The sequence below is a fragment of the Talpa occidentalis genome, unplaced genomic scaffold (genome assembly GCF_014898055.3).
Source record: "Talpa occidentalis isolate TD23 unplaced genomic scaffold, MPIMG_talOcc4v2.1 talOcc4.6, whole genome shotgun sequence".
NCBI classification, from domain to species: Eukaryota; Metazoa; Chordata; class Mammalia; order Eulipotyphla; family Talpidae; genus Talpa; species Talpa occidentalis.
This window is the reverse complement of record NW_023604972.1, coordinates 138,168,152-138,447,240: the sequence shown is the minus strand read 5'-3', so window position 1 is coordinate 138,447,240 and position 279,089 is coordinate 138,168,152. Positions and strand designations below refer to the sequence as shown.

The 279,089-nt window shown below is 59.6% G+C and overlaps 2 protein-coding genes across 2 annotated transcripts; both read left to right on the top strand.

Annotated features, from left to right (window-relative positions):
- The first annotated feature begins 94,190 nt into the window (after positions 1 to 94,190).
- Positions 94,191 to 154,598, top strand: ADAMTS16 (ADAM metallopeptidase with thrombospondin type 1 motif 16). Its single transcript, XM_054687917.1, has 27 exons — positions 94,191 to 94,262; positions 95,279 to 95,324; positions 97,323 to 97,372; positions 97,640 to 97,731; positions 97,846 to 97,915; positions 106,825 to 106,921; positions 112,303 to 112,628; positions 118,608 to 118,872; positions 119,842 to 120,017; positions 121,674 to 121,757; positions 123,192 to 123,351; positions 123,435 to 123,540; positions 127,414 to 127,551; positions 130,204 to 130,357; positions 132,698 to 132,793; positions 133,434 to 133,582; positions 134,085 to 134,257; positions 135,642 to 135,772; positions 137,310 to 137,433; positions 137,781 to 138,025; positions 139,606 to 139,738; positions 141,445 to 141,571; positions 148,116 to 148,317; positions 148,456 to 148,650; positions 149,714 to 149,932; positions 152,671 to 152,818; positions 153,541 to 154,598. The coding sequence occupies exons 1-27, from the start codon at positions 94,233 to 94,235 to the stop codon at positions 153,654 to 153,656; spliced, it is 3,852 nt and encodes a 1,283-aa protein (XP_054543892.1). The 5' UTR covers positions 94,191 to 94,232; the 3' UTR covers positions 153,657 to 154,598.
- A 22,047-nt stretch (positions 154,599 to 176,645) lies between these two features.
- Positions 176,646 to 216,356, top strand: ICE1 (interactor of little elongation complex ELL subunit 1). Its single transcript, XM_054688513.1, has 19 exons — positions 176,646 to 176,729; positions 182,503 to 182,561; positions 183,354 to 183,389; positions 184,543 to 184,560; positions 185,262 to 185,373; positions 186,602 to 186,678; positions 187,415 to 187,452; positions 189,047 to 189,129; positions 189,266 to 189,305; positions 189,395 to 189,451; positions 194,611 to 194,697; positions 194,912 to 195,312; positions 195,824 to 200,467; positions 201,317 to 201,485; positions 204,002 to 204,162; positions 210,071 to 210,261; positions 212,069 to 212,175; positions 212,911 to 213,009; positions 214,764 to 216,356. Exons 1-19 carry the CDS (start codon positions 176,646 to 176,648, stop codon positions 214,943 to 214,945), a joined length of 6,645 nt encoding a protein of 2,214 aa, XP_054544488.1. The 3' UTR covers positions 214,946 to 216,356.
- Positions 216,357 to 279,089: the final 62,733 nt, after the last annotated feature.

Below are 279,089 nucleotides of genomic sequence, written 5' to 3'. Positions count from 1 at the left end.
CGGCTTCCCTTCAGCCACGGAATCCCCTGGGCGCCCGCGTGTGCTGAGATTCCGAAATCAGGACAGTGGCGTCACTCAAGCCTGGATCTGAGAAGTTACTCTGATCGTGGGGTGGAGGGAGAAGGGGGCTGGGCCTGGGGGAGAGCTGGGGTGAAGTGAGTGTAGACGCTGCCCCTGCTCTCAACAAGTGACACGGAGGCCCCGTCGCAGGGGAGGAAGGTGCCCGGGCCCGGCCCCAGACGGTGCCCCTCCGTGTCCAGGAGGGGGGGGCCCGATTTTCTACGTTTTTAATGAGAACCACGAAGGCCCCGAGCCACCTGCCCAGCAGATGTCGACTCCCCTAATGAAGGTCTAGCCACGCTGAGTTATTTTTGACTCTGCTAATTTGCTGATTCTCTGATCTCCTCCCCAACTTCCCCTGCTCTTCCTCTCGCATCGCATTTTCCACCAATTTCTATTTGTGAATCAATTTGTCCCAAGAATAAAGCAGCCCTTGCAAAAAAACTGTTTTCAGTACACAAAGAATAGAAAGTACAGCAAGTAAATCAAAGGTGATCCAATTAGTGATTTTTTTTTTCTAGGACAGAAATATTGAGCCTTCATTTATTGTGGGGAAAACAGCGAACACCAGAATAAAAAGTTCAGGGTCCTCTTTCAACAGAGAGAAGTGCAGACGCGTTTGGAAGGCCACGTGGTCACAGCTGGCGGGAGGGAGGCGTGTACAGCCAGGGCTCTGTGAGGCTCATCCCGCCAAGTGCTCCCCCAGGGTACGTGGGGCTCCCATCAAACCCAGCCGTCCTAGGAGGGCATGCAAGTGGGGGTCTGGCTGAAACCCCTGCTCTGCCCCCCCTCCAAACCCATGTGCCACGGGGGGGGAGGTCTCTGTCCCTCCCCGCCACGGGGGCTGCCCATCACCGCCCATTTCCCTTGTGATCACAGGCGGAGCAACTAGCTGAGCCCGAGTCTCGTCCTTGAGTCACCTCCTCGGCCGCTGAGCCACCTGCAAACCCACCCAGAGTCCAGGCCCCGCCGCTGGCGGTCTGCACGAAGGTGTTGAGCTTTGCTGAAGATGTTCAATCCCCTGCCTAAATTGGCCCAGATCCTTATGGTGGGTAAAACGATTAAGGAAAAGTGCCAGTAAATCTCAGGACACAGGAAGATCTTCTCTCGTGGATGGAATCACACCATGAGATAGAACAGAACCAGCCTGGACAGAGCGCGGCTCCGACACCGGACCTGGAAGGGTCCAGGGAAATAACCCAGGCCAGGAGCAGGGCCCGGGACAGCGCACCTGCAGGATGCCATCGTATCTGCATATGCCATCGTATCTGCATATGCATACACCAGGGCTTCTCCTGGGCTGGGTGTGCCCTTCGGGAGGTGTGTGAAGGGTTCTGGGCACCGGGTAACCCCAGCGCAGAGGAGATCATTACGGGTCTGTGGGCCTTGTGGGGTGATGAGGGCATTGAGCCCGTCAAGTCTGTGAGGACGAGGAAGGCAGGTGCTCGTCCTGCAGGCGGAGGAATCAAAGAAAAATGAAAGACTCAGGAGAACATGTTTGCAAAACTCTCAAAGAGAGCACGTATCTAGACTCGGGGTGCTGGTGCTGCGGTGATGGGGAGAATGGGACAGCCTGAGCCCTCCCCACAGCTGGCTTCATTTGTTTCTGTTATGACTCAAAAACGAAGTTCTCAAGGTGGAAATGTTGTCATTTGTCATCCATATAAGACAATGCAGAGACAAAGCCTCTATTAAATACGATCACTTTATTGCAGCTCGCGGAGATCTGGGTTATAAAATAGTTAAAATTGCAACATTGGTCATGCATTGGAGCCGATGTTTTATTTTCTCTTCCCACATTCAACAAGAAAATTGCCCATGACTCGAGGAAGACTCGTGATGAATATTCATCTCCCGGTTTATGTGCACCGTCCTTTATGAAATTTTAGTTTAATCTTTTTGTGTGCAGCTCGAGTGCTTTAAGTAGCTGTGGAAATACTAAATCGCTGCAGACCAGATGGTTGTCTGGAGGTAAAGGAAGTTAGAGCTAAAGTGTGTGTAAATAAGGATCTCTCAGGAAACAGCGTCTGGAGCCGAGAGAAGTGCGATTAAAGTGGGCTGGGAGGAGGGTGTGCCGAGGAGCACCCCAGCAGGCGCAGGAGGACGCATCTAGCTGAGCATCTAGCTGAGCCTGAGTCTCGTCCTTGAGTCACCTCCTCGGCCGCTGAGCCACCTGCAAACCCACCCAGAGTCCAGGCCCCGCCGCTGGCGGTCTGCACGAAGGTGTTCAGCCAGGGGCTGAGCACCCGGATGACCGGGGTGGGGGCGCGGCACTGGGCCGGCCAGTGGCCTCAAGGTCATAGCAGAGGACAAGCCCCTGCTGCAGGGGAACGCCCGACAGCCGGACACCCACAGCCCGGCCCCGCGTCAGACCCTGGCCTCCCTCCCTGGGAGAAACCTCGGCTCCTCGGGAGAGGACAGTGTGTTCCCGGAGCTCTGCAACACTTCACACACAGTGAGAGGAAAGACACGCAGTAAAGACACTTCCAGAATGCACTTTCACAATTAGGACAACACAAAGCAGCGGGGACAGCAGCGTCTGGACATGCTGCTCACTCGCAGCTCCCTGGGAGGCGACGTCAGTGAGAACTTACATCGAGCCGTGCACGGAGTCTGCGTGCAGGTGGCGTCTGTCCCAAGATGGGGGCGGGGTGCGAGATGGGGGGGGGATGCGAGGCGCTCACCTGAAGCCCGCGAGCTCAGGGTTCCCTCCCACCCACACCCGAGGCCGGCGGGCCCAGTCCCCAAGACTGGCCCGAGTGTCCCCGGCTCAGCAGCCAGGCTGCGGCTCCGGAGTAACGGCCCCGAGCTACGTAGGCCCGTGTCACTCTCCATCGGCCTGCTGTGCCGGGTGAACTCCGACAAGACCCACCAGCACAGGGGCTGGGTCCACCAGAGAGGCCCCGGGAGGCCCCTCCAGGAGGTCAGCCAAGGCCCAGGAGTAGTCCAGGCCCAGCATGGACATGTCACGTTGCTCAGCCGAGCAGTTCCAAACAGAAGCCTGGCCAGGGCACTCGAGGCGGCTGCGGCTCCTCCTGGGTCTTCCCACCCCCGAAGCCCAGTTCTTTCCACCACTTTTTTGCTACACTGCCCAGGTTTCATTGTATCTTACGCTTCATTGCAGTAACATTGGCGACAGCATCGTGTAGGATTTGAAGGTAAAGGCTCACCCCTTTGGGGGTGTGTTACCACATCACCCCATCACCAGGCCCATCAGGGAGACGCAAGTCAGAGCCAGGAGATGCCCTCGGGCACCTCTGAGACTGGCCCCGACAAAAAGTCCAGAAACCACAAGTGCACTTGAGGGGTGGGGGCAGGGCCCTGGTCCCCTTCGGCGGGAGGCGGCCGGGCCCAGTCCTGTGGGAAACAGTCCTCAGACTGAGCAAGTTCACCTGCCTGTGCCCCGCAGGCCCACGCCCCCACAGGCCCACATCCCCAGCAGGTCTACGCCCCACAGGTCCATGCCCCCAGCAGGCCCACGCCCCACAGGCCCACGCCCCACAGGCCCAGGCCCCCAGCAGGCCCACGCCCCCAGCAGGCCCACGCCAGCAGCTTCTTGATGACGAGGTGCTGATTGGCAGGGACACCTACCCCTGGGTCCGCACAGCCAAACTATGGGTCAGCCCCAGTGCCCAGCGACAGCAGAGGGGTCAGGGAGACATGGCTCTGCCCACCACCCACGCTCTCGATCGTATGCCACACGTTCCGTGCCGAGGCTCACGGCCCCAGTGACCGTCCCAGGCTGGATCCAGGGGTTTCTGCCCTCCCCCCTTTTCCCCTCTCCCCCTCGCATCGCCCAGGCTGGCCGGGCCCCTCGTCCTCCTGAATGGCCTCCTGTCCTTTTCTCGAGCTGCGCATGGGCTCTGTGGTTCCGCCTGCCCTTGAGGTGCCCTTGGAACCCCCTGCAGGCATTTCTTACCCCGGAGCCCCCTGCAGCCCCTGCAGCCCTCTCCCCAGCAGCGTGCTCCGTGGAGCCATCTGGTCTCTGGGTGCCACCGTGACTCCCACGCACAGGCGTCACCGCTCCCTCGGACACAGCCCCGGGGCGCGGGCACGAGTCGGGGCCGCGCTCCTGACTGCCCACTGCGAGCTCGCCCGCGGCTCCCAGATCCCTCCGAGTCCAGCGTCCCGGGGCGCTCGGCGTCTCCTGCTCCGCTCCCGGGAGCCGCTCCTGCTCTGAGGACCCACCGGCCTGCACGCCCTCCCGGCGCCTTCGCCCTGCTGCCTCGGCGGGAGCCTGGCTTGTCGTTAGTTTAATTCAAAACCCACTGGCACCAGTCTCCTCCTCCGCTCCGTTGCCATCCATCAAACGTCTCGCCGAGGGGATCCCAAGGCCCCCCGACAGCCTCCCGGGGACGAGCCACACTCCCAGCCGTGGCCCGAAAAGCCGCCGAGAGGTTTTTCCAAGCGCTGGTGTTGAGCCGGCGTGAAGGCCGCAAGCCCGTCACGCCCGCACGCGGCGGAGATCACTCGACACCTCCCGGCCTAGCAGAGCCTCCCCACGGTCAGGACGCGATTCAGTTTCCTTCCCAAACATGCCCGGCCAGCAGGACGGCAGCGCGCGTGGCGGCGCCCTGGAGGGGAGAAGCCCCACCTGCGAGCTGCTTCTCGATCACGCACCGTATGATCCACACGGCCCCCCACGGAGGCTCGGAGAGGGGTCGGCGGCCAGAGTGGCGGGGAGAGGCGAGGCCCGTCACCCAAGGAGCTCGAAGGGCAGCAGAGAAGACCTCCCGCGGTGTTCACTTGCAGTGTCGTCACACCCGTGGTTCCTTCTCCGCGGGAGGCGGCCTCCGGGACACGGCAGCGCACGGGGCCGCTGGGATCAGAGCCCGCACCAGCCGTGCCCACGGCCACTTTTCCAGAATGACAGATGGAAATGAGTGGTGTGGGAAGAACAAGGCCGGGGCGAGAGAAACCCGGCTCCTCCGGCAGGATGGGAGCCCCCGGAGCGGCGTGGGTGGGGGCGGATGCACGCAGGTGCCATGGCTGGCGGGGGGACGCCCAGGTGCTGCCCATTCTCCGCGCCGCCAATCACCTGTGCTTCACCTGCTGACCTGCTGCCGGCAGGTGCTCTGTTTAGGGACATGCGCCTCCCAGGACGGCGGGTAGGAAGCCGCAGGGGCCGACGTGTTCTGGGGGTGGAAAATCATGAATAACGAATAATCGTGATAATGGCATTTCTGTGTGTTGGACAACGCTCTGGGAACGTCCTGCAATGTAATGGCGTGGACGCTGGGAAGGAGATAGTGGCCTCGTCCCCTGGCAAAGAGGACAAAAGGCGAACCTCCTGCCCGTCAGAGCTCAGCCCCGGCCACCCCCTGCCAGAACCCACCTCTCCAGCCTCTCCCGTTAAGGCCAGAAAGGACACGATGGGCACGGGCCCGCCGCTGCCCCCCGGTGTTCCGGAAGTGTGCGAGCAGGCTTTGGGGGAGCTCAGAGCCCAAAGGCACCCCGGGAGAACCCGAGGCTTGATGTCACTGCTGAGAACCATTGGAAAATTGGCTTCAAGAATCCGTCCTCTCACCTCAAATAAATTTTACCCAGACACCCGCCTGCCTATATGTCTGCATTTCTACCACCCGCCCCGCCCGCCCTCCATCCAGCAAGATCTGCGTCTATGCCTCTACGGAGATCCGTGCCGACAAATTATCACATCAGGAGAAGGCAGTGGAGCCGGGAGCGTGTGTAGACGGGAGCGTGTGTAGACAGGCGCCGTGAGCACAGGGGGGCAGGCGCTGAGATGACGCGGCGGCCTCACGGGGGTGGGCAGTGCCCAGAGCCCGTCTCATCATCCCCAGGCGGTGTTCCAGGGACGGAGGTCCCGGAGAGGACAGTCAGGCTGGCGTCAGAGCAGCAGAAAGGACCCAGCCTTTAGAGCGCAGAGCAAAGGCAACTGGAAAGCAAAAGGGGACAGGCATAGACGCAGGGGTCAGCAGGCGGGCAGGTGCCGTCTCTGAGGAAACCCGAGGTCGTGCGTTCATTGCCCGTCTCAACAGCTCCCCGGGCAGGGGCTTCGCGCTGCCCAGGCTTGCTTCGCATGACCATCAGGAAATACGTCGGGTCACGCCGTCTTTGAGTTCCTTTTCTTTTCTCTGTCTCTCTGCCTCTCTGCTGCTCTCTCTGTGTCTCTGTCTCTGTGTCTCACTCTCTTCCCAAGGGTACCGGGCACCTTGTCTGCTGTCGACCTCTTGACACGGCCCGCGGCACCCAGGCTCTGTCCCCTTTTGTTTTTCAGTTAGCTTTGTTCTGTGCTCTGAAGACCGCATCCTTCCCGTTGCTCTAACGTCACTTTGACTGTCTTCCACGGGCCTCTTTATCACGATCACGTCATCGGGTGATTTCCTTCCGTTTCAAGGAATCCGTTATTCAGTCCCTGTCTGGGCTTTCAGCTCTGCCTCATGGCTCCTATTTTTTTGCTGACCTTTTGTGACTCTGTTCATCCTGACTGTCTTTTCTTCTGCGTCTTTGAGAATAGTTAAAGCAATTTTAAAATTGTTTGTGTGCACATTGTATCCTCTGAGGCTCTTGGCATTACTATACACTGATTTCTGCGTTTATATGAACATGGGTGACATTCGGGGTTTTGTTTGCATGTCTGCTGCTTTTCTGTTGTTGCAGTAAAATGCTGTGGCGTTGATGGATTCAGTTATAGCCCTCGAAAGAAAATTTTTGGTGTTAGTAAAAAATGTTAACTCAGCAGAAAGCAAATGGAACTCTGCCTCCCTCACAGAGAGTAACTGCTGCCATGGCCAGGTCCTCTAAGCGCCCTTGAGCTGCTTGTCCACACACGTGCAGCTCAGGAACACAGCAGATTTGGGATAAATTTTACACAGAACACAAACCACTGTCGATCTTTCTGCACAGAGACATCTTTCCCGTTTACCTCCAGCTCTGAATTCTGTCATCTGACTTCTCAACAAGCATTACTGTCAGCTTCTGTCCAATCTCCAGCCTTTCCAGAAGGTGACACTAACTGGGGGTGGTGCTCGGGGCAAAAAACTGTAATGGAAAAATAGTCACATCACCCACTCCGTGTGCTTCTTTTACGTGTCCAGACCACCGGTTCCCTCCTGGTCCTGACCGCGCTCCAGTGACAGAGTCACGTGGCCCAGAACGTGTCATTGTGTGGCCAGCTGCCCACCGAGACGGCCCGACACCTCGGAAAGGGGCTTCCACATGCCCCACTATTCCTCGTGTCTCCTGAGGTGCGCAGTGAACGGAAGGCTCCAATGCCACGTTGCACGTAACAACGTTTATTTCCAGTGCAAATTGCTCAGTTTCGGATCACAGCAATATTACCCCCCCCAGTGCCGCTGGAGAAGGCGGGGGTTTCCGCAGGGGGTCCCCCACTTCCCTCGGGCTCTGCCCCTTCCTGGCGGGAACCATGTCTCCATCACCTCCCGTCATCTTCTCGGGGATAGTTACCTGGGCTGACGCAGAATTAAAAGTCACACTATTTCCACTGTCTCTGGTATACTAGGGGGCTTTAAAAAAATGCACACCCTTTACCCAGGTCTTTCAAAGGGGAAAAAAAAATCTCACTATTGGAAATGAGTCCGAAAAGGGAAGGATCCCGTGGTCACCCCATACCCTCTAGTCTCACTTTCTCTCACCAAGGCCTTTCTCAGACCTCGGGGGTGGGGGGCGCACGCCCCTCACAGCAGAGGAGCTGGGTGGCCGCCCCCCCGCTCACCATAGCTGGGATGCCAACCAGCAGCGAGGGGGCGTTGGGGGGCAGCCCAGGCCCAGGGCTGTGACAGTCCCACAGCGACTCGCCGGAGACCAATTAGGCTCCCGGCGCCCTCGCCCCAGCTGCCCGGAGTGGGGAGCTCCCGCTCGCGCCCCGCTTCCTCCGGGCTGTCTCTCCTATCAAAGCCTGAGCGACATCAGACTCGCGGCCAGCTTCCTTCCAGACCAGCCAGCGGAGAGCACATCTCATTACTTCTTTATGTGACAGAGAGAGACAGTTAAGGTTCTTTTGTCTGAATTATGTTAAGCAACGCGAGAGCATTTCTATTCATGACACAGTTTGTACTAAAAATTATATCCTCTCTTTCTAGACAAAATTATTATGGTGACCTTGTTTCTACTTTTTCCCCGAAGACTTAAATCATCAGCAGAAGGAATTCCTACCCACGGGAGGAAATCGGCTTCATCTTTTTCATATTAAATCCTCTCTATATCAATCGCTCCCCTCGGCGAGAGAGGGGCCCTCGCGCAGGCACGTCGCCGAGAGTCCTGCAAATTTCATTGAATTTTCCCCCCTTAGGGGACGACATTAAATTCACTCACTCAATTTATTTTCTTCTTCTTCTGGCACGTGAAGAGTTAAGCATCAGATAGCTTCAGAAAGTCAATTAAAAAAGGATAGTGTAGCTTAATCACAGGGCTTTTCCTATCTATTTTTTCCAGTAGTTACTTTAAAACTGCTAACTTGAAATCACAGTCCTGTGCTGTCTTCAGAAGTTCACTCAATCAAAAGCCAAGTGCTGAGTAATCAAAGATCTTAAATAACTGGAAGTTCTAGCCCTAACCACAAGAGGATTAAAAATCCAGTAGCCAGAACTCGGCTCTTCGATCCAGCCAGCGCCGGCGCATAATGAGAAATCCCTAAAGCCCCAGATCACAGCCGAGCCCTCGCCCACTGCAGAACTAAGTGGAAAACCTCTTTAATTCCTTAAGAGATCCTATCTGCCTGATGAAAATAGATATTGACTTCTGTGTAGCATGATTAGAAGAATGGGCAAGGATTAGCCAAGATGCAAGGGACAGGGCTCAGCCGAGCTCATTTACATGGTATTACCGCTGACAGGTGACGCTGGCGGGAGGGGGCCGGCGGCGGCCGCCCCGAATTAAAGCGGCATTTATTTACTCAAGTTCGAGTGGGATTAAGATCCATTTATTTTGCCATATCCCATTTTTTAATCTATTAAGCACTTTGATGCTTACTTATTTTATTTTCTGTAGCAAACAGCCCGGCTGTTTGGAGAGATGCTGATTTCTACGCAAAACAATCTGTCGACTGATTGTAACTGAAATGTAAAGTGGTGTCGCGCCGTTCTCTTCCCGGGTGCTGAGGTGAATGGGAATTAGTCCTATTTACGTCGCGTTTAAATATTTGAAAACCGCAGAATCTGTAACACCGTGTCCGTGCTCGGTGACTACTCTAGGATACAGAACACGGGATACTAGTGACGCGCCCCGCCATTTTCGAATATGTTACCATACATTTTAGACTATTGTATTTTACTCTGCATTTTCTAAAACACGTTTCCGTCTACTCTCATACACACATTTATTGTGGGCGAGCGAAATTCCATACTCTTTATAGCGTAGCATAGTAATAGTTGCTTTTAGGCAATTTCATGATTTATGGCCTATTTTGGAATACCATGTCTTGAATGAACCTCTGATTTTCCACCATCTGTGTAAAATTTACGTGTTTATAAACTTAGCATTGATATATGAAGTCAAAATTCCCTAGAAATAGTTAACCTTCAGAAAAATTGTGCAGGACTTTAGTGTTTTATAACACATTTCAGCACCTGCAGTGCCCCATAATTTGCCCCCCTTGAAAAGGTAAAAAAGAAAATTACACAGTCAATATGTGAATCATCGTAAAATACAAATTAATTTAAGCTCATCGTATCTCCTAGCTGAAATATTACAAAAGTGGTCACTACCAATAGCCTCGCAAAATGCTTGTCCATTTGGAATTTCTTCAAATTTCCAAAACAAAGCTGATTTTCTTCTTGCTCTGTTACCTCTAAATTCAGTGTTTCAATACAAGGTAAAACATGTGGAAAGATTCTGAGATATTGATGAATGCAGTGGAGTAAACAGCAAACATTGAAAACACAGAATCCATATTTGTAGAGTAGAAAAATCAGACAAACAAGAAGCAGCAATCGGGGCCTCCGCTCTGGGCCCGGGGCCGGCGCCCCCAGCGGAGCCCTCAGAATCAAGGGTTGACAGACTGACCTTCTCCATGGCCTTCCCTGGGCTGTCCCCAGAACCAGCTGTCCACACAGCCCAATCCTCTCTCTGTCTACACCAACCCCAACACAGCCTCGTCTTGATTCCTTGACCACTCGGCAGGCCCTGAGGCAGGCGATATGTGTGCTTACCTTTTTTTCCAAAGGTGTTTGGCTAATTTGCAGATGAGTTTCAGAATCCACTTGTCCGTTTATACAAAATTATACTGGATTGTTGATTGGAAAGACATGGAATCTATAGACTATTATAGGGAAATAATCTATACATTATTTAATATAACTATTAAAATGTCTGTAGATTACTATCAGGAAAATAGACAATAGAGAAAGATCTGTGCCATTTTTAACAATATTAAATATGGAGCCGCCACGGGCCTTCCAAACCCAGGAACAAAGCGTGTCCTGCGTGTATTCGGGTCTTCTCCATGTCCATATGTAGCTTTGTAGTTCTCAATCTGCAAGACTTGCAAATCTTTAAATGATATCTCTAAGTTTTCGTAATTTTTATGAAGTCATAAATATTATTTTAAAAGTTGAACTTCCTAATGTTTTGTAGTCGAAGCTCGTGTCTTGTCCTTGCAGGCAGTGCCCTTGGTAAGCTCATGTATTACTGATTTTTGCAGATTCCACCAGATTCCTTCTTAGTGACTCACGACGTCTGGTAATAAATGTCTACTTTTGCCCGTCCCGTCCAGATGCCTTGCACGTCCTTCCTCTGCGCTCACTAAGTGCCCAGCTGAGCATTCTCAGCACAGCGAGCATCCCGGATCTTAGACAGAAAACACCCATGTTCTCCAGCCCAGTGTAAGGCAACTGCCAGCTTCTTGCAGGTGTCCTTCATATCACGTTCTCTTTCTCGTCTTCTGGGGATATTTATCAATAATGAATACTAAATACTTCCATTGCTATGGAGATGACATGGTTTCTCTATTTTAGCTTTTTCATATGGTGACTCCATTGCTTGATGTCAAATGTTGAAACATCCTCGTTCCCTACAATCAAGTCCACGTGGTTGTGATATATTGTCATCTTGCCCTATCACTGAGCTGAGTAACCAAATTTATTTACGTGTGTGTGTGTGTGTGTGTGTGTTATTGAGGCGACATTGGTTTACAGCAGGGTGTGTGATTTAGGGCTACAGTTCACACCTCACAGATGTAGGTGGCCACTCCATCCCACCAAGGCCCCCTTAGTCCCTCCCACAGATCACTGGCCTTCCCGGGAGCCTCCGTTCTGCGCTGGTATTTCCAGGGTTGACTTTGGATTAATTTCATCAGCTCCTTTGTTTTATTTTTCTAAGTTGTGGAGTTGCTTGGAATACAGCTGTTAATGCTAGACGTTTATCTCATCCGCAGACAGTTACTCTATCTGTTCATTCAGCACATGCATTTAATGCCTGCAGAGACCACTACACGCAGTGTCAGTAGCTGCGGAACCCAGCCCTCGTCTCTGGTGGTGGGAACCTGTGTTCTCCTTCCTTCTTTTCCTGAAAATTCTTGACTAGGTGCTAATTGTTTATTGATCTTCTCAGAGAACCAGCTTTCGCTCTGAGGGATTTTTTTTGACCATGTCTGTTTTTATGTCTTTGTTTTCCAATTTGATTGCATTATTTAGATTCTCCTTACTTTGTTCTAACTTGATCTTATTTTCTAATTTCAGAAATAGACGCTGAAATTGCTTTTCTGGGTGCTCACTTCTTTTTTGATACAGATGTTCAATTGCTATAAATTTATTCATCTATTATTTTGTGGGATCCTACAATTTTATACATGCATGCCCGTGACTGCAAACATTGTATACATTCATAGACAATTCAAAATACATTCTCATCTCTTCTTTGATTCATCCTTTGCCTTATTTATTATTTAAGAGTGATATTGAGTGTCCAAATAATTGGGAATTGTCCAAAGATCTCTCTGCTACTGATTTGTAATTGCATTTCATCGTACTTAAGGGATGCACATTGTAGCACTTGGATGCTTTGCCATTTCTGTAGACCAGAATATAGTTTATCACAATAACTATTCGGTGCCCACTAGACAATACGGTGCAGTTCGTGGTTGCTAGTCTCCCAGGAAGGCAAATTTCAAGCTGACGATGTATTTCAAGCCCTCTGTGCGTTTACTGGGTTTCTCTTTGATTAACCAATTTCTGAAGAAAGTTATTGAAGCCTCTGTATATAGTGGGGTTTGTCCTTTTCTCCTCCGTGTTGGTTAAGCTGCTGTCTCACGGCCTCCAGTGCCTGGGCTATGCCCCAGGACAGGGGAAAAGTGTGGCCCCAGGCGGGCGGGCAGTGGGTCAGCAAGGACAGCACAGGGGCAGCGAGTGCAGGGCCAGTGCTAAGACAGCCAGTCCCCCCCCGTATGCCCCGCTGCCTGCTTGAGGCCTGGGGTGTCCCTGCATGTACCCCACTTTGTGCCGCCACAGAGGGACCCCCCCTTTAGCCAGTGGGATCTCTGGTACAAAAGCCAGGGGGCTCGTGTGAGGGCTGCTGAGGCCCCAAGCACAGCCCCCACCCTGCACATGCCCAGCGGGGCGTCATGACGTCCTCCCACCTGCCAGTCCATGGCCACGCGCCCTCAGCCTGGCCCCGCACCTGGGGCGCCTGGGCCCTGCCCTCACACTTGGTCCTCAGAGGCTCTGATGCTAGTGAGGAGATATTTAAATTTTTATGCCTTCCTCATGTGTCCCCCTTCGCTAATATTATGAAATGTCCTTACTGTTTCCTAATATTTACTCTTTGCTTTGAAATCCACGTTGAGTTTGGTCAGGTCGCCTGTTGGAAACCAGCGAGGACCACGTCCATCCGCCCCCTCTAATCTCTTTGTGTCTTTCTATGTGGTCTTGGTCCTGGAGAGGCAAATATTTGTCTTTACAGGGGTGAGGACTCTGCCTCTCCCTGGGCGGCTTCCACCACTTCCGGTCAGGAAGCCAGGGGCGCCCCTGGGGTCACTCCACGCAGGCGCCCCTCGAGGCGGCCCCGGGAGCCCGCAGCCCAGGCCTGTCCTCAGCCGCGCGGGGAGTGGACGTTCCCCGCCAGCCTGCCCGCCCCGGCTCCGGGGGGGCTCAGCTCGGCGCGGCTCTGAGCTCTTCTCTCGCCCCGGATGTCCCGGGAGGTTTGCGCAGAAGCTCAGTTCTCGGCGCGGCCCAGCGAGAGCAGCTGAATTTGGCCCATTTAGCTTTTGTGGTTGAGTTTGTGAAAACAGGCGTGACGACTCTAGACGCTGCTCTGTGAGGGACACGTGACCCTGCCCGGCTCTCTGGACGCCCGGTCCCCCACCGCCTCCCTGCCGTCTGGTCAGGATGGCGCCCCGGCCCGAGGCGGGTGCCCGTCTCCTCGGCTCCCTGCTGGCCGGGCGTGTGTTGTCTCTGTCTCCTGCTGGCGATCTTCCTCCTCCCATAAATGCTTCTCCCAAGAGGCACCTGCGTCCCCATGAACCGTGTGACCTTCTCAGGTCTTGCCCTCAAGGCTCGTGGGTGGACTAGAGCCTCCCGGCCGAGCACCCGCAGGCCTAGATGGGGGGACCTGCCCCCCACGCAGTCGTGACCGGGAGCCTCCGCGCCTCCCCCCGTGGTCTCAGCTCCCCCATGGGGCCCAGCGGCTCCCCGGCCGCCGACCGCACACGGGTCCTCCCGGCCCCCGACTACGCTCTCTCTTCTGAAAACATCTTCGTCGCTTCCTCTGCATCACCTTGTCGCTGCCCAAGACCCGGCTCCCCTGGGAGGGCAGGACCTCCTCAAACACCCCCCGCCAAGCTGCTTTCATTTCCAGGCGGCCCTCGGCAGCATTAGCATAGGCAAACTCTCCTTCTCAAAGCGCCATTAAATATTGATTCATTTACTTGACTGAGCAAACTTCCCTGTCCTCATGAATTTTAGAGAGGGATTTTTTCATACAAAGTTTAATATTAACAAACAAACAAATCAACAGATAAACACCCAGTGCCGGGGAAGTGAATGCAGGAGCTGCGTCCTCCAGCCGGGGTCCCGCGCCTGGACTCCATGTGCACACGGGCACGGACCAGAGGCCTGGGCGGTGCAGGCCCCACGCGTGGGGTGCAGGGGGGGTTCCGAGGGTGAATTCTGCTGTGGGTGAAGCGCAAGAGCCAAACGAATGCTCCGGATGGAAAGAAACATCATAACCGCCGCGTCAGCAATGAGCTGGCCCAGCTGCTTCAGCAGGGAGGACGGTCGATCAAAAAAATCTCGCAAAGAGACCTGGGCAGGATCCTGAGAAGCTCCAGACGGGAGAGAAGCAGGGGTCTCCACGCAGAGGGAGCCACAGGCGCAGGCCGCTGAACGTGTCCTTTTTGTGTCATGCGACGGGATCTTCCAGAAAAGACTACTTTTATCTTAGAGCAGTTTTAGGTTCACAGCAAAATGGAAAGTCAGGTGCTGACCCCAACCCCCAACCGCCCTGGCCCCACCCCAGGCCTCCCCCGCCCCACCCCAGCAGCCCCGGGCAGTGTGCTGGGGAATTCAGGGCACCTGCCCCACCTGTCTCACACGGTCCTCCCCCGGGGAGTGCACAGAGCCGGGTTCAGGCAGGTGTGTGACGAGACTCGCTTTGCTGTGGTGTCACCCAGGGTGTTTCCACGCCATCGCCTGCCCGCGGAGCTGCGGAGCCTCCCACTGTCCCCACAGACCGCCTGGCCCACGGGCTGAGCCTGGGGTGATCCACGACAGGCCCTTGGCCATGGGGCCGTCGCTCCACCACGTGCGTCACATCTCCTCCGCGGCCTCCGCTCTCCTGGCTCGATGGCGCGGTTCTTCTTGGCGCTGAGGTCCGCAGAGCGCGGCCTCCTGGGCATCTCGATAGCCCCACGGGCGGGCGTCTGTGAGTTCAGCTGCTGCTGCGTGTGGGGTCTGCGTGAACATGGGCCCAGCCCCTTTGGGAAAAGGCGGAGGAGCCAGTTCCCGAATCAGTGGGGACATTCGCTGTACCTGGTAAGGAGGTGCCCGGGCCGCCCAGGCGCTGGGCCGTTTTGCGAAATCAGCAGCCACAGGGGAGGACTGGGTGCCTCGGGAGACAGAAGCGGCTGCAGGTCAGGTGACGTCCGCATCTCCTGATGATGTGCGGGGGAGGCCCCTTTCCAAATGCTGACTCCCCGCCCGTGCGTCCTCCTTGGTGAGGTGCTTGTTTGTGGCCTGTTTCAGTCAAGTTGTTTGTATTCTTTCATGATGATGATGGTGGTGATGATGATGATGATGTGCTTTTTAAAATTTTCTTACATGGTTGTTCATTTTTGTACCATATTTGATTTCTCCACGCAGACGCAGTCCCTATAATTCCCCCACCACCACCCCAGCTGTGCTCTCATTGCTGAGTTTTCCTTGGTTTTGTATGTTTTGTGTATTTTATTGTACATAAATTTGTACTGTGGGAAACAGTCATTTATCAGATGCATCTTTTGCAAATAATTCCCCCCGTGTCTGCATTAGCACATTATGACTTGTCTCTGCGTTAGTGCACACGGCCTTTTGCCGAGAAGTTTGTCATTTTAATAAAGAATTGTACAGTTTTGGGTTCTCATCTGAGCCTGGGATCTGTCTGAATTGGATCCCTGAGAAGCGGACGAGGCTGTGTGTGTCTCGGCAAGCGGCTGTCCGGGCATCCAAGCACCGTTTGTTGCAAAGACTGTTGTTCCCCCCATGGGGCCTTTCTAGAAGGAAACTTTTCCCGCAGGCCCCCCGGGCATGTCCAGACTGGAGTCAGGCTGCACGTCTCTAGACGGGTTCAAGTCTCTGTCCCTCCAGGCAGCTCAGAGCAGGTCGTGGGGTCCCCAGGCCCCCCAGAACACTATGACTCCGGGTAACACAGAATCCTGAAGGGCTTTGAACAAGGTGGACGAGGTGACGTTTTCCAGGCTGGAGAGCAGGATGACGGTGAGGCTCGCAAGAGACGCGGGGGGTGAGTGGGGTGGGAGGGAGGTGCCGGGAGACGGTTCAGCAGGGACACTGAGGGACACCCGTCCGGGCAACGGAAACCACCAGAGAGGCCACAGGCTCGGGGGGACGCGGTGGGGAAGACGGGGTGTGAGGTTCTGGTGCAGGGACGCCCGCTGGGAACACCGGTCAGCCTCGCAGCCAAGGGAGGTGCTGTGGGGGAGGAGGGAGCCAGCCTCCGGGTGTGATGCCAGGCACCAAAAAGCAGGTAAGTTTAGGGGTGAGGGCTGAAGTGGGGGTGTGTAGGGGCAGGAAGACACAGAGCAGGGTCTCTGTGATCCAGGCAGACGAGCAAAGGCGAGGCCTGCAGCCCTCATTGGCTTTTCAGGCTTTTATTGAGCTTTATACAAGCTCCCGGCCCCCTGGCCCCTGGCTTGTAAAAAGCTGAGGCTGAGCCTCCCGGTCCCCGAGAATTTCCGCTCTTCCTGGGCTCTCCGGCATTTTCTCGTGGCCTCTGCTTCTCTGCTGGTTCTTCTTCGCGTTCTCGTTCTTCTGTTCTGCTGGCGGCCCCGTGACGCCGCCCTTATAAGCCAGGCTCAGCCCAGGTGCGCCCGCTCAGGCACGCCCACCCGGCCCCAGCTGCGCCATCAGGCTGCACGCAGGTCCGCAGGGTCCGTCACCCATGCTAATGGCAGGAGGGGGAAAAGCCTGATAATGTTTCACTTACCCTTCAGGGTGTCACCCACAGTTAAGCGATTCCTAGAAAAGGCAGGACAAAGCCCCTGCTCCCGACTGAAGGCTCTGGGCTCCCATACCCTCTCCAGGAGCGTCTGACGCAAGGCCCAGGTGTCCTTGTGCCGGCGGGCGGCTCAGGTGAGCAGAACGTCCCAGCCCGTCGTCCCCCTCGGTCTAGGGATGCTTATGGCAGCAAACAAGCCTGAAAAGGAGACCCTGCACCTCCTGCCCCAACAAGGGGGTGCCACCCACAACCCTGCCGGTGCTCAGAGGTCCCCCGAGGGCTACCCGGCTTCTCCATCTTGGGCTTGAATCGCAGCTTCAGGAGAGACTGCGGCGGCTTCCACTCGCCCATCTGAAGGGCGGCTTTGTCCTGGTTCTCCCTGGTGACGCCCGGGGGTGCTGCTGATACATCGGGGGTATCACTGATCTCATCCTCCGCCTGCTCATGGGAGGGGCCTCGCTCTGGGGTCCTCTCCCTGCAGCGGGCTCACCCCCAAACGTCCGTGGTGCCCACTGAGCACGCTGGCAAATCTCTCTTGAGCACAATTCTGCACTGCTCTATTTTTTGGCTTTAGGATGGGAAATGATTTTTCTGCACCTGCAGGGGGCCAGGTGAGCAGATCCCCAGGGGGACCTCACAGCAGACTCACCTGGGACACCTGAGCTCCCGACCGCACCAGCGAAGGTGCCAATCCGGGCTGCAAACAAGCTCTTAACTGCCTGAAGGAAAAGCTAATTGTACTCAATTCTTTAAGTTAAAAGCGTCAAAACAAAGGTGCTGTGACTGTACAGTTCAGAAGGGGGTTTAGCTTGAAAGTGCAAAGAAAATAACAATAATAATAGACCGTGAGAAAATACACAAATATGGCGAGTAACAAAGCCAGCTCTGCACATTTCTCTGTCTCAGAATCGGGACAGCCCCCCACCCCCTCCTTGGCTGCTGAAGGCAGAGCCGGGCGCAGAGCCGGCGCGAAGGCAGAGGCTTTGCTTTATTAACTGGAGAAGTCGCTGCTGGAAAACCGGCATCACCAAGCAACACAATCACAACCCACTTTGCTAGAAATCCAAGCAAAGGTGTGTTCTGTGCACCTCATCCTCGGAACCGACCCCACGTTGCCTCTCAAGTCCCCCCCCGACTCCCGTTCCCCCAAACTGCGCAGCGCAGAGCCGGCCTCGGACACCATCCCCACTCGCCTCCTGAAGGGATCAGTTGGGTTCTGCTCCTCGGCCGCCCCTGCGATGCTTTCATCTGGCCCTAGACAGCCTCGCTGAGCAAAACCCCTCTCTGCCCTGTCGCCCCCAGGCCGCACCCTCTCCGCAGGGACCTCACGAGGCACGTTTAGGTGACAGCGGGAGCAGGACTGTCGCCTGAACCTCGCCAGGATTACTAGGTAATTTGCTGTCACAACGGGGTACCTCTGCGGGTGAGTGGGGGTGAAGGTACTGTTTTCCCAGGGCAACAGGCGCGATACTGAGTTTACAGCACGAGATCTGTGATCAGCTTGAAAGCTCTTACGCAGGACTTTAAACATCGCGTCCCCGTGAGCCCGTGTCGCGGCTGGGGAAGGGGATGGGGCCCAGGGGTGCGTGCGTGGGAAACAAGGGAACGGAGGTGGGGGTGGAAGGAGACTTGAGCTGCGAGCGGCACGTGTGGGCGTGTGGCTCTGCGCCCGGCTCCCTGACAGGCCCGCCGCAGCGCCGGGGCTGCAATAACGACGCAGAGCAAAGTGGTTCCAGTAGGGGCATTGCAGACCCCGCACACCGTCTCTCACGCACAACCTCACACACGTCAAGCTCACTGTGCGCTCCTGGCCCCGCCGAAGGGCCAGAGTGGGTTGAGGCCTGGCCGCGCGGCTGTGAGCGTCCGGCACACCCGGCCATCGCGCTCCATCCTCCCGACGCGGGGCGACCGCCGTCAGCCGCGCGGTGTGAGACAAGGGCCCTCGCTCGGCAGCTCCGGGGCCTCCCGCCTGGGCATGGACGTCAGTGCCAGCGAAATCAGTGATTTGACAATTAGTTCCCCACTCACCTGAGGAGACACGAAAGGGAGAAAGGAGGTTTTGCTACAGATTAGACCGTGGCCCTGACAGTCAGGCCCCGTCATGTAGCCCTTCCAGCTGGAACGTTCTCGCGTCTGCCTGGCAGGTTATTAAAATAAATGAGGGGCCGTGGCTGGGGCCGTGCGCTCCTCTAATGGGACCTGAGGAGCCAGCAGGCCGCCGATGTAAATTGACCGATCTCGGAGACAGCAAGGGCTTGGCTAAAGTGGACAATTAGGATCATTTCTGCACAGCTGAGTGAAATATTCCTTGTTATTTTAATAATTCAGGCCCAGGGTAATTTTCGGAGGCTGAGTTTGTCAAGATAATGTGCCCGAGCTTGTCTGCTTGTCGTTTTTAACTCAATCCCACATGTTACAGGTGCAGCCCCGCTTACAAAACAGGAAAACCGCCCGCTGGAGACTCTGCATATGGAACACAGGCCCCGGGCACGGGGACGGTGAAGGAGGCGTCAGACGCCACGGCAGGTGCCTGGGCGGGAGTGCGTGGCTGGTGGGAGCTGGAGGCTGTGTCGGGACGACCGCGGCGAGGGCCGGTGCGTGTGCAAGCGCGGGTCACGCAGATGCCGCTAACTCGTGTCACCCGCTGTTGCGGCGAGGAGACGCGCGAGGGCTGCGGGGTTCCTTCGGGACCCGCCAAGGCTCGCCTTTGGCCGGGCGTTATCACATGGACGGGGGGGGGGGAACAGCTCTCACTCTCGGGGGCAGGCGCGCTGAGAGAATTATACATGCGCCCCGGGTAGAGCGCTCGGATTCCCGCTCCGCGCGCGTCTGCGAGTGGAAGCTTGCTCGGCCGGATGCTGGGGCCCGGCGGATGAAAGCGTCTCTCCCGGTTACAGAGGCCGGGGGAGAAACCGAAGGAGCCCACTCTGCCTAGAATCTAGCCCGAGATGGAATCCGTCGTGATATTTTGAAATCAAGAAGTTGGTAAAATTGAGCTCTGACTGCAGCCGGCCCGCAGCCCCGCGCAGGCCCAGCTCAGGCCCCAGCGGCGGCGGTGCCCCCAGGGCGGGCGGGCCGAGCGCATCGGGCTCGCTGTCCAGACGGCCAAGCAGTCGTTCTCTGCAGGTAGAATTTCCAGTAAAATCATCATCAATAATTAGGTACTAACACCATGGCCTTCGGCAACAGTGAGATCTGGCCGTGTGAGCGCTCGCAGAACAGACCCGGCCGGTCCTGAGCGGGCGTTCTCCTGCAGGACCTGTGTCCGCTCAGCGGGTCTCGCTACCTCTGCCCCAGGGGATTAATCAGTAAAGTTGTCGCGGGTGGGGAAGAGGACCCGGCCCGCGGGCGATGCGCGGGATCTGAAACCCACGGCGACGCAGGGCTCGTGCCGCCTGCGGATTGCAAAGGCCCGTGGGGCTCAGCGTGTCACGGGAGCCGGGCTCCGGCTGGGAACTCGGAGGGAAGACGGCGTTTTGCGACAGAAAGTGCAGTTTCCGCGTCCCCACCTCAGTGTCCGCCCTCGGGTCGTTCTTTCTAGTCACCGCAGAGAAGGGCTTGCGCGGAGAGACTTCGAGCTCTGAGGCGCAGGAGGAAGGGGCCCTTCCAAACAGGGCCGTGTCATTACCTCCAGGACGGGGCGCTCTGGTCCTTTGAGCGAGACGCGGGAGGGGCCGCTCTTCTTTGGCGCTCTGGTCACATTCAGGAGGAATGGCGCACACGGCAGCGGGAACCCAGGAGCAAGCCAAGGCAGCCCGGAAGATTCCCGGATCTCTGGGAGTCAGACCGTCCGGGGGAGCTGCCCGGGGTCCTCGCCTCTGGCCTGCCCCACCAGCGCTGAGCCCTGGCTCCAGGATGAGCCAGTATCTGAGTGAGCTGGGAGCAGAGGCGACTTCCTCAGGGGCTTCCCAGGACAGGCTTCTCACCGGGAGCCCGGGCAGGCGAGCGGATACCCCAGCAGTCCCCAGCAAGCCCGCCCTGCCTTCGGGCAGCTGTTGCTCCGACTCTCTTCCATCCTGTGGACAGAGGCCAGAGAGGAGCTGAGAAGCTCACGGCTGCAGGCCCAGGCCCGGGATGGCACGAACTCCCCACAGCCCAGGGGTCTCCTCTGGCCCCTGACTGCAAGGGCCTCTGGGAAGCAGCGCACCCCACAAGTCCGGTGGTGAGTGAACACTGAGCTCGTCCCGTGACACAGGTGGGAGGCGGTGGTGTGCAGAACTGGACAACACAGCCGCTGGGGAAGGCAGGCCAGGCCAGGACCTGCACGTGGCAGGGAAGGGCCGACACCTGCAGGCGTCATGCAGACCTGCCGCCTCGCCAGCAAGCCCTCGTGGATGGCCTGACCGTGCTGCCCTGCACCCTCCGGAGCAGAGTCCTCGAGGAGACAACTTTGCAATTTTAGAACTCCCTCAGTGTTTCCAGTTGCTTCCTCGCTAGTCAAACCGCCAGTCTCCTGAGCCAATGGCCACAGATTGCTCGCTCCATTTCCCTGCTGGAGTGGGCTGGGCTGGGGCCGGGGTGTCGGCTGTGTCCCGTGGGTCCCGTCTCTGGGTGCCCCGCGGCTCAGACATCTGGGGAGACTATCTGGCGTGTAGTAGGCCAGAGGAGTAGACTGGGGTAGATGATCAATAACTGAGCAAAAGTGAGTCACAGCTGATGCGTTTTACACAAGTGTCTCCATGAACTTTTGATTGAAACGTGCGCTTGCGTGCAGCTCGGTCAGCTGCAACACGGCGGTGGGGCTGAGGGGCTGTGTCCTGCGCAGGCCTCTCAGGTTGAAGAAAACGGCCCCAATCCTAGTTCATCGGTGGTGTGGCCACTTGCATCACGCCTGTCTCTTCAATTATGCAAGCCTCCGGGGGGGGGTTCTTCTTTTTAATTTGATGAAGTGCACCAAATATCACTTTTGATTTGAAAATCCATAAGAAATTGGAGGCGCCAGCTGCCAGCATTAAAATAAGCAGGAGCTTGGCCTGGCCTCTGTGTGAAGAAGGGACGGCAAGGCCCAGCCCCCGGCCATGAATCCTTAAATCCTTCCTCTCACATTGGTCGCATTTTGGCCCCAGTTTCCCCCACAGACGCCAGCTGATGGCTGCGAAAAGCAGGGTCTTGCCTGCAAAGTTTCCTTGTCTGTGCAACTGCTCCTCAGCGGCCGGCGCCCGACCTTGGGGCCCCCGCGCCTTCCCAGGGCCCGCCTGGGTTGTGGGTCGCTGACTGGCACGCAGGACGTCACATCACGTTGATGCATCTCTTGTCAAGCCATTTGTTGCTGAAATGCATTTCCTGTTGGCAAATGAGTCCCGAGGCCTCCGGGGCTGCAGGGCCAGCCCTGAAATATGTCTCACAACCTCTTAGATTAAAACCCTAATCCAGTCTGTAACAGCACCTCAGGCTGCAGGAGCTACCCCATCCCTGAGTAATGCACAAGCTAAATTTGACATTTTTCCAGACTTATTCCCCATTCCGGTCGGCGGGCCTTCCCTTCCCACACCGCACGGACGTGAAGCAGGAGAAATATCCTCCAGGACGAGCGGCTTAGGGCTGGAGCCCATGGTAATCAGTTTTCTCCTCTTGTTCGAGTGCTCCGTCTCCACGTTGTGTTGATTTAAGGGAGGAAACTTGGTATTCAAGGCAAATACTTATCAGAACACAATTTATTCAGAATGGCTTTCAAATGCAGGTTCAGAATATTTGCCTGAATAATCACTCAAGCTAAAATGTGGGGGAGCTAAAAGGTTTCTCCGCTGATTACTAACTCGCTTCTGGTATTTGAATGTAAATTCTGACCAAATCGGTACCTGGTGCGGCGAGTGTGTATCTAGATTCTCCTGTATCGTGTATCTTATTTCAAAACATAGGTTTGGGGGTTGTAAAGCAGAACCCTCTCCCATCTGGTCCCCACCCCTAGCCTCACCCCCTGGCGGGGCTCCCAGCCCCTCCTGGACGCTCATGCCCACCCCACCCTCCCAGGCCAAAGCAGAAGCCCCACGAAGTGCGGGCGCTGGCCGCTGTCCAGGGAGGGTGGCCTGATGGAAGCCCGGCTTGGAGGGGGGCAGGACTGTCCTCTCCACAGCCCACTCCTCTCAAAACACTGATTGTCCTGATTTGCTCATTCTTCCTGCACAAGGCACAGCACTTAAGCAGTTCACATGCATGCACACACTCGTGCACACACACACACACATGCACACATGTATACACGCAGCCGCGCCCCCCAGGAAGGCATCCCCCTCTCGACCCGAGCACAGGGGCCGTGAAGGTGAGTTTGGCCCAGAGGTTGGGCTGCGGGGGGAGTCGGGGGCAGGGAAGGGCTGCGGCGCTCCAGCTCCACGTGACCACACCCGGCCTGAACGTGGGGTCAGCACAAACAAGTGGGTGTGGTTTGGGGAAACCTAGTGAGGAGTGACCCTGGGAGCCGGGCTGCAGGGAGAGCCGCGGGGCTACTGGGGTGCACCTGCGTCCTCGGTCAGCAGCACCAGAGGTGGCCCGGGGTGTGGAGCCTGCAGGGGTGCGAGGCCCTGAGAGGGAGGAAGGTGTGGTGCTCAGTGACCCCACCGAGGGGGCCCTCCAGGCGCTGGAGGACAGCAGGGGCTCTGAGGCCAGCTGGGCGCTGGTGGCCACTGCGTAGAGGGCTACCTCTGCTCCTTAACTCCCGCTGCCCTGCGCCTCCTCCATGCACTGTGGTCCACCTGCATCGGGGGCCCTGCAGGCCGCCCCCCACATGCACATACGCTTTGCTGAAGAGTAAGGGGACAGCCAGGAGCGCGTGGATGGCAAAAGACCAGTGTCCCCGGCCAGGGCACCCCAACCCTCCTGATGATCAGCACCGAGGGCTCCTGAGCGCCGGCAGTAGGAGCGAGAACAAGAAGCTTCGACACAGGAACACGTGTCCACGCCCCTCTATCGCAGTGATGCGGTGACCGACCTGCCCTGCAGCGCGGGAGCTGAGGTTCAGAGGGCACGTCGGCTGTGAGTGCCTTGGGTCCCCGAGCCTGAGAGACATTACGGAGGCGGGGCCGGCGCTGAAGGGTGTCCCAGGGCGGACGGATGGGGGGAGGGTGGGGTGCGGAGTGCAAGCCCCGCCCACCCCTCTGCTGCCCACAGAGACGCCGCGCCTGGGGCTGTGGGTCACGGGCGTCAGAGGGCTCGGCCCAGCCTCAGCCGTTCTCATCCCATCAAGTCAGCCCCGAGGACAGCTTCTGAGTGGACAGTGGACATGGCAAGAGGAAGGTCAGGTGAGAACAGACCCGGCGCTCAGCCCCGCTCTGTCTCGGCTCTGGGTGCCTCATGCCCGGGACACCCCTGAGGAGCCTGCACTCTCTCACCGGGGCAGCGAGCAGAGCTGTCCACTGGCCCAGAGACCTGGCAGCCTGCCAGACCTGAGCCCCTGGGCCACCCAGAGCCCCGGCCCTGGTGAGCGGAGGGGCCCAGTCACAGGCGCGCAGGACGGCCACCCCCGGGAGGGACAGGGATCTCCCACCCCCTTGGGAGAAGCGGAGCTGCGTGGCAAGCAATGCCCCCCACTGTCTTTTTTTTTTTTTTTTGATAAATACCCAGAAGTGGAATAGTTGGGTCATTGGTAATTACCAGATCTGTTTATTGAAAACACTTTCTTTCTCCGTGGAGCATTTATTTTAAAATATATGAACTTGGTATGAGTCTATGCCTTTGTAAACCAATGTTACCATAATAAAAATGAATACGCAAATAAAAATATATGAACTAAATGAAAATAAAAAGCCAACATCAAAATTTGGGTAACGTAATGAGAACGGTATAAATTTCCTTTATGGTATTCTAGGCACATACTGGGGAGTAAACCCACCTCAGCAAAACACAGTAAACAGCAATTTGAACCTAATTCAAGCAGAAGAGAAACCAGAGAGCGAGAGCAGAAACAGGTGAAACGGTGAACAGGAAAACCCAAGAGTCAATCGATGAAACCAAAAGTAATTCCTTTCCATGATCAATAAAACTGACGCTCTCTCCAGGCTCATCAAGAAGCAAAGCAGATGAAGTCTGTTGATGTCATGATGAAAGCGAGGCCAGCGGCTACCCAGCTGAAAATGGTGAGATGATAGTAAAGGAACGTCACGCCCACAAACGTGATCAGGTAGATGGCGCGAGTACTTGAAAGACATAAACATGCAAACACACGCGAACCGGGTCACGGGACCCACTCGGACCTAACGGCCTTTGCAGCATCAATCCTGACGGTCCCCACCCCGCGGCTCCTCCTGGCCTTTTGCATGAGTTTCTACATCACCCCAGACGCACCGTCCAGCCCAGTCAGTGAGGCGGTGACCCGCGGGCAGGCCCGGCCCAGCTCCTCCCGGTGTGCGGGGCCGCTCGCTCTGCTGGAGGCCTGGAGCCGGGTGCAGAGGGTGGGCAGGCGAGGGCAGGGTCTCTGGGGCCGCTTGGCTATTGTCGTCCTCTGGGGCTGCCGCCGGGTCATCTCAGCCCTGCGTGGCCGGCCGGTCTCCACAGAGCGTCTCTCCGAAAGACGGGTCACTTTGCACTTCAGTTGACAAGAAAACTTCTTCCAGAGGAGTTCTCCAGAGAGTCACGTGTTGCACTCAGCCTCAGTGTGCACCCCATGTTCTGGAGACAGCCACGCTCCTGCAGGATGTCGGCTGGAGCATCCGCGTCACCGCTGACACCGGGAACAGGTGACCGGCCCACGCACTCGCTCCCCTGTGTGACTGCGCCTGGCATCAGCTCTTCTCTGCATAGGGCCTGAGCCGCCGTGCCTCGTGGGTTTGTCTACGTTCCTCCCTGGTCCACCCAGCCAAAGCCCGCGAGGCCCTCACAAGTCCCGGGGGGCAGCGAGGAGCCGGGAGTGCCCGCCACCCCAGACTGCCTCAGGTGGCTTGGGCGGGCGCGCTGCAGGTGGGGAGACCCAGCAGACCGGCTCTCAGAGTCATGTTATAGGGCAACCCCGATATTGAAGGGGTCACCTGGCTGTGGGTCCTCACCCGCGCGCTTACAAGGGACTTATGAATACTCCACGGCAGGCACACACAAAAGGTTCATAAAAGGTTTATTGACAAGGGAAGGGGAAATAAGGAAAATGGACAACTCAGGGAGAAAATAGGGAAATAAAGTCTTTCATGCGTCCTACCCGATCCGCCGACCTGGAAACCCAAAGGTACTCTCTGAGCTGGCCGGACGCTGCGAGCTGGCGGGGAGCCAACATGGGGGACCCCCCCCAAGCCCACGTGTCTGGCTTTATACCCACCTGGCTGCTGAACCCCACCCTCAGGTCCCAGCCACCTTCCCTTGGGTGGGGATGGGATGTGGAGTTCCCAGTGTCTTTGGCTTTGGCCTGGGGTGGGGGTGGCGTCCACAAAGCCTGTATGGAATTTTCTTTGGGACAGCCTTTCCCCCTAACAGTAAGGCCTCAGCTTCTCCAGCGAGAGAGAAAGTGGGAGCGAGAAGCGGGGAGAGAGAGCAGGTGCGGGAGTGAGGGGGGTAGAGACGGAAAAATAAGGAAGGCGGGAGGGAGAGGCGAGAGATGAGAATTCCCGCTGCTGCTAACTTCATTTTCAGTTTCTCACTTGAAGACTCTCCTTCTTCAGAAGGAGAAGGGGCGCCGCTCAGGAAGAGCCCACACGCCAGGAGTCACTCCCCAGGACAAGCTGGGGGCTGCACGATCTTCCTTCCAAGCGCCCAAGTCGCGTCTTAGGACGATGATCAGCACCCAAATTTCTGTTTCAGCTTCACCCTGACCCGCGGGCACATGGCAGAGGCCGCGCGGCCGGCCCGCCCCCGGCCCCGGGAGACGCCTCGCGCTCTCACGCGGGAGCTGCGGCCCCGGGACGAGGCCGGATGCCGGTGGCTTAGAAAAGCAGATTGAGAAGGGTTTTGTGTGTCCGGTGAGGACGGGGATGATAAAGGAGCCCCCTGATTGGGAGACTGGAGGACTAGAGGGGGAAAAGACATTTGCTCGGGAATACAGAGATTTCTTTATTTGTTTTCCCTTATTTCAAACCCGCCGTGTATATTACGGTTTGCCTCGGAGACCCTTAACCTGTCAGGATTATAAATGGTTATTGAGTTTGCCTATCAGGTGGCCGCTGCGGATTGGCTCGCCCGGGCAACTGCTCCGACTTGGAGTTGCGGTGGGAACCGAGTGTATAAGCGGATGCCGCCCCGATGGCTGGCCCCGGGGGACCCCCTCACATCTCATCTCAATCTGTTCTGATGCGCCGCTCCCGGCGGGGAGACGCGTCTGCTCTGCGCAGAGCCCACGCGGTCGCTCCTCTGGCCCCTGACAAGCAGCCCCGTGATCGCCCCCATCCCGTGGCCAGCGCAGGCTCCAGGCCCCCGGGGACACCAGGGACACTCGGCGACCGTCCGCTCACCCGCGTCTGACCATCTCTTCTGGTCCCCAGGACGCAGGATGAATCGCCTCCTTGTGAAAGTGTCCCCTACACGTGCCATCTCCCACAACGAGCGCGGCACCAGCAGGAACCGTGCGCGCGCGCCGCTGGCTGCCCGGGTGTCTGTCGCTTCCGTGTCTGTGTGCTGCACCTGTCCAGATCCACATCCATGAGCCCCTCTCTCTCCCCCATCTGTCCATCTGTCTATCTATGTGTCTAGCCGTCTGTCTCTCTGTCTCCCTAGCCGGCTCTCTGTCTCCACACGGGCTCTGAACCCGCATCTGCTCACGTCCGGCTGCGTCTCCATCTGTACCTGTCTCCCGCCCCAGCCCCACCGCTGCCCCGGTTTGCTCACTGAGCTGAACTGTCTGCTGCTGTGCTCAGCGCACTTATTCTGGATATTTTTACAGTAACTCGGACAGGAAATTGCCTGCTTGAGACCCCGAGAAAAGAATAAAGGTGGAGGCGCCTGCTCCCGGTGGTGGAGCTGCCTTCCGTCTAAACAGTGGGCCAAGCGCGCACCCCCGCCCTGCGGAGGGAAGGCTGCCCCGCTGGACTGGTTCGCGGCCAGCACCTCCTCGTCCCCCACAGGCCTCCCTGCCCCCTCATGTCCCGTTCTCATTGGTTTGTTTCAATCCTGCGTGTAAGTCCATTTAAATAAAAATAGGGCCTCCTTGCTGGCGTTGGCCTTGCGTGAAATCACAAGCAGGTGAGGGTTGAACAATTAATACTCCTTTCTTCTCAGTGGCGGCACGAAGAGAGCCAATTTAATGCTGTTTAAGCTTATTATCTAATTGCATGCCCGCGCTGGCTTCAGAGAGGCCTGACACCGCGGCCGGCTCGCTGTGTTCCTCCACAGCAGAATATTCAATTATTTGTTCTGACTCATGTAATTCCCTGTATTCCAAGCTTGTTAATGTCATTACAGAGCTGAAATAAAGTGATTACTCTTAATGAGTATTTATCTGATAGGTAGCGCCATCCCTGCCCCTCTGGCTGACAACGGCTGATTGGGGGTTTTGCTCCCCGGCCCTTTCACACGCGCACCCACCCCCAGCTCCGGAGGTGCCATCGCGCTGCGGCGATCTATAAAATACTGTCAGATGATGGGGAAATAAAAAATCTTTTAAAAAGGGGAGAGGGAGCAGTGCCCCGGCCCCGCAGAGTTCCAGCTAATGACGGCGGCGGCGCGGGCGACGTGACGACAGCCCGCGCTAAGTGAACCTGGCGTGCCTGCTGTCGAGCCTGCCCGCTCGCGTTATTTCTCTTGACATGGTTCTGGGGAAGGCCTAATTTTTTTGACATTTGACCATGCAAATTTGAGTCCCGATCCATTATTCTGCATTTACATCCTCCCAGTGTTGCTGTTTAAAATGTGCTACAGGCTCCAGGAGCTCGGCTAATAAAGGCCACGAATGAAAGGAAGTTAAATATGAATGCAGGGCCCCTAATGAAGGCCGGCTCGGCGGCTGGAGGATGACCTTCTGCAGACGGGCGCGTGGAAAATCCTCCTTAAAGCAAATGGCAGAGAATGTAAATCCATTTTTTTCCTGGACTATTTTTAAAGATTTTTCAATCCACACCAGTGGGAGGAAAAAACAGCCCATTAGAGCTTACAGGGAAGTTTCTCGGCTCCGTTACCGGTTACTCGAGGCTGCCTGGGCTCCTCAGACTCCGAAACGCAGGCTCTGCAAGAAGCGCTGCAAGGGCTGAGCCCGCCACCAAATGCCACGACCGCCAGACCCAGAAAACAGGGGGATGGGGGAGCGAGTCAGCTTCACCCTGCGGCTCTTGGCTCCAGACTAAAATTTGGGTCTGACTTTATAAAAATTAGGACTTTTTATAATAGTAAAAACAGTTACCACACGAGACTGACTCAAGAATACTCGTAATAAACACCGCGTGCTCGCAGGGTACACGAGGGCTTGCAGATTGTGATCAACACATCCACATTCACCTCACTATTTCGTTAAACTACCCTCTTGTCTACCCTGTCAGCATAAATAGTCATTAATTGGGTTCCTGGCTTGATATTTGTATGGTGTAATCGTGCCGCCCACCACGCTGGGATTTCCTCGCACATTCGGAAGCTCCCGCCGACCTCACCCCGCCGAGCCTGGCGGCGCAGGGAGGAGACTGGAAATCATGCCATGGAGAGAAGTCACCGGCTTCAGGTTGAACAATATGGAGACTGTTGCAGACCCCTCTGGGCGATCACGGGACAGCCGGCACGCCCGTCCCGCCTGCTCTCCCTCCCTGGCCGCTCCGCCCGCCGCTGCCCAGAGCGCGCTGGATGCCGAGTAGCCTGTCTCTCGCTCGCTCTCTCGCTCTCTCCGGCTCGCCACCCATTCGCCTCCCACCCACCCATCGCCTGTGCATCCGCTGTCTGTCATCCGCCGTCTGGGATGTCGGGGCTCTCACACACGCCGTGGGACGGCCTCGGACGCGAGGACAGCGCGGCAGCGAGGTGTGATGGGACGAATAAACCAAGACGCTCAGGAATAACCTGGCTTCAAAAGAAACGCCGGCACCCGGGGTATAAGTCCCTCCCCGAGCGAGGGTGAGAAAACGGACCCGCCCGCCTGGCTCCCCGGAAAGGCCCTCTGCCCTGCGCCCGAGCAGGGGCGCGCTCCCCTCACAGCTGGTCCGGCCGCCTGTGCTCCTCCACCGACCGACCGATCGCTTCTCTCCCCCAGCTTTAGTCCGCTGGCCAGCCCGGATGGGCACGGCCGAGAAAAATGAGTAACAAGAAAAATAAAGGTGCTTTCAAGAGGGGGACGGCGGTCGTGATACCCCAGAAATCAAACTAGCCACGGGCGCCCAGCCTGCGAGGGGGCGTGGAGCTGTGGGCACAAGCTGGGCAGTGGGAGGCGAGCGCTCGGGGCACGGTGTCTGGTTGGCCATCGGCTCCACAAGGTGTTGACAGCAGAATGAAATATTTGAATCCAGCATCGGAGGGAGCATCGGCAGGGAGGACAGTGCGGAGAGCACACTCGAGGGGGCGCGACGGGAGAGCGAACAGAGGCCCGTGTTCCACGGAGCACTCGGGCAAAGCGGTGAGCTCCTCAAGGAAGCTGCTGGAAGCAGGGCTGAGAGGAACAGTCACCTGGGGGGTGAGTTCTTTAATGGGACAAAGGGAAATCAGGTTGACCGCAGGGGCGAGACGCATTTCTTGACCCACTTATTGCCAGAGAGCAGGGGGACGGTGCTGGAGCAGAGGCCAGCGTGTGAGCACTGGCGGGGATGTTGCAGGACCGATGGCTGTAGGGTCTGTGCTGGTGGCCACTGCCCGGGGCTTGGCCTGCGCCTGTCCATACATGCACACGGACACATGGACACACGCATTTTAATCAAATGAGATCTTACAGCACAGGCTCTATTAAAAGCTTACTTTTTCTGAGAAAAGGCTTGTAATTTTCAAAACCCAGAGTATATTTAAATCTCCCCAATGGAATTGAAAAATGCTCTTTTAATCTAATTTGTCACATGTAGGACAGCTTTTCCATTGATCATAACCCTTCGATCTTTTATTGTTTTATAGCAGAGATTTTGTTCAAAACACAGATGGTCACAGAGGCCCCACCACACCCCACAAAATAGCTGGCCTCAGCTCCGTGGATTCCTCTGTGCGTTTCTGGCCATTGTCGGGGGGAGAGCAGAGAGGCAGCAAGAGCGAGACACACATTTCATGTCTCCATTGTTATATGTTAATAATTGCGTCACCATCTTTCCCTCATTCAGCGTCTTTGGCATTTAAATATGATTTAGTCATTCTTAACACTGGCGCTATGTCTTCTTTAACTGTGTCCTCTTCATTTGTTTTTGAAATTAATTTCATTGAGCTCACATTGGTATCCAATACTGTCTATGAGTTAGAGGTCCAGCTTCTCATCTCTTCAAATATAGGTCACTACACCACCTCCATCTGATATTTGTATTTCTCCTGAATCATTCCATGAAGTATAGCCCCTTCCAGTTGCATCCAAATTGTCAAAAATAGCAAGATTTCATTTTTCATAGCTGAGTAGTATTCCACTGCGCATGCACAGGCCGTGTCTTCCTGCTCCACCCCTCTGAACTGGCGGAGGCTGCTTCCTCCCTGGGCTCTTGGAAATAGTGCTGCAGCAAACACAGGAGCGGAGGTTTCCCTGCAAACCTGCTGACACTGTTGTTTTTGGCGTTTTTTTTTTTTTTTTTCTGTTTGCTATTTCCTTTGTCAACTTGTTTCAAGTTCTTTATCTTCCTCTCTTTTTTTTTTGTCCTTTCTGTAGGTATAGAGGTATACTTATTTCTACTAATATAACAGGAATTGTGAGATCCAAAAGATGATCTAATTTTAGATCCATGTGACACTTGCATGCTCATTGTGTTCCTTTCATTTCATTCCTAACACTTGTTTTGTTTCATTTCATTCCTAACATTTGCTGTTTGTTTTTTCCTTTCAAAAAATTTTCCCATTTTTTCTTGGCATGTTTTAGGTTCACTCCTAATCCCTTATACCATACCCAATATATTAATTGTGAAATCCAGTTATGATTTTCTCCTCACACTGAATACTTCACTTTGCTGAGAGTCATCATTCAACTTTACTTTCTTTCATAAGATAGAAGCACAATAGCTGTGTCCTCACCCTGGGATTTTTTGTGTGCTCAGTCTTTACTCTGACATGAAAGCTTTAAAGCTTTATTCTTTTTCTAATGTCACACCTTGGGTTTTCTATTAATTTAGAATGTAGATTTCTGAAACTTTTATCCTTTAATTTTCAGAAGCGTTACTTATTACTCAAACTACAAGTGCCTGTTGCATTCTCATTGTTAATTATCTTTTATTTTACAGCATAAATGTTTTTTTCATTGCTATTTCTGTCACATCCTATCTTGCCTATCTTTGTCTTTCTCCTGCTTCGATGCTACTTGAACTTGGCTGGACTACTTCCTGGTCAAGTAGAAACATGAAAATCCTGCTTTCTGAGTCTTCGCATATCTGAACATATCAAAAACCCGTTCCATTCTTCACACAAGGCTCCTTGATGGCATTAGCCGATAAAACGAGGCTGGAAACATTCATTTTCTTAGAAGGACTCCATGCAATTCAAATATGCCCAGCTTCAACGATAGCACATCGAATGTCTGAAAATATTTAGATCCTCTTCATTTTGAAAATAAACTATTTCCTTTAAAAATAAGAAAAGTCGGGCCTCCCGGTGGTGCAGGCAGTTTGAGCGCGGTGCTGTGAAGCTGTCCGCAGCCTCTGCAGTGCGGGTTCGATCACAGCCGGCCTGAGAGATACCCACATGGCGCAGCAGACCTCTCCTGTCTCCCCGCTGCTCCCCTCAGCAGTGTGATTCAGTCAGTCTGCCTGTTCTGTTCCCCACTCTGTCTCTGGTGGATCCTCTCACCCTCCCATGCATCTGGCCTGCACCCCGGTTCTTATATGCGTGAATAAATAAATCTTAAAAACAAATTTTTTTTTAAATAAGAAAAGTTTGGAAGTTTATCTTTTCATTGAACTATAGGAGTCTCTAGGGTATGGTTAAGTGTCATATTTCTTCATTAGTATTTCATGATACCCAGAATGACTTCTCCATCAAAGGACAAAGTTTATTTTTGTCAACCAGGCATGGAAGTGATGAGATGCCTTCTGCACTGTTAATTTCTCTTTTCCTCTCTCTGGAACTCCTGAGATATTTCACATGTCTGTTACTTGCCCGGCCAGTGTTCCAACGGATGCTAGTGATCTCAATTCTTTTTCATTTTTGTTTCATTTCTTTGATAATTTCCATTCATTATTGCAAAAAGAGAGTAGTTCAATTCTTTCCAGAAAATTCCATTTTCATTTCACTCATTACAAATCAAAATATTTTTTTTAATTTTAGATTCATAAAAGGTACAAAGATAGCACAAGGAGTTTCCATATACCCACATCCAGGTTCCCCTACTGCTAAGATAGTGCACTAGCACCGGCCGGACGTCGCTCAGGACAGAGAACACTGACACGTTGTTATTCACTCCACTCTGGGCTTAACCGGACTCCCTCCCTCTGCACCGCTGTGCGTTACCTGCCCTGCAGTCCCGTCAGGACACCTGTCTGCTCACACCCTCTGGGCTGTGTGGCCATGACTCGTTCAGACTCTCCTTGTTTTTTATTATGGCCTTGGCAGTTTTGAGAAGTTCTGGTCAAGCTTGTCTTAGAATCTTCAGTGTGGGCTGGTCTGCTGTCTGTTGGGTTGGCCCTTGGCCACGGTGCTCCATTTGGTCACCCTCAATCACGTTCGCGCGCTTCGCTTCTGGCGCCACATTGGAAGTTCCCCTTAACCCGTCAGCTGGTTCTGGTGAGTTAGAGGAGCTGCAGGGAGGCGGCTGGGCGGTGGGGGCATCACGGCTGGTTCCACACCTTCGGGGCCCTGCTCTCTGCTTGGATCTCCCCACGAGAGGCACAGGGCACTCCTCTGCGGGTGCCCTAACCCACAGGAGCACCGGCAGCTGCGACAGTGGCTCTTCTCCGCGCGGCCTGCAGGAGAGGCTGGGCAGGACGCCCGTCCCCAGTTAGGGCAGCGGCTGTGCGCGCCCCCCCAGCAGCTCACCCCACCAGCCTGCCCCGGACGCCTCCTGCGGGCCGCAGTGCCAGCTCAGCAGGAACGGTGACGGGAGACCTTTCTCATTTGAAGGGGTCCTGATTCACATTCCACGTTTGCCTGGTCCTGCCCTGGCCGGAAGTGGCCGGCACGCCGAGGTCACTGTTGGCACAGGACGCGGAGACGCAGACGATGCACAGACACACCTGGAGGGGGTTTCCAATAACTCCACAAAGAACCTCTCCCAAGGACGCAGCATCCATCATGTTGTCACGGCCTGACGGCGAACACAGGGTTTGAAAAGATCTTCAATAAAATTTGAAATATACAATGTGGTTCTCAAAACACATTTCAATACATCAACATTCCCCGGGATTTCATCTGCGGTTATTACAACTGGGTCTGCGACAGGGAAATCGGTTTAAGGGCGTGTCGAACGGAGAATCCGCGGCCGACGGCAGACTGCGGGCCGCAGACCTGCTCCGGGCGGATCTCAGGTGTCATTCTATGAAGCAGTGACGTGGGAAACTAAATAAGGTGTGTCTGTAATTACATAATCACACGTGTCCTCAGTGTGTGTCGGTGTGTAAATGCCAGGACGAGCAGCAGTGATAACACTCGTGAAGCCGGGGCCGGCGGCCACCAACGGGCTCCGTGTGATGAAACTACGGGCCGCAGAGGTCGGAACTGAGAACATCAAAAAAAAGTCTAAGTCAGTTTAAACTGAAAAGCAGAAAATAACCACTGAAGCATCGTTCTAGAAAACCTCATTGGCTTGACCTAAAAACTCAACCCCTGGATTAGTCTCTGACGGGCGATGTCGCCTAGCTGTGGGGAGCCGCCACGGCCGCGGTGCGCCCACACAGCCTCACCCCCACTGCGCCCCCCACCCCGTTCTGCACTCTTGGCCGGAGGGGCGCTCTCCCCGCGCCCCAGAAACTGCCCTGAGACCTGTCACGGACCAGGACACACCCAGTGACGCACAGGCCGTAAGCCAGGACGCTTGATCAGAAACGACGGAAGACAGGAGACGCAAGAGTTGGGGCGCCCTGCCCGGGTACACTGTCCACGGAGGCTGTTACCCGCCCACCAGGGGCCTGGAGGACCCGAGGGGGCAGCCCAGGAGGCGAGCCTCTCCCTGGACACAGCTGTCGGGAACTCGCTGAGGTTGCGTAGGGAGAACGCCCCGCTTTGGCCGGGGCGCCGTGTGGGCCTGGCTCCCGGCCTGGGGCAGACACGGCACAGCTGCCCGGGGTGGGGCCAGCGGGGAAATGGGGGGATTTCTACCCAGTGGACTATCGCTCGCTATTAGAGAAAAGGAGCCTTGTCACAACATGGATGGACGTGAGCATCGCGCCAAGAGGAGTAAGTTGGGCGCCGTCAAACCTCACGGCACACGGGATCTAAAGCAACGAAACCGAGTCTGTGGACACGGGAAGTCTGAGGGTTCCCGGAGGCGGGCAGGGGAGCGGGGCGGTGAGCGGCCGAAAGAGGCAAAAGTAAAACCTTCCAGCGATGAGGAAGTCGCGGGCAGTAACTCACGCCGTGGTGACATGTGTTAGTACTCCGCCGCGCGGCTGGGAGTTGCTGGGAGTAAGTTTCTGTGCTCCCAGGTGACACGGTACCTGGACTGGTCGTGGTGACCTTTTCACAACACTGCTGTCCAGTCATGGGTCACACACCTGACATGGGTGTCACCGGCCCAGGATGCCTCGCTAAACTTATCACATCGTTTTTAAGTAATAAAAGAGACTATAAACCTCCCTCAGGGTTGGGGTGTGACCTGGTCGGGGTCACACTGCTCCTCGGCCGCGGCGGTCACATCCCTCGGCGCCCCGTCCAGCAGGGGGTCCGCCGCTCGGCAGTGCTCCGGCGCGCCAGGGCTGCTGGGCCTACAGCTGCTCCGGGGATTTCCGTTTCGGTGGCATTGCTGCCCATAGAATGGTTTTATTTTTTCAAGGTTGATTTTTTTTTCTTGTTGATGTTTAAAAATAAGGTTTTTTTCATATCTGTCCTGAGCTCACTGGGTGATCTGAGAACAGTAGATTGTGGAGGAATCCCATGGGCAAGCTCGTCAGCTGCAAGTGGGAATAGCTTTGCCCCTGCCTTTCGGAGATGGTCATTTTGACTCTGGTAAGATTTTAGTGAGGACCCAGCCGTCTCCCGCTGGCTGGGGGTTTGGTAGACGCCTTTCCTCCAGAGGACGCGTCCTTCGCCTCCATCATCGGTGTGATCGCCATGAGAGGGTGTGGAATTTTGTCCAAAGTTTTGGCTGGATAGACTGCCCTGGTCAAGGGTCTCTGTGCCATTTATTCTATTAATGTGACTTGTTGCACGAGTGGATTTTAGTGTTAATCACTCTTGTAATCCCGGGATAAACCCCGGTTGGCATCACGTGTAATCTCTTCTGTACATTGCCGAGGGAGTCGCTGGTATTGTCGAGGGTTGTATCAAGAGCCATAAGACATATTATTCTGTTATTTTTTATTTATGTGCCCGACTTGGTATGATGGGGTTACTAACCTTTTAGTTAGTCTTAGAAGAACTTGTGACGGTTGGCATTCATTCCACTTTTAACCTATGATAAGTCTCACCCAGGAAGCCATCTGACTTGTCTTCGTTGGAAGTTTTGAATTGTGAGTCATGCCCTTGTCGTCACTTGGGCTTTGGATTTATTCTAGAGTCAGTTGAAGGAGCTGGTTTCCGGGAATTTGTCCACTCCGTCTAAATAATCTAATTTGCTGACTTCAGTTACTCGTTCACATTCTTCTTTGTGATGTCTTCTATTTCTGTAAAGACGGCAGTGACGTTCCTTCTAATCCAAGGTTTAGTAATGTTGGTTTCTTCTATTTCTGTAGGTGACGCTCCTTAAGGTTTAGCCTTTTTCAAAATTGTTCAAAGAGCCAATTCTGGTTGTATCGGTTTTTCCTGTTGCTTTTTAAAAAGTATTTTTTATTATTATTTCACTTATTTTCACTCTAGTTTCTATATTCCATTTTCTTACTTGTTTTAGTTCAGGTGTTTTTCTAGTTTCCTGAAGCTTTTTTAATACAGGGCACCTTAAGCAGGAATTTTCCTCCAAGCACTGCTTAAGCTGCATCCTGGTGCTTTGGGAGGTTGAGTTTCGTGTTTATTCATGTCAAAGTCCTTTTTGATATTCTTTTTTTTTTAAAGATTTATTTATTTATTTATACCAGAACTGGGGTACAGTAAGAAGCGCGGGAGGGTGAGATGATTCACCAGAGCGGGGAGCAGAGCAGGCAGAAGGGCCGAAGTACACTGCTGAGGGGAGCAGCGGGCGGCAGGATTGGTCAGCGCGCCACGTGGGACCCTCGCCAGCGGCCGGGGATTGAACCTGAGCTGCAGAGGCCGCGGGCAGCTTCGCAGCCCAGCACTCAACGCTGCACCACCAGGGGAGGCCCCTTTTTGATGTTTTTGTGACTTTTGACACACATTTTATTTAGCAGTAAATGATTTAATGATCATATTTGTAAATTTATCAAAATTTCTTTTGCCATGTGTATTTAATTGAATGGCATTCGGGTCAGAGGACACGCTTTGTGTGGTTTCTGCGCTTCTGGAATGTCCTGAGGCTTGTCGAGCCTGGAATACCCGAGGGAAAGGCACAAAGAAGCACAGACAAGGACGCGTGAGGGCAGAAGCAGAACGGACGGTCCCGTCACGGCCGGAACATCCGGGCCCTAACCGGGGGAGCTAAGGAAGGCTCTTCCCGAGAGCTCCGGAGCAGAGTGTTCTCCCCGCCCTGAGCTCAGACTTTCTGAGCTGCAAGGGGACACATCTCTGTCCAGTTAACACAATGACGTTGTGGCAGTTTGTCATGAGGGTCTTAGGACACCAGGGCGCCTGCTATCACGTGGGGAGCGGGTCCTGGACCCGGGGAGACTGCAGGCCCTGGACCGCGAATGCGGCGTGGTGACACGCGCCTGAGGGGACGTGGCCCGCACTCTGGATTACAAACATTATGACGTAAATGACAGTAATATTGTCAACCAATGTTACCTCAATTAAGAATTAGATAAAAAAGAGTTGCCTCAGCCTTTGTTTATCTCAATTATTTTTTTTCCTTTTGACCCTTTTCTGAAAGACACTTTCTCCAAGTGTCGGCTTGCTGATGAGCAGATTTCCTCCTCTGGACTCACGACGATGTCGTTCTCGCCTCCTCACCGCCAAAGGCGCTGGGACAGGTCAGCATCATTTAATTTCTGGGGGTGTCCTTGTCTGGTCATTCAACACGCTCGCCCTCTTAAAAGCCACGGGCCTTTGTCTTTCGAGGCTTCGGCCACTTCCCGTCCGACGTGCGTCGTCGTGTGCGTCCTGCTGGTGTCCGTGTGGCTTCTTCAGCTGTGCCGGCATGTCGTTTCAATTTAGGGGAGTTTCTAGCCACCCTTCTCTACGTTCTTTTTTTTTTGCTCCTCTTCCCAACTCCTCTCCTCCCTCCCGGTCCTTCCTTTATACATATGTTGATGTGCTTAATCCCCACAAGTCTCTGGGGCTCTGTTTATTTGTCTCCATTCTTTTATCTCTGCTCTTCAGATTGCATAATTTTTATCAATCTGTTCTTAGCATCCCCACAAGCTGCCTATTAACTTTCCGGGCTGGTCACAGCAGCACGCACAGCTAATGGCATTAGCAGCCACTGCCGAGTGGCCCGAGCACAGAGCGAGGCAGCCAGTGTGAGCGGCACAGGTGGGCTCCGACCGGGCGGAGCGGCGCCCCAGCTCCTGCTGAGGGCGGCTCAGCCCTTCCCTCCCTTCCATCACACGGCCGACCCCTTGCACGGCTGCCTGTGCAAAAATTAAACTGCCATCTGAGGCGTCATTATGCACAGAGAGAGCACATCCCGGAGCTTAAGAGCTTTGCTTCTTTCATGTTCTTGACCTTTGAAGGGAGGCATTGCCTCCAGGCCCTTATCTCGCCAGGCTCTGGGAGCAGCATGCTCTCGCTCCTGTGAGTCCTGAAACGTGTCACGACATTCAAAAGCTGCCACCTTCTACTTGACTTATCTGAAAACTATTTTGCTAAAAAGAATGTCAGCTTACCCGGGGGTGCTGGGCACTGCCGCCCTGAGCTCTCCGCTCAGTGCCTGGGATTTGCCATCACAACAAACACCCGGAGGGGTGGGGCCGCGGGCGGGAGCCAGCAGCCGTGCGAGCACCCACGGCCGCGGGTGCGGTTGTTGTTCTGGCCAGGCGGAGGCCTCATTTTACAAACAGTTAGGGATTTAGGGTTCGCTCACCAGCAGGTGTGCAATTTCACCCTGAAACACAGCGGGAAGGAGGAAATGGTAGCCCGAACCCCTTCAGCTCGCATCAAGCTTGATTTCCAGTTGAGGCAACGAGACACAGAGCTGGGAATACGCTTGCCCGGAGGAGCACAGGGGACATCAGGCCAGAGCCCGAACCCATTCTTCTGGCTCCCCCCTCATCCTGAGCCCCAGGCAGTGCCTCTCTGGCGCCTCCGCTCACTGCCAGCTGGGTAATTCACTCCAGGCAAGTTGTCTGGGGACACGGCCCACCCGGGTAACAACAAAAACCCTAGAATCAATGCTTTTGTGTCGTTGGCTCAAGGGTTTTTATTATTACCCTGGTGAGCCGTGTCCCCCGACCACTTGCCTAGAATTAGCCAACTAGCACACCTGCACCCCATGTTCCCTGCAGCACTGTTTATAATAGTCAAACCTGGAAACAACCCACATGCCCCCAAATAGGTGACTGGATCAAGACGATGTGGTCCATATACACCATGGAATATTACTCAGCAATCAAAAAAGATAAACTCACGCCATTCGCAGCAAGGCGCATGGAGCTAGAAGGAAGTATGGTCAGTGGAGTAAGTCAGAAGGAAAAAAATATCGGGTGGTTTCACTTACAGAGGAATGTAGGGGAACCAAATAAGACATCGGAGGAAACAAATAAAAACAATGGAAAACACAACACAACAAAAACAGACCATCGTAAATCAGAGACAGCCTGAGGGGGAGGGAGGCGCACGGGGGACTGCCGTGACGGTGCAGGGGGCCTTGGTGCCTGCGGTGACGTGCAGGGTGGTGGTGCAGGGTGGCGGGGACTACACCTTGGGCGGGGGCAAGCAGATGTTGTTTTAAAATGAACAATGATGTAAAAAATATATAAATAAAAAAAAACCCTGACCCAAGTCGCCTCTCAAACCAAAGTCTTCTTTGCTGAGGCCCAGGGTGGGTGCCTGTCGGCCCCGGGCCCGCGCGCCCCGCCTCTCCCTTCCTGCCTGGCTCCCTTCCTGCCACAGTGATCTAACTTTCCCCCGACAGGACCATAACTGGCCAAAGTGGACCAAAAAGAGAAAATAGGCAACGAAAATCTCTAAATAATGGGAAAGACCCAAAAGCTGACTTCTGAAATGCTGTCGTGCAGGGAAGGCGCGAGTCGAAACGCCCCTTCTCACCGCGGCTAGAGCGTCCCCGCTCCTGGCGCAGCAGCAGCTTCTCAAACACGTCACAGAGAAGGACGGGCCGAACCGGGCCAGGCTGGGCCCCCCCAGGCTTCTAAACACCTTCATGACGACAGGTCAGTGCAAGAGTCCACTGAAGTGAAGCCTGAGGTGTGTGCAAGTGTGTGCTTGTGTGTGCAATGCGTATGCCTCTTGCACGGCGTACTTAAAACACGTAGATCGTGGACGTTTGTCTTAAAAACAAGCAGACCCGTGAGCTCTGGTGCAGTGACCACAGCGGACGGGTCATCTTCGGCCCGAGCCCGAGCTCGGCTAAGGCTGGTGCTGCAGCCCGGATTCGTCTGGAGTGGGTGGCGGGCCGGAGAGGTCAGCGTGCTCGGTGGGGGCTGGGTTGGGGGTGCTCAGATGACACAGGGGTCTGGGGGTGGGAAGCCTTGTGGAAGAGAGCTGGGGGGCGGACCCTCGTGCAGCCCTGCACCCTCCCCTCTTCCCTCTGGACCCCCCTCCTCCCCCAGGGACCCCCGCCACTAAAGCAGCGGCCTTTGGTGGGGCTGGGTGGCTCTGATGTCCCCTCCGACTCCTGAGAGCCCCTGCCCGGTGCCCCCAGAGAGCCCCCCACGCCGCGTGTCCTGCCCCTCCTCTGCCTGTGGCAGCAAAGCGTGTCGTCCTATTGGGCGCTATGTGATCTTGGACCCTGTGCGTGAGACGTGCCGCTCCTCCTCCTCTGCAGAAACGAAGAGTCAGAGGGGTCTTGCCGAGGCAGGGGTGCTGCTGCACTTTCACACTCTAAGATGGTGCGTGCGTGTGTGTGTGCACGTGTGTGCGCGCGTGTGCAATTTACAGTCAGGAGGACAGGAAGGGAGGGGGAGGAGGCGGGACTGTGGGGAAGACACAAGGGAAGAAGGGGGAGAAGAAATGGCTAATTCCATCGGGTCCTCGGAGACCAGCACCGCCCCGGGGCCCGCAGCCCCTCGGCCGGCCCGGCCACTGCCCGGGGTGGGGAGGAGACTGGGCCTCGGGCCTCAAATCCCGCCAGCGGACGCACAGCCTGGCGCATGCAGGCGGCGCTGCAGAGCTCAGTGTAACATGTCAGAAGCGCTAAACCAACGCATGAATGGGAAGCAGGAAAGTAAGATTTAAGTTTAAAAGGAAATTTTAAATCTTGCTATATTATTATCTACTTTAGGACTCTTTAAAAATACGTCGGCAGCAGCCCTGAGAAGTCCGTCCACATTACCGTAAATTCCACTTAGATCATGATGGGGATTAGCGCGAATCACAGCCCGAGCCCCATCCCGCGCGGAGCCGCGCGGCCGCTGCGCCTCATTTCCACTAATCTGGGGCTGCCGAGCGATCTTTGATCACACCAAGTATTACAGATGGAAAAGTACTCTTTTCAAATCCCCAACGTGTTTCCAACTGTCAATAAAATCCTTTTTAAGTGTCAAAAGCAATCGCTCGGGTTTGCTCTCGGGCTGCTGGCCACGGCGGCACGCTCAGCCCTTCTGGAGCAAACCACCGCCAAATGGCCAGGCTGGGCCGGGATCCGCGGCTCCTCGCCCGGCTCCCCGCGCAGGAATTCATCTCTGGAAATTGCCACTTATGCTAACCGCACTTGAAAGATCAGGCATCTCACCGCAACACCCGTCTCTGGGAGGCCGAGCGGACCCGCCCCCCTCGAATTAAACAAACAGATCACACGGGTGACGTGTCCAGCCAGATGCTGAAACTCACACGGAAAATGAGGCGTCCCGAGAAGGGGCAACAAAATTTTCAGATTTGGAAACACCGGGACAAAGGATGTCGTACACTTTAAAAAAAAAAATCATCTCAATGAAATTGGATTCTTCCCCATAAATTATACACGAAGGTGGTTTGCAGTAATTGATGTAATAAAGTAGCTGGGAGAGAGACACAATTCCCTGAACGAGGTGAAATAAGCCGTCCTCTGCCCACGGAAAGGCGGGCGCGGAAATTGCCAGCGTGCGGCCGAGCCCCACCAGCCCTGTTGCACGGAGCGTCGGAGGCCTCGGCGGTGTTCTCGCTCTGGAATGTGCATGTCTAATCAGCTCCCCCAACAAATGAAGGGGAAGGTTTCTGGCCAAATGAAGAAATGGCGATAAACTGTGTCCACACGATTCCTTCCCCGCCACCCCCATCACACGGCGACATCTGCCCGTCTCCTCCGCTGTCCCCGTGGAGACTTTCCTACTAAACGTATGTGCATATTTTTCACGGCCACTGGTATTTGAATTGCAGCCGGCTCCCGTTTAGGACATGAAACACTTCAAGCTGCATAATGCCGAGTAAATTACCGGGTCTCCAGCCGCCCGGGGCAGCGAGAGCCATAATAATGAGTGTGCTTAAGTGGTCTGCGCACACCCCGCCCGGCCCTCGGAGCCCTGACTTCTCAGGCTGCTCTCCCCCTGGCCCTGCGAGAGACGGCCCGGCCGGCCACCCTGGGGTGGGTGCGGCGACCTGTCCCTCTGCGTGTGCAGTCGTAGGTGGCAGGCGTGATGGCCCGGGGTCAGGCGGGGCTAAACGGAACGAGACGGCCCTGGCCAGACGGGGTCTGTGTTCGACATCTGGAGTTTAGTCATCGCAATGGCCGCAGTCGGGCTTGGAGGCATGCGCTCCCACGTGGGCGTCTGGGAGTGGCCTCTGCCCAGAGAGGGGTGCGCTCCCACGCGGGGTCCAAGTTGATGCAGAGAAGCTCGGATCCCTGAGAGCCACAAGTGAGGGTCCCACTTGCAAGGACCCCCGGGGGAAGCAGAGTAGGAACAGGGGCCAGAACTCTGGTCCTGACGGTGGGTTTGTGCCCACGGGGCTGCTTCTGGGCCTGGGGCCTGCTGGAGGCCACGCTTTGGCTTTCTGCACTTCTAGGCGGTTCTCTGAGGAGCCACCAAGTCCTTCCCAGGACACGGGCCCCTCCCTTTCTCTGAATCCCTGGGGCCTCAGGCTCATAATATGTGACCACACCCTGGCTCAGGGCCAGGGAAAGCTCCCCCTTCTCGGGCCAGGGAGGGAGCAGCTCAGGGCTGGGGGCCAGGGGCCTCGGTGCCCCGTGGGGGGCAGGGGCAGGGGCAAACTCCTGGGAGTGAGCGGCATTCCCAGAACCAGAGGTGCAGAAAGTCTGCAGACCGTCCCTGCCTCTTCCCGGCTCTCCCCGGCCCGTCCAAGGAGCTCCGACAGCGCGGGGCCTGTTTACCCCTGGAAACCCCTGCACATCTGTCCGCGCCCCCAGAGCATCCCTGGGAGCGTGAGCTGGGGAGGCGCCTGTGGGGTGCCCAGAGCCCGGAGCCCCTCACCCCGACTGCAGAGAAAGCAGCTGCTTCTCCACCGTCCCCGAGAAGGTGGGCTGCCAGGCTCCCAAATGGTTGGCAAACTGATCGGGTAAGAAGAGGTATTTTATGTCGGTTCCGTTTCCGTGTATTTCGAGGAATAATTTGACAATTTTCTTACATATTAAAAAGTGACATTTGCGTCTCTACATCTTTTTATTTAATGCAGACAAGGGCTGGGTACAGGCCAGAGGTGCGGCAAGTGAGAGGATTCACCAGAGCCAGAGTGGGGAGCAGAACAGGCAGATGGACCAAAGTGCACTGCTGAGGGGAGCAGCGGGGAGACAGGAGAGGTCTGCCGCGCCATGGGGGTAGCTCCCTGGCCGGGGATTGAACTCGTGCTGCAGAGGCTGCAGATATCTTCCTAGTGCTGCGTCTTAACCCCTTGCGCCACCAGGGAGGCCCCTTTACATGCTTCTCTGCCCCGGGCTGGCAGAGAGTGGGTGACGCTCAGCCTCCTCCTCCTTTGGAGTTAGAGCTTGCGTTAACTGCCCATGTTTTATTGTTTTATTGATGTAGGAAAATCTCTCGGGTCTTGATTCCTGTGGCCATGAGCTTTGTTTCCTATGTAGATAAGTCTCATTCTGAGATGATACCAAAAATCATGTTTTATTCTAGCATCTCACTGGATCTGGCTCATTTTAAAATAAGAGCATATTTTATGTATATGGGCTTTATTTGCTGCAGATTACAGTCGGATCTCACTTCACTTTTGTCCGTGTACCCAGAAGACACAACACTGGCTGGGTAATCTGTGCTTGCTTCCATTAACACACCCGCCGCCCGCGTCACCTCTGACAAAACCCGCTTCCCAAGCGGGGGAATAGCCTTGCGCCTCCCGCGGAAGCTCTCCTCAGCCTGTCTCCGGAGCGGGGCTTTCTCTTCATTTTCTCCTTAAATCTCCTTTATTTTTCCTTTATTTTTTCCTGCCTTCCTGATTAGCTGGCCCAAACTCTCACACACATTTCCTCAAGGCCCGAGAGCCGAGTTACGACCTCGTAATCATGGAATGTTTGCCTTCGCCTTGATGTGTACACACGGGACCGGGAGGCGACTGCCCGTGACACCCAGCAGATTCCCAGCCCTGCGGCTCTGCGTGGAACGTGCACTTGGCTGGGCAGGCTCGCTTTGGAGCCCTTAGCACGGCCGCTTCAGCCCTCGGTGGGGAGTGAACCCCCCGCCCCCCGCAGCCTCCAGTCCCACTGGCTCCCCCGCGAGGCTGTGGGGCCGTGGCTGGCGCTGCCTTTCGTTTCCTGTTTCTACACCTACATCTGCGCACGGAGGACACGGGCGCCGACAGCCGGCACGAGGAAGAACGGACCACCCCGGGCCCAGTGGCGCCGTGACCCGGCCTGGGCTGAGTCCGGTCCCTCCCAGCCGAGGCGCTGACCGCTGAGACGGTGCTGCAGCTGGGCCCGTGGGTGCTCGCTGGGTTTGGAGCCCGGGGTCGCGTGCGGGGACCAGAGCTCGCTCGTCCTGGGAGCACACGGAAGTGGCCGTCGAGGCCCCGAGGAGGCGGCCATCTGAGGCAGCACAGGCCCGGACACGGCTCTGCTGGCGTCGTGAGCTTGGACTTCAGCCTCCAAAACGGAGAGAATAAAACCTGCCTCCACTCACTGGCGGCGTTTCCTACGGCGATGGCGCTCACTCCGGCACACGCGGTGTTCGTGAGGCTTCAAACGTGACATAAACGTGTCTCGGAGAATTCCGCCACGCCCGCGCACGTCATCAGGAACCATCTGGAGTTGCTCTAGACGTCTTTCAGGCCTGAGGGCGAGGCTCTGTGCTTCCCGCGGGAACTAGACGCCCCATCACGGGCAGCAGGACTAGAGCCTCCTCCGTGTCTGCATCCCAAGACGTCGTGAAAGAAAATTCAGGTCTCACCTGCGTCAGCCACGGAGGACCAGACAGACGTCAGCCGCGGAGGACCGCCAAGGTGGCTCTCCCCTCCGAAAGCTGAGTGGTGACGCCCGACCTCGCGTTAGGGCCGCGGGACGGCTCCGCAGCTGCACGCGCTTGAAATGGCCGCACGAGCCCAGGGGACGGCCAGCGCCACACGCAGCCCGGTCTCCCTAGCCCTGCGCACGTGAAGGTCCCTGCTAGGTCTTTGAAATACACACTCGGGTGATGCACCCCAGGGGCCGTCTGCACATTGTGTTTCGGGGACTCACTCACCTTCAACTGGAGCCTGTGCCTCAGCCCCTCACTTGGCCCCCACCCCACCCCACCCCACCCCACCCCTCTGGCCGCCACCAGCCTGCTCCCCCTTCCCTTCTGTAATAACTTGCTTAAGTTTTTCTTTATTGGAAAAGTTTCTTTTTAAAATTAGCCACTGCGGGCCTCCCCGGTGGCGCAGCGGTTGAGCGCTGGGTTGCGAAGCTGCCCGCAGCCTCTGCAGCACCTGTTCGATCCCCGGCCGCCAGATGAGGGTCCCACATGACTCACAGACCTCTCCTGCCGCCCGCTGCTCCCCTCAGCAGTGTACTTCGGTCCTTCTGCCTGCTCTGCTCCCCGCTCTGGCTCTGGCGAATCCTCTCACCCTCCCGCGCTTCTGACTGTACCCAGTGCATGTATACATAAATAAATAAATCTTTAAAAAAAAACTTAGAACAAGTTTTAAAAAGTAATAATAAAATAAAATTAGCCAGTGCGTTTTGTAAGTTTTTGTGATTTTTTTTTTGATTTAAGGTATAATATCTTCTTTTCCTTTTTTTAATCCACGTAACGTCATAGTACACCGGCGCATGGGGTTCAGAGGCCACGTCACACCTTCAGGGCCCGTCACGGCCCCACCCGCCCCAAGGCACCAAAGCCCTCAATACCGTCTGCGCAGGACACCCCAGCAGCCCCACCCAGGGCCAGCGCAGAGCCACAGCGGTCGTCTTTTTCTACAGGTGCGTTGGCCGCCTGCCCGAGGCTCCCAGCTGCCCCCTCGGAGGGGAGCCTGGGCCTGCCCACCACGCAGCCCAGCCGTGAGTGTCCACGAGCCACACAGAGCCGGAATCCAGGTGCGTCAGACACGGCGGATCCCTCTCAGCCCCAGAACAGACGGACTCAAGCCTTTGCGCAACCGCACGGAGCTGGGGGGTGACGCTGAGCTAAATAAGCCAAAGGGAAAAGCCAAACCCGGATGGTGTCACGTACGTGTGGGGACAGAGAAACCCGACAAAAGGTCAGGTAAAGCCAAAGCAAAAGGTCGCCCTTGATCGCCCGCAGTGGGATTGAGCCCTTCCGAGGGGCAGGGGCAGGGGAGGGAAGCCAGAGGGGAGGGGGGGAGCCCAGGGCCCTGAGGGGCAGCCGGGGTGCTCGGTGGTGGTGGCAGGGCTGTGGGGCCATCCCGGCAGGCGGGGACGCAACACTCCCAACATAGGAGCAACGATGAAGGCAGCAGAGTCACCATCCGAAGGAAGAACGCGGGTGTTTAAGGAGCGCAGACTCCACCGGTGCGCCCGACACCTCATCAGGAGTGTGCGAGCTCCAGCCGCGCGATCCCTCGGCCTTGCCACTCTGGTCTCCGGTCGGGCCTGGTCTCGCAGGAAGGCCTGTGCCCCCGCAGGCCCCTCTCTGAGCCTCCCGGCTCCTTCGGGGCTCCAAGGGGCCGCCTCCTGCGCGGGTAGAGCTGCGTGGACGAGGCAGAGGCGAATTTCACGCTGCCCTCGTCTCGAGCCTGGAGCCTGCCTGCTGGGGAGGGTGGCCGGGCTCGGGCAGCGGGGCCGCCCCTGGCGTGCGCCCCGCGGAGGAACAGCTTTAAAATGTCAACTAGCTCAACAACGCAGCTCGAACGCTTGACTTTCCTTTCATGTCTCTTTTCAAACCACTTTTCCTGATATGCCATTTGTTTACTTCATTGCATAATCGGGGCGCCTGGGCTCACCCCAAGGCATGTGCACGATCTTCGAGAGCCTCCCAGCGAAGCGCAGGGCTCCTGCCCCCTTCATGGACCTCAGACTCCAAGACGGGCTTTGCCTCCACGTCTCTCCCGCCCGCCCTGGGGCTACAAACCCTCTTCACTAGTGCGCGTGGCCACACCTGTGGCCCTTTGAGAGCCTCTCTGGAAGGGGCTGCAAGACTGTGATTTCCTGAGGCTCCTGCAGGCCGGGTTGACTCTTCAAGTGTTTCACGCTGACGCGGCCAACATGGGGTCTAGAGCGCGTGTACGACACCTGTATCCCCACGCAAGGCGGGCGCATCCCCCGCTTCGAATTCATTATTGCTGCAAAGACAACGCGCGGTAACGAAGCCATTTTTCCTTTGACTTTGGCGCACAGCTGACGCGGCTGCCGGGCTAATGGCCCTTTGTCAAGGATTGACAAAACACTCCTTCAGGAGCGAGCAGCTGCAGACAGGGCCGGGCGGTGGTGGGGGTCTGCTGTCACATTCTAGAAGCTTCATTTTGATTTGTCTTACTAATTGGGGTGGTTACATGCTGCCAATAGTTTATTTCTCAAGGCATGATGTTCATCGAGGGCAAGACATATATTAAAGGTGGTGGCATTTTTCAAAACACATTTGATAACTTTAAGACATTTTTGAGGTCATTTTCTTGACAACGGTAATTAGGTCATTTTTTTAAGTAGTTGACAAAGGCCCATGGGGAATTTTCTTGTGACTTTCTCAAGCATGCTTTATTAGGAGTATTTTCAACCACACCTTCTGCATGAATTTTGTAAAATACTTTTCCAGATAATGGGTACGCTGCTCTGTGCCCCAACATCAAAGGGCAGAGCTTAGGCACCGACCCCTTGGCACAGGACCCCCCCACCAGCCTAGGGTCAGCGGCTGCAGTTGACCATATTTTCGCATCTGAGTGTGACCAAGGATGACCCGAACGTCAATTCAAGTAATAAATATCAGCAAAGCCTGGATACTTGTGTTTCTGATTAAAACAAAGGTAAGTTCAGTTCCAGCTGTGCTCCCTCCTGCTTTGAAACCAGCAGTCTAAATCTTTCATATTTAAAACAAAGGTCTTAATTTTTAACTTTTTTTAAAGATTTATTTATTTATACATGCAAGAGCCGGGGTACAGGCCAGAGGTGCGGGGGTAAGAGGATTCACCAGAGACAGAGTGGGGAGCAGAACAGGCCGATGGACTGAAATCCACTGCTGAGGGGGAACAGCAGGGAGACAGGAGAGGTCTGCCGTGCCATGTGGGTAGCTCCCTGCCCGGGGATCGAACTCATGCAGCAGAGGCTACGGAGAGCTTCATCGGTTGCATCTTAACCCCTTGCACCACCAGGGAGGCCCCCAATTTTTAACTCTATATTTAAAAAGTCCTCACCTCCGTGGGGACTGGCCTGAAAATTCTGGAATCAGCAGTGAGAGATGCTCCTATTAGGAGCAACACAGACTTGTTCACTTGTAAAAGACTGGGCAACTTCCTAGTGTTCTGTAAATCATAAAGTTCCATCAGAGAGGTAGCCTTTCCAATTCTTGGTCTGTCAACCTTTCTTTATAAATGACTTTGGAAAAGCATGTCTTAATTATCTTCATATTTTCTCACTAAAACATTTCTGCTGTGACCAGCAAATCATTATTTCCAGGGCTAGGATTGGAAAGAAAAAGAAAGGCTGTTTCTAGACATCTTTTACATGAGACTTGAGTAGAAGACACAAAGACGGAGAGAGAAGTAAGGTCACGGGCTTGGCTACAATTAAACATGCAAAGCCGGGGAGAGCACGCTCTCCGCAGGCCGCGTCCACGTGAGCTTCTCAATGCCACAAGGCCCAGACGCCCTCCACGGGGCCCACAGCCACCAGCTTATCACGCGCCGTGCTTTATAAACTGAGCAAGATGGATGGTGTGTTAAGGCTTTATGGACTTGTTGTGACAGCTAATTTCGTATCGCCTGACATAGTATCTGAGCGAATGTACAGATGTTCATTCATTTTCTCTCCACTCGAGATACTGGAAATGGAGTGCCTGGGCGAGCCCGGCCGTAACCGCTGACGAACACCCGCTGCCCGCAGGAATGAGCTCGTAAGTCACTGGGCCTCGCCGTGGAAGGTTCGCGGAGGACTCGGGGCCCATGCATCTTTTTCATGGCCTGATGGCAGAAATCCCGTGTGGGTCTCATGCCAGTCCACCAGAGGACTCCACGGACGCCGAACGAATTAGCCGCGACTGTAATTTACATGAGGTAAGTCTGAGGGATGAGGGGCTGACGCGTCTTTGCACCCCTCACCCTCTTCCTGGGAACACCCCGAGACCGCGGCTTGTCTCCACGCTCTGCGTTGCCAGGATTTGTTCCAAGTCTGCAAAGGCCCGGCCGAGGGCAGCGGCACGTCTGCCTCCGAGGGGCCGCTCACGCGCTGGCCCTCCCCGGGCTGGGCGCCCCTGCCGTCCCGGACACGCCACCTGCAAACGCTTTTTCCCTGCAGGTGTCGCCAGTTACTTGATCTTCATTCCCGGGATAGTCGTGTTGAGCCCTCGCCTGTGGCCTGAGGCAGAGGAAGACAGAAACCCTCAAGGTGAAATAACACATTTCAGTCTTGCGGCTCCACGGAAGGGAAGCGCGGCAGCAGGACGGTCCACGCACCAGCACGTCCCGCAGCTGCCCCGGCCGCTCTGGCGCGTCCACCCGGCCGGCGTTGGCGGGAAGCGCACGGCGACCATCCCGAGACTAAGGCCACGTGCGGCAGGTTAACTGATGACGCGCCTCGAGCCAGGCGGATTCTTGTTTATTTCGAAGTGAAAGCGGAAATCTCTTCACCCCATGAACGGGTGCAGAAGCACGTCGACCTTCTTCCACGCCTTCGCCACCAGCTCCATCAAGGCCTCTCACGAACGCACGTCTCGCCGGATGGCTGCTCCCCCCGGGAAGATCTTGCAGCCAAAGTTTAGACCTGAGCTATCGCTGGTGAAGGTCATGTCCGGTGAGTCGGCCTGGAGCTTACTCAGTTAATGTTTTAACGTTCGTGTTTTGATGCCCAAACCCGTCGTACTGATGTGAATTGCAGAAAGGGTGGTTTGCTTTTTTATCAAATAATCTGACCTGGACGATTTCATATTCAATATTTCTGTACAAGTCACCCGTGGCAGTTGTCAGCCTGTCTGGGCTCGCCCCTCACTGTCAAGGAACGCAGCCTGGAAAACCCGCCGACGGCAGGAGGCCCAGGTCTGCTCCTGCTGGGAGGCTTCTGGAGCGATGGGTAATGCGTCCGGCTACTGAATAAAAATGTTCCAGGATGAATTATTTCAGATATGATTCCACATTAGCTCCGGTATTTTGTATATGAAACTATTTCACACATCACCAGTGTGCTAACCAGAAGCGACTTCGGCAAATGGATTCAGAAAGCAATGGTGGTTGCTAAGCACTCTTGAGACACCTTTTGAAATGATCAATTATCAATATTTGGGGGCTCTACCTCTGTTTTATTTGATTGTACCCCAAAAGGAGATGAACATTAAAGTAGCTGTGGGGTAAACATGATGTTTTGCTGTTCATTGAACACTGAACAGTGGTGGACAGAGGACAACGCCCAGGACGGAGACTGTCCGTGGCGCCTGGGGGTGGCGGGCAGGCCCACTGCGTGGGGGTGCTTCCCCCCTGGAGAGCCGCCAGGGAGACAGGGAGACGCCACATTCACGTTATAACACGAGGTACCTTAACAGCTATGGAGACAAACAAAGACAAATGTTAAAGTGACAAAAGATGAATTTTCTAAATGGAAGGATCGGCAGGAACTATATGCTAAAAATGTAGACAAAAGTAGAAAAATGATATTAAATATGAGAGTTCTGTCGAAAACCAAGTCTTAAGATAAAGAATTTAAATTTCAAGTACAAGTGATTTCTTTGGCCTCTAATTTTGGGCCAATCGTGTTTGTGTGTCTCAAAATCCCCCCCGTTCTGGCTTTCCCTGAATATGCTGGGGCAGCCTCCCTTCGCACCGTTAGTTGCTTCCTTTCCATCCATTTTCTTACATTCACGAGGGAATGTTTTTATAGGGAAAACTGGAAGGTAAGGAGAAATGTATGGTGGTGGTCTCTGGAGGATTGGAAGGGTGGATTTTTTAATGGGGAAAAGACATCAGATGGCATAATTCTGAGAACTGTTGACAGCTGATGACGATGATGGCGTGAGGATGAAGACGATGATGACGAGAGCAGTGGTGATGTGGTGGTGATGATGGTGGTGGTGGTGATGTGGTGTTGATGTTAATTATTGCAAGGTCAACCATCCATTTGTAAATGGCACCTGAACGGCCCAACAGAAGATTAGGCTGCCCTGCATCATCCAGCTGGAGCAGCATAGCCTCGGAGTCGATGGCCGGGGCTCCAGCACAGACTCACCGTCCCTTGGCCAAGTGACCCTGGCATCCTCCCTCAGTTATCTGTGAATTTGACTTGCCCTGTGTGGCACATAGATAATCTAAAGACCACATTTCCTCTCTGGCAGGTCAGTGGCCAACTGTGTGATTCACGTAGTATTCTATTCCAGACGGCAATGCACCACCAATGGATTAGAATTAGCCATAAAGATAGAGGGTGGTGGGGTGGGGCGCGGGTTGGTGATGGGTGAAAGCAGTAAAATGTGTAAGAGAAAGTGTCCTGAGTTCCATATCCTAATAGCCATTAAACAGTCCTCAGATGATAATCACATAAGTCACCATTAACATCGCTCATAAACTTAGTATCTGGAAAAGAAATATTACATACAATCTCTACAGAACATTGGACTTAAAATTTGAAAATGCGTATGTTACTGAACCGTGTCTACATTTTGCTGTTAAGTTTAAAGTTATCCAGTGGAAAGATTCATATAAATTTCATATATAATTAATCCAAAACTGACTCCATTCAAATATTGAATAACTAGAACCTTTTAATTATGGCTAAGAGGACTCTCTCCCACATTACACTTCCTGATCATTATTATGTCAGTTTATATTTCTGTATTGTAATATTCACTAATAATCTGACTTGTTCTATAACCATAATTTCCATTGTGTTCTACTCTAATCTTATGTTTAAACTGATTTGCCTTTTTGTGCTCCATCTTTTCCATTCATTTATTGGCAGGTAGAAATTAATTGTCTAATTATTTGGCTCATACAACTATATCCTCTGAGCTGTTCCATGTTGAAAATACGCATTGATTCTCTATGTGAATGAACACTGTGTTGTGTAGACCTATGTGTCATTCGTGAATCACAGGATTTTTTTCCTGAGAAATTACTGGGTGACTTCACAGTGTTTTCTTCAACTGAAAGGCATTGGGAAGAAGGATGAAATCAGGCTGACCAACCCCTGTAGGTGACATCGATGCTTTAGTCAATTTTGTCATTATCCAAATACATATTTTCCTTTATCCTTCTAGTCCACCAGCCTCCCCAGGCGTCTCTTAGTTCCAATCAAGAACTTCTAATACATGATCACAGATCTCATTTTATTCTAGAAAGGGCTCATAAATGGTATCATGGAAGTTTCTCTTTGTTTCCCGTTTGGCTTTCTTCATCAAGATTATCAGTTGCATACATGTTAGATCGACTTAGTCTTTTATTTGCATCATTTTCTCTCTAGTCATTAGAAACTCTACTCCCATTTTTTTCAAATCTCTATTCCACGCCCTAAATTAATTCCAACAGAGTCCATTGTTCTTGGGGATACTGCCAAGGCACACGTCCTTGTTGGAATTGTTTCACTAATCACTTGTGCTTCTTTCTCGGATGTTAAGACTAAGTTCCAGAGTCTCCTTTACCACTGCTTTCTTGAGCCAATATGTCTTTGCTTTGTGGGTTTATTGGATTCATTAAGATCCTTTTCCATCTTTTGGCGAAATACTTTTCTCTTCCACATCTTTAGTTTTGGGGTTTTTTTTCTCATTTCAATTTAATCCTTCCTTCTCTACTCTCAATGTTTAGTAGAACTGTCCCCTTTTTTATTCTTATTATTATTTGCTTTAGGATGGCGTCAACTCTTGGTATACCAGCTGTTGACAAGTTGAATATTCACATAAGCACAGGTCTTAGCAGATACAGAATTTGGGATGTTCTGAATGTCACATGAGGGAGGATGGCTTGACCTCTCCTTCCCTCCAGCCTAAAAAGGTCAGCATTCAGGCTCTGCTCCCCACACCTCACTGTTTCAGAAGCCCACGATGATCTCCCACCTCGCCACGGTCATAGTTGGGGGTGGGGGGGGTGGAAGGAGCACCATAGGTCAAGTTGTTTCAAACTAGCAGATGCCTCCAGGACAGTTCTCCCCCTTCAGAGACATCGGTGTGGACAGGCAAGGCTGACCATGGCCACCTCAGCAGAGCATCTGCCCGCTGGCCCACCCACTGTGCTTGGCAGCCCCTCTACTCCCAGGATCCCAGGCATCTCCTTCTTCACCAGAAGACTCAGAGCTCCTTGCTTTCCTTGTTACGAACTCAGGGACAAAGAAGAGACTGAAGTCGAATGATTATAAGAAATTCAATTGCTTCTTAATATTCCTTGCTGTGGTTATGTTTTAACATTTTATTTCAAAATAAACATTTTATGGTTTTACATTTGACATGAAAATCCACAACCCCATTTAAATTAACCCTATATAGTATGAGGTTTAGGTCAAACTTCTTTTTATGTTGTTTTTAAATTTATTTTTCGCCTGCAGATGTCTGATCATGCCAGCGGGTTTGTGACAGGAAGGAAACGCTCCCTCCTGCGGTCTGATTTCTTTTGAGTCTCTGTCAGGCTCAGCTGTGACATTTCTGGGACCATTTCCTGGGTTTCTACTCTGTTCTGTTCATCCAGGTTGGTCCTTCCAGCGCTGCCCAGCCGTGGCTGCCGGACAGCCCGCGCTCGCTTCTCTCAGCGTGAAGCCCGCGTTGTGCAGGACGACTCCCCCACAAGTTTTTCCCAAAACTGTCCTAGCTCTCTGGCCTGCCATATACATTTTAATCAACAAAGCAGACTTGGGGTGTTGGTAAGCATTGTAGTCAGCCTTTATACAAACTTAGGGGGAGCTCTGTCTCCAGCGCGTTCTGAAGTGTCCTTTCCACTGCCTGCCTGGCCTTTCTCTAGACGTGGGCTTTATTCAATAGCAGTTTGTAACTTTCAATGTCAGACACTTCACATGTTTTGCTAGATCCATGCCTGGGTGTTTCGCTGTGTCTGTGCTGCAGAATCTTTGTTTTATGAAGGAGGGAAATGAGACCCAGACTCACGCCCCAGCAGGAGACGGTGCCCTCTCCGCGCGCTCTCTAAGCTCCGAGAGTGGCTCTTCCAGGGAGCAAGACTGCTGCCCACTCGGGCCTGTCAAGGTACCTGGGCCACTAGGGCAGCAAGTGGAAGGGTCACCTCGAGTGGGAAGGAGGCCCTGGGTCACCCAGGCGGCCTCAGCGCCCCCACCATGTTTGCTAACCTGTTCTGTCCTATCATGTCCCGTGAACCCCAGATGTCTAGAGACACCAGACTCTTCAGCGGCCCTGCTGGCCTGCCCCGGGTCCTGGGTTTGCAGTGGCAGGAGGGCAGCTCAGCCAGGGGGTCAGGCCAGCCCCTTGACATGGTCTTCCAGACCCAGAGGCCCTGGCAAAGGACGCCGTCCCTGACCTCATGGCCTCTCCCAACTTCTGGGGCTGCTCGCGTGTGAGACCTCACGTGTGGGCTCAGAATTCACCTTCTCAAAGGGCCCTGGGTGTGGCCAACTGGACTCAGCGCGTGGCTGAGGGCAGCTCCAGGAGGGAAGGTTGAGTCTCTCCCCAGGGGACCTGCCCCTCGGGCCCGCCCACAGCCGGTCAGCGCCCCTGCCCCCACCGGGGCTCTGGGCTCAGGGCCACACCTGCAGCCCTGCCATGACAGTGTCCGTCTGATGGCAGATGCCAGGGTCTCGTCCAGCATCCGAGGCCCCAGGGCACAGCCGGGCTCCATCAGCAGGTGCAGTGACCAGCAGGGCCTTGCAACGTCACCCTAAGTGAGCAAGGTGACCCCGGGAGGCGGCCGGTGAGGATCTCGTCTGCGCCCCCAGTTCCAGCATCTGGACAGCTAAAGCCGGGGCCGGAACCAGATGTCACACGCGGGGCTGTGTCCATGCTGACATTTCGCCACTTAACCGTGTTCTGGGTCACATCTGTCAGCGCCAGCATCAGTTTCTGATGCATAAGATTGAGCTGAGTATTTACTTAGTGGTAAACCCACGACGGCAGGGCAGGGCTGTCTCTGTGGGGGGACACGAGCGCCCGGGGTGGGGGGGTCCTCTGCCCCACAGCTTTGCTCCCTGAGATGTCTCCGTCTCCCCTCATCAGCGCTATCAGGACATGTGGTTTGATTTTCACTCAGTAGTTTGGAGAAAGAAATGCGTTTTAGCATATGAGGGTATCAGCCATTTCAAATAAAATTCGATTTATGAATCATTTACCATTTTAGCTGCTTCTAGAGTGCGGATCATTCTAAGTCATGATTCTCTTCCAAATAGTGTTCGATAAGTTTATCTGCCTTCTGGACAGCTGTCAGCTGGCCCTCGCCTGTTGCGGAGCTGCCCTGCACGAGGGAGTGACTAGTAAATCAGGCCCCCACCCTGCCCCCGGGAGAGCGAGCAGGGAGGCCGGGCCTGCTGCCAGGAAGGCTGAGTGCGAGGCCCACTGCGCCGGCCAGTCAGCTCATCTCGCGCTCCGGACACGGGGACCGTCTCACCCGCAAACAAACAACTATGAAGGGAGCTGCTTCCTGCCAAGCCCTCTATTCTCCCTGGCAAGAACACGGGGGGCCGTGTGCCCCGACACACCAGCAGGGAACGGGTGCTCCCCTCCCCCAGCCTCCTGGAGACGGCAGGTGAGCCCCGTGGACTCCGCCACGAGGCGGCGTAAATGCAGCTGCTTCCACTGCCCGCCCCATGGGAGAAACCTGTGCGGTGGCTGCAGCCACCATCCGTGGTGCCCGCCCACGGCCTCCTCCAACAGCCAGGCGTGTCCGCTGCGAATTATGATGACACTTTCACCACCAAGGACCCTAGAAACAACCCGCACATGCCGAGCCTTTAATCTGTGTGAGTCCGTGGAGGCAACTCGCTTTATTCTTCTGTTGGAAGAAACCTGAGGGGCCCGCGGGTGGGGTCTACCTGCCCTCGCGCGCCTGACGGGCGACAGCCGGGCGGAGGGCGCCAAAGCTTGGCCTGCAGCGCCCCCTGCCGGCCGCAGCGGCGAAGCGCGGCCCGCGGCCCGCACAGGTGCGGCTCGTTGGTCCACTTGAGGGTCAGGCTCGTTGGTCCACTTGAGGGTCATGGCCTGGTTATCGGTTTCCCTGGTAACCGTAATCACCGCGGAATCCCGCACAGGTGCTTGGGGCAGGCTCTGGACCGCGACTGTCAGCAAACCCCGCTCGCGTCCCTGTAAAGGGGTCTCGGCCCTAGCGGGCGCTGGAGGAAACTGGACACTCACGTTCCCGGGAGGCAACTTGCACGCGTCAGGCACTGAGCTGAGTGGCGACTAATATGAAATTGGGGTGAACTGCGCGCCCTTAAAACCACCTTAGGTGGGTCTCCCCGGTGGCGCGAGGGGTTAAGTCCAGCGCTGTGAAGCTGTCCGCCGCCCCTGCAGCACGAGTTCACTCCCCAGCCAGGGAGCTCCCCACGGGGTGCAGCAGACTCTCCTGTCTCCCCGCTGCTCCCCTCAGCAGTGGGTTTCTGTGGATCCCCCTGTTCTGCTCCCCACTCTGTCTCTGGTGAATCCTCTCACCCCCCACACCTCTGGCCTATACCCCAGTTCTTGTGTGCATGGATAAATAGATCTTTAAAAACAAACAAACAAACGTTAGGTCTTTGCCCCCAGGGGCCTCTGTAGGGTAAGTGAAAGGTGTCAGGCTGTTCTGCCCTCCCGCCATGAGGACGGATGATGGACCCTGCAGTCCTGAATCATGCCTGATGGCGGCCCCTGGAGGGGGGTGCGGGCGTGCATAAGTGGGTGCACCTGGGCTGAGAGACTGGGCTTATAAGGGCGGCGTCACGGGGACGCCAGGAGAACCACGAGAGAAGCCGAGAGAACGCGAGAGAAGCGGAGAGAACACCAGAGAAGGCCGGGGAGCCCAGACAGAGTGAAGACTTGCTGGGGGTTGGGAGCCTGCCAGCCTCTGGCCCCCCGGCACCCCTGCCGGCCGCGTGCCTGGTCAATCCCAATAAAAGCCTGAAAAGCCGCCGAGGGCGCCAGGACTCTCCTCCTTCACCCCGTCTGCTGGAATCATAGAAAACCTGCCCTGTCCCTTCCTGCCATTACAGCCTCTCTGAAGAGGGCTCCTGGCAGACAGTGAAGAGGAGACTGCACGGGGGTGGTGACTTGTCCTTCTACACCCCCTGGGGAGGAGACATGTGGACGTGCACCCCCACATGACACCCTTGGGGTGCATGCATTGGAAGGGTGGCCTCAAGCCCTAGAGGGCCGCAGCAAATCAGCCGGCCCAGGCAGGTGGCCTCTGCCCCAGGGCCCCGTGCGCTGGGCTCCGCTTCCCTGTCTTCCCTAAGGGCTTGCTCAAGTCAGGTGCAAAAGGGGTGCAGGTGGAAAGCGGCTCCTGGAGGCTCGACATGCGGTCCGGCCTCAGGAGGCCGCGGCCTGGCTTTCTGCTTGGCAGGAGTGTGTCTGAGCCAAGCTGACCACAGGCCTCAGGCTTCTGCTCGGGCCGACTCCTGCGCAAGTTCCTTCCAGAGCAGAAAAGGGAAACCGCAGACACCGTGTTCGCTCTTCCTGGGCCCGCGGCAGCCCCTCGTGGTGTCTCCCCACAAACACGCCGCCGAGCTGCGGCCTCTGCTCCTGACCCGTCCAGCCGCTCGGGAGGCGCAGGAAGGGTCTGCTCCAGGCCGAGGCGCATTTCTTAGCAAGATTAATGGCGAATGCTTACTTGTCACGCTGTTCTCTCTGCTGGTTTTGTTTTTATCCAAATTTGAGTTTCTGTGCAGCTGAAGGCGCAGGGAGGGTTTACCTCTTCCGTTCTGAGCTGCCCGCTGCCCCCAGGCCCCTCGTCAGGGGCGGAGGCACCCCGTGCAGGTCACCATGTGGGCTGTGCCCCTGCAGGTCCCGGCGAGTCTGCGCTCTCCTGGGCCGCGCGGGCAGTGCCCAGAGGTTTGCAGCGCTCAGGGTGCCAGCCCCGCGCCTGGCCCGGGCAGGTCTGCAGGTGCTGCTTCAAGGGGCTCTGCCCCCGCCCACCAAGCAGCATCCAGGGACTCTGGCGAGGAGCAGGAAGGGGTGCCGGGCACCTGCGCAGCAGCGCATGAACCAGTCAGAGCTGGACCCCAAGTGACCCCACGGGGAAGCAGGGGCTTCCTGGACCTCAGTGATCCCCGCCCTCCCGTTCCTGACCACCAGCTCCCCGAGACACCCCCCCGGCCGTGCCCACGCCCATTGCTGCGTCCTGTTCCGTGACCAGCTTGTGCGGCCCCCTCCCCGCACTCAGGGGCAGCAGAGGCTCTAGCTCTGGGCCAGGCGCTGGCGGGCACATGGGGGCTGCCTGTCCTCACCCAGCTCGCCCATCAGGGCCGGTAGAGGGTGGGGTGCGGGGCCACCACAGCCCGGGCTCCCCTTCCTGCAGCCACTCCAGGCAGCTTGGGCTCAGCTAGTTAGCTAGTCAGTCCACTAGTTAGCTGGTCAGTTAACTAGCTGGGTGGATAGTTAGCTAGTTAGGCGCTAGATAACTAGCAAGTTACTCAGCTAGTTTACTAGTTAGCTAGTTAGCTACCCTCGGAAAGATTTCTGTCGTCAACACATTTCACGTGCAGAGACGCCCCCGCCGCGGCACCAGGCCGCCTGGACACAGGCCCGAGGCGGACAGGACACCTTGCAGGGGTGACAGCTCAGCCTCAGCTCTGTGACTCGCATCCCGGCTGCTCGTCTGGATCACCTGAGTGGTTCTTGTTAGTTCAGGAGCTGGTTATTTGGCTAGTCAGATAGTTAAGTAGTCACCAAACTGGTTAGCCAGCTAACTACTTGCTGACTAGTTAATGAGTTGGTCAGCTGGGTAACTAGTTAGTCAGCTAGTCAGTGAGTTAGAGACAGTGAGTTGGTCAGCTATGAGGTCAGCAGCCCACGCGGACGGGCATGAAGCACCCCCGTCTGTGCTCTGCTGCCCGAACCCTCAAGAAGGGGCGCTGGGCCGCGTGTGTCTGGCCTGGAGGAGGGCGAGGCCAGCAGGTCTGCTTCTTGCAGAAAAAGAAGCTCCGGTCTCGTGTATACCCCAGTCAGCAGCCTGGACTTTGGCCCTCGCCATCCAGCTGCCCGCCAGTGGGGGGGCGCACTCCTGCCCCCCTGGCCACCCGCAGTGGCCCCAAGGCCTGACCCCGGCAGAGATGGTGACGGGGCTGGAGCTGAGTCTCCCGTGGGAAGGTCGCTGGGGTGACAGGGACGTGGCGCTGCTCTCAGCCGCGGCACCTGATGCAGGCAGAGCCCAGCGGCTCCTCAGCCAGCCCGAGTCACGGCCGGGGCCAGGGCTGAGGCTCACAGGCGCTGGGGGACAGGGAGAACCTGTGGGAGCTGCCTCCAGCCTCTCGAGCACGACGGAGCTCAGGTTCAGCTGTAGACCCCTCTCAGGGGGCACCACCAGATTAACCGAAATAACCAAAAAAAGACTGGGTGGGGCAGACCAGCCGGGGCAGACCAGAGCATGGATGCAGACGGAGCAGAGGAGACCAGCATCTCCCCACAGTGGGGCCTGCGACCCTCTGGCTCTGCCCCCCGCCTTCCTCAGCCTGTGCGGGCTCCTGTTCCAGCGCATCCAGATGAATCCAGGCCGGGGTGGCGGGCTGTGCTGTCCCAGGGTCCCCACTCCTCTGCCCGAGGCCCCGGGCTCCTTCCAGGCCCCCTGGTGGGCCCAGAACCCGTGGGCCTTTACACCTGACAGTGCCGTGTTCTGGAAGAGGCTGGTCAGTCCCGGCATCCCGGACAGCTGGTCACCCTGACTTGGCAGGAACGCCCGTGCCTGCGCGCCAGGGGTGGCCGGCAGAGGGCAGCAGAGGCCCGTCGCTGCACCGGGACCAAAAACCAAGAAAACTCCCCAGAGGGTGGCACCTTTCCACACACACACACCCTGAAGGCCAGCCTGGAGGGCAGGGGGGATTGTGAGGAGCATCTGTCCCTCCACGAGGCACATCTGGCAGTGGCGATGTCCTGGGATCTGGGTCAGGGGCTCCCCCAGTGCAGCCCACACCTGCGGGCCCTGAGTGCCCCCTTAGTGCCCCCACCATGCCAGGGCGCAGGCCAGTGCTGGGGAGGCCCCTGCTCCCGTGAGCCTGCCCTGCAGCGGCAATGGGCAAGCTGGGCATAGCTGGGCATAGCTGGGCATAGCTGGGCGTAGCTGTGCGTAGCTGGCCTCATCTTGGCTTCCGCACGGCCTGGCCGGGGCAGGTGCCGGAGGCCGGGCCAGCACACGGTCGTGGGGCCCATCCAGAGATGGCTACCCTGACCACCCCAGAGGCCACAGGTCCAAGATCAAGGCGTGGGCAGGGCCACTGCACCCCACTCCGTCTCTGGCGAACCCTTTCACCCCCGCTCCTCTGGCCTGCGCCCCAGCTGTTCTATGCCCCCCAAAAATACAAGAAACTGCAGAAGCAGCAGCTGAAATGACTGATATATTTTTTTTTCCTTGAAAACAAAGCGGCGGACCCCAGAGATGAGCGCTGGCTGCAGGGCAGGAGACCACACCCTGGGGCCTGGCCCGGCTCGTCCTGCCCCCGCCTCTCCTCCCTGGGGCGGGTCACTGTTCTGGGGTCCCTGTGCTCGCGCTCCCCAGAGTAGACCAAGAACGTGCAGGTGAGCGGCCTCAGCTCGCGGGGAGGGAGGCGAGTCGGGCGCTCGGGGATGAGGGGCCCGGGCCAGCGAGCAGGCCAGGCCCGGCTGGCCCACCACCGCCAGGCCCACGCTCTCCCAAGGGGGCCTCGGCCTGTGCGTCCTCTTCTGTCCCAGGGACGGGCAGCTGCCGATTCCACCCGGTCGCCACCCGCGGAGGAGGGGCCGCCTGCCGACGCCCAGAGCCCTTCGCCTTTAAGCCCAGCGTCCAGCTGTGAGCAGCTCCCGGGGGCCGGCAGTTGAACCAACATGGGTCAGACAAGAGGGGTGACTGCAGCGCGCGTGCGGCCCTCACCCGGCGCGAGCCCGGCCAGCAGCTGCGCCCGGGGCCGGGACGCGTGGGGCTCCGAGCCAAGGGCCCCCGAGCAGAAGCGGGCGCCCCTCGTGCTCTGCTTGCCCAGGACAGCAGCGGGCCGTGGCCAAGGGAAGTCTGCCGGGGACGGGAGGCCCCTCGCGCTGACCTAAAGACAACGGGACCCACCTGGAGCCCAGAGGGGAGCGCGGAGGCCTGCCTGTCCACCCTGACCGGCCAGGGCCGCCCGTCTGTGTCCACCTGGGCCCAGGACAGCGCCTGGCGCTCGTCTGCAGAAGCCAGGGAAGGACACCAAGGCCGCTGGACACGGGTTACAGGGTCTCCTACTGGGGCCCCAGGATCCCCGCCTCAGCACGGAACCGGCCAGCCCTGCCCCCGCCGCGGCCTGTGCTTCTCGGCTCTGTGGGCGTCCACTCTGGCCATGGGTGACTTTATTGGAGATTTAAGGAAAGGATTTCTGGGTCTCTGCTTCAGTGTTTCCCTGGAGCAGGCCAGGTGGGGGCCTGAGGGCTCCTCTGGTTTTAACAGCCTCCCTCCCTACCCCACGCCTTTCCTCTTGGCTCTCAGGTAGACTGGCCAGGCCCCTCCTCAGAGCGCCAGCCTGGCCTCGGTGCCCGACCCGCTCAGCCTGGAAGCCCGGGGGCGCGCGCCTGAGAGGCTGTAGGGTAGTGAAAAAGGATCAGGCTTCTCTGCCCTCCCGCCATGAGGACGGATGATGGTCCTGAATGCACGCCTGATGGCGGCACCTGGAGGGGGGTGTGGGCGTGCGTAAGTGGGTGCACCTGGGCTGAGAGACGGGGCTTATAAGGCGGAGTCACGGGGACGCCAGCAGAAGCAGAGAGAAGGCGAGAGAACGCGAGAGAAGGCCGGAGAGCCCAGGCTTAGCTGGGGGCTGGGAAGCCTGCCAGCCCCCCAACCCCCAGCACCCCTGCCTGCCGTGTACCTGGAAAATCCCAATAAAAGCCTGAAAAGCCACTGAGGGCTCCAGGACTCCTCCATCACCCGTCTGCTCGGGTCATAGAGACCCTGCACGATGCCATTCCTGTCCTACAGAGGCCCAAGCTCTGGGCAGCCGTCTCTGCTCTCGGAGGTCATCTCCTTCAAAAGCCTCACCCAGGGCCGGGATCCGGGGTCTGCGCTCAGGCGGCCCCTGCAGGGGTGGTTCTCACGTCCCCGCTGAAGTGAGACCCTTCAGGATGTCTGCCTCCTAGCGCGCCCTGCCGGGGCCGCCCGGGTATCTGATGTCCTGGAGAACATGCAGTGGGCGGAGAGTGACCATGGCACCTTGGAGGAAACCACGTAGCCAGGAGGAGAGGAACCTATGGCAGGTCACTCCATTTAGCAGCCTCATCAGCATGTCCATGCCCGTGAGGCCCAGGCAGCTGCCTGGACGGCACAGACCCAGAGGCCCTGGGCAGCCTGGGCGAGCAGCAGGGACTGTAATAGGAAACTCGGCCGCTGAGCACAGACCACATCCCTCACGTGGACCAGACACGGGCCCTGGCTGCCAGGCCTCGGCCGCCTCCTGCCCAGGTGAGTGTCTGCTGCCCCAGCACAGTCCTCCTCTTGGGGAGCCTCCTGCGGGGTTGGGCCACAGTGGGGGATCTCCTGTCCCACTGCACCCATGAGGCTGCAGCTTTTCAGCCACCAGGACACAAGCTGTGGTCCCTGGGGGGGGCAGGGCCACGGGGCCCGACCCAGCCGAATCCGGACATGCCTCTGCCCCCAGGTGAGGGTCACAGGGAGCCCGCGGGCTGGCAAGGTGACTGCCTGGTGTCCAGCCCCCTGGACAGAGAGGCGGCCTCCCTGGTGGGCATCCAGGCACCTGTCCTTCCTTCTGCTGCAGACTCACCCCGGCCTGAGGGCCCTCCTGCCAGGGCCCAGGAGGCTGGCACACCTCATGTGGTTCACGTGTGGGCAGGAGACGTGGGGCAACCTCGTAGCTGGGGAGATGTGTCCTCAGGCGTCACTGGGCTTTAACCTCTCCGGGAGGCAGAGAGCGCAGTGTGGGTGGGGGCGAGTGGATGCTCAGGCCTCTGCGCCGCTGGCCTCTGTGGCCGTCACCTGCAGCCTTGGACGCGGAGGCGCCGGGAGCTGGGTGGGGCTCGGGCCTGATGGTGGACGCCCGGGTGGGTGGGCATAGCGTGGGTGGACGCGACTGGGTGGGGGCCGAGCACACAAGGGCGGCAGAGGGTGGGTGCTGAGCGAGGCAGAGAACGGCCATGGGCGGCAGGACCGGGAGAGACGCAAGGACGCCCAAGAGTGAAGGTCCCTCCGGGGCTGGGTGTCCTGCCGCCCCCGCCCTGCCCAGGCGCTGCACTGCAAGTGGCCAGAAAGATCATTAGCGCCTGGAAAAGGCCCTGAGGCCCGGGAGGCTCCTCTGCCCTCCGCTGGGACCCAGAGCACCAGTCCAGCTGCAGCCCGGCAGCGTGGCGATCTCAGCACGTGAGGACCGCCTGTGCCCCCGAATCCCCGTCCAGGCCCACTCTGTCTCTATGGAACCCTGACCCCCGTCCTGGGACAGACCCCCGTGGGTGTGGACGAGCAGCTGGCTGGACCCGGCTCGCAGACCCTTCTGCTCCGCAGCCCCCAGGAGGTGGATCTGGGCGGTGCTGATTCCCCCCACCCCCAGCAGCAGCCTAGGCAGGGCGGGGCGGGCAGGATGGGGCAGGCTGGGCAGGGCGGGCAGTGCTTGCTGCCTCGGACCACTGAGTGGGGTCAGGCGTGTTCCAGGGCCAGAGAACGTGATGTAAGCGCAGGGACAAGTGGCCAAATCTTGGCATCTGTGCACTGACTTCCAAGATAGAAAGGCTCCAAGATGAGATTCCAGAACAAATCAGAGGGGGTTCCCCGAACCTGCTTCCAGGGTTTCTGCAATCCCAAGCCCCTCCTGGCCAGACACTCCGGCTCTGGGTGCCAACCCAAGCCTGCGGGCACGGAGAGGGTGGGGCCTTTGTCCCTGCTGGGCCATGGCACCCCAGGTGCGAGGTGGCCCCTCCCATCACCCCCGGGCCTCTAAGACAAAGGCTTTCTCTGGGCAGGGGCCAGCTGCCCGGCACCAGCCTTCAAACCCAGCTGGAGCTAAAAATACCCTGGGCCTTCACGCCCGGCCCCGTCCAAGTGTCACACCACGCTGGGGAGCCCCGAGCATGGGAGCAGCCAGATGCCACGCAGCTGAGTCACGGTCGCGTGAGATGCCCTCGCTGCTGTCCCCTGGCCGAGGGGTGCCTGCCCACCCGCCACGGCGCCCAAGCCCCCGTCTCAGCCTCCTGTTCACTTGAGGACACCCAAACGCGGCCGGCAGGACGCCGCCGCCGGTGGCTCCTCCGTGCCGCGGCCAGTCAGAGGCTGCTCTCCCCGGCCCGGGTTCCCACACGTCCAGTGCTCTCCATGGGGCGACACGCTTAGCGTGTCCAGGGTGGGGGCGGGCTCCCCTGCAGCCACGGTGGTGGAGAGCACTGACGTGTCTGTTCTGTCAAGGCCATTTCTTGATGTGGCTCCGGCACCTCGGGGGTGAGCCAGACCCCACGGGTCAAAAGGGACAGTGGGCAGCTGGCCTGGGGCCAGGCCCGTGTCCCGGCGAGTCTGTGCGGGGGGACCCCATCGTGTGAGGAGCCGGGCAGAGGGGCGCTCACCAGCACCCACAGCCCCGGGCATCGTGGGGGCAGCGGCCTGGGAGCAGCAGCCGCTCCCAGGGCCTCTGCGTCCCCCAGGGGGTGATTGCCCGACGTCCAGGGCGTTGCCGAGGCGGCCATCCCAAAGGCGCCGGCCCACATGGACACGCTGCCAGCGGCGCGAGGCAGCCACCAGCACAGACCCAGGGAAGGCGGCCCCGCCCACAGGGGTCCCCCTGCAGGGAGCCCTGGGGACCAGGGAGCTGGCCGTCAAAGCACCCCTCTTCCTCCCACACCCTAATTCCTGCTCTGGTGTTTTATATTAGTTAATAAGTGACCCCAGGAGACCCCAGCACCCCACCCCAATAAGAGCAGTCTCCCAGGTCCTCCCTGGCTCTGTGTCTTCTCCTTCTCTCTCTGGCTCTCTGCCCCCCGCCCCCCATTTCTCCCATCCCGCACCTGCTGTGATCTCCTCCAGAAGCTGAGTAGCGCGTCTCACCCTCCCCGCCCCTGGGGGCAGGGCCGCACGCCATCATGAGGCCCTCAGCCCATCCAGACCCAGGCCGGCGTCGGGGGGAGGAGCCCATGGGTCAGGGGCTATGTGATGGTTTTCACAATGAAAACCAAGACTTGGCTGTCCAGCTGCTTTGTCCACCGTCCTCATGGCCACCTACCCAGTTGTGACACAAATGTCCTCCCGGTGACCTGCACCCCGATGGCCACGCAGTAATGAAGACTGTCCTAGTGGTCACTCCCTGGTCAGGGACACATCCCCGGCGCTCACAGATGACACAGCAGGGCCTCCAGACACAGGCCTGACCCAGGGCCCATGCGGACAGTAAATCCCCCAGCCTCCAGTTTGCTCGCTGTGGCGGCTGAGCGTGGACCTGCTTCTCTACCCACAGGTGTGCGAGCCACCGCCAGGCGGCAGGAGGACGGGGTTGTCCTCAGGTGCAAGCGCTCTGCACACCTGCTCACGCCCGGTGCTTGCGCCCTGGGAGGGAGCCCCCGCCCCACCCTCCCCCCTGCAGAACCGTGCTGAGATGCCCCAGCGTGGGTTAAAGAGCCACGATGCTCCACGTGCACAGGTGTTCACCCCCAGTCAACGTGTTCACCCCCAGTCCACGTGTTCACCCCCAGTCAACTTCAGATGTCACTTTAACTGGCCACCGAGGGCAGCCTGGACACCGTCCACACCCAAGCTGAGAACAGGACCTCGTATGGGCCATGAACACCCGACCCGGGCAGCCCCAGGACGACATTCAGGTGAGAAACCAAACGCAGCAGCAGCCAGAATTAAGTGTCCTAGAAATGCGCTTTATTTCTCTGGACAGCAAGCGGACGTCCACTCTTCAGCAGGGAGGCGAGGAGCAGATGGCCTGCATCACAGAGGGCAGGCCTGTGCCTTCTCGCAGGGCGGGCCTGTCCTGGAGAGGCCTCTCAGGCGCGGGCCCCAGCCCAGCTTCCACGGGGGCTCCGAGTCCTCTGCCGTGTTTTGCTGCCTTCAGAGTAAATTGCTGCTAACGCTAATAGCCCTGGTGGGCCGATCAACGTGGTCAGTCAGGCTGCCTGGTGCACTTCCAACTGTCGGGGCCACGGGAGGGCGCGCGCTTGCGTGACGCACAAGTCTTCACACTGATTCCTCTAATTACCAAATTTTAATGCAGTTGCAGGTCAAAAATCACAAATGTATGTGATTAAATAAATGCTGCTCTCACCGCAAACAAAGCCCTAGAGGTGTGCCCTTAGAGGTGGGGATGGTTTTCTTCCCCGGCATTGCCTAATCTGATAAAGTGCAGCCAGATGATTCAAAGCAAAATCCAGATGCAGGAAAATCTTGAAGATTTCTAAGAAGAACACTTCCTTAAATTCCTGCTGCCCCCCTCTTCTGCAGCGTCTGGGGCGGTGCTGCCTCCGTGGGGAAGCTCAGCTGAGGGCGAATTAACAACCGGAACAGCTAGTTAATACCCCAGTAGCCGTGCCCAGCGCTCAAGTTCTATTTGCTGAAAATACAGGGCCTTGAAGGGTAGACGCCGCGTTCCTGAGTCTTGGGTCTGATCAAGCTGGGTGAGAAAAGTGGTTCCAGGGACCAGCTCCCTGGGGACGGGTGGGGGAGGTCCCCAAGCCCTGGGTGCCCCCTGCGGGGACAGGAGCAAGCGCACCGATGGGCAGAGATGGGAAGGCAGCCACGTCCACCCAGAAGATGGGGCACCCCCTTCTCTGGGGGTCCCAGAGGCTGGCCTCGAGGACCAGAATGACCTCAAGAAATGTGGGGCCCCCAAGGAAAGAGTGAAATCTCTTCTTTGGGAGAAAAGCAAAGATGTTTTGAGGGACCTCCCTGGAGGCCCAGGAGTCAGTCTCAGCACTATCACTGCCACGGCCTGAGTCCGATCCCCAGGCAGGGAGCTACCCACACGGCGCAGCAGACCTCTCCTGTCTCCCCGCTGCTCCCCTCAGCAGTGGATCTCAGTGGATCCACCTGTTCTGCTCCCCACTCTGTCTCTGGTGAATCCTCTCACCCCAGTTCTTCTATGACAAAATAAATCTTCAAAAAAAAAAAAAAAAGCAAAGCTGCTTTGACCCACCAGCCCACGGTGCGGCCTCTCCCCCCGGGAGCGGGTGCGCTGGGCAGTGGTGGTGAGGAAGCCGAGTGGGCAGGAATCCCAAGAGCACGCGCCTGGCCTCACCCCCTGCGGGCCCCGACCCTCTCCCAGAGTCGGGGAAGGGAAAGTCCTTGGCACGAGACATGTGCCTGTGGCTGTCCCGGGGCCTCTCTGGGCAGGTGTGGCCCCGCCGTTTTCTGTCCCCCGAGTTCCTGCACCTCGCAGTGACGGCGCTGACCCGGTGGGCTGGGGGGTGGGGGCGATGGCTGCCCCGCTCAAGCTGCTGCGTCGGGCAAAGCTCACCCTGGACAGGGTCAAGCAGGCGGAGCCTGGATCCAGGGAGAGACCCAACTCGGCAGAATCAGCTCTGCAGGGACAAAGAGCGACAGGGGGCCACCTGCTGGAGTGGGGGCCCAGAAAGCGCAGCGGGTCACGGGTGCTAACGGTGGGGGCGCCCTGCGGGGGCGCCTGAGTCGGCCTACGCTGCCCTTGAGCCGTGGCTGCATCAGAGGCGGCTTCGAGTCGTCGCCCACCAGGGCCAGGGTCCCACGTCCCACAGGCTGGGTGCAGGGTCCCCCCCAGCGACCACCTGTCAGAGGTGGCCCCCAGGTCCGTGAGAAGGACACTGCCGGGTTGTGGATGCAGCAAGAGGCTTTTAAAGGCATGACGCATCTCTCAACGGGGCAGGAAAGGAATTCACAGTTACGAGTTTTCTACAGAAAATAATCCAAAAAGGAAGGGCAGGGGCCGAGGCCGGGACGTGCAGTCCAGCTGCGCAGAGCACCGAGGTCATCCCGGGCGAGTCCACGTGCTCCGTCTTGAGCGATTATTCCAGATCTCCCAGAGGTGCTCTGTCAGCATCGTTTTTTGAAAAAGGAACAAGGAAACTCTCACAACGAGCAGAGCGCTCAGGAGCGGGCACACAGGAGCGAAGCCGGCACCCTGCACACGCTCCGGGCGTCCGCTCTGGGGCTCCAGGCCGGCTCCTCCGCGTCCCGCCTCAGAACAAGGGGCTGGGTCTGGGGTTACTCTCAGCGCCAAGCTTGAGGCGGGACGAGGACTCCTTGCCAGGCCAGGGCAGGCCCTCAAGTGTGCCGGCGGCAGCCGGGGAGCTGCGGGGAGGCTCCGAGCAGCCCCAGGCGCTGACGCAGTGGACGCAGCCGTGGGCGCGCTAAGGACACCTTCAAAGAGGTGTCGTGGCTTAACAAGCAGGGTGGGGGTTTGAGCCACAGCCACAGCGGCGTCCCGGGAGCCAGAGGAAGGACACTGGGAAAGCGAAGGCCACGGTGATGGGTCAACGCCGGTTCATCAGTTGTGGGAAAAGTCTGATGCTGATGGAGGGTGTGATGGAGGGAGGCTGGGCGCCAGGCCCGGGGACACCGTGGCACCGTCACCATGTCCTGCAAACTACGCTGTTAGAAAATTGACATGTGTTTTCTAAGAAATGAAGAGAAATCTCCTGAACGACTCACGTTTACCATGAAGAGACTGTAAGAGACAGAGCAAAACACAGTGTCACCTTCACTCCCTAATCCCCGGAGTCCAGGACTTGTGGGAAACTTGGGTGTGATTTATCCAAAGGGCACAAAAGCGCTCCCTGAGAAGGAAGGAAGCGTGCGTCCTGGGCTCACTGCCACACTCTTTGCTGTGGCCAGCCGCGGAAATAATCCAAACGCCCAGCGACGGATGGGTGGGTGGAGAAGATGCGGTCTGCGAACACGCGGAGTACTACTCAGCCATGAAAAAGATGATGTTACTTGCAGCGTGGAGCGTGTGGGGAGCCCACAGCTCTGCCCAGGCCCTGGACTCAACAGCAGCTAGCTCTTTGGGCGGCAAGAGGCAGCCTGCGGAGGGAGGATGAAAGTGAACTCTCGGAGAAGTAGTTCATACATTTAGGAAGTTGACTGTCAGAGATATGAAATCCTCACTCCAACAGCACATGGACAACCCAGCCCCCAAATAGGCAAAGCAAACACTTTAAATACTTAAGCTGACCCTTTTCCAAAGAAGACAAGCGGGCGGCGCGCAGGCGCGTGGAGATGTCCGCTGTCTCTTACTGAGGGGCACGCACACTGGAGCCACAGTGAGAGGCCGCCTCCCCGGGGAGCGGCCCACGTCAGAGGGACGGACACAGCAAATGTTGGCGAGGACGTGAGAAGAGGCGCCCTCGTCCGCGGCGGTGGGATGTACTTGGGGCAGCCTCCTGGAGAACGGAACACCGGCCACAGTCGCGGTGGCCCCCCGCGCTCCAGCACGGCCTCCCTCCGGGCGGCGCTGGACGAGCTCCAAGCTGCTGTCCGGAGCAGTGCGGTCCTGGGGGTGGGCGGCTGTCGCCGGGGGTCTGGAGGCTGGGCCCACATGGAGCTGCAGGCCGAGGAGGAGCCCCGCGCCTCCCGGGGGTGGGGGGGCGGGAGAGGACAGCGAGAGCACGCAGGGGCCGCGGGAGGACAGTGGACGCCTGGTGGTCAGAGCGACCAGCCCCGGCCGGGGAGTCCTTTGCTGTCAGAACACTAGCGAGGCTGTGAGACAACGGCGCTGCCGCAAAGGAAAGAACATTTGAGTTTGACCATTAAAAACCAAGGTTTCATCTTTGTGGCACAGGCACAAGTTACACTAGAAAATATTTGCTTCCGAAGTGAGGGAACAGGTGAAGAGACCTTGCATGTTCCTTGCTGGGCTGATCTCGGCCCTTTAGAAAGACGCCACCGCCTGTCCAGCCCCTGGCCGGCCCTGCCGGCTGCGGTCAGCACACCGCAGCCCCGCTTGGGGAGGCTTGGGGAGCGTCCTGTGGGGGCCGCCGTCACCGCATCCTCAGCCTCGCCTTCGAGGAGGTCCTCTGTCGTGGCTGCAGCGGCTGCAAAGGTCACGCTCGCCTACAAGCAGCCCCGCGACCCTCAGGCACCCAGCGGTCTCCCTCCTGGGGACGCCGAGGCCCAGGACGCAAACTCTCCTGGCCACACCTCAGGGACCGGCAGGCTCCACCTTCAGCCGCCCCATTCGAGGACGTCTCCTCCACCCCAGGCAGCTCTGCCTTCTCCAGGGACGGCCTGGCCCCCAGAAGACAGGCTCCCGGCCCTAGAGAGCAAAGGACGGGTCCGCAGGGGGCTGTGGAGACAGCGGGGCGGGGTCCCGGAAGCGGGTCCCCGGTGTGAGCTTGGGGTGCGGGCCACGCCCGGCGTTGGGGCGGTGAACCTGGCCTCCTCGGGCTGAGTGGGACGGAGAACGCCCGGTCCGCCCCTCCCGGGGACGCCCGAGGCATGTGTTGGGCAGACGGGGAGATGTGTGAGTTCAAAGGAAATAATGGCAGAAGGGGGGAAAGCAGGCACCGCGGGTTCTCCGGTTATCTACTCGTAGCACATGCTAAGTGGCTGTGATGTGTTTGTTTTCATGTTCGTTACCAGGAACTTCCACCTTGTCTCCGGGAGGAGAAGGCGGCCGAGTCGCTCCGGGCCTGGCTCGCTCTCATGAGCCGCTGCTGAGCAGTGGCGGAGCCGGCTCTGGTTGTGGAGCAGCAAATCCCGGCTACTTGGAGCGGGGGGGCGGGGGGGCAGCTTCCAGATGCGGGGCGCCGGCAGGCGGGCTGCAGCCCAGACGACTTCGCAGCAGCCACCTGTGCTCCAGCGCGGGGCTCTGCGGACTCGGAGACAGCCCTGCCGGGGCAGCGGCCCCTCCCCGGGCCTCATCTCACCACTCAAATTCTGGAAGTTGCTGAACAGTTTAGAAAGCGCCGTTTAGAAAGAACTCCACCCTCGAAGCGGCCAGTCACAACAGGATCTTAGGGTCTCCCCAGTGTCAAGACGCTCTGGGGGCAGTCGGGCTTTGCAGGGATGACGTGGCCGGAGACCAGCACGCGCTGAGTGGCCACGGTGACCGGTCACCGCGAGGCTTTCGCCTGTCTCCTCCCAAGAGGAGTGACAAGTGGAGTCGGGGATGTGTGGAAATGTTCCTCCACGACGGTCGCAAGCTCGGCGCGCGGGGTCCGAACGGATTCCCTCGTCCACAGCCTCCGCGCGCACCCCGCCCCCGAGCGGGGGACCAGTGGAATCTGAGCAGTTGTTGACCTCAGAGAAGCGCGGGGGGAGGGCAGCCCTGCAGGGAGGCTCACGGGGACCCGCCCTGCGCCCGGCACCCGGGCTCCCGCGCCCGGAACAGCGCAGACGGCTCGCGGGGTTCTCCCGCCGTAGCCCGACAGCACAGCTGCCAGGTCGTAAATACTTGCTGGATGAACGCTGTCTCGGTTGGAACTCCCTGACCCGGGCGATGTGCTGACGAAGGGGTGCTTGGGGAGCACTAGCCCGCTGGAGGGAGGCTGGCTGGACCAGAAACGCGGGCGTGGAGGCGAGCGCCTGAGCCGTCTGGGGCAGCCCCGGTGGACGGCTGAGGACACCTGAGGCGGGCGTGGCTTAACGCCGCTGGCCCCGTGCCGCTAGCCGGCGGGAGACGCAGCGACCGGGCTCCTCCTCACACCCCCGGGACGAGACCCTGGGCCCCCCCGGGAGGCTCCGGGCATCGTGCGCGCCTCCTGGCCGTGCCGTGCTGCGGGGCGGCCGTCGGCTGAAGCAGCTCCCCTGGGCACGCCCTGGCCTGCGATGCCGCGTCCGGTCGGTCCTCGCTGCGTCCACATCTGGTGGCGACCGGCACGAGGGTCCCCGCGCTGGCTCCGGAATCCACAGGTCAGGAGGGTGGGACTCTTCCCACCCAAGGCTTACAGGCCGCACGTCCCCTCGCCGGGCAGCTCTGCACCGTGCGCTGCCCAGTCCAGGCGTCTGCCCTGGCTCTAGGGGCAGGCGAGGTCCCTGGTCTCTAAAAACCCACCCTTGGGCGGGATGAACTAACGAGACGCCAGTCATGAGCTCACGACTCCCTCACTGGAAATCTTCCGCAGGAGGAATCTGAGCCCGGCTGGTCTGCGAGTTCCAGGCCCTCACCCCCCTCTCTCTGCGGCTCCCCGTTCTGACTTGCCCCGTGATTCCAGGGGTCCCGTCGCCCTGCAGGGCCGCTGGCCCCGCTGAGTGTTCTGGAAACACTCGTCTGCTGCTTCCAGGGCCCGGCAGGCTGGTGTCCACCCTCCGCTGCCCCCAGGCTCCCCAGGGCTCAGCCTGACAGCTCGTCCCCCTCCAGGAAGCCTCCACAGACCGAGCGCCTGCGCCCACACCCCCGCGCCCCCTTCCCTCGGCCGTGCGGCGCGCGACGCGGCTCTGACCCTCCTGAGGACGAGGGCTTCACGCTCACCTCTGAACTCAGTGACTGGACACACTGATGTTTGCTGCAAGTTTATGGAGGGGAGGGGGGGGAGCGAAGGGGGTTGACCTCGGAACCACCCCCCATCACTGTGCACCCCGGTTAAGCCCCCTCCCTGGGGGTCACTTCTGTTCTTATTGCAGCAACTACCAGACCCGAGGTGGTGAGTGTCTGATGGGAGGTGACGGCCGCGCGAGAGAACGGAGACGAATCTGGAAGAAACTGCAGCGGACGGGCCCCGCAGCTGGGCCAGGCGCAGGCGTGGCGGGGACGCAGCCCGGCGTGAGGTGTCTGCGCGCCGCGGGGCCGAGGGCGCGCAGCCTCAGTCCCCACGGCCGCTCTGGTCCCCACGGCTCAGAGCCGGGGCTGGCGCCGTCCCGTCGAAATCAGGATCAGTGCACACTTTAAACACTCGCCGATTTTGATCCCAACGTGAAAGTTTCACCACAAAACAGGCGCGTGATCACGGCGCTAGGCTGGTCTACGTGTGTACGGACCACCCAGAACGCGGCCCACCCGGGCTCAACCCCGTGGACGTGGAATCTGATTCAGCACATGTCCACGATGGTCAGCCCCGGCTGCCTGCCCCTCTCCTCCGGGCGGAGGCCTCTGGGCGCCCGTCTTAGGTTTGGGGATGGCCCCAGCTCATAATCTTGATTTTGATTTAGTGACATCTCCGGCAATGGTTTCGGGAGCGCCGCGGCAGACCCGCACCCGTGTAGACCACAGTAATCCGGCTGCAAGCGTCCAGGCTCCCCCCACTCACCGCCAGGGCGCCGGCCCCCTCCACGCTCAGCTGTTTTCTTCTGGACTTGGCGTCGGTGTGACAGCGCGCCAGCTGGGATGGGAGCAAAGGTGGAGCCAGAGGCTGCCGTGTGCAAGGACACGCAGGTACCTAGTGGCCTGGCATCGCTCCAGGCGGCTCGTGGGGCTTCACGGAACCGTGGGCCACACCCCAAAGATCCAAGGTTGGGGTCCCAGGAAATGTGCACGGCAGAGGAAAGGGTGGGTGTGGGTGCAGGTGCTGGGTCTTGCCGGAGGCTTCCTGGAGGAGGGTGAGCTGTCCGGCTGAGCCCTGGGGCAGTGGAGAAAGGATGCCAGCCAGGCCCTGGAAGCAGCAGTGTTTCCAGGGAGGACACAGAGCGTGGGCTCGGCTGCCCTGCAGGGCAGGAGAGATTTCAAAGGACAAGAAAGGCTGGGTGAGAGCAACGGCCTGTTAGGCTTTGAAAGTGGACAGGCTCTCGGCCAGGGGCGCGGAGAGCTCCTGGCACCGGGCAGGCCCCGAGGACAGCCCCGAGGAGACAGAACCAGGTCCTAGGCCCACGCTGCCGAGAATCCTGCCAAGCAGTTGAGTCTGGCGGGAGTCCCTCCCCAGCACCCCAGGAAGGAACGGGGTGCAGCCAACACCATCAGCTCAGCCGGGTACACCCCAGGGGAACCGCGAGCCGATAGATGGTGCTAATGCAGTGCTGGGTTTCAGGCGGCCAGCGATGCAGTCAAGGAAGTGGGTGCGCTGGGAGGGGCGTGGTTCCCGCGGGGATAATGCTCGTCCTTGCAAACACCCATGAGAGCCCCAGCATCAGGAGGCGGCGTGCTGCGACCCCCAGGCCTCGGGGGCGCCCCCTCCACACACAGAATCTTCTGCGTCACTACAAATGCATGTTATTAAGAACAAATGAAAACATTACAATATAAATGTTCAAAAACATGACATTTACCCAATTCAGTTAGAAACCTGTAATGTTCCATTAGGAGATTTTGGGGGTGTGGGGAACAGCCCCTCCGTGTCCACCCGGAGCCACTCTGAGGGCAGAGGTGAGGACAGAGGTGAGGGGAGAGCGGATGAGCGACCCGTGACGTGCCGGCCCTGGGGAGGGTCTCCACGGGCGCCAGCTCTCGGGGAGCCGGGCAGAGCTGGCCGCGCCCGCCTGCTGCTGCTCCCGCGGGGACAGCTGGGCCACAGCAAGACTCTCGCAGGGACACTCGGTGAGAACTTGGGGTGGGGGCGCCTTCTCAGGCACTAGGAGCTGAAGGGCCCTCCCAGGGGGGCAGAGGTGGGGGGCTGGTGTACGGACGGCGCCCCCAAGCTGCAGGGTGCCCCCTGCCATCCACGCCCCCTCAAACAGGCACCTTCTCGGCCGTAACAAGTGTCCCCTCCGTGCTCCGGGTTTCTGACTCGATGCAGCATTCTCAGAGCGATGTACCTGCTCGCCGTTGCCAGCACCCCTCGAACCTCTATTTGGAATCAAGCAGAGGCGGAGTCAAAAATGTCCCCAAAAAAGCGGCACCTAAAATCTGTGAGAGTATTGAAGTGCAAATGAATATTTAACAACTTCTCTAGCTTTGTGCTTTAGGAATCGGCTTTCCCTCTGAGGAAAAAATCGAGTATTACGTTGACAAGAGCAACCATGTCCTGCGTCCCGTCCCCGTGAGCCCGGCGCCAGCCCCACTGTGGTTCCCGCATAAGTGGGTCTGCGCGTGCCTCGCGGCACCCCCTCCTGTCGACACATGTCGCCCAACGAGGTTTGAATCAGGAGCACATTTCTAATCCTAAGGATTAAATGTTTCCATCTCCTTAAATGTCCTTGGCACCGGCCCGTTCTGCGCCACTGTGGTTGGTTCTGGACTGAGTTATGTTCCCCCAGTCCCCATAAACCTGAGTAAAAATATCCATCTAATTGGAACCTTCTTTCGGATGTTGTCTTGATGTTTGGAGAGTGGACGCTTCCCGCGCCAAGCGGCGGGTCCCCTCCCCGCAGGAGAGGCCCGGGTCCTTCTGCGCTCGGCTCTGCGCACAGAGGCTGCTCTGAAACACGAGCACAGGGGGGGCAGCGTGTAGCTCCTCACCTGCCTTGTGCTCACCGAGGTTCTTGCTCCCCGCCACTGCCGCAGGCCGCCGTGGTGTGATGGCCCGTCTGGGGGGTGGGTGCTCAGTCTTTGGGTTCTTTGAATGTGTCTTTTGTGGGGCTTCAAGATCAGACCCCAAGATGTGGCCCTTCATCCCCCATCATCAAAACTAGGAAAGTAACACAGTGAGGAGTGGGTCGATGGGGGGACGGATGGGTGGGTGGGTGGATGGGTGGGTGGATGGGTGGGTGGATGGGTGGGTGGGTGGGTGGGTGGGTGGGTGGGTGGATGAGTGGATGGTGGGGGGGTCTTGGGGGCTTGGGTGAGTGGCTGAGGAGCGATTGCAGCCAGAGCAACTCTAGGCGTCTAGATAAGGACACGTCTTGAACTTCCCTGCTGATGAGACAGCCACAAGCCACACAGCTAGTTTTCCCCTCGCCTCACACTCCCTTTGGAAAAAGAATAAACACAGGCTGAGAATCTGATGTAGTTTGCAAGTTTATTCCTCAGAGGTACGATGGCGGATGACTCCTGGTTTATTATTGCCAATGAGTGAAGGAGACCATGTTGCATAAAACAGCCTGTGAGCATCGCCACTTCAGGCTTCCCAGAGTGTTCCCCAAGTGTTGTCTCCCTTTCTAAGGCGCGGTAGAGAACCAGGGCGCGTGGCTTCTGCAATGAATCTTCACGTTTCATCTATGACATGTTCCTTCTACTATTTTTTGCTTTAGACAGAAAAAGCTTGCTGTTCTTTCCTTGTGGAAACACTGGAAACAGCCCCACTAACAACGTCGCGTTCCCGCGTGCTTGTCTGGAGACGCCCGTCAGGCTCCAAGCCCTGCCCGCCGGCCGGGAGACGAGCGGGAGCAGCGAGGGAAAGGCCAGACCCACGCCGAAGCCTCGTGAAAGCTTGATGGTGAGCTCGTGACACCGACGCGCTCCCACTACCGCCGCACGAGCGGGCGTGGAGAACACCCCCTCCAGGAGACACCCCCTCTGGGAGAACACCCCCCCCTCCGGGAGACACCCCCTCCGGGAGAACACCCCCCCTCCGGGAGACACCCCCTCCTGGAGAACACCCCCCCTCCGGGAGACACCCCCTCCGGGAGAACACCCCCTCTCCAGGAGACACCCCCTCTGGGAGACACCCCCATGGGGGCTGCGCTGCCGGCTCTGGAGGAGTCAGACGCTGGACGAGGAGCTGCAGGAACTGGTCATCCTTCACGTCCAGCGGCGTGGGGTCCCTCCTGAGCAGCCGTGTGTGCGCACTTGTGCATGTGCGCGTGCATGCGTGTGCACACGCAGAGCCTGGGGTGCCTGGTCACCAGCTCAGGTCTCAGAGGAGAGGCCACCTGAGCTGTGTCCCCGCCTCTCCCCTTGGCTGCACCTGCCAAGGCCCCCGCCCCGTCCCCGCCCCAGGGGCTGCTTGTGCTGCAGGGTCTTCACGACAGTGTCGCCTGCTCGCGGCTAAGGTGCCGCCACCTGCGCCCCCCGAGGCCCTGGGACGGTGGGGGCTCCCTCCTCACTCTGACTCGAGTCCCATCTGCTGGGACGACTGGCGTCGAGGGTCCCCTGGGGTGGTCCCCGCTTCCCGCATCAGTCCTCACTGTGCATCCTGGCCCTGAGCCGCCGCCCGCGGGCATGACCCCACTGTCCTGAAGCCCCCCCCGCGGGACCCTGAGCAACACTGGGCTGTGGCCTGGGGGCGTGGGCGATGGCTGCCCCGACGTGGGCCTCCTTCACACCCCTGGGGCCGCCACACCCAGCTCTTGACCCCCTGTTCCGCCTTTTTGAAAAACTCAGAGGCACAGCTCCGTCCCCCTTAATCATCAGCCCCCCTTTCTCCGCATGTATGCCGGCCTGGCCACACCCCCGCCCGAGTCCATGGGAGCGCGGCGCCAGTGCGCCCACCCCCAGGGACACCAGCTCGGGGAGGGCGGTGCAGGCTGTCCTGACCTGCTGAACCCCGGTTTCACCGAGTACCCAGAGCATCAAAGACTGGGTGGGCTCAGGGAGCCCCAAGGCAGGGCTGTCCCCATCCCCCGGGTGGGAGCCCCAGTGCCTGTGCTGCCCTGGCGCCCCTGACGCGTCCAGCGCCCGGAGGCAGTTTCCTGAGCACCGGCGAGCGCCCCTCGGCCTCCTGTGACAGGGCGGCCGGCCTCGGCCCCTGCTCCTTGCACGTGCTCGTCGGGGACAATAACCCACCGTGCCCTGCGGGCGGTGGCCGCCGTCGGACAGCTGACCCAGGGTCAGCTGAATGAATTCCAGGGTCTGGAGTTCATCCGTTCCCAGTTTTGAAACTGGAAGAGCATCTGCCTCCCCCGGCCTCTGCCGCGGCTCCCACGGCCGCTCCTCGTGGTAGGTGCTGCTCTCAGCGCTGCGGCGGGCGCCCTGGCCCCAGCACCGCGCGTCCTCACCTACACTCCCCCCTGCGAGCCCGACCTCACCGGGCGCTGCTCTGGGCTCCCCCCGTCCGGCAGCACGGGGACCCCTTTCTGCCCCCTGGCCCTGCAGGGCCACGCCAGTGCTGCTGTTTTCTCTGCAGAGACGGGGTGGGGGCCCATCTGATACAAAGAGGGGGCTTCTCAGAAGCGACAAGTGACAAGAGCTTTCCAGGGTGTCCTCGTCCCTTTACTTCTCCGGAGAGAGTGAAGGAAGGAGGCCTCCGGCGCTGGACGGGGTGGGCGCTCGGTGACTCGTGCAAGCAGACGAACCTGTCCCTCCCCGGAGCAGCCTCTGCCTGCTGGCCGGTGCCGCGGCCCTGACTTCCCTCCCCTTTAATGGCCAACCTGCCCTTCTGAATGTAGAAAAAAGAAAAGAACCAGGTGGTGACCAGCCCAGGCCTGGGGCTTTCCGGCCAGGCCACTGTCCTGGTCTTTCTAGAAGCTGCTGTGGAGAGACTGTCAGGAACAAGAGCAGATGCGCACTCTGAGTGAGCTGCCAGCAGCAACCGGGCCCTCCTGGCTCCCCGCGGTGCCCGCCTGCCTTCACGCGTGCACAGGAGGCCGAGTGACCAGGGGACCCAAGGCCCAGGAGGCCCAGGACCACCCGTTCCCGCCGTTTCTTACACTCGGCAGCGCAGCAGCACGTCTGGGCCGCGACGTATTCCTGTGGAAATGACGAATAAAGAAAGAATAACCCGTGAATGAAGAAGAAGAGGAAGAAGAGGAAGAAGAGGAAGAAGAGGAAGAAGAGGAAGAAGAGGAAGAAGAAGAAGAAGAAGATCGCAGAGGCCATCGGGCTGTGACTCCGGACCGGGTGTCCCGGCTTCTGCTGCTCACCCGACTCCCTCTCCCCAAAGCCAGAGCCGCCCCTGGGGCCTGAACTGTTGTTATTGCATGAGCGGCCCAGGAGGGAATCAGACGGCCCCGTTCTCATGTCCACTGCTGCCCGGGGGCTCTTAAATGAAGCATCGAGAGTCCAGCTTTCTCAGCCACCAGACAGACGAGGTTACGTCTGTCCTGATCTCCCTGGGACGCCGCGGGCCGCGCGGGGGGAGCGGGGACAACTCGCGGCCTCCACAGCAAAGGCGCCGCGTTCTGACAGCGACGAGCTATTCTCTGCCCCCGCGTCTCCCTCCTGACGGCCTGTCCTCTCCTGGCAGCTCAGAATCTCAGAGAAAACGTGGTCACCCCGTCTCACGGGTGAGCCTCAACAGCATGTTCCCGCCATCCCAACTGGCCCCCCGCAAGAGCCGGACAAAGGCTTGGAGGCGCCCCGGGGGGCCACACCTCACACACGCTGTCCGCGGCTGCTGGAGCCATGCCCGGGGTGGGGGGACGCCCGGGCAGGACAGGGTGCCCCTGCTCTCGGGGCTCTGCCCGCGCCTCCTTTCTCTCCGCTGAGTCGCTCTCGGTCCTTCCATGGAACCAGCCTGGAACCGAACATAACGGCTCTCCTGAGCCCTGTCAGGCTTCTAGGACGTCGTCCAGGCTGACGGTGACCTTGGGGACTCCAGGCATTCATCAGGTGCGGGGATCAGTCTCGGGGAAGGAGCAGCAGGGAAGCAGCGCCGTGGAAGGCGAGGACCGCTGGCCAGAGGCCGCCTGCGTGTGCAGAGGGGCCCCGAGCATTTCCTTCCACGCTCAGTTTTAAGCGTCCTGTTACCTTGTTTCCGTGGAAGCATTTTGAAGGTTGTGCTGAGCCATTTCTGCAGAAAGGTTGAGGGTGGCCTGGTTAATCCCTTTATAACTCTCTCAACAGGGGTCCTTTTACCCCAAATCAGACAGGAGATCAGCCGGCTTTCTTGCACAAGGCCACCGCCATGGTGCACCCAGGAATCCGGAAAATTCCTCGGGTAAGAAGGCAGCCACGCAAACACTGGCCAGCTGTCTGTGCCCCTCACCTGCAAGGCTGGGTTTTTGCCCTCACAGGGGACTCCACGCTGAGTCCTCCCCAGAAGGCTCACTCAGGCTCGGGGTGCCCGTCCCTAAGCCCACAGGGCAGTCGCCCTCGCCTGCCTGGATGCCACCCCGCGCGGGCCGGGGCACTGCCCCCAAGTGGCCTCTCCGTGGTCCTGCACGGGCTCAGTGGCCGCCGAAGTCTCTTGAGTGACTTTCCAGTTTGTAACTTGCTGTAATGCTGGTTGTGCTTCGTGACTGATCCCTTCGAAATCGCCCTCGTGTGCTGTTGTTCTATAAATCGGCGACTACAGCTGGTATTTCTGTGATTTAGCAAACAAGTTGTTTGCTTTGTTGCCGCGCGCACTGTTTAGTCTGAGAATTCACAGGCACAAACTGTTAAGGAGGATGAAAGTTGCTTATAACCTGGCCTGGGGCTGGGAAATGCCTCAGTGCCTGACTCACGAATGCAGTCTGCAAATGATCGCACGGTCTGCAGACGGCATGTTTCCCCAGCCCGCCCTTCCCAGAGCGCGGCGCGAACGTGGCCTTTCCTGCCCGCTGAGCACAGCACGCTCCCTGGCTCCAGGTGAGAAGGCAGTGGCTGATTCGCCGTGGTCTGCTGCACATCAAAGGCAGCTTCTACCCTGGGAATGTGTGTCCTGTTTGCAAAAGACCCAGAAAATCAAGGCACACTCACTGAAACAGAGAATCGCTCCTAAGTATATTGCAGAACAGTGCAGGCGTGGCTGGCTGTCTTCGGTAGCCTGCCTCAGCACCCAGCAGGCCTCCAGACACCCACGCCCTGCCCGGACCTGACATCGCCCTTGCCATGCACGCTGGGGCACAGTTAGATTCCGCCACTGTTTGCTCTCATTTCACCGCAGAAATAAAAAAAATTCTAGAATAAGTTGCGTACGTTGGTCAGAACCATTTCTGAGCTTGGGAAGCAGCTCCCTCGCGGCCTGGAGGCACCGGGTGGATGCAGCACTCACTGCCCCGAGGCAGGCTGAGACCGTGGGGGCCCCGGCCGCGTCCCTGAAGACACCGCCAAGGAGCCGGGGGGCCGGGGTGGGGACAGACGGAGCGTCTAGTCTGCAGCCGGGCGGGGCCGACGGGCATCACCTACCCCAGGTCGTTCTCTCCCCGCACACGGGGCAGGGTGCTTTAGGGGCTCCCCGGCAGTGAGGGGGTGCAGTTAGCTGAGACTCACCAAGCACAGCCGTCCACGTTTGCTGTGCCCCCCACCTCCACCCGCCCACCCTACCCCACTCCCCGCAGCTGCTCCGTCTGTGGCGATCATCGTTGTCACCCTCTAGATGCTGTAAGTAACGAGGAATTTCTAAAAATCACTTTTCCATTCAAATACAATATATAGACTCCAAATCGCTTTGTTTAGGACTGAATGGAATTGCGATACTTTTTACTGCATTTCACTGTGACGTAAGGACAGTCTCGAAGCTCTGGAGCCTCACGGGGTTCATCGTTGCGCTAAACTGCCTGGAACAGCTCTGCTCTCCGTATCGCCCGCCGTTTCTCCCCGCTCTTGAGACTCCCCGCTTGAGATCCGTTTGAGTAAAATGGCCGTGATTACGGAAATCTCCCCCAAGTATTACACACGCCCCTGACTTAAGATGGGACGGGAAAGCCTTCTTGCTGGGGGCGCCTCTGGGCTCCCCCGTGCTCTGCTCTGAGCTGACAGCGCCGGCTCCTGCAGGGTAAGTGAGAAGCATCAGGCTTTCCCCCTCCCGCCATTAGCTTCAACGATGGCTCCCTGGGTCCCGCGAGCACGGCTGATGGCGGCACCCGGCCTGGGGTGCGGCGCGTGCAGGTGGCGCACCTGGGCCGAGCTGGCGGATGGGGCGGGCGGCGTCACGGAGCCGCCAGCAGAGCGAGGATGAGCAGAGCGAGATCGGTGGAGGCGGCAAAGCAGCAGAGACACGGGAGCAGGAGCAGAGACAGCGGGGACGCCCCGGGAGACGCCGGGGAGCCCAGGAAGAGTGAGGATCCTCCGGGGGCTGGGAGGAAACCCTGAGAAGCCACCGAGGGCTCCGGGACTTGCCTTCACCATCTGCCCGGATCGCAGACACCCTTACTGGTGCCACAGTGACTCCTGGCAACTCCCCAGCGCTGCGGCCGGGAGCCCACCTGCAGGAAGTCACGGCCAGCTTCATCCCTTCCACCTGCCCGCAGTGGCGACGTGGTCCCCCAGCGCCCACAGGAAGGCCACCAGGCGAGCTCCAGCCCGGGCACGCGCCACCCCAGCCAGGTGCAGCCACGTCCCGCCGCCCCCGCGGCCGTCGCGCCTCCCTCGCTGCACCTCGGCTCCTGCACGAGCCACTCCCATAGGAAAGAGAGCCCCGCTGGTTGGGAGAAAATATGTGCACCTCCTGCATCCACCAAGGGCTAACACCCAGGCCACAAAGAACTCCCACAACGCAACAGCACAGAGAAACAACCAAAACGTGGGCAGAAGAGCTAAGTAGACGCTTCCAGAAAGGACGAACGCGTGGCCATCGGGACGTGGGAGATGCTCAGCGCAGGTCGCCAGGGAGCAGCGAGTCAGAGCCAGCGTGACGCCTCACAGCTGCCAGGGCGTCCTGCTCAAAACACCAGAAACAAGGGCTGGCGGGGACAGGGAGAGAGGAAACTGCGTCCGCCGTGAGGGGAGGTAGATGGGTCCAGCCCCATGGAAACCAGGTCTGTGGGGTGAGAGAGCGCGCGGTGCGGGTGGTGAGTGGACGCTCAGGCCTCTGTGCCGCCGGCCTCTGTGGCGTCACCCGCAGCCTCGAATGCAGGAGGCGCTGGGAGCTGGGGGGCTCGCGGCCTGACGGCGGACACCTGGTGGGTGCGCCTGGGCCCGGGACTGGAAACAGAAGGGCGGAGGCACGCAGACGTGCTGCAGAGGCCGGCGCGGCTGCGAGAGAAGAGGCCGGCGAGGACGCCGGAGAAAGCAGGTAGGACGATTCTCCGAGGGGCCTGCGCTGCCGCCTCCCCGGCCTGTCTCCCCGGGTGCTGTTAGGAAGCCTGTGGGGTACGCCGAGGGCTCCAGGGGTCTCTTTCAAGCTGCCAGCGCCGACGGCGGACCCACAGGCCTGGGATGGTGGTAGAACAAAGTTTCTCCAAATAACCAAGCTTGGGCAGCGAGAGCCCCACCCCGCACCCCCACTCTGCTTTGTCGGGACAGCGGCTCGCTCGGCCTCGGCCTGCAGGTCTCAGGGCAGGGGGCTGAGGCCGCAGTGTCTGGTCCAGCTCAGGGCTGCTGAGCGGGACGCCGTCTCGCCAGAGAGGGAAGCTGCTCCGTGCGAACAGCCCTGGTAACAGGAAGGCCGCCCTGGCGCGTCCGTCTCTTGGACGGCTCGGCCTGCCTCAGTTGGTTCCAAGTGCGGGCGCTGGGAAGGCACCGGTTAACTCTCGGAACCTCCAGCAACAGCCCGCAGAGCAAACGCTGCACTTTGCACTCTGGCTGAGCCGATGCCCCGGCCCTCGCCCCACGGAGTCGTGGCGGGCTGGGGGCGGCTGAGGCGGGAGGGGTGCCGCCGCGTGGCGCGGGCCTTTCGGGCGTTTCTCCTGGCGTTCCTTTAAAAAGAAACACCTGCTCGCGAGAGGCAGGCTGAGGGTTATTTCTCCAGACACGCGGCGCTCCACACCCCCTTCTCCAGGCCACCTGGGGTCCTCGCAGGGGTGACCTTCAGAGGAAGGTCCCACCCCAGGTCCCATAATTCGGGCTGATATTAGAGAGTATTTTTTTAATTGCCCTAAGTTTGATCTCATCTTCCAGAATCTTTGGTCTTAAAGAGCCGGCAGCATGTGCCCGTCCTGGCGCCCTCCTGTGGGGGGCGCACCACGGGTCGGGGGAGCCGCTGGGCCTTAGTCCTCTCGCTGGAGGGGAGACACACTGGGTGCTTCCCCCCAGTTCAGGAGGCCCTGCTGCACCCCGCACGGCCACCTGAACAACCTCAGCTCCCACCTGTCACCTTAACTGTGAGACAAAAGCATCTGTTTACTCTTTTTCATAACTCGCCAGGCCCCGGGTGATGCAGTCCCAAGCCCGCCGGTGAATGCTGCGGCAGGTAGCTGGCAGGAGGGCAGGGCCGGCTGAGCCGGGGTGGCCTGGAAGAGCCGCGCTAGCCCGTGGCCTCGGTCACCCCCTGGGGCTGTGCAGCTTCTGTTCTCTGCATAGGCAAGACTCGCGGGCAGAGAGAGAAGCCCCACCAGGTTTTTGGGGTTTTTTGACACTTTGTTCAGTTTCCCCGTATCCCCCGGTAAATGGGACCATCCGATGTTTTCCTTTTTCCTTCTGACCATGTCCCTGAGCATCCTCCTGCCGCCCCGAGCGGGGCCTGTCTTGTCCTGCTGTTCAGGTGAGATGCACGCTCCATGGAAGCTGCAAAGAGAAATCTAACAATGCACCCGGGACTGTGAGGGTCTTTGGTTATTCTTCGGGAATCTAAAAGGAATTTATTACACTGAGATAGGTTTTAAAGTGACCTCCCCCCCCCCCCCGAGAGTGTTTGATGATATGGCAAAGGGGTGGTTAAGCAAAGGGTCGGCAGGGAGCGGCCCCGGCTTCTCTGGGCGGGTGCTCGATGCAGTCACGTGTCTCTGGAAGGAGGGCTGGACCCACTCGGACAGGCAGGGACACGTGGCACAGGCTGGACAGATGGCCAAGAGCACGGCCACCAGAAGCTGGGAGAGGGGGGGCCCGGCCCTCCTGCCCCAGTCTCGGCAGAGGGAGCCCCGCTGGCTGATGCCCCGGTTCAGGTCCAGAGACACTCACTTCAGATTTCTGGGCTCCACAGCAGTGAGAACTCGGGCTCTTTGATGCCCCCAGTTAATGGCGATTTATCAGAGTGACCATAGGCGTAGAGCATGGAGCCCTGGGTGGCTGTGGGGAGAAGCTGCCCTGAGCGCCGGGCCTGGGGGACCCTTGGGGTCCCTGCATGAACAGCCCGGTGCACACAACCCCACTCTCACAGGGATGGCCGCCGAGCCTCGGGGCTGCGCTGTGTCGGGCAAACGAGTTCATCAGGCTTTTGCGCCACTGGCCTCTGGCCGTCTCCTGTGGCTCTGTGTTGATGCAGAAGGTGCTTGCAGCGTGGGTGCAGGGCACGCGTGCCTGATTGTGGACACGTGTGGGGAAGTGCGCATGTGTAAGTGTGCACACTGGAGCTTAGAGATGGGTGAAAGCAACAACAGCAGGGCAGTGAGAGGACAAGTGGCCTGACTACATGACAGGCAAGACCAAGAGCCTGGCACACCTGAGCACCTGGTTCCCTGGGGGAGCCCTGAGGGCCTGTGAAATCTGCTGAGGGCTCCAGGGCTCCCCTTCTCTGCCTGACTCTCAGGGAGCCTGCCCCGTGCCAACTGGCCTAGACTCTGGCCTCAAGCCACTGCTGAAGAGAAATTTGGGGCCTCCCTGGTGGTGCAAGGGGTTAAGATGCAACCTATGAAGCTGTCCGCAGCCTCTGCTGCACAAGTTCGATCCCCGGCCGGCCAGGGAGCAACCCACATGGCACAGCAGACCTCTCCTGGCTCGCCCGCTGCTCCCCTCAGCAGTGTATTTCATCAGTCTGCCTGTTCTGCTCCCCGCTCTGTCTCTGGTGAATCCTCTCACCACCCACACCTCTGGCCTGTACCCCAGTTCTTGTACGCAAAAGTAAATAAATCCTTAGGGGAAAAAAAAGATAAATCCAGATCCAGCTGACTTGGAAAGGCCTTTAATTGGATAAAATGGCAACAGTAAAAATCACGTCTTCAAAATGACCGTTTGTTTCACCAAGTCCAGTGCTCGCGGGCCATGGTGGTTGTCAGGTGTGCACCTGGGCTCACATCTAAATACCATGCACGAACTTTCATCCGAATGTGAAGATAATAGTGAAACATTCACCTTTCACTGGATATTTGTGATTAGCTGCTTTAATGTTTTCTGCCCCCCCGACACCCTCAAGTGTGCCCACACCAGACAGAGACAGCAGAAGGGAGAAAGTTCTGTCTGGGCCACGTCTGCACCTCCGGCCCGCCTGTCTTCAAGGCACTGGCTACTCTTTCTTCACTGCCATGGGACAGTGGACGAGGCCACAACAGGACAGCAGAGGGGCTCAGGGGAGCCCCCGCAACGTCCAGGGCAGTGAGACCTGTGCCCGGCGTGGGGCCTGGAGCCAGGCTGTGAGCTTGGAAGCAGCCGGGACGGAGAGAAACCACTGGAAACAGGCAGATCCAGCAAAACACGCATCGGGCTGAGCCAGGCCAGCAATTTGAAGTAATCAATGTCTAGTCAATTAAAACCAATTAGGAAATAAGATTTAAAGACTCTTACGATGTCATCCCAAATCAAAATGACATTGACCCGAGGGTGGCTGCAACCCTAAGCCTTGGCTCGGGGACTGAGAAAGCGAGGATGTGGATTTGCTTTGAAACTTCTGCTCTGGAGCCTTTTTAAGGGCGAATCTTCATAATCGTCAAGCAGGAAACAGACCTCAGCACAGTCTCCAAAACAAGGCGTCACGGATCCACACAAGTGCCGGCTGAGGTGCTGAATTTCCCCGGGAACTGAGAACGCGTCTTTAAACATAAGAATCTCTAACCTTTAACATGAAAATGCAGCTTCTCCGTGTGGCTCTTCCTGGGAAATGCGGGCTCCTGCTTCCCCTGTGCTGGACGGGCAGGTCATCTCGCTCCCCCAGCCCGCACTTCAGGCGCCAGGGCTTCTGGGCGCTGCTCCCCCTCTCTGAGCTACATGTCATTTGGCCCCCGCCCCCCATAAATGCCATGTCCTTGTTTTATGGGATTTTAAAAGGTTTCGGGAGGTATCTGGGAGGGACGTCAGCCTACTAAATTGTAACCCAGTGGCCGAGGCCAAGAGCGACCCGGAGCGACTCTGGTGTGTTCACCGCGTGGGGGGCTGGAGGCGGCACCCTGACGCCAGGAAATGCCCTGCACAGCTTCCTGGGGCACCACGAGTCGGGGCGTCTGCCGAGAGCAGCATGTGTCAGACCCATGCAGACACGTCCTACTGGTGCCCCCCGCTTCCCTGACACAGGAAAGCAGGGGTGCCCTGGCCACGGGTTCCCTCCCCCGGGGACCCTCCACGTGGCCTGGAGCGTCGTGCCTCCCCCGGCCTGCGCCAACCTCCCCGCTGCTCATGGACGCTGCTTTTCCAGAAGTTTCGCACCTGATTCCTCACACGTGAGGTACAATGTCCATGTAGAAAGTTCTTGTGGAGTCAACGAGGAAACGGAGTGGGCGGCTCGTGTCCTCTGTGTGCGTGTCCACGTGTCCATTCTGGGTGACCCCAGGCGGTGGCCTCCAGAAGCTGCGGCACTGCTGACCGGCACGCGGGCCTTTCCTGCTGCTCCCTGCTCTTCTGAAAATCACGCTCATTTTAGGATTTCACACTCCCAGCATTCTGTGGAAAGCGGTGCATGTGAGTGCACGTAAGGGCAGCTCTTTGCTCTGACACCAGCTGCTCAAAATATTCGGAATTCTTTGCCATCACAGCAGCCCACTGAGTGGGCAGTGTGTCTTATCTGCGGGAGCCGCAGCCAGTCACAGATTCTTAGGAGATGCTCGGGACATCTTGAAGGCCTTGGGGATCGTTGGCGCCTTCCCACATGGTGTCCCCCAACTTCCAACGCTCCTGCGTCCCACGATGCCACGGTAACCACAACCAGCTCTGGCGGCGCGGGCCTGGACAACCTCACCCACGGCATCCCCCGCTCACCTGAGGACCGGCCGCGCTGGCGCCAGTGGACTCCGTGTTATCCCCGGCAGCTCCTCCTTCCCGCGAGGGGAGGCCGATGTTTCTAAGTTACCGTTGGCCCCATTTTACTTCTAGGGATTTTTTTTCTTGAAGTTGAGAAACCGCTGCCTTTACTCCTGAGAGCTGTTCCTTCGTCTGTTTTACTGTTTTTCTATCCTCTGATGTCAATAGCTTTTTGAACTCATAGCAGCATCTTTAATGGACGCTTTATTGCACTTCAAGGCACTCCGTTGTACAGGACTGTTTTCCTTTAATCCGTTACTTTAATAAATGTATCGTTCCAGTTTTAGCTGACTCACTCAGATTTAATGACTATTTCATCAGCAAATCTGAAAATAATTATAGCTCCAGTTTCCTCATTCCAAGGTTATTAGAAATATAAAACACACATTTCATAGTCACAAAAAAAGTGAAACTTGGCCTGAGTTGTCTTTATAATCAGACAACTATTACCTAATATACTAATAAGGTGCTGCATTTACAGACTATTAAGAGTAGGAATTTGTCAAAAAGATGACTTTACCTAAAGAAAAACACTCGTGTGACAGCCGTTAAGTCATCTCGTCTTTGAGTCACAGTTTCAGTAGATGTCAGAGGGGGATGAGTTAGCCGGGGCCTCCTCTAGAGACTTGTAAACCTTGAAACACTAAAACTAAGAGAGAAGAATTAAGAGTTTTCCAGATGGTGAAATCCTAGCTTCTTTTCGCTCACAGGTCAAGTAGCATTCAACGTCTTCGCCATGGGGGCCCAAAAGGAGTCTCCCCTCTGGCTCCCCAATTCAGGGGGGTTTTCAGCCTCATCCACGGTCACTGTCTGATCAGCTGTCAGTACTTTGATGGGAGTTGGGGGAAAACACCAGTAAAACCCTTGTATCGTCTCACTGTCCAGGGTTAAGGTTTGCCCTAGTGCTGAGTCGTGAACAGGAACCTCCAGTGGGTCCAGGCTGATTGCGTTTTCAACGAGAGCTACATGGGAGCAAAGGTCTGTGGATCACGACATCCTCGGTTCTGCGAACATCCTGCTGTCCCTGGCCTGTGCATTGCCGCCGGGCAGTCACCTTGGCTTCGGCGGTTGGTGGACCCTCTGCCTTCTCTGGCTTCCCTTCCACAATGACCTTCCAGAAACCCAAGTCAATTCCTGCTTAAGAAACGTCTGTTTCTCCTTTAGGGTGAGGCCCTGGTTCTCCATCTCCTTCAGCGAGCGCGTTTGGCCTTGTTCTCCCCCATGTAATCCCCACTCCAGCTCGGACCAACAGAGGGGTCAGCAATTAGGAGACAGGGTGATGTGCTGGGGGTGATGCCCCAACACAGCTTGATATCCGAAATGGAGTTTTTGCTTGGAAAAGAAAATTTAGGATTTAGCCAAATGAGAAGTCGAAAAAAAAATATTTTCTGGGGCCTCCCCGGTGGCGCAGCAGTTGAGCGCTGGGTTGCGAAGCTGCCCGCGGCCTCTGCGGCACCGGTTCGATCCCCGGCTGCTCCCCGGCCACCAGAGGAGGGTCCCACATGGCGCGCAGACCTCTCCTGCCGCCCGCTGCTCCCCTCAGCACTGTTCTTCAGTCCTTCTGCCTGCTCTGCTCCCCACTCTGGCTCTGGTGAATTCTCTCACCCTCCCGCGCTTCTGACTGTACCCAGTGCATGTAAAAACAAAACAAACAAACAAATAAAATAAATAAATAAAAAACATGCCTCTATAAAAAAAAAAAAAAAAAAAAATATTTTCTGTAAAATTATGGTGGTGGAGAAGGACAGTCACCGAGCAGCGCTCTTGTGCAGCCGCGGGGCAGGGAGCAGCGCCCGGCCCCGCTCCGCAGCCTTCGAGAGCGGCTCTGACGGGGTCGCTGCTTCTCGCCTCGGCGAGCGTGTGACATGTGGAAAGAAAAGGGAAACCGTGAGGCACGTGTGAATCGTAGCTGCTTCTGCACTCGTTGGCTCATCCAGGAAATCCTGAGACCGAATCCTGGTGGATCGTGACATACACGGGGTGGAACAGGTTTATCGGGGTGCAGAGCAGGCGCCGCCACCCTCACGCCTGACTTCTGTTCACACGTCTCCTCGCGGTGGCGGTGATTTTCAATCTTCCAGGAGCCAAGGAGCGCGCCCGTCTCTGACAGCGTCTGGTGAGTGCCGGCCGACTCTCCGGATGAGAGGAAGTTGTCCTGCTCCCCGCGCCGTCCCGATGCGGAGGCCCCGCCAGCAGCGGCGAGGATGCCTGGAAGTTCGGCAGCAGCGGCAGCCCCCCGCCACGCTGGACGCTAGTGACGGCCAGGGCCTCTTCTCTCCCCTGGACCTGGCCTCCCGGAGCCGACCCTGGATGAGTCTCCTTCGCCTGGTTCTTCAGTTCTAAGTGCAGTGTAGGAATGTTTTTTCTGGTCAGTGATCTCAGGTGGTGTTTTGAATGAATCGTTGTCCTGTGCGTGTTTAGGTAACTGTGAGGTCCCACGCGGGCCTTCCTGGCAGCGGAGTCCGGACAGGCTGGCAGAGGCCACGCGCTAGACGCCGGCCAGTGAGCCAGGCAGCTCCGTGCGCAGCCGGGACTTAGGTCTCCCGGTAAGAAAACCCCGGTGGGCCAGCTCTGCCTTCCGCTGGGCCCTGTTCTCCTGAGGCGGAGACCCGCCCTCTGCCCGTGCTGACCAGACCCTGCTGCAGACCCTGGTGGGGAAAGCCTGCTGGAGAGGGGCTGCAGAAGGGTCTGCCTGACCTTGATGCCGATACAGACGGCACTGACTTTTCTCAATAAAAAGATGAATTTAACGTGTCACCTCCGTCAGGAGCTGCGGGCACTTCCCAGCCAGCGGACTGGCTGTCCCTGGTCTCCTCACGGGCCTCACTAGGGCGGGGCTGGCTGCAAACGGGCTTGGGAAGTGATGTCTTCTAGTAGACGTCCACCCTGGATGGGAGGCCGGGTGGCCCGGGGCGGGGGCTGGAACGGGGGACACTCCTGAGAAAAGGATTCCACCCGAGGAGAACGCGAGGCCCGTTCCCATGCTGGGAGGAAGACGCGGCAGGAAGCCCGCGGAGCCCAGCCTGCTGCTCAGGGAGCCGAGCTCCAGCTCACAGCTGATTCTAAATTTGCTGTCACTGCGGGCTTGTAACCCGAGCCGCCGGCAGCGGGGGCTCCCAACAGCACCGGGCGCCCCTCACTTGGGCGCCTGCCAGGCAGGATTCAGAAGCAGCAGCTCCGCCCAAGGATGTGGCTCTGGGCCACGGGCAGCGTGGCTCGGGGGCCGCGCGCCGATGGCCGCCTTCTGTCCGTCTCACGCGTGCGTGTGCCGGTGTGCCCGCTGCTGGGGGGCGGGGGGTGTGCGCGTGCAGATTAATCTTAAAGGAAACATTTTAAACTAAATAGCTCACGTAGTCGGCGAAGATTAGCTGGGAATTTAAAATATGGCTGCTCCCCGCTTCAGACCTGCTGGAAACACACTCACGGCAGCTTCCGTCTCACTGCGTCTGCTCGCGGCCCCTTCTCCATGCTCCGCGGGGCGGCCCCGGGCCAAGGCAGGGTGGTCCTCCCGGTGCGCGGGCTCGCCTGGCGCGTGGTCCGCCCCGCACAGCCCGCCGACCCCGCACTAGGCCTCCTCTGGCCCAGGGCAGCGCCTGGAGCGGCCGGCGCGCACCCGCCCGGGGGGCCAGGGCACAGCGCTCGTGACCGCGCGGGCAGCGCCGAGGCTGACGTGGCGTGACCATAAAGAGCGGTGCCACCAAGAGGCCGCGGGGCCCCCGCCAGGTGCCGCGGGCCCATGTTCCCATGTGTCACGTTAAAGCCACTGTCGTTCATCTCAAAGGGTGTTTTCAATCTCGAAGCCTCATGAACAGGATGATTTTTAAAAAGTCGGAGAAGGCAGGACTTGCGCGGTCCCGGCGTGGCCCGGCAGGATCCTCGCGGCCTCACGCCTCAGCCGTCCTCACCGCCTGGAGCGGCCGCGTGGGCCGGGCTGAGGGAGTGGGTCTGTGCACACTCTGCACACACTCACGCCCGCCTGTGCACACGCGCTCCTGTCTGTCTCTTTCCTTGCATCCATTTCTTTGGCTGAATAGTCCCGTGTGTCCTCGCGGTGCGAAGACACGGAAAGGGCTTGGGCTGCTCACCACCGCGGGGCAGATGGAGGCCCCAGGAGGGTGAGCGGCCCCTGCACCCCTCAACTCTGCGGGGCAGGCCAGCAGGCCACGTGGCTGAGTCCGTGGGGGCGTCTGAAGGACCACGGGGAAGCAGGAATCTGCGCGAACAGCCCCTCAGCTCCGCTCCCTGATCCTCACAACACCCGCCCCCAAAGCTAGAATTTGAGGCTGAGCTGGAGGGGTGAGGCCGGGGCCTTGTCCAGGGAGCAGCAAGAGGGTGTTCTCCTGGGGGGTGGGGATGTGGGGGCGCATTTTCTCCCAACAATTCATGACCCTGGTGGCTCGCTTTGGGTTTCACCGTCCCCTGGGTATTGGCCAGTTCTCATGCAACCAGGACGGAGCAAGAATTCCCACCCAGGGCGCAGGGGGCAGGTTTGAGCTGACCCAGGTCTGACAGCTCCCAGCCTGGCCAGAGGTCACTGCTGCCCACGGGAAAGTGCACAGAGGACCCATCTGTCTCCGACAGTGAGCTTGAGTTCACAGACGCAGTCTAAATTTGTCTGTCACCCCGGACCCTTGCAGCCCAGGACAGCAGAACAGCAGGACTTCCCTGAGACAGCCGTGACCCTCGGCCCTTGCTGGGCTCCTGCCAAGCAGGGCTTCAGCAGCAGATTGCACCTCACGTCCTGTCGGCAAAACGGGACTGTCTGCCCCTGGGCGTGGCCCTGCCCTCTGTGTCCCGTCCTCCAGGGAGCCCCAAGGCACGGCTGGCACCGCGGGGTCTGCCTCTGGGCCATGATAGACATTCAGGTCAAATCACTCCTGTTGCTTGTATTCGGCTGTCACGGGATGGGTTTTAGAACAAGTCTTTCCTCGGGGATGCTCTCGAAGGTTGCAGCTGCAACCCCTGCTTCCCTGGGGACACCTTCACATCAGAGAGTGGGCATCAGTGGGGACGGCAGGTCCCCACAGATCTGGGGCCATCCTACCAGGACACAAGGTCAGTTCTGCTCCCCTGCCTGAGCTTGCACCCCATGCAGAGACGTAAGCTCTGGGGGCCGGAGCCAGTCCTCAGGCGCAGCGGTCTGGGTAAGATGCTGGCTTGTATTCCGGGGCTGCTGCCACCAGCTCTTTGCCACCGTCACCCTTTCACCACTGCCAGCTTCCTTCTGGGCCAGGAGACCCCCAGGCCTGCAGGCACGTGTCTCTGGCCGGCTGTTTGGTGGGGATGGTGACTCCAGATAGATGTCACTTGGACAAAAAGAACTTCAAGGGCCTTGGCCAGAAGGGGGTGTTTACATGAAGACTCCCACCCCCCCAGGCATTCTCAGGAGCTGCTGGACACCACGCCAGGCCTGCCGACCACGCTAATTCCGACTCAGGACGACGGGCACTCGGGACACTGGGCTCCAGCCACAGGCTGCGTATCTCGCTGGCTCCATGTCAGCTCCGACTCCAACTTTTCATTTAAGAATGAATGTGAGTTAAAAAAGAACGCCCCACCTTAGCAGGCTCTGCCCAGCCCGTCTGAGGCACAGCAAGGGCGCCCCACAGCTGTGTGGGGCCCCAGCGGGGGGCCGGGGCCGGAGGCCAGGTGTGCAGAACGGCCGAGCGCCCCTCGCCTGGGCCTGTGGCTTTGCTGTAATCGTGTCTCACTCTATTCCTTTGAAATTCATTCTTTTCCCCCCAAAAAGCTATCTTTTCAGTTCCCTTGGTTTGTGTCTACAAAACCCAGGGCCTGAGTTGATTCAAAGGTTCTGGACCTTTGCAAAGAGGCTATTATTCCACTGAGCGCCTTTGTCGGTGCCCGAACGTGATCCGGGCCCCTGAGGGGGTGTGACCCAGCCCCGCCGTCCTGACCCAGTTCTTTTCAGCAACTCTGGGAGGGATTATTGGAAGAACAATCCCCGCCACTCTCAAACCCATGAGGTCTGGGAGAGCACGTCTTCCTGACGTTTCTCGTAGGAGGTTTTGTCGGTGAACCCCCCTCGCAGCCAAGGACTGTCCAGTTGCCACGAGGTCAAATGATCCCCCAAAGACCATTCGATCTTGGGCTAATGCGCTCTTGGGCTGAGGCCAGCAATCTCCTCTGCCGGGTCCATTTCAGGGACGGCGGCGTCTCAAGCCTTGATTGTGTCCATTTAGCCAGCGGTAGTTTTATGTTGCTCAAGTTGAATGGAAACTTTTGAGCATTCTAGAATGTTGGGAGACATTTATGTTCTCACTCCGAGTGCCTCTGCTGTCCAACCAGAGCCGTCTCTCCTGAGCTCGGACCTACTGAAATGGAAGACGGACAAAATCCCACATTGCAGGTTCAGAAAAGGGGCTTGGGATTCCCTCTTCGTGAGGCCGGGGGGAAAAACTCGGGCTGTGGAGGCTGGGTCGCCACGGGCCTGTCCGTGAAGAGGTTTGCCTGTAGGAGCGAGAAGGTGGTGAAGGTTGATGAACAGCGGAACCCCCACTTCTGGGGAAGCTCCCTCCCGTGTGCACGGAGGGTGTCCTGGACGCCTGCTTTCCGTCCTGGGGACCCCCGCCTGGAGCTGGGTACCTGTTCTCCATCCTGGGGGACATCTGCATCCTGGGCACCCACTCTCTGTCCTGGGGGACCCCCACCTCCTGCGTTGAGTAGCAGAACTCTGAGTGCATCCTAGTAGCCCCCTCTCACCCTCCCTGTAAGTCTCATCCCGCCTCCCCATCACTGCGCAGGAAGCGCTAAGCCCCGCCTCCCACCCCCCAGCTCTCCCCACCCCCCGCTGAGCGCCTAGGGGTACCAATCTCCACTCCTCCTGAGAGAACGACAGGGTGTTTGCCTTTTTAGACACCCCAGTGCGCACGTTCCTGGAGGCTGGAGGGCGGCAGGGTCGGCAGAGCAGCCTGAACCTTGGGCTCTGTCTGGGGCCCGGGAACGGGGTCTGGTCCGGTCTTGGGAACGAGATTCCCAGGGTCACCCCTGCCCAGTGTGGACAGTTTCTCAAGGGCTGAATGTGAGTCGTCTGCGTCCACCTCGTGCGCCCGAGCATTTTCCCTCTGGCCCGAGCTCCACTTGAGTCCTGAGCTGCCCTGGCTGGGGAGTAAGGGGTGCTACGGCGGCTGCCCCCTCCGACCTCACCCTAGGCCAGAAACCCCCTAGATGGTGCCCACTCTCTCCAGCTTCCAAAGCGGAATTGTGGGTTCAGACCGCGTCAAGCACGGGACTGTGTTTCTCCTAAGTCCTTCAGCAAATCTCCCTTTTAGTTCTTTTTGGAAAGTCGTTCCACTGCCAAGTTCGGCTTGATTCATTGATTGATCGGTAGCTAAGGACACAACCGTCACCTGTTTCCTGCCCCAGGAACCTGTGAGGCGCCAGAAAAGGAACGAGCTGGAAGGAGGAAAAGGTGCGTGTTGAGCCTGGCCCCTCGCAGCCGGGCGAGGAGCCAGGAGCTGGGCGAGGGGCCGGGAGCCCGACGGCCAGAGAGAGCGTGCGCTTCCCAGTCCCCGGGCGCCCGGCCGGCCAGCAGGCTGGACACGGAGCAGGATGGGAGGTTTTTGCTGTGCTTGCGGAGGAGCCGTGGACGCCACAGACACGGGTGCTCTGGACACTGGCCTGCAGGGGCAGCTCAGTTGCGGCCCTCACCCTGGGGGTTTGACTGGGCAGAGCTGGCGGGCCTGGGAACTGGCATTTCCTCACACGTGATCACTGGGGCTGCGCCTTCCCGGTACCCGGCTTTGGGAATCACCATCCTGGGCAGTAAAGCACAAGAGGATGGACGGTGGGAACGAGCAGAGGGACCGAGGGGGTGATGATGCGCCCGGAGGTTCTCAAGCTGAGCTGCTGGCTAGGACCCCAGGGGAGCTTCCAGAAACAGACTCGCCCCCCACCCCCGCCCCCTTCCCTGCCAAGGGAAAATCTCAGCCCCGCCCCCGCCCCGGTCAGCTGGCCTGGCCCCAACCCAAACGGTGACCAGGGTATTTTTAAAGCTCTGCAGGTGGTTCAAATTTATCTCCAGGGCTGAGAAAGGCTGATTGAGGAGATGAGAAAGAATAACTTCTCTAAATCCCTTTAAAGGGGCAGAATAAAAAATCCAACTTCCCTGCACAGAGTTTTTTTCCCCAGAAACCCAGGGGAAGCCACGGGCTAGCAGAGTGCCCGGCGGAGATGTTGGCCACCGGCAGTAAAGCCACTCGCCCGCACGGCGTCCCCACGGGGTGGGGGGCTCCACACGCGCCATGCCCATCGCCTGGCTAAGCCTGCGTCCCAGAGAGAGGGCAGGGGGTGCCGTGGGTCACCCGCCAAGGACGCCCGCAGAGCAACCACAGCAGAGACGCGCGGGGCCCTCGGCGGAGCTCCGACAGGTGCAAGGATGCGCCGGAGCTGAAGTCCACGGGCGTCTGAAAGGTCCAGCGGGCCCGAGCACGGCCGCGCCGCACACGCAGTGGCCGGCCCGACAGCTGCCGAAGTCGTCAAAGTTTAAAGGGAGTGGCCGGTGACCACGGGATGGTGGAGTCCCGCCACGGTCACGCCCCGGGGCGAGCCGTCCCGGGTCTCCCTTGCCCTCAGCACAGCCCCCCACCCCGCAGCGGGGCGGGCATCGGCAGACGGGGACAGGCTCCCCCGGGCGGCCTGACCCCACTGCCTTTGTGACAACGCGGAAGACGCTCGAGGTGAGGACCCCGCGTGAGTCCTGAGTGACGGCCGGGCCCGGGTGCGCACACCTGGAACGCAGTCAGCGCAGTGAGCTGACGAAATGCCGCAAAATGACCCTTACACTCCTGAGAACTGTGCTGTTTGGGGGGGGCGTGGGACGCTGGGTGTGGGAGTGTCCCTGGGGCGTCTGCACCCCAAGGGGGCAGCCGTGCTCCCAAAACTGACATCATGTTGTAAGTAGGGAACACGCCACGTCCCGAGGAAGGCCGAAGCGGCGTGGGTCCAGGGCACGGCCGTGCCTGCCCGAGAGCCAGAGGCGGCCCGGGCCGGTAGGGCTGCTGGCCGGGGAAGGCCCCAGCTGACACAAAGGGGTCATTAGCTCCTCCGAGAGGACTCGGCCGGCGCCGTCCGGAGCGGCCCAGCAACTCCAGGCGGACCCGCTCGTGCCGGCGTCAGACACGCGCTATCCCCGGGGGCCCCGGCTCCGCGGCCCCGCGCCCTTCACGTGCCAGCGGAGGCGCCAGGATGTCACCCGTGCCCCGGCTAATGAACTTGCTGCAAAGATGCAGGCTGGGTGCCCACCTGGGTGCCCACCTGGGTGCCTGCAGCTCAGTCTTTTTTTTACTCTAAAAAGACTGCGTTTCCCTTGGGGCAGCCCAGGAGGGTGCAGGAGGGAGGCTCTGCCCTCTTCACCCCAGACTGGGGGCTGAGCCAGCTCACCCTGTTTACGGGGCTCCTCTCTGAACAGGGCGCCCCCCGGCCGGGATGGGAAGCAAGTCCCCGCGAGTCCAGGGCCGGGTGAGGAGGGCCCTCTCGCTGCCCCCGGGACCCACCACAGACGCACTGCCTGACGGCGGCCGTGGGTGTTGGTGCCGCTCTTGGCACCGCCAGCGTGGCCCGAGCTGTCGCCGTCCTTAGCACAACGGCGTCTCAGTGTCTCGGTGGGGAGGAGGGAGCCCACCAGGGCCAGGGACGCTGAGCTGGAAGAGCCGCGTCTCGTCCACCGGGGACGCGCGGGAGCCCTCTGCAGGGCCATGCAGCGCCCCATTATAGCCCCGTTTTCAGACCCTTTTTTCGGAAAGCCTAACCTTCGCTGGTACAACTGTGCGAACCGGAGGGATTTGGGCATCTGTCTCCCTGCACCTCAGCACGCAGCGGTCAGTGTCCTTGGGACGGCCACGAGCTGGGAAGCTGGGCAATGCGGCACCGCGTTGGCCACTGCAGCACTATCTGGGCAGAAAGGGTCACTAGGCCCTCACGCCTCCCTCCAGCTCCGCCTGTCTTGGGATCAGGACAGCGTGGAGCCAGAAGCCTCCCTGTCAAGGCGCGTTCTGGATGCCAGTGACGCTCGCTGTCCCCACCGACGGACACCAAACCCACTGTGTTTGTTGGAGCAGCTCTCGCAGGGCAGGGCCTGGGCCCTTCCTGGGTCAAGTCCTCGCGTGATGATCTGCTCAGCTCTGCTCTCGTCGAGCCTCGCCAGCTCACGCCAGGAGCACTCTGGGAGCGGCCAGACACAGGTCTCGTCAAGTCAGACTCGGCTGTGTTGCTCAAAAACATTCCCATTGTAAAAATCACAGATAAATTCAAATTCAAAATGAAAATTCTAAGGCACCTGGGTGGCCACCAGCTCACCAGCCTTGCAACGTCCCATTTGCTGAGTAAGAACGTGCCCCCAGGGATGAGCCAGGGCCAGGGGACCCGAGTCACCCCCAGGCACCTGTGGCCAGGAGCCCATGGCAGCCAGATGTCCGACAGGGACACTTGGGGCCCGGGGTGGGGTCCTGGCGCTGAGTGCGTGGAACAGGCCATGTGCCAGGTTGCGAGCATGGCCGGGGTGGGCAGCCTGCCCTTGCAGGAGGAGGGACTGGCCAGTCCCCCATGGACCTGCAACGTCCTGCCTGGACACGCGGGCGGGCAGTGGGGTTGGGCCACGCACCCCGGCTCTCCAGGTCAGCCTGTGCATCTCACTGGGAGCTGCAGCAGCGCCTCAGGAGGCTCACCTGAAACAGCTTGGACAGCGATGCCCGTGCTTAGAAAGGTGCTCAGAAAGTGATGTTCTTAAGAGAGAGTCACCCATTGGGGAGACACCCGCCTCCCGCCCACCACTGGGGTGGGGGGGCCCAGTGTGGGCAGCACTGCCCTCTTCAGACGGTCCCGGGGAATCCCAACTCAGAGGGGTCGCCACGCTGTGCTGGGGCTTCCAGACACGCAGGGCTCCACGGCCTGGGGGAGGCAGCCACCCCCATAAAGCATTCATTTATCAGCTGAAGTGAAATTCCCAGCCTGCCCGAGGCGCGAGACGGAGGAGGCTGGGGGGCCCCTGTTACTCAGTGACGAGGCGGCCACCGGAATGCCTGGGAACACCAGGGGTCAGAAATGAGTCAGCGGACAGTGAGCTATTAACCGAGGGGCCCCTCGCTCTCCGGCCCCACAGCCGCCCCGGCCAGCAGAGCCAGCACCCCCCGCGGCCTTGAGCTCTGCAGCCTCCCGGCCCTGCACACAGGTGCTCCGCCGCATGCGCGGGACTGGATCAGGACCAGGATGAGCCTGGACGGGGCCTGGGCCCGGGGCTGAGGGTGTGTTCCAAGCCCCCGCCCTGCGCCCAGGAGAAGCCACCGCAGCGCAGGAGGCCGAGTCACGTCCCAGTGTCCGAATCAGCTCTGGCCCGTGGCCACAGACAGCAGAAGCATCCCTCAGCTCACAGGGCAGTGGCCGTGAGCAGGAAGGCAGTGCCTTCCCAGCTGGTCCTCTCGGCGCTGCGCCTGACTACACCGGCACCCAGGCCATCTGAGGTACGACACCCAAAGGTGTCCAGGCCCCTGAGGGAATCTTCGCCGGGGCTCCTGCAAGGGGAGCAGCAGTGGCCTCTGGGCCCCTCTGAGTCCTGGGAACATGCGGGCCTTGGAGGTGCCCCTGGCAGGAGCGTCACCCGGGCAGCAAGTCTGCGTCTGTCTCCCCAACGAGAGCTGCTCGCACAGGCCCCTCAGGGCCGCAGGCTCCAAGCCACCTTGGGGCCAGACAGGCCCAGCACCACCTCCCCCACCCTGGCTGTGTCGGGGGGCTGCCACCCACTCCCTTCCCTTTCCTACATGCTCCCCCTTTTCCAAGAAATGCTCCATAAACTCTATTTATATACATCAAAAATTCCTAATGGGTGTGTTTTTGAGCCAGATTGTATGATTTATAAGTTCATTACTTTGTAGTGTATTTACTTCATATGCTTTTCCATATTAAAAAACTTGCCCAAAAATGATGCTGGAATTCAGTGATCGAAAGGGGCAGGAGACTCGCACCTGACTGCCGAGTAGCCACATGCCAGCCCAAGCTAAGAGCCTGTTTCCTGGAGTGAGTTGGCCGGTCCGGGGGGCGGCTCAGTCAGCCCCGGTGCCCACCAGATGTCCCCCACACCCCCAGTTCTCGCCAGGCCTCCAACCTCCGAGGATCCCCTGGGTCCTGCTTCCAAAAAGGGCTCCTTTATATAATCCTGATCCGTATGTGGATTTGAGTTTCAATGGCCTTTGCCCCTGAAAACGACTCACTTCCTCTCGTCACAACAAAGAATTCCTAACCCAGACACTAGGGACTTAACTGAGCAGATGCAGGTGAAGAAAGTTAGTGAACTGGACGGTGTATGGGCCATTAGCCATAGAGACACAGAGAGAAAAATATAAAATAGATCCAAGAAAGTGCCAAGGAATAGATCCAGAGGAGCAAATAAGGGGGGAAATACTATTCAAAGATAAACTGACAGCAGAATTTTACAAAATTGATTTTTTCAAGTGCTCAGAATGTAGGATCTAAATCTGAAGATTTAGGTTTTAGGGTGTTTTAAAAATCCACGTCTATGCACATTATAGTAAAATTAAAGATTTCTAAATACAAAGAGTCCTAAGAAGACTAAGAAAAGACAGAGACCAATAAGGAATCATAAGAAAATTCAGATTGTCTATAAAAGCATGGCAATTAGATTGATAATGTCTCAAGTGAAATGAGGGAGGTTGAAAGTAGCCGGAATACCATACCTGTTTTTTTTTTTAAAGATTTATTTATTTATGCACACAAGAGCTGGGGTATAGGCCAGTGGTGCAGGGTGGGGGGTGAGAGGATTCACCAGAGACAGAGTGGGGAGCAGAACAGGCAGACGGACTGAAATCCACTGCTGAGGGGAGCAGTGGGGAGACAGGAGGGGTCTGCTGCGCCATGTGGGTTGCTCCCTGGTAGGCCGGGGATTGAACTCGTGCTGCAGAGGCTGCAGCTTGCTTCATAGTGCTGTGCTTAACCCCTTGCGCCACCAGGGAGGCCCCGGAATACCTGTTTTAATGCCCACAAGGAAACGGACCTCATTCCAGAATTCTGTATCCAGCAAACTACGTTCTGGGTATGAAGAAGAAATACAAGCATATTAAGAGATACAAAAAGAGAGAGCACACTTTTGCCAGATTTTCATTGAAGGAAATTAGAAAAGATGTACTTTGGGAAAGAGAACATCATTCCAGAAGGAAGATTTGAGATGCAAGGAATACTGATGAAGAAAGGTAAATGTGACACATTTAACTATATAACATGATTGCCATCCCCTTTGATTTGTGAAATTAAAATAACAAGATAAAAGTAAAGACAAGTAAAGGAAGTAAGAGGTGTTTAGGGTGAAAGCAGTCTGAGATCCTAACGTCCAGTGGGATAGCTAAGAAATGTCACACATTATACTCTGTTAAGTTAAATATTCCTGTTAAATATTCAAGTTTAGAAAACTAAAAACAAGTTCCTAATTACTAAACTGCCCTAAAATATGGAGAGAAGAGAAAATAATTCTTAATAATCCCTTGAGAAGACAAGAAGAGAAATCTCTAAGTAATGTTTAAAGTTGCATTACTCAATTTATAGAAAGGAAACCCACAGACAAAACTCGGACATTGTCACGGACGTCTACACGGAGGAACACGACGCAAGCATCCCGGCCACAGAACAGCATCACGGTAACTTGCAGGGCCCGCGTGGACCCAGCTGGGAAACAGTCGAACTCTCTCTAATGGTATAATTCCAAAATTCCCCTTATAAAACCTACCCAGGAAACATACTAACATATTGAACATATTAACATGTTAAGCACATTAACATATTTAACATATTAGACACGTTAACATATTAAACATATTAACAGGTTAAAACATGTCCGCGCAGGCACTGATAGCGATTTCAAGTGTGACCGTCGGAAGCTGGGGCCAGCACACGCGGCCCGCGCTGGTGACTCGCCGGGGAGCGCCGCGGCTCCTGCCAGCAGGACGTGCTGGGAAGTCGCGCTCTGGCGGCCTCAGCCTAGTGAGCCACAGGGAGCCCGGCGGGTCGCCAGGGACACGCGGGGTGAGGGCTGGGGGCAGAGAGCGGGCAGGGGCGTGGGCAGGAGGCACGGGTGGGTGGCGCGTGCTCTCCGGGGGCGTGGTGACGTCACAGGTGGCATGCCTGCAGAGCTCGCTGGCTGTCGTCACTCAGGGAAGCGGCTTTAGGAATTGGAACCAGACGCCGCGCAGCAGAAACGGGCATCCGCGAGCGGGCCTGGTGTCCAGTGACGGACCCCAGCCAAGGGGCGGGCCCCCGGGTCGCCCAAGCTCCTGTCTCCTGGGAAGCGCGATACTGGACAGCTGGTGCCGGAGCGACCGGGCCGGCAGCATGAGGAGGAATCCACGCCCAGCCCAGGCCCTGTGCCCAAGCTGCCGCCACACAGTGCTGCGCCTGAGCGCACGGAGGGGACCGGGCGCAGGGGAAGATAAGGCCGAGCACCTCGCAGGCCTCTGGCTCCAGCTCACCTTCATACCAGCTGAGGCCCGTTAACGGCAGCCAGAGGGGGACACGGGCCCTGCCTGGTTGCACTGGGGGCTCTGGCTCTGTGCCCTTGACCTCTGACTTCGGCGGCCATCCATGCTCAGGAGGCCACAGCCCCCGCTGGGGGTTGGCACCGTAGGAGCACATGGAGACACGCCCTGGGGGAACCAGAGTGCAGGACAGAAATTAGGAAGGACCTTTAGCGATGAGGACACAGCGTGACCTTCAGAGACGTGTCAGGAGGCCCCTAGGGTCAGAGGGGGAGGCAGAGATGTGCCAGCATGGGAGCAGAGACCATGGGATGCCAAGGCGGAGGCACGGGCTAGGCCAGAGGTGCCTCTTTCCCGGAGGGACCTGAGGGTGCCTAGCCAGGAGACAGAAGTGAGGGGCGCAGGAGAGACCTGGGGCGCTCGGTGGAGGGGAGCCCAGATGGGCCATCGGGGGCAGCTGACCAGGGCCCAGATGCAGGACGTGACATTGGCAGCTCGGGCAGTGCGGGCGCCGCCTCCCTGGATGTGCAGAGACGCCTCCGAAGCTGCGGTCTCGTCCACCACGCACAGACCTCCGCGCCCCCGCTGCGGGTGGGACTCATCACCTCTGCCCACGAGGCAGGCTCTTCCCAGACTCTTTTGCAACGAGCAGGTGGGGTGCCCCCCTCTCATTTTGGGGGAGTCTGATGGCAGTTTTCCAGCCACCCAAGGTATTTACAAATGAGCTGAGATGGCGGAAGGGACGGGTCTGTCACAGGATTTGCTGTGCGTGGCCGGGCCCGCCGTCTGCGGAAATGCGGACTCCGCCCGGGGCTGGGTCTCCACCGGGAGGACCCCGAACTGCTTCTGGAAAGTCAGCGGGCTCGGGGCTCGCACGTGGAGCAGGGGAGGCCCCGCCGTTCCTGCTGGGCTCGGCCTTGACTGACCTGCTACGACCGGCCGCCTCCCGCTTTTGTTTGAAGGGACAGACGCTGTGTTTCGCGTCTGTGCGTCCGATGCCACCCGAGCCAAATCTCGAAGCACCGGGTGCGGTTTCTGCGTCCCAGGCTTGCTTGACGCGCACTGGGGAAGGGACGTCAGCCTCAGCCCACCCTCTGGCCGGCTCTGATTCCTCGTGAGGCTTCCCGGGCCCCCAGCAGAGCCCGCCGTGTTTGTGCGGTAAGTACTGCATTTTACTGTGTAGCGTGGATTTCCGTTCTCTGCAGCTTGTGCCCCCGTAGGAAGGATCTTACTCCCGAACCAAAACTGGGCTTCGCTTCACACGAAGCAATTTAATGTGCATGTTATTGGTAGGGTTTTTTTTTTCTGTCTCCTGATGTCAGCAAGGCTTTCCGATGTGCCCTTCTCTGTGGCTACCCCGCACTCTTCCGGATACTCCACATCTCTACTTTCTCGTAATGGAGTGTCGTGGATGTTCCGCCCCTCTGCCTCTGTGCCTCTTGGACTAGCACCTAGGACTGAAGCGCACCCCCGCCCACCCCCGCCCACCTCGTGGGGTAGCCCGTGAGCCCAGGGTTTGCTTGACCTCCGCCTGGTGCCTGGGAGCTGCCCCTTGGGGGTGGACTGAAAGGCTGAAGTCTGGGGGGAGCTAAATTTAATGTCTGGGAATCTTAAAAATTAAAAGTCAGGCGGGGGGCTTGGAAGAGGCGCTTGGGGTCGAGACCTGACCACGGGGTGTCACGTGACCTGTGCTCTGCTTCTGCTCTTGCGTCCCAGACCTGCCCGGCCCTTCTGCCCCTTTCCGTGGTCCCCGCCAGGAGGAGCCTTAGCCTGTGGCATGGTCCCAGGCATGTTGGGCCGACCCCTCTCCTCTGGCCAGACACTTCCTCACCAGGGAAAGGCACCTTTGGTGTCTCAACAGGGAAGCGAAGGCCTTTCTCGCCCGCCCCCCCCCGAGCACACACTCACGCGCTGAGAGCCCAGCCCTGCAGACCTCGCCCGCGGCCTGCCTTGTCCTCCAGTGTGGACTGTGCGTCCCTTGACAGCAAGCGGGGGTGGGTTCCCTGGGGCACCCTCCGTCCGCCTGTAACTAAGGATGCGTGTGACGCGGGGCAGCCGGGCAGAGGCGGGCAGAGGTCGGGCAGGTGGGGAGGCCTGAACCCTCACTCTCTGGGGTGCCCGGCTGCTCAGACTTCCACGTTCCGAACCCACCTTTGGGCTTTCTGGATTTCACTCCTAGGCAGGGTTAATTAACTCTTCCGCCACTGGAGATGGGATCAACCTTTGACCCGCTCTCCTCTAGGGGGGTCCTTGTTTCCCCTGGCAACAGCCCCAGGCCCAGGTGCAAAGTCCTTCAATCCCAAAACAAAGACACCTTCCTCCCTCTCAGGCAGGACGTCCCCAGAGCTGCAGGAGCTCCTCGCTGGGAACTGAAGACCAAACACGTAAGTGCGTGTGGTGTGTGTCACGCGTGCGGTGCGCATGTGTGCTGTAATTTACTATAAATCCCCAATCCCAGGACTCCGTGTTCTAGGACCTTCCTTCCGCCCAGTCTGCCAGCTCCCCGCTCCCAGGCCCCAGCCGGCCACGCTGGGTTTGCCCCGGTAGGGTCTCTGCAGAGCCTTGACTCCAGAGCCAGAGCACGGAGGATCCTTTCACCCTAGCCAACCCGTCAGTCCACTAGTTTGCACTTCCAGGAGCGCCCCTGGGTGTCTGCATGTGATCTCAGCCTGGCTGGGAATGCGGACACCTCGGGAGTCACATGCCACGTAATCAGATAACCAGCCACTCCTGCGTGTATCCAGCCTGCACCCAAACAAAGGGGGTGTCTGCCCCAGACGGCCTTTGCAGACCCCTCTGCTCCTCCACCCCACCCGGGGCTCCCATCAGTGCGGCTCTGAGTGCCCACAGCCAGCCACCCCCCCAGGCCGGGCTGCCCTCTTCTGTCACCTGGAGACCTGCAGGCCCGTCCTGGCGAGCCAGAGGCAGTGGGGGGTGCGGAGCCTTAAGTCCATCCCCAGCGGCTTTATGGAGAAATGTGTGCACCTTGGAGGGGTGCTTTCAAATAAATGAAGGGGAGGCGTGATGTGTACCAGGGGGGCTCCCCTCAGCCTGGGCCTCTACTGTCCCTGCTGGGATCTGAGGGACCTGCAGAACCGCCAGAGGCCCCCTCAGACTCAGCAGAGGCAAGGGGGGGTCAGAGGTCACGGCCATCATTCCATTTGCCTTTTTCCCGCCCGAAGTGCGTAAACCAGGTGAAGCCGGGCCAAAGGACGGCACAGAGCCAGGGCCCAGGGCCAAGGGGTCAGCGTGAAGGTGAGACCCCTGGAGCGGAGGCTCCTGGCACCCTTCCAGACACCCCCGCGCCCGAACACTCGTGGACTCGCACCAGCACACTGACCTGCACGTGGTGCACACACACCAGGCCCTGGTGCACATACACGCATGTACAGGTGTGATCACAGCAGAACTCATGCTCACACCCATGCACACACCCGGCCTGGAGGAGGAAGGCCCGGGCGGAGCCGCCTGCTGAGCTCAGTGGCCCCGAGCCTGCTGTTCCGGACCCCTAGGGTGGCGGGCGCTGCCCCTCAGGCCCTGCCCCGAGGGCTCCGGGTCCTCTGGCCATGTCCAGGCACCCGGCAGTCCAGCAAGGGCTCTGAGCAGGGCGGCGTGACCCCTGCGCCTGAAGTGGCGCTGCTTCCGCTGAGGCAGAGGGTCCCCCACACCCAGCTTTCTGGACCCCTCCTGCTCCCATCCCTTCCCACCTCCCAGAGCTGCGTGAGTCCGGCGCACGCGGGTGGGCACATCCCCTAGGAAGTCCGGGCACAGGAGGAGGCCCAGACCCCGCGTCCCTCAGCGGCCTCCCCACCCGCAGGCGGCAGGTGTCAGGGCCCTTGGGGGCGGGGACTGGCCCTGAGGCTGGGGCTTCCCCGGGGCGCACAGGCAGGAGGCGCTGCTCCCTCCTCCCCACGACCCCGCTCCACCCTCAGGGCCAGGAAGGGGCAGCCTAGCGGCCTCCTCCGGGGGCCCCACCCCTCCCGCCTCCTCCCTCCCCCTCCCGCTCCCCCGGGCGGGCCGCCTCCCAGGCGCTCCCCCTCCAGCTCCCCGCCCTCGCCCCCCAGCGCTCTCCCACGGAGGGAGGGAGGGAGGGAGGGTGCCCGCGCCCCGCGCCGCCCCTCCGCCCCGCGCCCCCGCGCCCCGGCCCAGTATAAGCTCCGCGGCGGCGGCGTCGCGGCGGGAATCACCGGCGAGTCCTGCGCCGGCGGCCGGGCGGGTCCCCTTGTCCGCCGGTCCCCGGCCCCCGCCCCCGGGCGCCCCGCCGAGGCCGCGTCCTCCCCGGGGGCCGCGCCGGCCTGATGCGGGCCCCGGGCTGCGCGGCGCTCTGGGTGCTGCTGCTGGCGCAGGTGGGCGCGGCGGGCCCCCTCCCCGGCGGGCGGCTCCGGCCCCCGCGCCCCCCGCGCAGCCCGTCTCACCGGCTCCCCTGTCTCCCCGCAGACACCTGCGCGCGCCCCGGGACCCGCCGCGCCCGCGCCCCCGAGCGCCCGGCCACCTCCCGGGGCCGCGGAGCCGCGCGGCTGGGCGGAGACGGGCGGTAAGTCCGGGGGTCTGGGGGCGTCGCCGCTCGCCCGCGCCCACCGGGGTCAGGGCCCGGGCCGGGCGGGCCGCAGCGCGGGGAGCGGCCTCGGCTGCCGGCCGTGGCCGCGGGGAGGGCGCGCGAGCGGGGGGCGCGGCACCGAGTGACCATCACAGGCTGTGGGGGAGGCTAGATGTACGGGGGGACCCCGAACTGTAGCCATGTCTGCGTCAAAGCAGTTTGGGGAGTACCTTGCTCTTGTCTGCGCCTCCCCGCGACCCTCGCTCCTGCCTGTTAACCCGCTGCCCCCCGCCCGGGCTGACCCGCTGCCCCCCGCCGGGGCTGACCCGCTGCCCCCCGCCCGGGCTGACCCGCTGCCCCCCGCCCGGGCTGACTCGCTGCCCCCCGCCCGGGCTGACCCGCTGCTCCCCAGTCTGGGCTGACCCGCTGCCCCCCGCCCCGGCTGACCCGCTGCCCCCGCCCGGGCTGACCCGCTGCTCCCCGCCCCGGGCTGACCCGCTGCCCCCGCCCGGGCCGACCCGCTGCCCCCCGCCCGGGCTGACTCGCTGCCCCCCGCCCGGGCTGACCCGCTGCTCCCCAGTCTGGGCTGACCCGCTGCCCCCCGCCCCGGCTGACCCGCTGCCCCCGCCCGGGCTGACCCGCTGCCCCCCGCCCCGGCTGACCCGCTGCCCCCGCCCGGGCTGACTCGCTGCCCCCCGCCCGGGCTGACCCGCTGCTCCCCAGTCTGGGCTGACCCGCTGCCCCCCGCCCCGGCTGACCCGCTGCCCCCGCCCGGGCTGACCCGCTGCCCCCCGCCCCGGGCTGACCCGCTGCCCCCGCCCCGGCTGACCCGCTGCCCCCCGCCCGGGCCGACCCGCTGCCCCCCGCCCGGGCCGACCCGCTGCTCCCCGCCCGGGCCGACCCGCTGCCCCCCGCCCGGGCCGACCCGCTGCCCCCCGCCCGGGCTGACCCGCTGCCCCCCGCCCGGGCTGACCTGCGCTGGTTTGCTGGACCCGCCTGGGTCGGGCCGAGGCTCCCCCAGGGGCGCAGCCGCGCAGTGCTGGTGCCTGGGCGGGCCGGCGGCGGTTCGAGGCCCGCGCGGGCCGCTCCGCCCTCTGGCCCGCCGCCGGGACAGTCCGGCCCTTCGCGTGGGTTTTGCTCTGGGCCGCGCGGGGCCGTGCGTTTCGCCCGGGAGGGTCCGGGGCGCCGGCCCTCGGGAGGCGGCAGCTGCGGTCCCGCGGGCACCGGCCGGTGGGCGCCTCGGAGGAAGAAGAGGTGTCGGGGCCCCGGCATCTCCCCGCGGAGCGACACCCGCCGTGCGGGGCGCGGCTCGAACTCCTGCGCCGGCGGCCGCGTCTCCAGGCAGTGGGGACAGTGGGGTCAGTGGGGTCCGTGGGGACGGAGACGGGACTCCTCGCGCGCAGCACGACTGTCCCCGCGCGGCCGGTCCCTGCGCGGCCCCCGCGACGCCGCCAGAGGGCGCCAGGCCCGCGCCCCGTCCCCAGCCCCGCGCCGGGTGTTCGCGGCCCGGGCGCCCGCGCGGTGTCCGGCTGGAGGCGCGGCCCCGCCAGTGTTGATTTTTTTTAAGATTTATTCACTTGTTTATACATGCACTGGGCACAGTCAGAAGCGCGGGAGGGTGAGAGAATTCGCCAGAGCCAGAGCGGGGAGCAGAGCAGGCAGAAGGACCGAAGGACACTGCTGAGGGGAGCAGCGGGCGGCAGGAGAGGTCTGCGCGCCATGTGGGACCCTGCTCCGGTGGCCGGGGAGCAGCCGGGGATCGAACCGGCGCCGCAGAGGCCGCGGGCAGCTTCGCGCTCAACCGCTGCGCCCCGGGGAGGCCCCTCCAATGTTTAAAAAAAGAGCTTTCTGGAAGAAGCCTGGTTCCTGGAGTGGGCGGGGCCCTGAAGGCGTCACCTGCCGGCCCCTCCAGCACCCGCGACGGCGCCCTCGGAGGGACTTGGGGGGTCAGCGTCGCCCCGGGGGTGCGCCCCCTCCCCGGCCGCCCCCCGAGACCGCGCGGGCCGCTGCAGCCCGGACAGGGCTGACCTCGGGGGCCAGCGCCGAAGGGAAGAGCCGCCCCAGGGACGTCCGGGGCGGGCGCGTCCCCCCAAGCCCCGCCGGCGCTCGGGGTGTCAGGCCGGGAGGCTCGGCGGGAGCCGAAGCGCCGTCGCTGTCCGGAGCAGGAGCAGGAGGCTCGGGCGCTGCCCCCCGAATTGAGGGAAACCGCGAACGTCCAGCCCGGGCCGGGGGGCGGTGCTGGGGGGCTGGACACGGACGTCCGCCCCGAGCCCCGAGCGCCCCACCTCTGCCTCTGGGGTGGCGCCGGCCGGGCGCGGGGGGGGGGGGGGGGGGTGTGCGGAGCCCGCAGCCGCGGGCCGGGCCGGGGAGGGACCCTCGGGAGAGGCTCGCGCGCCTGTGGGCGCCGGTCGCCGGGATCGGATGGGCGAGGGGGGTCTGCGGGGGCGGGGCGCGCAGGCTGGGGGCGCGCAGGCTGGGGGGCGCGCAGGCTGGGGGGGCGTGCAGGCTGGGGGCGCGCAGGCTGGGGGGGCGTGCAGGCTGGGGGCGGGGACGCACAGGCGGGGGGCGGTGCTGGGGGCAGGGGGGGCGGGGGTGCAAAGGCTGGGGGGTGGGGGTCCGGGGGCGCGCAGGCTGGGGGGCGGGGGTCCCCCGGGGCAGGCAGGCCAGGGGGCGGGGTGGGGCCCGGGCACGCACAGGTTGGGGGGCGGGGCGGGGCCGGGTTGGGGGCGCGGCGCGATCTGCGCGCGGGGGCGCCTCCTCTTCAGGTGATTAAGATGATCGCCCCCCTCCGGGGTGGCCTCACAGGGGCCGGGCCAGGCTCCCCGCCCGCGCCCCCAGTCTGAGGGGGGGTGACCCCCCAGCCTGCCTCTCTGCCTCCGTTTCATGAAATAGGCGTTTGGAAACGTAAACCTCATGTTCCCGCTGCAAAACCTGCCCCAGCTCCCTGTGTTTCAGCAAACTCCTTTCAAACTGCAGTTTTTTTGTGTGAAAACTGGACCTGATGCTAGTTTTGACTGAGCTTGAAGCCGACGGGGGCGCCTGCGGGGTGAGGCGGCCAGGGCGGGCCGGGCCCCAGGCTTGTGAATCAGGCTGCAGTGCCAGGGGCTTCGCACCGAGCCGCAGAGAGAAGTGCTTTCTGGCCAGTTCCAGGTCGGAATCGTGGGCCTGGGATTTCTCTCTGGAAGGGATGTCCGGTCACTGCCCCGCGGGTGCGGCCCTCCCCGGCGCTGGCGCATCTCCGACTTCTGGCCCCCAGAGCTGGGCCGGGCTCCTCCTCAGCTCTCCCCTCCAGCCCCATCCGTGAACTCCGCTGCCCCTCACTCCCTCGCCCCTTCACGCGCAGCTTGTCTCTGCTGGAGGCCGAGCAGTGTCCCCCGGTGCCTGGGCCACCTCTCCCCCATGCCGCACTCCCTCCTGGGTGCTGGGGCTGCCGCCAGTCCCCGCAGTGACCCGTGCTCAGTGAGCGCCACAGCGGACAGTTCGCTGCTGTCCAGACAGAGGCCCTGAGCGGGTCGCTGGGTCTCGGCGCCCCCATAGCTGGTCCAGCCTGTCCCGGCTGCAGTGGCTGCGGATAGCGTCCTAGTGCTGAGACTCACCCTGGCCACCAGGGAGGCCCTGCTCCCTCTTTTCCAAGTGAAACAGGAATTGATTCCAACACGTGGCTGCCACACCCACCTGCCCGCCCAGCCACCCTCTCCGCGAGGACTGTCAAGTCCCCCAGCACCTGCAGGCTGTCCAGCACAGGACCCCCTCAGCAGGGACGCTTCCCTGGCCGCAGGGGTGCTCAGGAGAGCCTTGCACCCACCCTCTTGCCCTGGGGAAGTGGAAGCCAGGTAGCCCAGGCCCTGGCCACCCTGGCACACGCTGGGGCTGCAGTGCGGGCCCAGGAGACACCCCCAGCCACAGCCCTCTCCGCTGCCCTAGCCAGCACGGGCCCTCCAGTGTCAACCGTAGTCACCTGCCAGGGCAGCACGGGGGCAGCGATCACCTTGGCTCCAGGGAAGCCTGCGGGGTGCTGCTCGTGACACCAGACCTGCTCCAGGGAGGCGGTTTCCCCCGACGCCCCAAGGGAGCAGGCCCAGTGCCCCGAGAGGACCCCACATCAAGCATCAGACAGGTCGGTGCCTTGGAACCTGCTGGGTCCAGGGACGCACACAGTCTGAGGACGAGGTGGCCGCGTCCTGGCCTGTGGGCTGAGGAGAGGGCATCGCCACGTGCACCACTCAGGACCGTCCACCTCTCGGGGAGCTCTTCTTGCTGTCTGGCCTGGCCAGCAGCCTTGCGGGGAGCCTGGCGCCAAGCCAGCCGTGACTGGCGATCAGGGGATAACGCAGGACAGACCCCCCAGCGTGGGCACAGTTCTGAAAGCTCCACTGACCAAGCTTGACCTGAAATACTTGCTCTCCCAGCCCTGAGGAATCACCCGGGGTCTGAGAGGGCCGCGAGGGGGGTGGGATGGCCTGGCCTGGCCTGCGGCCCACCCTCTGCTCTCCACCTCCTGCACTGCCCAGGACAGAAACACTGCCCCTGACTCCCGCAGCCGCAGCTAGAGGCTACTTTTTAATGGTGCTAATGGGCGCTAAAAGGTATGAGAATGGGAGATAAGGATCGTGTTCTAGAAGGCGAGAAACCCCTCTGGAGAAGATGGTCCTGGGTGGTGGTGCCCAGGACTCTGAGGGGTCACCTGTGGCCTCCCTACTTCCTGCAGAGGAAGACGGTCACGTGTCTGTGGCTGCAGCACCGAGGCCACCCCCTCGCGGGCACCTGGGGATCCCGTAATTCCTCGGGGTTTTCTTGATTTTCTGTTTGCTCTCGAGTGGGGACCCCCCCACCAGTGGGTCTTCATGGTTTTCATTGGGAGCAAAGACACACAGGCCTGGGTCCAGATGTGGGCGCCTGGACCAGATGCGCCTGCACCTTCAGTGATTTCACAACTAAACGCTAAGACATTAAGCAGCAAAGAATGCCCGTTACATTTTTCTTTTTAGCCATTTTTTGAAAACCTAATCCTTATGTTTAGGTTTCTTCCTGCAGCGAGGGTGTTCGTGGGGAAGCGGACTAAGGCGTGGGGCGGGGAAGTTCCTGGCTGCGAGGCTGCTCTTCAGCAGCTGCTGTGATGGGTGCCCCGGGCCGCGGCCGGGTCTCGTGGCCGCTCCGTTTCCCTTGCGGGAGGGGGGTTTGCTGGGTGGTAGGGACACCTTCGAGGGCCGCAGCCGTGTCCCTACTGTCCCCAAAACACCGTCTTCCGGCCCCTTCCCCCGACAGTGCACCGGGCACCCCTCCCCCCGCCCAGCTCCGCCCCGGTGTGCGCCGTGATCCTCGGAGCCCCAGCCTGTCCGGAATTCGGGGGTGACCCACTGCCTCCCCTTTCCTTTCAGAGTACGAGCTGGTGACGCCCTACGAGGTGGACGCCCGCGGCGGCTACGTGTCCCTGGACGTCGCCCGTCCACGGAGGGGAAAGAGGACGCCGGCCCCACCGGGCGGGGCCCCGCTGCACCTGTGGCTGAGAGGGTCCCGGCACGACTTCCACATGGACCTGAGGGCGTCCAGTGGCCTGGTGGTCCCGGGGCTCCTCGTCCAGACGCTCAGGAAGGGCGGCGCGCGGTCGGTGCAGGCCCTCCCCCGTGAGGAGCTCTGCTTCTTCCAGGGCTCCCTGCGGTCCCACCAGAACTCCTCGGTGGCCCTGTCCACCTGCCGGGGCGTGGTGAGTACAGCCGGCGACAGGGCGGGGTGGGCGGCCAGCGAGGGTGGCGGGCGGTCAGCGAGGGCGGGTGGCCAGCGAGGGCAGGTAGTCAGCGAGTGTGGCCAGCGAGGGTGGCGGGTGGCCAGCGAGGGTGGCAGGCGGTCAGCGAGGGTGGCAGGCGGTCAGCGAGGGTGGCAGGCGGTCAACAAGTGCGGGCAGCCAGCGAGGGTGGGCTGCCAGGGAGGGTGGGTGGCCAGCGAGGGAGGGTGGTCAGTGAGGGCGTTGGGCGGCCAGCGAGGGCGGCGGGCACCTGCAGCGGTGCATGAGCTTCTCCACAAGGTGGGCCGTCCAGGCTCCCAGGCTGTACCAGCGGGACGGTGCTCTGGGTAGCGCTGCTCTGAGGATGTCCCACTGTCCCAGGCTGCGTGGACACCGTGCGCACGCCAGTCTGTGCTGCATGTGCTCTGGACAGCAATGGCCACACGGGACCTGAGAGCGCACAGGGCACTCCACGGACCCGGCTGCCACATGCCCCGGGCCAGAGGCGTCTGCGTTTGAACAGCATAGTCGTGTCCGCGGGTTGGCCGCGTGAGACACTGCGGGGAAGCGCCTGGCCTCTGCCATGGTGGTGGCGCCTCTGCCCACTGGGGTGTCCATTCCAGCGGGTGGTGGGCATCCGTGGTGGGCACCACCTGGGAGGTTGCCCTGCGCTTGGCAAGCCTCTGTGCCTGAGTGTGTGCCCACAAGAGCTGGCCTCGCATGCGCCCTGCAGCCGCCAGGGAGCTCTAGACCTTGTTTATATTCGCAGAGGCCACCTGCGAAGCCGGGGAGGCTGTACCCCCGTGCAGGGCACCCCCATGCAGAGCACCCCCCTGTCAGGGCACCCTCGGGCAATAAAGAGCTACAGCCCAGAGCCAGCTGCACTTCTCACTGAAATGGGCCCGGTGGGCAGGGATGTGGGGGAGCAGAGGGTGAGTGTTGGCTGTCCAGGGGCCACGGGGGGGGGGGCACGTTCTGTGGCTCAGGAAGCCACCAGCGGGGTCTTTTCTATCAGGATTCTGACTTTCAAATGCCCCCTTTACATATCGTGTCGTCACGCGTCTATTACTTGAAAACCTTCGGTGATCTGTTCCGTCGCTCCCCGCCCCCCCCCTCCCCCGCCCTTCGCTGCCTCCAGTAACTGGGGCGTCTGCCCGGCGCTCAGAGGCTGCCCCTCTAGAGCCGGGCCCGGCCCCCACCTGTGGTCTCCGGCGTCAGCTCAGAGGACTTGATGTTTACTTTTATTCAATTTTCATTGAAATTCAGGGCCCACCATCTTGGATAGTGCACATCTAGAAGTTTCCTCTGATGAGAGACTTCAAATGCTGCAAGAGTCGGGCCTACAAAAGCCGTAAATAAAGGACATAACAGATAGAACAACGAATTCACTGACGTAAAGTAAGAACCCATCCTGCTCTGACGTGAATCCCAGCGGCGAAATTCTGTCTCGCCCTGGAATCCCTGCCCCGGCCGTTGCATGAGCCAGTTTCGTGGCTTTTTTCAGTCGCCACCGAGTTTCCATGAAGCATCCCCGTTTCGGTCTAAAAGCCTGATTTTGGATTTCCTAGGTTTTTTTTTTTTTTTTTTTTTTTTTGGTTTCATAATCGCATTGGCTCACTGTTTACTGATTCGTTGGTTCTAAATTTATTTTCTGAACAAGTCTTCTCCGCGATCATTCATTGCATTTTTAAAAACTTTTCAGTTAATACTTTGCTTTCATTGTATTTGATGAGGGAATCGTTTCTCTTACGAGAAATTCAAAGTCCGGTGAGTTTCGTCATTCTTAAAGAATCCATTTACATTTTTTTAATTTTCTCTGTTGATTTCCTGTTTTCAATTTCCCTGATTTCTGTTCTGACTCTTATCATGTCTCTGATTATTTTGAATCTAATTTGCTCTTCTTCCTTCAATTGTCTCAGACGAAAACCTAGATTTTAGATTTTTCTTCTTTTCAAATGCGTGATTTCCGCATGTAAATTCCCCTCCAAGCACGTTTTCATTGTGTCCCACGCATTTTGATACGTTGTGATTTCCTTTTAATTTAGTTCAAACCGTGTTCACTTTCTCTTGCAATTTCCCCTTTGGTCCGTGTGTTTAGACGTGTGTGATTTACTCTCTTCTCACTTGGGATTTGCCGGTTGCCTTTTTGTTACTGACTGAGGTGAATCCTGCCGTCTGAGAGCGAACGTTGTGTCGCTTCCTTGCTTTCAAAAATATGAGGTTCCTTGTGTGGCCTCGCAGGAGAACGTTCCGGGGAGCCTAAAGAAAGGCCCCGTTCTGCTCTCGTCTTGGGCCCTGACGGTGGCTACAGCCGCTTCCCTTCCCAGTTCTTTCAGCCTTTGCACCCGCGGCGGGTGCTGTGCCGCGGACCAGCCCAGCGGCGGCGGCGGGAGATCGAGACAGTCTCAGGGATTGAGTGAGAACGAGCGAAAGGTGGTCGAAGGAATTAGGGCGAGGGACAAGAAAGAATGACACACGGACACACTCAAGGGAGAGTGAAAATTTGAGTGCAATTTATTGAAAGTATCATGCTCGTTTTATACATCTTCATAGACATTGCACAAGGCTGCTTTTGTTCATTATGTGGTTAATCATACACCAGACCACCCAATTATTACATGCGGTGAAACATAACGAAGACAATATGCACTAAATCTAGCTTCTGATCATGCGCAGGCGTCGATGAATCAGGTACACACTGAGACCGCTGCAAGAGGGCGCCTTTTTCTCTACGCTATTCATGACCTCTAGGTTTTTGGTAATTAACCCTAGCTTGAGTCGCTACTCAGAATTCTCTTGTACTTAGGATCTATGTTGACCTACATATTTTTGTTACTACTGTGACTGTTTATACAGCACAACCTAATTCTAGGCTCCCCACACCCACCAGATTCCTAGTGCATGTTCCTTAAGCAGTCAAACTAGTTTTGCAGTACAGGTGTGACCTCAGCAAATTGAGCAGGTTATTGAAACTCAATGCTTTTGTCTTTTAGCAGTTATTTTCCATAGAGTTAAAAAAAGGGGGGACACTTATAAATCCCCTCGGGGACTGCGCCTGTCTTAGGTTGTCAGGAGTCACAAACCAAAGGTCTGTTCCTGATCTTACCCGTCACTGGCTGACCAGTCCAGCGCACAGGGGAAGAGGGTCTTACGTCCTCTATCTGTGAGCATCCACAGTACAGCCACTCTTTATTTCATCCAATTACTGGCGAGCAATGGTGGCAACAGTGGCATTGCCAGCCATGGAGGCAGGAGCCGCCACAGTGCTGGACAGACAGGGGATGTGCTCCCAAATAAACCTTCTTGATTCAGTGAGGAAAAAACTTTCGTAAGAGGAAACATCCGTCTTCCGTGATTTAGCTCATCTTTGGCTAAACTCGCAAACTGGGACGCCGCGTGCTAATGGGGTGACTTTTTTTTGTATTTTGCAGTAACTATTGATGATCAGAGGATCTCAAAACACCGGTCTCATCAGTGATCATGATCTTAATTCATGATATTAAATAATTCATGATATTATTTAAGTATATTTAAATTATTTAAACGTGGCGCATCGGGAAAGACTAAGAGTATGGTGCTTGCCTCCTTTGCTGGTGAGACTTTACAAGTCCTCTCGCTGCCCAGGTCACTCTGGTGTGAGGGTCCCTGTTTAGCCGCCCCCTTCAGTGGGGGCTGCTCTGGCGCAGCCGGGATGCCGGCCGACTCACCGATGGCTGCCCGGCTGCTCCTGGGTTGGTGTAAATGCAAAAGGGCTAAGCGGAGCGGCCCCAGCCATCCCTACCGTGCCACTGTCCCTCCCCTTGCAGACGTGCAGTCCCCAGGAACCCTTCAGAAGCCCGTGTGGCCGCCACACGACCGACCTGGGCATGAATTCCAAGGAACCAGCCCCAGGAGGCCACCCCCCACGGTGCTGAGAGCCTCATGGTCATTTACCAAGCCCCCCTCCCGTCTGACCCCCAGTCCCCAGCAGGAACCTGGGCCCTGCTGAGGCCAAGCACCCACCCCCCAGAGCTGTGTCTGGCAGTTTCCCAAGATCTAAGGAATGCCCCTGTGCTTGGCACCCCCACGGTGCACGCTCAGACTCCCGCAGGCCAGGTGGCCCCTGAGCCTCCTGTGGGGCACGGTGTGCAAGGAGCCCCGTGGGATCAGCCACAGGCCTGACCAGTGCCAGCTGGAGCAGAGCCCGCGAGGGGTCTCAGAGCCATTCCAGGGGCGCCCAGCCGTGCTGAGTCATCACAGCACCCGGGGTGCAGGAGAGGGGCTCCTGGGCCTCTCTGCAGGGAGACCTAGTTGTGCCCTGAACTCATGCCCTGTTCCATAACACAGTGGGGGGACCCAGCTCACTGAGCCACACCCCAGGACACAGGTGTCTTTCAGGCCACAGGTTGCTATGGGGAGCAGCACAGAAGGTGCGAGACGAGGGTGGGCTTCCCTGCACGTCCCCCCACAACTCTCTCCCTGAAGCCACCATCCGCCGTCCCGCCCGCTCCTCCAGGGAAACTGTGAGTGCAGACGCCTCTCCAGGGAGCGCAGACGCCTCTCCAGGGAGCGTTCGGGCCGCTGCCATGTGACACACGCCCTTAGACGGCTGGGGCCCATCCGTAGACCCGACACATGCTGGCTCCGGGCTTATCCTGATGTTTCCCGGGGAGGTGACCTTGAAGATGTCACTGACTGACCTTCCTCTCCACTTCCTCACCACAGAGGACAACACGGCCGCCGCTGCACCAGGTTTGGTGTTACTCAGAAAGTGGCCAGGACAAGAAAACCTTGATGATGAGCTCATCTGTTTAGTAGCTCTGTCTGTCCCGGTGTCTAGTCACACTTTCAGAAGCCCGAGTTAATCGGCAAGTAGTGTCGTCACGTCTTGTTTTCATCGCGCTGGGCCGTGGGCGCGGAAGCTGTGGACGGGTGACCTCAAGAAGCATCGCGAGGGCCAGACCCAGGCCCTCGACACTCTGGCCTCTCGGTGTTTCTGGACACGGCGCCCCGCTGTCCATCACTGTCCAGAGTCACGGGCCTGTCACCTGCTCCCTGCCAGTTGCTGTCCAGCCCCGCGTGGCCGTCGCCCCGCTGTCCCCCGAGGGCATCTCTCCCACGTAGCTCCTGCTGCTTCCAGCGTCTTACAGCGCGGAGACATGTCCAGTGTTTCATAAACTGGGGTCTTCCCTGCTTCCTTCATGTCGTGCCTCGAAGGACCTCCCTCGCACGTGGACCTCCTGGAACACTTTCCAGGGTTAATTCTGGGTCAGTCCAGGTGATTTCTAAAAGGCGTCACGTGACCATCGGGTAGGCAGCGTCCCGCCCGCCGATCGCCCTCGCCGGCTGTGATTTCTCTCCCGTGTCGGACCTGAGCCTCCCGCGCCGCACCGCGGAGCCTGGTCCGGACTCAGTCTCGCGCCCGCCCGCCTGCAGCTCAGAGGCCTCTCCCGGCTCTCGGCCGGCACCCAGGCCAGCCACGTCCGGGGGTCCGCGCACCCACAGGCAGACACCGACCCCCACACCTCAACGCACGCCCTCCCTGCTCACGGAGGACGGCCTCAGTGCTGCGGGGGCGGTGTGTGCAGGGGGGGCGCCCAGCTCTCTGGAGGGAGACGCAACCCCCCACCCAGCGCAGTGATGTAAGCAAGACCAGGGAGGACTCGCAGACACGACCCACTCCTGCATGGAAGATCAGTGAACACAGCAGGGACCGAGCACCCCCAGTGGAGCCACCACGGACCCCCCAGATTCTAGAGCAAGGCAGTGGCTCCGGGAGAGGGCCAGGGGTAGGCCTGGCCAGAGGGCCCGGCGGTGCGGTGAGGGACGGAGCTGGGCATTCAGTGGCGCACTGCCGCAGGCCCCGCCCTGACACGGAGCACCCCAACCCACCGCCCGTGTCACCCCAGCAGGACTTCTCAGCAATGCCGAAGGAGGCCCCGGCGGCCACTGGGGGTAACTGCCTGTTCTCTCTCTCTCCAGTCAGGCATGATCCGGACGCAGGAAGCCGACTACTTCTTGAAGCCTCTTCCTCCTCACCTGGCAGGGAGCCACAGCACCTTGGCGGGGGGCGAGTCCCCCTCCCACGTCCTGTACAGGAGACCCCCCGGGCCCCGGGAGCCCCAGGGTGAGGTCCCCAGGACAGAGGACCAGCCGCGCCTCCCGTCCCACGAGCGTGGGCGCCCACATGGGGCCGCCAGCCCCACGCACCCGCAAGGACAGCCCTTCTGTGGGAGGCCCCGGAAAGGTACGTGAGGCCACCCCTTCTGGACGCTGGGCCTGGATGACTGTCGCCGTGCGCCACTTACTGGGTCACTTGGCTAAACTTAGACGATTCCAGAAAGAAGCGGCCGCCTGTGAGCTCAGGGCGGACGTCGCCCGTGGCACAGGGTGGACAGAGGCAGCTGCAGCACAGGCAGCCAGGAAGGCGGAGCCGGCAGCCGGCCTCAGGCGATGCTGCCCCTTACTTGTAATGGTACATTCTCGAGGGCTAGAATTGTTCCAAGCCACATCGTTTTCCCGAGGAGGGCGCTGTGTCCGAGCACATTCCAGCTTGGCTCCCCGACACATCCCGGCACTGCCTCTGCTGGCGTCACCCCCTGCAGCTTGTCACCAGGCCTGTCTGCATCCTTTCTGTCACGAGCATTTAGCAGGTGGTGACGCGCTATTTATGTTCTATCTGGAAACCTCTCCTCTGGCAGATTCAGGACAGTTCAGTGTGTTCTGGAACCCCCACATCCTTCCTCCTCACCCCCAAACACGCTCACTCAGCAGAGACACTGGGCAGTGCTGCCCTCTGTGGAAAGCACCGCCCCCACCCCGCTTCCTCCCTGCAGGTGCCAGTGCAGGGTGCAGGCGGGAGGGCCAAGGCCAGCCGTGCGTGCAGGGCAGTGAGTGATTCTGCTTGGGGTGCTGCAGAGGGGGGTGAAAGGACTCACCAGAGACAGAGTGGGGGGCAGAACAGGCGGATCCACTGAAATCCACTGCTGAGGGGAGCAGCGGGGAGTCAGGAGAGGTCTGCTGCGCCATGTGGGTAGCGCCCTGGCCGGGGATCAAACTCAGGCCGTGGTTGCCGATAGCTTGATAACCTGAGACTTAACCCCTGCGCCCCCAGGGAGACCCTCAAAGTCCATTTGTAAAATTCAGTCTCTACGTAATAAGTGGTCACGTTGTTGGCTTTGGGGCTGCAGCCTGACCCTCTCCCAACCCCCCACAGACAAGCCCCAGACCCCCGCCGAGGGCCAGCCCCGCTCCCGGCGCAGGCGATCTCCGCTCAGGCCCCTGGGAGGGGCAGAGCTGAACGTGGAGACCCTGGTGGTGGTGGACAGGCAGATGACGCGGGAGCACGGCCACGAGAACATCACCACCTACGTGCTGACCGTCCTCAACATGGTAGGGCTGCGTGCTGAGGCCGTGCGGGGCGCCGTGTGTGTGTGCGTGCGTGGGCATGTGCGTGTGCGCGTGGGTGAGACGTTCTGCTTCGTCCTTGTGAACTCAAGGAAATGTCTTCACACATAAGAAATGTCTTGTCCATGAGAATCCCTTTGTTTTTACTCTGCCCCGATCAAAAGCCATTTTTTCACGAATCAGACAATCAAGGGGCAGGAGAGTCTGACCCCGTCAGCCCGTCGGGGTTTGTGGACACTGATGTCTTCCCTTACCGGAAGCCTGCGCGGCGCCGAGGCCCGGGGAGAGTGCCCTTCTCCCTGGGGAGCGTGACCGGCCTGGGCCTGCCGCCCACGAGGAGCTGGGCTCCGGCTCCAGGGACTCCGTGGCGGAGGTTTGGGAGGGAGGAAGCCTTGTTGCTGCAAAGCGAGGCCAGAGAGGCAGGAGGCGCTCACGTCCAGCTCCCGGGTTGAAAAGGGAGTAAGGTTACGTGGGGCGGGGGCCGGGGCTGAGAACAAAGGGGTGGAGTCTCTGGCTGAGGCGTGGGCTGAGGGCAAGGCGTGGACGTGGACGTGGCGAGGCTCATTTCCTGTCACGGGGCAGGGGCAGGGAGGGGCGTGGCGGGCGCTCCTCTGATGGCCGCGGCTCTCAGGGGCCCTCGCCTGGGCGGCCGCCTCTCCCGCCCAGAAGTGGTCCCTTCCGCTTGCCCGGCTGGGCCTCTCGCTCAGACGCCGCCAGCTTCGGCTCTGCCTTCGGAAAGCGAGTCTCAGAGAGGTTTAGATTCGTTTTTTTTTTTTCTTCTGTGCTCTGGGGTCTGAAAGCAGTTTCGCCCCGTCCCAACAGCCGTGCGAAAGTGTCGACTCTGCATTATCTTCCCTTGAGATCGCCGGACAGCACCGGCCCGGCGTCACCTCAGCTGAAGCCCCCAGCGAGCGGCAAGGGCTGGTGCCTGCAGGGGGGGAGGCGTCTGCCGTCCCAAAGTGGTTTTGCAAGCAGTAGCGATGACGCTATTTTCACACTGGGCGCAGCCGCTGCTGCGGGAGCAGAGTGCCCCACGGGCGTCTCGTTGCCTCACGCGGCGCCTGGTCATCGCGCGGTGTCCTTGCTGGCCGGCGGGGCCGGCGGGCGGGGGCCCCGGGGGCTGAGGCAGCGGGCCAGCTCGTCCCCTGCAGCCGTTCCCGTGCCGTGAGGCCCCTCCGAGGTGCCACCGCCCCACGCCGTCCGTGGCCATGGCCCCGACGATTCCCCCGAGTCCTGCTTCGCTCCCGCGGCGCCTCCTCTGTCCACGTGGCTCCTTCCCCTCTGGGTCTCTTCCCTGCTTCTCTGGGCGGCTCCTGGAGCCCCTCGCGGGGAGTTTGCCGCGCTCACGGTGTCAGCAGCGCCAGGAAAAAACTCCCTCTATTCTAACAAGGACCCCCTCAATTGGACGCCCTGCCTCCCTCCTCTGGTGTTTGAGGTACGGCCCCCGAACCCCAGTGTTTCCCTCCCAGACTCCAGTGACGAGGAGTCAGCGGTTGGTGTGGCTGGACGTCGGCTCGTCCTCAGTCTGTGCGTCCGGCAGGCGAGCCCAGTGCCACTGTCTCCCTGAGAACGGGGGGCCACGGCGGCAGGACCCCAGGGGACCCCAGGCTGAAGACCGACGTGAGTGCCCGTCTCTTCCAGGTGTCCGCCTTGTTCAAGGACGGGACGATCGGCGGGAACATCAACATTGCCGTCGTGGGTCTGATCCTTCTGGAGGAAGAGCAGGTATCTCTGCGAACCCGCACCTCCGCGCGCTCCCCAGAAAAACAATGCAGAACGGAGCGTCTTCTCCTCTGTAACTGTCCTGTAGGCCCTCGGTCCCCTTGGAGGGGCCTGTCTTTAACCTTCTGTGTGTAGGGCAAGGGATTCTCGTCGGTTCCTCTAGCGATGGCCTGACTAGTGTGCGTGGCGTTTGGCTGATGCAGGAAGGACACTCTCAATGGCTGTAGGGACAGTGGTCTAGGAGGGCTCCCCTCAGCATGTGGGCCGGAAACGCGCTAGAGCTGCAAGGTGAAGAGCTTTGAGGGTGCCAGGCGGGCGAGCCTGGAAGGCAGCTGGGCCGTCCGCTCCGCCCTGCTTCACTCTCCAGCCCCCGGCCCCAGGATCGGCCGCCTCACCCTCCCCGCCTGCAGCCCCCGGCTTTTCCTTTCCCAGAGCGAGCAGGACCCCGGGCGCCTTTGGCAGCGGGGCGTGGGCAAGATGCCCTGACCGCCTTGGGCCCGGGTCCGGGGCCACCCCCGCTGGTGCCGGCAGCTGTGAGCCGCGGGTTTTGACTTATATGAGACAGAGGGTTTTTACGGGGAGGCTGAGACGTGAGAGCTCAGCTGCCTCCTGCCTAAACGTCCAGAGCGCCGGTCTCCTGCGGGGGACGAGCAGGCCTGAGTCTAAGCGACGGTCAGGGGCTCAGCTCTCGGGCTGCTTGGTGACAGGTTAATTATTCCCGGTATTCAAACGCCCCACCCTGGAGTCGGGCCAGGCAGAGTGCGGGGTTATCCTTTGATCTACACCTGTGCCGGCCTTAGTCAGCGCAGCGCTCCAGGGAGCCGGGGAGTCTGGCCCAGGAATGCGAGGTGTGTCCGGGGTGCTGGGAAGAGCTCTGAGCCGCATGGTCGCTCCCCGGGGAGACAAACACGGGCTCTGGGGAGGCCCAGTCTCCGGGGAAGGCACAGCGAGCAGCACAGTCACGGGACTGGCTATCAGGGCCTCGGCACTCCTGCAGGGGAGGGCGCCCCCCACCCCGCTTGCAGACCCTTGAGGGGCTGGGACAGGCCTAGGGAGAAGGCCCCTCAGCCCCTGCGGCCCACCGGCCCCTCGCCCAGCGTGTCTGCGGCCCAGCATCCTTCTCTCTGACGGCCTCTTGCCCTGTCGGCCCCAGGCCCGCAGGCGGGGGAGTGTCCGGAGAGCTCCCTTCTGGTCCCTGGCGGTTTCTAGAAATCCAGCTTGACCCGGTGACAAGCTGGGCGCCGCGCAGCCCGCCTGGCATGGGATAAGCAGCACCCCCGGGCGCCCACGTGTCCAGGCCCCTGGATTTAGTTCAGAAAGTGGGTGCCTTGCTGACCCGCCTCCCCCCCACCCGTGTGCGTGAGCCCCGAGTGAACGGCCGTGCGGGGCGACGTGCGAGGGGCCCCATGGCGTGACGTCCCCCGTGCGGCCCCGCAGCCAGGGCTGGAGATCAGCCACCACGCCGACCGCACGCTCACCAGCTTCTGCCGGTGGCAGTCTGCGCTGCAGGGGAGGGACGGGGTGCGCCACGACCACGCCATCCTGCTGACCGGCCTGGACATCTGCTCCTGGAAGAATGCGCCGTGTGACACGCTGGGTGAGGCCCCGGGGGGGGGGGGCGGGGGGGGGGGGCAGGCCCAGGGAGGGCCCCGAGCAGCAGGCCCTCGCTCTCTGCTGCAGGCTTCGCGCCCATCAGCGGGATGTGCAGCAGGCACCGCAGCTGCACGGTCAACGAGGACACGGGGCTTGGCCTGGCCTTCACCATCGCCCACGAGTCAGGACACAAGTAGGTGCTTGTCCCGGAGGGAGGCGGCATCCGCTTGCGGCGGTCGGCCCGTCTGCGCAGGGAGCCCACACCCGCCCAGTACGTCCTCGACGGGCAGGCCCGACCGCCCAGGTGGTCCTTTTACATCTGAGGCCTGGTGGTGCCCACACGCACCCACGCCCTGCCCTGGATCCTCTGCACGCGGACACTGCTGCCCTGCCCGGCCTCTGGGCATGGTGGGCGGCTCCTCTCCCAGGGACTCCCGCTGGCGACGGCGCGGCCAGCCCCCAGGGCCAGCTCCTGTTGCTCTGTAGCCTGACGCCTCTGTGGCCCCATCACTTGAACAGATGTTCTGGCGGGTGAGCAGCCCTCGGGACAGGCGCTGACCAGACATGGGGCTGGGCAGCTTCCCACGTCGGCGCTGTCCAGTGCTGTGGGCTCTGAGGCAGGGGCGCCGGGGCAATGCAGGCAGGGCGGGGGCTCGGCTCAGCTGGGCACGGCGCCCTCGGGCATCAGGCTGGTGTCAGCCTCTCCCGTGGTGCTGGCTCTGTCCCTCCGGGGTGTGCAGGGCTGGCCTCCTGCGGTCTGGAGGCCGCCCGCCTCGGGGAGCATCTGTGCTCCGTGTTCCTCCCCGCCCCTGACCCCCACGCTGCCTGTCTTGGTGAGGGCCGGCGGTGCCCAGGCCAGGGTGTCTGCTGCCCCGACCTGGGTTCCTCCTGGAAAACGTCCAGCCAGGAATTCTGTTGTTGCTTTTCACTCCTCACTTGCTTGTGAAATGACTTGATAAAGGCAGGTCTGTGATCTGGCGTTTACACAATTGAGCTCTTCATCCTGAGACTGGAACGTGGGGCTCACGTCACTGGCCTGCCCAGAATCTCTGTGTGCACGTGTGTGTGGGTGTATTGTGCACATGCATGTCTGTGTTCGTACGTGCACTGTGTTTCTGTGTGCATGTGTGTACTGCTCTCTGTGCACATGTGTATGGCTGTGCGTGTGCGCTCTATGTACACGTGTGTGGCTGTGCGTGTGTGTTTGTGTGCACGTGTGTGCGTGTTTCTGTGTCCGTGCTCCATGTGCACGTGTGTGTGACTGTGTGTGCACACGGCTGCCCAGCTGTGCTGGAGTCCCCCGAGGCCCTGCAGACCTTGGCTGCGTCTGATCCGGTGGCTTGAAAGTGCAGCCTCGTATCCAGTTACTGATCCCGCATCATTCCAGGTAATGATTGACTTTTTCAGCGTCTAGAAAATTGCATGCCGGCTTATAAAGCTTTCAGCTAAATCATCGGCGTGTTGTAGTCGTCTGCCGGAATTAAAACTTCAAAAACTCTCATTATTCCAGTGACATGGGGCTCTTGCTGTCCTCTCAACCATACCCGAATTTAATTAAACAATCAAGCTAAGAAATGTTTCCGTCGCGGGGGGCAAATCAGCTCCGATGAGCGGCGAGATAGGGCCCCGGAGGCTGCGGTGAGCTCGGCTCCGGCAGGACCCCCAGCGGCCACCCGCGGTGTCTGCACTTTCAGCACCTGCGGGCTCTGCCCCGAGAAGTCGGGTGTCAGGACCCCCAACTCCACCGGGTCGAGATGGGCAAAGAGTGTTTTGAACAAGAAAAAAGTGTTTCTCCTTGCAAGCAGGGCGATAGGTGGCAGGATGGAGGTGCTCGGGCCTGGGGGGCAGAGGCCCCTCCTGGTACATCTACCCCCGAGAGTCCTCGGTCCCTCTGGCCGCCGCAGGGGCGTGGGAGCGAGGGTGTGGCCCAGGCACACCGGCAGGAAATGAGTTTCGTGACGTTGAGTGACCGGGAAGGATTGGGGAGGACGAGCGGTGACATCATGTGCTGAATGCCCAGGCCATGCTCTGGCGACGTCGCGGTGGCCCGTGTGCCTCGGGGAGTGTCCATAGATGGGCAGATCCACTGTGGTTCCCGACGGGGCGCCGGGGCCTCCCGGGGTGCTCACCAGGGCTCTGTCCAGCAGTCAGACAGCGCACGGGGCCGGGGTGGGGACACAACCGAGGGAGGGGCCCCACACTTGGGCTCTGCATGATTTGGAGCGACACACTGGGGCGCAGGCAGCTGGGATGTGGGGGGCTCCCGCCTCCCCTGTTGTCTGAGAACACACCCACACGCAGAGCCAGGCCAGCCTCCTCTGCCCCCGCGGCTCTCCCTGCCGGTGCCTGGCGGAGGCCCGGCTGGCCAGGGCGCCCGGGGGACACCGTCCCTGAGCGAGTCTGAGGCACGGCAGCTCCACGCCGGGCGCCGAGGCAGGGCTGCTCCGGACAGAGCCAGGGTGGCGGCCGGCTTCTCGTCTGTCCTGGTCCGGGGTGTGTCTCCCTCACACCGGGGCGGGGCCCGCCGGGAGGGCCTTCCGTGTCCTCTGCCACTGGTCTCCCTGGGGTGTTGCTTTCAATAGAGCTTGAGAGCCGGGCGGAGGCCGATGGCCCGGGGTGGTGAGTCACCTCGTACCCAGCGGGAGCCCTGCAGAGGCGGCCAGGGCTGCAGCCAGGCAGGCTCGGCTCTGGCCTCACGCGTGCTCGGCCCGCGGCCAGGTCTCGCTGGCCCTGCCTCTCCGGCTCTCCCGGCCGCCCTCTTGTCACTCCTGTGGCTTGCGGGGCGGCTGGTCAGAAGGCGCGGGCGGCGTTGGGATGACAATGCCCGTCTCTGGAAGTCGGGCAGCGGCGACGATCGTTGCTTTTACAGCTGCTATTAAATGAGTCTCAGGAGGATTGTTTAGTGGGACGTGTGTGTCTTCTGCTTCAGTGAGGACAGAGTCTCCCGCCGCCCCCTGGTGTCTTCCACCCCGGCGACCCTCCCCCCACCATCAGGGGATTCCCGGCCGCAGAACGTCCCCAAACCAGCGCCACCTTGTCCACCTTTGCTTTCGGGACCTGCTCTTCAGGAGGCCCCGCAGTGATGGGGAGAGGGGAGCAGGGGGCGTGAGACACCCCAGGCCCCCGGCAGCTTGTCCCTCCAGGAGAACGTTTGTCTTCAGGACCATGCTGAGCCCCCGGCCCGCTGCTCCCTTCCCGGGGCGGGAGCTGCGCTCCTTGGGGTCGTGAAGATGAGGCCGAGGCTGCTGCAGACAAAGCTTTAGGACGCTTGGAGCGAGCGGCTGGGTCCACCGGCCCAGGGGCCCCTAGGAGCGAGCTGCAGTTTTCTCAGGTGACACTAGGGGGTGCTGATTGGCCTTCGGGGATTTGAACACCCCAAAGGGACACTTTTGAGAGTTCTCAGAGGTGTTGTTGCTTCAGATGTCCCCTATACTGAGCCGGGGCAGGTGCCCGGTGTCTGCTTAACTCCAGCGACAGCTGCGCCTCCAGGCGGTGCCCGGCTCCGCGGAGCTGCGGGCCCAGGACCCAGGAGTCCCTCCCGCCCTGCCCGGCTGACGCAGGCTCCCCTGTGCGGACTGGCGGGTGCTGCAGCAGCACCGGGGGGCGTGGGGACAGATGCCAGCCCTACCCAGAGTCGCTGCGGTCAGTGGTGACCTGGACTGTGCCACACATCAGGCCCCGCCGGCAGCCTGGGGTCTGTTTCCCTGAAAGCCCTGGGAAGCGGCAGCCCCCACAGCAGAGCAGGGTAGAGGGAGGAGGAGGCGCCAGGAGCAGCCTGAGCTTCGTCAGGAAGGTCAAGGGCGCTGCCTGCCCCGCGCTCGAGACACGTCTCCGCGATGCAAACACCTGGCTGCAGGCGTCCGCCCGTCTGTCTGCAGTGGTTCTGCAGGGGCGTCGGATACTGGCCGTCCCCACTCTCTGGCTGGCGGATCGCGCACTTTGCTTGACGGGCCTCAGAAGTCGGGGCCTCCGCACGCTGACCCGCACCTGTCGGGTGGAGCCAACCACAGCTGCTCGGTTCTGAGTGAGCTGTGCCTGTCTGTCTGTCTCTCTCTCTCTCTCGCAGCTTCGGCATGGCCCACGATGGGGAGGGGAACCCGTGCAAGACGTCCGGGGGCAGCATCATGGCCCCCGCGCTGGCTGGGCACAACGGGGTCTTCTCCTGGTCGCCCTGCAGCCGCCAGTACCTGCGCAAGTTCCTCAGGTAGGGCCCTGCACCCGCGTGCCGCCTGGTGCCCAGGTGGCGGTGCCAGTCAACCCAGCCAGCCTGACCACGCAGCCCAGGAAGCAGAACTGCCCAAGGGGCTCCTGTCTGGTGGGGTCTTGAGGTGGCCCCTTGGTCAGGAGGGTCAGGAGGGCCAGGCGCTTCCTCAGGGCACGCAGGCCTGCAGGCTGAGGCCCGCGCCCTTCACCCCGCGCTCACAGGGCGGCGTGCCGTGCCACGCTGTTCTGCCTCTCACGTCCACGACCAAGCAGATCCGGCCGCCAGGAGGATCTAGGAGGCTTCTGTCCATGCTCAGAGGGCGAAGCACAGCTGACCCCCCCACTGCCTCTCCCCCACCCCCGGGTGGGGTGCACGGGGACAGTCTCGCTCTGATTAGGAGAAAAAACTGAACTAGAGAAACCTTAATCTCACTCAAGTCTTATAATGTTAAGAATTATTCGCAGGAATTTTTGTGATAGCGCCAATTGAGTTAGGGCTGCAGGGGGAAGGGTGGACCCTGAAAAAAGACAGCGTGTTTGAAACTGTGAGCGAAAGAGGGAACTTGAAGAGCCATCCTCGGAGGAACGCGCCTCTGAGCATCCCCGTGGGCGGGGGTTGGGGTGCCGAGCCCGGTGCACCCCCCGCCCTCCTTCCGGCCGCGCCAGACTCAAGCCTGTGCTTCTGGCTTGGAAATAGCTGCTTCCCTGGCCCCGGGGCGGCGTGCTCTCACTCCCGGGACGGACACGCTCCTTCTCAGAAAGACGTGCCATTGCCAGACGCGGGAGAGTCGTGCCGCACACGGCTGCACTCGGCTGCACACGGGCCCGCGTCCCCGCCGGCCCTGGGGGCGGAGGCGGGCGAGCCGCTTCCCGGGCTCCAAATACGCCCGCCCGCTGGGCCGAGAGGGACTCGAAGACTCCTCAGAGGAAGCAGGAGCACTGGCGCTCTCGCCTCCATCACGTATTCTCAGAAAAAACTAACACATGAATCCACCTTGTCCCGGGACTCTGGGGCGCGGGGGCCTGAGAAAATGAACCAAATGATCAGCAGCCCTGGAAGTCCGTGGAGACAGGAGCAAATGAAAATTGAAAGTGGAGACCAGGGGAAAGTCGCAGACGCGGAGCCAGAGGACCCCTCGGCGGGGGCTGAGCGATGACATTAGGCCCGGGGCGTCCAGAGCCCGAGCAGGGCCGGGCCGTGTGTAATGGCAGGTGGCGAATAGCAGCGTGTCAGGGAAGGGGCTCACCGGACGCACTCCCCTCACCGGCCGGCCTGGGGGCGGGGGGCGTGACCACGTGTGGCCGCACACGTCTGTCCGTCCAGGCGTTTCCCGTCAGCGTCGGCACCGACGGGGAGACGTGGACTCTGAACACGCACGTCGTTTCCGTGACGCCGGCCGCGCGTCTGTGACACACATGCTCACGCGTGTGTGCAGAACCACCTGCGCCTGCCGTAGCGGGTTCGCAAGTGTCCTCACGAAAGCAAACGGGAACTCACTGACCGACAGTTCCTCAGTGTGCCTGTGTGCCAGCGACACCCGGGGCGCCCCGTCCCCCGGCCAGTGGACAAGGCCCGCCCTGCCCCACGCCGGTGCCCAGGGGGCGGGAGGAGAAGCCAGGCGGGCAGCACCCACGGCGGGCAGCACAAGGGCACATCTGCCTTCCCCGCCTCTGGGCTGAGAGCCGGTTCCTGCCACCCCCCACCCCCACCGCTAGGCCCCGACACCGCGGGCCCGGACGGCCGCCCCACACATCCAGCCTCCTTCCTGGAACCCACTGGGGCTGCCTCCGAGCATTTCTGTGGGTCCTACCCCAGCCGGCCGTGGCTCGCTCCCTTCTCCCCTTTCCTGCCGCCTCCCCCTCTCGCCCTCCAGACCTGGTCACGTCTCCTCTGAGCCACATCTGGCATCAGGCCTCGGGGCTCCAGCCTTCAGGGGGGCTGGAGTCTTACTGGGCCCTGTCGGGTGTCTCACCATCTCAAGGCCTGGCGGCTTCTCCCCGTAGTTTACACCCCCTGCAACAGGGGCAGCGTGGCCGCAGCTGCGGCTGGTAACCCAGTGTGTGCTCACACCACACTCCACCCCCTTCCCTGCTGTTTCCCGACCACGTCCCTGCCACCCTACAGCCCCCTGCCCTGTGGGGCTCTCCGGAGCTGAGGCGGGGGCGCGCTGGGAGGAGCTCACGTCACTTCCCATCTTGCCCTGCCGTGGCATGTTCACCTCAGAAAAGCAAAGCAAGTCCCAGCTGACTGTAGCTCCCGAAGCACCCCTGAGCTGAGCAACTTGGTGGGGGGGGGGCAGAGGACCCAGTCTGGAACAGGATGCCTGTGTTGTGCCTTCATGACGCCCACCTTGGCTGGGTCCTGGCGAGAAGAGCCACAGAAGGCATCCGAGCTCCCGGCGTCCCTTTCAACCGTTCTGTCCACCTTCCCCAAGGCCAAAGCGTGGGGCACGGGATGGGCAGGTCGCCTTCCTCGAAGAGGCAAACTGCATCCCGAAAAATTTCAGGAAACGCGGCCCCTTGATTCCAGTAGGATTAAGATAAACGTGATGCAGGAAGGCCCCGCCTCGCCCCAGGGCCCCGTCCCCTGTGCGCGAGGAGCGGCTGCACTGGCTGTGCCCCCGGCCGGTCAGCACTGCCTGCCCCCTTCCAGCTCCGCCCAGGCGGTGTGCCTGGCCGACCCGCCGAAGCCGGTGCAGGCCTACAGGTACCCCGAGGAGCTGCCGGGACAGCTGTACGACGCCAACGCCCAGTGCAGGTGGCAGTTCGGAGAGGAAGCCAGGCTCTGCATGCTGGACTTCAAAAAGGCAAGTGTGGGCACCGCAGGCGGGAAGAGGGCCCTTCGCCCGGCGCCTGGCACCCGGGCACCCGCAGATGCCGAGCCTGCCGGCAAGGCTGCCCCCTGAGGCCGGAGCGTGTCGCGGCACAGGGAAGGTCGGTGGGTCCCGGTGGGCGTCAGTTCCAGAGAGCTGACGGCGTCGTTCGGTCTTCCTGATGGTCAGCAGTAACTTCCGCTGGCGTGGCCTGGCCAATTAACTGCTTTTTTCCCCAAATGGGATGCAGAAGACAGTGACCCCCCCACCTCCCCCGGTGCAGCAGGGCCTGCGGGAAGTGGCAGCTTCACCCCTCCCGGACATCACACTCCCTAGATGAACATTCACGGAGCAGCTCCTCCCAGGACGCCCCGCGAGGGACACCCCCACGATGAGGGCGGGGGGGGAGGCGGGCGGGGCTGACGCTGTGCGCCACGGGAAGGCCCCCCAGGAGAGACAGCGTTTTCCCAGAACCCAGGGGACGTCCTTGGCATTTCCTGTAGCACAGAGCTGCTGTTCCCGCCTCTCGGGTTTTCTTATCCCAAAACGCCATTTATTGACCCTCCGTTTTGAAGCATTACCCTCGACCGGGCCTTCCCAAGTGCCTTTCTGTGCCCTCCGCGGGCTGGGGGCTGGGAGGCTGACCCCGCAGGCTGGAGCCCAGGATGCCAGAGCCACTTCGAAATGTGATTGCCTTAGTGTCCGGTTCTGTGGCACAGCGGGGAGCCCCCCACACCCAGCCTCACACACACACACCCCCAGCCTCACACACACACACACCCAGCCACACACACACACACACACACACACACACACACACGGCCCCAGCCCGAGTCCTGTGCCCAGAACCATGGCTAATTAGGGTCTTTGTCCCAGATTCAGGGAGACCATCCTCAGGCAGGACTGAGTCGGAGCTTTGCGAGGTTGCCTTTTTTTATGACACCAATGAGCCGGTGGGGGCAGCCGTTAAATTTCTTGGAAATAATACACTTGTTCAAGTATTCAGAACAGCTGTGCAGATAATTTAAGAAACACTTTCACTGTGCAGTTGAAGCTCCCACCAGCATTCCAGAAGTTTCCATCATTTCACGAATGCCACTGTTTGCTCTTTACTAAGATATTTCTTTGAACGCAAAAGGATTTGAGAGTAAAATGCCTTAGACCTGGAGAGTCTTTCACAGGGGACACCCCACAGGCGTGTTCTATTTCACTCCCTTCTCGCCATGTGCGCTGCCTTGCTTTGCACAAACCCTTCATTTCTTCTTGCTGAGCCCTGTCTGCTGTCCTCTCACAGTCCTGGCGCTCAAGAGGTGGCTCAGAGGGTTTTTGTTCTCTAATTCCTTCCCTTGTCCTTCAGGCAAAGCCCTTTTTTCTCTCTGGCAAGCACCCCCTGCCGCTACTCACCCCCTAGGGCCTTCTGTGAGGTGGCAGGTCAGGGCCATGGTCCCTGCCTAGCAGGCCTCCTGATATATCCGGGTCTTGTCAAAGGCTTGGTGGAGGGTGGGTGGTTGCATGGGAGGGTGGGTGATGGATGGATGGGTGCAGGGTGCAGGGTGGATGCATGGATGGAGGGTGGATGAGGGATGAATGAGCAGACCAGCAGCTTATGATCATGCTTAACTCAGAAAGGAGGCTTCAGACTTGGAGAAGTTAGTGACAAGTGGAACCAAGCATAAGTCAAATAATGCTAGAATGCAGTTGCTTTAATAAATAAAAATACCTTCTTCCAAAATAGAATAAGTGACAAATGTTGGGTTTTGTTTAATTTTTGACATTTTTCTACAAATGTCAAATGTCTGAGTCTACAAATGTCTGAGTTAAGCATATTTTACTTTTTAATCTAGAAATATAATTTTGTGGAATTTATAATCAGTAAATACAACTAAAGTCTGGGATTAAGTGGGACCAGGTCCAGACCTCCAGGCTTCGGGCCTCCCTCGCATCTGCGTCCACGGCTCAGTCAGCTTCTCATTCTTTTTTTAAGATTTATTTATTTATGCATAGAAGAGCTGGGGTGCAGGCCAGAGGTGCGGGAGATGAGAGGACTCATCAGAGACAGAGTGGGGAGCAGAACAGGAGGATCCACCGAAACACACTGCTGAGGGGAGCAGCGGGGGGACAGGAGAGGTCTGCTGTGCCATGTGGGTAGCTCCCTGGCCGGGGATGGAACTCGTGCTGCGGTGGCTGTGGACAGCTTCACAGTGCTGACGCTGAGCCCCTGCGCCCCCAGGGAGGCCCACCTTCTCACTTCTATCAGCTGTTTTCCCTTAAGCATTTGGGGCCAACCACATGGCGTGTTGATGTTGGTTGTGCTGTTGGCCTCCCCCACCCCAGGACATCTGCAAGGCCCTGTGGTGCCACCGGGCCGGGAGAAAGTGCGAGACGAAGCTCATGCCAGCAGCAGAGGGCACGCTGTGCGGGCACCTCATGGTAAGGGAGCGGCACGCCCTCCTGCGTCCTGGGCGCCCATGCGGGTCCCCCTCACGCACGTGGCACTGCACCCAGGCCGGGGGTCATTCACCCCAGCACTGGAAGCAGACCCTCCACCCCTTCTCCCGGGGTTGCAACTAGGGAGGGAGGGGGCTGACAGGTCAGGCCGTCGGCACAGGTGCTTCTGTGTGGGACGTTTCATCCCCGCCGACTGCTAGCGAACGCGGGCTCGGGGCCCAGGTGCTGGGGAGTGACCGCCAGGCCCAGCCGCGGGTGACAGGCTGGGCCCTGGAATGGCCACCGGTGTGCCGAGGTGTGGCCTGCTCCGAGGTGCGGTGTCGGGGCTGCGTCTGCAGCCCGGGCTAGAGCTTGTCACGAGGGCTCAGGGGACGCGCGTCCCCGACACACTCAGACGAGCCAGTGCCGCAGCCCCGACGGCAGGACGCTTCCTGCGGGTCCTGTGTGGGTGTTTCCAGAGTGCTGCTGGGCTTGGAAAGAAAAGGGGCCAACATCCGACCTGGCCGTGCTCCGTGCTGATGCAGGGAGGGGCCCCACATCCCCGAACTCCCCGCGACCGAGCGCCCGGGTGGACCCATCTGTCCTTCTGGGCGGAGTCAGACCTTTTTATTTTTGTCCCCAGTGGTGCCGCGGGGGGCAGTGCGTGCAGTACGGAGACGAAGGGCCCCGGCCCACCCACGGCCACTGGGCCGACTGGTCGCCCTGGGCCCCCTGCTCCAGGACCTGCGGGGGAGGCGTGTCCCGCAGAGACCGCCTCTGCACGAACCCCAAGTAGGTGGACCCCTCCCCTCGACTGAGCCTTTTCTCTGATGTAAGCCCCCACCGCCGGCCTCCACCTGAGCCGGGCCGGGCCGCCCCCCGCACTGCGAGAAGCACCGGGCAGGAGGACGGGCGCGCGGCGCCTGAGCGGCTCTGCCCGTCACAAGACACCGGCCCACAGTGAGCCCAGGCAGGGGGCCCCAACCACAGGGCTGCCTGAAATAAGAAGCAAACCCTAAGAAAGGTGCAGAGATCGCACGCGACTAAGAATCAGCAACAGTTCCGTCACGTGGGAAAAAACATGTCTGGTGTCCGGCAGACCCGTCGCCTGCACAAAGGCGCTGGGGCCAAGGGTGTGGGGCGCGGCCTCAGGACCACGAGGGCCCCTCCCGTCCTCCCCTGAGCCGAGATCTGTGGACGGTCCGGGGTGGGAGGGCCCTGCGTCCGGTGTGCCCCCGGCCCCGCAGAGCAAGCGGGCCGGCACCTGGCTGACCCCGCCTGGCGGCGCTTGCAGACCCGCCCGCGGAGGGAAGTTCTGCGAGGGCCCCGCCCGCTCGCTGAGACTCTGCAACGGCCAGGCGTGTCCGGACGGCAGCGTGGACTTCCGGGCCTTGCAGTGTGCGGAGCACGACGGCCGGCGGTTCCGGGGCCGGCACTACAGGTGGAGGCCCTACACCCACGTGGAAGGTGAGTCTCCAGCACCCCCGGGCCGCTGCCTCGTCGCCTTGACTCTTGCAAGGTGGGGCGGGGGTCCTGGTGTCAGGTGGAGCCAAGACGGCCCATTTGAATCAGAATTCAAATGAGGTGCCCCTGGGCGTAGAATCACAGACCCGGAGTCGGTGGCAATGTTGCTGGAAGCCCGTCACTCCCTGGACGCCCAGGATTGCCAAAGGGTGACAGAAATAGCAACTTTTGGAAAACTGAATAGCAGCAAGTTGGCTGGATTCAAAAAGTCTCGCTCTCGAACTATAAACCAAGAGGCTCACCTGGACCACAGGTGAGCTCCCGCCCTCCGGGGCGGGGGTGTGTGGAGCCTGTGACTGTAACGTGGGCTGGGAGCTCCTGGGCACGCCCGGGTCTCCTCCACGGAGCAGAGACTGTCCAGGCAGCGCTGAGGCCGGGCACGTTGGCAAGTGCTGGGAGGAAAGAGCAGACCGTGTCCCACTAGCACTTTTGGTTTTGTTGTTACTCTTAAACTCGGTAAAAATTAAACCAGGGAGAGAGAAGCAAGTGGGCAGGAGGAAAGGTAGACACGACCCGTGTGCCCCTGCCGACTTGGTTGGTCCTTCGTAGGCAACGTCATTGGTCAAGGAGCACAAGGTAAACCCGGGCCTCAGAGTTAGAATTAGTGATACGGCCCAAGAAGGAGAAAACGGGTGGGTGAGTCCCGATTCTCTGGAAACACCTACGGCAGACAAAATTTTCATCAACTGCTCCCTTCCTCACCAAGACGGGGCGGAGGAGGGAACCCCACAGGGGGGTGCGTGTTCGCTCCGTGAATCACAAGTCCGTGAGGCGGAGGGTCCCGGCAGGCAGGGGTCTGACCAGCTGTCACATTTATAGAAAAGGATGTCCCCGGGGATTTCATCTGAAAGTCGTTCCTCTCGTCACCTTTAAAATACCGTGCGTTTCCTCAGGTGCATTATCTATTCAGACACTTGGTGATGATTTTCATCCCCTTGTTACGTATTATCTGTAAGATTTTGTGTCTTACTGCAAACCATGAGCGACTCTTGTGTTTCTGCAAGTGCGTAGCTCATTACCATGGTGAAATGGTCGAGCAGCGAGCAACGTCCTCGTTGCCGTCGGCGGGGTCTGTTGCGTGCCTACTATGTGCTGACAACTGCAGAGAACAGAGCAGAGCAAACATTCCAAATGAAACCCCCAAAATAACAATCGAACATCAAGGGGGAAAACAGCACAATGGGACAACCGTGAAAAATGTCTTAGCGAGGTTTCCCGCGGGGAGTCATTGAACGGGGAATAAGGAAAGAGTCTGAAATTCAGAGCGGAAATGCGCAGCGCCTAAGTGTCTTTCTTGTTTGTGTTTGTGTGTGTATTTCTTTTAAAGATCAGGACTTATGCAAACTCTACTGTATCGCAGAAGGATTTGATTTCTTCTTTTCTTTGTCAAATAAAGTCAAAGATGGGACCCCATGCTCGGAGGATAGCCGTAATGTTTGTGTAGATGGGATATGTGAGGTAATAACAACCGTTCATTCATTCAACAAACATCTCCAGACAGTCTGCTTTGTGCCAGGCATCCTGTAAGGGGCTAGAGACAGCAGGCCAGACAGGCAGCCCTTCCCCGCAGGTGCCAGCCCACGGGGAGGAAGGTCAGGTGAGCACATGTTGAGATGCAGAAGGTGCCCAGCAGGTGCACCCAGAGCTAGCAGAGGGAAGAGCTGATGCTGGGGTGATCTGAGACACCTGCAGGGCTCCCCAGACCAGGGAACACCGGACTGGAGTGAGTTGGTAGAGAGATGTTGGGGAAGCAGCGGGGAGCATGGTGATGGGAGCCTGGGACTATAGGGACTGCTGAGCGCTGAGGGCAGAAGGGCAAAGAGGGTGCCCAGGGAGGGGCCAGGGCAGGTTCTTGATGGCCCCTTAGCTGCCAGGATTCCCAGATGGGCTTTCATCATGTGTCCCTGTGAAATAGGCACTGGGGTGGGAACCAGCAGGTGGGGTCAGCCTGCAGGGCAGGGCGTGGAAAGGGAGCAAAGCCTGGGACAGTGAGGACCTCCAGGCCTCGGCTTCCAGGAGGGCCACCCTCTCGGGCACCCAGCGCTGGGCAGGACGAAGGAGCGGGCTGGGCAGGATGCTCCCAGCAGCTGCCCCAGGCAGAGGCCAGCGTGGAAAGCCACCTGGGCAGTGGGGGGCCCACAAAGGCCCTCAGGACTGTGTTTGGTAGCACCCCAAGGCCTGTCCTGGCTCTGGCTGGCAGGAAACTGAATGACCCCGGCCCGAGAATTTGCTTCATGTGCAGATCAGGTAGATGGCTGGATTCCGATGCCTCCAGCATTGAAATGCTCAAAGCTACTCCTCTTTTATCTAATTACTAGCTGATCTGTTAGATGTTTCACAGTCAAGCCCCCAAAGCTGTCACAGCTACGTTCTGGTCGCTGATAGATGCTGAGCCTAATTCATTTGGAGGCAGAAACCCCTGGCACGAGGCTTCTGTGGGTCGGGCTAGCCCTGCTCAGCTCCGCGCCTTCGCTGGAGAAGCCTGGGGGTTCTCACCCCCAACCCCATGCCCGGTCGATGGCCTTCCGAAGACCCCAGATCTCTGAAACCACCTGGCTCAAAGCATTTCAAACGTGGGGTGGGAGGACAGCTGCTCCGCTGGCGACACCGCACAGACCCCTGGGGTGCCCCTAAAATTCAAAGCCAGTGACCACACGGCCCTTCCCGTAATCTCCGCTGGGACCATACATGTGGCCAGGGACAGGCCCCAGCGGCCGGCAGCTCCTGCTCTCCCGGCCGCAGCGTCCAGTCTCCAGCAGGACACCTGAGGGGCTTTAGGACTGCGAGTAGCAGCGGGCGGGACCCCAGGGGAGACCAGACTCCTTCACTGGAGAGGTCACCGCTTTGGCTGGAGGCGTAGACGCCTCGCTGTGTAGACGGGGTCTCCCGCGCAGGCGAAGTGTGGCTGCGGGGGGCGGGGGGCCCTCCTGCTGGTGTGACCTGGCCTGCGTTGTCTTCTTTTCCATGAACGCGTGTGACCTCCCGGGTCCCCCAGAGAGTTGGATGTGACCATGTCCTGGGGTCCGACGCCGTGGAGGACTCCTGCGGCGTGTGCCGCGGGAACGGCTCGGGCTGCACCACGCACCGGGGCCTGTACAGCAAGCCCCACCGCATGCACGGTGAGCGCGGGGCCCAGGGCCGGGCCCCGGGGAAGAGGGGAGTGCATGGGGGGCCCGGAGCCCGGGTGGGGCGGGGTGGGGGCGCAGGCGGGGAGCTGGAGCCCGCCTGCCTTGGGTGGGGCGTGCGCCCCAGGGAGCCCACAGCCCCCTGAGGGCGGATCGGGGCGGAAGCGGTTCCTGGGCCACTTGAATTAAACCCTCCTTGGGAACAGTGGCCATGACGGCAGCTCCGCGCCAACAAAAATCATAAAATGACATTAGCCCTCACTTGCCTGCTGAAGCAGCCGGTGCCGCGCAGACCTCCCCCGGGTCCCGGCGCTGCTGAGGGCCGCGCCCTGTCCCCCCAGAGTATTACCAGGTGCTCGCCCTCCCCGCCGGGGCCCGCAGCATCCGCATCCGCGAGGTCAGCGCCTCGGCCTCCTACCTGGCGGTGCGCAGCGCGCGCGGGCACTACTACCTGAACGGGCGCTGGACGGTGGACTGGCCCGGCCGCTACGCGTTTGCGGGCACCGCCTTCCACTACCGCCGCCCCGCCGCGGGGCCCGAGAGCCTGGCCGCCGCCGGGCCCACCAACGAGTCGCTGACCGTGGAGGTACGGGGTCCAGCCCTGGCCCCTGGGGCGGGCCGGGGCGTGGGGGAGTCTGTCGGTTGGCAGGTTCTGGGCAGCTGGGCCTGATTTTAAGTGCCCAGAGAACGTTCACAACCTGAGGAGGGATGCGGGGCGCGAGGCTGGTCCGCCAACGCCAGGCACAAGTGGACTCGCTCCCGTCCACTTCCACTTCGTGGGGCAGGTTTGCATTCGCGCTGCAGGCATCCCCCGCTTGGGGTCTTCCTCAGCCTGTTGTCAGCAGCCCCTCCCTTGGGTCCCTGGGACAGGCGCCTCGGGGTCCCCTCTGTACTGGGACCCACATTCCACCGCGTCTGGGGAAACAGGAGTGAGCTGGGAACCCAGTTCCTGTCCACTATGGGGTCCCAGCTGCCCCAGGCCCAGCGGGGAGCACACGATCACCCCCACCCCGAGCCCCAGAGGCTCCGGCAGCTCTGAGTGGGGCTTCCCACCCGCGGGACTGGGCGGCTGTGCCCTCCTGACCCCCGGCTCTGTGGGTTAGAGAAGAGCCCCTGGCCAGACAGCCCAGCCCCCCCTGGAGTCCCCAGGTGCCCCCCTGCTCTCTGGGCCGAGTGCCCCCGGTCCTCCTGGCTCTTCCGGGGGCCTTCCTCCACCAACCCTCCTCAACCCTGAGTGCTCCCGCTCCGGCCCCTTTGGAGTGCCCTTGGCCTGAGTAACGGGGAGGAAGCAGGCCTGGCCGGGCTGCCGTGTGGAGCAGCTTCTTAGGAAGCAGCCGAGGGGAGAAGAGTCTCCAGGCCTGAAGGCCCTTCAGGACAGCGAGTGAGTGACCGCAGGGCGGCCGCCTGCCTGGGCTCTGCCTGTCCTGCAGCATCTACGGCATGGTCACCGCCACGACCAGTGGTGGGTCGGGAGCAGGGAGGCCCATGGCGTCGCCCCCCGGAACATCGCAGCACCAGCCAGGAGGGCGTCCACGGGCTTGCGGTCAGCAGCTTGGCAGTAAGGTTTCCCAGAAAGAGCCTTCTGGTCCAATCAGGGCCTCTGGCCCATTTAGAAGGAAAGGGGTCTGGTCCCTCGAGTGTCCACGGGCACACACCACGCCGGGACCCAGGCGCTCGGCTGCCGAGACCGGCTTCCCCGCAAGGGTGTCTCCTCTGGGGTGAAGGGCCCAGGGGTGAATGAGCTCTGCGTGCACAGACCCTCCCACCCCACAGGGAGCACCCCCCGTGGGCCTGGGCCTGTGGTGCCCACCAGGAAGGGTGAGGACGCCGTGCCGTCCCCTTTCCGGCTGGCTCAGCTGGAGAGGATTTGCAGGGGCCCCAGGGAACACCCAGGGACACTTGGGTTAGGGGCAAGGCTGCCGACGCCCTGCGGGACTCACGCCATGCGGGGAGAAATGTGGGGTGTCTGTACTCACTTCCAGAGGGGCTTGAGTCCAGCTGAGAGTTTGTTCCTGTCTAGAAAGTTGCTGTAAATTTGGGGAGGGGGCGCGTTTAGTCATCATCGTAACCAACTATTTGTTGGTTTTATCCCTTGGAGTGGTTTGAAACAAAGTCGCTCCTGCCTGCTGGTTCCGCTTTAACATTCTCGTTTTCCTTCTTCTGCAGCTGCTGTTTCAGGGAGGGAAGCCGGGCGTGGCCTGGGAATACTCAGTGCTCAGCGCCCAGGAGGGGCCCAGCGCCCCGCCCAGCTACACGTGGGTCGTCGTGCGCTCCGAGTGCTCCGCGTCCTGTGGAGGAGGTAGGTCCAGCTCCATCTCCCCTGGCGGTGGGCTCGTGGGGTGCCGGGACATTGGGGCCCAGGGGCACACCCAGGGGGACAGGGTAGAGGGCGAAGGCTCTGAGTGTGTCTTGAAAGCCTGAGCTACGTTCCCGAGACGCCTCACCATCCTTTTCTCTTTCCTTTCTCTTCTTGTTGCAGGGCAACCCTGCTCTAAAACGGGGTGCCTGCCTGTGGGTCCTCACCCCCACGCTCAAAGGGACTCGCACTGCAGGCGCACCCAAAGGGTTAACAGAGGTTTATTCACAAGGGAAGGGGAAGGAGAAAATGTACGACTCAGGGAGAAAAGAGGGAGATAAAGTCTTCAATGCGTCCTACCCGCTCCACTGACCTGGATCCCAAATGACCCACCAAGACCAAACCCGCCTGGCCAAGAGCAGGAGCCAAGTGAGCCCCGACCCCACTCACAGGGCTGGTTTCATTTACAGAGAAAGTGGCTGCTTAACTCCGCCCTCAGGGCCTCGCAACCGCCCCTTGGGGATCCCGGGATGTGTAGTTCCCAGCGTCTTGATGGCGTGGGGGTGGCGTCCACACAGCCCGTACGGAGTGTGCGCAGGACATCCTTTCCCCTAACATTCTGACCTCATAACCACCCTGCTTTCCGATCTCACCCCACCACACTCAGATGACACGGTTTCTACAGATTACGTGGGATTCACTTGACCACATCTGTTCTCATAGGGCTTGATTAAAGTAACAGCAGGGTCGCCTTTGTGGGAGGACGTTATGACTTGCGGAGTTGCCTTTGCCCATCGGCATCTGGTGGAGAAGTATCAGGTCTCCCAAGGGCGTTCTGTGGGGGTGGCCGTTCCACCCATGCCCCCGGGGCTGCCATGTGTGTCAGCTTCAGGGGAAATGCCTAGGTCACTTGTCCTATCAACGGGTGACTAGCTTGCTTGCAAACACCAGGCTGCCTCCAAGGAGCCCGCGCTGAGCTGCTAGAGAAAACCAACCCCTAGTCCTTTGCCTAAGGAGGTGCATTATAGTTCCGGGGAGCACCAGTGCCATGTCTCACAGCCCAAGGCCCCTGTAAGCGCCGCAGTAGCCCCAGCCCACCTCTGTGCCCCTGCAGGTCCCGGGATGTTCCATGGGCTTTTCCATCATCACATTGTTAACAGCCCTGGTAGAAGAGGGGTCCCTCCCTCCAGGCACAGAAGCCCCAAAAGCACTGGGTATAGAGCCGGACAAGCCGCATTGCAGGCTCACGCTGGGGAAGCAGCACCAGAAGAGAGAGGGAGCCTGCTCCTGGGGGGTCGGGAGGGCATGAAAGGGCACCTGCCCCAGGCAGGGGCAGCGTCACGGCCTCCTCTGGGCTGTTTCTGATTCAGATGACACAGGCGGGTGTCGTGAGTGCTGCTGCTCCCAGCGCTGGAGCCGAGAGAAGGCGCTAGTGGGTTTCATCAGACCGATGCTGGCCTCTGTGAGACCGTGGTGATGTCAGCGTGGGGAGGGCCAGGGAAATGCTCGCGTCATGGAGCTGGTGAAAGTCCCCCGGGAACGTCCGAAGACAGGCCGGAAAGCAGCGTGTCGTAGCCGGCTGACCAGTCACTAACACGAGGGCATTCACACGAGGCGTGACTGCGGCGCCTGTTGCTGCGAGATCGCCTTGCTCTCCTGCCTCCTCCCGGAGCTGCTCCGGGCCTCATGCTGCGTTCACCCTCCCGCAGGCCGGATGACCACGAGAGCCGGCTGCTACAGAGACCGGAGGTTCCCCGTGGACGCCTCGTTCTGCAGCCCCAGCACCCGGCCCGTCACGGGGGTGGTGTCCTGCAGGGCCTCGGCCTGTCCTCCTAGGTGAGAGCGGCTCGTTCCCCCGCACAGACCACGGTCCTGTGAGCTTGTTTGCGGTACACTTCGTGAGTCCTCGGGGCTCCCGAGTCTCGGAGCTGCAGTGCTGGCTCCCGCCATGATGCTTACCAGCAGCAGCCAGCAGCCAGCGGGTAGGGGCACCGGCTGAGTCCGTGCAGCGGGGTGCACCTGGGGGCGTGGATGAGGCTCCCGGAAGAATTGGGCGTGAGATATCTTAAACATCTGCTCTCATCTTAAATGAGAAAGAAAAATTGCTGTGCTGGCTTGAAACCCTAACCCATTCTACCAGCATCCCGGCTTGTGCACGGCCCTGCCTCATCCAGCACGCGCACAGGCCCCCCTTGGCCAGCCCTCCCATCAGCCAGGCGCCTGCTTGCAGTCACCGTCCTGTGGTCTCTGCGCCGCACTAATCACAGTGTTTTGGGAGTATCTGTTGAAAACTAGAAGTTTCACTTTGAAGCACAACTTTCCAGAAACAACACGAGGTGTAGATACCATTGGCCCCTGTGCTTTGCTGTCAGAGCTGTGGTCACTTGGAATCTGTTTTGCATTTGCAAATATCTGGGGGTGTCAGGGTAGTTTTTAAGTATCAGATGTTAGTAGATTGAGACAAGAGTTAAAATTATATCATCCCTAGCATTTTTAGGACTTTCTTTATGGCCAAAGAATGGGGGTTTTTATAAATATTTCCCATGGGGATGAAGGAATTGTGTTCTGTGTGGGAGGGAGTATTTATAGGGCAATTAGCTCAACTCCTTCTTTATTCAAACAGGCTCCGATTTTCTGTCTGTCTTGTAGATCTATTTCTGAGAGAAATATTTTAAAATCCCACATTATGTTAGGATTGCAATCCCAGGAGTCTTTATTTTATTCAATTTCTTCTGGTGACTTCACTTTACCATTGTTATACTATATTATATTATATTATATATTATTTTATATTATGTTATATTATAGTTATTTCACTTTCTGCTGTCAGGTTGGCATCGTTTCGGCAAGGGTTGTCCGTTACCACTACGTAAGGATCATCCTTGGCCCTCATATTATTTTCCAACTCATGAAACTAACACAACACAAGCTTCCATTTGCTTATTTCCACATTTCACCTTTCTCTGTATCTTTAAGTGTCTGTTACTAGCACGGGGGCTGGGACGGGCCGTCCCCCCAACAGGGCAGCTCTTCCCGGGCAGGGCTTTACCGAGGGGGGCCGGGGAAGGGGAGGGGCAGGCGAGGCATAGGGGCGGCTGCACAAGCACCTTCGCCTCCCTCGGTCGGTTCAGAACCCTGACTGAGAACTCGTCTCCAAGCAGCGACTTGAAGGGCTGGGGGGCGGCAGCCATCTCCCCGCAGCCCGGTGGCGTCCTGGGCCTGTCCCGGCACCCCCCGGTCACTCGGTGCCTGAACACACAGGGGCGTGTGTTCTGGGCATCGATGCTGGCAGGACCGCAGTCACCCCACAATGCAGATCAAGAAATAAAAATCATGCAACTTCCCATAGAGGTAGGGCAGAAACGGCAGCAGCCCGCCGCCCGCCTGCCCGCAGAACACGGTGAATGACCCCCAGCCACGCAGGGTTAGTTGGAGATCCTTGCAGTTCATTTAACCAGAACCTGTGACTCGCTCAGAAGCCGAGATGGCTTTGGGCAGTGTTCAGAGTTCACGAGCTTAGCAAAGCCTGTAGCTTGCAAATGTGGGCTGGGGGGCCCCTGCACTTCCCATGACCCACGGCATATGTGCTTGGGAATCAGGCGTGTTTCTCCCACCGGACAACAGGCGCCAAATTCCCAGCCTGGTTCCTGGCCTTTGACACGTGATGACCTTGGAGGAACCTGGAATTTGTAGGAGGACCCTCTACGAAGACAGTGGCCATGTGTGTGGACGTGCATATGCATGCATGCGTGTGTGTGCGTGTCTGTGTGTGCATGTGCACAGACATGTTGCAGATAGCTGGATAAAGTTCCCAGACGGTCTCTCCAAAAGCAGCGTGTCCCTCTCAGGAACCAGCAGGGGCTCCCCCTCCATGTCTGTCTCCATAGCAACCTCTCCAAGGGGGAGCCCGCAGAGGGTGTCCTGAGGTCTAGACCAAGCTCCCCAGGGGGACCCTGTGGCCCCACATGCTCCCCTGCTCTCTGAAAAGTCGCCGGAGCAGGAAATGCTGTTTTCCCCACTGTAACCCGCCTCCTGCTGTCTGCCCCGCCCCCATCAAAAACTAGTTTTATTAAATTTTCGAAAAAGATCAGTGAACTTTCCGGGCTAACTGAACTTCTATGGAAAGTTCACGACTGGAAAACCGGCCAAGTTGAACAGGGAAAAGCGGTCTGTGGTCCCGGCCTTCTCCCCGCAGCACCCACGCTTCAGCCTCGGATCTGGCCGTGAAACAGGTGCCGAAACAGGCTGACTGGGAGCAAACGAACTGGAGGATCTCCCGCTGATTTTCATGTGCGCCAGGAAAATTGAGCAAATGAGCACAGTGCCTTCATGTCACCTTGAAAGCACGTCAGCAAAAGAGGGAAAGCAAAGGAACGGATTTTAAAATCGGCTGCAGGAGTGTGATGACACACCTGCACTTCACCTGAGCGTTTGCTGAAGACTTGAGGCTGGGTTGGCCGGCGTGTCACCCCTCTCCCGTGAAGCCGCCAGCGAGGGCAGGACTGTGCGCGCTCATCTTGCCTGTGGCTACAAAATCTTACGTGTGGACTCAGAGTCTGTCCCTTTTCCCGGGGTTTCTGCTGAAGCGGCCTTTCTTTTATCTACAAAGTGCCCCCTGAGCACACCCGTCGTGTTTTTCAAGGCTCGTGTAGATTTTTAACCAACATTCCAGAACCAGAAAGAGCCTCCGGTTAATTTGTTCCAAGTTAACTGGTTTCACCACCTGTTTCAAGGCCAGACCCGGGGCTGAAGCGCGGGTGTTGGGGGAGAGGCTGCGACCACGGGCCGCATTTTCCTGTTGAGGGTGGCTGGCTTTCCAGTCGTGAACTTTCCGGAGAAGTTCGGGATAAAGAGACCTAAAAAGGCGGCTCTTAGTGTGCTTCTGGCGGCGGTCACGGGAGTGCAGCGGTCGCGGAGCAGAGACCAGGGTCTCCTCAGAAGTTTGTTATTTTCTGGCCCAGAGCTCGGCTGGCAGCCCTCCTCCTGCCTCCCGCTGCTCTGGCTGCCGCCTTTTTTACTTCCATGTGTAGTGGCAGGAAGGGGCACCGTGCGGGGTCTCTACGATCCGAGCAGACAGGGAAGGAGAGTCCTGGAGCCTCGGTGGCTTTTCAGGCTTTTATTGGGATTGACCAGGCACATGGCAGGCAGGGGTGCCGGGGGGCCAGAGGCTGGCAGGCTCCCAGCCCCCAGCAAGTCTTCACTCTGTCTGGGTTCCCCGGCCTTCTCTCGTGGTTCTTCCATTTGCTCTGCTGGCGTCCCCGTGATGCCGCCCTTATGAGCCCAGTCTCTCAGCCCAGGTGCACCCACTATGCACGCCCGCACCCTCCTCCAGGGGCCGCCATCAGGCATGATTCAGGACCGCAGGGTCCATCATCCATCCTCATGGCGGGAGGGCAGAGAAGCCTGATCCTTTCTTACCTCAGCGTCCACATGTCAGTGCAACTCCAGCAGTCAGGGGGTTTTAAGTGTCCCGATGCCTTCATTGCCCAGCAAAGGATGCCTTTGAAATGCTGTTTGAGATGACAGGGCATCGCCAGAGGAATTGATTTATTTTTCTTTCTCCCCCACCGTCCCTGCTACCCCCTGGCCCTCGTCTCCCTCCACGCTCCCTCTTAACTTCAGAGACCTCACTTTATTAGCATCTGCTAGTTTTTGTGAATTTTTTTTTTTTTACAATATTTCTCGCATTGTCTGCTGTGTAAATGTCCAGTATTTGTCTCTGTCATTGTGACTCGCTTTCCAACGCGTCACTCGGTGCTGCCTCCACTCCCGTAAGTGGCGAATCTCCCCTCCCCCGGTGCGGCGGGGCCACACCCTCCTGCTCAGCCCCGGGAGCGGGCGCCAGGGTGCTCCGCGTCCTCCCCACTGTGGACAGTGCACGGTCAGCCTCGGAGCAGGTGGGTTTCGAGGTGATGTTACGCGCTGTGGCTGGACGCCCAGGCCTGGGGGGACCGGGCTGCAGCACCTCCATTTCCATGGGGGCCACCCCGGCTCACCTCCCCCCACAGGGGCACCGGCTCCTCTGCCCCCTCCTCTCTGTACTGTTGTGGGGGGTCTCTGCTCCGTTCTCGTCGCCGGGGGTGCCTTGCTGCGGGCTGACCTGCGCCTCTTCTGTGAAGAGCGATGGCGGCTGTTTGTCAGGCCGTCTCTGGCCGTCTGCGTCGCCTCTGCTGTCCGTTCCAGTCTGCGAGCCTTGGATTAATTGGGTTGTTTGGTTTTCTGTTAGTTGTATGTTTTCCTAGACCTTAGCTAAACCCCTGGGTTATGTGACGTGTAAATATTTTCTCCCGCTCAGTAGGTTATTTGAGCTGCATGAAATCTTTGCAATTTCCAGGCTCTCCCTCCCCCGCGCAGGGCCGTGGCCGCTTTATCCTGAACTCAGGATGACACGTGCGTGGCTCTGTTGCTGGGCTGGACTCTCTTCCCCTGCCCCTGGCGTCTGATCTGCCCTGGTACCATGTTGCGTTAGCGCGTTGCTGTGGGGCGTCAGGTCCGCAGTGTGATGTCCCGTCCCCCCTCGCCTCAGGGTCTCCCCGCTCGTCAGCGCCTCTTGTGGCTCCGTATACATTTCGATATCTGGGCTGACGTCTTCAGCGCGCGTGAGGCTCACTTGTGTCTGTCCTGCCTCTGTGCTGTGCTGGCCTCTTCGGGACAGAGCGGCTCGCACAGCCTGATTAGAGCCCTTCGCTGTCCACTGCCCTGAGCGGCCGTGCGTGCTAACGGCGGCCTTTCGGCCTCTGCCGTGGCCTGGCGGCCAGGGTTGAGCTCACTGTCTGTGGACGTGGCCCCCGTGCCCTGCGAGGTTGTCCATGCTTGGCTTTCTCGTGTGGCTCCGACTGTTTAAAGCTTTTCCTGGCCAGCAGGAGTAGGTCTCAGGAGATTTACCCAAAGGAAAATTAAATCTGGATCCCCTCGCTCCCTGGGCCTCCGGCAGTGGATCTCTAGTCTCGTCTAACTCCTTCGATGGTGTCTGCCCTCCTACCCGGCAGGGCCCGGGCCTCCGACCCCGGGTGGAGTGGACGCCGGTTTCACCCATCCGTTTGCTGGCGGGTGTGATGTGGCGCAATCTGTTTCCTTCTGCTGCTTTGGTTTCTCCCCTAAAACCCGCCGGATTGGTGCCTCTGACTGCCCAGTCCCACTCAGCCCAGGCCTACAGCGCCCCCCTCTGGCCAGGTGCCAAAGTCTCAGGCACCCAGTGGCTGCCACCCAGGCTCCCAGCACCCAGAGGTCGGGCCGCTGGGTGCATCCTTAGAAAGCTGTCTCGGGAGCCTGGAGGAGATCACTTGAAGTATGCGTGCAGGAGTGAGCACCCAAGAAAGCCTAAAGCAAAAATGCCAGAAAAGCCCTGAGTAGTGGGAAATACGCAACCTTTAAATCTTTCTTATGTATAAAAGACAGACCGTGGTGGGGACCCTGGCATATGCCACTGGATGGAACTGACAACCCTCCCCCCCAAGAGTGAGGCTCCAAGGAAAGGGAGCTGCTGCCCCTGGGGGGAGCCCCCTGACTTAAGTTACACTTTACACCTTGAGACCCAGCGTGAGCCTCGTTTTCCTTTGGAGCCGATGGCTCGGACCCCTCGTGATCGAAGGAAACCTGCAGGTGAAGGCTGTTTGCTGAAAGAGCGAGAGCCGAGGAAGCAGCTTCCCTGGCCCGCGAGCCCCTCGCCACCCCACCTCCCGGGCCCTGGTGCTGGAGGGCGTTTAGAGCTGACTTTCCATTTCACACTGTCGAGAGGGGTCATTCCCAGGTACCGGGAAGCCTGGGGTCAGGTGCAGGGAAGGGTGACTGCAGGGTAAGTAAATGATAGCAGGCTTCTCTGCCCTCCCGCTATAAGGACGGATGATGGACCCTGCGGTCCTGAATCATGCCTGATGGCGGCCCCTGGAGGGGGGTGTGGGCGTGCGTAAGTGGGTGCACCTGGGCTGAGAGACTGGGCTTATAAGGGCGGCGGCACGGGGACGCCAGCGGAAGAGCAGAGAAGCAGAGAGAACGAGAGCGAAAGAGCAGCAGAGGCCACCAGAGAAGGCCAGGGAGCCCAGACAGAGTGAAGACTTGCTGGGGGCTGGGAGCCTGCCAGCCTCTGGCCCCCCGGCACCTCTGCCTGCCGTGTGCCTGGTCAATCCCATTAAAAGCCTGAAAAGCCACCGCGGGCTCCTCCTTCCCCGTCTGCTCGGGTCATAGAGCGCCTGCTCCGTGTCCTCCCGCCGCTACGGTGACCCTGGAAGCCAGAAGCAGCGGGCCCAGGAGAGGCCTGGGGCAGAGCTGCGGGTCTGGGATGAGGCTGAAATCAGCAGCGCGGGGAGGCTGCCGGGAAACGCTGTGCCGCCGCCCGGACGGGCTCGGCCGCCTCTCCTCACCAAGCCCTGTCGCCTCCCAGCTGGTCCACCGGGAACTGGAGCGCCTGCAGCCGGACGTGCGGGGGCGGCTCCCAGCGCCGCCCCGTCCGGTGCACCCGGCGGGCACACTTCCGCGAGGAGCCGGTCCCGCCCAGCCTGTGTCCGCAGCCCGCACCCTCCAGCCAGCAGCCCTGCCGCTCAGAGAACTGCCCGCCCGCTTGGCGCGCCGGGCCCTGGGCAGAGGTAAGGGGGCTGGGCTGGCGTGGGGGCAGCTGGGCCTGTGGACGGCAGGGCTGGTTCTTACTGGGCCTGGCAGGCTGTGGCCCAGGACACCTGCGGGTCTGGCCCTCCTGGCAGGAGCTGACCCCCGTCCCCATGCAGTGCTCCCGGACCTGCGGGAAGGGATGGAGGAAGAGGACCGTGGTCTGTGAGAGCAACGACCCCGATGCCTGGGCGCGGCTGCTGCCCGATGCCGGCTGTGCCACGCGGCCCAAGCCCAGGACGCATGTAGCCTGCCTGCTGCGGCACTGCCACAGGCACAAGAAGCTGCAGTGGCTGGTGTCGGCCTGGTCCCAGGTAGGTGCGCTGCCCCCAGGCAGCCCGCCCAGTCCAGGTGTCAGCCGGTTCCAGGTGCTTCTGGTCCCCGGTAAATACACCTGGTCCAGGGGGTGCTCCCAGCCCCAGGTGAGTCTGGTCCCACGGAGTGTACCTGGTCCCAGGTAGGTGCACCTGGCCCCAAGTACTGTGCCCGTTCTAGGCAAAGCAGCGTGGACCAGGGCGGGGCGCCCTCTCCTGGTCTCCCTGCTTCCCATCCTCTCCCTCAGCCCCGCCGGGGGCTCTCTCTCCCCCACCGCTGTCAGCTCTGGGCTGTGGTCACCTTTGGGGCTTTCTGGTGCTCTCTCCTCTGGCTTCCGGTCATGTCCTCGGAGCATCTCTCCCTGTGGGTGCCCAGGAGGCCAGTGTGGGTGTAAAGGGCATTCATCACACTGGTGTGGGGTTCTGGGGTACCTGAGCCCCAGAGCAGCTATAGTGACTTCTCAGGAAAGATCCACCTGGCACTGGGGCCTCTCCTGGCCTGCCCAGTGGTGCAGCTGTGCCATCCCTGGTGGCCAGCAACTGCAGCTTCTGGTGCTAGCCCAGCCCCTCTGCATGGGTCAGGGTGTCAGGCAGCAGTGGCAGCTCACACTTGGAGCTGGGAGGTAGGGGGACATACAGGGTGGACTTGCTGTCTGGGAAAGTCCACTCGTCCTGGCTGGGGACGCTGGCGGCCCTGGGTCTCCCCCTGCCCGGCAGGAGGGCATCCAGCCACTGTGGAGGCACAGGTAGTGTGGGGGCTCCTGCGAGGCAGCCTGGTGTCTCCCCCCAGCACTGGGGTCTACAGCCAGCCACCGCCCCTCCCCCCGGCCCTGCCACGCGAGGTCCGCTTCAGAGCCACGCCTGTGCCTCCTTGTGCCCCAAAGCCTTGCCACTCGGGCCTCCAGACCCCTCGTGCCAGGCGCTGCGACGCCTTGCTCAACGCACAGGCCCGAGGACGCCGCGGGTGTGCGCAGTGACTGCGCCTGCAGGGGCGCGGGAGGCGCTTGCTCAGGGCCACCACTCGGCGAACGTTTCCACTCAGTCTTGTGGGTTTGCTTTCCAGTGCTCTGTTACCTGCGAACGGGGGACACAGAGAAGATTCTTAAAATGTGCTGAGAAGTCCGTTTCCGGGAGGTACCGGGAGCTGCCCTCCAACAAGTGCGCGCACCTGCCGCGGCCGCTCCTGGAGCTGGACCGGGCCTGCACGCAGCTGCCCTGCCCCCGGCTCCCAGTGCGCGCGGGCCCCCCGCGGGCCGCCTGGCTTGCCTCGCCCTGGTCTCAGGTAGGGGCGCTCGAGGGGCTCAAGAGGGGTGCCAGAGCCCCTGCTCCGGGAGTTGGTAGCTGGCCTCGATGGCAGAGTGTCGATGTACCCCAAAGTCCAGAGCCAGGCCCCCCTTTTCAGCAGCCCGTGGCCCTGGGTGTGGGCATGCCTTTCCTAGGAAGGTCTCCAAGGTCACTGAATCGTTTAGGGCCTCCCCAAGACGTCTGCCGGCACCCGGGGGACTGGGACAGTGGTGGATTTGGGGTCAGAGACACACGCCCCTCTGCTGTCTCCTGGCCCCTCGCCTGTGCGCCTCGGGTGGGCCAGCTCCAGTGGGAGGGGAAGACCCGCGCTGGGCACGCGGGGTTTTGTCGTTTTGGCTGACTTGATGCGCGGGCTGTGCGCTGGCCACTCAGTCATCAAATCATGTTGATTTTTAGTGTCGAAGGCTGGCCCGGCCGGGGACTGCGCTGGGTTGGTCCAGGCGCAGGGCTCTGCGGCAGGAGGAGGTGGTGGGCCCAGGGCCGGGCCCCTCCCCAGGCAGGCGCCTCGCTGCCTCTGTCCCTGGCGAGGGGGTCGTCCTCGTCCTCCTGCCAGCAGGAAAACTGAGGTCCTGAGGTGAGCGTCCAGCCGTCGGCTCACTCGGGAGACGTGGCAGAGTTACAAAGCAAGCAAAGTTCTTTATCGAACCGAAGCCCAAGCCTGACCTCTCGGATCCAGGCCTCGGAGCCCTCACAGTGTTGTGGTCTGTTTGTCGGAGAAGCGTTTTAGCATCAGCTGCCTGAGGTTTTGTCCAATGCGATTCGCCTGTTAAATTCTGAGACCTTAACTTTTGGGGAGTAACAGCTCTGTCTGCAGAAAGCGCCGGCACCCAGGACCGCGCCCTCAACCTGGGGCAATCGTCAGATGCCAACGCCGGCCCCTGCCAGGCTGAGCTTTGCCCCAGACACTGCGATTCTTGCAACAGTTTAAAGATGGGGTGTCTAGCATTTGCTCTGAGGGCTTCTTCTGATTTCGGTGACTTTGCCGACGACAGTTAAGGGTGTGCCGCCTGCCCGGCCAGGCCGGCCGAAATCACGCGGGTGGCTTGGGCACCACCGGGGCAGGAGGCTCAGACTCATCGGTCCCGGGAACGGCCTAAGTGCGAACACCCATTGCTCTGGGGCATCCTCAGTGCTGGCACACGGGGCCCCAGATCCCCACAGGCTGTCTCACCAGGACCCAGGCAGGAGGCAGGGTGGGGGGCGGCGCCGCTAACAGGCTGGGCTGCTCTGGGCCCAGACAGGACTTTGAGTGTCGGGTGCACGTGCCCCGAGGGAGGGGCCTTGCTCACCACTGAGCATGTAGCACCCAGAGCAGCGCGGGGGGCGGCGTGGGTGAGGCCCACTCGCGAGCCCAGGAACTGGTGATAAGGAGAATCAAGCTTCCTGCGAGTTCTCTCAGCCCGGCTAGAGTGGCGACGGTGGGGCTGAGCCCTGATTTCCGGTTGAGAAAGGGTGGGATTCTGCCCCCACTGCTGCTGCTGGAAGAAACTCATCTCGGAGGCAGGGCCGTTGCCAAGGTTACCGATGCGGATGTGACTGGGAGCTTCCGTCCCTGCAGGAACTCACACTGAGCCCCTTTTGAGCCCCGGGGCCCGGAACCCCGTGTGCGCCCCTCAACGCGGCATGGAGCTTCTTCGCCTGCTCACGCAGGTGACAATGGCAGTGGAGCTACTGCCACTGAGGAAGCTGGTGGCCCAGGAGTCGCGCGTGGACATGCCCGCGACGCTGACTTTGCTGTTCTTGCCCTGTTGAAACTGGGTTACTGATGACTTCGTTGAAATGGGTTGGAAAGAGACGGGGAAACGTCATAGAAACCGTCCGCCCCACATGTCTTCTAGCTGCAGTGCTGGTTTCCACCTCCCAGGCCCAGCCATCCTGCCTGAGAGGGAAGCCCCGGCTTCTCTTGGGGGGCCAGTGAGGACGTTCGCCTGGCTCCGTCGTGTGTCCCTCCAGGGAGTCACTCTGCAGAGTCTGATCATTGCAGGTCCTGAGACAGCAGCCGGCCAGGGCTGGCGGCTCCTGGACTGGCCGAACCGGGGAACCCAGCCCAGGGCTGCTGCCCTCGTCTACACACAGGGGTCTCTTCCCACGGTCCTGGGGGTTCTGACCAGCAGCCCAAGTCCTGCACGTCCCCGATGTCCTTGTCCTTGTCTGTTAAAGCCACCAGTGAGCTGACCCACTGTGCCCAGGACAGCCAGATGGCTCTCTGGCCTGAAGTTGGCCGCTGAGGCCTGAAAGCCTGCCACAAGCCTCAGGCAGGAAACCCTAAGAAAGAGGCCAGGCCTGCTTGTGACGCAGGGTGCAAGATGAAGTGCAAACCAAGATAACAGCCACGTTGTCTCCGCCGAGCACCTCGGGGCCGCACACCTGCATGTCTCTTCCAAGTGTCTGCATGTGTCTGTCCTCGACTCCATCCAAGTTCCCCCAGGTCCTGGGTCCACATCAAGGCTGGAGAGCCAAGAGCCCCAGCAGCCACAGGAGTTCAGTTCTGCAGCTGGCTCCTGGGCTCCACCCCTCAGCCCGGAGCTCCCCTGGGAGCCCATTCATGGCGCAGGGAACTTGTAATCTGAGGTGCTACATGCCTGCGGGCCGGGACAAGTCTCCCCCACAGACATGCGTCAGTAACACTCAGCAGCCCAAAGCGTGGGGAGAGACAATTGGGGGTAGGACGGGGGGAGGGCAGCCTGCAGCCGGTGACTGTCCCCCGTGTCTCAGTGCACAGCCAGCTGTGGAGGTGGAGTGCAGACCAGGTCCGTCCAGTGTCTGGTGGGCAGCCGGCCAGCCTCAGGCTGCGTCCTGACCCAGAAGCCCCCCACCTCTCTGGCCTGCAACACCCACTTCTGCCCCATCACAGAGAGGAAAGGTAAGTATCTGGGGACCCTGCATTTTGGGGAGGGGATGTTCTGGAGCTGTTCCTTAAAGTGTCTGCAGAAGGAGGTGCTGCCAGTCAGGGAGCCCCAGAACTCGGAGCTTATCTCCATCAGCTTCCTCTGTTGATCTCTTCATGTTTCCCATGAAACAGCCAGCAACGCAGCCTTGTTCTGAGCTGCGCCCCAAATGACATCAACGGCGTGATTTCTCTAAGGGGGTGTGGCTTCTTTCACCTTTCCGTGACAGTTTACTGTGTTCGAGGGAGCCATTAGAAATCAAGTCTCCTTCCTTCCCAAAGTTAAAGCCCACCATGTTCTTGGGTATGCGCTGAACACCACGGCTCAGAAGTCCCGGGGTGACTTGTGGTTTGAACAACCCACAACCCTCCTGTCTGCCAGGCTTCTCTGAGGAAGTGGGACTGGAGGAGAGCTGGTGGCCGGCTGCTCCGGGCCCAGGCCGTGACTTTGGCCCCAGTGGCCTGCATCTCAGGTGGCAAAGACCAGTGGGTGCACTTAGCATGGAAGGGAAAGGATTTCGGCTCACGAGGACTTCCCAGGAGGGTCTTGTAGAAACATCACATTCCACACGGTCTGTTTGAAGAGTTGCCTCCTTGGGGGCTTTGGGGCCGTGACAGAGTCACCTTCATTTGCCAGCGAGTCATTAGCTGGCAGCGTGGGACTGGGCCAGTGTCTGACAAGTGTCTGCTCCTTTCAGATGCCCTCTGCGAAGACCATGTCCCCTGGTGCTCGCTGGTGCCCCAGCATGGCATGTGCGGCCACCAGTTCTACGGGGAGCAGTGCTGCCGCACGTGCTCCGCATCCATCTTGTGAGCGGAGGGAGCCCTGCCTCCCCGCGGAGGGAGCGCCTCTTTAGCACAAAAGGGCTGCGCGGTCTACATCAGAACGCATCCAAGCCAGAAACCCCTGGGCTCTCCGCCAAGGCCGTGTGTGTGTCATGAGTCTGAGTGCACAAGGAACACGTGAGTGATCTCACGTTAGGCTGGACCGTGAAGACAGCGGGCCGCTCTGCAGAACAGAAGCAGGGCTTGTCTGCACTGGCACGTCAGCTCAATCAAGTCAGAGACACGGCGTGGCTGAGCTGGCTAAACCCTAAATACATGGTGCTTTGTGAAAACAGGGAAAGGCCAAGAAATATGGAATCGGGACCAAACACTTGCCATTAGGGACGCCGGCCCTGCCCCCTCTGAGAGGTCGACCAGGTAGCTGGGCCACACCTGGGCCCCGCCCCAGGGCCTGCTCTTCCTGCCCAGCCGCCAGCGGCCCTTCACGGATCCTGGTGCCTGGACAAGGGGGCGGTCCTCACCCTCTGCCAGGAGAAGTGGACACTTCTGCTTGGAGACACCTCTGAGCACGGGGAAATAAAATCCCTGCTAAGGTGCTTATGTAGCTTATGTCTTCTCTCAGCTATTCACAAGTGCGCGTCCTATTTAAACCCCTTTCTCAGTGCTTTTCCTGTTAAAAGAATCACAGCTGTGCCGGGGGCTGGTGGCCGGCCCACACCTTGCCCCCCGCCCCGCCCCCCACGAACACGCCGTGCCACCCAAGCGCTGCAGCCGCCAGGGAGCCTGCTTGCTTGCTGTGGGGGGTTTTATTGGTACGATTTGGCGGTTGTTGTGACCCCCTCAGAACTAGAGCAAACATTTCCCCAAGGAGCTGCCCTGGCCCCTCCTTTTCATACGTGGTGCTTCCGTATCCTGCCGGCTGGTCCATCTCAGTGGGCGCTGGGATATTTATATTCACTGAAGATTTATAATAAATTTTCTATTGTACAGTGTGCTGACCTGCTGGTGATTCCGCACAGGGCTGGTTCCTGAGATCCCAGGTGGACACAGCCTGGGGACTCCCCAACAGGGTGCCACCCAGCTGCAGGGCCTAGTAGAAAGTTCTGGAAAGGAACTGGCCTCCCAATGAGGAGTCTCTCGGGAAGACAGTCAGCCACAGGCCCCGGCAGCATGTTGGAAGCTTTCTCCACACCTCAGTGTGCGGGGGGCAGCATTCACTAAAGGAGGCGCCCCAAACCTGTGATCCTGCTGGACCAGTCGGGGTTCTCGGAAAAGCAGAACCATAGACATTGCACAGAGGAGGGGTGCAATGAAGAAGTCGAGGGATATGCGTGGTGGGATGTGGACTGGGGGTGCATAAACATCTGCACACGCCGGCGGGGGCGGGGTCCATTGTTGCTGCTGATCACAGCATCCTGTGCCGACTCCCTGGTTACGCTTAGCTGGTCCTGCTCACCCGGCCTCCCTGTCTGCCCGCGGCTTCCAGCACCTACCCTCATGCCAAGACGTTGTCCTGGTGAGGGCCCCGCCTGCCTCTACATTTGAGCTTGACCAGCAGCAGCTCTGGGCGCCAAAACAGCAACAAGGGGCTTGGGGAATCCACAAATTAGGAAAAAAAGTCTTTGGGAAAAATTTAACAAACACAAAACAAGTGGGGTGAGGCCGGGGGAGGTGGTGCCTCAGGTCTGCTGGTGGCTGCTGTGTGCTGCGGTCACTGTGAAGCAGCTCCTCACAAAGTGCCCACAGGAGGGGCCGGGGGCTCCAGGTGGGGGCACCCCCTGGAGAAGTGGAGGCTCCTCGCACAAACACTGCTGGAGCCGAGATCCGAGCCCCCAGATGCGGGCTGAGGCCAACGCCCCGGGCCTCTGGGACACCAGGCGGAGCTCCTGGGCCTGGGGTCAGCCTAGAGCCTCTTGGCACTGGCCCAGCCCGCGGCCATCACGCTGTATGAGGCCACCCGCCACCCGGGGGGGCACCGCCTCGCTACCCCCACCCCCCCCGCCCCCAGAGGCTCACACACGCCCTGGGGGGCCAGTGGGGGGTTCACGTGCCCTCCGTGGCTTGTCCAGCTCAGACCCAGGGACAAACCGCTGCACCCCCCGCCCTTGCGAGCCACTTCTGGGAGCCCCTCCCTCCAGGGCCGGGTGCAGGCTGAGACCGACCCCCACCCCGAGCTTCTGTCCTTTTCAGCTGTGAGACCGTTTCCAGAGCAAAAGTTCGTTTTGTTTTCATTACGACACTTTCTGATGAGTCCCAAATTGTCCCCACGGAGTCTCCGAAGCAGTCCACGGGGATGGACACGTCCACGTTGCATTTCGCCCCCCTCCGCTTCCACACAGTGGTAGTAAAGTCCCCCGGGTTGGCAGCCTCGTCCCTCCCTCTCCCCAGAGGGATCTCGGCCAGGAGGAAACTGTGTGGTCTCCAGGGAGCGCCTCTGGCGGGCGATGAGGGAGGCCCCAAAGGCCAACAACGGGGGAGCCATGGCTCCAGGAACCACGTGCCCAGAAGTGTTGTGGGGGGCCGCTGCAGGGGGCGGCAGTGGGGTTGAGGGAGCACAGGCAGCGCCTCCCAGACCCCCACCCTCTGGCTCTGGCCCCGGCCCCCGCCCGCGAGGATGCGTTTGTTTCCCCTTAGCGTAACTCACCCTCATTACTCAGCGCTCCTGCGACGGGGGGACCTGGCGCCCCACGGCTGGGCACCCTCGCCGCGCTCCCTTAATGCGTTTTGATGGATTTATCTTCAAGTGTCTGAAAAATTGATTGCAGCTGGCGCTGCGGAGGCTCCAGCCACCCCCTGCCTCTCCCTGCCCCCCACGTGGGCTTCTGGCCCGGAGCCGGAGGGTCCTGCCGGGGCACAGGGGCAGGCCCAGCCTCCCGCCGGCCCTGGGAGCCGGAGCAGACCAAGGACAGGCCTCCAGCAGAGCCCGCGCGTGGGCAAGCGCAGAGTGTCTTTGCAGGGAAAGGAAGGCGCCGACCATGTGCCCTCCCGCCCCACACCTGCCGCCTGCCCCACACCAGGCACCGCCGCCCGCCCACACCCACACACCGCGGCCCGCCGCCCGCCGTCCACGCGTCCACAGGAGGAGCAGCCCCGGTCGTGGGCCCAGCATTGTCTGCACCGAGCAGGGTGTTGGCAGTGGAAGAGGGGCCTCCCCCTTGGGGCGCCCTGGCTGCTTGGTCAGTGTGGGGTAAATAAAAAGGATCAGGCTTCTCTGCCCTCCCGCCATGAGGACGGATGATGGACCCTGCGGTCCTGAATCACGCCTGATGGCGGCCCCTGGAGGGGGGTGTGGGCGTGCGTAAGTGGGTGCACCTGGGCTGAGAGACTGGGCTTACAAGGGCGGCGTCACGGGGACGCCAGGAGAACCACGAGAGAAGCAGAGAGAAGGGGAGAGAAGGCCGGGGAGCCCAGACAGAGTGAAGACTTGCTGGGGGCTGGGAGCCCCAGCCCCCCAGCACCCCTGCCTGCCATGTGCCTGGTCAATCCCAATAAAAGCCTGAAAAGCCACCACGGGCTCCAGGACTTTCCTTCCCCGTCTGCTCAGGTCACAGAGCGCCTGCTCCGTGCCCTTCCTGCTTACTACAGTCAGTTAAAGACGGGGTCAGTGTCTGGACCCCCTCGGGCTGCACCTGGAGCCCCACTGGGCAGCGTGCTTGGCCAGGAGCTCAGGCCTGGGCAATGGGCCAGGCCATCCCTGTCTCCCGCCCAGTGGGAGACCCACGCACCCCCACACCCCTGGGGTGCTGGAACAGGCCAGCGGACCCCGCAGCACCCGTATACCCCGACAACGTGTGGCTGAAACACTGGTGGGTCCCCACCTGCAGCTCTGGCTGTCCCTCCGCAGCTGACCGTGCCTGGCCTCCACCCACGCACCTGCCCCGTCACCCCTTCCCAGGGCGCCCCTCACCGTGGTTGGTGCGTTCACCCACAAGGCCCTGCAGTGTCATGGCTGCCTGATTCCAGAACATTCTGTCACCCCAAAAAGAAATCACACTGTGAGGCTCATCTGGGACAGCCCCCCAACCCCTCAAGGTCATGGAGGTCAGTGCTTAGTTTTCCTCAGGGGTTTAACCCCTTTTGCTTTGATAACAGCAGTGACGGCTTTTTCTGGGTCCCTAAGAGGTGAATGCCCAACATGATCTATGAGACCGGTCTTGGGAAACATGAAATCAGCTCCAGCATATATTTTAGGGGGACCCCTGGCCTTTTCTCCGTCTGGTGAGTCCCGTCTCTACGTAGCGCTGATGCTCCCGGGATGTCCAGGTGTGCGTGTGTGTCATCAGCTGAGTGTGGCGCTGGCTGTGGGGATGGGATCCCTGTCTCCCTGCAGACACTGCTGCTCCAGGCACCTCCTTCCCGCCCACCTGATGCTGTGTCCACTGTGGGGTGACCCAGGGGCCGGCGCCCCCCAGCGAGCAGCTGTGCTGGACACGCAGCGTGTACGTCCCAGGACAAAGCAGGCCAGCAAGGTCATTCTCATGCCACGTGGACACCGGGGGTGCGAACGCTCTGACAAGGACACGTCTGTCTTCTCGAGATCCTCCTTCCGTCTCCCACATCCACGCCTCAGTCCCTCAGGCCCGGCCTCCCGAGTGCGTGCTGCACACACCCGAACCTCTCAGTTCTCCGGGATTCCCACAGGCCCTGTGGCTCCGGCCTGGCTGCAGGCCACAGAGGGCAGTGGCCCCGGACACCTGGACGTGATGTGTCGCTGTCCTGGAATTGACCAGACTCGGAACCCGCAGGGCTCCACAGGATGAGCAGGAGGCTGCCAACCCCGTCCCTCCTCTGTGGCCACCCCAGGGGCTGCCACTGCCCCCGCCCCCAGGCCTTCGGGGCTCACAACTGTCGCCTACATATTCAGGAAATTAAGGGAAAAACAGAACTGAAAGCCATTCACCCCACACATCCTGCTGTGGAACACCCAAGCATTGTCCTCTCCTAGGCAACTCCCTCCAACCCCACATTTTCACAGATTTTATCTCCTGTGGCCCTGGAGGCTGGAGCTCCCAATTAACACCAGGATTCCTGGAGTGAGTCTGGTTTGGTTTTCTGCTGCCAGGCCTGGGGCTGGGCCGCAAGAGCCAAGTCCTGGCATCGAGTCACATCGAGCAGTTGGCCCAGCCTCCCTCCTGGCCTTTCACCCGCTGGCTTTGCGGGGGGGGGGCTAATTTTAAGCACGCACCGCAGTGCAGGGAGGCTGGCACTGCACCCTCGGGGGGCTGGGCTCACCTGCCATGCCGGCCGCAGTCTCCACCTGCCAAGCTCTCCGCCACTTGAGGGGCTGCCAGGAGCACAGCTGACAGAGACAGAATGGGGAGTAGCGCTACCTTCCGTAGCGCTGCCCCTCTGTCCTTAGGCCCCCTGTGCCCAGGCCTTGGTTCAGCCCCACCAGGAAGAAAAGGAAGCAGGGCCCTTGCGTAGCAACGGGGCTCCGACCCCCGTAGGATCCCGGCCCTCGGGCTGTCCGGCCGGGCGTGCTCCAGGCGCAGCTTTTCCAGGGCCTGCCTGGACCGTGGCTGAGGCCGGCATCACGCGGCCTTCTCCGCAGGACCCAGGGGCGCTGCTTCTCGTCTCAGGCCCTGGGGACACTCCTGCCCACCTCACGTATTCTCTGTGCCGCGGAAGCTGTGACGAGGACGCGTTCCCGCTTCTGTCTCCTGCTCATGTTTCTGCAAGACTGAAGCCGTCGCCGAGGGCCAGCAGACGCTGACGGGGCATTTCCACACGACCCCCTTGCTTTTCACCCTCACTGTCCTTCCCCGGGTGACTGTGGGCGTTGGCTTTGCCCTCCCCTCCTGCTTTTATTTTTATAAAAGGCCTCAAAATCTTTGCTCACCTCAGTTGGCTCACATAAATAAACAGTTCTTTACTTTAGAAAATGAAAGGTTATTGGGCCTCCCTGGTGGCGCAAGGGCTTAAGTCTCAGCACTATGAAGCTGTCTGCAGCCTCTGCAGCACGAGTTCAATCCCTGGCCAGGGAGCTACCCACATGGCGCGGCAGACCTCACCTGTCTCCCCACTGCTCCCCTCAGCAGTGCATTTCAGTGGATCCGCCTGTTCTGCTCCCCACTCTGTCTCTGGGGAATCCTCTCACCCCCTGCACCTCTGGCCCGCGCCCTGGCTCTTGTGTGCATAAATAAATCTTTAAAAAAAAAGATTAATTTTTCCAGGACTTGTTAAAGAATGCTATGCACCCTTGCGTCTCCCTAGGAAATCCCACAAGCGAGATGAACGATTCTTTTTTAATTTCAGTGCTTACATTCATATTTTAGTATATTTTAATGCACATCTCCATGTACCCACGTGCACTACACACATGTTTTATCAAATCAGCTGTGTGGGGGTGGGCGCCCCAGGCTGGTCGACCCTCCCCCAGAGCTCTGAGTGGCCCACACGGGGGCCTGATAACCCTTGTTTGGCTGGTTCCTCTGGGAGGCAGGCGGTACCGCCGGACACCCCACTTTGAGAACTGCCGCAGGCGTCCCGTGTGCCGGGGCACGTGGCAGTCACGCAGCCGCCACACCCGGAGGTGGCCGCGGAAGGAGGAGGAGCCGTGGACACGGCTGTGAGGCGGGGGCGCAAGGACCTCAGACACGCGCGGCCCCTGTGGCCCCTTGAGGAGGGTCCCGGAGGTCTCCGCCCGGGCCCTGCCTCTTCTTTCCTCCTCCCCCAGGCGGGGCTCGCGCTCAGCTGCGGTTTCCGGGCAGGATTACTTCCTCAGGCCTCTGGAAGCCCCGCGGCCTGGCCCACTTCCGTGTCCAACATCCTGGAGTCCCGAGCCGACCCTCGTCCCGAGTAAGTGAAGCCCTGGTCTGGGTTGTTTATGGTGTTTCCGCGGCCGCAGCTGCTCCTCCACCCTCCAAACGGAGGGGCCGACGCGGCCGTCCTGGAGGAGGGTCACCCGGAAGGGGTGCCCGGGCCGGACGCACAGGCTGGACCCAGCCCCAAGCCGGGGCCCCCGCTGGGCGCCGTCCTCCGGGAGGGGCCACCCCCCTGGGCCTTGGCGCTGACGTTTTATTTGGTAAAAAGTGAAAGATGCGCACGGCCTGAAGGGAAGCCAGAGCACGTTAACATTTCATTGGGAACCACCGGAGCCCAAGCTTGAAAGACAGAGCCGAGCACCTGCGTCCTCTGCGCCCAGCCGACCGCCGTCACCTTGCAGCCCGTGAGCTCCTTCCTGCTCTTCTCCACACAGGTGCACAACCGGCCGGAGACGGGCGGCAGCTGGCGTCGTGGAGAGCCCTCCCCGGCCCCTCTAGGACAGCGGCACACCCACCCGCGGTGCCCGGGAGACAGGTGTGGCCGCGCAGCACGGCCACAGCAGGGCCCGTCACAGCCGTCCACGGCCGGTCGGTCTCCAAGCACCTCGTGATGTCGACCAGCATGAGCCCGGCTGTGCGGGGCCTCTGGGGTCCCCATTGATGGGCCTTGGCATTTCCATCTCTGCCCCAGCAGTCCCTGGGCCCCACCCATCCTCTCTCGACCCGGCGTCTGGAGAAGCCCCTCACTCAGTTACACTCGCGCTCAGCACGTGTTTGCGCTCGAGTTTGGCTGTGGACAGTCCAGGTCCCGGCATTCCTGGGCGAATGCTGACCACACGCGTGTCCCAGTCCAGTTCCCTGCTCCCAGTGCTCATTTGCAGCAGTATCCAATAAGGAATCCATGGTGGGCAGCTCAAGGCCTGCCCCAGCTGGTCATCAGGCTGAGGGGCTTCCTGCTGAGCCACTGCCCTGTTGGCCACACCTGGCCACCCAGCATTTGGGTCAGCGGGTGTGCCCCCCATTCAGCTCAGGATACCCCCTCTCTCAGCTCGGACCGTGGGGTTTGCAGTCAGTCATCACCATCCCCAACTGGGGTGACTGATTGTTCTGGGGCACTGCGGGAGACTTTGGCAATCCCTGTGTCCTTTGACAGCCCTGAACTCTTGGCTTTCCGGTACTTCCTGAGACAATGGGGCGTCCCAAGCATGTCTCTGCCCTGGCCCTGGGACCTGCTGCCCTTGGCGCCAACTGGCTGGCCTCGGAGTCCGAAGCTCTCTACTAGCCACGTCCAGGTCTGGAGTGGGAGCTGGTCACCCAGGGCGCCCTGGTGACAAGGAGCAGATGGCCTGCCGGAAGGGACACCCACCGCCAGCCACAGAACAAGGGGAGGAGCAGGTCTTCAGAATACCAGGGGTCACTGACCCCCAAGCGTCCTGCCGTCAGACGGTTTTGGGTCCCCGTCAGTTTTGGGGACCTTGTGCTAGTCTCTCGAGGTGGCTCTTACTCCAGAGTTTCCCCCAAATGAAGGGAACTGGCACCACATGCCCTTGGCAGATGCGACGGATGCAGCCTCTGCCATGGGGAACGTTCCTGGCTAAGCCTGCAGAGGGCTATCGGGACAGTCCAAGGAGCAGCTCTGGGCTGGCCCGCGGGGAGCGCCGGGGGCCGGGCAGACACTCCTGAAGGCGCGTCTTCACAGGTGCAGCTGCCGGTGCGTGCGTGAAGTGCTCTCCGCTGGCACTGGGCTGGGCCTTGCAGACATGCCCCGTCTCTGCGGCCTTGGGATCCACCTTGACTGCTGGGTCCTAGTCCAGCCAGAAACCCCTTTCTGCTCTCTGCACCCACACGCTGAGGTCTGGGGCAAAGCAGAGCATTTGCTTTAATGACTTGGCCTTGCCCTCAGGCAGACCTGGCCGACCCTGACTGCTGCTGACCACAGAGGGACAGAGAGCCCAGTCGTGGGCTCGCCCTTCCCTCCCTATTACCTAATCCCGCTGCCCTGCCATGCCCTGACGTGCCTCTGGTCTGGACGCAACCGTGGCCTGAGCTCCCCGGCCCAGTTCCCAGGGAGGTGTGCCCAGTGCCCCAGCCAGAGCGGGCAGCCGGGCCAGTCTGCCAGGCCCTTCCAGCCCGGGCGGCGGCCACGCCCTCATGCCCAGCACTGCCCGGCATGCAGCTGCCCCATGTCCTCAGACCCGCGTGCTCAGACCCCGCAGCCAGAGCCACAGCCGCCAAGAGGCCTCCAGGACCGGGGCCGGGCACCCACAGGGGAGCGGGCGCGGGCTGGGCGGCTGTGTTTCCGCTGTATTATGAATGCGTCATGTTGCTGGGGCACGGCTTGCCCGGAGTGGGTGTGAGTCCGAGCTGTCGGCTCCACTAGCAGGGATGGGGTCAGTGGCTCCAGAGCCAGCAGCGCAGCTGTGTCCACCAGCACGGTGACCTAATGGGCAGACTCTGGCCGGCCCGCCTCGCCACTCCGGGGGCTCGCTGGCGAGAGCGAGAGGGGCGGGAGCACCCACGGTGTGTGGACATGCTGGGTGAGAGGGAGCGGACCCCGTGATGGTGCGGTGGGCCCCGGGGCACAGTGAGGACAGGAGCCAGGCAGCGCCCTGGGAGGAGCGAAAGCAGCGGGTAAGGAGGAACGGTCCTCTCTGTCCAAAGGAAGTGAGTCATGCTTATTTCCAGAAAAGTGGCCAATAAAAGAGACCATCGGTAAAATAAGTGAGCGCTGAGCTATTTGGTTATTTTCGGGGTTAGCGAGCTGTCCGCGCTCATCTTGACGAGGGTTTTCCTGGGGACAGTGCGGACACACACACCCTCGTCTACACCGCCTGACTCCCTGAGATTGAGTGAGTCAGCTGGTGGGTGTTTCTTCCTTCTCTTGTGAAGCACCTACTGTGCGCTAGGCTCATCTGACCTAGAATGTCCACAATTGAATCGGAGCCGCATTCAACTCCGGTGACACTTTCAGGCAAATGAGCCGCCTGGCTGTCTCTGCGGCCTCCAGCTTCCCCTCATCCCTGCGCGATGCTGCGGCCATGGTGCTACTGGGGGGACACAGAAAACTAGGGCAACTTTGGTCAGTGTGTCCCCCCGTCCCCGGAGCTGCTCTGCAGGCTAGCAGGGCGTCGGAGAGCGGCGCAGACTCGGCTCCAAAGCAATGAAGCGAAACTATATCATTGAGCAAATGAAAATAATAAAGATTCCAGCAGAACTTCCAGCCCAGGTGCAAGGAACACTCCAATGCAGGCGTCCTCACCACGTTTGCTCACCTACAGCTCTTTTTTTTCCAAGATTCATGGCCGGGGCCTCAGCTCTCTTATCCACAAGGTCGGGCAGGCGGCCAGCTGGTCTCTCTCCAAGGCCATCCCCGAGTGCCTGCCTCTTCCCCGCTTGCCTTGCCCCCTTGTCTGGGGGCTTTGCCGCAGATGGTTGCGCCTGCTGGAAAGCGATGCTGTCCATGCAGCAGATCTGGAGACAGTTGTGCGTGAAAGGACCCCTTGGTCTTTAAATGGGTGCTCAGACCTTACGGGGCTGCCCGGGTCTGGGACCTCATGCCTGAGTCATAAAGGGTCTCCTGACCTCACCGTTCCCGAAGCACCGCTTGTTCTTCCTCTGCCTGGGAAAAGGCGAGAATCCGCTTCTTCAACAGCAGCCTGTGCCAAAGAGACGCGGCGTAGGAAGAGGCGTGACCCCTCCGCGGTGCCCACGTGGCCCAGCCTGGAACAGCGTGTGGCCCCCTCCACCCGGCCTGGTGGCCAGCCTGAAAACAGGGCCCTCCCGGTCAGGAGACAGGTGAGTGGGCCGCGCTGGCCCTCCTGCTGCGCGGCCTGCGGTGGAGACCTCCGGCCAGCTTGTCCGCATGTGGGGGGGCGACTCTGTGGAAGCCAGACAAGTGTCCTAAGACCCTCCCCGGGGAGAGCGCGGCGGGGAGACCAGGCGAGCCCACACAGACGTGCCGAGAGAGAGTGGACCTGTTTCTCCTCTGTCCGCGGGTGAGAACTGCCTCAGAGGTGAAGCTGCACAAGTGAAGACGAGCTACCAGGAGGTGAAGCTGCTGGCCTAGCTCAGGTCAGACCCGAAACTGGCCTCCATCCAGGGCACCCTGAGGACCCGCAGACCTGACAGCACGTCACACGCTGTTCCCACTGCTCGCTCCTCGCACCATGGAGGGGCTTCAGAAGGCGCCAAGTGCACCAGGGACAGACATTTGAGAAGAATCATCGCTTAAAGCTTCATTGCAGTCAGCTCCGGGAACCTGTCTCCGGGCGGGAGGTGGCGAGATGGCCTGGAGCCCTGGGAGTGTCTCCCGAGCCCATGGACACCGCCGTGCTAAGCAGCCATGGTGGCTCGCCCCAGCAGCCAGGGGCACCCCGAGGGGACGCCGGCGACCCAAATCACTGACCTGGAGTTCCCCAGGGCGGGAAGCTGGGGCAGGCGCGTGCGCCCAGCCCCAGGCTAGGGGGAGTGTCGGGGTCCACTGGCATTAGCTCCGTGGGGGGCGGCTTCTAAGGCCGAGAGACTTGTCCAGCCGCAGTGTGCTCAGGCCCCGCCACAGCCTGTCACTGGCCGGCTGCACTGCAGACGGGGGGTGACACCCAGGTCACAGCTGGCAAAGAGGTTGCCGGCGGACAGCAGCTCGCCACCAGAGGTGGACAGCGGGCTGCAGGGGGGGCTGGCCCAGCAGCCACGTGTCTGCCATCGCCAGGGGAAATCTGTTCCCCACAACAAGCCGCGTCCTCTGCCGCGTGTGCCGGGAGCGGCTGGGTGTGACGCCGGCCCCCGAGAGGCCCCACACTGTGAAGCACAACCTTTGTCTTCCCCATCACAGGAACCACCCTGGAAAAGCACATCTGCCTCTTTTCACCCTGGAAAATGCTGGGTGATGTCTGGATTAGAGGACAGATGCCACCGAGCGCCTCCGCAGGGTGGGAGGAAGTGCTGTTCCCTAAAACAGCCCCACGGAGACCCTGGAACGTGTTGCTCGGAAGGTCAGAGCTTGGGCCCAGCACACACACCGCAAATCCGTGTCTCTGCTTGTTGGAATTAACAGGACAGGAGACTTCCCTCAGCTGCCGCTCAGGAGAGCTTCGTGGAGACACTGGCGCCTGGGCCGTGGGGCTGGAGTCTGCCGTGCAGGTGGCGATGAGCAGCGCGCTGATGTCACCGCTAGCAGCACCGCTGCCTCCGGCTCCGGCGGTGTTGACGCAGATGTTCCGGCTAATCACTCCTAGCAAATAATTTTTCCCATAAAGGCTGAGATTAGCGGGAGCTGGCACGCTTTTCTCTCTTCTGCGAGCCTCCCTTGACTATAGCTGATGTTTTGTTAGTGTATCCATGCAACCTCATACATGACGGAAACCCGAGGAAAGCGGAGCATCGGCGCCCACACCAAATTAAATGCGCGTCAGAAAGACATGACCCTGATGCTGGCTCAGGTGCCACGGAGGTTGCCTGGGTGTCTTGGTGCTACAAGCTTCAGGAGAATGATAAAAAGCAAGCCTGACGCTGACATGGGCTTAAAGCCGTGGTTGCCAACAGTTGACACCAGCCCAGCGGCTCTGTGGCCATAGCCGAGGCGCAGCAGAGCCGCAGCGGGAGGGAGCTGCTTCCCCGGCACACGCTGCGGCTTCGCTGCTCCCGCCGGCTGCCCAGGGGCCGATGCCCGCGTGGAAGCTCCACACCTGTGCCTCGCGCTGGCCGGGGCAAGTCAGTGCCTCCGGGCTGAGTCCTGCCTCTCCCAACTCCACACGGGATGGACACTCAGGCCATCCCCACTCAGCTCTGCCTCCCGCCCTCACCTAGGCCCTGGACACCCGGGGGTCGCCATGGGCTCCCTCTGGAGCTTCGCAGGAAATCGGAGCCCCTGGATTCTCGCCACCCACACCTGGAACGGGCCAGGAGACAAGAGCAAGGCCGAGCCCGCCGACGGCTGGGCCCTCACAGGAAGGCGCTCCCGGCCTGTCCACGGCGAGTAGGGTGGGGCGGGGGTGGGGGGCGTGTTTCGGGGTGAAGTCTAAACCAGCAGAACAGCCTCCCAGGACAGACGAGGCCCTCGGTGTCCACCCCCACACACCCTCAGTCGCCCATCAGTGTGCCCAGCCCTTCCGACGGGCGGCGCTCGCCAGCATCACACAGTCACCCGCCGCGGGGGCGGCTCTGCCTGGGCCGCCTTCCTCCCGCAGCAACATCATCCACCGCTTCGCCCGCCAGCGCCGCGGCCTGTGAGGACCCCGGACCGGACGGCTCTGCCGATGCTGGAGTCTCGATGAGCCCTTGGGTGTCTAGTTTGTGGATTTTGTGCTCCCCAGATCACGTAGTTCTGCGAACAAGTGGAAGCGCAGTAAAATATGATTAAAAAATAAATCATCAGTTTTTAAAAAGCCGGTGCACGTTGTCGCTGGGGAGCGCCCCGGGAGCGCAGTGCGGGTGGACGGAGCGGGCGGAGGACACTCCGGCCCAGGGGGCGCCTTTGTGTTGCTGTCTGGACCCCTGACTGGATCAGCCTCTGGCTCCCCTCTCTTCCCTGCTGGTCCCTAAAAACTAAGCTCAGAGGCAGCTGCTCAAGGCCTCCTGGCAGCCCCTGGGCTGTTCCAGCACCCACCGTGCCCACAGCTGCTGCGCCGCTGGGGGGTTTCCCGCTGCCCCTGCCCGGTCGGCCGACCCTGACTCCCGGCAGGACTGTCCCGGCCCCGCCTTCCTGGACGGCTCCGCTCTGCGAGCTCCTGGGGCCCGGCATACTGTCCCGTCGCTCGGGCTGCTGGGACGGGCTCACACAATTGTCCTCTCACGGTCTGGAGGCCAAAGCCAGGGAGCTGACCGCCGCACGCCTGAGGAGAGCCCCGCCGGCTGGCACCACCCCTCTCGCTGTGCCCTCACTGCCCGAGCTCAGTCTGCCCCCTTCAGCACAAGGGTTAGCAGATCAGGGGCCTGCTGAGAGCTGGCATCCAGGCCACTGCAGGGGAGCAAGAACTGCCACCCCAAAATACATCTTTTTGGGAAAAGCTTGATTGCAGGGCGGGCTCTGGAGGCCGTCAGGGAGACCCAGGCTGGCTCTCGGCGCCTCCTGCAAGGCCTGTTTCCGGTGAGACCGGGCGCTTCTCTGGGCATCGGGAAAGCGGGCAGCCGGGTGCCGCGAGGCTGGAGTCTCTCAGCGTGTGGGACGCTGCCCAAGGCCTCCCGTGGGGCACAGCAGGAGGCTGCTCAGGTTTTCAGCCCAGCCCTCTGGCGGCCGATGCTGGATGCCAGGGGACAAGAGAGCAAAAGGCGGGGGGCGGCTTCCGCGGGTGGAGGGGAGAAGTGGCCTGGGCAGTGGACATTCTGTCACTGGAGCGGAGGACACGAGAGGCCGGAGACACCTCCTGACTGAGGTCCGGGGCCCGGAGCGGCCGCTGGGGAGGGCAGTGCTAGGCTGGACGCGGGGAGCTGCCCCCGGCGCCAGGGCGCTGCTGGGCAGGCGAGGTCCCAGGGGCAGGAGGCCTTCAGAGTGGCCGGCCACAGCGGCCCCCCTTGTTCTTGGAAACACAGAGCCTGTCAACAGAGTGGACTTCGCCTGGGGCCCCAGGGGCCAGTGTGTCTCCCGCCCAGAGAGTGGGGGTCTGGCCTGAGGGCTGGCCCCGAGGATCCTCGCCTTAAACCCTCCCCACACTCTGAGCCCCCAGACCACGTGGCTGAGCAATGCTGGGATCCCCAAGCTTGGGCGCAATTTTATTCCTCACACTGGACACGAGGGAGAGACAGAGGTGGATCCCGGGGCCACGCCGCCCGGGCAGCTGTGCCAGCCGCTGCTTCCATCCCATTGCGCCGCTCCCGGCCAGCGCGGGCGCCCCGCTCGGCTCCGTGCTTGGTCCTGGCCCGCGTCCCTGCCCCTCCTCACAAAACAGCCTCAAGGCGGCTCCATCACCAGGATGGGGCATGAGTTTGGTGTAAGCAGGGCTAAGCCGACAGCCGGGAAGTGGCGGGAGATGAGCCGGGCGGTTTGGTGATGTCGGCGCCGTCTGCTCGGGAAAATGAGCCTGGCCCCGGCATCTGTGACATCACAGCTCTGGGGATGGCGGGGGAAGCGCCCTGGTGAGCGGGGTTTGGGGGGCCCTTGAGCAGGGGCCTTCAGCACCCCAGGAGTGCACTTGCTGAGACAGGAAATCGCAGCTTCCTTCCAAACACAGGAGGGTTGGGAGAGGAGGTGCGTGCAGGCCTCCGCCAGCCTCTCCGGGGCAGCCCTCTCCCTCCGGAGCTGACTGCAGGTGGGGAGCTGCCCCCCGCCCGGCGCCCGCCCAGGATCTAGCTGGGCCAAATGTTTCCCTCGCGACATTTCCCTGAAACGCTTCCCAACAGCTGGTGAAGACAGACCGGGCTGCCCAGCGCCTGTGGCATCAGCTCGGAGCTTTCTCACGATAGGAACAAAAACACCCAGCACAGGCTCCAGCAGCTCGGCCACCCTCACCCTTGCCTGAACCGCCACCCTGAGAAACAAAACCCCTCAGGAGAGCTGCGCTCGAGTCCAGGGCGCGCGGTTCACAGTGGTCAGGCTGTGGGGCAGGACCCTCTCCCCCCACAAGACACCCCAGTGGCTCCACCTGGCTGACCCAGCGCAGTCTGGGGACTGCCGGGACGCGATCGTGTGGGGGAACAAAGTCCAGGTGAGCTGGCGCAGGACAGGGGCTCGGCCGGGCCGGCCGGGCCTGACCGCTGAGCTCCGGGAAGGGAGGCCCCGTCCTTAGGGCAGGGCTCTGGGATGTGAGGGATTCAGCTGAAGGAGCTTCTCTGCTGCTCGCCCTGAGGGTGGGGGCCCGGGGGCCAGGGCTGCAGGCGGCCTCCGGGATCGGGGCCTTCGGTCTTACGACCCAGAGAAAGAGGATTCCGCCATCAGCCCTTGCTGGGAAGCAGACTCTGCCCTGCGCTTCCCCGGGACGGGCGCACGGACGGAGGCCTGGCCAAACGCCAAGGTCAGCGCTCCGGGGCGCCCGGAGAGCCGGCCTCGCGTGCCCGGGGGCACTGTGAGCTGATGCCAGGCGGTCCTGGAAGCTTGCTCAGGGCGCCTGCTGCGCAGGGACCGCTGCGGATTCCGGAGCGGGTGGGCGGCCTGCCCTGCTCCTCCGTTCCCGGCAGGGAGGCGGGCCAGACGCGCGGCCAGGCTGGGAACTCGGGCTCAGGTGCTCCCTGTCCGCGACTCTGGTCACAGGCACCTGTTTTCACTTTCACTCTTTGCTTGAGTAATAATCGCAACCAGGCCCTTCCTGGGCACAGAGCTGGCAGCGCTGGCCCCCGGGACGCTGACGCGGCTTCCTGGGCTCTTGGGGAGCGCCAGCCACTCCCCGCTCCCCCACTGTAGCCCCCAGAAGCCCTGCCACAGGGGCATGTGCAAACATGCTTTCAACAGCACCCCCCCTTCTGTTCCAGAAAGCTCTTTCCTGCAGCCATTTTGATCAACCTCGTGGATTCCAGGGGCCCAGGGAGACCAGCATGAGAAACCGGTCCAGAGGTTAGTAAAGGAACAGAAATGGAGCCCCAGGGTCAGCGCCGAGCTGTGGCAGGGGCAGGTGCGGGGCTGTTCGGGCCAGGGGAGGGGTGGGGGGTGAGGGGAGGTGCCCGGCCTCGCCCTGCCTCGCCCCCTGCTTGGGCGACCTGGGTCTAGACATCCCAGCACATGCAGGCCCAGTACAAGGAGCTTGGACGGAGCATCTGAGACAGGCAGCCGCTCACCGCACAGGGGACACCACCCCCAGGGCTCCCGGAAGGGGGTCTTTAACGGGGAAACACTCCCTCCCCCCAAGAGAATGAAAAATCACTGTCTCACTTAGCGAAATCCACACAAATGCATGCGCCCCATTTGCAAATCAAAGCTGTGCAAGCCAAGGAGACTCCAGAGAGAGGAGTTGTATCAGCAGAGGGGCCCCTGAGGCCAGCCCCTGCTGCCGCCCGGACTGGGTCCTCACCAGCTTGTGAGCACAGCTCCCCCGCCACCCGCGGCCACCTGCCCCGTGAGGCTGCCCCTGCTCCCCCCCTTCCCCGCCCACCAGCCGGTGCAGGGCTCCTGGGGTAACTAGCGTCGCTGCGGCTGTCCCAGCCGCCCAAATCAGTGGTTTGTGTCCACGATGCCAGCAACGCACAGGGTTGGGGGCGCAGAACACTCGTGTGAGGCCAGACGCCAACAGGGTGGGGACCTAGAAAGATGGGGTGCAACTGCTGCCCCTTGGCACAGGTGTGTGGGGTGGCGATCCCTTCAGGGGTGTAGGTTGGGGAGGGCAGCCAACAGGTCGGGCCACCTGTGCTTCAGGTAGAGATGTTCCATGAAGCAGACCCTTTGACAGGTACACCGTCCGCGACTCCCCCTCCCGCAGGTGTTCTGCCTCTCAGCACCTGGTGCCTGTGGGAGACCGGGTGTCGTGCAGCAGAGGTGTGAGGGGGAAAGGATGTCCTGAGCTCATTCCATACAGGCTGTTTTATATCGGGGCTGCCCTGTAACAGAGGGTCTTGAGCCAGAGAACCCAGCCAAGCGCTGGCACTGACCCTCAAAGGCCTTGCAAATAGCTTCTGTCCCCACTGACCGCCAAGCAGGCTGCAGGCCCCTCCTTCCTGAGCATTTCCAGCCCTGAGAAGATGTTACTTCCACGCTGAACTTGACCGGCCACTTCTACAATGAAGTGCATTCACCGCCCATTTGAAATGCAGGTTACATTGTATTTCGGAGGCCCTTGGTGGGAATCAGTAGGACTTGGAGAAAACCCTGGGACCGGGCCTCCCCGGGGGCGCAGCGGTTGAGCGCTGGGTTGCGAAGCTGCCCGCAGCCTCTACAGCGCCGGTTCGATCCCCGGCTGCTCCCCGGCCACCGGAGGAGGGTCCCGCATGGCGCGCAAACCTCTCCTGCCGCCCGCTGCTCCCCTCAGCAGTGTCCTTCGGTCCTTCTGCCTGCTCTGCTCCCCGCTCTGGCTCTGGTGAATTCTCTCACCCTCCCGCGCTTCTGACTGTACCCAGTGCATGTATAAACAAACAAACAAACAAATAAATAAAACATGCCTCTATTTAAAAAAAAAAAAAGAAAGAAAGAAAAGAAAACCCTGGGACGAATTAGAGCTGGTTTGGGGAAGTTTGCATGTTAATAGTGGCTTTTTCACTCGCCTTGGGATCCTGCTGGTTAACTTTATCTGTCACTTGGCTGAGCCCTGACACCAGCTCTTTGGACAAACACTCCTCTAGATGCAGCTGTGGAGATAGTCTGGCGTGTACTGAATACACAAGCGGCAGCAAATCTCCTTGATGGCAGGAGCTGGGCACGCACCTGACTAACGGAGAGAGGTAGGAGCAAGGGGTGAGTTTTCACAGGCTCCTCTCTGTGGCGCTCTCCTGGGCAGCCTGCCTCCTCCTGCGCCCTCTGCTTTCAGTGTGGTGCTCCACGGAGCACTCTGAGGCGCTCAGCTTGGCAGGTGCTCACCAGCCCAGGAGGTGCCTCCTCCCTGCACCTCCCAGCGCTGAGCCGCCTGGAGCAAGGCTCACGTGCGCTCAGCCCCAGAGGTGGGGTGTGCTTGTGCTGACTTCTAACAGGAGCCCCTGCTTTCCTGGGGAGACACTGAGATGAGGAAGTCATGCGTTCTATTCCCACATGGGGGATGCCGTGCAGAGCAGGAATCACCCCTCAGATGGACCAGGGGAGGATTTGGGGATGCAAATTGAAAAGATAACTTTGGCAGGAACGAGGACCTGCCGTCTTCCTCGCTAAATGAGCACCACTGGGTTCAAGGACCATAGATCATGTCTGTCACGCTTAACGTGTATTAAATTCCCTTTGCTTCCCTCAAGTCTTACACCCGTGACGCAAACAGGTCGAAAGCTTAGCTCCATGGCTGCCTGCGGAGACCTGCTTTGCTCTTCATCAATGAGACACCAGGTGCTTTGCAAACAGCGCTGAACCCTCAGGCGTCCTGGTGAGTGTGAGCAGGCGACCTCGTTCCGGGGTCAGCACGGGAGGTGCACAGGAAACGTACTGACACGCACAAGGCAGTGCCGGCGCCGCTGCAACCTGGAGTGTCCCCCCACTGCCCCGGCTCTGGACGGAGCCGCGCTCCCCGCCCGTTATCTCGCGTGTCACCTGTGTTCTGTGCGCGGACCAAAGCCTGCTGTGCGAGCCGCTGTGGCGCCCCCGGGAGACAGTGACCACACGTGGTTCCCAGCATCTGTGGTCCCGCGCTGGAGCACAGAGGCCGAGAAAAGCAACCGTGGAATGGGGGGGGGGAGAGAACCACAGAGTAGGGCTAAGCGCAGTTGCCCCCTCTGTGAGACTTAGCCACTATTCCTCCATCTTGTGTATAACCGCCATCTTGGTATTTCAAGTTTTGCTTACTCAAGACTAATTAGCCTGCATTCCAAAGAGGGTTTATGACCCCCACCCCACTCTGGTCTTATCTCTGATGGCCAGCCACAGTGGAGCCCAGTAATGGGTCTAATTGGCCATAAAATAGAACTGAGCAATGCAGGCCAATGATGGGGTCAAACTAGCCATAAAATAACTGTGTACCCACCATTATTAAGAAATGCACCTGTGTAATCAATGAATGATACACCTATGTAACTAATGAATGACTGCCAACATGATTTAATTTTTAGAAGTCTACTGGTATCCCTATATAAGATCCCTGTCTCCTTTGTTCAGGGCTCCCGACCCCCACCGTTACATCGGTGCGTGTCGAGGGCCCGGTCTCGAGCCCGTAATAAACTCCTTTGTGCTCTTACAGCGGTTGTCTGTGTGTCCTTGGGGGCTGCACTGGTCGACGCTGGGCACAACACCCTCAACGCCCCAGGGGCTCAGGGACAGAGCACTGGTTCTCAGCCACTGGGGCGCATCACGGAGGGGGGGCTGGAGGGACGCCAGGCGGAGGCACGGTGATGGGCAGGCCGCACAGTGGTGCTTTAACAGCCAGGCGGGGCTACATTCGGCTCCAAACTGAGCTTACAATAAAAAATGGTTTGATTTCTGAGCAAACTCGATCTTCCCCGGAGAGGAACGCGGTTAGCCCCGCCGACTCGGCGTCACCGGAGGGTGAGCTGGAGCTGAGGCCAGGGCCCGGGGGCCATGCCAGTTCTTGGGATGGAGCTAGACCCCGTCGCCGAGCACGGTAGGAAACCATGGAGGGAAGGGCACTTAGGACCAAGCAAGGGGGCCCTTGAATGGGTAGATGGCAAGTGGGTGCCCACACTTGTCTCCTCCCCAGGGTGCCCCGCTGACGGTCTTCCCTCCGGGAGGAGCTGACAGTCACACATGTGGGCGGACTCCATTTACAGCTAACGCGCGGGGGAAGACAGACACCTTGTGGGCACGCAAGGGCACTGCAGCCGGCAGGGAGCGATCAGAGGCCGGGACCAAAGCTCCCTTCAGGTCTTGTTAGGCTCTGGAGGTTTGTCTTGGAGTTTTGACCAGGAGCATGCCTAAACACGCTCTTGGGCCTCCCTGGCAGCGCAGGGTTAAGTCTCAGCACTAGGAAGCTATGGGCAGCCACTGCAGCAGGAGTTCCATCCTCGGCCAGGGAGCTACCCACATGGCACAGCAGACCTCTCCTGTCTCCTGCTGCTCCCCTCAGCAGTGGATTTCAGTTGACCCAACTGTTGTTCCCCACTCTGTCCCTGGTGAATCCTCTCACCCCTGCACCTCTGGCCTGCACCCCGACTCTCGTGTGTATAAATCTTTAAAAAAAACACGACACTTCCTGAGTAGGCTGAAGATATGTTTTTAAAATGGAAAGTACCAGCGATAGTTAACAACTATTCATATTGTAGTGTCCACAGACCTGGCTGTCCTTGTCACTTTTCACGTAATGACAGCCTGCTGTGAGGAAGTACCAGCTCAAACAGGTCACCAGCTGGAAAAGCTGATTGGGTGTGTGGTTTCAAATGCACTGCTGAACAGTTGTGCTTATCACAATGACAAATGGGTGACCCATGCATCAGAAAGAGGAAAACTGCAATTTTCAGTCATTTTCAACAAGTGGCACACCCCAATTCCCACTATTACTTAAATTGCACTTTTTTGTACAGCCCAAAACGTAAGAATTATTTTTACATTTTAATAGGGTTCTTGAAAGAAAGCTGACAAAGACAAATATGCAGCAGGGATGCCTATGGCCCGAAAGCCTTATCTTTCCTCTGCGGCCCTTCAGTTTGCTCCCCCAGCATCACACCAAGACCTGTTTCTTTAAACGTCTCAAGAACCGATTTTGAGACAGGCAGCAGCAGAAACGTGGGAGCAGCGGGTCTTGAGGCTCCATCTCCGGAGTGGGTTGCTGGGGTGAGGGGCGCAGCAGGGCCTGCCAGTGGCCTTTAAACACAGAACAGGCCGTCAAGCTGGAGGCTTCCTCACTTGGTCCCCCTGTAGCTCTTGGGCTGGGGCTCTCCGACTAGCTCCCACCTGTGGTGGGGTCGCTCTGGGCTGCCTAGGCACTTTGAGGGTTCTTAGCCTGCTGCTCTGGGGACTGGCTTGCTGCCTGTGGCTCCTGCCTGGACCCTGGCCTCAGCTGAGCACAGGCTACCTGGGGTTGCTAAATGGCACCTGGCTGCAGGCTGGCAAATCTGTTCTTTCCCTCTGCTCTCCCTAGTCTCCCTTTTCCTCACTCTCCTCTCCATGTCTGCATTTTGGGCTTGTCCTGCCATCTAAAGCATGTGTGTGAGAACCCACCAGCTGGGCTGCTCCATTTCAGCAAGAAATGCGCTTTCATTTTTGAACAGAAGAGGTGATACTCGTTCGCCTTCAATTAGTGGCAGCAGATCTGATCCACTGTGACTTTCACGGAGCACTACTGGGCAGGGCACTTTGCAGAATTTAGAGAAACTCACCTCAAAGACATAAAAATCACTTTAATTCAAGCCAAAATGTGGAGTTATAAAAAATTACTCTGTGCTAAAGGCCCCCCCACACCCCCCAAAAAGGGAGTTAGCATGCTTGGGGGGGTGGAGGTGACCTGGAGGACCCCAAGGGGTAGAAGGGCTGATGGTGTGTGGAGGCGGAGGCCGGTCTTCCCGGCCAGGCGAGGACAAGGACGGTGGAGCAAAGGTAGGCAGGGGCAATGGGTCAAGCGCCTGCGAGGCTCGGTGTGCGGGGCGCGGGCCTCCACCGCGAGGGAGGAAAGGCTCCGGAGAGCGGGCGCCTCCCAGGGCTCAGGCGCTCCGGGAAAAGGACATTTGGACCACTTGCAAGCTCAGCCACCGCGGACGCCCATGCCAGCCCCGACGCCCGCCCTGGCGCCCTCAGGACCCGGGTAGGTGTGTTTTCCCTCCCTTCGGGGTCCCCGGTGTCTCCCCAGGTGCGTCTGCCTCCCTGCTCACCCCTCGCCCCCGCTGCACCCCTCCTCTCCCGGCCCGCCAGGCCCTTCCCCGGGCGGGGCGTCGAGCACGGGACTGGACACCGGCCCGTCCGCCCGGGCCGGGGGCCGCAGGCTGCGGGAGGGTCAACGCGGGCGGGAGGCGGACCCCGCAGACGAGGCGCGAGGGTCGGGGTGGGGTCGCCCCCAACTGCGGCCAGGCCCGGGCTTCCCCCGCGGCCGTCCTGCAAGGGCCAGCTCCGCGGCTCGCCCAGGGCCCGCGTGCAGGCCGCCGGGAGGCTCGCGGGGGACGGCGGGTGGCCCGCAGGGCCCAGCGGGCGGAGGGGGCGAGGGGCGGCGCGGGCAGCCGCGCCGGGAGCCGGGTCCGCCTTCTCCCGGCCGCCGCGGCCCCTCCTGGCGCCGGCGCGCTCGCCCGGGCCGGCCGGGGTCCTCCGATGCCGCGGCGCCTGGGTGACGTCACGGGCGGCCCGCCCCGCCCCCGTGGGGCGCTTTAGGCGTCTCTCTCACGCCTGCACCGCGCCGGCCCGTGGCGGAAGAGCAGCCCCCACCCGCGGAGGAGGCGCACCCCGACGCCGCGCCCCTCGTGCCTCGCGGTGCGGGCCTCGCCGCCGCCGAGGCGACGCCGCTCCCCTCCCGACTCCGCTCCGGCGGCGCCTCGGGCAGCCCCGCGGCGCCGGGGGCGGGGCGAGCCAGGGCGGGGCGGGGCCTGGCGGGGCCGCGTCGCGCTCGGGGGCCGCGCCGGGCGGCGTTTCTCGGTGGCGCCCGCGGCGGCTCGGCCCGACCGCCCTCGCCGGCCCCACGGGGACCTCGGCGCGCGGATGGACCCGCCCGGACGCGGCGGGAGGCGGCCTGGCGGGCGGCGGCCCCGGCGGCGTCAGCAGGCCCAGGGCGGGGCCGAGGCCGCGGGCCCCTGAGGCGAGCGGGCCCGGCGCGCCCGGCGGAGGCACCATGATGCCGGGCGAGACCCGCTCGGCGGCGCCCGGGACGGCGGCCGAGCTCGCGCGCTGCCAGGGCTGCGCCTCCATGCGGCAGGTGAGCGGCGGGGCGGCCTCTGCTCGGGCGCGGGGCGGCGGGGGCGGCGGGGGCGGGCGCGGCCTGGGCTGGCGCGCGGGCCCGGGGCCGCCTTCGGCCGGGCGGGCGGGCGGGCGGGCGGGGCGGCGCGCCGGGCATTCCTCGCCCGGGGCAGGGCAGGGCAGGGCCGCGCCGTGGAGCCTCGGGGCCGGCCTCTTGACGCGCCGCGTCTGGACCGAGGCCGCGGGCCGCCCCGCGCAGCTGTCGGCGCCGGGCGGCGCGGGCCGGGGCTGCGGTGACCCGGCGGGTCCTCCGCGCGCAAGGCCGGCGGCCCCGGGGCGCGGCGGGCGGCGGAGGGGAGCCGCGGCTTCAGGTTCCGCAGCCCGGGCTGCCCGCGGCCCCCCTGGGGTTGTGCGTGTTGCCTGCGGGACGCGCCCCGCGGGGGCCGGGCCGGGCCGCCTGCGGTGTCCGATGCGGGGAGGACGCGCGTGGGGGCCGCGCGGGGGGACGCGGCGCAGACCCTGGAGTTGCTGCAGCCTCGGGTCTGGGGGGCGCGGGGGTCACGTTCCGGGAGCAGGCGAGGCGGGAGGGAGGGAGCTGGGCCGGGCGGCGGGCGCGTGGGGCGGGGCGCCCGGCTGGTGAGAGCGGACTGTTTGGAAAACCCGCGTGACGGCGGAGATCGCGTGTGGAAACCCGCACACCCGGCGCCGGCCGCTCCTCCAGGTGCACGGACCAGGTCACCCGGAGACGCCCGCGTCCCACCCCGCCCTCCCCGCACCCCGACTCCTGCCGCGCGCCCCTCGGCAGCGGCCACCCGGCCCCTCTCTGCCCAGAGGCTCTCCTGACCCGATGTGACCCTCCGTTTCTTGCTCTTTGCTCAGCTCTGGTCTCAACGTTGAGTTTTTCCCTCACCAAGGCAGGCGCTGAGCCCTTGGGGTCCGGCTCCCGCGCTCCAAACCCGGCTCAGTAATAACTGCGTTGGCAGCAAGTTAAGGTGACAGGGGCCAGTGGCCGGTGGGACTGAAGTTTAAAGGCTCACAGAGGAGGTCACAGCTGACCGAGGGAGAGACCCTCCGCGGCGGCGTGGACGGTCCCGTGTGCAGGGCTGAGGCCCCCGGAGCTTGGCAGAGGAAGGAGGCCGGGCTGGCCCCGCGGGGCGTGGAGCGAGCGGCTCAGGCGGCTGTCCCAGAGTGGCCCAGGCCGAGTGGCCTGTGAGCAGGTGCTTCTCACAGTCCTCAGCTGGGGGGCTGAGCCCGGCCCCGCACCTTGGACACCTGGCGGGGGGCTGTCTTGTGTCCACGCGCTCAGAGAGGGGGAAGGCTGCCCGGGGTCTCTCTGCTCAGGACGCCGATGCCGTTCAGATGAGCTCTGCCGACCTAGTCAGCCCCTCCCGGAGGCCCGTCCAGGTCTGTGGTGGCGGGGTTGGCTGTGCACAGAGGGGCCTGGGGGGCGCACCAATGCCCCCCGGCAGGCAGGCAGGCAGGCAGGCAGGAGGTGTGCAGGCGGGCGGCCTTACTGGGGGGCCCCGGAGGCCGCTGTGGGGATTTGGGATCCTGCTTGGCTGGGCGGACGGCGCACCGCAGGGTCACATCATGCTGCCTCTGCCGGGGTCTTCAGGGGTGAGCTCAGCCCATCGCGGTCTCATGATCACAGGAGCCGCTGTAGCTTCTGGTTCAGCCAGAGACGAGACGCGCCCTGGTCCCTTTCGCTTGCACAGCCTGCATCGGGCTGCAGCCCAGAGGCGATGGCGGAGGCCCCGAGGAGTCCCCCTAGGCCCTTGCCTCGCCACTTGGAGCAGCAGCAGGAGCCACCTGCCGGCTCCAAATCCAGCGTCCACAGGCTTTTCCCATAAGGGGTCTTGCCCGCGGCCTGGTGCAGGGACCCACCTGGCTGCGCCCGGCGACTTGGAGGCAGACCCAGGGCGAGGCTCGTGGCCCTGTCTGTGGCGCCCGGGAAATCGGGTGGTTGGCTGTGAGTGCTGTCTCTGATGCGGTCCTTGTTTCTGCAAAGCTCCTTCTGCAAAGGCGGGAAGAGATGTGGCGGCTGGAGGGGACACAAGCGGAACAGGTCACCAGGTGACCCCCAGCAAAGCAGTGGATGTGATCAATGCGATTTACGGAAAAAAAAAATGTATTTTGAAAGAATTATGAACTTACTAGAAAAGCTCCAGAAATGCAGAGGCCTGGTGATGTCGGGGTGTTAGCCGGGTGGCGGCAGCTCCCGTCGGAGAGGGAGCTGGATGGTGCCACAGCCGCGGCCCCTCCCTCGGGGTCAGGTCCTGCCCAGAGCGCGTGCTGTGTGGCCACGTCCGCGCGCGCTCTTTGCTCCTTCCCAGTCTTCACTGAGGGAACATTGGGAAAATAGAGTCTGGTGTTGTCTGGGGAGCATTTGCAGGAGGTTTGATGGCACTCTTGGAGGTCCCTGAGGCCACCCACAAATCCTTACTGCTAGGAAGACCAGGCGCGACCCATGCCGGAGTGCAGGGCGCTGGGGGGACAGGCACGGGCCAAAGCAAGAAGCGGGCCGCGCTGCGCTTAGCTCCCTCGGCTCCGTGTGTGACACCCTGAAGCGCTGTGCATTGGGAACACTCATGAGAGACAAACGTTATTGGGGTTTGACCAAGTGGGCAGCCCATGCCTAGGCTGTACCCAAATCCCAGACTCCCCAAAGGAAGGCAGTTTCAGCGTAGACCACGTCACACGCCTCCTGCACAGGGAGCCTCTCCTCAATCGGGGAGTAGTGGGAACCTTCCAGAAATCCAGTTCCCCGAGGCCAGCTAAGCCCACCTGCAGCAGGTCTTTCCAGAGCTACATCTCACTCAGGCCTTCGTGGTAGTAACACTTTTCTGCAGCCACCGTGGGGTGGCGGGGGTGTCTGGCCAACTCATGAGGAGAGGTGTGTGCTGCCAGACCTCCCACCAGGCCCAGGACAGTCCTCTGAGCAGCTCTTCCAGCCGAGGGCGCAGCCTGCTCCCCTGGGGCCTGCCTCCGACCCTGGTCTGTGCCCCGAACATTTCCCTCCTACACGGTTACCTCACGTCACCTCCTGTCGGCACCAGGCTGGCTCCGGGCTGGACCCTGGTGCCCCTTCGCCCAGTGTGCTCAGCTGGGGGCAGAGTCCCTTCCCAGGGCGGGCAGGGCGAGGGGGGCCTCCCCCAGGCTCCTTCGCTCCACTCCAAGTGCTCGCAGGGACACTTGGGAGGGCGCTGGGTCGGGAGAGCGGAAGTGGGAGCGGGAGGTCTGAGTGTTACAGGGCAGGAGGGGGCACCCCAGACCCCGCACCCCTGCCTGCTCTCAATAGGCTCTGCTCTCCGCCCTAGCAACACAAAGCATAGGAGACTTTGATGGGAAGGAACTTTAATACACTTAGGAAACAACACGGGAAAGGCGCAGAATCTGGTTTCTAAATCAAGCACCCAAAAAGTGACCCGTCCCCTCGTGGGTAAAAGTCCACCCGAGCAGGACTGGCCCAGAGCAAGGCCCCAAAGCTGCCTCAGATTAAAGCACCTTCCAGTGGGGACCCACAGAAAAGGGTCAGAAACCACCAGACGAGTCTGGGGGGAAAAGAGCAAAATCAAAATCAAGACAAAAGCCGCCATGGTCCCCTCCCCACGGGTCTCACCCGCATCTGTGTCACCCGTCCACGCCCACAAGGCAAGCGCAGCTTCTTTACGTGTCTCTCGGCTCCATGTGCCTCCTCCACGGCTCCTTCTGGCTCCACCCTGCTTCTTCCTTTTCCTTCCTCAGTCTCCTCTGCGCTTCTCTCCCTGCTCAGCTCCACCCTGCTTTTGGGGGGGGGGCAGGGAGCCTGGAGCCTCCCCTTTTCCTGGGGACCCCCCCACCTTACATGAGCAGTAGAAGGGCGGCGCTGGGGAGTGGGCTAGTGAGAACTGAGTGGCCCTCGTGCCCTTTGGGTCTGCAAGGACACAAAAGGGCAGAGGACTGGGAGTAAATCTCAGCTTTGCAGCGCACAGTAGGGTGGAAGCTCCAGACAGTCGGGTTCCAGCTGCTGGGAGAAGAGCAGTCATCAGAGAAACCGGGCCGTGTGCCGCTGGCCTGGGAGGAGGAGCCCCCCGGAGCTTGCAGCGGTGCCCAGGGGCCTGGCGGTAGGCGCAGTGGGAGCCTGTGCGAGGGCACCTGGTCTGCGGGGCCTCCCTACCTGTCGGGATGCCGCGGCTCCTGGTTCCAGACTTGCTGGCCAGCGTAGTGACATTTCATCAGGTAGAAAAAATTGCTTGGCGATGTTGCAAGCTGGTGGGGTCTGGTGTCCTGCGGCCGGGGCTGCTGCCTTGGGATCCTGCCTCCCGTCTGTGCCGGCGCGGTCGGGCCGCTCCTGAGCAGGTTGGGGAGACCTTGGGGACGTGGGGTCGCCCATCCGCCGCCACGCTTGGGCGGCTCGTGCCGGCCTCTCCCAGGCGCCCTCTTCCTCGGACGCTGCGGAGGCTGCTGTCTGGCTTCTGGGCAGCGGAGGCCGGCGCCGCCTGCTTCCTGCGGCTCTGCCCGTGGCTTCGGTTTATTTGTCTCTGGAATCAGACAGTTTTTGCTTTGCCTCTCCTGTTCTGAGGTTTCGTGCTGCAGCGCCGGGGGCATGTGTTTCCCTGGGAGGAAGGCTCTGTCGTTCGGCGCGCCAGCTACGCGGCTCGCGCTGTCCACCCGTCAGCCCCTTTATTCTCGCCGCGCGTCCCCCACGCACGAGCCCGGGCCAGAGCGGCTGAGGACAAGGAGGGGAAAGGCGTGGAAGTCCTTGAATAGCATGGAAGGAGCCTTGATGTTCGCCTCTGGGGGAGAGGGCCTTCTGGGTCTGGTAGGAAACCCAAGTGTTTAAAACGGACAGCTTCTGCTCGGTGAGTGTTGGCGCTGGGTGCGCGTGTGTGGTGACGTTTTAACGATCCGGTCGCACGCGTGTCTGTTGGTCACGCTGGATGCGGTGTGCCGTCCCTCAAGCGCGCAGCCTCCCGGTGGGCAGAGGCTGTGTGGGCACCGCCAGCCCCAGGGGAGCTGGGTGCAGCGGAGACGGGACCCTTCGGCCTGCCCTGACAGGCCTGGGCCCCGAGGAGCGTGCGGGGGCTGTGTGCCGGGCGCTGGGCAGGGAAACCCGCTGCCTGTGCGTGTGAGTTCGGGAAGGTGCTCAGGGCCCTTGCGCGAGGGCCTGGTCAGCGGCTGGAGAGCGGAGGCGACACACGTCAGCCCCCAGGTCCCCAGGCCAAGCCACGTCCGGCAGGTGGGGCCGTGGCCGAGCGCTTCCGCCCACCCTCTGGGCGCGTCCCTGTGCGCCCGGGGCCTTGGCACACGGGCTGGTGCGAGCAGGGGCTGCGCTGTTCCCGGGCGTCTGTGCGGAGAGATGGGTGGGGTTAGACGCGAAGCGCGCCCTGTTGCGCGCTGGGAAGGGCTGGGCGCTTCCTCCGGAGAAGGCGCGTTCAAGGAAAGGTCACCCGAGAACAGCCTGTGCTTGGGTGGCAGGAGCGTGGGCGCGGTCCCGAGTCCCAGGGGGGCTCTGCGTGGCCGGTACCCGAGCCCCAGGTGGTGCCCCGCCATGCAGAGGGCCCGATCCCTCCTGGCCCCACATTGCTGCTCCTGATGGTCCTGCCCATGGGGTTTTTATTCTCTCATCCGGCTGATTTTCATCACTCTGTCCCCGCTCGGCTGTCTGGGCCTCGCGAGCGTGGCCCGCAGTCCGTGCATTGAAGGGTGTGCGCCCGCTGCCTCCCCAGGCCCCGGCGCGTCCCGGGCAGTCGTGCGCACCGTCATTTACTGTTTTAAAAACAAATGATTGATTGTGATTTCTTTTCTTTCAGAATTTAAATGAACACGTGGAAGCATTAGTTACTTTGAAGCAGAAGATTATCAACATCGAGTGAGTATTCCCGGGTCCGGCCTCTCGCCGCCCGCCCCGCATGGGTGGTCAGCCTGTCCACCGAAGGGGCTTCGGGAGTTATTTTCGCTCAAGTGGAGGGTTGCAAACCTCTTTTCTAAACCCCAGGTCTTTTTAGCTGGACCTCAAGTAAGTTTTTCATAGGTGTGAGATGTGCTTTTTAATTCTGTAAAGTGAGCGAGTTTCCGGGGTACGGGTTAACGTGAATGAGAGATTTGGAGTGAAAGACTCACCCTGCGGGCGCATGTGTGCGTGCGCCCCTCTGCTTTCTCGCGGTGCGCTTCTGCCGCTTTGCTTTACCAAAAATCCACGCGTTCGTGTTTCGCTCATGGAGAGGACTCCAAAGAGAGTTTTTACTGGTACCGCCAAAGGCAAACGCTTACGGCCGCGGCACCCGTCGTCGGCTCGCGTCTTTTCCAGCCACGTGGGGGCCCTGCGCCCCGAGGCCCGCTCCTCCCGGGCTCGCGCATGCCGTGTCCATGGTGCGCCCACTCTCTCTCTGGTCGTGTGGCTTTAGGCCTGGCGTAGCCTCTGGTGTGAACCGGGAGGTTATTTTTTGGATCTGGGAAAGTGAACCATTTCCCCTCTGTGTGAGTGGTGATTCCTTTCTGCAGCTCCGCCTGGCGGCCCGCTGGGCACCCGCGAGGGCAGACGTGGCCGTGTTCCGTGGCGTATAGCCGCGTGCTGCCCCGGGGAGCAGGGCCTGGGGCCTGGGAAACGTGGTTGTGACCTTGTGTGTCTTCCTCTCACCTCCCGCTTCTCTCCTTGTCACAGCAACCTGTTCACGGAGTACCAGAAGAAATGTGACGATATCCTTTTCCTGCTCCTTTGCTGGCGCAGGCCAGCGTTAGGAGACCGTGTGCTCGTTTCCTCTCTCGGAAGAGAGGCCTGCGCTTGCTCGCTGGTGCCCATGCATACCAGCGATCTCTCAGGGAAACCATGGATGCGCTTTTCTAAAACTTGCAAAATTTTTGAAAGAAAAATAATTAGCATAAATATTAAAAATTTAAATTTTTGATTATTCTTGAATTTGCAATCTGTGATGTGTTCATTGGTTTTGGCTTCAGCTACAGGTAAGTATTGATCTTTTGGAAACACGTTTGACATTTGCTCCAAGTGAGTATTTGCTCAAAGTCTGCCCTCCCGCCCCCATCTGCTCCGCGAGCTGAAGTGGTGTGGCAGGTGCCCGTGCCGGAGAGCTGGGCTCCTGATGCGCCGTGTGATTCTGGTCCTTTCGTTTCTTACCCCCGTCTCGGGGCAGAGAGCACATTTCATGTCACCAGATCATGAACTTCTCTTTCTTGCCAAGGTAGCAGGAATTTCAGGAAAGTAAGGGAACACCTCTCAGTGTTACACTTGCACTCTCGCACAACACGTCTCAAACAGCCATGCGCGTGTCTCCACGCGGGAGCAGGGATCTGCGGGAGGCGGACTTGGAAGCGTGACTTTGTGCCGCTTACAGCATATGACTGGCAGCAGGAGATAGATTTTATCTAGATTTTACGTTCTCTGGATTTTTTCTCTCATTACCCATTAAACATGTCCGCATGTGGTCTTAGTAAGTGCAGACTCTGCTGCTGGAATTATGCAGATTTGTCCCACTGTTGGAGAAACGGACAGGCTTTTTGACAGATGAGTGTGGGGACCAAGGCCTTCTCCACTAGCCGCGTATCACTTTGTCTTTATTCTTGGAATTTAGTTGTAGTCAATCATACTTAATCAAAGACTTAATTTAGAGAAGTATAGCTTGACTTTTGATGCATATGTAATTAATAGGGGTCACTCTGTTACAGATGAAACTTTGAATGATCATTTTCTTCCAATTATGATCTTGAACACAGATTATTACATGTTGTTTTTTTATTATTTAAATTTTATTTTATTGCATGTTGTTTTAAAGTGAATTTTATTTTCAGACAAGTATCACAGATAACTATCAGTTTTCTTTAACTGAGGTTCCACAGCTCCAGTTTGCCAGAAGGTAAGCCCCTGATTCTCAGAGCTGATTTGGGGTAGACATTCATCAAACTAGATTCTAAACAGTCTGGGACAAAGTGCCCCCTGGTATGACAGATGGAGAGTGTGGCTTGGAGGCTCAATTCAGGAAGAGTCACATTTCCTGACTGTCAGATCATCCGCGTGAACTTCTTCCTAGAATTTGAAATTTCGCCTCTTAATGGCCAGAGATGAAGGTGTCCAGTTATCGTCTGTGTGACCGGGCCTTTTTACCTGGCTCTTTACCCGTGTGGCTTACACAGTGTAAAACAGACTTGGAAGTTTAGCAGCATTTCACACTTGGTTTACACGTGTCACTTAGAAGAAGGCAAAGGGCGGCTATAAACTGAATCGCCGGTCACCCGTGATTTAAGTAGAATAAACGAGGGCGAGTTTGGAAGAGACGTCTGCGGCCAGGTGAGCCGGAGTGCTGGGCCGGCTTTCCCGGGGCTTGCGAGCGCACTCTCCTTGTTCCTCAGGTGGCTTGTAAAAGAAATAATGTGGTTTTATTAGAATTAAACTTCAATGCCAAAGAAGTGGGACATGAGGGCTGTGTTCTGTCGAGGGAATGCTTTTAAAAAGCGTCCTTTATTCCTTTTTAAGTTAGAAATAAAATCTAAAACCGCCAGTAGATTTTGCAGTTGGCTGTAGACACTTGTGTAATGTTGCTGCATTGTCCGTTTGTAGAGAGAATAGTACTCTGCACCACCAAGTGGAACAAATGCTTCAAAAAATTTCTTCTCTGCAGCAATGTCAGGAAGATCTGGGATCTTTAAGAGCAGAGCTTGAAGAGAAAAAGGTACCTACACTTGTTTTCCTACAGAGCTGCTTCTGCCGTCAGCACAGCCTGAGAATTCGCTGCCGCCGGTTGCGGGCTGTGCTTCCAGGGGCCTTGGTGTGGCGGGAGCACGGGCTGGGGGCGGCGTGGGCCCTGCACGAGTCGCCCCGTGGTGTGCTGGGTTAGGTGCTGTGCCATGGAGAGGTTCAGTAGAGGCGCCTAGCTGTGAATTTGTGTGACTTTGTCTTGCATTGGTTGACTTATCACATTTTTCTTATCTTAAAAGTAAAATAAGATGCAAAAAGTCATGGTGGAGAAATCCTCTTCCTCATTCCAGAGTTCACTTGCATAAAACAGTTCTTTTAAAATGCCGTAAACTTGCCTTTCTACCTAAACTTTGGTTTATTCTTTATAGGAGTCTTGGGAGAGAGACTCTGGCTTTTACACAATAAAAAAATCTGAAGCTCTTCGAGTCAGGCAGCTTGCGGGGGCGGGCACAGCCAGCTGGGCTGGGTGCTTGGCTCCGGGCCGCTCTCGGCGCTGCCTCCCTCTAGTCACGCCGCGTCCACGGTGCCCGCACTGGTGCCCATCCTCGGCCTGGGGAAGCCACACAGCCTCTGTGTCTCAGGCCTCTGCTGCCCGGTGACTTCCGCCGCTCTGTCTGGGAGGAAACGTGAGGCTGGAGTGAGACCTGAGCAAGAAATGCTGACTAGCCTGTCAGTTCACTGTGGCCGGAAGGAGCAAGCCAGCTGCTCTCCTGGCCCTCGCCTGTGAGGCAGAGTCGCTGAGCTCGCCCAGCGCTGGCCAGAGGGTGCCACCCGCGCCTCCTCACCAGGGCGTGCGGTGCTGGGGTGGGTCTGCACCCTTCCCGACCTGGTGACCGTGTGACGGCCTGCCTGCACAGAAGCAGTGATGACGGGGATTTGTTCGTCCTAAAATAGCTTGGGATTTTACTGAATTTTAATTGGTTGTGAGAAAAATATTAGCCATTTAGTATTGTGAAGATTTGGATTTGCCTTAAAGTTAGTATATTTTAAATTTTACAGTTCTGTTTGATTGCTAATCATATCACAGGGCTCTGCTTATGTCCACTGGAATAGTCAATGACTCGCCCTTTGCTTTCCGCCTAATTTATTTACTCTTAGGGTTTGTTTCTTGTTGACATTTAATAACTTAGCTCACCGAGACCGAAGTAAGGCGTTGCTGCTGGTGTTTTAAATTGACGGTACCTCCGTGTTTCTTTTTCCAGAGCTCTCTAAAGCTCTACCAGGACACGCACCAGGAGTACGCCCGCGTGAAGGAGCAGTGCTTGAGGAGCGACGCCCAGTAAGTGCACGTGGAGCAGGCTGCAGGGTAGCTGGTCCTTGAGCTGTGTCTCTCTGCCCTCTGGTCTTGTCAGCCACGATTCACTGTGTCCTCTTGACCTGGCGCTCCTGTCAGCCCGGCTTGCACATGTGTGGAGTGGGAGCTGTGCCCGCCTGATGGGCTGCGGAGAGAGCTGCCTTGGCTGTGCTGCGTTGCAGGGCTGCGCAGGGAAAGAGCTCCCTAGGGCAGGAAGACCGGTGCCCCCCTATCTTGACCCTGTCCCGGGGATGGTGGTCATTCTTACTGTTAATAAGACGGGCTCATCAGAACCATCCAGACCTTTATTTTGAAGTTTAGTACGAAGCTCATGAGCCTCATGCCCAGCAGTCTGATACAGCCGTGACTCAGCAGTAGGTGCCGGCTCTTCCTTATGCCTTCCCCCGCTCTGGCTCGGAAGCCAACCTTAAGCAAGCGCAGGTCCCTGCTGCCCCCTCCGGGTAGGCTTCTGCAGGTCCTGCAGCCACTTCAGACGTGGCAGAAGGTACTGGTTTCTTCGGCCCTGCCCACTGGTGATGCGCAGAAGGCAGGCTCTGAACGCTCAGCTCGCCCTCACGGGCCAGGGGTGCTGCTCGCTGTCACTCCTATTTTTTGTCACATGGGCCTCAGTCACCTGAAAAATATGTGCCACCAATTGTAAATTTTTTCTGCTGAACAATTTTATTTTTAATTGTTCTAACTTTTAAAACTGTGTTACTAGGAAGAAGAAACTCGAAGCCAAGGTGAAGAAGCTGGAAGGTAATTGGGGGAGCACATGGTGGGCTGGAGCTGGGTGCGCTATGGTGCTTGACTAGCGCTGGAGGGTTCTGCTCTGACGTTCACCCCGAGGACAGCCTCAAGGGCTGTGACAGGCACTGCTCAGTCACCAGAGGTGACACAGACGTAGTGTGGCACATTCTGGAAACGTCCCTCTCAAAGAAGAACAGTCCCGGCTGTTAACTATAGAGACAGCCATGCCACAGAGGACTTAACTTGAAAGTTGAATCTTGGGACCTCTCATTCCTGCTTTACTGCCAAGATACTTGGTGTTTAGACAGTTATGGCTCCACATGCGCACTGTGGCCTTCCCTACTTCAGGGTCGGCACGTGGCCCCTGACTGACCTTCCCTGTGTGGGTGGGTTGGGGCATCTGGTCTCCACCTGCAGGGCCATGCGGAGATCCTCAGGGGCAGCCAGCAAGCCTTGCCGGAAACAGACTCTAGTGTCCTGTCTTTTCCTCTTTGTTGGACGGTGGGGCACAGCATCACCCCGCTGGGCTATAGTGGCCACTCAGCTGCCGTGCTGACCCGCTGCGAGGGTTCTGCTGGGCTTCAGGGGTGGCCGCTGTCCACCAAGAGTCCAAAGCAGGAGTGGGGATTCACCGCGACAGGGCATATAGAAGTTATTGGAGCATGTCTGGTCACTAACTCACCTAGCTGAGCCCGTGTTTTAGACTCTGAATGTTTGTGCACCGTACCCCTCTGCTGTGCTGTATATGCTGGCCAGGTGCGGGAAGCGCCACACCTATGCTTCGCAGTGCGGCCAAGTATTGATGCGAGGAATATTTTTAGAGACCCGAGACACCTGTAAGACCATGCAGCTTCCAGCACAGATTTCCTTTAAAGCAAAAGTATAGCCTTTACTTGCACGTGGCAGGGACTTTCCTAGTAAGCGGATGGCGCCCTGCAGGCGAAGAGATGCTGGAGCCCAGGCCCTCGGGGGAGGAGGAGATGCCTCTGTGCTCTTCAGGGGACTGGACTCCTTATAGCCAGTAGTGTGGGAACGTGTTCGGGGAAATCACTGCTGTCAGATTCTGGAGTCATTTGGTGCTTCAGAACCAAGAGCCAGAGTGAAGAATAAGAGCTCCAGAGAAGAGCTGTAAAAATCCAGTGCAGATTTACAAGGTGTTAGCAGTGAGAGCTCTTGGCCTGGTGGAAGGGCCCCGGCAGGAAGTGACAGACAGCTCCTACGGCTGGCGCCGAGAAGAGTCCCTCCCCAGATCAAGGGAACGGTGTTACTTATCTCCCGAGATAAAAGCACAGTTCCAGAACCTCTTGGGTTTCAGCATTGAAGGTCATCTGCACTGGGTTCTTGCCAGAATAGAGGGTTAGGTTTATGCCTGGGTTGGAAAGGGTTCCAAGACCACTGCCAGTTCTGTGGTTGTATAGATAAGAAAGAGTTCCTGTGTGTAGACCTGTCTCTGATAAAGCACGGAAGGAACAGTAACTTTTTACACATACTGTTTCAAAGTTAAGAAATGAGAAAAACTCAGGCCATCAGATTTTGAGTGTTTGCTGAATGGCCGTCACCAAGTTGGTACATTATTTTCCTCTCTCTTCTCCGTGCTCTAAAGAGACTGCCGTCAAGCAGACTCAAGACTTCAAGCAACTGAGAAATGAAAAGAAGATACTTGAAAAGGAATTTAAGAAGACGCAGGTAACAGTCATCGTGCCCGCACGCGGAGCACCCAGCTGAGGGGCACCCTGGCATGTTCTGTGGGCGCATGGGGCCAGGAACATGGCTCCTGTCCCACATACACATCAGGTGTTTTGTTTTTTTTTTTTATTAACAGGAAAGGCTTGATGAATTTTCTAAGCAGAAAGATGAAAAGGGTGAGTATCCAGTTAACGCTTTCTTTTAAAAATTCTGATTGACATGACGTGACATTTTTTTCTAATTGTTTTTCCCCACATGTTTTCAGAGTTGAGACACATCGGCACGCAGATTTCGAGTGACGCACAAGGAAGCATAGACAAGAGTGAGTGTGTGCCAGGCCTTGGCTTCTGTGGGCTGCTCTCGGTGGTTGGCCTCTTGTTCTTATGGTAGTTCCAAAAGTTCCAGGCCCTGCTAGATGTTTCATAGTCAGAGAAGCCGTATACACACACACATTTCTCTTCCTTGTTAGAGTGCGTATGTTTTCTGCTTGCGTTCTGGTAATAGTGAATAAGAGTCAAAAGCAATTTTAAGAAAGAAAATGTAGGTGGATAGGAATTTCTGTACTTCTCAATATGTAAATTTAGACTTTTCTCATAGATTACAACTTACAAAATTAATTTACTTAATTTCCTGGGTGCCACGTGTTAGGAAAAGCTAACGTCAGGCAAGAAACTGTGGTCAAAGCCCGTGTACATGGAGACGGAAGCCCCCAGGGAGGGCGAGCACACAGAGTGGCCCAGGGAGAGCATGTGGCCATGGAACACGGAGTCATGGGTGCAGATGCGACAGCAGCATCCTGGGGCGCCTTTGGAAAGTTCTCGCTTTTTATTCTGTTTATTAGTTGTGTGGTGCTCGGTTATTTGCTTCCTCTGTGTGTATTTTTCTATCTTTAAAGCACGATGACTTGGCTTGGCCTGCCCTGCCTGGGTTTTATTTGCGAAGTGTCGGCTGACTTAATGTCGGTGTTTTCCTCTCAGTGGCCTTTTGCCTTGTTCTCCCCATGGAAGCAATCAAGCCACTCACACTGTCGCGGGCAAGTGTGGCGTGTCAGAGTCGCCTCTATGTTTCCTTTCTCAGCGTTTCTCTTTTTTGTCTTTTTAAATTCCGAACACAAGCTCATCTTTTCTGAAGTGTAAGGGTTAAACATCTCATGCGTTTGCGTTCCCTGGGCCCTGAGCTGCCATTTATGCCGGTGACAGACACGTAGTTCCTCAATTTTGACTGTGTTCTTTACTCTTGGGTTTGAAATGTGAGACTGAGTGGTCGGCAGTGCTGAGACGGGACCGACAGCCCTTGCTTTCCCAGCTGCGGCCAGCGTCGGGACGGAGTCGTTTCTGGGACAGATGGCTCTGCGGAGGGTGCCAGGCCTTGCTGTTCAAAGCAGAGCCTGCATCCTGTCTTGGTTTCACTGCCTCAGGTAGCATTCTGCATCTGCCCCGTTGCAGAGGGCGACGTTGGCATACCTCTTGCCTCTGCCAAGGAATAAGTGAAGCATTTGGGACTCTGCTGATTACTCAGCTGTGCATTTCATTCTGCAGGACGTCCAGCGCTTTCTCTGGCCAAGACTGCAGGTTTGTGCTTGATGTGGCCTCCACCAGGGCCGCCTGAGCACCACACTTGCCTCTCATGTTCCAGTAAAATGACCGGTGAGAAGCAGCTTTCCTTTATCAGTAAGTTCACCCCCGGAGGAGAAAAGGAAGAGCGTGCAAAGCAGGTGGTGTCTGCTGGTGCTGAGACCGGGGTTACAGAGACAGTCACCGACCCCACAGTAGCTTCCAGGCAGGCGTCCTGCGCCTCCACGCTGTGTCACAGGAGCGATGGGCAGAATGTTGAGTAAGGACTGCAGAGTGTGCCCCTGCTGGGCTCAGGCAGCAGGAACCTGTGGGAAATGGAAGGCGGCATCGGCGACTAGGCAGCAGTGGCTGCAGCGGCCCATGCTAGTTGAGGGCCCCCCGGCCGGCGTGATGGAAGAGGAGGGAGCAGGAGCCCAGCAGGGCCCGACAGCGGGGTCAGAAGGCCCTGTGGGAGAACCTAATTCCAGGTGTGCAGTCGACATCGACCCTGTTCATGAAACATGCCCTTTTGTGGGAAAACGGACACAGTGACTCAGAACAGCTGTTGCAGACTGAACAGAGCAGGAACCCGAGATGTCCCCAGAGCCTACGCGCTGGCCTCGTTGTGGACTGCGCGGAGCCCAAGTGAGCACCCCTGTCTCCGTTGCCCAGGCTTTGAGGTGGAGCGAGCCACTGGCGAAGCAGGCCCAGACTGGTTATTTCAAGTGTGTGTTTCCCCACACACAGCTGGGGAGCCCGCACGGGGCGGGGAGAGTGCTGACTCTCACAGGGAGCCCCACAAGGACCATCTCTGACCTCTTGGAATAGGCGGAGCAGGACCAGAGGCTGCGTGGAAGAAACCTGGGCTTACGCTGTTGTGCTTCTGTGAGGAAAGCTGGAATGTCTTCCTGAGGAGCGTTGAAGATACCCAAACACCCTCCCTGGTGGCACAGGAGGTTAAGCACTGCACAATGAAGCTATCTGCAGCCTCTGCAGCATGAATTTGATTCCCGGCCGGACAGTGAGAAACCCACATGGCGCAGCAGACCTCTACTGTCTCCCCGCTGCTCCCCTCAGCAGTGGATTTCAGTCAGTCTGCCTGTTCTGGTTCCCACTCTGTCTGATGAGTCCTCTCACCCCCCCGCATCTCTGGCCTGTACCCCAGATCTTGTATGCATAAATAAATAAATCTTTAAAAAAAAAAAAAACTATCCAGACACGTGAACCTTTTGTTCCTGACTGGGAAGGCCCAAAGCATGAAGATGGGCGTTTCCCGGTGCATTTGTAAGTACAGCCTTCACTCAGAACCCCACGGAGGTTTGCATGGAAGAGGACAAAACGCCGATGGTGAAGCCTGATCAGGGAGAAGAGGTGTTCAAATTAATAAAACCTTTAAAAAGGAAAAAGCTGAGCAAGATATTAAACAGTTATAAAGCTGTTGTGGTAAAGGATGTGGTCTTCGTGTGGAAACTGACCAGTGGAGTAGAGTGCGCTGCTCAGCTGGATGGGGCTCCTTGCCGCAGCTGAGGAATGAGCCACAGTGAGGATTCCTGCCTGCGTCGTCGCTGGGTTCCAGCAGCTTTTGGGTTTTGGGGGTCAGGTTAGCAGTAATGAGTGCTCAGTTAGGACAGGCATAGCTCTGCCAGTGGCCTCCAGAAGAACAGAAAAGTAACTTTGTTTCTTTTTTTAAAGTTCCTTGTTTGCTGCTTTGGGTACATGTAGTAAGCAGGGGTTCGGTCAGGTCATTTCTGCAAAAGGAGTCATGTGTGGAGCGGCTTTGTAGGTTGACCCTCTGTGCAGATGTGCTGGCCAATCACGGGAGATGGGAACGCAGCGGTGGTGTGTCTCGTGGTGACCTGCCCGGGCCATGGCTCTCGGGCAGGCCAGCGCAGGCTCTCCATGTCTGGGGCTGCCCCCTTGTCCTGGACTTCAAGCCTCCTGTGGCCCTCGTTATTGGGGGTGTCACACTGACGTGCCAGCTTCAGTCGGCCTGTTTCCAAGTAGGTTCCAGCTGACCTGTTTCCAAGTAGGTTGTGACTCCTTGGGGATACTTTGGCTTAAGGGTTGGTGTTTTTAGCCTCTCTGGAACTGGATTAAAGATTGCAGTTTTTTTCAACAAATGCTTCAGATTGAGAACTTAAGTTCAAGAAAAGTGTACTAGAATTGAGGTGTCCTGATATTCCCTCTATTTGTGCTCATTTTTATTTATTTATTTTTTTAGGTTTGTTTATTTATACAAGCAGTGGGTACAGTAAGAAGCGCGGGAGGGTGAGAGAATTCACCAGAGGCAAAGCGGGGAACAGAACAGGCAGACTGACGAAGCACACTGCTGAGGGGAGCAGCGGGCGGCAGGAGAGGTCTGCGCACCATGCGGGACCCTCGCTGGCGGCTGGGGATTGAACCAGCGCTGCAGAGGCTGCAGGCATCTTCACAGCCCAGCGCTCAACCGCTTTGCCACCAGGGGAGGCCCATGTGCTCATTTTTACTTGAATTTTAATTTGTGTGGGTTGTCTTTTGTGTAGATTTGACCAGAAGCTATTCATAGTTACGTTTTTTGAATAATTTTTGCTTTGAAGGGTTTTTTTTTGAAACTTGATGCTTGTAACACAGCTAGACTCACCTTCAGAGCATAGTGTGATGTTCCCATGGCCTGGCCTTACCCACGCCTGCCGCACAGCTACCCTTGGCCTTTCCTCTTCAAATGGTGCTCCTTAGCCATTTTATTTTATTTTTAAATAAAACTCTGAGAACATGAACTTTTTATTTTATTTATTTTTATTTATTTTTAAGATTTATTTATACAAGCACTGGGTATAGTCAGAAGCGCGGGAGGGTGAGAGAATTCACCAGAGCCAAAGTGGGGAGCAGAACAGGCAGACTGACGAAGTACACTGCTGAGGGGAGCAGCGGGCAGCAGGAGAGGTCTGCATGCCATGTGGGACCCTCACCTGGCAGCTGGGGATCGAACCGGCACTGCAGAGGCTGCGGGCAGCTTCGCAGTCCAGTGCTCAACCGCTGCGCCACGGGGGAGGCCCACTCCTTAGCCATTTTAAAGGTCCAAGCCCCTTTGAAAATTTATAAACATTTTAAAGTTTATAAATTTTTTTTAAGTTGTGCTTAATGCCTCTCTATGCACGTCCGCTCACATGAATATCTCCATCTGTGTTTATATACACTCACTTTTGGCTCCCGCCACATTCCTGAGAGCCCTGAAGCCCCAGGCTCCTCACAGCGTGGTCGCTGCACATGGCTTTTCTGAGGCGCACATGACAGGGAGGCTGCTTGGCTCTGTGGGGCGCACAGAGTTGGGGGTCAGGGTTGGCATTGCACCTGTTTTCCTTTCCCGGTATCATATGAGTCTCTGGAAAATGTAGCCCTGGGAGTTGCATATATAAAGGTGGTAAAGATCTTTGACAGCGGGTGGATTAGGTCTTTTGAGCTCCCACCCCTCGCCCCCCTGAAACTCACACCTGTGTTTAGCCTTCACTGTTCCTTTCCATCAACAGCTGGCCAAGACACAGGCAGTGGCTGAATTTCGGGTAGGTGCTTAAGTGCCTAGTTTTCTTTTTTAAAGATTTATTTATGCATTCAAGAACTGGGGTACAGGCTAGAGGTGCAGGGGGTGAGAGGATTCACCAGAGACAGAGTAAGGAGCAGAATAGTCGGATCCAATGAAATCCCCTGCTGAGGGGAGCAGCAGGGAGACAGGAGAGGTCTGCCACGCCATGTGGGTAGCTCCCTGGCCGGGGATTGAACTTGTGTTGCAGAGGCTGCGGATAGCTTCACAGTACTGTGCTTATTAACCCCTTGCGCCACCAGGGAGACCCGTAAGTGTCTAGTTTTCTAAACCCTGGTTTCATAGGCGCATGTTTTGGTTTTGTAGAATCGGCCAAATAACATGATTTTAATACTTTGCTGTTTTTCACAGGAAAAGTAAAACTACTTCTGAAGGAACTCTGGCTCTGCATAAACACGACACACAGACTACCTGGTGAAGGCAGCAGGTGTGTCCCAGGTGAGCAAAACGCTTCCAGAGTATTTCATACCTCAAAGTACCAGTATTTTCCATGGCCTTTATATGCCTGTGCTTTCAGAAGAGGTTGCTTGTCTTTAACAAAATTTCTGCTTGATTGGATTTAACCAATACTGCGAGCATTTAAACTGTTTGAATAATTTATTTTTACGTTTCCTTCATATTGTATGTATTTAGTGTTCCCTTTCCTCCACAGAAATACCTGCCAAAGAAAGCTTGGGCCCCCCAGAGTCCGGGGAGGACCATGTGCCCACCCCGGCAGAAGGCTGCCCTCACGGCTCCGCCGACGTGCAGACATGCCTGGCCGAGCTGTCCATGGAGATCGAGGGCCACTTCTCTGCCTGCAGAGACGCAGAGACGGAGAGGCCCCCGGGAGCAGCGTGCCCTCCCCACCCCCTCTCCCCCACTGACGCCGGGCCCCAAGTCGCCGTGCAGAGAGCCGAGCACGACCGAGCCAACCTCTCGCGTCCCGGCCGCCCTGTCGATGACGACCTTCAAGCTGCAGTGGACTTCTTCAGGCTCCCGCCGCCTCTCCTGTCCCCTGTGCCGTCCCCCCCGCTGGTGTCGCCTCCACTGCTGCCCTCTTCACTTGCACCTGTGAGCTCCGCGCCGAGAACAGAATTACCAAGTGGGCAGTGTCTGTCTTCACATGTTAGTGGCACTGAAAGAACATTCTGGCATGCAGACCAAATTTTGCTAGGGCATAACTAGTGTGAGAACTTACAAGGATACCTGGGCCCGTGGCCGGCACGCGTGGCCCAACTTTACTTTACATCCCAGTTGCATCTGTGTGTGTCTTTACCCATAGCTAAGTGACGTGTTCTGGGGTGCAGCGGTCTGTCCCGAGCGTGGGAAGGAGAGCCTGTAGGAGGCTCTGGTGTGGGCACTCTGGGGCGGTGGCCCCTCTGAGGAGGGGTGCGGCACGTTGACCCCGAGGCTGAGACTCACCTGCCCCGCGATAGACGTTCTGGAGAACGAATCTCCTGTTCCCGGGTGTGCTTTTACAGATGCTCTCGGGAGCCGTGTGCTTTCTGGTAACTGGTCCTTCTGTCTGGCTGGTGGAATTAGTAGCTCAGTTGCTAACTAGTGTGACCTTTTGTTTTGCAAGGAGACCTACTTTGGAGAGTACACGGATTCCAGCGATAACGAGTCGGTGCAACATCGAACTTCTGCCAACTCTGTTTCGGAAGATGACACGGCTGAGTCACGGGATGACATGGGTTTGGCCAGAAGTGAAGAAGGAGGTGCCAGGGAGGACAGGCTGAGGTCACGCGACATCAGCCAGGCACTCGCTACTTCGGAAGCGAGCCAAGTGACCACTCTGGGCTTTGGGACATTCGCAGCCACTCTGAAGTCCTCCCCAGACGAGCTCTCCTTAGCGCCCGGGAGAGCCTGGGCTGCGGCCGCGTTGCTCACGGCGGGTAGCAGGAGGCAGGGCGCGGCGAGGGAGCAGGACAGGGCCGTGCAGACCGATGGCGGGAACGCCTGTGTCGCGGAGCTGTCTGGCAGCCGAGCTCACACGCTGGCCGGGGCTGTGGGGCAGCCACACTTGCGTTCTCTTGGCCGGCGGACCTCAGATGAGCTCACGGGGTGTGGAGGGAAAGCCCTGTCCGGGGTGCCCGGCTCTCCTGAGTCCCGGCTGCCCGAGCAGACCCCGCCCTATGCCGTCTCTGCTGCAGCCACCCTCCAACCGCCGTCCACCCGAATTCAGAGACCCTTGGGAGAGTTGGAAGAGGAGAGAGAAGATGTGCAGGGGTCCCTCGTGGGAGAGTCACCTGAGCCAGAACAAGGTGCAGGTGGCACCATGGACACCACAGGGGTGGGGGATGCCACAGCATCTTCCTCCCCTCCTACCTCAGGGGTGCTGTCTGTTTGCAGCCGGCCCCGCGCCTCCTCTGTCCCTTCTCAGGGAGCCCCTACGGAACCGCCCTGCTCAGAGCCTCAACTGCACAGGCTGGCGCTGTGGGCAGAGCCCCCTAAACGCGACGAAGGGGAGAGGGACCAGGAGATCCTCCAGCCAGCCTGGAGCCCTGGCTTGGCAGCTTTTGACTGCGCTCAGCAGCGTGGCCAGGAGGTCGCAGGTGTGGCAGCCGTGAAGGGCGCAGCCAAAGCCTGCGTGCTGCTTCCGCCACTGTTCACGAGAGCCCTGTGGGAGGGGCGGGGTGCCAGTCAGGCCCCGAGAGCCGAGTTCATGGCAGGCCAGCTGGGTGTCCCCCCGCTAGCCGGGTCCCAGTGCTTGACCAGGAGAGGCCTGGGTCTTGTCGGAATCACGTCCTGGCACCACAGTGGCCTGTTACGGAAGCCTGAAGGAGCCCCGCTGAGGGCGGCCTCCGATCTGGGACAGAAGACCAGCCACCAGCCAGAGGGGCCAGCGCCGTCCTCCCGAAAGAGCTGTGCCGCGGGCAGGCCCATGCATCCCGGGGAGGACAATCCTGTGGGCGTCCAGGCTGCTGCGTCGCTGCTGCCTAACCAGGTGTCGGTCATCACCAAGCAGACAAGACCAGAGCCCACTCCGAGTGCTAGGTCAGAGCCCCCGCAGCTGCCCAGGGGCCAGCCCACCTTGGCCCCAGAAAGTCCTGAGCAGGCGCCTGGGCACATGCCGTCCTTGGTGAGGCATGGAGGACAGACAGAGGCTTCAGCACAGAGGGTCACGGAGGGGGCTGTTACAAAAAGGACTTCACCAGAAGTTTCCACCTCTTGCAGAAAACTAGATTTTGGTTCTCCAAGTAATTCTTCGTGTGGTTCTTCCCCAGAAAATTCTTACGGCTCCCCAAGTAGTAAATTATCTTGCTCTCCTGAAAACATCCCAGTCCAGAAGCAAGAGATGGCCCTGGAAGCGGCAGTGAGGGCAGAGGCCCAGAAGCAGGATCTGTTCCTTTGTGCTACCTCTTCGGAGTCATCCAGAACAGGTGCGGAGAGACTTCTTTCAGCCACAGAAGCGACAGTGCCTGGAGGTTTCCCTGTTGAAGAAAAGACCCAGGCAGACCCAGGCAGGCCTGGTGGTGTGGCCGTGGCCATTTCAGCAACATCTGGCCTGCAGCAGAGCCCGACAGAGGCCCCGCAGCTGCCACTGCAGGCTCCTGTGTCCCCTGAAGGTCCAGGCACCGCAGAACCTGCCTGGTCCTCAGCAGTTGGCAGGAAAGATGAAGCGACACAAGCTGTACCCCAAAGTAGCCTTCCTGGTTCTCTGTTTTCTTACACGGACATTCGGGAGCCAGCGGAAGGCGACACTGAAGTGGAGGAGAGCGAGGCTCCCAGCTGCAGTGAGGGGGAAAATGAGGCGGAAGCCCTGAGGGCTGAGGGGCGGCCTGGAACTGCCCCGGCCGCCACAGCGGAGTCTGCAGCTAGGGATGCTGGCACAGCCGAGCCAGGCTCCGGCTTTGAACTGGGCTCTCTGACCTCCGCCCTGCAGGACTGGGACATAAGCGCGCTGTCTGAGGTGGACGGGCTGTCCACGTCCGAGGTGGTTAGGTTCCTCGAGAGTTGTCAGTTACGAGATTATAGTTCAGCGGACTCTGTTTCAGAATGTTCCAGCAAAGGAACCCTAGGTAAAGAAAGAAGCAGAGAGTTAAAGCTAAGTGAGGCAGTAGGAGAAAAACACAGAAAACACCTCTGGGAAGAGGAAGCCATCGAAGCCTCGGAAGAGGGGGCTGAGTCGGAGGAAGACGACAGTCTCTTCAGGAAGCCAGGTCAGCTGGCGCAGTGCTCTCTGGAGACCCTGGCCAAGGTTCTCACCCAGATTGGACAGGGCCTTCAGGCCACTCACCGGGGGCACTCAGCCCTCTTAACCAGCGTGGCGGCCGACCTCATGGACGAGCAGGGGCACCCTCAGGAAACCTCCAGCGCCTCATCATGCCCTTCAGAGCCAGCCCCGCAAGCAGCCCACTCGGACACTGAGGGCGGTGCTCCCGCGAGTAATAGGGCTGATTCCCAAAACACTCAGAGCAGACCTGGGGGTGACTTGGATGCCCCCAGGCCCACAGACGGTAGAGAGGGGGCCCCTTCGGACGCTGCTGGCTCCAGCCCAGTGGTGGAGCAGGTGGCCCAGCACAGTGCCAGTGGGGAGGCGGGGGCGACATTCCAGTGCCAGGTCTCCACAGTGACCTCTGAGGTCATAAAAGTGCTTCTAAATAAGGATCAGAATTTGGTCATCGAGAAGGGGAACAACTGGACCATCATCAATGGGGTGGCCCTCGTGCCCAGCGTGGACCAGGTGATACTGTGTGACGCTCCTGGCGACGCCCCTGCTGCCCCAGATCAGGAGGGACTGGGAACTGGCTTCACTGCACACACGAAGACCCCCGAGCCCGGCCCTGTGGGCCCTCAGGAGGCGCGGTGTAATGGTGGCTCTGCCCCTGTCCACGGAGAGATTTCCAGCAGCGGCCAGAGTTCCAACTTCGACAAAAGTCGGCTGCGCAACAGGCCCGTCAGGCCCAGCGTGAGGATCAGCTCCCAGATATTCGATCAGGACTTTGAGTCTCCACCTGCTGCGTCCGACCACACTTACTGCAACTCGAAACTGGAGCCCTGTGCCAAAAGTAAGAGGTCAAAGGTTTCCAACAAGGATCAGTCGGGCAAAGCGGCGAAAACTTCAGCCACGGGCAGGGTTGAAACTGACCAGAGGGAAGTTTCAGAGTCACCCTCGGGGGAGAGAGAGCAGACAAAAACTCAGAGAAGCCACAAGCAGACCGTTCTGGCCACCGCGGACACCTCAACCCCCACCGAGGGCCCGGCTGACACGCTCAGTAAAATCCGGCAGGAGGTGGGGCCGCCCCTGCCCCCCTTGCTGGCCCCTCTGATAGCCACGCCCCCCAGGACGCTGCGCTCGGTGTCCCCCCTGATCTCCAGCTCCAGCCCCACCTCGCCTGTCGGCCCACTTTCCCCCTTGTGTGACTTGCCGGCGCCTCCCAGGATGTCAGAAGCCCCAGGGCACCCCTCTCCTCCATGCCCTTCCCCCTCCCCGTCATCCGTCTCTGCCGGGGGGAGGATACTGTCCTCCCCTCTGCAGTTCTGTGCTGCGACCCCGAAGCACGCCGTCCCGGTGCCTGGCCGGCTCCCGCCCCTCGCCGCGGCCCACACTGCTGCGGCAGGGCCCCCGGAGAATTCCGTGAAGATCCTGGACACCATGTACCCCGAGCTGTCGGCCAGGGCCCGCACCCTCAACCTTCTCAAAGGGAACATTCAGCTCACGCGAGGCGCCCCTGCTGACGGTCAGAGCGCGCCCGGGCCAGTCGGCGCCATCACGGGCTTCAAAGCCATCACGCCCACGTCCACCGCCTTCGTGAAGGCCGGGGGCAGCTCTGGCGGGGACAGCGGCCAGGACAGGGCCCGAGACTTGGGGGCCGCCCAACAGGATTCGGGTGGGAAGAGAGTGCTGCCGTCCTCGGCCCCGAGGAGCGCGAAGAGATTGCGCCTGGACAGCTCCCCGGAGCCAGACCCTGGGGCCCCTGGGGCCGAAGGCCTCCACAAGCACGCCCGCAGGAAACTCCCTCCGGCTGAGGCGCCGGCGACAGAGGAGGAGAGCAGTTCCGCCCAGGCCGGCAGCACGGCTCCCCCGCGGCCGCTGAGCCCAAGGGAGACGGTGGAGTCCCACGACAGAGCCATCGCGGATGCGCTGCGCCGCATCGCAGAGGCGCCCTTCGACCTGCTCCCCGTCATCCGGTCCCACGTCTACGTGGGGAACATCTCCAGGAAGCCTGTGATGAGGGACCAGGAGAAAGACGTCGTCCATGAGTTCAGCACGACGAGAAAGGTAGGTGGTGCCGCCGCAACAGCCTGCGCGCCTGGCAGCCCTGACGTGAGAGGTGTGGTCAGGGCCGGGACCCGGAGAGGTGCGCGCATCCGGTACCTTCAACGTCCAAACCCGAGACGCTGTGTCTCCGCGCCTGCCCGCTGCTCCTGGCGCGTGAGGGCTGGAGGGGCGCTCTCCCGAGCTTCTCGGGCCCCTCCCTCGCTGCGGGCAGCGTCACGTCCCAGTGTCGTGAGAACTGGAGCCTCGAGGTTGGCCCACCCTGGTGCCCCCCACCCCGGGTGCCCCCCACCCCGGGTGCTGTGCCACCTTCAGTCACCCGCGCACTCAGCAGAGCTCAATGGATCTGTTTTCCGGCCCCGGGAGTCCTGTCGGGAGGCCGATGAGAGGGTCTGCGTGCACCTCGCTTGGGTTTCTGCCCATTCCTGGAGCCTCCAAGTGGCTCTTGCATGCCCCTTCGGAGAGTGTGAAGGGCCGTTGGGTGCCTCTGGCACTGCGTTCATTCTGCAGTGATTGTATCAGAAATCGCTTGATACATTTTTCCCTGAGCAAAAAAATGGCACCCGGTATTTTAAGATTTAAATGGTGTAAAGCTGGCAAGCACGTTGGAGTTCAGAAAATAGGCGTGAGGAGAGCCCGGGTGGGGCAGCATTACACAGGCATGCGCGCGCGCGCGGGTCATTTCAGTAAAGACCAGAAGGGTCTGGCCTGGTGGTGGCAGGCCCCCCGACCCCCACTTGCAGTGCTGAGGCCCAGCACAGCCTCCCAGGTGGGGCTCGCCTGTCCTCCGCACCCCTCTCCTGGGCTGGAGATAAACAGTGCGTGGCTTTTGTGTTTTGTTTCCCGCCCCAGCACCTGGCAGAGTGCCTGCTCCACTCCATCCTCGCGGAGCTGAGGGCCCAGAAGGCGTCTGTGGAGCACAGCTACGTCCACGCCCTGTGCAGGGTGTACGTGGGCATCTGTCGGCAGCTCGGAGACCTGGAGAGGGCGCGCCTGCTCTGCTACAGCCTGCTCAAGGAGGGTACGTCCCGGCGCCGCTTCTCGTGGGCGACACCTTGCTGCCTGGTGGCCACATCATGCCAGGCTGTGTCTCCGCTGTGTGGCTTATAAGAGGAGTCTACATGGTGGGCACGCATGGGCCTGGCTGCCCCGACCAGGCCTGGGTCTGGTCAGCACAGGGTCCCCGACTGGAATGCGGGGCGGCACATGCGTTTCCACGCCTGAGCTGGACTCGTCCGCTGCCCTTGTCTCAGTCCTGCCCACCTCGACTCGGTTTAGCACATGGAGTAAGGGGCGGCCCTTTAGGAGAGCGACGGTGTCACCAGCGGGAAATGCGAGATCTGAGATGGAGTCCGGAGGCCCCGGAGAGAGGCACCAGAGCGGAGCGGGTGGGGGCGGCCCAGCTCATCACGTCCGATCATCAAGGGAGAAGCGCCAGGTGGCAAGATGCTACTCAGGCGCAGTTGAGTGTCACGGCAGAGTTTCTGGGTCTCGGGGCAGTGCTGATGAGCTTGGAAGTCAGGGTCCTGGATGTGGGGCTCTTCGGGGCACGCACGAGGCTGCTGCATGTCTGCTCCTTCGGTCACTGGCTGAGTCACGCGGGTTAGGGTGTGCCAGCCTTCCGGGATGGCCCGGCGGGTGTGGGAGGGCTGTCGTGAGGCCAGTGAGGACTGTCACACCACACAGGCGTTGGCCTTGGTGGGCTCGTGGAAAGGGACACTCGTGGGCCCCACTTGTGCACAGTGGGGTGCTGGCCCTTCTGAAAGATGCACCCACCCTCGCTTCCTTTGTGCCACAGGGCTCTGTCTCTGGCCTCGCCACTGTCTCCCCCCCTTTTTTTTTAAGATTTATTTTTATACAAGAGCTGGGGTACAGACCAGAGGCACCGGAGGGTGAGAGGATTCACCAGAGACAGAGCGGGGAGCAGAACAGGCAGACTGATGAAATACACTGCTGAGGGGAGCAGCGGGGAGACGGGAGAGGTCTGTTTGCCATGTGGGTTGCTCCAAGGCCGTCCAGGAATCGAACCCGCTCTGTAGAGGCTGCGGACAGCCACACAGCACGGCACTCAACCCGCTGCGCCACCGGGGAGGCCCCTCACCACTTTATGTCACGTCACCCGCCCTCTGTCACCCTGCATCCCCTATTCGCCTCTCTTTTCCTTCGTGACACTTGGCTGCGTGCTCTCTCCGGCCAGGGGCTGGTTGTCTGGGCCCTGCCGTATCCCCGCCCCCAGGAAGAGGCGTCATCGTCTGTCCCTGAGTGTTGAGCAAGTAACCTGTGCTGTGGAGGGTGGGTGGAGAGCGAAGGGGTCAGGAAGATGCTTGTCCATGTGACTTTTGAACTTGGGGTGTGGAGCTGTGAGAGAGCCCATCGCCGAGGCGTGAGGGAGCAGTTCCAGGTGGAGGGGCAGACGTATGGGGTCCTGTGACGGCAGGAAAGTGCCGGAAAGCGTAGACTTTAAACATGCAGGTGAGAGCAGTGTAGCAGGTCACCCGCCCTCGAGACATGCTGGAGGTCAGTGGAGAACAGTGCAGGTGTCGTGTGCCACAGGGGCTGTGCAGCCACGTGTTGCAGCGCCGGGCAGTTTGCTCTAAAGTTATAGCATCTGCTCACCGTCACAGGGACTTCACTCCCAGGCACTTGTTCAACAAGCAGGTGTTTCCTGGTGTAGACTGGGCCTCAGGTCCCGAGCATCCTGACTCAGAAAAGCCTGCGACTGGAAACTGGCCATGAGCAGGGGATCGGAGCCAGCATGGTCGCCGGCGTGGGGCAGGCTCCTGGGGTGCCAGCCGTAGACCGCAGGCCCGTGCACGCATACGAGGGCCGGAGCTTACTGGGGGCAGCCCGACGGAGCGTGTCTGCTGCAGGGACCAGCAGCACGCTCGAGGAAAGTGGCCGGATGTGACAGTAGGCAGACTTGTGGTCTCTTGGGGGCCAAACTCCCAGAAGAGCAGGGGCTGGGCGGGAACGTTCTGGATGTCGATGGTGGTCAGTTGCAGTTGTGCAAGCTGTGTGCTCTCCCAGAGTGGGTGGGCTTCCTTAAGTGTAAGCTCTGCCTCCATTGAGTCGGTTTACAGACAAGCCAGTGTGGGAGGAGGCAGTGAAAGGATATCAGCCATGACTTATATAAAGACCAGCTCTTCAGCTCGAAAGCATCGCATGCTCTGAGTTTTCTCTGGTAAAAGCTGAAGAGCCACAGCGCTGGCAGCCCAGAGGTGGGGGGGGGCTTCAGCGGGGGCGTCTGCGTCTCCACGCATGTGGCGCTCCCTGCCCCATGTCAGAGCATGCCTATTCGCGCTTCTGATAATGGAAGGGAGGCTGCTGGGGAGCACCCGTGAGGCTGGGGAGGGGTGGGGGTGCCGTGCGGGGAGAAGTAGACTTCGCGGTGACTGAGGCCGGGCCTCCCCCAGCCACCCCATCTCTGCCCAGGAGGCCTCACCAGGCACAATTGAAATCATGAAAATTTGTTCTTAGTTTGTCATTTAATTGCTTGATCAGATATGAAGGTTTATTATCTTGTTTTCTTTCTTGTAGATTTTCCAGAGTCAGAGAAATTGACTCTCTTCATTGCGAACATGTGGCACGAGGTCTTCCTCTCCCAGTCGGTGGTCAGCACGGCCATGCAGCTGGTCGCCAGGCAGCGCGCCAAGGGCGAGGTCCTGAACTGTCTGCGCGCCTTCCTCAGCTGGGAGAAGGTGAGCGCCCGTCTCGCGCTGCCGCCCGTGCCCCCACTCTGTCCTTGTTTGTTTCCCATTTGTTTCCTGTCACTTCATAGGCGCTTTGGAGATCCGGCTTTGTGTTGGGTCCTTTCCAGTGGCCGGTGGCCTCACTGACGTGCTGTTTTTATTGACTGCGTGAGACAGTCCGTGAAGAGTCGTGGGTCTGTGTGCAGTGTCCAGGTTTCATTGGTGCTGATTGTGGCCCATGGGAGTCAGGCATGTGGGTGCGTGGCGTGGCGTGATGTGACGTGGTGTGGTATGAGCGCTTGCTCCTGGGCTGTCCTGGGAGCTGGAAAGGCTGTGTCCTGGCCCCTTCCCGCGAGGCTCTTTCTGCCTCTGCTGTCTACGCTTCACTTTCCAGTTGATGGAATTTATTCTAAGGACTTTGTTTCCGTGTGTTTTTTTTATTATTTTCGTTAGTAGTGGACGTGCTAATAGAGTGTCTAGGTTGGAATTTTAGCCACAGCTGCTATTGAGGGCGGGAGACTGGAGGCTTAACTGCCGGAAAGGGAGGGCTGGGGGTCAGTAGGGACTCACTTTTAGTTTGTTCTCTTTTTTGTAATGTCTGTGTATTAGTTGCCCCTTTAAAAATATTCTCCTGGCTTTATGCATGTGGTAGGATTCTATGTGCCATTTTGCTTTCCTTTTTGCTACATTTTGATGGCAATATTTGTTAGACCTTTGTTTTCTGTAAAGGTAAAGGGAAGGGCTGTTGGTGGGCAGAAGTTAGGGAAGTTATAAGGGAAGAAGTCTGTCATCTCCTTCCAGCGAGCCTCTGGACAGACCGGGGTGTCTTCCTGTGCAGGGCCATCGACTTAACTCAGTCACTTACTCAGAAGAGACTCCACCCCTGGGGTGGGGGTCAGCCACACCACATACCCTCCCCCCCAGGTTACCTGCCCCCCCACCACCGAGCAGGAGGCAGACTCCTTGGCCTTCCGGATGAGGCCACATATGTTGATGTGATGATAAAAGACATTATTGACAAAGAAAGTAGAATTTTAATAAATGTGTTAGCCATTTATATCAAATCAAAAATATTAAAAAAGGAGATACTTAGTGGAAAAATACCATTATAATACTCGACTTCCAAGTTTTCTGTTACAGGATTCAGCAGATCTGATAGGCAAAGACGAATAAAGACACAATGGAATCCAATAACGTGAACATTAAACTCAATAAAATGCGTATTTTTTTTTTTTTTTTTAAAGATTTATTTTTATTTATTTATACAAGCACTGGGTACAGTCAGAAGCGCGGGAGGGTGAGAGAATTCACCAGAGCCAGAGCGGGGAGCAGAGCAGGCAGAAGGACCGAAGCACACTGCTGAGGGGAGCAGCGGGCAGCAGGAGAGGTCTGCGCGCCATGTGGGACCCTCCTCCGGTGGCTGGGGAGCAGCCGGGGATCGAACCGGTGCTGCAGAGGCCGCGGGCAGCTTCGCAACCCAGCGCTCAACCACTGCGCCACCAGGGAGGCCCTAAAATGCGTATTTTTTTCATGTTTATGGTGTATTTGCAAAAGCTAGTCTGGCAGTGGACACGTGAAAACTTTAATTTTAAAAAAGTAAAGGTTCTACATTCAGAATCCTCAAGTGATAGTCAGTAAAATTACATATTACTAATTCAGAGATTCCTTAACAAGTTTTTGGGTACTAAGATACCCAGTTCTAGTTCTTCTAGTTCATCTGGGACCAAAATGAATCTCAAAAGTAAAACTGCAGCCTTTTAGAGGAAACCCTTCATACAAGGATCTCTAGTTGTGGGGGCTGGGGGTGGTTATATTCATTAAAATGGTTTAAGTGTCTTGATTATTAAAATAATTTAAGTTTACTGAAGAGAAGAAATCTAAAAAAGGAATAATTTAAAAGATAATAGTAAGTAAAGAACAAAAAACAGTAGGAAAAAGCCGTTGCGTTTAAATTGAAATTGATGTCATTTTTGTGGAGTTGTGGGGTCTTTGGGGTCACTCTGGGAAGGGTTTCACCAGAGCTCCCATTTCAGCGGCACGCGGCGAGTTTCCCAGGCGAGTTTCTCCATGAGACAGAGACGTTAGTTATATATAAAGAGCAGGTTTATTAGGGAAAGGGAATGGGACAGGTTTTGCTAAGAGAGGCCTGCATGGTTGCAGGCAGGCGGCCTTGAGGAGAGCTGCCTCCGCTGAGGGAGGTCAGTGAAGAGAAGTCCCAGCAGGTACAGATCACGGGCAGGCAGGAGGCTGCTGCCCTGCAGAGGGAGAGAGTTGGTGAAAGGAAGCACCTGCACAGTCACAGGTGGGCAGTGGGAGTGCTGCCCGCGCCTGTGCAGAGACTGCCCTGATCTAGTCCTTTTCTCTTTGGGAGGGTCACTCCTCGGTGGAGTGGCTGCTGGCTGCTGATGTTGGGTAACAGGCAACACTAGGAAGGGATCAGAGATTCCAGGGTGGGCCCAATCTCCATATCTTTACCCTCAAGCCTGTGCTCCACTCCCTATAGCATCTGATCCTGCTTGGGTCTCAGGCCTTGTGACAAGGCTCTGGTGCCTAAGGGTCACGACCTCTACAGCTGGGTTAATGGTCCTGTTATTCCCCTCGACCCCCACCTCCTCGTGTGAGTCAGGCTTTAGTCTTGTGAGGCCTCCTTTCCAGTCTTTCTGTTCTTGTCCTCCATCAAAATCACCGTCAAAAGCAGAGACACAGTTGAGAGGAATGGGAAGCTAGGAAAGCAACGCCACGTGAGATTGCAGACGGATGGAGAAGGTGTCTCACGGCTGCGGGATGGAGAGTGCGAGACCCTGCCTGCATCTCTGCAGTGGCACAATTGGAAACGGTGATTTCTTAGCAAAATTAAAGTGATCAAAATGGACGTGAATCAGCACGTGAATCAGCCCTGCGTGGCTGGTGAGCACAGAGGCGGAGGAGGTTGCCGAAGATCAGCTTTCGGCAGAATGTCGGGTCAGGCGTCCCTGAGAGGATGAGACGGCCTAGGCGAAACTTAAGGGCTGAGGGGCAGGGGAGAGAGGCAGACACAGACACTCTTATTTTGGGGTAAGCGTCTCCTGCTGAGGGTCTCAGGGGGTCTTTATTTATACGTTAAGGCGAGTGATGGGATGACATCATCCTCTGCACAGACGCAAAACAAAAACAATTAGTACATTCCTTTCCCATAGACATTTTGGCGCCTACGTCTTTTTGAGAAAAGAAATGACCTTAAAAGTTAATAGATAATTGAAATTTAGACTCATTATTTCAGCCTAAACAACTACCTAGGTCAGCTGACAGTCCTTGGCACCGCCCTATGGCCAAGGCTACAGTATCAGGAGACTCTGCTATCTATATGGCCTGCAGCTAGAGACCAGTTGCTTTCCGGTAATCAGTTGTTGGAACTTTTTTCTACCTAGAAACTCCTAGTGTAATCAACTTCGTGATTCCTTACAAGCTTCTCTACGTAACTTCCATTTGAGGAATACTATGACCAGCTCTGGGTTGCTTATCAGACATGCTCTTGCACAATAGTTATTTCCCATTGTCAAATGAGCCAAATTATTCAGTGTTTAATTGTCAAGCAAGTAATTTTCCATGTCATGTGCTTACAATATTCATATACATATAATTTATTGCCCAATGTATATTCCATAAGGTTTTTTCTTTTTATGACCAAGAACAAAACCCAAAGGGATGTTTAATCTTCAGCCCCACAGTGTGAGGCTCTTTTCTTAGCTGCTTGCCAGTGTCTTACCTGGCTAGGGCAGCAAGGCCCCCTGCAGTATTTCCCCCCTTTTTTTGTTTTTGGTCATTATCTGTATAATTTTTAACTCAATTTGTAGTTGTGTAATAGCACGGAAAAGTAATTTAATAAACAATGGGAAGAGAAGTAGCTTAAGCATGGTGACAAGCAAAATGGTACCAATAGTAATAAATGATGGGAACCAGGCGGCCTTAGTGGTGTAGTGCTGCAAAGAAGCCAGGAAGGAATCAGCAACTTCGGCAGGAGTGGAAGAGGAGACATGAGCTAAACTAGTTGCCTTAATATCTTTCTGCAAAGCGGTAAGGTCCAGGGAAACGTTTGTGTTATCCCATACACCCAGTAAATGATTTTTGACATTGTTTCATGGAATAGAAGAAGAATTATAAACGTGGAGTAACACAGATCCATTTATAATCAGAGTGACATTTAGTGGTCAAGTGAGTTTTGATATGCTGAATTTGATTACCATTATGCAAAAGTGTTTCCTGGAGAACATTTAAACAAGTCTTAACATTTTTTATCTAAGAGCATAAATACCAAAATCATCATACCAGTGTTCCTCTAGATCTACAGGCAGTATAACACAAGGAGGCTGATAGACTTTTAAAAAGACAATCTGTCTGCATTATCCCGAGCACTATTACATCAACAAGGAAGGTTTCACACGAGGGACTAGAGGGAGGCGTGTTGCTGAGCAGCGTGGCAGAAGTTGGTGACGAAGTCGCACTGGTCTATGACTGGTCTATGACTCCTCAAGTCGCAGTCGGCGAAGAGGAGGAACCAAGGCGTCAGATTAGCCTGTCGGGGATCCAGATGGGTGAACCAGTGTCCTGTAGAAAAGCACACGCATAGCCTTGCCCCCAGGTTAGTAAAGGATTGGGCCCTTTCCAGGAACCCGATACCAGATCTTTCCACATAACCAGTGGTTTTGGCTTGGGCTAGAGGACTTAAATGTGAACACACAAGGTGATATGACATAGTGGTCAAAATGTAGCGCACGAAATCACGGAGACGCCGCCTGAACCTTGTCTGACCGTCAGTCCATTTTTCTTTTGACAAGATTGAAAACTCCGTTTATTTTTAGTAACAAAATCCAATTAAATAATAATATAAGAAAATTATACTATTTTTTAAGGAGGCATTTAGATGTAGAAATTATAAGTAAAACAGTAGACAATAATGGAGTAAGGAATCCAGGGTATCAACATAATCTGTAAATTAAAGACAAAAATCCATGAGGTTATTTCTCAAACAGAAATACAGGAGAATTTCCTGAACATAACACTGTTGGTTAACAAGATCCCAGCAGTGCTATCCGCAGGTCTGTAAACCATTTTCTGTTAAAACCAGGAGCTGGGGTTCCTGCCGCCGCCGGGAAGGGAGCACTTCCCCGGGCTGACCTCTCAAGGGCGGCTCCACCTCCGAGTCTTCCCAGGGAGTCTTCACCTGCGTGTACCTGTAGGGCTCCTGTGTGTACCAGAGACCCCATGATTTAATTGATACTCAGTTTTAAAGTCGTAGATTCTTAGACCCATCTCGAAGGTATGGGCAGCTTAGAAAGCTAGACCTTTCCACAAAGGGTCGGACGATGGTGCCCTGCGTTGCTAACCCAAGACGCCCAACGCTGACACCCACGGACTGGGGCGCAGTGTTCTCAGCACTGTCCACTGAGCCTGAGCTGCAGGTGACCCAGTCCAGCGGGGCGGGCATCTTCTCAGCAGTAGGACGGAGCCACTGCCAGCACATCCGGGACCCTGCACAGAGATCAGAGCACGCACAAGTGTGAAAGGAGTCAGACCGATCCAGCCTCAGCCGGGGCAGGCGGACTCATTTCTTGGGTCAGGAAGATGACAGAATGTAGAAAACCTTTTAAGATTGATTTTTCTTACTACAACTTGCTTTAGAATACTAATTCTGGATTGCAAGTCATTTCTCTCCCACATGGCTGGATCTTGCACCCCCTTGGAGTTCTCTGTTCCCCCGCCGGCGGCCATTCTGTCATCACTTTGGAGCAAGTATCACGACTAAGATCGATGCAGTTTCTTCCTCAAACTTGCAAGGTGTCCTTGAAAACTGAGTGCCCGTGGGGCCAATGTCTGTTCGCTCTGCGCTCGCTCACGCTGAGATTGGACTTTAATCTGCTGCTTTTGTCCCCTTTGCTAGAATGCTCCTGTCGATGTTGGCTTCATGGTTTCCAAGCTGCTTTTGACCATACAGTTGTGTCCAAAAACAGAATTTCAGTCCAGCGAAAGATTCGGTGAAGACCTGAGCGATGCCACATGGGAGTACATATTTGCCATCGACCTGCTCTGCTGCCACCAGAAGTGGGTCTGGACACACGACAACATCGTGAGGTAACAGGTGTCACAGCGTCGCTGGGCATCTGCGCGGTGGTTGCTGGTTGTGTTGGGATCTTGTTTATTGTCGACGTGACTGGGCCGGGACTCAGAAAGGGTGTTTGATCAGATGAGACGAGATGATGAAAGTCCCCTTCGAGTGCGTGTTCCTGGTGCACATCTTGCCTTATTTTTGCGCGGCGGCATCCGTCCTCGCTGTGTTCCTCACTACCCTCCCGTCCCGGGAGTCTCTGGTCTCCTGCAGGAGGACCTCGGGCTCAGGGTGCCCAGCCCGAGCACGGTGCCCATGCGGGGCTCTCCGCCAGCGCGGGGAGTGACACAAAACGGCCATTCTCACCGGCGCGGCAGGGGTCCTGGGAGAGCTAAAACCGAGCTGACCCTTCAGGGCATGCACTTGGTGATGCGGTCACTTCCTCCATGCCCGGAACCCTGGCACTAGTGTGTCCTGGGGAAATAAGAAAATAATCGTTTTCTGTAGATCTTCGTTTTCTTGGACCCCCTGACTGAGAGAGACGGGGTTTTTAAGGGATATGTGCTATTAAAGGATTCACTGAAGGTTTGGTAGTCCGTCCCCTTGAGATGCCTGAGGAGTATAGTCTGTGGTGTTGTGTTCTACCATCTGCCCCTCGTAGCCAGGGAGAGATCATGCATAGATGTCAGGCGCCAAGGAGCTGGAGCTGAGCTTTGGTCGGCCTGAGTGAGCAGACAGGCCATCTGAAACAGGTGACTCTGGGGGGTCTTGTGTCCTGACTGTACAGTCACTGAGTGAGAAAGTGTCAGAGCAGCGTGTCCAGCGTGGTCTGTGTGAGTGCCAACTGGAGATGCAGGCCTGGGGCTTGGCTCCGGAAGCCCCTGGGTGCAGCGGTGTCGTGGCAGAGCGCTTGCGCTTGGGCCTCCAGCGCAACTCATGGACAGGCCACATCCTCAGCCTCTTCCTGGCTCTTTTTGGGAACCCAGGGGCCCTTAGGTGCCAGTGACGGCATGACACCGGGTGGAGCTGGTTCAAGGGACTTGGTCGCGGACCCCACGTGGGTGGCGAGGACAGAGCCTTGACTGTGGGCTCTGCATGCGCCAGTCCAGACTCTGAGTCCCAGGTCCTGTGGCTGCTCTCACCCTGTCTCGCGCGCGCACGCACGCACGCACACACACGCACATGCAGAAGTGTGGGAAGGAAGCGCCCCTGTAGGAGTCTGAGTTATCTCAGGGGGTGTTATTGGAGGTGTTTCTAGCGTATGTTTTTCTTTATCTGTGTTTAACGGTTCTGCTTTAGAAATGCCACGTGAGAAGTAAATACATGTTTGAAAGATGGGGAAGCCAGTAGGATCGGGCACCATTTTTAGCCAGCAGGAAGTTTCTTTCATCCCGCTGATATTTGGTTTGATTATGTCCTTCAGCCTTGGCCGTTGACAGAACACAGCCTGTCAGTCCTGCTCCTCCCAAGTAAGCAGCAGGGCTGGTTTCCATCTGGAGGGCCCACGTCAAGGGCCAGACACTGAGCCCAGCTTTGTGACGTGGGGATGTCGTTCGCTGCATGGAAAGCCAGGCAGTGAGGCAACAGGAGGCTGGAGATGCAGGCCTGGGGCTTGGCTCTGGAAGCCGCTGGTTGCAGCGGTGTCGGGGCAGAGCACTTGCGCTAGGGCCTCCAGCACAACTCATGGACAGGCCACATCCTCAGACTTTCTTCCATACTTGTCTGTCTCCCAGGGACCATTTTAAAGTTCCTAACATCTGAACAATGGTAAACATGCACGCTTTCCTGCGCCTGTGTGTGTGTATAAACATGTGGGTCTGTGTCATTTTGCAGTAAGGAGCTGTGGCCTGTAATGGATAAGTGGATAAAATACAGGAAAGGACACGCGAACATCGCATATACTCCTGATGTCATCATAGCGTCAGTACTCAGGCTGATCGGTGAGTCGTCTCCTTGTGCAGCTTCTTCCTGCGACGTGCTGTCTTGCTCAGGGACTCTGTACAGGAATGTGTTGACTGAGACGTAATGACTGCGTCTGCAGCTGACCGAACAGACACTTTCTGCATTTAGTTCATTTTTCTTACTCCATACTCTTTCTCATAGCTTTGTCCCTCCTTGTCAGAGATTAAAACCTATGTTACTACTTTTTTTAAAAAGATTTGTTGATTTATGCATACAAGAGCTGGGGTGTAGGCCAGAGGTGTGGCGGGGAGAGCTTCCACCAGAGAGAGTGGGGAGCAGAACAGACAGATCTCCTGAGTTGCACTTGCTGAGGGGAGCAGCAGGCGAGACAGGAGAGGTCTGCTGTGCCACATGGGTCAGCTCTCTGGCCGGGGATTGAACTCGTGTTGCAGAGGCTACGGATAGCTTCATAGTGCTGAGGCTCAACTCTTTGTACCACCAGGGAGGCCCCCTGTTACATTTTATTTATATTTTGACTCTTAGATGCTGATACTAATACCATGCATTTAACATGCGCCCCGGCAGAGGTGGCTGTGGGGTGCAGGCTCCCTCCTGGCTCAGCGGTGCCTTTCACGCCTGCCCGTCAGCTCACTGTGCTTCCAGAACTGGGTGCTAGTTTCGTTTGATTTTCCTCTTAGCTGAATACTGAAATATAAATCACTATTTAACCCAAGATGTTTACATTTTGGCTTATTTCCTCTCCCCTCCCCCAGGTCGGTTAGGCCAATTGGGTTTGAAGGAAGGATTTCCGTCTGCTGTGAAAAACATTAGCTCGGTCATTGGCATGTTCATACAGCATGCCCAGGACGAAGGTAAGGCTTCCGTTGGTGCTGTCTCCACAGCACGTGCGTGCGTCTTCCTGGACCTGTGTTGAGCCCTTCAGGCTGCCTTGCCCCACGTGCTTCCCTGCCTCGTGGGCGAGGAGCGAGCAGGACACGAGAGGCCGCCCATGGGGTGTGGGGGGTGGTTTAAGGCCACCGTTAGACTCCCCGTTGGCCCGCGGCTCGGGAAGCGGGACTTCCCCTCCAGGTGCTGGCGGGCTGTCCAGAGAGTCTGCACTGTCCACACGCTGCGGGTGACCGCCCATGAGGGATGGTGGCAGCTGCTGTGTCGCAAGGTCACATGTATGAGGCAGGGCCCGTGAAGTGCCAGGGATTGCACTTTGGCATCGAGAGGACTTAGAACTTGGAAGCTGGCGGCAAGTCTGCAGAATGGATTGCCATCAGTCACGCGCCTCACACCACGTAACTTTACGTGGCCCCCTTCTTTGTGGGGGATGTTTACTCATCTCTCCTTGTTAGCTTTTCCGGTGTCCATAGTCAAACAACTTCCTGTCAGAAACTCAGCCATACCCGAACGCTGCCTAATGTCCCTGACTCTTAAGACTGGCTCACCTTTCGGGGTGCAGCCTGTGTGGCGCTCAGGGAGACGAGTTGGAAGGTTCTTCCTCTGAAGTAGATTATTAGGCTTTAGGATTGCTGGTAAGGTGATGTGCGTCCTCCTAAGAGGATGCCTCTCCCGCTGTCTGGAGTGCGTGTTAGCACGAGAGTGCTCTGAAGAGTGGCCAGGGGGCTGTCTTGGCCTCAGACGGGGTTGGGCAGCTCCTAGAATTAGCTAGAAGCAGTAGGCCCCTGCGGAGGAAGCAGAGACGCCCCCTCTGCCCGCCAGGGCTCAGCGTCTGGCTAGGCCCTTCCCCAGGTGCACTCAGAGGTCCCAGGGTGACCTGGCCTTGACGTGGTCAGGAGGAAACAAAGCCCCGAGAGAGAGTCCTCTGCGGAGGCCAGGGCTGCCCGCCGCCTCTCCCGCTCGCTGGCGTGACTTCACAGCACGGTCGGCGTCAGCCCGTGTCTGCCCTGCCCTCGCCTCTGCTTCCCCGCGGGCCTGAGCTGGCGGAGACAGTGATGGCGGACGCTTCTGTTCTGCCTGCATCTGCAGCATCGGCATCTGAATGTGGGTTTTGTGGAGTTGCTCATCTGCTTTACACAGGAGCTGGCTCTTGGGGGGGCACAGAAGAATCTGAAATACGAAGTAATCAAAGTTTAATGAAATGCTGAAATAAGCTAAGTCATGTGTGAATAAAACTTCAGTAAAAGTTAACTAGATTTAACGTAGTTAGATATTTAACAGAGGACATAAATTTCACAAGAAAGGCTGGTGGTGAGCGTGGGCGGTGCAGCGAGTCTGTGGGTGGAGCTGGCGTGGCCCCACAGCCTCCTGTGTCTCCTGGCGTTTCCTTTTCCACGGCCCAGGTGGCCGCTTCTCTGGTGGCCGTTCCATGAACACTCGAATTGGCAGCGTGGCCCCCAGAACTGCCGGGGGAGCCGGCCACTGGTCACACACCGGTGTCCCGGCCGGCCCCGGAGCCCCGCGACTCCCTCCTGCCCTCTGGGTTTTGTCTCTGCTCTCACATGCACGCGGGGGGGTCTTCCGTGTTGTCATGGGGTGGCTTTCACACCTGTTCTCACTGCTGCCAGAGCGTCTTCTTGTTGACTGACCTCTAGTAGATCGCAGCGTTCGGAAGAACAGTTCTCTTCTCGAGCGCGCGCTGACGTGAGGACTCTTGCAGATATCCCGTGGGGCGTGCAGCTGGCGGCCGTGTACGCGCTCTGCGACCTGAGTCCCAGCAACCCCGCCGAGGTGTCCGCCATCCTGGAAGCCTGGTGCAAGGCCGCCGCCCACAGCGTGCCGCCCGCCGTCCTGGGCGGCCTGGAGGAAGTCCGCTCCCTGTGTGCAGAAGACCTCGGCTAGGCCTCGGGCCTGCCCCAGAGAAGTGCCTTTGCCCGAGTCCAGTGTGACGGACGGTCTGCGCTCGGGTGCTGGGATGACGGCGGCTCCCCGGGGCGTGGGGCCGCTGCAGGCGGGGCGGGGGAGGCCGTGAGCAGCTCCCCCAAACCACGTACATTTCACTTAGGACGCGTGAGCCTGGATGCGCGGCTTGTGTTACTGTGTCTTGGTCAAACACAAAAACTTGAATTTAGCCCTTTTTTTGCTGCAGAAAGTGTCCTTTTAGTCGCTTTTTTAATTCAGTGGCTTTTTATAATGAATTTAATATAAGAACATCGTTGATTTGAGTCCTGAACTAATTTTGGATGTTGCACTCAAGTGACTGACGAGGAGGGATCACATTGACTAAACACAACCTGATGACCTTCTGTGGGCGTAGCTACAAGTGTCTCTGGGGTGTGGCGCACAGCCCTCTGGGCAGACGCGGGGAGCCAGGTGCCACCGCCCGCCCGTGCAGCTCCCGCCCGCGGGTGCTCCGCTGCCGGCAGGGGCGGGGGGCGAGGCCGGCGGGGTCTGGGCCCGTCCTCAGGGCAGTGCTGAAACACGCCTCACGTGGGGTGACGCTCCGCTTGCGGGATTTTAGTGCTTGTACATAGAAAACGGGTTCAGTAGCTCACGATGGTTCTGATTTTTCTCATTCATCATTTCTTAAAACTTGTATGTGTTTTTTATAATAAAAAATAAAATAAGCCGTGAACGTGAACGTGTTTGTTCTGACCGGTGAAGACTGACGTGTGGCTTCTGCGCCAACCAGAGGTGCCGGCCGGAACCCAGAGGGCGCTGTGCCCTGGCAGCCCCTGATGTGTGTAGGCGCGGCTGCCACCTTGGAGAGTCACGTCTCCCTCCCCAGGCCTGTTCTCAGGCAACCGCAGCAAGTTTTCATGGCGATCTAGGACTAGCTCCCTGTCGCCCTCGGGCAGCGGTCTGTCGGTGTGTTTCTTCCCTCTGCTGGGCCGCACCTGGCTGTGCTGCTGGCATCCTCGGAACCCTGCACGGTGGCGCTCACCCAGTCAGCGACGCCTGGTGAGGGGGCCGGCGGGCACGGCCTCTGTCGGTCAGGCAGGGCCCTCTGCAGGTGGTGAGTAAGCGAGGGCCTGAAGCAGGCACAGGAGGCCCCGTGGCCAGGGGGCCCGTGGGGTCGGCGCTTGCATGCTCTGGGAGGGGGCTGTGCAGAGCCCCTGGGACTCTAAGCAGGGGTGTCACAGGAGGGGTGAGGGTGGCAGCCTGAGCCCCAGAATCCAGAGGCGTCCAAGAGGGAACCAGACCTGACACGCCCCTCCCTAACAGTGCGGGCATCCTCAGAAACGCCCAAGCCCGTGCAGGTGGATGCCCAGGAAGCTGCAGTTGGGGGTGCCCACGGGGTCAGAGCAGGGCAGGCGTGCCCCCCTCCACGCAGGGAGCGGCGCCCCTCCCCGAAGCCCTGGGAGGGTGCCAGCCTCGGTGGGAGTGAGGCCTGTCCTTTCAGGCGGCAGCAGAGCAGAAGACAGGATTTTTCAGGCATACGCGCTTGACCTTCCTTGGTTTGTGTTTTCAGAAGCTGCACTTTCCTGCCTGTCCCCTCCTGGCCGTTTTCTAGAACATTCCGTGCATCTTGCTGTGCATCAAGCCCTTTGTTCAGTGTTGAGGAAATAGGTTTTCTGAATTTCATTGCCAATTTGAAATGCATCACTTTAATTTCCAAGTAGGAACACTGGCAAACTGCAGTCCGAAGAGCTCCAGAAACGCTGCGCTGATGCCTTTCCGGGCTCTCTGCAGACGCCCCCGTTTTTAATGCACTCGCGCAAAGAGCAGTTCGCGGCACGGCTGCTTTCTCACGGGCTCTGCCCCTCCCGCCCCTTCCTAGCGTGCCCCGTGGAGAGCAGGGGGGAGGAGGCTTACAGTGAGAGCCCTGGCCTGGCGCCTCCGCTGAGCTTTTTTCAGGTGTTTTCACTTAAAAACAGGGGAGCCTGTATTCGCCTAAAAAGTCAGGGGGAACCCCTGGCTCCCTCTCCGGGCTGCGGCCACCTTACCGCCCAGCAGGGGGCGCCCCGCCCTCCGCTCCTGAGCCCGGACGCCAGGCAGGGGCCTGAGAGGACAGCCGACGTCCCGGTCTCCCGCGTGTCCAGGCCCGGCTGCCCCGAGCTGCTCGGGCGCCTGCCGTCTGGGGGCCGTGCGCGGGGGCCACGGCGCCGGGGGCCGCCCTGGCGAGGTGCCCGCGGGCTTCCTGTGCGGACCCCGCCTTGCCGCATAACCGCCGAGCGGGCATGGAGGCCGGGGCCGCCCGGCTTCCTGACCCCGGGGCTCCTGGGCCCGGCTCGGCGAGGACGCAACAGCTCTGCTCGAGCCGCCTGAGAGCCGGGGGGGCTCGGGAGCTCTGCAGAGGAGAGGGAGCCCCCTCAGACGGCCCACTGCGGCGGGGCTGGCGCCCGAGGAGCCCCTCGCTCACCTGCCGGGCCTGGGGCGTCTGCCGGGCGGCCGCCCGCTGTGGGAGCGGGTCCCGGCGCTGCCGTCTTCGCCCTCCTCGTCACCTGGTTGTCTTGCAGGTTCCGCGGGGCGGGGCGGGGGCAGCCGGCTCTGGCCGCGGGCGCTCATGCGGGGACGCGCGGGGCTGCGAGCTGCTGAGCCGCGTCACCGCTGCCGCCTGGTTCTCCTGGTGAGATCTGCGCCTGATGCCCTTTCCGGGCACCCTTGCCTGGCGGCGGGGCTCCCTCGCGGCGGCGGCGCGGCTGGCCAGGGCCGCGGGCACCAACGTGCCCTGGAAAGAACCCGACAGGCCGGACTCGGTCCAGTTCAGCCAGGAACAAAAGATGAGGCGCCCAAGTGGGGCTCGCAGGCTCGCACAGCCCCGCGTCGGCCCCCAGCCCGGGGTGCAGGCGCGTCCGCGAAGCCGAGCCCCGGACCTGTGCGTGGTGCCCGGCGCCTCGGGCCCCGGAGCTGCCCGCGGGAGAGGTCACGAGGGAGGCGGGGACGCTGTCCCGGGGCTGCAGCTCTTAGAGCCGCGTGCGAGTCTCTCCCTCAGACCTGAAGGTTAGTGTAAAGTGGGTGCAGGGGCCTCCCCTGGGGGCGCCGGCGGTTGAGTGCCCCGCCGTGAAGCTGCCCGCAGCCTCTGCAGTGCAGGGTGGAGCCCGGCCGGCCGGCGAGGGTCCCACGGGGCGCGCAGACCTCTCCTGCCGCCCGCGGCTCCCCTCAGCAGTGTCCTTCGGTCCTTCTGCCTGCTCTGCTCCCCGCTCTGGCTCTGGTGAGTCCCCTCACCCTCCCGCGCTTCTGGCCTGTACCCCGGTTCTTGTATAGATAAATAAATCTTAAAAAAAAAACAAACGGGCGCGGATGAAACATGTCTTCGAAGCTGGATTTCTCTTCAGTGAGCGGCTCGGCCAGAAATGCTGAGCAGCTTCTTCAGTGAGAGCAGATCAGGTCAGCGTCCGCCCGACCCCGGGAGGCGGTGCCCAAGGGGCGCCCGTGTGGGTGAGAGGCGGCGAGGACCTGACGCGCTTGTGGCTCCTGAAGCTGCAGCAGCTCGGGCGAGGCCTCCAGAGGGCCGTGCTGTCCGCGGGCGCTGCGCCGGGGCTAACCCGGGCGGGAGCAAAGTCAGGCTGCGCGGGGCAGGGCGGGCCCACAGTGGGGCCGGGGCCCTGTGCAGGAAGCGGGGTGCCCCTGCTGGCCGCGCACGGAGGAGGGAGCGCGTGCGCCCCGCGGGGCAAGGACGGTCCCCGCGGACCCCCTGAAGACCTGGTGGCGCGCGGCCAGGCCGCAGCCAGAGAACACGGGCCGTGCGTGCTCGCTGCAGCCGGGACGTCTCCGCACGCCGGAGGCGGCGCGGGGGAGCTGCTGCGTTGGATGCGTCCAAGTTCAAAACACCCCAAGACGCGGCATCACCAGGCGACCCGAGAGGGAGGCCGTGGGACGGCTGGTCTCCGCGGTGCTGGTCTCCACGGCGTGGGACTCCCGCGCTCGGTCCAGGGGCGGCGCGATGTCATCGGCTCACGTCGTGTCAGGTCCTCGAGCGTCACGCCAGCGCGCGTCCCCGGTTCACGGGCAGTGGCTCCGGGCCCTGGGAAGCCGGCCTGCGTGACCGACTGGACGGCCGGCGGGGGGTGGCGGCGCGAGTGGTGGCCGAGGCTGCGTGCCCCGTGTCCTCGCGAGGCGGAGACCGGCGCGACCGTCCCTGCGGCTGCGCTTCCTCCGCCCGTCCTCCCGGGCCCTCCCTCGCAGGGCCGTCTGGACAGCTGCTGCCCTGACCGCCGTCTGGAGACGGGGCCCTGACTCCGGGGAAGCAGGTGTGAGGCCGTTATTTGGAAGGACGCGTCCCCGGGTGATGGACGGGGTGTCCCCGTGCGTGGGGACGGCTCGTTCCTCTTTCTGAATCCGGAGTCCCCAGGGCGGGCGCTGGTTGTCACCCGTAATTCCTTGGGACGCACCTGCCCCACCCCCTCCCGACCAGTGGCCGTGCAGGCGCTGCGGTCCCCGCCTCGGGCTGGGGCCTTCGGGCCTTCTGTGGGGGGCGGTTGCCCTGCCGGTCCCTTGGGGCGCCCAGCAGCGGGTCATCATGGGGTTAATGTCTGGACCGTCATGGGGCCCAGCGTGAGCAGGGAAAGGGGCTCTGCCCCCCGCCTGGGCCTGCCGCGCGGCTGTCCAGTGTAGGCGCCTGCGCCCCGGGGCCGCCCCTCCCTGCAGCGCGTGCGGAGCCCCAACTAGAACCAGCACCGTTTCTCCTCCGATTCTGGGGACAAGGCACAGCAGGTGGGTGCTTCGCGGTGGGGGGCAGTCTCCCTCTCTGGGCGGGGGATGGGGGCACCAGAGGCCCGGTGTCCCCTCATCAGGACCCATCGCGCACCCCCTCTGTGGCCTCATGAAAACTGCCGACCCCCCAGTGGGGTCTCCTTAGGAGTTGGGCTTCAGCCTCGGAACTGCGGGAGGGGGTGCTGCCCGAGCAGGAGACCCGCCGCAGGGAGGGGCTGGGGCAGAATGCCCCCTGGCAGGGCAGAGGGGAGGGCCCGGTGTCCAGTGTTCTACTCGCTGTGGCCAAATGCCCCGAGTGACCCTCGTGTTGCCCTCCGGGCACTTGGGGGCCGGCGCTCTGGATTTGACCCCGGTTCGGGAGGAGGCGGCAGGGCCCGCGGCTCAGGGCAGCGGCTGGTCAGCAGGGGCCGCAGGGCTGGGGGCGCCGTCCTCCGGTGGCTGCCGGCCCCGGTGAGCAGGAATTACCTGGCTTCAGGCAAGGCCGCCCCCCAGCTGCAGGCCGCTGCGGTGATGGACACAGAGGGCTCCCTCTCCTGGACCGGCGGCCCTTGGCGGGTTCATTGGAGCCTGCAGAGCTGGTGCTGCTGCACCCCGGGGACGGTCCGGTCCACGCGACCAGACCTCATGCTGCACCTCGGCCAAGAAGGGCCCGTCTGTCGGCGCGGTGGGGCGGCCGGCGCGTGCTCTCCCGCACAGTGGGGGGGGGGTCACCTCCAGTGGCACTGCTGGGCCCCTGCCGGGGGTCTTCAGGTGCCCACGCCCAGTCTGTTCAGGCAGGCTGGGGCGCCCTGACTGCTGGGGATCCTGGCCCGGGCCTGCCCCAGGGAGGACCGGGGTCAATCTGAGATCTGACTGGGGCCTCCGTCCTTGGGCTTTGGGGCAGTTGTGGGGGGCGGCCTTCTTACTCAAGGGGGGCCTGTCCGAGGGTTCGGGGACGGGTGTTCGGAGCAGGGCGGAGGCTCGGGCCCCCCGCTGACCTCCCCGGCGTGGCTTCAGCTCACATCCCAGCCGGGCCCTCCGCTTCCGGGGCAGCTTCCCGGGCTGGGGCAGGTTTTGCAAGATCAAGTCCTGGCGGCTCAGGTTTGTGGAACAGGCCTGGTGGGCGGCGGTCTGCCGGGGACGTGTCCTTCATCGTCTGCAACCCCAGAAGAAACAGCCAGAATATTCTGAAAGCAGGAGAGGCCGCCCACCCAGCAGGCTCTGCCGGCAAGACCTCCGCCAGGATGCCAGACGCGGCCCCGGGGGGCTGGCGCCCGCAGGGGCAGGGGGCCCCTCGGAGGCCCCGCAGGGCAGCACTCAGAACTGAGCTCTCCGGCCATCCCTCCACCCGCTGGGCGCTTGCCCGGCAGCTGCCGTGGACTTCCCGAGCGGCCCTGGGAGAGCCATGCCCTGGCCCACTTGCACAGGGGTGGCGTTTCTGACCCAGCGTGCTGGAGTCTAGTGTTGTGAGTCTTGTTTGGGGTGAGCTTTCACCCCACACCAGGCAGCACGGTTGGCCACGACATGCACACCATCCGGGTTCGGTCAAAGCTGACCCCCCTAGGACGCCGACTCTGACCCGCCCTCACAGGTGCCCCGGGGTTCCCTGGAGCCAGCGCGAGCTCGGGGGCTGAGCCAGAGGGACAGACCGCGCCGGCGCCGTGTCCTGCCCGCGGTGTTTGCTCACGGCTCTGAGTGATGCGATCGGCGAGATGCTCGTGTCCCCCGTACACGGCTTGGTGACGCTCCTGCCCGTCGCCCCGCCTGCGTCACCAGCCCCCCCAGAGCCCGCTGCCCTTACGGGTCCTGCTGACTGCCACGGGACCCTGCGCGCGAGGGCCGGCGCCACGCAGCCGGGCTGTGTCGTCGCGGGCCCGGATTCCGCCGCAGGCTCGTGCTCCACGCAGTGCGGCCCGCCGGGAGCGCCGCTGTTTCCATGCTGAAGTGGCCACTGGGCAGAGCTGCGGGCCCTGCTCCTGCCCTCGCCTGCACACCCCTGTCCCCCCAGGCGCCCCCAGCGAACCCCGGCCCCACCTGCCCGAGAACCCCTCTGCGGCTCCTCACCCTCCTCAGCACCCTCGGCCCAGGCGGCTCGGTGGGTCCCGGGGGGCGGCCTGGCCGGGCTGCTGGCCCGTCCACGCTGCTGGCCCGTCCACGCTAAACAGCCAGGCCTCCCCTGAGCTCACCGCGGCCTCCCCGCCGTGCGGCTGGACCCTCCAGGAAGCGCGAGGCCGTCTCGGTCACGTGTCTCGGCCTGACGCTTCTCCTCCTTAATTAAGGTTCTTCTCCGCGGAAGGCACAGGCGGAGTCTGAGGGCGGGGAGTCGTCCTGAAACTCCTCCCGCTCCCCAGCCGCTCCCCCAGGCCTGGAGAGCTCTAATGAAGTCGCCGGCGCCCTTTACCGAGAGGTGGGAATTTCCAAGAACACGGCGTGAAGACGCGCGCGAGGTGTCCCGGCTTAGTAAGAAAGGAGCTCGCGCTGACGCGAAGGGGGCCCAGAGGGAGACAAAACAGCTTCATCGAGGAGCTCCCTTGAAACCGTGCTATGGGCACACACTCGCGCACCGGGCACACGCACCGTGCACCTATGTGCGTGCACCTGTGCACCTGTGCGCACACCTGCACATCTATGCACACACCTGTGCACACACTCCTGTGCATGAAGGGGACCCCAAGCTGGGGCCCCACATCGCCCCAAGGCACCTGTGGCGGCTGAAGTCCCGAGGGGCTGCTGGGCCTCCAGAGTCCTCCCCGGCGGGGTCTCAGCGGCCACCGTGGAGGAGGAGCCCGGGGAAGCACCCAGCTTCTCCCTTGGGAGTCTCGGGTGACTCACAAGAGGGAGACTGTGTCAGAAACTCGGGGGCCCCTAGAGAACCACCGGTGGCAGGAGGCCAGCTCCCTCCCTTGAGCTAGGGTGTGTCCCAGGCAGAGGCCCAGGCAGCGTGGGGTGCAGGGCGATCCAGGCGCAGCTCCCCCGGGAGGCAGGGGGAGCAGGGGGCTTCGGGCCTCCAGGGCGGCCGGGGCTCCCAGCTGTTCCATGGCTTCCAGGGTGCACCGCTCAGCCCCCACCTTCCATGCGCCTGCTTTCTGGAAAGATGGGGAGGAGGCCGAGCGCCTCATGGACGCACCAGGGCAGCTGCGGACGGGCCCCAGGGTCTGCTCACCGGCGCGGAGGCGGAGCTGCAGGTCGGGGCGGCCCCTGAGGGAGGGTCCGCAGGAGCTGGAAACACCCCCGCGCAGCGGGCTCTGGCGGGCACAGCGGCCTGCGGGGACCACGGCGTTCAGTCACTGCTGACCCCGACCCCAGTCCCGACTGGCCCCCCTCCACGCCGTGGGCCCGGGGCTCGCTGCCCCTGAGGCCCAGCGCCCCGGCTGCCAGGACCGGCGCCCCGGCTGCCATGAGGGTCAGCAGCGGCTCAGGCCGTGGGCGCGGCCACCCACCCAGTGTGGCTCAGCTGTGATCAGCACTGTCGGGCCTGCTTTCTCCTGATGGCTTTTCCGGAACTCCGCGCGTGTCGGGAACGCTTTGCAGAGGTCACAGCAGGGGTGTCCCTCTCCTGCCCAGTACAGAGCTCGTAAGAAGGTGTCTTCTCCGACGCGGCCCCCGGCCGGTGCCCCTGGACTGTGTTCACCGGGCTTGGCTGGGCGTTGGTGATGCCGCCGCCTTTGCTGCTCCAACGGGCTTGCGCGGGGCGCCTGACAACAGCATGACCACAACCACGAAGGCCAAGTTACCCCCGCCCCCGCGCACACGTGGACACGCCAGCTTGGAAGAACGAGTGACTTGGCCACTTTTTTCTGGTCTAGCCACGTGAGGAGCGTGCGTGAGAAGCCGGCGGCGGCACGAGTCTGGCCCACACCTGAGCGTGCCAGGACCGAGTCTCTCCGCAGCAGCGCCAGGCACACCCGCTGTCCTCGCCGGGAGCGAGGCCGGCGCTGGCTCCCCCCGCCCAGCCGGGAGGGCGAGGCCCCACCCTGTGGCCTCAGGGTTTCCTGGGAGCGACTGGGGCCAGCATGCCCCCGTGCCCTCGGGTCACCACCCATCTGCCTCTTCCAGCCACTCCCGTGTGGACGCCGCCTGGCGGGACGCTCCTCCCCTCGGGGTGGCGCGGCCACAGCTGTGACCTTCCCAGGCGCCTTCTGTACCGCTGTGGCACGGTCGTGGCGTCTCACGTCAGCTGAGATCAAGTCCACCTGTTCGCAGCCTGAAACTGGGCGGCCGTGAGCCCAGCGCTCCCCGGCGTCACCACTTCCAGGCTGTGCTCCGGGTTTCTGCGTCACGGCAGGCCCGGCCTTCCTCTTCCTTGGTGATTCAGGAAGACGGGGCCGTTCAAGCGTTCTCCTGTGAAACTAGGAACATGTAGACTGCTTTTCAAGCGTGTCGTCATTCCGAAGGAACGTTAGATTAAGGTGCACACATCTGCACCGGGAAGAGGCCTTGAGGATACATCTTTTCGATAAAGAGATTGTCTTTTTATTTGCTTTGATTAAAAACAGCAGCATTCCCTGCTGCCAAGTAACTCGCCTGGGCCTCATCTCATGGCTCGCAATAAGCAGAGCAGGCAGGCATCAGAGCGCTCCACGCGAGACCTCAGGCGGGGGACCCGCGAGTCCCTGCAGGCCGCTTGGCCCTGCTCTTTCAAGATCACAGGCGACCGGTTTCTTAACATCTTTATTCCCAGCCATCCGGCGGGCCGCCTCCGGGGCCGGGGTCCTCCTGCTCGGTGGCCACTGCGCTGTGGCCTGGCGGACGGGAGCAGCTCGGCCCGCGGCTGGCTGCTGGCGGGCGCCTGTGCCATTTCCACGTGGTCAGAGAAGGCGCACGCAGCTGTGGCCCGGGCCTCGGGTGGGCGCGGGGAGGTGATTGGATTGTAGAGCTCTAGGGCGCACTCAGGAGTGTGGGGGGTGAAAATAAGTGAGGGCAGAAGCCACATACCAACTCCAGAGTGAGGTGGAGGAGGGACATGTGATGGTGGGGAAGACAGCAATGACTGTGGGGGTGATGGTGATGATGTGGGGGTGGGGGTGATGGTGAGGACAACTGTGATGAGGATGATGGTGATGAGGATGATGGTGATGATGGTGATGGTAATGATGGCGATGAGGATGATGGTGATGAGGATGATGGTGATGAGGATGATGGTGATGATGGTGATGAGGATGATGGTGATGAGGATGATGGTGATGAGGATGATGGTGATGAGGATGATGGTGATGAGGATGATGGTGATGAGGATGATGGTGATGATGGTGATGAGGATGATGGTGATGAGGATGATGGTGATGATGGTGATGATGGTGATGAGGATGGTGATGAGGATGATGGTGATGAGGATGATGGTGATGATGGTGATTTCGTGACAACAGTGACAGTGATAAGGGCAGCAATGGTGATATTGATGGTGGTGGTGGTGGTGATACCAGCCATTTATAGAACTTACTCTGTTTCTGGTCCCCACCCATCATTTACTCCAACCCAAGCCTCAAGCATCTTCACTGCATCAGGCAGCACGAGCACACGGGGACACGTGACCATCCTCCCAACAGATCACCCGGAAGAGTGACAGGACCAGCATCAGCCGCGGTACTTGGCATCACGGGCAGTGCCCACTGAATTCGAGCGGACGCCAGCCCTGGGGTCTGACAGGACACGGTGTTCTATGCCAAAGGCCTGTCCGGGGATGTTTGTCACAGCAGCCACACGCTGGGGATGATTTAGTGCCGCCACGGCGAAGGTGCGGTGACTGGCTGGAGGCGAGCACAATGAAATGGCACCAGCAATGAAAAAGAGCAAACCACAGCTCCCTGCAGACTGCCGGAGCCACTCAGCCCACGTGAGTGACAGCATCAGTGGCCAAGGACGATGCCGACGGCCCCTGCGTAGACCTGGAAAGAGAAAATGGAGGCGGGACGGCAGAAGCCACCGGTCCATGAGTGCCATTTGGAGGCTCCTGGGCAGCACTTTGGTGTCGACGTTGGTGACCAGTCTTTGCCTGCACAGGTGTGCTTCGCCCGCTGATAACAGGTGTCACCTTTTACCAAACGCGGAATGTGCTTTCAAACGTGCACCTTGAAAGCCTAACAACACGGGCCTCCCTGATGGCGCAAGGGTTAAGACACAACCTATGAAGCCATTCGCAGCCTCTGCAGCGCGAGTTCCATCCCCAGCCAGGGAGGAGACCCACAGGGCGCAGCAGACCTCTCCTGCCTCCCCGCTGCCCCCCTCAGCAGTGGATTTCAGTCCGTCTGCCTGTTGTGCTCCCCACTCTGTCTCTGGTGAATCCTCTCACCCTTCACCCCTCTGGCCTGCACCCCACTTCTTGTATGCATGAATAAATAAAATATTTAAAAAAAAATAGAAAGCCTAACACCTTAGACTTCAGCAGTGACGTTCTCAGTCAGCGCCGGGAGCGTGAAGGCCGGGCTCACCCCACGGCCCTGCGGCCTGTCTGGGAGGACGGAGGTGCCCCCGCCGGGGTGGCCCAGCTGCCAGCCTCACCTGTCCGCTGGATGTGAAAAAATGCCCCGGTTTTCTGACACCTTTAAAGCATTTCCACAGCGTTTTCTCGGATTTTCCGGTGGCTCTGGCGGGGAGGCGTGGGTTGCGCGGGTGCGGCGGAGCTCGGCTGTGCGGGTGTCTCAGCCACAGGAAACCTGCCTCGGGCAGGAAACCCGTCTCTGTCATGGTTTGTGCCAGAGCCCTCTCCTCTCCCCGCCTCCCGCCCCCGGCCGTGCGCAGGCCGCAGGCCGACCCCACGCCGGGGAGCGGGCCCCGGCTGCACACGGCTGAGTGTTGGTGTGCGCGCCTCTCTCCAGAAGACGGAGACGCTCACGGCTTTCTCCTGCTTATTCTCCCTCCCAGCCCGGAGAACGCCTTTCCTCAGATTTTCCCGAGAGAAGGTTCCTATAACATGTTTTTTGGAAATGGAGATAAAATCCACACAATAGAAATTCACCATTTTCACATCTTCCAAGTGTAAATTTCAGCAGCTTTTAATCCATCCGCCAGTCCGGTCGTCACCTTTCGCCAGCTCCGGAAGGTCTCCATCAGCCCCCAGAGGGGCCCCGCGCCCCCAAGCAGCCCCCAGCCTGCCAGCCCGCCCCGGTGCCCCCGACTCCTCGCTGGGGTTGCAGGCCAGAGGGGGAGACACCAGCGGGGCTTCCCTGGAAGGGGATGGGCGGCGTCCGCTCAAAACCTGGGGATTCCGCACATCTTGGGGCCCAGGGGAGCGGAGTGGGGAGCGGAGTCGCCCGCCCGCCAGGTGCCTCATTAACTGCGCCTCCACCTGCTGGGGCCCCTCCCTGCGCGGGGCTCACCATGGCCTGGGGGCCGGGGAGGCCCGGGTGGGGGGTGCCGGGCTCCGTGGGGCAGGAGGGCTCGGCTGGGGCAGAACTGCCAGCTGCCGTTTGTGCAGGCGGCGCTGACGCCTCCGAGTCACCCTGTGCTCCGTTTCCTGCAGAGAGAACAAAAAGGCTCCACACGGGCGCTTGGGGAGCAGAGAGACTGCCGGGGCCTTGGGGTCCTGGGACGGGGCTCTGCCGACCGCCCGGCAGGGACTGGCAGGGACGCGGGGCCGGGTCCTGCAGTGGCAGCGGAGCCGGGACTTTCCCGGGGGCAGGGCCCGGCCTCCCCCAGGCGGAGCCTCCCTGACCGGCCCCGAGCCCTGTCCCTGAGCTCCGGACACGGTGCTTCCCTGCGGCTCTTTAATTCCGTGTGGATTTTAATTTATTAAATGTCCTTGTTTACTTTTTTGGATACCAGGTTTCCCCTGCGGCGCAGTCCCCTCAGGTTTTCTGCTGCCAGAGTGCCCGGAGCCTCGCCCCCTCCCGCTGTCCTCATGACAGATTTGCCTGAACTACTGTGGGGCGCAGCACCCCAGGCCGGGCAGGTGGCCGGGCGGGGGAGGCGCGGGCGGGAGGCCTGGGCAGCGGGGTGGGAGCCCCCACGAGTCCTCGCACTCCTCCGGCCCCTCCGGCCCGCTCTCCCCGCGCGCCTTGCTCCCTCTGCCGCCTCTGTCCGCCCCAGGCCCAGGGTGCACACGCACACGCGTGAACGCGGCCGCCCCGGCCCCCGTGTGCACAGTCACAGGCGCCCCCGCCCGCGCCGCTGGGCCCCGGGCACCCCGCTGGGGCAGGCGGGCGCACAAGCCTGATTTTATCCCCATTGACCCCGCAGGGCCCGGGAGCTGCTCTCCAGGCCGTCTTGGCCTTGCTCTGCTCCTCGCCCGGCTCCTCAGGCCCCGCGTGGGGCGGCCCCGCCCGGCCTCCCTCCTCCTGCCGCCTCCTCCCCGAGACCCCCGGCTCCGCGAGGGCGCGGGGGTCCTTCCCGAGGCCGAGGATCCTCCCCGGGCGCGGGGGCCGCTCGCCTAGACCCGCCTGTCTGGGCGGAGGCTGTTCCCACGTCGGCTGCGGTTTCCCGCCACATCGGCGCTTCTGTGCCCGTTGGGCCGAGCGCGGGTGCCGGGTCAGACGGCAGAGCCGCTTGCGTCTCGAGGGCCTCCACGCGGTGCTTTTGTTCTGAAACATCCTTGTTTACCTTGTCAGGCTGGATGTCCCCTCGGGGGCGGTGACGTCCTGGACGACCCAGCCTGGCCCGCGACCCTCTCCCCGCTGGCCAGCGGCGCCCGAGGCTCCCTGCCTCCCCGGCCCGGTCTCTCCGGGCGCAGAGCCGCTGCCGGAGGAGAGCTCGGGGTGGGCCGGAGGGGCCGACAAGGGCGAGGAAGGTTCTCCTTGCCGTCAGCGCGCAGACGAGGGGCGCCCGCGTCCCCCAGACCTGCTGCACCACACGGGCCCTGCGTCCACCACAGAAGGACAAAGCGTGCTCGGGGAGAAGCTGAACCGGCAGCCGTGGCGAGAGACGGAGACAGAGACAGAGAGAGAGAGAGAGAGAGAGAGAGAGAGGGAGGGAAGGAGGGAGGGAGGGAGGGAGGGTGCCGGTCCCCAGCAGGGCAGGCATTCTGCTGAGCTCTGCCCCCTGAAGGGAGAAGCCACCGGCTGCCCCCCCTTTTCGGAGCTGCTGACCCCCCCCCCCCCGGGCCCTTCCGGGGATCTCTCAGCAGGAATAATGAGGCTGCGCCCTCAGCCTCGTCCCCCCGCGGGTGGTGGGGCCGTGGGGTCCCGGCCTCCCTCTGGCCCCCTGGGCGGGGAGGCCGAGCCACAGAGGTGACCACCCCTCTGGGCACCCCTGGGCGCGGGGCGACGGCTCAGGAGAAGCCAGGGCTCACCTTCCAGCACAGGGGGCGCCCGGGGCTTGCCGAGCCAGCTCTTCCCCCGCGACACCCCGACGAGGGTGACTTCCCCGGTGTCTCGCGGAGATGAACTGCCACGGCAGTGACGGCAGCGTGTTTAATTATTTCCCTAATGGATGCATCTGCCGCAGCTCCCGCTGAACGCGAGCGAGGGAAGCAGCACCGCGGGCTCCCGGCGCGGCCCCTAAAGGTTAATTAGCCCGGGTGCCGTCTGGGCGCCCGGGCTGCGGCGCCGGAGGGGTCGCGGCACCCGCGTCCAGCAAGGTCGCGGCGGCGGGGCCAGGCTGATGGGCTGCTGCCGCTGAGAGGACGTTAATGTGGGCATTGATCTAACTTGGTGCAGGCGCTTTCCAGGAGGAAGCTTCTGTCGATGAGGATCAAAGGAAAGAGCCGCTGGGCAGGAATCGGGGCGCGCCCACTGAGCTCACCACCCCGTCTGCCCCAGGCCCCTCTGCAGTCTCCCCTGGGGGCGACCCCTGCTGGGCTTCGACCCTGAGTGCAGTTTCCAGGGGGCAGAGGTAGGAGAGGCTGGGTCAGAGTTCAGAGGGCACAGCCCCTCGGCACCCTGCAGTGCCCCAGCTACCAGCTGAGGGGCCTGGCGCACCCCAGTCTCTAGAGCAAGTTTTCCCTCCAGGAGGAAGCTGTGCTGGTGTCACCCGCGCACCGGGTCAGTGCTGGCCAAACCCCTGCACCCGCCCAGCCCCGTCCCCGCCCTGTCCTGCCCAGCCCTGCCCCGGCCCGGCCCGGCCCTGCCCCCAGCCGCCTAACGCCAAGAGGGGCAGTGGCACTCGGGGGGTGGAGGTGGCCTGTGGAGCCGCCAGGGGGGTGCCCAGCGGTGGATGCGGTGCTGCGTGGGGCTGGCCCAGAGATGGGATGGGGCAATTCTGGAGGAAGCAGCCCCAGCTGTGGCGTTTCTACTGCAGCACTTCAGACGCCAAAAGCGTGGGTTTCCACCTGAGAAAACCCGGCTCCTGCGCACGCCCAGAGTCCCCCCATCCTGCCCTGAGCGCTCAGGTGGGTACAGCCCAAGGGAGGGCTCCGTCCCGTGACCCCTACGTCCCAGCTGCCCTGTGCGCCTCAAGCCCGGTAAATGGGTCCCCACAAGCCCCCCTCGGGCTGACCATTGGCTACGATGGCGCCCACAGCTCAGACACTGCCCTGCCCACGGTTTGCTTTAAGGAACATGACAGGGACACAGGGTAGAGCCGGACGGGGAGGCCACGGGCCAAGGCTGGGCCAGGAGCTCTGCTGGGGTTGGGGTGCGCTGCCCCCACGGCTCCCTGACCGCCACTGGCCACTGTTGACCCCAGGTCCCCCTCCCCAGAGCTCTAGTCAGAAGTTGGCCTTTCTGGGGACCAGGCCCCGTCCTGTGTTTCCCGGAGGCGTCAGGACCACCTCAGCTCCCGGCACCCCGGGAGGGAGATCCTGCTTGGGGGTGGGTCTCCTGCGGGTGGGGTCTGTGTGTGGCGCTGCTCAGCGCTGGTGCTGGGAGCCGCGACTGTGTTGCTACAGTTCTTAGGTCGCCAGGCCTCGAGGGCACGTATCTCAGGCTTACCCGGATTAGATGCTTTCTTACACAGAGAAGTGAAAGTCCAAAAAAAGCTGAAAGATACATATTCTGTGTGGGGGGTACTTTTGTTAAGCTATGGGGACCACCAATGTCTTTCAGCCATGACTCTCTGGTGTTAAAAATAAGGGAAATATTGGGAAAAAATGTGTGCCCATGTTTTCTCTCTGAGAGTCTGCAGCATCCCCTCAGGACCTTGACCTCCTGGGTCAGGTCTGCAGCCGGTCTCTACTGCTGACCTTGACATTATCAAACAAAGTTCAATGTTGGTAGCGATCGAGATCTGAGGTTGGCTCGCGGATGGTGTAAGACTTGATGGAGAAAATAGAAAACTGGAATTCCTCTGTTGTTTGTTACAGAAGTCCCTTTAATAATTGAAGTCGGGAGCTAATTAGCATTTAAAAGAAAATCTTGACACTGTGAGTTAATGAGCTTAGCTAAGCTACTGCTCTGAGCATTGTTGCAGAGATGACTTGACGGGAAGTTTGCAGCTCCTCTGACTGCGTGGCATCCCTTGAGCTTGCCCCCCACATAGTGGGACGTCTCAGCCAGTAGGGACTGAGCTGCTGCTGACAGGTGGCGGCAGGGGCTGGGCAGGAGAACAGCCATGGAACCTGACGCACGAGGCTACCACAGACGCCTCCCTTCGTTCATCTGCAGAAGGGAACACCAGCGTCCACGGGGAAGGCTGTGGTGGCGACTCAGGGAAGTACTGAGTGGCCACAAGACTGCCCGCGCCTGGCCCTGAAGGCACGAGTGGTGGACAGGGGGCGCTAAAGAATACCGCGGCCCGGGGACCCGAGGACGAATGTGAGCACCAGGCTAGGGGATTGCAGTGACTCTGGGTAGTTGTGCAGGCTGAGCAGGAGGTGGCTTGTTGAAAAAAGGGCTTGATGATGAATAATTTTGCAGTAGTATATAAAAGTGAACTGGGGGATAAGAGGACAGAGACAGAAGCCCGTGCACATGCAGCAAATACTGGCAATATGAATGGAGAGAAAATGCAGCAGGAGACCCTTGGACAGAGGAGCTCCCACGTCAGCCGGGATAAGCCGAGAGGGCGCAGTCAGGGAAACGCGCCCCGCTGGGACACGGGAGAGCGTGGGAAACGGGGGCGTTGGTTGGGGAAATGCTAAAGTCAACTTCGGTCTATTTGGAGTTGGATGGGGCTGCGCAGCGTGCGTGGGGACGAGCAGTTGAAAGTCAGGCGTGGGGCTGATCAGGGGAGACCCCAAGGCAGGCTTTAAATACATGTTCGTGTTAACGCGGGACCCGACTCCACGACGGAGGCCGCGTGCAGGAACTCGCACCGTGGGAGGGAAGAGGACACAGGAGGAGCCGAGGCTGCGCGCGCCGTGGCGACAGGCCGTGGCGCCCGCCCAGCTGCGCGACCTGCAAAGGGAGCATCGCCCGGCGGCGCTCAGGCCGCGAGGCCCAGGGCAGTGGAGACGCGGGCAGGGCGTGGGGATGGCCACAGGCGGCCTGAGACTGCCGCGGCCCGCTCACGGCTCCACGGTCACCCAGAGGGACAGGAGAAGCCGTCGCATGTCCAGGCTCTGGCTCGGGCGGGGCCGGCGCAGGAGTGGTGCTGTCCGTGGTGCTGCCTGGCCGGCTGCCGGCGCGACGCGGGTGGGAGCTCCTGGCTGTTTCCTCCGGAAAACAGTGGGACGAGTCCTCACACTCCATCGCCCGCTGGGAAAGTGAGCTCCGACGGCGTCCCCAGAGCGGGTCACCCTGTGCTGTCCTGGGCTAGAGCGCGGGGCTGGGCCTTGCGAGGGCGAAGTGCTGGGCTGTGATCTTATTCTCCTTGTCTTGGGGAAGCAAGCGGCCACAGAGCAAGTCACACCTTTTAATTCAGTTCCTAAGTCAATGCAAGAGATGAATGTGCCGTGAGAGGCCGGGGCTCTGAGTGGCAACCATTTCCCCCCAGAGACGGGCCCCCCAGGTCCAGCGGGCCTCCCTGCAGCGGGGGGCTGGCGGCTCTTTGGTGTCTCAGCTCTGGGCTATCCGAGGACACCGGATCTGCAGGGCCACAGCCCGGGACAGCTGTCACCTGCCAGGGCCCGTCTGCTCTTGGTGCTTCGCAGTCGTGACTCCAAAACAATCTCACATGTGACACAGCTACAGAGACACAAGCACAGGCCGATGGCCAAGCCCACGGCCACCCCACTGCCTTTCTACAGAGCTGGGGCCACATATCACGTAGTGGTTGAGGCCTTAAGATGTCCCTGCAGGGCTGGGCGGCTGCGGGTGTGACTCGGTGGCTGGGCCCAGGGGCGGGAGGGGCGGCCGGTGGGCAGAGAGGCGTCAGGTCAAGCGCTGGTTGCCCGCAGCCCCGCCCCACGATGTCCTCGGGAAGGGCCGCATCTGACCTGCTGAAGTTAAGGGAAGGGGTCGTTGAAAAGGAATGAACCCAAAACACACCTCTTCTGTGCTCCTGAGGTCCTGCCCACACACTCGCTGGCCAGCAGCGGCTCTCCCCTTGACCCACCTGCCTGGATGAGAGAGGGAGGGGCTGGAGTGGCAGCCCTGAGAGGCGGGGTGGCCGGAGAACAGGGGTGCACACACAGGACCCCCGCGGCAAGCTTGGCAGGCGTCCCCCCAACCGTGTCCTGCTGGCATCCAGAAGTCTGGGGCTCCCCCCATTCGGCCCATGCGGCGCCTCAGTGCAGAACTCACTCCCGCTGCCTGGATGGAAATTTCCCATCTGCTTTACGGAGCTGCCACCGCTGGGGATAAACGGGTCGACAAGCGGAGCCGCAGCCATTACCTCTCGGCGCGCGCCTCGGCTCCTTCCAAGGTGATTGCTGTGGAGAGACCCAGACGGCGGCCGCGGCAGCTCGCCGTGTCCTCGGCAATCCCTTGGCTTGTGCTTGCCAGCCTCAGGCCGGCCAACAGCACCTGCCTCCAAGTGACATTGCCCGTGTCACATGGTCCCGGCAGGATGGGAGGCAGGTGCCCGCGCTCGCGCCGCAGGGGTTTGGGATGCGTGAGGGTGTGCAGATGGCCGGGACGCGGGCCCAGCCAGGGGACGTCCAGGTGGCATGTCAAGGCCACTGGCTGCTTCCCAGAATCCTGGTCCCAAGCACGGAGCCAGGCCGTAGCGGCAGGAGGGCGGCTGTGCGGGGCTGCGGGCGGCATGGTCAGGGTCAGGGTCATGGTGAGGCTTTCTCCGCGGAGGCCCCGGCCTGCTGGAGCAGCGTGTGGAGATGGGGCTGGTGGGACGTGAGTGAGTCCACGTCTATGCGGCCGGGAGAGAGCAGATCTCGGGAGCTCAGCCGGCTCTTCCCCTGTGCTCCGCCTTCCCCGCCCCCCGGGCTCCGCTTCTTCATGCCTCTTTCTGGTCGTGACCCGGCCAGCGGGTGGACTGGGCAGAGCCAGCTGGGCGGCTGTTGGATGCCCAGATTCTGGCTCGGTTTCTCCTCAGTGCCCCAGCAGGAGGGGAGCGCAGATCCCACCGGGTCAGACTCAGCCCTGACCCTGCTGGGCACCCTGGGGACACTGTTCAGCCTCTCGAGGCCTCTGCTGCTCCCTGCATTTGGGAACAATCATGGTCCCCGCGCCTGTGCTGGAGTGGGGACAGGTGAGGTGACCCACATAGAGAGGCTGATCCACCGTTCGGCCGCGAGGAGCTGTGTCCTCCACTTCCCCTCCGTCTGTCACTCGCCAGCCTGCCGTCTCCGTGCCGCCAAAGGATTGCGTGTGTTTGCACTTGTGTGAAAAAAGTTCACCTCTGTTGTCTGATCTACCTCAAGTCACGGCATTCTTGACATGAGCGGCCTCAGGATGCAAGGAGGCGCTCACACCCCCCAGTGATTCATGCCAAATGTCCAGTCGGTGTTGCTGTTGACACCAGGTGCCTCTTCTGCGCTGAGCCTTCCCTGTCACTAGCGGGAGGTTTTCAGCAGAGGCTCTGAGAGAGGACCGCGCCTTCACCGCACGGTGGAAGTTCCCTGACGGTGCGGTGTCCCCGACCGACGGCCTCAGGCCGACACGCTGCCCGCTCCCGCCCGCCCAGCCCTGTGCGCCGGCTCTGCCGCAACGACGCTGGGAGAAAATACCAGCTTCTGCTTCCGTCTTGCCTTCCTTCTTGGAACGGACATCAGAGAGACGCGGGAAAGCACGGAGGGTGACTCCTCTCTTCTCACGAGTTGCCTCGAGAGACCAGGGAAAGGCAGCAGGCGGGTTCGTGTTAGGCCCGCGGGGCCAAGTGGCCGCACGGCTCCCTGTCCAGGGAGGGGGGGATGCGCCAGGCCGGGGCTCACGGGGGCGGCTGCGCTGCTCACCTGAGCCTCGTCGACGCCCCACGCCCGGCCAGCACCCAGCCCCGTTCAGTCGGGCCGCGCTGCTCCTCACGCGGGGCTCCCGGCAGCCGGCCCGGGCGGGGCCCGCGGTGTCTCGGCCTCCGGTTCCCGTCAAGGGCGGGCAGAGCGGCCGCGGCAAGCTCCGGGCTCTGGGCGACGCAGACGGCGGGCGCGAGTATCTGGAGGCTCCAAGCGGGGAGGCGGGTGCTGACATGGCTGGGCCGGGGCTTGCTTGCGCCCTGCAGGGGGCTGCTTCTGTGCCTCGGATCTTCAGTGTGGCGTGAGGAGGACAAGCTGGGCTCTGCTCTCTGCGTTCAAGGCCACCGGCCGCCCCCGCGAGGCCTGCGCCCTCTGACCTCATCACCCACAGCCAGCGCCCCCGAGGGTCACGCTGCAGGTCGGAGTCCAGCCTGTGAATTTTGCAAGGACACAAATCATAGGGTCACTTAGGGGCCCCCTGTACGCCGGGGAGACACAGGAGAGGCCGCCCCGTCCGCCCGCCCCACCCAGCTGCAGCAGAAGGCAGTGGGGGTGCAGGGGAGCCGGGAGGAACCTTCACGCTGGGCGGGTGTGTCCTTGGTTTAAATGGGAACAAACAGCTTAAAGATTCGGCTTGTGGGCGGGAGACGCTCCCACGTCCGCATCATCATTTCCGCGGAGCAGCCCCTGCAAACCCGGGCGCGGCCTCAGGGCCGTCTGGGGATGGGGGCCGGGGGTGCACTGAGGTGAAGAGGGAGACAGCGGGGAAACCAGCCCGGGGGAGGACCAGGGACCCAGAGCTCAGCCAAGGGGTGCTGACGTGCTGATGATGCGGACGGTGGCCAGTCCAGCCGCCGGGAGGAGCCAGGTCCTCAGCCCAGGGCCCACTCTGACCCCCGTGCCGCTGCGACCCTCCCGATGCCCCCGCCGAGGAGACCAGACGTGCCGTGGGAGCAGACGGGCGATGCTTGTCTCAGGCCGACCGTGGGGTGTGGGGGAGGGTGGCCAGGAGACCACGGGGTCCGGGTCAGCTGGGGTCACTCCCTCTGGTCATCTGGGGGCCCTGGGGGCCTGGGGATGCCCGGGACTAGTCCCCCCACCTGGGCCGTGTCACAGTCACCAGGACAAAGATGTTTCATGCCAAAACAGCTGGCACGCGTGTCGTTAATCTGCCGTGTCCTGGTCTGACAGAATTGTTGGCTATTAAAGCTGTTCCGAGCAAAGAGCCGGACAATGAATAGGATAATTTGAGGTAAAAAATCCAAGAAATTCTTTGCCTGCAGAGTTCAGTTGACAGCCCTCTGTGGACCGTGTGAGTGGGAAGCCAATTTGCTCCAATCAGCCCTTCCTGAGAACAGTCTTGGGTCAGGTTTTGCGCCTGAGCGGCCCCAGAAGTCTGAGAAGCGGGGAGCCCGGGCGTGGCGGCGGCTGGAAGGGGCCACGGTCCAGCGGGGCGCGGTGTCGGGACTCAGAGCAGAGGCTCCGGGGGATGCTGGAGTAAGGGGAGCCTGCACACGAGCCCCTCCCTGACGTTTATGGGGCGCACCGCCGTCTCCACCCGCCGAGCTCTCAGGCACCAGGGTCCCCGCTCCCTGGGCACCAGGGCGGGGCTAAGCGGCCACGTGTGGCTTCCACTGAGCACTGGTGAGCTTGGGCCCTTGGCCTTCCAGCTCCGACGCACGCCGGGGGCTTGAAGAGACCCGGGCAGAGACACTTGGAGACACGCGTGGGTGAGAGGCATGTGGGCCCTTGGCAGCGGTGACGGCGGCCACGTCCTGGCCTCAGCGCGGACTATTTGGTACATTCTGGGTTCGGAGCCTCTCCTGCCCCAGCTCTCGGGAGCCGGGGACACCAGCTTCTCGTGGTTTCCCACCAGAAGGAGCCTTAGACCATGCCAGCTTGTGAGACTCAGCGCCCCTGCTCTGGGCCGCAGCGCTTGCCTGGACGTGACTCACGAGGGGACGGGTACTGCTTAGAGTCTGGTGAGCAATCTCCCCTCTGCGCATCCACACGGGTTCTATTAGAAATCTTTTGCACTAAGAGCAAGTTTCCTTGGCCGTTGTGTGCAAAGCTGGATCCCCCTTAGCAGTTTGGGGTCTCTGGGTGCCTCTCGGTCACACACTAGAGGGCAGAGCAATTTGTTGGTCCATGAAACGCCCCCAGGTGTCACCTCCCTTGGGGGCACCTCCCTTGGGGTGCACTTGGCAGCTGGGCAGTCTGGCTCGAGAGCAGCTGCTTGTGCCGTGGAGCCGGTCACAGCCAGTCCTCACGGGTACATCTGAGATGAGGCGCCCCTTTCTGTGGCTGGGACTGGAACAGGCCGTGGTGTGGGGGCTCACGAAGACCACTGGCGTCTGCCGTCCCCTGACGGCGGCCAGGAGAAGCTGCAGCTCTCCCCCGCGTCTCCGTCCGACATTCCCTTCCGGCTCCTTCCTGTCATCTGGAGGGCGGTGCGGGCGCTTCAGCCAGAAGCTCTGCTGGGTCCAGACAGCGCAGCAGCCCGAGCTCACAACTGGGGGCGCGGGGACTGCAGCTGTGTCTGGTGACCTGGCGAGAAAAGTGGGGGCACGTGCTGGGCAGGATGAGCCCTGCGTTAGCTGACTGGTCTCCTTGGAAACCCACGGGGAGGAGAAACTAAAGCACTTGTTCCTGCCAGGCGGGCAGCGTCCAATAGGAATATTGACTAGCGCTTTGCTTAGTGCCTGCCTCCCCACGCCCCACAGCGAGCACGGCATTGATTTGACTGCCACGGGGCCATTAGGCATCTTGAGATTTGCACACAGGAAACAGAGGCTGAATCACTCACTGGGAGGAGGAAGCTTCTAAGGAGGTTGGGTCCTGCAGGAGGACCTGGCAGGGGGTGGGCAGAGGGCCCGGCGGCGGCGCGGGCTGTGGGAGGGTGAGCCCAGAGGGACCGTGCACGGACCAGGCTCGCCCCCAGGGCCCGTTGAGCACCAGTGACGGACGTGGCTTGACACTCTGTCCCCAGTTCCAGCTGCAGAATCGATGTCCTTCCAGACACAGTTCCAGAAGGCTTTGAATCTAAAACTTGACAAGCCATTTCTATATTGAAGAGGGGTGTGTGTGTGTGTGTGTGTGACCTCCACAGCTGGCCACAAACCATGGCCCCAAGTGTCTGTGTGGCCTGGAGACAGAGTGATGGCTCTTTGGACCCCTGGGGCCTGGACACTCCACTGTCCAGTTCAACCACTGCCCATTTTGTGGTCAGACCGCAGTCCCTCGTAACCAAGCGTTTTTACACGAAATCCAATTGAAAACCTCCAACTTCACAGTAAATGTCGTTTCAGTTTTATTTAGCTGAGTATGAATAATACTCAAAAAAGCCATGCATTAGAAATAACTATTAAAATTCTAAAAATGTATTTCATTGGTCAGAAAAGAAATTTGGAACTAAAGTTTTATATATAAAACTTTGAAGATGTAATTTAAGAAATTCCTCCAGGGATCTTTATTGGCTCAACTAATCTTGGGCAAAACTAATCACAGGCAAGACAGATGTTAGTTAACATTAGCAATAAAAATGGGAACAAAGCTAAAGGCAGAACAAATTATAAGTCAGTATCAAGAAAAACATTTATGTGAGTGGTAATTTAAAAAAAAAAATTACCAAAATTGACACAAGAAGAAAACAAAAACCTGTATAAACCCTGAATTAATTCTCAAAGCAACTCACAAAAATGACAGCCGCATTCTAGCAACTTCATCTCCTGCGTGTGTTACTAACTCTTGTCAGGAGCGAGCAGCCCCAGGGCCCCAAGGGAGCAGGAGCCATCTCAGCTCCTTCACGGGGCTGTGATGCCCACTTCTTAGCGGAACAAGGCAAGCGCAGCAAGGCATAGTTAAAGCCAGTGTCACCAAGGAGCAGAGATTTAAACATCTTAATATATTAACAACCAAATTCTTGTAACGGGTAAATGTAAAATGATAAAATAAATTTATAAAATAAAACATATGGGGGCCTCCCCGGTGGCGCAGCGGTTGAGCGCTGGGTTGCGAAGCTGCCCGCAGCCTCTGCCGCGCCGGTTCGATCCCCGGCTGCTCCCCGGCCACCTGAGGAGGTCCCGCATGGGGCGCAGACCTCTCCTGCCGCCCGCTGCTCCCCTCAGCAGTGTACTTCGGTCCTTCTGCCTGCTCTGCTCCATGGTCTGGCTCTGGTGAATTCTCTCACCCTCCCGCGCTTCTGACTGTACCCAGTGCTTGTGTAAATAAATAAAAATAAATCTTTAAAAAAAATAAAAATAAATAAAACATATGTATGTATATATACATATGCACATATATAGTAATGGTTAAAATATGTATGTAAGTGTGTGTGTGTGCACATACACACTACAACAGAGTGTGCTCCAGAAGAAATACGGTAAATATTAGAACATTGTGTTATGATATTATAAATAATTCTTTGCTTTAAAACAACCTAATTTTCTGTCAGTAAGAGAACTACTAAAGAAATTGAGATACATGTGTGATGGAATTTTTACGGCAAAGTTAAGATAAATTAGCTGCACATATGTCAATGTGAATTTATATAAAGAATAGAATGAAAACTTTGCTTTTTTTGGTCTATCAGAAGGGAAAAACACATTGCAAAGGAACACATTCAAAATAAGCTGCCATTTATGCAAATTTAATGTCACACAAGACCTTTCTATTATTTATGTACATGAACATATAAAAAATCTAAATGTCAGGAACGATAGACATAAATTTTAGAAGACTAGTGACTTTTGCAAATGGAATCGGAAAGCAGGAATAAAAGCTTGTATCAAGTATATTGTCTTTTTCTAAAGACTGGAAATAATCATGGCAACTAGTCATTTCCTCGCAGGACTGCGTGTACGCAGACAATGATGATCTTTGTTTGTCTATTTTGTTTGCATGTTTAAAACGTTCCAATATTAAAAAAGGGAGAGATACATGAAAAGCATCTCTATTCTTGGGTTTTTCTCTTTATACTGAGAAAATAGTAAAGCAGAACAGTTTGCAAATCCTTGGTCGTGGTCACACTTCTGAGGACCTAAAAAATGGTTGAAAGAGACTCAGTGGTGACATCAACCAGCTGTGTCCAGGCTCCTTCTGTCCATCCCTCGGGCTTGGTCCACAGGGCCCGGGGGGTGACCGACCCGTGACACTGCTGGCTGGGGAGACCCAAGCGTGGACATGCAGGGCGTATCCTGCCTTTTCCCTGCGCCTTCCTCCCGGTGCTGCCCCCAGGAACAGCCGAGACTGAGGTCGGAGTTTCAGCCTTTGGCCCCGTCGCACTGTGCACGCCCAGCCCGGCCACCTGGCCCTGCGCTGTCGGCGCCGATGTCGGAACACTCTGCTCCGTGTTTGGGAGCACAAAGTGGTGCAGTCGCTATGGAAAACAACCTCAAAATAGAACTGCCATATGATCCTGCAATTTCACTTCTGGCTGTTTCTCCGAAGGAAGTCAGGAGGAGGAAGCGTTGTCTGCACTCTCGTGTCCATTGCAGCGTGAGGGACAAGAGCCAAGACGTGGAAACACCCGGATGTCCTTGGCAGACTCATGAGGACGCTGCGCTGTGTACGGGCGCTGGAATACTACGCAGCCTCGAAAATGCAGGAAACTCTGCAGTAGGAGACAGCATGGATGACCGTGGGGCATATTATGGAAAATGAATTTACTCAGTCCCAGCAATACAAATATTCCACGACGCCACGTGAATGCAGTCAAGTCCTAGATGCAAAGGGTGGACTGGTGGCTCCATGGCGGGGGAGGAAGCCAGCAGTTCCCAGCCACCGTGTCTCCGTTACGCGAGACGGCGAGTCTGGAGCTCTGCTCTGCAACGCGGGCCGGACGGTCAGTGCCGACAGACCCTCGAGCGGGCGGAGCTCATGTTCCATGTTCTTATCACAAGTAATAACACTGAAGCATAAAAGGAAACGGGAGCAAATGTGAAGCTGAAGGAACTGGGGTGGAGGGGGAGCCGCAGAGATCCCCTCGCACGTGACGTCTCTGGTGGTCTTATTTTTCTTTTTTCTGCTTCATTCATCATGAACTGGGCCCTCTGGTCTTTGCTTGGCTGATATAAAAACGTCTGGACTGATGGCAAAAATTCCCGTCTTTCTCAGCCATGAGCACAGCTATGGAAGTGACAAGGTGTTGCAATTATGGTTGACAAGAAAATTATTTAAAAAATATAATTAACATGCTTTTTTCCACCTTTCATGATCACTTCCAGGAGATCATGAAGAAAATAATCTTATTAGCTGGGAATAGGAGTCACTTTTCTTTTGACAAGGAGGCCCCAAGGCGGTTCCACAACTCGAGCAGGATGCGATTCTCGAAAGCGACAAGAATGAATGACAACAATGCGCTTGGCCTGCCGGGTCATTAGGAAGTCCTTTATCGATGGCTGCGTGCAATGCGTAAGCCAATATTGATTTTTTTATGAAGCAATCATATCATGCTGGTAATTTTAATTTTGCCGGCTCATTTGCTCCGCTCTCCTCTTGGGGGTGGCCGTGTTCACAATCGCGTTGGCCCCGGTAAACCTGGAAGGTGAGTTGTAAAAGCCAGTGGCACGAGCAGCAGGCAGAGGGTGGGCTCCGGCTGGCAGAGGGGCCTGGGGGGCGCCAGACGCACCCACACACGTGGGCCCAGGTCAGCCTCGCCTCTGCTGCTTCATGAGACGGCCGGCTCGGTCGTGTCCACGCCTGATCTGTAAACGGCACATCATGAACTCAGCACCCCTCGTTTGTAGTATTTGGTGGTCGTGGTACTGGGATTCATGATTGATTAATGGAGTTTTCCAAAATGCTGACTATGACCCCATATTTTGTTTTGTTGGCGATAAAGAATTCAAACATCTGAGGTGAAAAAATGGTTGAATTTTCACTGTGTTGTCGACTGTTTAAAGGCACAATGAGGCGCGCCAAGGCCGGCGCTACGGCTCCCCGGTCCATTCGTCCTCAGAAGGGGACGGTCACTCCGTGCTCGTGCTGAGAGGAGTAATGAATCGCCTGCTGCCTGAGCTGTCTCGTTCTCTCAACAGACGATAAGCATGAGACGCGGCGCTCCTCCGAGTGAGGGGCGGGAGACCTTGGGCCTCTGCCCAGATCCAGGTGACTCACTGCAGGCCTTGGGGGGACAACGCCACCTCCTGCCCCGCGGCCTCCATATTAACGGGGTTCGGGCAGGAGCTGACTCGGGCGGTGACTCACCCCGAGACTGCTGGGCTGTGGGACACAGAAACGCATTTAAACTCGCTCAAGGAAAGGGAGGCTTTCAATTTTAGGGGGTTCATCAAATCCTAGATCTTACCATCAGGGATATTTTTCGTGGCTCTTGGCAAATGGAATTTAAGTTTTAAGTCTCTGCGTGTCCCTGGGGCGCCGTCAGCCTCGGGGCGGGAGGAGCCGGGGCTTGCTGTGGCCGCAGATTAGAGTCCCCAGGACGGTGCCTGCCGGGGTTGGCCTGTGACCTTCAGCCGCAGTAAGCGAACACGACAGTCTTGGACCGTTTCGCTCCGCTTCGGGGTTGCCCTTGAGGGTTTTTCCTTCACCAGTGATGACAGAGTGCACGTGCCCAGCCCCCCAGTCGGCAGCTCCCGGCCCTTCCGCCCCGGGTCTCTGCCCAAGCCTCATGGGGTCATCCCTGCTTGGACGGCCCAGAGGCCGCCTGTGCACCTGTGCCCGCTGCGGGGCTTTATTTGCAGTCTCCATTTCTTTGGGGCTCAGGCGTCCCCACCAGCTCTTTCGTTTCCTTGCAGGCTTCCTTCCGTCTGGGGTTTTCCGATGAAGCCAGCGCCCCTCTGTCCCTCATCACTGCCCCCCAGGGCCCCAGAGGCAGTCTGGGGTCGCCGCCCCCTGCGCCGTTGTCTCCACCTGAGTTTACAATCAGCTTCAATGTGGACAAAAAAGGGATTTGAAAACTCAAGGATAACGTGACTTGGGGTCTGGAAACCCGTCGTTTTGTCTCCCCGGGGTACGCGGGCCTGCAGGCCCCTGCGGCCAGCGCCGACCTCTGTGGGTGCAGGCACGGCTGGGCGGCTCCTGGACCCCGGCTTTGGGGAGGGCTGCACGCAGTGACAGGTGGCCTCGCCCTGGAAGGGGACCTTCAGGTTTCAGCGAGTCACCCCGAGGGGCCGGCTGGCAGCTGCAGACGGGAGCTCCTCACATCCGACATCTCGCGTCAGCGCCGCCCGCGCCTTAATTAAAGTGGCTTCCGCTCCGGTTCCCGCAGAAAGACGTTAGCGGTGACATTTCTACTTGGGCTTCACTCGTTCCTGTGGAAATAATTAGGGGCCTGAGCGCGTGTCGGGAGACGGAGCCGGGCCAAGGCCTGCCCTTGCAGAAACGTCCGCGCCCGCTGAGTTAATTCCTACTGTAAGTTTGAAGATCACCCGCTCGCCTGTTTTTCTAGAAATATGTGGTCCCGGAGTGACTGCTGTGGCGCCAGTGCTGGGTGTGCGATGTCTTGTTTTGGGGCTGAGAGTGTTGGGGCGAGGGAAGCGGGTGGGGGTCATAGAGGTGTCGGCCACCGTCCGCCAAGTCCTGCACTTCCCAGAAAGGGCGGGGACAGGGGCGGAAGGAGGAAGCAGGAGGAAGGCCAAGGGCAAGCGCGATGCAGGCGTGTTCTCGCTTCTCTGGGGCAGGCCCCGGGAGCGGAGTCGTCGGCCATGTGATGAGTGTGTTTAGTTTCAGAAAAGTACCGACGGCTCTTCCCCGGAAGTGTTTGTCACATTTTTATTCCCATCAACAGCGTGTGAAGTCTCCGTGCCAGCACACCCTTCCAGGCGATTGTGCTGTCAGGCTTAATTTCAGCCACCCTGGGAGGTGTGAAGAGGGATCTCATTCTGGTTTTAATTTGCATCTCACCGAGGGCTAATGACACTGGAAACTGTCTAATGTGCTACTTGCCATTTGTGTATTTTCCTTCATAAAGTGTAAGTGTCTGTTAAAATTTTACCCTTCTTATCAGATTGCTCTTTTTAGTACTGAATGCAGAGATTCCTTATTATGACATATAAGTCCTTTATCAACCAAAGACTTTTTTTAATTTAATTTTGTTATTTATTTATGCATAGAAGAGCTGGGGTGTAGGCCAAGGTGCGGGGAGGTGAGAGGATTCAGTAGACACAGAGCGGGGAGCAGAACAGGTAGATCGACTGAAATCCACCGCAGCGGGGAGCAGCGGGGAGACAGGGGAGCAGCGGGGAGACAGGAGAGGTCTGCTGCGCCCTGTGGGTAGCTCCCTGGCCGGGGATTGCACTCAGGCCATCGTCAAGGTGATAACACTGAGACTCCACCCTTAGACCACCAGGGAGACGCTCAGCTAAAGATTTTGAGAATGTTTTCTCCTACACGCCACGGCTTGTGTGTTTATTTTCAGTGGTGACTTTTAGTCACTAAAGTATTTTCATTTGAATGAAGTTTATAATGGCGGCTGCTTTCTGTGACGGAAAAAACCTTTGTCCACCACAAAGTTGAAAATATTCTCCTGTATTTTCCTTTAAAGTTGCATCATTTTACCTTTTATGCTCGAGCTGTTGTGCACGGTGTGGGGCGGGGACACACACCTGCAGATATATCCAGATTGTCCAGAAACATTCATTGATTTTTTTTTTTCCCCTATTGGACTGTTTTGGCAGCATTTTTGAAAATCCAGTGACTGTTTAATGTGGACCCAGTTCTGGGCTCTGCTCTGTGCTGCAGACAAGCCTGCCCGCCTGTGGGCTTACCACCGCCTCTTCCTGCAGCCTCGTGGCCTGCCTCCGGGCGCAGGCCCGCCGGCTTCATCTGCTGTCACAGACTGTTGTGGGTGCCCCCGCGCTGCATGTCTGCACAGGTGTGAGAGAAACAGCTTGTCAGGTTTTAGATAAAAAATCTGGGAACTGTGTTTGGGACATTGATTCTCCAGGTCAGTTTGTAGAGAAACCGTTGTAGAGAATTGAATTCACTGATCTGGAGTTTTAAATCATCTCACAGCAAAGCTCATTCTTTCAGAAGTTATTTGTGTAGCTCTTTTGTAGAAGGACTGTGAGGATATTTTAATCATTCAATTTCAGTTAGTATTTTTACAATTTGACTTAATGATATGGAAAGCTTTGGTGTTAAGGAATATCAAAGTAATTTGCTTGATATGAAGTAACAGTGCCTACCAAACAGCAGGTAAAACAGACTTTAATGTTCGTTTACAAAATGACTGGGACAAAGATTAGAAGGAAAAATGGAGATACCACGGGAGCCGCGTCTGAATTACTCTGTGCGAAGCCGCCTCCACTGCCTGTCAATGTCTCTCCCTGTGCAAAAACTCACCCCAGACACATGAACGATTAAGTAGTAGTTCTACTTAGTGGTTCTACTATGAACTAAGTTTGTAGAACTAAGTTCATAGTAGAACTTAGTAGTTCTGCTAAGAAGAACTAAATTGATTTTAAAATCAGAAAGAGAAAACTGATTCGCGGTTAGATTTGTAAAGAATATTCTTTCTTTGTTAGCAAAGAAGTAGAGTAGCTTTACTAATAAAGCTAGTAATAAAATAAAATATTAGTAAAGTGACTAATGAGGATGCGGGGAAACCTCATTACCAGTGATTGATCTGTTCCTCCACTTTTTAAATTAAAAACTGTAGTTTAAAATTTAAAAATGTAATTATTCATGCAGGTATTCCTGTATCCGTGTAATTATGCAATCATCCACTAATTAAAAGATGGTTGGTTTTTCAATTTTCTTATTTCCGTTGAGAATGCTCTAGGAAACAAACAGCGAAGCAGCAGGAGCAAGTACTTTAAACCAGAGGGAGCCTGGCCAGTGACCAGAAGGCCCGGGCGTGGCTGCCCGCGGCCCCCAGGCCGGCAGCTCCCGAGGTGGCGATGCTCTCAGCAGGAATGCTTGGGATCTCCCCGAGAAGCTCTTGGTCCAGCGGCGCCCAGTCCTTTCGGGCACCCGGGCCTCGCGGCAGAGCCAGCCAGGACGCAGCGTCTCCCCTGACGTCCGCCAGCCGTTACCGCGGCCTTGGACTCCTCCGAAGGCCGGGAGCACCCCAGCCCCCGGAAGGGCGAGCCCCTGCGCCCAGGACCCCAGAGTAGGCAGCAGCTGGTCCCGCCACTGCACGCTCTTCTCCGAGCCGGGTTCTTTCCACCGAGAAAGAGGCGCAGTTCATGTGTCTGGAACTTCCTGAGCAGGAGAGAGCAGACTGGCTCCCGGGCGCGGGGGGTTTCCTGGAGTCGCCCCAGCTGCCTGGGCTGAACCTGAGAGGCGAGGCGCCCCTCCTTCCCTGCACCGGGGGGCCCAGCTCATGTCCCTGCCTGCTGGACGCACCTGCCTGTGCCACCTCGTGACAAGGCGCGGGGAGCTGACGGGCTGTCCTGTGAGCCCAGGGGCGATCGCCATGAGTGACCTTGAGCCAAAGCGCCAAAGTGGTAAATCATGGACTGGACGCAAACTGTTGCCATAGATACGACCTTCTCGGCTGCTGAGCTGGGGAACCACCTTGCTCTGGCAACAGCACACCCTCTTCTGGAAGCTTCTCTCCCACCTCCGTCCTTCCTCCACGTCTCCCACCCTGTCTCTCGGGGGCTGTGGCGGAGGGAAGGTTGTGGCGTCCTGTGCGGGGAGGGCCGGGTTTTCAGTTTATAATCGGAGCATCCTTTGATGGCGGCAGCAGAACCCAGAGGCAGGGGCAGGCCCTGGTGGGCGCTGGGCTAGCACCCTCATGCCCTCCCCGCCAGGGCGCTGTAGCCCAGGCCGCGTCCCGGGGCGGAGCTTCTGCCTGGAGGGTGAGGCAGGCCCCCTGGCCGGGGTTATGACCAGGGAGGGCGCAGGGACAGGCCTTAGGAGTCACTGAGACTTGTGGCTGCAGAGAGTTAGAGGGGCGCCTTTATCAGTTGTGTCCCAGGGACCCAGGGCCTGCGGGGGCACCGAGGCCAGCAGAGCCAGGCCGGGGTCAGGCAGGGAGCCCAGAAAGCGCTGCCATCCGGTTCTCTCCCCTCATCCTGCCTCAGAGCCGCTCTGGGCGGGCGTCAGCACACGGCCCCAGCCCCACTCACGCAAGCCGGACGGTCTCCTGGCTGGACTCGGCGTCCTGGGTGGCCCGAGAGTGGCGCCTTCTGTCTCCAGGCCCTTTCGGTGACTTATGTGGACATAACTGGGCGTCCTGGGGCCTCCGCGTGTCGACGTGCTGTGCCCAGCCTTACCGGCAGCCCTTGGCCTCCCGCCTGGCGGACTGCGCGGCCCCCGGCCTGCTGCTGCGGAGCGGGCAGTGCGGACCCTGCATGCGCTTTGTCCCGTGACACAGAGGCTGACCCACGGTCACACTCAAGAGGACCAGTGACTCTGGCTGGGAAAGAAATGATGTCACCACGAAGGCGAGCCAGGTGAGGTCGGGGCAGAACCCCCGGAAATCGCAGCGCGTTGATCGCCTACGGCTGACCAGTGGGGTTGGTGCCGCTGTGTTTTGGAAAATGATATTTACCAATCGCCGCGTTTGCTCTGGAAAACGGCCTTTGCTCTTCTCTCGCGTCCACGTGCAGAAGGAGAAGGTCTGGAAGAGGATGACTCGGCACATGCGGCTCATCAAGCAGAGACACTCCCACAGCAAAGGCTATTTTGGGGATTTGCTTGTTTCCGTTTGTGGGATCAGCTGTGGGGCTGGGTTTTTTTGTGCAAAACATTTTGTTCAATGGTGTTTTGGCGAATTGCTGCCCTCAAGTGCGACCAGAAAGGGATTGTTGCACGTTGTAACCAGCCAGCACCTACTGTGCAAGACACAGGTGACGAGCAGCCAGAGGGCAGTACTGACCGGTGACCTGGGGTCAGCATCCACGCGGGGACCCGACTTGGTGTCCACAGGCCGCATCCACCGTCCACCGGGAGCCGCGTGTGGTGTGCAGGGGCTCCCTCGCCTCGCCGCCCCTGCCCCGGTGGAGGAAGGTGACCTCAGACAGTGGGACTGGACGCCTTCCCGAGGGCAGGGCTGAAGCTCATCATGCTCCTGGACTCTTCTGTCCATCAGGACACGGCGGTTCCTAGGAGCCTGCTCCCCGGGCCCTCCTGGCACAGGGAGCCGGGTGCCTGGCCCTGGGGGGAGGCGGGGACGGCACCCTCAGTTGTTTCTGCTCCTCTCCAGCGGAAACAGGGCGGCCGTGGGGGCGCGTGACCCTTGTGTGTGCGTGAGCAGAGCACCCCTCCGGCCCGGGCCGGCCACAAACCCTGTGTCTGTGGGGCCTGAACCGCGGGGGTGCTGAGGGCCCTGGAGGTGGGACCTCCCTTTGCTGGCCGTGACCCCCCACCCCCAGCAGAGAGCGCCGCATGGAGGGCCGCCTTTCCCGGCAGAATGCGTCGCCCCCTCCGGAGGATGGAGGGCGGGTCTGTGTGGGAGGTCTCGTGACCAAAACCACCTTGACTAACACCTCACAACTCGCCATCTGGACACAATCTGGTCAGGGCGACTCGATCTCACAGCGCGTGGGCCCAGACGCTCCAGACTCAGGAGGACACTGGCCTGGTCAGCCGAGTGAACCAGCGCCGGCCAGTGGGGACACAGTGCGCGGCCGGGCCTGACCACGAAGACGTCTCACTCCCCACAGAGCAGCTCGTACTGGCCGCGGGAGCACTTGGCCTTTCAGGCTGCTGTGTCACGGGTTTGCTGGCGCTCAAGGACGTGCTCCTGGAGACACGCGGTTGTGAGCCTCGTCCACCTGGTCCTTGTCTTTGGAAGAGACAAGTTTATGGCTTCGAGGGAGCCCCGCTTCTCTCGCGTGCGCGTGGCCGGTGACTGTGCACCAGTCACGGTGAAGGTGGCAGCTCCCGTTTCAGTCTAGAAGCCCTGTGGCTCCAGCTTTACATCCGGATCTGCCGGCCACCCGGAAATCACCGTCTTATAGAGCAGGACACGAGGGTCAAGCGTCCTTTTTATCTCCTTGGCATCTAGTTGTTCTGACACCATTTGTTGTATCGGGGCTGTTTTCTATCCAGCACCTTTCCCTACGGCACGCGCTTCCCCGGCTGGGCAGCTGCCACCCTTCGCGCACCTCACGGCTAAGCTCCCGTGCTGACGTGCAGAGGCCGCTTGGGGGAGGCGAGTGGAGCCCCAGAGGCAGCGTCAGTCCAAAGTGGGACTCGAGCTCGGGGATTCTCAGTGCTGCGGGAACACAGCTTTGGCCCCGGCGCTACCATAGTTTATCTCACGTCACTGCACACCAAGAATGTCATGTTCACGTTGAATGTTTAACTGACTGCACCAGAACTCCACGGCTCACGCTCCACCCTCACCAACATAAACTTCCAAAGCTGTCTCTGACTCGGGAGTCGCATCAAATATTTAACAATTATTATAATGATCTGCTTTTCTGCTTGAAGCATCTGATGACAGCGATACCAAACTGCACCGCTGAACTGCTGCAACGCTTCCACATGAGCCAACGTGCAGACAGACGTTTCGGCACTGGTGAGCACACGCCAGAGAGCCTGGGGTGGAAGATGAGCAAAGAATAATCTGGAAAACAGCCTTCGGTTCAAAAGACAAGCTTCTCCGAGTGAAAAGTGACCTCACCTTCTGCTGGTGCTGAGCCGGCACCTCCAGCAGCGTCTCACGAGCCGAGAGCGTCCAGCAGGAGGGTCTAGGCTGAGTGGGCTGAGGGGCCGCGCGGGCCTCAGGCAGACCCGGAGGATGCTCCCTGCACCGCACAGTGTCCATCAGCATGGTTCTCGAAAAATAGAAATGCTTTTCATTAAACCTGTTCCTGCATGTGTTTCATTAATAAAAAGGCAAATAAAAGAAACGCATCATGGTAGATTTTGCAATCTCTCAGGAGGCAGCGGTTCCGAGGCTGTGGGTCCCAGGCTTCTAGCTCCTCACCCCAATCTAGAACATTCCACCGTCACCACGCCCTCGCGGATGCAGCAGCCGTGGTGAGACCGGCTGGGGCCTCGCAGGCGTGGGCCAGGGCTGCAGATGCACCTGCGATGGGGCGGGGAGACCGGTTCCCCCAGCGGCTGCCCCAGTGTTTCCCCCAGCAAGTGCCGGAGCCCTTGAAGGCCAGGTCAGCAGGTCCTGCTGTGGCCCAGGCCGCCCCTGAGCAGAGGCACAAGGCTCACCCCCCTGAGCCTTTGTGCTGGGGCAAGGAGCATGAAGATGCTTTTCGAGAAAAGAAAGAATTTGAGGCCGGTGCGACATCAAATGGGAAGCAGGCCGTGGCGCCCTCCACACCACAGACCCGCCCTGCCCTCGGGCAGCGGTCACCTGCGGGGGCTCAGGCCTGGCCCTACTGACCCCTCCCACGTGAGGCGGGCCTTGTCCCCGGCCACTTCTCTCCGGAACACGGCGGGTCCGCAGGCCAGTGGCCTCACACACTGGGCCCCACCGGGCGGGTCTCTTCGCTGCCAGCCTGAGGCTTCCAGTCGGCAGGACACGTGGTTCTGGGTCTGGTGTGAGCGACTCTGTGATGACAGGTCACGGGATGTCCTGGTGGGTTTTGATTTCAGAGAGTCCCCGGGCCTGGGGACTCGTCCTGTGGTGGCTGCGCCCCCTCCTGCCCAGACAGGCCAGAGGGAGGAGTCGGGGTCTCCCAGAGACTCGCCCACACAGCAGAGCTTGCACACGCACGTGAGCTCATGCACGGACGACGTGTGCCCGCAACACACAAACCCACACTCTCTCCACACACACAGCACACGCTGTGGCTCAGGCTCGCTGCACTCATGCGGTGCTCACGGGCACAGCGGGGAAGCAACGGTCAGTCGTCCGGAGTGACCAGCTCGGGGACCGGCGGCGGTGGGGACAGAGTCAGGGTAGCTGCGTGGCTGGAGAGCGTGGGCGCCGGGCCCGCAGCAGCGCTGGGCAGGCAGGGCCCCCCGAAGTCACACAGACCACCCAGAGCCAACGCCGCGCGTGGCCAGTTCTGTGCGGTGAGACGCGGCAGCAGGTGATGTTAACGAGCCATTAGAATCCTCAGCAGAAGAGAGACTCTGGAGGCGGAAAAGGGTTGAAAAATGAAACCCAGAGAGAAAGGAGGCATTTTGCAGAAGCGAGTGGCGGGGCGGGGCTCGAGGACGGGGTGGCGGGGGCAGCGCTTATCCGAGAACTCGATGGCACCATTTCCCAACTGTGGTGACGACTCCAAACGCCAGATTCAAGCAACCCGGCGGCTCTCAAGCAGACGCCACAAAGACAATCCCACGGAGACGCATCATAGAAGCTCCTCAGAGAATGAGAAAACGCTCAGAGGCGACCAGAGGAGCGAGGCCTGGGGTGGAGACCAAGGCAGCCGGCGCGAGCCGGGGAACAGCCGCGTCTGGGAGCTGAGAAGAAGAGCAGCTGCTTGGAGTTTTCCGTGCCCTGAAAATCCCTCCCGAGACATATGGAGGAGGGACTCGCTCAGACACCCGAGGCTGCAAAAAACCATCAGCAGAAACAGAGCAGAAGCCGCAACAGTGCTGAGCTGCACGCGGGGAACTGAGGGCGGGGGACCGGACGCGGGGGACGAAGGCGAGCCGGGCGCCAGGGTGGCGGGCGCGAGGGGGTGGCGGGCAGGTGGCGGGCGCGTGGCGGGCGCGGGGGCATTTCTTCTTACTCCTTCCGTAGCTCTCTCAAGGGACAAGGGTGAGTGAAAGCGCAGGCAGCTCCGGCGGGTGCAGGGTTTACAGGGTTCGTGGGCGCAGGACGCGGCCAGGCGCGAGGCCAGGGGAGGGCAGTGGACGCGGGTGGGCGGCAGGGCCCGCCGAGGGGCCAGAGTAGGCGTCTCCTTCCTTCCTTGCCCTCCTTGGAGTGAGTGACCCGTGCTGCCTGCTCTCCCGGCGGCTCCGGCAGCGCGTCTCTCTCGCTGTTCTCAGTCTGACTGGAAGCGAGCCGCGGGTCACCCACCCCGCCTGCCGGAGGAATGAATGGAAATTATTGTTTTTGCTCCTCCCTGACCACGCGCAGTTCCACGCTCTGCGCAGCTGAAGGTCAAGCGTCACGGCGGCGGGCGTTGCAGCGACACCTGAGCCTCACAGCCGCCCTTGTCGGCGCACCTGCTCCACCTGCTCACACCCCCGCGGCCGCCCTCCCTTCCGGGGTCCCCCGCACCCGTGTCCTCCTGGGCGAGGGTCCTCCCGGGCTTCTCTCCGCTGCGCTGCGGGGGACCGTCTCCCGCCCGCCGTGGGTCCGAGCGTGTGTGTCTCTGGCCTCCCTCCCGCGAGGACCAGCACCCAGTGGGTGACCCGGTTCCAGGCGCGACGCCGGCCCCCCGCCCGCCCGCCGAGCCGGCCTCCTCCCTCGCCGGCGGCTGGTCACAGGCGCCTTTGCTCTGCCCACCGTGGGGCGTCTGGCCTCGTCTTATTTTGCTTTGTTTTCCGTTTCGCTGTCCCGGTGGAGGCTCCGACCGCGGGCGGACGCGGCATGCTCCGGGCTGGTCCCGCCTGTGCCCCGCAGACCGTCAGGGCCCGCGTGCTGCTTCCCCACGTGCCAACCTTTCTCTCCCCTCGCGTCGGTCACTTAAAGCGCCGTCCGCCCTGCTGCTCCCCGACGAGGCGTGACTGCGGAGCAGCCTGGTCAGGGCGCGCCGGGGGCTCGGGGAGCGGGGGCGCCGGCCCTGGGCGGTGCTTCCCGGAATGGAGCTTCCTCTGAGGAAATCCACGCGGGCAGGACTCGGGGCAGCAGGGGGACAGCCCCGCCCCCGGCAGGAGCAGAACCGGGTGGTGACATGCAGGTCATGCCGCCCGCCCTGCCTTGCTCCGTCCTTCACTGACGTCCTCTCTTCTCTCTCTCTCCTCCCTCCCCGCTCCCGCCTCCCTCCCGCTCGGCCTGGGGGCCGGTGTCCTGGCCGCGGAGCTGGGCGCGGGGCTTTCTCCGACCCTCCGGGAAAGTGGTGGGAGGCGGTGGCCGGGGCGAGCTGGTCTTTCTGCCGCGGCCGGCTCTTGGCTCCTTCCCTTCGTCCCCGCCTTCTGATGTTCCTGGAGTTCTCTGGATCCGTTTTGCCAAATTTTTTTTTTCTAGAATTTCTCCATTTTGTTCAACTTTTCAGATATCCTGGCATGTAGGTGTTTGGGTTTTCTCTTAATCCGTGTTGTGCTCACTTTCGCCCCTAACCTTGTCCGTTTTGCCTTCTGTCTTGCCTGAAGATGGAGTCTCTCATTCTTCACAAAAGCCAACTTTCCGCCCTCCCTGCCCTGCGGGATATTGGTTTAATTGATTTCTGCTTCCGAGTTAACCTGGCGTTTGCAGAAGTCCTCACTGCAGCCGTGGGTAGGTTTTTGGAAACCGACCTTAAGCGAAATGATGTATAAGAAAAGCCAATTTCACCACACACGGCGAGAGGTAAGAGCTCAGCTCCCACGGCAGCTTCTGGTCCCGAAAGCATCACCGAGCACACTTCTAGATCAAGACCCCGCCACGGGTAACGTGGAACAATCCTTCGTGTTCTCGGCTTCAGGCCCACTCACTCCCGCCCAAGGTCACAGGTGCCGGCGCCCAGGGCACCAGGAGGGAACCAGCCTGGGCAGGGCACCCTCCCCTGCAGTCACACTCACACGCATGTCACACACACACTCACACACTCGGACGAAGAGGGTGTCACTCAAGGGCCTCAGCTTCATCGGAGTCTATTCAGCGATTCACTTTTTGACGATGTTGCGTGCTCACCTCATTAATATTCAGAGTCCCTTCTTTTTAATAAAAGAGTGTAAGATGAAAATATTCCCTTTAAGTGTTACTTTATTTGCATCTCACAGGTTTTAATGTAGTAGTTTCATTAACATTCATTTCTAAATATTTCCTAATCTCCATTATAATTTCTTCTTGGGCCCATGAGTAATTTAAAAGCGAGCCTTTTATTTTTCAAGTAGATAAGGCCTTTTACTTTTATTCTTCCTATTGACCTTTAACTCAGTTGCATCCGATCACACAACACGGTCAGTCCAATACAAATGATTTGCACTCCGTGGGGACCTGCCTCATGCCCCCGTGCATGGCCAACTTTTACAAATGTCCCTCGTGTGTTTGATCAATGTGATTCTTTAAGTGTTGGTGCACAATTATACCAAGTCTGTTAAGACACACTGAGTAGTTATTATATTAATCAGGATTCTCTGGAGACAGAGCCAACGGGAGACTCTCTGTAGACACAGGAGACTGGTTGTACGGGCTGCTAAGGGGCTGCCTCTGCAGGCTGGAGACCCGCCCAGCTCCGGGTCATGCAGTATGAAACCCCAAAGCTTCAGACTCCGGGTTGCGATGGCCAGGGACAGAGAAAGTGGTGCCCAGGTCAGCAGGAAGGAGTTCGCCCCTTCCCCTGGGGTTGGGTGGTGCCCACTGCATCCATGAGGGCCAGCCTCGGTGCACCCGTTCAAATGCTCGTCTCTTCTGGAAACACCCTCACAGACACCCCAGACAGATTGTTCTTCCCAGCTGGCTTCCCATGCCGGTCAAGCTGACAGATGACTGTAACCGTCACAGCTGAGTTGCTGGAATCGTCTGTTCCTTTGGTTATTTTCTGTTTTACCTGATATTAAAGTCCACAAAGATCACCCTGTAAAGATAAATTTTTGTCTTCTCCCTTTACATTAATCAATGCATAAACAAAATATTGGAAACGATTTATTTAGCTTCAGGTTTACAATTGGGAAAATCTCTTATGAACCGAGTGCAGAAGTCCTGTGGCAGTGATTCTAACGCTAACATGCTTATTGACTCCAAGTGTATCCTGATCGCTGCTGAGAGTGAGCCCAGACTCCTGAAGCAGAAGCGTGCTTGTGTGTTAGTGTAAGTCAGCGCACGCTGATAGGAAACGACACGGATATTAACAGTGCCCCCCGCCCGGAGTGGGAAGGATGGAGTATGTTGCCGGGCCGGAGGGGGGGCCCTTGGAGCTTGTGGGGGCCAGGGAAGAGTCTGCAGAAATAAAGTAAATCTCACAACTTGGTGGCCTGTACAGGTGGGGTCTCTTTCCTCGTGAGCCGGCTTCTTGAGGAAAGCAGACCTGCCGCCCTCCGCGTCTGCCCGGAGCCTTCACTGCTGTGCGTGGAGTGGCCACCCACTGGCTGAAGTTGGTGTCACTGGGGACCCTCCCGGGAGCCCTGAGCCTGGCCCCCAGACAGGCGCCCGCGGCAGAGACTCACGATGAAGTGAGGCCTGTTTTCTCAGCAACCCCCGGCCCAGACGTCCCCGGAAGCCTCACTCTGTTGTTCCCAGACGCTCACCAGCCACCCTTGAAACAATTTCTCTAACAGGGGTTCGCGAAGATTCGCTTAATAAAGAAGCAACAGTGACTTCCAATTAGCATGTCAAGTGTTTACAAGTAAATAGATGCTTCCAGCCACTCAAAGGTGCTTGAAAACTGTGTTCATCTCAACACTTTAAGCATGTGCTTAAGATATTATTTCTATTACAAATTTGTTTAATAGATGCTCTTCAAATGAAGTACAGAATGAACTTAGGTTCCAGCTCCGACTCAACCATTAAATTCAGAGTCATAGTAAGATTCCCCGGTAAACACGAAACCGGCCATCGCTGGGACCCCATGAGGCTCCAGGCATGGAGAAAATTAAGCAAAATGACCAAGAACACGGGCAAGAAGTGTCAGTTTTCAGTCAACACTGCTGTCGACAAGGGAAAGAAAGCAACCTCTGTTCCTTAGGTTGTCATTCAGAATCAGGCCCCTGGAGGAGGCTATAAAGAAACAGAAATAAAGAAAAGGGAAGTAGGGAGGGGGGTTGGGGAGACCAACAGGAGGGAGGTTTCAGGCCCCGACTTCAGCGCCACAAATAGCACCCCCTAAACTTCCCCGCAGAAAGCTCGACTATGGAAATAGATGTGCTTTCCAATCACTAGAGTTTGCAATTGCCTATTAGAGCGTTCATGCTATGATAGCAAATTTGCTAAGGACATTTAATTCTAGAAAAAGCTGACAAAAATAAATTATGGGCAGGACATGCATTAATACAAATTGCTTTCATTTACTACACATTAATTTCAAAACGAATAGACGTCTAAGAAAGCAACATATTTTCAGGTCTATCTCCTGGTGCAATTACTCGGGTCTGCTTTGATGGAAGCGTGGTCATGAATGCTGAGCCGGGCCCGGCGCTCCCATCAGGGCGCTCGTAAGCACTAACCCGTAAATATTGCTGACACCCGTTTCTACTTCACAGGCTTTCCAATTATTTTATCCCGAAATATTTTTAGAGAGCTGAGATCGGTTGCTTTTTACCATACCCTTTAGTTCTTTCTGTCCTGTTTGTTGGGGCGGGATGTACGGATGTTGAAATTTCATGTGCAAATGTCTTGTTGCAAACACCTGTCTTCCTATGTCCCTTTCATTTTGTCTGGCTTGAGAACTTTGTTGCTCGCTGCTTGCTTCTGTCTTAGGGAAATGTCTTCTTGTTGCTACGCTCAGACGCGTCCAGGGAACTCCCTGTGTCCTGGGCACGCTCTGTCATTGAGATCTTTGTTGTCCTGAAACATGTCGACCAGGGCGAGTGTCTTGGTTGAGCTGACACCCAAGATGAGCTTCCAAAGCGCTCCCTGCACAGCTGCCCCACCAGCCCCAGCCCCTCTGCTGCTTCCTCTTCCTCAGCTGCATCTTTCTCTTCCAAACCTGTCACCCCACCAGGTGTTCCCAGGCACCTGCTTACTCCCCCTTATTAGAGCCAACCTCACCCCCACCCCTGGGACACATCACTGGAAGGATGTGTCAGGGAGAAGCGTCGCCTTGTATGGTTGGTCTTTCCCATCAACCCTCATGCCTCGTGTTTTTCGAGAGAACTCCAGAACGTTCTGCCTGACCAGGCTGCAGCCTCTCTTGCACGGTGCCTTAATATTGCCTTCCACCTAATCTTGGGCCTACCTCGGGTCCAGACTCCGGTTAAGTCCCTGTGGTGCTGCACCTAACCCTGACCACTCCCTGCGCTAACGCAGCCCAGCTCCCGCCGCACCAGCCTGCACACGCCCTCGCGCCCCAGCGCCACCCTGTCGTGTCTCATTTCGTTCTCTGAGTAACACAGCACCGTGAACTCTGCGGCAGGTCCCCTCCTCCTTCCGATCGCCCTGGAATTGAAGTAGGAAATGGATCCCCGGGTCATGCATGCAGACACAGAGATGGAGATCGAGCTCTCACTCCCGAACACGCTCTCACACCACGGCTTTCTCCCTCTCGCCAGCACCCACACACACTTGCGTTTGAACATGTGGAGATCACAGTCCCGCCCGCGGGGTGAGAAGCACGTGGACACAGAGCCGGCGCCCGCACTGGGGGCACAGCAGCCTGCCCTTTGCCACGCGTGTGTAAAGATATTAACTAAATGATAAATGTGTGCTGGGCGTTTACTCCTAACGGCGGCCGGCAGCCAGGGTTGTTCCCTCCTAGCCCGTGGCTTCACGGTTCACCGGGCTGCGCACGGTCATGATTCCGCTCCCTGCCCGCTTTCCTGTGAGGTCTTCAGTTCCTCAGTCTAGTCCATTCCCCTTCCGTCAATTCACGTCAACCAATGTGTATTGATTCTCCTGCAGTTCCGGGCCCGCCGGAGCACCGAGCTGGGTGGGACATGCTTCCTGCCCTTTGGAAGCTGAGCGGCTACAGGAGGCTGGAAAGGTGGGCAATAAGGACTCGCTGCAGTGAGAGGCACTGGCCGAAGCGCTGAGCCACCCGGGGGCGTCGGTCTCGCGGGAGAAAGCACTTTCCTGCCGTCCCCTTCCAGTCAGCTGCTCTGTGGCCACACCTCTGGGGTGCCACGAAGCTGCCGTTCTCCCCAGGCCCTATTTCCAGCGCCCCTGCAGCCCCGTGCGCTCGGCCGCTGTATTCCGTCCGCCCCGCGGCCTGGGAGCTTGTCCACGCCTGGGGATCGGGGCCAGGAGCAGGGTCGCCGCCTCCCGGGGAGAACATCACAGGGTCACATTAGTAACACACCACAGGCGCACTTGTACTAGTGTCTGTTAACACTGCAGCCGCACAACCAGTTTTTAAAACATCAATTTACGAGCAGAAGACCCCTGGGCTAAAATCACGGCGGGGCCAGGCTGTGCGCCTTCTGGAGACTTGGGGAGAAGCTCCCCTTGGTTTTTCTAGACTCCAGAGGCTTCCTGCATTCCTTGGCTCACGACGCTCCTTTGCTGTCCATCAAGTCAGTTTTATCATGTTCCGCTTCCCCGAGGACCCCGACTTCTCTCTCACGTCTAGGATCTTTTTGACGACGTAAGGTCCCCTGGATAACTCAGGTCAGTCTTCCTGTGGTGAGCGCAGCTGCTCAGCCGTGTTAGTTGCCTCTCTCAGCTTCGCCGCCCTCTGCCGGGCAAGCTGGCGCACTCGTAGGTTCTGGGGATTGATTGGGACATGCACGGCTTTGGGGCCACCGTTTTCCTGCCTGTAGCTCCATTCATGATTCCTTGAAAGTCCCAGCGTCCCAAACGCGTGTCTGGTTTAAAAGTTTCTGTTTCTAATGATGATGTAATGTCCTCTTTCAGACCCAGCTGCCTACTGAAAACACCTGGGGAATCTGGAGGAAAGACTCAGATTTGCTTTAAGTGCACCAGAGAACCCGCGAGGCAGCCACACAGGACAATCCTGTGTCCCGCGCTGTCACTGAGAGGAAGGCAGATTCTCAGCTGCCGGCCTCTTTAGGGCATTTGCTAATTTATAGGCATTGCAGGGTCCAGAGGCTAAAGATCTAAGCAAAAAGCAGCCAATAAGAGTTTGGGAAACTGACACTGAGGTAAGGTTGGCAGCCCCGAGAAAACCTGGAGTTAAGAGCCACTAAGCACCTGGCCTGAGAGGCCTGGCGGGAGCAGGCTAAGAGAAGCGTGACCCTCTGTGTCCTTCAGACACTTGCTGGATCTTAGGCAGGTCTTGGCAGAAAGACAAGGGGAGCGCGAGGTCTTCAAAAGAGGAGAGGGCGTCACAAGCCTCCAGATTCTCCGGAATAACCCTGGAAGCAGGAAATGAGAGCCGGCTGTCGACAGCTGATCCACGCCCGGGGTGCAGCGGTCTGCTCACGGCGCCGGGCGCGGCGTTTCTCCCTGAGCCGGGGCACCGGGACCGCCACGGTCCAGTGGCCACCGACGCCAACGGCCTCCGTGGGGCTGCAGGGCAGGTGGCCGCCCGCCAGCCTCAGAGACCCAGGACAGGGAGGGGACCACGAGCTCTCTCCCCTAAAGGCAAGGAGATCGCGTCCTCGTCTTGGATTTATCCGTCGAGCGCAGACATTCTATTGACGCCGAAAGCGAAGGACACAATAGCGGGTCAGAATTTCTGTGCCAGAACTCGCCCGGAGAGCGCTTTGGGGGACTTGAAGTCTTGCTCACATTTGGAAGATTTTTAAAAAGATGAGAAGAGTAAGAAAATTCAAGAAAGAAGGAAAAGAAAGATATAAATATATGAGCAAGAAAAAAACAGAAGGAAAAAGAGCCTGGCCACGTCCTTTGAGTTTCTGAGAAGCCGAGTTGAATTTACGACGTGTATTTCCGCGACTGGAGGGATCTGTGTGAGGTTCTGCCTGTTCCCCTCTGCGCCCGGGAGTGGGGATGCCCCGGCCCCGGCCGAGGTCAGGTGGGAAGTGATGGCGTTTGCTTTTAAAGTGTTGGAATCACAGGAGTGGGACGCCCCGTCCTCCCCCGTGGCCCCACGGGAGGCCCTACGGGAGGCCCCAAGGGAGGCCCCACGGGAAGCCCCACGGGAGGCCTCATGGAAGGCCCCACGGGAAGCCCCGCGGGACGCGGCAGGCAGGGGCGAGGAGGGGAGAGCAGGCTGGGCGGGCGTCTCACAGGGCTCCCGCTTGGCTGTTTGGTTCGGTCTCTGTGCCCGGTGTTCTCACTTGTATTGTTGCGTAAGTTTGACTGTTCTCGGTAACTCGTTCCCTTGACTGTTCTCGATAACTCGTTCCCTCGGTATCCTCAGAGCTCCCTGAGGAAACGAGACTCTCCCGGGATCAAGGTCAGCCCGCCGACCCCCGCCTGCCGCTCTCCGTTCACGCTGAGGCCGTCGAGAGCCGCTGGGCTCGATCCTGTCCCGTGGGTTGTTCTTCCGAGCCGCGCCGTCCTTGCTGCCCAGCGCGGCCGCTTCAAGACAGGCCAGGCAGGTCGCGCTCGCCGTCCGGAGGGTGGCGGGGTTTGCTGGATCATCCTGTCCTCTCCGTAACATGATTTCTGTTCGCCCTGGGGCTGTCGTGGTGTCACCTGCTCTCTCGCCTGCGGAAAGTCTGCCCCCATGGGAGGAGGAAGCGGCGTCTGTGTTTGGGTGACTGTTCAAGAGAGAGCTGCTGTCCTGCTGCACCTGCGGGCCGGCCGGGCGCGCTCACTCGCACGGATAGAGACTCGTGCTCCCAAGTCCTCGTTCCTCCCGGGACGCCCCTCGCGCCACCGCGCCCTCTTCAAGCTGCCCTTTACCCATGAGAGACCTTTGTTTTACACGGCCTGGTTTACTGCTTTTGTTTTTGCATTAATTATGTATACCATATTATTTCATTGTTTGTTTGTGTTGCGTTACATGTTCATTTGCGTGTAGAAGGCAAATATAATTTGCATCTGAGTCTGCACGGTCCTCACTGCACCCGGGTGCGCCGCAGAAGGGGAATCTGAGGACCCAGGCTTCGGGCCCCGCGGTTGCTTCTGCTTGGTGTCGTGAAGGTCTGGGGACACTTGGCCGCCTCGGGCCTCTGTTTTCTTCAGGAATAATTTTATTTTCTTTAGGAACTCACAGGCAAACCGAGCAGACCCGAGTCGCAGCTCACGCTGCCCCTTTCCAGGTAATTCTCGGGAAATCCAGTGCTGATTTCTCGACAATATAAATAATTTAAAATACCAGTTACCTACTTATTTAACACTTAATGAGCTCATTAGATGGTGCATTTGTTTGCAGGATGCAGTGAGGACCGTGCAGACGCAGATGCAAATTACATTTGCCTTCTACATGCAAATGAACATGTAACACAACATAAATAATGAAATAATATGGATACATAATTAATGCAAAAATAAAATCAATAAACAAGGCCGTGTAAAACAAAGGTTTCTTATGGGTAAAGCTCTGCTTGAAGAGGGCGTGGTGGTGCTAGAGGGGGCGTCCACTCGGGGCAGCTGGGGAGGACAGTCCAGTCGGGACTCACAGAATAGCGAGGTACAGGCCCCCTTCTTCCCAGGAGGCCCTGGGGGAGATGGGGGCTCTGGGAGAGATGCGGGGGTCCTGGGAGAGACGGGGAGGCCCTGGGAGAGACGGGGAGGCCCTGGGAGAGACTGGGGGGTCCTGGGGGAGACAGGGGCCCTGGGAGAGATGGGGGGCCCTGGGGGAGATGGGGGGCTGTAGGGTAAGTAAATGATATCAGGCTTCTCTGCCCTCCCGCCATGAGGATGGATGATGGACCCTGCGGTCCTGAATCATGCCTGATGGCGGCCCCTGGAGGGGGGTGTGGGCGTGCATAGTGGGTGCACCTGGGCTGAGAGACTGGGCTTATAAGGGCGGCGTCACGGGGACGCCAGGAGAACCATGAGAGAAGCCGAGAGAACCCGAGAGAAGCGGAGAGAACACGAGAGAAGGCCGGGGAGCCCAGACAGAGTGAAGACTTGCTGGGGGCTGGGAGCCTGCCAGCCTCTGGCCCCCCGGCACCCCTGCCTGCCGCGTGCCTGGTCAATCCCAATAAAAGCCTGAAAAGCCACCAAGGGCTCCAGGCCTCTCTCCTCCTTCCCCCGTCTGCTCGGGTCACAGAGATCCTGCTCCGTGTCCTCCCGCCCCTACAAGGACACACACAGGGAAGGACCCCAAACTGCATGACTTCACATGAAGAGGCCCTGAGTCCATGATGGAGGCTGAGCTGGTCCCCCAAGGCCCCTCTGCAGGCCCCTCGCTGGCCCCGCGTCTGCGGGCAGCCGACCTCGGCAGCCTCGCCCGGTGCCGTCTCCCGCCGCCTCCGAATTCCCCGTTCCTGTGGACTGCAGCCCCGCTGGGTGAGGACCTGTCACGACGACCCCGACCAGACATCCTGCAAACGCCCTGTTACCAGATAAGGCCACGCTCCCAGGAGGTGGGGGTCAGGACTTCTATATTTTGGGGGGACGGCTCAGCCCAGCAGTCGTTGCTGTGCCGCTAGGCGGGCGGGTTCCAGGTTTCCTGCTAGTGCCGCTGTGAACACACCTTTTTGAATCAGTGTTTTCATATTTTTGAGATCTGCAGGTCGTGTGGAATAGAAAAATCTAAAGCAGCAGACTAGCAAGATGCAGCAAAAATAACTCTTGGACTTTGTGGTGATGCAGTCGGTCATGGCGGCCTGGGCGGGGTGAGTGTGGCTCCCCCAGGGCGGGGTGAGGCCGCTCGGAAATGGTAGATGCTGAAAATCAGCGGGAACCCCACAAACGGTCATTGCACGATAGAGAGACTCCAGGTTTGGGAACCTGAGGCGACGTGTCCTGCATTCTGTGAACGCGACGCTGCGTCCACCACGAGGATCAGGCGATCTGCACGAGCCAAAACGTTCCCGAGCGGCCTTCATCCTTGGATGGATGTTTCCAGGTGGTGGTTCATTTTACTCTAAGAGCTTAGCCGTCTTCAGCGAGTTGATTTTTTTTTTCTTCCCGGAGCTTCCGTGCGTTTCTTCCTACCTGCTGTGGGTGCGTGCGCAGGCGTAAGTGCACACCTGAGCCTGGAGGCGGGAAGCAGGGCGGCATCCCTCAGGGACGGCTCTGGGAGGACAGTGACTGCAGAAGGGGCGAGGCCATGACAGCACGCCAGAGAGGGCCCAGGAGAGCAGGAGATGTGCAGGGCCTGAGGGCTCGGTCACCTGCTGAGCCTCCGGGCCCTGCCTGCCCGCCCTGCGCCTGCAGCTGCGCAGGAAATGGACCTCGGGACAGTCCTGCAGGGCCTGGGAGGACCCGGGTCACAACAGGTCGCTGATCTGGCTGCTCACGGAGCTCCCCGAGGACGAGAACAGGACCTGGCTCTGGTTACAGGAGCCAGCTGGGTGGGCATCCTGGTCAGTGGCTTTTCTTACGGGAAACCGAGTCCACCTGCAGCTGGAGCAGCCTCTTCCCACCTGGCCGCCTCCTCGCAGGGTGCGCTGGAGACGGTCGCGCAGGAGTGGAATGAACGTTTGTCTTGAAGTGAGTTTGCTGACGGCGTGGTGTCTCACGGAAAGATCACTCACGTCGCACCACCTGCAGGAGCTGAAAGGACTCCGTGTCCATGGAAACAGCGGGCACCTGAGCAGGAAAAGGAGCGTGGAAATAGATGCCTTTTCTCCTCGATTTACTAAGAGACTATTTCCCGGCTGAGATTTGCCGCCTCTGTCCTCCCGGTGATCTCGCTCAAGCCGATGCGCGTGGACTGGCCGGTGTCCAGGCACGTGACCCACTCCTCAGGCAGACGCCCGGGAGCGGAATTGCTGGCTCACGCGGTAGGTCTGTGTGTACTATTTTCCAGCCCCGGGTCCACTGGGGCTGGACCCGGCTGCGCTCCCACCCTCCGGGCAAGAGCCTCCTTTCTCTTGTTTGAGGGTGGTTTGAGGGGGGCCCTTCTCCCAGGGAGAGCGTGTTGTGGTTTTGATTTGCGTTTCCCTGATGGCAAGTGATGATGCGCATTTGTTCCAGTGAAACTTGCATTCTGACCTTGCATAGAAGCGGCTTGGCTTAGGGAGGAGGGAGCAGCCCCGGGGAGCTCTCCTCTGCAGGGTCCTCTCTCCCAGCTCTGCTAGGTCCTGGGCTCCCCAGAGACCAAAGCCCCCCATCTCTCCCCCATTTATTAAAACAAGCCCAGCAGGTGGGCCCAAGAATGTCCACACTTTATGTACTTATGTTTATTCTCTTGTTGTGAGGCGCTCAAACACATTGAAAAGGGCACAGCACTAATTTAAAATTAATAGACGCACCATGGAGACTGGGAGCTGGGTGATAGCGCGTGTGATTAATTGTTCTAGTCAGCGCTAGGGTAACCGCCTCGCTAATGAGGCTGCTGCGCACCCCCATCCAGCCCCCCTGCACCTGCCAAGCGACACCGGCCCCAGATGGCACCCAGGGCCAGGCAGGCGGGGTCACGGGCTTGGACTTCCTCCAATGGGCGCTGCGCTGAGAAGTGGGGGAGCGTTGCCCCGACATTGAAAGGTGCTTTGGCAAGCGGGCACCACAGGGAACTGCGCGAAAGGCTGGAGGTTCCCGGCTGCGCCTACAGGGAGGACCCCTCACCCCCCAGACGGCCTGCGGGACCCTTGGGGCAGCTGCCAGCGCCCGGGGCCTCAGCTCTCCAGGTTGGACATCTGGCACCAAGCTGCACCCCGGGGGCGCTCTTCAGACCTCGGCGGAGGCTCACCCTACTCTCGCCCCTCCACCTGGCCGGGGTGGGGGCGCAGCCAGGGATAGGGGCGCCCTCTGGTGGAGACCCCTTGCCCTTTTCCAGCAAGGTCCTGGGGGGACCGCGACCAGAGCTTCAGGATCTGGGGGACGTTCGGAGGTTGGGGACGTGCGGGCGCTGGGCCTGGGACTCTGGGCAGCGGGGACGGGCGTGGAAGGGGCCAGCTGCTTATTGACGGGCTCTTCTCGAGTTCACTGCCTGTCATGTGCGCGCAGAATGGATGCCCTGGAGGGCCGCGTCCCCCACGCGCGCCCCTGCAGCCCAGCGCCCCCCGTGGCCCACAGGCGCACCGTCCCGGTCCAGGCCTCTAGGGAGGCCGCCGTTCTCTGGGCGGTGACCTACGGGGGAGCCTCGCTCCGCACCTGCACGCCAGGGTCTCCCGCGCCTCCCGCGCCTCCCGCCATTGCATCTTTAAATGTTGCCCGGAGCCTAGGTTCCACGATGCTCTGCCCAGCGTCAGCTGATGGCCCCGAGGCCCTGGGCGGCCGCCGCCGGCCCTCCCTGCTGTCCCGCCAGCGTGGCTGCCCCCCAGCCCCCGCGGGCTCCCGCGGCCTCCCCCAACCCCGCGGGTCGGGACCTGCTGGGGGGCGTGGGGTGGGGGATGGTGCGGCAGCAGCAGAGGCCAGGGCTCACCGGCCGCACCCTGGGAGGCGGGAGGGGCCACCCCGCAGAGGGGCCCCACGGAGCAGGTGCAGCTGGGAGGCTGCTGGGGCGGGGCAGTGGCTCTGCAGGGCAGGCGGGGCACAGGGGCGGGCTGGCGGTGGGGCGACTTGAGAAGGCCGGCGCTGTGTGGCGGCTGCAGAGCGAGGATGAGCTGGGTCTGTGCCCGCAGGCGGGCGTGGGGCCGGGCCTGGTTAGGCAGGACCCAGGCAGAGCCCCCGCCAGGCGAGACCCTGTGGGAAGGGTGGGGGGCAGGACTTCTGCACAGCCGGGGCTTCAGGCTCAGGCATCTTCTCTGGCCAAGCAGGCACGTTGTCTGTTCCACTGACTGTTTCCACGGCAACGTGCCTTCCCCGCGGCGCCCTGCTGGTGGGGGAGGACCCCGGGGCCGCCGCCTCCTGGGAAGGACCCGAGCGCTGCAAACAAGGAGTCAGGCCAGTCGTCTGCCCTTTGCCTCTGAAGAACGCAGGGAGGGGCGTCCACGCTCAGGAGACAGGGCGCCCGGCGGGGAGGGGGCGCCTGGGAGGGGGCAGCGGGAGGGAGGCCCAGGAGCGGGGGGTGCAGTCTTCCAGCCACCCACTTGCGGCCTGGGCGCTGCCCTGGGCACCCCGGGCTCCCTGTCCTTGAACTTCTCAGCTGCCCTCCTGCAAGCACGGCCGAGGGCAAACGGCAGGACGAGGCAGGCTCTTTAGGAGGCGCCGTGGCTGATGGTCCAGTCCGGGCCGTGTCCCCCCAAAGTGTGCTCAGCTTCAGCTCTGTGTCTTCCGCCTCCCGGGCTCTCGGGGCAGCGAGGCTGAGCTGCAGGGTGCCTCCTGCTGTGCTCACGCTCCACGGCGGCGCTGGCTCCCGGGCGCCCCAGGAGTCGCGTGCTGCTCGGTGACCTTGAGGCGACGCGTGCCAGGCGTGGACGGAGGCAGCCGCTGCGGAAAGCCTGGAGGCGGGAGCGGCAGGGGCGGCAGGGACAGGCAGGTCCCGGATGGGCTGGTGGTGCCTGGGGTGGGGACGGGCCTCCCACCCCTGGACCGGGAGGGGGCAGAGGCTCAAGGAGAGGGCAGGGAGGGGATGTGGCCTCCTGTGGGCCCGGGGTGGGGGCCTCAGATGGGGTGCTGTGGGGTAAGTGAGCAAATGAGGCTTTCTGTGCCGCTGGCCTCTGTGGCCATTACCTGCAGCCTTGGAGGTGCTGATGCGGGGGGCGCTTGGAGCGCAGCACGGGCACCTCTATCGCCTCGCACCGAGATGACCCGGGCTCACGGGGCAGGGTCACACAGTGGGGGCGGGAGGCAGATAAATAAGAGGTGAGGATGCTCCCCTCTGGGTGAGAGCCCCCCAATGTCACACTTGGGGAGTGTCCCAGTTTCTTCCATCCAGGGCCCCCGCAATGTCACCCCTTTGCTGCCCCCGCCCCATGTAGGATGCTCCATCCCCGGCCCCACCGGCCAGGCCAGGTGACAGGGTGGGCCAGTTGCTGGGTGAGCGGTCGGGTCTGGAGCGTGGTGGGTCTGGGGCGCAGCCTTGGAGGAGAGCCAGGAGGGTGTGTGGTCAGGCGCCCTGGCGGCGCAAGGAGGGACAGTCCCATGGCAGGGCTGAGCGGGGGCAGGCGCAGCGCCGGCGGCAGGAACCATCGCTAGCGCAGACCTGGGGCTGGGCTTTGAGAACCCCAGCGGCACCGACTTAGAACTCCAGGAATCCAGAGAGAGGGGATGGGCTCGGGCGGATGCATCCTCTTGCTGGCAGAGCCAACTCAGCAAAACTGCAATCTTCACACTCCAGGCCCGGCTCTGCTTTGGGTGAGGTGTCATGGCGGGCTGAGCACCTGCAGGCCCAGAGTGGAGCCCGGCGGGCGGGGCCGCTGCCTGCACAGCATCCTCTTCCTCCTCCGGCTCCGGGCTCTGAGGACTCGCACTCCCCGGAGAAGTCCCAGGAGCGAATCTCAGAGAGGCAGGGAGGGCCAGGCACAGCGACCCCGGGTGCTGGCGGAAGCCCGTGAGGGGCTGCCTGGAGGCCTTTCGGCCTCGTGGTGCAAAAGGCCATGGAGATAATGAAATAACAGTCAGAGAACCCCTGCCCCGCCCTCCCTGGCATCGGCGCCGCGCCCGGTGGGGGCCGGGGGGCGTGTGTTGGCGGCTGGTGGGATAATGAATGTGATCATGGATCTAAGCGCAAATGCACCACCTCTGGCAAAAAGCAACCGGCAGAAAGGCAATAAATAAAAATCAAGCGAGGAGAAGAGAGAGCCACCGACGCAGTCTGTCGACAGCTCAGGAATTAATATGACAAATAAAGGGGCTCGGATCCCTCTCAGCTGCTAGCTCAGCGTAACTTGCTACTTGCTGCGTGCACTTGTGCTTGCGTGCATGTGTGTGCTGCGTGTCTGTGCATAGGTGCACGTGTGAGTGTGCATGTACGTGCATGGGTGTGTGCACACGTGTATGTGGCTGTGCACATGTGTGAGTATATTATGGGGTGAAAGTACACACGTGAGTGTGCTTGCATGTGCACAGGTGAGTGTGCACATATGTGACGTGCATATGTGCACACATGAGCATGTATGTTTTGAGTCTGTGTGCTTGCACATGTGCACACAGTGAGTGGTGAGTGATTGCTCACTGTATGTGTGCACCAGTGTGTGCATGCATGTGCCTGTTTATCACATGTGTTTGTGTACACATATGTGAATGATTGTGGGCTTGTGTGTTGTGAGTGCCTGTGGGCATATGAACGTGTAAACGATTGTGTGTTGCATGTATGAGCATGTGTCGTGTGTGTACAAGTGTGCGTGTGTGTTTGCAGAAAGTCTTCTATGGTCTGGCCTTCACCTTTGCACCTGCTTGCTCTGGCTGCAGGGGTGCCTGGACTGCAGGCTGAGGGGTCCTGGTTTATGCGGTGAGGGTTTTCACCCTAGAGAGAGGGGCTCGTGTCTCGCACCAAAGGCCAGGCACTGAGATGCAGACTCGGGGTGCTCACTGATGCCCCGCTGCCCCCGCCTCTCCGTCACTCTCAGGTTGTGAGGCATCACGACATGGTCCCATTTTAGAAAGAGCGCCGTGTCCCTTGGGCAAGGGGAGAGGGTGGCACGTCGGTGGGCGGGGCTGAGCCCTCCCTTTGGGACGCACAGGACAGTGGCTGGGGCTCCCTGCTGTGCCGCAGGAAGGGGCCTGGGACGAGGGCCGGGCAGGGGTCCCACGCGGGCTTCACACGTCTGATCACAAAGTCTGTGGTGACAAAGTGAGTGACAAAGTGCATCACCCGCAGCTTGGCGGGATGCTGGCACCAGCCAGGGGGTGAATCAGAATCTTCCCCACGGCCTAAGGCGATGCCCCCGCTCCCTTCTCGGCCCCCATTGTAGGGTGAGCTCCAGCAGCACCCCTGAGGGCTCTGTGTTGGGGGCAGGGCCATTGCAGGTGATCTGCGGGTGAGGGGAGGTCTCCCTGAGGTGAGCACCCTGCATGCAGCCCCCAGGACTGCTGGGCAGGGCCAAGTCCACACCGCGCCACCCAAACCTGTGGGACGCAGAGGGGCCCTGCAGTCCTTCTGGCCCAGAGGCCACAGGTGTGGGCTGGGGGAGAGCTGGAAGAGTGCTTTGGCCCAAGGCTGAATTTGGGGGGTGCTCATGACCTTGGGACCGGATATCCTGCTGGGCCCCACTGTGCCACCAGTCGCTGCTGTCACAGGCCAGTCGGTGACCTTCTCTGAGCATCTAGGAGAGTCTGCAGGAGCAGCTGTAGCAACACTTACCTCTCAAGGTTATTAGAAGGTTGGACAGTCCATTAATGGAATTAATTACATTAGCATATTCAAATAGAAAATTTATGTGCATGATTACCGCAGAGGCTGAAATAGCGGGTGACGAAATTCTCCACCCTTCCTTCGAAAAGACCCCAAAGCAGGACGAGAGGAGACGTCTCTGCATTGACCAGGGCGCGCCCTCCGCCCCGGGAGGCAGCCTCACCTCCTCACAGCCGCCTGCGGCCCCGGACCTCGGCTCCCCGGCGGCGGCCGCCCCGCAGAGGACACGCACGCAGGTGCAGTGCGGGGAAGGGCGCCTCCCCCCGAGTGCCGGGCGCGGGGGCGCCGCCGTGGTGGGCAACCGACACGGTGACTTTCCTGTGCTCTGGACGAAGCCGTTAGCAACGTCTGCAAAGATACCACACAGCAACCTCCACCTAACACGAAGAATCCCCCAGCGGACCCCCCATATGTGCGCATTTGTGACGCTCTTGGGAGAACGGGGAGGAGCAGGACGCGCCGGAGGGCGGGGGCCGCGGGGATGGCCACCCCGACCCGCTGCCGCTGACAGGGTGGCCACGCGCTGGCAGGTCCGTCTCAGGGAGCTGGACAGGCGGACTATGACACGTGGGGAAGCATGAGAAAGTGCGCGACGTGTCACGGAAGCTTCAGAGGGGAGCAAGAGCTGACCCTTCCCACGGAGCGAACGCCCGCTGCCGCGGAGCCGAGCAATGCCATGCGTGTCGTGGAGAAACTGACCGCTGATTTGGGAAAATTTAAGTTGGAGCCTCCGACTTCAACACGATCTGAAAGACAAGACGATCATTGTGTAGACGAGCGTCGTGTGCAGAGGAGACGGGAGGGCCCTGACCCCCGCGTGCTGGTCCTGACGCACACGCCTGCCCGTCACGCTTTCTCCTCCCCAGAAGGCGCTTGCAAGAACTGCAGCAAACCCGCAAATCATCACCCGTGGCTGGACCAGGGCAGTAAGACGTGGGGAAAGGAATTTTCGCTTCCAAATCCCCTCTGAGACATCTGTGGCGACTTCAGCACAGCAGCGACCAAGCGCTTCTCTGGCACGCTCGGATGACAGCGACAGGGGCCGCGTCCCATGACCCACCGAGCAGGAGGGCAGGGCCCGCTGTCCTGTCCTGTCGTCTCTCGGGGCCCCGCCCCTCGGGACAGCAGGCGTCGGGCCCCGGAGCGCGAGCCCTGGCGCCCTGGACGTCGCCTGCCCACGTCCACACGGCTGCTCACGTGCATCCTCATCACTCCCTAAACGCCGAGACCCGCAGGATCCTCGCCGGGACTCGGTAAAAAGCAGAGCTCCGTAGTTTGAAACAGAAACCCGAGTTGTTTTCTTAGTTCCCCTTGGTTCCGAGTGAAACTTGGTTTAACAATTCACCTAATTCCAGCCCTGAATCCCAGGTGGAATTGCAGCCCCGGGGTTATGATTGGCTGGGCTGGCGCTTGTCTTCGCTGAATAGATGCTTTCTTCAATGATTTTGTGAAATCAGTGTCGTGGTTCCGTGTCAACAAGATTCAAAGAGTAAATGCCTTAAACACTTAGAATAAAACCATTCAGAATAAATTTACGAAGTAGACAAAGGCTCATGGAGTAAACTATATAATTTGGTTATATATATTTGGAGTTACATCTTCAGAATAATTACATATAATTATATGCGTGTATATATAATTTACATCACGTAGCGCCCCTCATAGATTTCTAGAATCATCAAATGTTAAAATTAGAAGGGACTTTGGTGCTGAGATGCATTTTACTTTTATTGGATTGACTTCAACTAAGGCCCAGCTGTCACTGGCCACCCACGCCAGCGGGGCCTCTCTCGACCGCTGTCCCGCGTAGTTTCTTCCGTCAGGACAAGTGCACCCCTGGGACGCAGCGCTCGGCGCCCAGGAGGGAGGGTGGGACGCTCAGAAACACATTTACGTGACCAGCTCGGCTCCACAGCACCTGGCTCCCCGCGTCCCTGGAGATTTTCGGGGGGCGGGAGGCAGGGCCCACCTTGAGGGGAGAGGCCCAGAGCGCACCTCTGCCCCCACCCTCTGAGAGACCATCTGTGTCTCCCCAACACCCCAGGAGCCAGGCTCTCCCCGGAACAGATGAGGGGCAGGGAGGGCGGCTTATTTTTTAAGAACATGAGGTTTATTTAGACCAAGGTGCTTCTTGGTCCCTTTATCCCTCTCCGGTTTCCCCTCTCCGAGCCAAGCCTCGTGTCGCCACGGAACCGTGCCCGAGTTTGCTTCTTTCCCTTCTCAAGTACTTTCTCCCGCTTCATGCTCGAGAGAGGAACAGGCAGACAGGCCGGCGCTTCCAGGCCCGCGGGCCCTCCGGGGAGGAGCTCACGGGCTGCAGGGGCTCCGGGACAGCCCCGGGCCTGGGCTGCGGGAGGAGGCAGGCGGCCACGGCTCCGCAGGCGGAGGTGGGGCGAGAGCTTCAAAACAAATGCTCACAACCGTGGGTGATGAAAAAGATCTTTTTAAAAGGCGGGCCATTGAAATTCAGAGCCACCCGGAGCCTCTAGCCAGTGGCTCAGGGGAGCCTGGTGACGGCCCTCTCATTTCCAGAGTTCTAAGCGCGAGATTTTCCATTTTCAATTTCAGTAGAAAAAAAATCTGCATTTCACGATGTGAAGAGGATGTGTGTGCAGCCTCATAAATACACACCGCCGGAAACAGGGAGTCGCTCACTTCGGGATTCTGTTTCTTAAGTTTTTCAATGGCGAGTAGCCACCAAGTCTCAGTAATATTTGTTCTGTAAATGGAACTATGAAAGGCCTCATTCCTTATTCATCAGGCCACGAGGAAATAAAACAATGGTTTCCACCAGGGAAATGTGGTGTGACGACCCCATCGGGATCTCCTCGCTTTTCATCACCACGTCCCGGAGGAGAAGCTCTCCCAGAGATATGGGGAGCAAGTGCTCGGACCCTGGGCCCGGGACCATCCTGTGGCCTGGCCTGCGTGCATCCTGATGGCGAGAGTGCTAGGAGAGGCTTGTAGGAGGATACAGACACATATTCTTCCGTAAACAATTATTTTTAGACAGTTCCCAGCCCAAACCCTTAAATCCTCGTCATCACAATCATTGTCGCCATCTTTTTTTTTTCTAGGTGACATTGGTTTACAACACAGGTATCCTGGGATGGCATCTGCTCACCTCATAAAGTGAATACACACCACACCTGCCCGCAACACCCTGGCTCCACCCACCGCCATCCAACCAACCCCTCTCCTGCTACCCAGCCTCCCATCTGCTCTGCCCTCCAGCTAGCCACTAGCCACTATTTTGTTGTTGGAATCTGTTTAGTTTGTCTCCTTGTTTCCTTCCACTCCACAGAGGAGTGAAATGGCAGAGTGTTTGTCTTCCTCTCGTATGACTTACTCTACTGAGCATCATGCCTGTAAGTTGTGTCCGCATCTGCCTGATGGCAAGGTCCTGGCTATTTTTAACAGCTGCGTAGTATTCCTTTCCGTGCACACACCACATCCTCTTCACCACTCAGCCATGGGCAGGCACTCGGGTGGATTCCGAATCTTGACTGCTGTAAACAGCGCTGCAGTGAACACAGGGGTGCAGACATCCCTTCAAACTTATGTTTTGCATTCCTGAATAAATACAAGGAGTGGAATTGCTGGATCACATGATAGTTCTGTTTTCAATTTTTTGAGTAACCTCCAGACTATTTTCTATAAGCGTCACGCCAATTTACACCCCCACCAGCAGAGTATGAGGGTCCTTTTTCTCCACATCCTTGCCAACGAGTGTTTCTTGCGTTTTTGACAATAGTCCTTCTAGCAGGCGTGAGGTTAAATCTCAATGTGGCTTTTATTTTCATTTCCCTCATTATAACAGCAAGGAGACAAAGGCAGCCATAAACAAATGGGGCTGCAGCAAACGGAAATCTTCCTTTTCAGTGAGAGAGACCATCATTAAAACAAAAAAGGCACCTACTAAATGGGAGAAGAATTGGCAATCCATCTACCAAACCAGGGGTTAGTGTCCAAAATCCGTAAACAATTCACACAACTGAAAAAAAAATAGAAATAAGCAACTTGATTAAAAAACCCAGCAGAGGGCCTGAGTGGGCCTCTCACACGGAAGACACACGCACGGCAGCCAGACGCGAGAGATGCTCTTCATCTGAATTCAAGTGTAGCGGAAGAAAATTCTGTTTTTCTGCAAAGGCTGTGATTTCTCATCCTAGGAAGAAAATCTTGGTCCCATAAGAATTTGTGTTGTTGCTGATTAAACTGCTTACACAGAATTCAAGACGAGGACTTGAAATTGCTGGAGTTAGAATGGAGGGTGCGGGGTTGAGTTGCTCCCGCCACCAGCTAGGAACTGAGTCTCTTCCTTCGTGGAGCAGTGGGGTGATGACTGTGGCCCGAGGAACAGACTAGGTGACATGCACGAAAACCTGTCAAGCCCCTCTCCACGGAAAGACAGGGACTCCCTGAGCACGAGGCAGGAGGCCGGGAGGATGAACACGTTTGCCGGGAATCCAGTTCTGGGTAAGCCGAGCAGGCCGGCTGTGTGCCCGTGGGGCGCCCTCAGCCCCGGACAGTGCCTGGGACTTGCTGTTTGCCAGCTCCAGAAAGGAAAGGCACCAAGTGTGCTGGGGGAAGAACAGAAGTCACAGCTCCAGCAAAATGATGGTGAGTCGACCATTTCTCCTGGCCTGAGTAGACAAAGAAAACTCTGGAAAAAAAACCAAAAAAACATTTTTCCATTTCGGGCAGTAACAAAAGCAGTGCACGGCGCCTGCTCTGGGAAGGACTTTTCCCCTTTGATCTGAGGGCTGGGGTCTGGAGAAGCTGGGGCGAATCTCTGGTTCCTTTTGATGTGTCCCCTGACATTAGCCATGGCCGGCGCACAGCAGGGTGGGGTCAGGGAAGCCCTGGGCATTAGGGTAAAGCATCAAAGAGTCACTTTCGGAACTGAAGTACCAGATCGCGTGGGGAGAACTTAGCTGTTCCCCAGTTCCGGAGCTCACCCCGGATCTTACCCAAAACAGCCTCCAGCAGACCACAAGGGACCAACAGCATGACCGACCAGCGCTTCCCTGCTGAGCTCGTGTGGGGTGGAGCCCCTCGAGCCTGGAGCTCCCTGGGGTGTCAGAAAACCCAACCTTAGACTGTGGGAGCAGCCGGTCCCCCAACAGCCATGGCTGGGCACGTCCTTCCTGCCCCAGAGGCGCCATGCTGCCCTCGCGTCCTGCCTCGGCAGTCTGGCTCGCCCCTCGGCTGGACCCGTGGGGGTGAAGCACAGACTGGATGCTCCACCCCCAGCGACCAACACGGCTCGCACCAGCCACCTTCTCGGCCACCGCACACTGTGAGTCCTGCGGGGGGCAGGCCCTCAGCGTCCTGGTGTCCACTCGGTTCCCGGGAGGGAGCTCCGGCCAGGGGTTGACTGACTAGAACATTCGTGGAATCGCTATCTTTAAAAAGGGGGACCTCAGGAAGAAATCCTGCCGGGAAATTAGCCCTTTGTGTTTCTCTGCTTCCTCCCCAGGCTTACACGATGCATCGATTATGAATATTCGAAGCTCATACCCACCAGTCTTGGGGGGGACAGCCTCCAGAAGGGGGTTGGTATCTGTTCATCTTCAAGGTATTGTGCTAATTTATCTGCATGGCCTCCCACAAGCACGTCCTGAACAAGCATCCAGGCAGCAAGCGTGCATTCACCGCCGCCCGCTGTCGCACCTGCGTGCTGGGTGTGGGTGCTGAGTGTCTGCGCCCGGGAGTGCACCTATCAGGAGACTCGGGAGTGGCGGGGACTTGTCAGCTCAGGCCCCCACGCAGAAAGCACAGGCTGGGCTCAAACACCACACCCTGCTTCTCCCGGCCTGGAGACCAGTCAGGGGGTCCCCAGGGCTGGCTCCGGGGAGTCTGCTGTCCAGACGCGCCTTCCTGCTGTCTGCCTGTGGTTGCCCCGGGCGCCCGGAGAGGACGTCCAGCGTCTCTTCCTCTTCTTACAAGGGCGCAAGTCTTGTGGATTTTAAGACCTGCCCTGTGACCTCATGGACCCTGACTCACCTCCCCAGGGCCTCATCGCCAAACACAGTCACGTCGGCAGCAAGGGTTTCAGCACACGAATTTGGGGCGAGGAAACAACTGTCCACAGCAGGGAAAACCAGATGCCAAAAAGCATCCACTTCTGTCTCGGGATAGTGATCTCGCAGGAAACACCTGAGTGGGTCGACCTTTAACGATTTACTTAGGATTCCCAGTATTCTCAACAAATGCCCGTACTATGAACATGTCAAGTGAGTTTTCAAAAATGAAGAGCAGCACAATTTAAAACGTAAATCATCACAGTCATCAACATTAAGAGTTTTCTTGGCATTCACTCCTAGGATATTTCAAAAGATGATGAAAGGGGAAGTTAAGCAGAGCTTATTAAGATCACCCATTTTATCAAATGACCTTTTCATTCCAAAATGTAGCTGCACAGAATAAATAAGGTTTCCAGTAGCGGGGGTGGCTCAGAGGCGTCTACAGCCTCAGAAAGAATCCAAGCTAATTAGACGTGAAATATCAACTGGTGAGCAATTACAGCACAACCGAAAGCGCCCCAGTGACTGCTCAGCCCATAAATTTATGATAAATGTAAATCTCAAGGTTGCGTCTCTAGCACAGATCCAGAAAGAGCAGTAAAGGCTGGCCGTCGCCATCATTAAAAATTCTACTGTCTCTGCCATTTGGGTGGTGACAATGAAGCCAAGGTCAGAGGAACCCCCGGCTTCCCAGATTACACCAATCTGGCCGGACCGTCCCCGCGGCTTCCGTGGACACAGCAGCGCCTGCCACCACTGAGCCAGGAGCCGCTTCCGGCGACCGCCTGGCCTCGCCCCAGACCCAGCTCACTGGGGTCATGAGCCTGGGAGCGCAGGGCAGGCCCGGCCGAGCGGGTCCCGGCAGCAAGGCAGCCTGCGGTCGTCTGCTGAGTCTCTTGGCACCTTTTTTTCGGGGATGAACCGCCCTGGGACTGGCTGATGGACTCCGCAGGCCAAGCCCCAGCTGACCAAAATGCGGTCTTGGGCTTACAGTTTTCAGGACAGAATGCTGCTCGGTCTTAAAAAGGACGGAGAAAGTCTTAGGAAGGAAGGCGATCCCGCCACGAGCCACAGGCGATGGGACACGCGAGCCCCCGGGACACCGCGACCCACTGCTGCAAGGCAGCTGCACGCCAGGTTCCCGGAGCCGGGAGGAGCGGCGCTGGCCGAGGAAACAGGGAGGCGTCGCTTACTGGGCCCAGGGCTTCAGTGCAGGCCGATGAAAAGTCCCGGGGCTGGACGGTGGTGGCCGAGTGACACCGTGGCTGCACTTCACCCCCGGGGTGGCATGTGAGCCTCCGGTACCCCAACAGGAGAGCTCGGAGGAGAGGTCGGGGCTGCGGGCCGCGCGCTGCTGTCCTCAGCATGTCAGCCGGTCCTGGAGTGTGCGCTCCCCTCGCGTCCTCGCCCCCTCGCTTCTTGGCGCAGGGACCTGGCCCTGGCGACATGTCTCATCTCAACCTGCCGCTGCAGGGGTCCCTCCGCCGTGCCGTGGAGGGAGGGTTCTGGGCCATCCGGGGCAGGACTCGGCCTCCTCACGGCCCCGGTGCTGGCCTGGCCTCGAGGGGTTCCCTTGAGTGGCTTCACGGCCTCCACCCTCCTCTCAGGGGTGGCGCTGCCAGCCTACCCCGGGGGCGTGTGCCTCCCGCCCCGCCTCCGCCAGGGCTGGCCCGTAGCGTCAGGGACGCTGGTGTCCATGGCCGGTCTGAGTCTCTCAGGCTCCCCGCCACGGGCTCTGCATCGGGACGCCTCGGCCGCGGCCAGGGACGGAGACGGGCACGTGTGCCGCTGCGGGCGCGGGAGCCGTGGGGGCTGTTTCTTGTGAGGTTGAGCCTCCGCGGAAGGGCCGTCTGGACGGTCAGGAGGGGCGCGGGAGGGCACGTCGGGAGGGGCAGCGGCTGCATGCGGCTCATCGTCATGGGCCTTGGCGAGTCTTCTGGAGGCGGGTCTGGGTCACGTCGCACTGAGGGGTCAGCACCTCGGTCGAGGCACCTACCCCACAGGCCGCTTGAGAGCGCGGCCGGAGTTTTGCTTTAGTTTCTCTCACACTGTCTTGTTCGTGTCGAATTTCTCCCAAGGTGGCCGCCATCACCGCAGCTCGTCTCTTCTGAATAGGGCGCCCGGGGGCGAGCCCGGGAACACCAGCGCACAGAGCCCCGCACTCCTGAGGCCCCGCACGGTGGTCAGCGTGGCCTGGGCCATGGGCCTGCGGAACTTCCCAGACTGAGGGCGGCCCAGGCCCGGCCGGGGGCAGACGGCTCCTGAAGCGGCTCCCGAAGCCGCTCTTTGCACAGAGATGGGGTGGAGGAAGCTCCTTAACGTGCGAACCCACGTTGAGACCCCTTCAGAGTGGTCGGTACAACGTCTGCACTCACCTGCCTGGCCTGACCCAGGACGCAGTCACTGGTGCGACCCGGCGGGAAGGGCAGCTCCTGGGCAGCACGTGCCGGGCAGCTCCAGTCACGTTTTCCCCTCACAAGCCCAGGGTCCCGGGGCCCAGAGTGAGGCCGGCCTTGGGGCCCCTTGCGGTGTTTGTGACCCACAGTTAGTACGTTGCCCGATTCGTCTTCGTGAGCAAGGCGGTCACGGACCCATGGAGACTCGGGGGTCTCAGAGGTGCCGTGGCTCCTGAGCCTAGGGCCTGGGTCTGTGTAGCCTCCCTTATTCGAGCCCCAGGGTCAGAGACCTCAGGACACGCATAGAAGGTTCTGGAACCTGCCGAGTGACTGTCCCTCTCCCCGGAGGTTGCTGAACAGGCTTCTTGGCTCTCTAGTTGGTCCTGGGAGGGCTTAGGAAGGTGGGTGGGGCTCTGGATTAGGGGTTACCAAGAAGGGGGGAGTTCAGTGATAGGAGAAGTTTCTGAAAGCGGAGGGAGCCTTCTCTCCCTGGTGAGAGGCAGCTCAGGGTCAGGGACGCGAGGCTCAGTGAAGCAGGTTTTCGCTTTCTTGTCTTGGCATCTGGGTTTTTGTTGTCGATAACGGACGTCGGTTCCTCCCAGCGGCTCGTCAGCACAATCCTTCCTCAGGAGCCTTTGGGTTTTCCCCTCCTGCATGATTAGTAGTTATTATTGATAGCAGGTGCAAATGTGCCCAGAACAAATGTCAAAACACTGCTTCTCAGTGCCGCGTTGGAGAGAAGTTGCAGGCAGCTAAGCATTGAGTGCCTGCGTGTTTCCGTCGCCGTGTGCCGCCAGAAACCAAACTCCCACAGCTAAAATAATAGTGCGGGTGGCCTCCGTGGCCCAGAAATGTTCCGGAGTTCTAAAAACATCCTCTGGACCTGATTCAAGGTCTGGTGATTCCTTGAGACGTTTCAAAATCAGTGATTTCCGGGCCAACGTGTGGTCCCCTTGCCGGCACGGACGCCGCTCCCTGCAGCTTCCCACCACCCCTCACCTCTCCCTCTTCAGAGCTGCCTTCTCAGGCACCCCCAGCCTCCCGTACTCCAGCCCTGGCCTCTGACCCAAGAGCGCAGGCCAGACCCTGCCCAGCCTGTTATGTGACACCCCCAGGGGGAGTCTTCTGCTTCTAACAGCCCCTCTGGCTACCTGCAAAGTGCACCCAGGTGTGGGAACAGTCCTCCAAGGTCAAGTCCATGCCTCCGCTTCCCGGGTTTGAAGCCCCGCTCGGATGGCCTTGCTCCGTCTAGCTCATGGGGGCTTCAGTTCCGGTAACAGTTCTCACAAACACTGGCCCCAGACCTTCCGATGGTGGATGGTTTGTGCCTGCTTTCAGGCCAGCCCAGCTCCAGCAGGTCCCCCAGGGGGGCCATCTCGTGGGCCCCGGCCTGGCCACACGGCCTCTCTGCTCCACCAGGCTGGGGAGGCTGTCTGAGGTGTGCCCACCCCGAGCAGGCCACCAGGCTCCCTGCTCACAAGTCCCTTCATAAGCAACTGAAGGTCAAATGTCCTTCCGGTCTCGGCCCTGCACTGAATGTCCTGTAAGCAATTGCCCACTAAGGCCTGCAGGCAGCGAGGCGCTCCCTGGGCAGGTCTGACAGTGGAACACAGCGCCATCACCAGGCCCTGAGCGGTAAGTCTGAAGTGTCCTCCGGGTGGGGCTGTTCTGTCTGAGAGGCCCCTTTATGGCCCTTTGTTCCCCAGCCAGACACCTTCCTCCCGCAGATCTTGCTGGTGTTTCTCGGACCCCTGCACAGTCCTCTAAGCACGGGGGTGCTTGCTAGAACAGTGTTCTCTTAAAAAAGGAATCAAAGCTTATTCCAGTTGGAGCTAAAAGCCTGGAAGCTGTGGACAGAAATGGCACCCAGGGGACAGGTCTCCAAGGCAGGACTAGCACGCATGAATATTCATGCCGCCCTGCAAAGGCAGCAGCTCCCCAGCAGAGAGCTGGTGGGTGAACCCCCAGCCAGGGGTGCAGAGCCCACTGCAGCTGCACCTGCTGGGCCCCTGTGTCCATCCCAAGTCAAGGTTGTAGGGTCCCCCACCCCCAGACTTCTCACAGCGGCAGTAACACTGCCAGGCGGGCTCATGTCTCAGGAGACAAGGCCAAGATTAATATCAGCGATTGTCATTTTAAAGACCTGTCTCCTGGCCG

Bases quoted from the DNA above. Each gene is read 5' to 3' on its own strand.
- ADAMTS16 (XM_054687917.1), top strand. From the start codon at position 94,233: ATGGAAGACGGACAAAATCCCACATTGCAG. The intron at 123,541-127,413 runs GTAGGTGCTTGT...TCTCTCTCGCAG, and splicing joins GCCCACGAGTCAGGACACAA to CTTCGGCATGGCCCACGATG. The intron at 152,819-153,540 runs GTAAGTATCTGG...TGCTCCTTTCAG, and splicing joins CCCCATCACAGAGAGGAAAG to ATGCCCTCTGCGAAGACCAT.
- ICE1 (XM_054688513.1), top strand. From the start codon at position 176,646: ATGATGCCGGGCGAGACCCGCTCGGCGGCGCCCGGGACGGCGGCCGAG. The intron at 185,374-186,601 runs GTACCTACACTT...TTCTTTTTCCAG, and splicing joins CAGAGCTTGAAGAGAAAAAG to AGCTCTCTAAAGCTCTACCA. The intron at 186,679-187,414 runs GTAAGTGCACGT...CTGTGTTACTAG, and splicing joins TGCTTGAGGAGCGACGCCCA to GAAGAAGAAACTCGAAGCCA.